Here is a 288358-nt window from a genome sequence, read left to right on the forward strand (position 1 = left end):
ACCACAAAAAAATTGACTTACGGTTTGAGGCTCTTTGAAGCTGGATCAGCTGTACATCTAGCTATTGGATCCATGAGAATCCAAGGTTACAAACATCAGACTATTAAGTTAACCATGCGTCAAATATGAGAGAGAGTCAGAGGGCAAAACATTAAAAAAAAAATAGATATGCTCTTAGGGCACCACTGTTCTTGTCTGCTCATTCTGAACACCAGCATTTTACCTGTAATTTTCAAGTTGAATTCTGCTTGATCCAGCACAATACAAAAGTAAGTTCTTAAATTTGAGGCATTAATGTGACATTGAAAGAAGAGTTATTAAAGTTTCCTGGACTCACACTACAAAATAACTTTACCACTTATTTTAATTGTGCTTTGCTATAAATGTAATGACTGCAGTGATATATGGTACATATTTGATATTAACTTTGATTTCTTCTTATTGAAGAATTGACAAAGCAAGTACAGGTGTGCTTAATAGAAATGTCTCTAACTTTATCTAGTCTAACTTCTTCTATTCCTTGATAATTTTGTTTCCGTGTCATTTAATGATCCTCATTTGCACCCCAAAGGCGTCTCATTATATCAGAGATTCTGGTATTAATTGCATAACATCATGAATCACACTGTCTGAAACAGATCAAACCCAGACAATGTAGAGCGTTTCCATGAGCTCCCACATTTCAAGTCATTCAGTTCAGGAATATAAGATTGCCCTTTCTCCTTCAATGAGTTTCTGAAGCCACCTGTTACCCTTTCCCAAGAATTGTTCTTTTACCTGGCATTGTTTGTATGCGTTCACATTTAGATTGTGGGGATGTAATGGTTAATTTTATGAGTCATCTTGACTGGGCTGCAGGGTGCCCAGATAGCTGGCTAAATATTATTTCTGAGTGTGTCTGTTTCGGGATGAGATTAACATTTGAATTGGTAGACTGAGTAAAGAAGTGTGGACATCATCCAATCCCTTGAGGACCTGAATAGAGCAAAAAGGTAGAGAAACGGCAAATTTGCTCTTCGTGCCTGATTTACTTACTTGAACTGGGACATGGATCTCCTCCTGCCCTTGGACTGGGACTTACCCCGTGGGTTGCCCTGGTTCTCAAGCCGTCGGGTTTGGACTGGAGCTATGTCACCGGCTTCCCTGGGCCTCCAACTTGTAGATAGTAGATCAAAAGACTTCTCAACCTCCACTATCACGTGAGCTAATCCCTCATAATCAGTCGCTTTCTATATATCTATATTTGTCCTATTAGTTCTTTGTCTCTGGAGAACCCTGAATGATACAACACTTTCGATATTCCTAGGAAATTAGAAAACCATGCTAATTTCTTGTTGCATAAAATGGATACATTAGAACATTCTGATGAGCAAATTATAAACGATAGAGCAAAAGCTTTCACACTGATTTACCTTTTCTCCCTTAAAAAGTTGCCTTGATGTGATCATTAAAATTATGAGAATCCCAGGAGTAGGGGATCAGTCTGTCAGACATTTTTACAAAAATCTAGTGCCTCACAAGAGGATGGGAGGGTAGTAACAGATGAACCAGAGCAGGAGTTTTGCAGAGAAGAGAAACTGGAGAAGGATGCAGAAGCCAGAACAAGTGTCAGCACCCTCGGTCTAAAAACAGCCATCAGTGACCAGAGGAAATGACAAGCTGGCGAGAAGAAGGAAGTTGTCCTGGCGTGGGCTTTTGCACCCAGCACAGCCCTCTTCATTTTCACAGTGTGGAGGGAGAGGGTCCTGCCTACGCCTCGCAGCCTCCTCTGCACCCACACCTGCCTCGTGAAGGTTGCTGCCCAATACCGTTGACCTACACACGGACCCCAGGGTCAGTTGTGGGTCGGGAGAGGCCACTAGAGGCTGCCGCACCGCACGCCTGCAGAAGGAGTCATCTTCAGCTGTCCAGGGTTAGACTCCTAGTCCTTTTTTCTTAACAAACAGAAAAGCAAGGAATTTATGACTCACAAAGACAGGTAAATAATATGGATATTTCAGGAAAACTGTTGTGTCTAAAGAGAAGGACCAAGATGAATAAACAGAAGTGGGGACCTGGAGAAAAACAGAGCTAATTCAAGGAACAGAAAATGTAAAAAAAATAAATAAATAGGGACTTCCCTTGTGGTCCACTGCAGGGGCCACAGTTTTGATCCCTGGTCGAGGAACTAAGATCCCGCATAAATAAAATAAAATAAAGTTTTAAAAAATAAATAAATAAAACAAGATGGAGATAATGCAGTAGGTATTTTATGCATGAAAAAGTTGCTTTGAAAATGAACAGGCCTGGCCACTTGGAGCCGTCCTCGGCATTGTCGCCTTTCTTGTGCCTCGCATGCAGCCTGGTCACTCCCCTCTGAAATGTCCCGCACACCTTTTCCTCCTCGTCATCTCTCTTCCCCAGCTGTCATCCCGCCTCTCGCTGGCCGCTGTCAGCACAGCCTAGTGGGCTCTGCACAGCTATTCTGTGTAACCTTCCCAGACATCCCCCACTGGTGGAGTGAGAGGTATCTTTCAGAACCTGATTCTGATCAGCTTCCCCACTCACTTTTCCTCAGTGCCTCCTCAGTTCGGTGAGGTTATGGGCTAGAACCTTGGCCACAGCCCCGAGGCCCCATGAACTGGCCAAGCTCGCCCTCCCTTACCCCCTCTGCACTGAGTCACATCCAGTGTGATGGGCCTCTTGCCATCGTGGGGCTTCTGTCTAGGCAATGCTCCCATTTGCCTGGCTTCATTTCATCCTTTGATCCTTTCACCTTCATCCGTTTGTATTCTTTTATTCTTCAGACCTCAGTTCAAATGTCATGTGTTCAGAGAGGCTGAATGGTATGTTTCTCCATCATGATGATATCTTGTCATTTTTCTTTATTTCAGTAATCAGATTTCCAATTGCATATTTATTTGGTTGTTTGTTTAGATCAATCTTTTCTTAACTACATTATATTTAACTCACCAAAATTCTACCTCCATGTGGGAGGACTAATATAATTTACTTATCATTAGATACCTGGAAAAGAGCACAGCAGATACCAATAAAGGATTTCAAACCCATATGATACATGAGCTTTATGAATTCTGTCATTGACCCTGAAAGCTCCATGTTATTCTCACGTTGTCGTTGAAATTGAGGGTCAGCAGTAGTTAGTAGTTTGTCACGGTTTAAGTTGTTCAAATAACACCAATAACCTTTTAAGGTTTATCTCTGATTGTTTAAAAGTTTCACTTTATATTATGCCAAAAGATGTAAGTCCCTCTGGTACATTTCTTCGAATGTGAAAACTATAGGACACATCTAATCAGAGAGTCTACGTAAAGAAGGTCCAGAGTCTCACCTTTTCCATCTGAAGGGGGTCCTTCCTTTAACCTCATCTCCTGGGGCAAGATATCACCAAGGGTCCCCTGTACTTGGGATTAACTCCAGAATAAAGGGGTAATGGGGAGAGAGAGCACACCAGGAACCAGTCCTGTCACTTGGGAATTGTCTATACTGTCTCTCAGCTTTGATGTCTCCTTTAGTGAGTGTGACTGACTGGGCAGACTCCGGGGGGCATTATATGCACTAACAGACATACAATTCCTGGCACCTGGTAGACACTTAGAAAACCTAAGGTCCGTAACCCGATACAATCTATTTCATTTTATCACCATCTCAAAAGTTTGCTGCAAAGTAAAGTAAATATTCATTTATATGTATTTACATATCAAGCATAAATATTAAGAAATACCATGTATTTCTTAAAAGTACAGGTATTTTTAAAATAAACATTATAAATAATAATTGCCTAGAATCAAGCTGTATGCTGCCAGAAACCTTTAGAGTTTTAAGTTGATTTTTTTTTAATCTAGAATAAACAAAGAAAAAATATCCTGAAATACTGAAATTGGAGAGGCAAGTGTTGCTTTTCTGTTCTTTGGACAATAATTGTTTCTTAGTAAAACCCTTAAGGTTTATTCTTAATGGACAGATAAAAATGCCTTGTAATTAAATACATTGTATTAAATGCTTTCTTGAAAATGCTTTTTCTAAATCAGTTTTTTCTTAAATAATATTAGAAGTTCTCTCAATTCTATTTTCTTTGCTACACAAATATTTTTTACATAGAGCAAAAAATATGTAAATATATTTAAATGTGAATTTAATATGGCTTATTTTGCTTCTATTGCCTGCTAAAGACATATTACACCACATGAAAATTCTTTCTTAAATACAGTGTGTTTTCCATAGAATGAAATTGTAACGTGAATGAGGTTAGAACAATTGCTTATGATTTTCCAATAAAAACATAGATTTAATTTTATGGTTAAATTTTAAATTTGAAACCACTATGACATAACTGTGTGTATTTTCCAGTTTTATTTTTTTGAGGGCCTGGTGAGTATATCTCTATGTGCAGATGTATACAGAGAGATATAATCTCAGAACACAAGAAGTTCTCAGCAGATACGGATGTGCACCTCAGTTTCATAATCAAATAGAAATATTTAAGCACTAGGAATCAATTTAACCACCTTCTCTGGGAAAGAAAACTGTCAAAATTGGTAAAGCTCTTTGAGACTGTCTTTAAAGCTCATTGATGCTGTAAAATCTTCCATAATCACTTATTTGATCTCTAAGAACTTTGATAATCTCTGCATCACTTTTTCCCCCTCAAGAAGGCAATAATTTACAATGGTCAGTTTTTAAACAGGCTTTAATGAAGGTAAATGTCTTTACTAAAATAAAGGCATTAAATTAAAACTTCTATCTTAAACCACATGCTTCACTTGAAGATGTCCATGATTTCTAATTTGTTAGGACTTCTGCTTGATTATATAACTACCCTCCTAGAGAGTAAAATCTCCTTGCATCTTTTGACAGTTTCTAGCCTGTGACACAAAATGAAGAGTTAAATGCATTCAGTTTATTGTTATTGTTAGCATTATTACTCAGGGTGTTTTTCTTCCTGATTAGCGATGGCTCCTGACAGAATCTGACGTATCATGCTGTCAGGAAAGGGGTAAACAGGTGCTCAGGGGACGAGTCGCAGACTCACTGCGGCAAATTGGCAGAGGGAGGCCTGTCAGAAGCAATCACGCTAACGCCCACGTCTCTATTCACTGTGAGCGGAGACGTTCGGCAGACAGGGCTGGAGACTTCTGGTGACACTGCTCGTGCAGGGGACAGTGGCAGAATTCAGCCACACACACACCAACCTCCCTGATCATGATGTGGGTTGAAAGATTTCACCCAACTGGACCTATCCCAAGGTTACATTCCAACGAGGCGGCTTCTGTTCATGCAAAACCCAGAGCCCTGCCAGCTACACACCTTCTAAGGGAACCGTGCTGTCCAAGACACCAGAGCCCCGAAAACACTTTCTGAACAAGCACTTGCTTTGTAAACCCTGTAAAGACAGCTCGTGAGCACAGTTTTTGTTTCTTCGGGTGGAGCATTCCCACCTGTCAAGACAAGCACTTCTCGGCCAAGATTTGAGTCCCGTGCTCTCAGACTGATGTCAAACCATCGTGAGGGTCAAGAGGGCGTCTGTCTGGCAACAGCCGTGCATTGAAGACCCCAGAGCCGCGTGCCACGGGCTGCAACCTGGTCAGAAGCACTTGAATTTGAGGAATGTGACAACAAGGATGCCTGCTTGTTGGATTGGAAGAAGATGGTTTATCGGTGCCCGAGCCCCTGCCCTGCTTGCGTCCTGTCCTCCTCTCTTCTCCAGTGCTCACTGGGCCCCCAGCACTGGGTGTGTGATGGGGGACACAGGTACCCGGGTCTGCGTGTAGACAGAATTGGGTTCCTGACATGGTATTAAATTTATGCAGCCATACAATTACTACAGTGAATAATAACAACATTATTTTGAAGTGTATTACATTCTAAAACAGTCTTTAAAAAAATTCCCTCGAAAAAAATAAAATTCTATTTCCCACTTGCTAATACAATTCCAACACATAATTTGCTCCGTGATAAATATAAGCTATGTTACACCAAGGGTTCTCCATTTGCAATAATTCACAAATTATTTATAATTTACACAAGATAGGCTCTTCCTGTAAAACTTAAATGCCTCATTTTTAGCTAAAGAACATAAAATCATTTATTGATAGTTTACATTTACCCATCCCCTTTCCCAGAAACAGATGATACGTTTTTCTTGTGATACAATGTTTCCCATATGCATAAATGGTTTAGTAGCAACAGTAAATCAGAAAAGGATTAATAAAATATTTGGGATGGGGGCAAGAAAATCGATCTCCTTATCACTCGTGTTTGCATTCATCCGATGTAACTGCTGTTCTCCAAGACACAGGGCACTCCTTGGAGAGGATGGGAAATGCTTGCTTCCCTTCACTGTAGGAGCAGGGGCAGGACCAGGGCACCTCCATCAGCCACAGGACCTGGCTCGCCCACCCTTCTCGGGAAACATGGGGGTCAGGGTGTGTCCTCCACGCAGCAGGACAGAGCCAGGCTGAGTCCACCCATGTGAAGTAGTCCAAATAGTAACAATATTGAAATAGGTTTTTTTTTTGTTTTTAAGCTTTGGGATTCATGTTAAAAAAAAAACCAAAACAAAACAAACAAAAACAAAAAGACACTTGGGATGGACCAAGAAACTAAAACATATCAACACTGAGTGCAGGGCTGCAGGATCTGTTCACACTTCTTACGTCTGTGAGCACTAAGGGAAAAGACAACACTTGAAATGCTTCCATTTCTTTCCACACCACATGTGCATCTCATTGTATAAGAAAATTCGTGCTGACAAGTAATATAATATTTTAGGAAAACAACACTTTTGACCTATATTCCAATGGTTTTCCCTTTTTCTTGGTGAATTTTTTAAACAGGCTAAAAACTCTTAGCTTCCTGAACTTCAAATATTTTCTTCTCTAGTTCCCTTATTAAATTAAATTGAAGGAGCTCACTATTTAAAACAAAATCCTTCTTTTCATTAAAGAAATCATACTTTTGTTCAGCCACATTTTAAGTTTTATTTTGAATACATGAAGCTTTTAGTGAAATGCCTCTTAAATATGTGATAAAAATTTTTAATCATGATGATCAAAGGATGGAAGCTATTGTTTTATACCTTTAGCTTTTTCAAAGTGCATTGAGAATCACAAACCCTGTAGGTGGACCACCGTCTTGGAAAAGAGACAGAGAAATTGGATTGTAAGAACAAAGAATAGAAGCTTTCTTGTAAAAGGAGAAATTTCTATGCACAGCCCTGTTCCTAGTGAATCAATGTGTTAGACTCTGAAAGGCAAGTACATCTTATTGGGAGATGTTCTGCAGCCCCAGTTATAACCCCAGAGCTGCTTGGAGGGAAACAGTGTTTATAGAGTAGACATGAATTAAAAGTAAAACTTATCTGTAATGAAGAAAAGAAAACTTTCTATTAGAAAAAAAAGGAAAAATTAATTCAAAAAATAATGTTCCGTTCTAAAACAGGAAGATGTTGTTGTGATTCTAAGGGAAGCTTTTTGGGGTAATGTAGTATGGACAGTTTCTCAAATGCAACAGGACAGCAGCAAATTGTATAATTAGTCTTTGTTCATTATACCTGTGTGGTATAATCAGATTTAGGGATAATATGAAACTATGGAACTGCAGGTCTTGTCACATTAAATTGATGAGAAAAATTATTGCTTAAAGAGACCTTATGACATGTTAATAAATGGGTATAGTCTGTAAGGAATATTAACAAAACCTGTCTGAACGAGATTATAAATCTCCAATGAGTTTTCAAATTACTCATGCCTCCAGGACAGAGAAACACAAACTACTGGATTGGAGCCATGTCAGATTTGCAGCTACAAGGCTGAAAAAAAAAAGCAAGATAAAAGGCAATGCTTAATTAAATGTGTCTACAAATAAATTCCAGGTTAGGTTAATTTAATTGTGTCTGTGTAATGCAGTGCACCTCTGGACATTTCAGAATGACGTTGGCTCAGTCCTAAAGCATCGGGAAAGCCCGGTATGCCCTCAAACAGTGTACTCTAAGAACAAATACATCTATTTTTTATTTAATATCTTATTGGACCTTTTTTTGCAGGAAGAGCAAGCTTATTGAGACATGGATGATTTATAATTTAGGTTAGAAACTATTTTCTCAGGCACTTTGTTGATCCTTCAAACACCAATTGCAGTGAACAAAGAGCAAATAGTAAGATGTTCCACATACCTTGGATTTATTAAATCAGTTTGTTTTCACAAATGAAGAGGCTCAAGCCCACAGAGATTAAATCCCTTGGACTAAGTTACTTATGTGGCAAATGCTTCTTGGACCACGGGTCTGAGCCCAGGCAGGAAACTGATTCTAATTCAGTTTTACACGCGTAACCATGCTGATGTCTACGGCCTCCCAACAGTTTCTAAGAAAACCTGTTTCATTAAACAGGAGGCGACTTAAGCATAAGGTTAGCAATGAGAACATCAGCAAATCATCTAAGAATGTGAGGCGTAACTTAACACCTATTTATTTTAAGTCTTTCACTGTATCATTTTCCTTGGCTCTGCTGAGAAATAGTTAAGTCTAGATTCACATGTATGAATGAGATTCCTGAGAAAACGGCTGTTCTTCTCAACTTCCATCACTTAAGGGTGATGTTAAGAAGACGTGCAATTGACAAATGTGTGGAGAGCAACGATGACAGCTGTTTCAAGTGGTATTTCCAGAAAGTTGCGCTGAGGCCCATGAATCCACTCCTACTCAGAAGACAGTGCTGCTTTGGCTTTCATGGGTGTTCTGGGTTTGATGCTAGATCAGGTATATTGAGTGACCTTGGATGGTGTTTCATCAGCATGGTTGTTGAGGAACAATGGCTGTGATCCATCCGCCGTCTTCTAGGAGAAAGCCTTGGATACCCTTGGGCGGAAACTGGACTCACAACACCCTTGTGTGCATCTAGCAGAGGGATGCACATGGGGTTAGGTCCAGCCTGCAGACTGCTGACCTCTGACTCGAAATCCCTTCTTGGAAGCCTCATGAAATAAAGTTCAAAGACACCATTGGCGACTCAAATATTCTTTCATCTCGATTTGTTTAACGTACCAAAAAATATACCAGCATTTCCATTCCTTCACTCATTCATTTATTCCAAGTTTACAATATTTGGAAAAAGATTTCCTATCTTTTTTCCAAAATGCGCAGCAGATTAGAGGTGTTCAGTTTAACTACATTTTCTTAGAATGGGTGGGCAGGTCCCTAAATCTCCATCCGGAGCTCCCATTTCCATTTTAACTGATGTTTTATCTAATGATACTGCTTGGAAGAAGCCAGGACAGGACCCCTTTGCTTAAATAAAAGTTTTTGCTTAGGGATTTTAAAGAACTGACCCAGATCCTTCCAACCTCAAATCCAGGTTTAAGCATGACAATACCAAATTGGTATAAGTAAGCATACAGCTGCCAATATTAGTAAAAGTGTTAGGATAAAATATTTTTTCACAGAAATGTATTACCTTGAGTATTATTTAAAATTACTCGCTTTTGTTATTTCCCTCGGAGATCTATTGTGTTTTATTTTGTCATATCTAATTACTCCTCTTCTGTTTATGTTTTTAATTGAGGAAATAATAGTCAAAATTGAAGCAATTAAAATTATTTAAAGTCACCGATAAGTTTTATTGTGAAAAAACTGCTAATCTCTTTCTCCAGGAGATATCGGGAGAAAGAATTGGTGAGGGAGTTGAATACAGTGGTGTATAGAGTTGGGGATGTTTGAAAATAGCAAGAGGATAGAATTTGTTCATGCTTCAAATAATTAGGAAAAAATGTCTAGCACTAATCAGTTTCAAACTGGGTAGAAGTACTTATCTCCTGGCTTCAATAAATATTTAAAATGCTATCCATCATATTATTTTGAGCTCCTTACTCAATTTAACTCTACCCTCTTCCATCCAATTCTGCTTCCTCACTTTAAATATTTTCTTCATGGACCAGCTGCGTAGTTTTAGAGCATCATCCGGGCCCCATAGCCAAGAGTAAGGAAATAGGTGGGCTATGGAGATTAATACAAATTAAATTCATGTATTTACTCTCAGTCCATTCCATCACAAACATATTTTTTAAGTATTTCAACTACCTATATTAATGCTCTTTTCTTTTATTATTGAGGTATAGTTGACATGTAACATCATATCAGTTTCAGATGTACAACATAATGATTCAATATTTGTGTATATTGTGAAATGATCACAAGTCTAGTTAACACCCATCACCATACACAGTTACAGTCTTTTTCCTTGTGATGAGACCTTTTAAGATCTATAAGATCAATATTCTGTTCTTAATGAAGAACTCTACATATTTTTTCTAAATATTCCTGTTTACATAATTTTGACACTTCATTTTACTTGTGCTTAGAAGTCAGGGGATAAGGTCTCCCTATATTGTAATACTGGGGTTCTCTGCACCTTAGTTGTGAGATTTCTAAGCAAGGTAGTGAGGGACTTACTACCTAATCAAGACTAAATTTTCAGGTCCAAGAAACTAATTAACCAGAAACCATTGCCCTCTATCTTTTACACCCAGAGCAGGTAAATGTGCACTTATAGGTACATCAATTTACTTCCTATCTTTCCTCACTAGAAGATAAAGCCCAAGATAGCAAAGACTTTGTTGTTTCCTTCACTAACGCATCCCCAGAATGTAGAACAGTGCCTGGAGCATAGTAGCTGCTCAGTAAATATTTTTGGAATGAACCAGTGGATGGAAGGGGGGTGTAGATGCACAGAGGACGGGAGGGCACAGATGTGTAGATAGATGGAAGTGTAGATGGGTGAGCAGACAGGTGAAAGGGTGGTGGGTGGATAGGAGGGTAGATGGTTGACTAGCATAGCCTGTTCCAGTTCCAAGGCCATCTGCAAGAGAATTCCCCCTTTCTCAGAAGAGGATCAGGCTTTTTGTTCTACGCAGGGCTTCAACTGATTGGACGAGGCCCACCTACATTATGGAGAGCAATTGCTTTACTCTACAGCTTAAACTATTAATCTCATCCAGAAGCACCCTCACAAAAACACCCAGAATAATGTTTGGCCAAATATCTGGGTACCTTATAGCCAGTGAAGTTGACACATAAAATTAGCCATCAGAGTTGCTCTTATCTATGCTATGAATTTCTGTCCTTTAGTAAGATTTTAATTTTTTTTACATTATGACTAAGGGTAAATTTATGATCCATAAGGTAACAGCTTATTAATAGTTTATTGCTGTCATATTATGACCACTATGGTTTATTCATGTTCTCTTCTCTGTTTATTGTCTCTTCCCTTCCTTCATTTGAATGCTCCAGATGCCTTTACTTGCCATCTTTCTTCCCTATGGTTTCAGTACAATCATTCTCCTTTGTAGTCCCCTATCATGAGTTTTTATATACATGCTTTTAAAAGTATCTTTTTGCATTTACTCTTACATATCAATATTCATACTTATCTAAATAATGGCTAAAGTTAAATAATATATGTATCATTTTCCTGAGTAACACAAGATAGACCACTTTTATGTCAATCATTTCAATCTCGTTTTACATGTTACTTTAGTCAGATATTTTAATGTCACTTCATTATAGGGACATCAAATTATTCATTGCTATTATTGTTGAATTTCATAGTCCATGCTTATTCAGAATTATTATCATAGTTACAAATTTATTTGCTCTCTTTTGCTTCTTAGTGATATATTAGAGCCTCTCAATGTATCCATCACATCTTTTGTCTCTTGGTCATTTTTTTGTGTTTTTTTTTTGTGTGTGTGTGTGTGTCTTTTTGAATCTCTGTGCTGTATTTTAGCCAAGGGTCACTTTTTTTTTTTTTTTCCTGTAAAGGACCAAATAGTAAATATTTTAGGCTTTTTAGGTCACATAGGTCTCTGCCACAACTATTCAACCCTGCCATTGTAGAGTGAAAACAACCATAAGTAATGCATAAATGAGTGGAGTTGGTCGTGTTTTGATAAAACTTTGTTTACAAAAACTGCTGTCAGTGGCCATAAGCTTTGGTTTCTGATACATGTGCTAGATGAATTTGTCAGTTTTCTTCCAATTTACTGTTTCTGTTTAATCATGTCCCTTTGATGGATTCTAGAGTTCATCCTACATATATTGTCTCACATGACAAAATTTTTGAAATTCAAGACTCAGTTGAAAATAATATGAAATATTGAGGGCTCTTCTGTAATTAAATGGTACATTGTGTATGTGATATTTATGCTACATCCATGGTAACATCTCGATGAACTGTTGCCACATTAACAAAAATGCTGATGTTTCCTTAGATGGATTCTGTAGCTTAGTGTTGGTTTATAAAATATCTTCCTCTACTTGGAATTTTGGGTAATATCTGGAAATCTAACATATTTTTATTTGGTTCTTCTTTTTTTCTGGTAGAACCTAATAGTAAATGAGGTTTTGATGTTGGTTACGCCAAAGGAGGGCGAGTGGCAGATAATAATACATTTTAAAACAGGCCATGATTGATGGACAATTTTCTTTAAAAGTAAATAAAATGACTAGTCTGAGACATTATTGAAAACAAAAAGCCAAAAAAGTTATGAATAAGAGGAATGTCAGTGTAGTTTAATCCAGCTTCAGTTAAACCAACTTTTCTTCCTTACAGTGTGGATACAACGTGCACTTTTTTGATAATTGTATCCTTTTTACTCTCAAATTTCTAGTGCCAAGAAAAGATCTTGACTGCCCCAAGCTTCTCCTTTAATGACATGATCTGTGCCAAATCGGACATGTCTCTCAGCCCTGCTTGGGCTTATGCCTAAGTACATATTGGAAAACCTTGTTCAGCCCCTCCTTAACTTTTCACAATAATAATCCCATTTACTGAAAACCCATCTTAGAGACTGGAGCTTGATAATGTCATGAAGCCGCCGGTCATTAGGGTTCCTCTAGTGGTGCTGTTGTGCAATTTGGTGAGTAACGATGTGTTTGCCTTGTATTATTCTCTTTAGCCTAGTTGAATTATGAATGATTAAGAAAAGCTTTGGCCATCATAGGAAATGTTGGATACAGACATGCACTCAGACAGAAAACTCAGAATCAATCAGTAGATCATGTTATTTGTTCATTCATTTTAAAATTTATTGTTTCAAAAGTATTTATTGAGCATCTACTACATACTAGGCACTGAGAATAGGTCAGTCAAGTTTCTTGTTCTCATGGAATTTTGGATTTTTTTTTTTTGCATTGAAGCTACAATAATTACATATCCTAAGCAAATAGTTACCATATGGGTTTTTTTCTTAGTACCTGATTTTTCTCAGGAAATAAAGAATAAAATGGAGCAAAGTGAGTATTTTTATTCATTTCAAGCAGAAATTAATATATTTCCTCAGATGTACATTTAATCAATTGATTTTTGATCCATACATGAATGCGTAAAATATTGTTAATGCTCTCTGAAAGTTGAATAAAAACAAAGATAAAGCATTGAAAAGGCAGACAGTCTCAATGTATTTAGAATAAATAAATGAATTGTATATGCTCTACAAAAGCTCATTTGCAGGAACAAACCAACTTATTTTCTGGGATTAAAAAAAAGTCTTTTCTGAGGAAAGTTGATAAAATGTCATTGCTTTTGAATTTTCCATCTTTGTTTCATCCCTTTTGAAGGCTACTTTAAACTTACAATTGTATTTTCAACTTTATAGGTAAGTAATACCTAACAAGTATATTTGCATCAAAGTGCATATTTTTGCTTACTTTGACAAAAAATATATATATATGAACTAAAAAAAAACCAAAAAACTTCCCTTCTATTTTGGCTTTAAATATGATATTCTTCATATGTGGAGCTGTGGACCCACCATCACCAGGGTTTGAATCACTCTCTTCATTAGTTGTGATGAATGCGTGCCTGTCCCTTCTCGTCAGGTGATCCCAAAGAATTTATAGGATGTTTCTGGCAAAAGGAGTCTGTGATTAAGGAACGTAGCATAGCTTGCTACCCAAGGAAGCTGTCAAAAATCATTATGATTTTTCATACCTTTGGTAGGAGCTTTGTAACCCAGTTAATCAGCCAGAGTCAGTTTTAGTTACGCACTTAAAAAAATACACTGAATTTTCCGCACATGGAGGAGGAGGATTTGTAATCAGATATGCCCTGTTTGCTCCCATTTACATGTGAAGCCTGCCCCATGTCCCCACCAAGCCTTTACTTCTGGTGCTTAAAAGTGCACTCTCCCCACTGCCCAGCATCTGATAACCCTTTGCCTACAGCTGTTATCTTTGTACCTTTCCCACTTGGGAAGTATATGCACGCTCATTGCTTCAACTACCGTTTGAGTGAAATCTCTAATCCGGATCATCCACCCACACCTGAGTGTTGATATTTTAGTGTCAATTTAGTATTTCTATAAGAATGTCTCACTTTCATGTCTCACACGTTCAAATTCTGCACAGCATTTTCCTAACCAAGCTAGAGACCCTTTCTGCTTCCTTTTGGCACAAACATCACAGTGGCCCCCTGGGAAGTTGCCCTTCCTTCCCTCCTTCTTTCCTCCCTCCCTCCCTTCTTTCATTCCTGCCTTTCTTCCTTCCTTCCTTCCTTCCTCTCAACTTTTCTGTTAACCTGCCATGGTCTGTATATAATCCTATATTACTTCAACTTGGCCCCTGGGTTTCTACATCTGTCCCAATGACCAGTAGGTGGACTCCTTAATATTAGGGACTTAGTTCTCTCTTTCTTTTTTTATTTTTCAGAACCTAACATAGTGCAGGATACAAAGTAAGCCCTCAATAATCTCTTCCTGAACAGATAAAGAAGGAAATAAACATCTGCAATCACAACCTCTGTTCACTCTTCCTGTATATTTTTTTTACCTGGTTTCTCACTCTTCCTTGCCCACACCTCTCTAAAATGACTCCTGTTTGAATGACGGTAAGTATCATTACCTGTCTCCTTCCCACCAAAATCAACGCCTTGCAGTCCTGTTCCATATGCTATTTTTTTTTTTTTTTTTTAGCGGTACACGGGCCTCTCACTGTTGTGGCCTCTCCCGTTGCGGAGCACAGGCTCTGGACGCGCAGGCTCAGCGACCATGGCTCACGGGCCCAGCCGCTCCGCGGCATGTGGAATCTTCCCAGACCGGGTCACGAACCCGTGTCCCCTGCGTCGGCAGGCGGACTCTCAACCACTGCGCCACCAGGGAAGCCCCCATATGCTATTTTATAACCAATGATGGCTGTTGCTGTTTAGAGACCTCACAGTAATACGAGCTGATATATAACAATACAGTTTGTTGTATTAAACTAAAGCTTCTAAACAGGCAGCATTTTACCCGTACATTCACTGGGGGCATGTATTAATTAAGATACTCAGTGGGTCCAAGAGGAAGGAGAGAGGCACTGGTTTCACTCAACTTTTCTGAGTTAGTTGTTGAGGAAAGCTTACATCCCTGTCATTTTTCCTGGAAAAATTCTCCCAGGAAAGTACACAGTTTGTATGAGCTTCTCTCTTCTCCAAGAAGCCTAGAAAGTTGCCCTCTTAAAAGAGAGAGGGAGTTCACGCTGACTTTCAATACTTCCAACAAACAAGAGTGAAAGATGATGTCTCCCATTGGGATTACAACAAAACTGCCTCCAAATACGGGTTTGTGTGTCTCCAGTAGACACCTGTAAAGTGTCAATTGAAAACATCTTAAAGATAATCTTGCATAATAATTGAGGCATGCTTAGTATTCAAATGGATATCTTATCTTTGAATATCTTTATAAATATTAACTAAATAATTCTTACAACGTCAGCCCTATGATTAAATATCAGTCCCCTCCATATTATGTTTCAGGTAAAAATGGATCAATAGAAGAAGTAATATTCTTATAGAGAGACGGAGGGAAAAAATAGGGTTTTTGAGAACAATTTAAAATGGAAAATCTAAGTAAAAGTGAACTTGAAGGCTTAAAGGTATTAATTCATTGCTGCCAGACCCTTTGGGGGTTATCAAGATTGAAACAAAGCTGGTTTCGTTTCGTATCTGATAAAATTCAGTTTCAATCTCCACACGACATGTCAAGCAATAAGGGTCTTTTTGGAAGCAACCAAGTGGATAGTGGCCTTGGACTGAAGGCAGTGACTGCATAGGCACCTCACAGCCACCGGACCTGTGAGGCTCTCCTGAGCGGCCAGCTGCTTGGCCTGGGGACCCAGGCAAGGCTGGAACGTGTGAGCGTAGGACTGTCTCACCCTGAGATGTGTGTGGTGGGCAAATGAGAGAGGGAGGCAGAGTACTAACAAACAGTCCTCTTCCACTGCTTTTTTTTAAAGATAGAAATCATGTATATATATTTTTTCTTTGTTTATTGATATGTAATTGACATACATCACTGTATAAACTTACAGTGTACAGCATAATGATTTGATTTACATATATTGTGAAATGTTTACTACAAGAAGTTTAGTTAACATCCATCACCTTGTACAGTTATTAAAAACAGAAAGAAAAAGACAAAACGTATTTTCCCTCATGGTGAGAACTTTTAGCACTGCTTTACTCTCACTGCGGGCACCGATGGTCTGTGTGGAGACTTTCAAGGGCCTCCCTCCTTCTTGTTGATGGGGCCCCCAGTAGAAGAAAGCGCAGGTGAGCTCCCTCACATCCTTCCTAAGCTGGGAGGTCCTGGGGTTTACCCTGAACTCCAGCACGGGCATCAGGACAAGGGTAGCACCAGCTGCAGACCTCTGTCTCCGATTCACAGATGGGCTCGGCACAGGCCCACAGAAGCAACCAGCTCAAGGCCTCAACTGCAGAAACAAAAACATCAGACTTAAATCGCATGCTTAAAACTCCAAAGGTTAACCAGGAAACCATCATTTCTCTCTCGACCTGGAGGACAATATAAATAAATCACCTGATATTGGTAACAAAGTTCCTCTCCATCACAATTGCACAGACTCACGGGTCAAGGGTCAGAAAATAATGACCCGGGAAAGCTTGTAATGATGGAGCACAGTTGAAGGGGCCTGATCTCTGATGGCCAAGGTGCTTCCAAGTCAATGAGATGTGTTTGACCCAGAAAAGCTAATGACTTAGAGAATGTCAGCTGGCGGCACTGAATAGAGAAGCTTCTGATTGTCTGTAAGACAGAGCCTGGTTTTGTGCACGAAGGCCCCTGAGCATGACGGGGAACATGCCCCCACGAAAATTGCAGCTGTCTGTGCATCAGAAACATGTGCGCTTAGGCAGGGATTCCTCCAGAAGACGTTTTCCGTAAATCTTTGAGGAAAGATTCAGTCGTGGATTTATTGTCGGTTTGCTGCATAATATTGGCAAGTTGCCTTCCCCTACGACTGTCTCCACTCATGAAGCACGGAGAACACCCTGCTGAATTCAGGCATCCCCGCACTCCCAGCATCAAAGTGAAATACTAGGAAATTACAAGTGAATCTTAACACAACTTCTAAAATTTGGCAAATTCAAGCACTACATTTTTTTTTTTGAATCTTTAAAATCACCCATGTTTGGAAGATGGTTATTTTGATAGTGAAAAATGTGAAATGTCGTGTTTAAAACACAGAATGAAAACGTATCTTATGCCTATTTGGTTCTCCTTTCTTAGGGAGGGCAAAATGTAAAACCTCACAAAGATTCATCTTAGGGAGAAAGATGGATGAGTTTTTTTTCTTTTGCAGACACTGTCCATTTTATCAACATAAAAAAAAACAAAATGCATATTTAAAGATCGGGCAAAACCGTAAAGTTGATTAAGAGCACCTCTAACTGTTATTTTTCCCTTCCTTCTTCTTGGTCCAATGCCAACAATCATCAGTTATTCCAGACGGAGTTGTTGAGTAGAGCAGCTGGACCCCACCGTGCAGGATGGCATTTTTGTCCTTTCTGTGTGAGCTGACTTAGGCTGGAGGAGGAGTAAGGGATAAAACGCTTCCTTGAATTCTGACTGTGGTGTGCACTAGCTTGAGAGGATTTTCATGACACTTTCTAGTGGAATGGACTGTTCAGTTGGCTATCAAGATGTGTGTTCTTGACTCTGTCTTGGAGCTACCCCATGTATTTGCATATCTAAAATGGCATTCATTTAAAAGATGTATGTTAATGAATAACATCATTAACATGAAATTTTAGATTCTAATGGGTGCTGTTTAGGGGCTTACCAGTAGACAAAGGACAGACACAGTTTACATCCTATTCAGGAAAAGAACATTAGATTATTAAATCTGACCGTCCACAGCTGCCTGTAACTTTAGGGGGAAACATTAAAATAACCACGTTTAATGAGATTATTAGTTAAGGATATGCAATTAGATCTGTTTTGTATCCAGTGAACCACTCTTAAATATGTCAACATTTTTATTACAAAATACACTATTATGATAATCCTTTAAAATAATTCTAATTCATATCTATATGAAGTTCCCATTTTGTGAGTCACTGCAATTAAGTTGATAATTGGAATAAGATGGTTGCTCCCATTGGAAAGAGACTATGCATTAGAATAAATCAACTGCTTCTTATGAGCTTGTAAGAAGTATGTGATCCATTTTGCTTCCTGTTCCACTCTGTGCAAACAATGAAGATATTTATGAACACAGTGAATTCTGTTGAGTAACTGAATTGCATGTAATCAAATAAGATATGATTGAGAAAAAAAAGGTAGGAAGAATAAGGAAACGACCAGGGTGAATATGTGATATGGACACATGGGTGGGGCAGGGGCGGGATAAAAGTCCAAATTATAACCAACTAAAGGACGGTGCTAAGGCGGCGCTGTCTTTTTAGTTCAGGATCGCTTATGTGAAACCTATTAATAGGATCTCAGAGCTGTGAATCTGGCTGGAAAAAGCAGCTCAGTCTGTGGAAGGCAGGTTTGCTCAAGTCCATTGTCTCAATGTCTGTCTCCGGATTTGAGAATATGAATGAGAGAAACAGTTGATGGTGGAAAGATTTCATCTCCCCTCAGCGGCTGGAAAAATGAAGGACTTGAGACCAGCACAGCAAATGCTCAAGCTGAGATTTGAAATCAGAAGCTTTCCTGCAATGCCTCTCATGCTGATCTCTGAGACTGTCTTTGCATCCCTCAAAATAACTCTGTAATTTGTCTCTGGCATCTAATAGAGATGGAATGGGTGGCTCTCACCACACAGTCTAAAAATAGAATCTCCCATTTTAGAGAACATCCAACAGAACGCAGGCTATAGGTACCCTGGTTTATTTGCAAAACAAAGCCTGCTTGCTTCCTCAGACAAGCTTTGCATCATTGCAGAATAGCTCAGAGTGGGTAAGATGTGCTTAAAATGCAGTAAAAGACAAGGAGGTCACAGAAAAGGGGAAAAATGGAAATCACTCCGAGGATTGGCAGGAAGTCGGTTTCTTCTTGACCCTGTGGACCGACCGTGGATTACTGAATGAGACTCAGAACAACATATAAAAAAACAAAAAAACTCAGGAAGAGTCAACAGGCTCTTTCTTCTCCTTGGGAATGATAGACACAGCAGGAGAATTTATCCCTAACATCAGTTGTTTGAAAGGCACACAGAGTACGGCTTCTCATGCACAACTTGAAAGACACTCCCTAGTGTTTCTTATTGTTTCATTTTTTCCTGTGTTTATCCCAAGTTGGCATAAATAAACTAGTGAAACAGCAAATTTGTGCATCTGGTAATTATGTCTAAGCCCCAGAACTAGAATATATGAAATTGGCCCGACTCTTACATTTTAAGATACTCTAGAAAGAAATAAAGAAAAAATGAGAGGAGGGAGGGAGAGACAGAGAGAGAGAGGGAGAGACCACAGCCTTATTACTGAGACGATATTCAATTCTATAAGAAATCTTAAGTCATACACAAACCCAGAATAGGAATCCCTATTCAAATTTAACCATTTTAAAGTAGTTACTATGGGGTACAGTAAGAGAACATAAAAAATAATATTAAATGAGACCAATGTTTCATTAAGTTCAAAATCTTCAAACAGCCTCAGTTTATTTTCTCTAACTTTGATCTCAAAAGATGAGAAATTTAGCTAGGATAAACCTTTTCTCTCTTGGCCAATTTTCTAAAATCCTAATCCCTGGACCAACAAGGGGTTTGGAGAGAGTAGTACTCAGTGTACAATTTAGCTGGATTGGTGGACAGGCTCTGCCACTTCATTATCTTTTAACTGGGGAAAGTTGCATAACTTCTCTGTGCCTCAGTTTCCACATCTGCAAACTGGGAACAATTTTAGAATTTATCTCATAGTGTCTGTTATGGGTTGAATTGTGTCCCCCGCAAAAAATCCATATGTCAAAGTCCTCAGAATGTGACCTTATTTGGAGACAGGGTCTTTGCAGAGGTCATCAAGTTAAAATGAGGTCAGTAGGGTGGCCCCTGATCCAATATGACCAGTGTCCTTATAAAAGGGGAAAATTTGGAAACAGACACAGACAGGAGACCCCAAATGAAGATGGAGGCGAAGATTGGGATGATGTGTCTACAAGCCAAGGCACACAAGAGTTGCCAGCAAACCACCAGAAGTTGGGGGAGAGGCCAGGAACAGGTTCCCCCTGGCAGCCTCAGAAGGACCCCACCCTGCTGACGCCATGATCTCAGACTTCAAGCCTCGGAACTCGGAGATGATAAATTTCTGTTAAGTCATCCAGTCTGTGGTATTTTGTTACAGCAGCCTTGAAAAACTAATATCGGGTCATTGAGAGGTTGATGGACTGATAAATGTAAGAAGCTTGGAAACATGCCAGGAGCAAAATAAAAGCTCAGTAACAGTGAGCTAGGATTATTGTTATTATTACTGCTATGACTCAGGTCATTTTAAATTTTAATGACATATATTCTATGACTATTTCCTCTAAATAACATAACTACCTTGAGTCGATGACCACAGGTGGCTCCTTACCGACTTGTTTGATTGACACAACTGGCCAGTGGATTTGGTGAGGAAAGACACGTGGAGCTGTTTGGGGGACATTCATAGTCGGCCTGACTCCGTGTTCTTTGCCTTCCAGCAGCTGAGTCCAGGCTCTCCCCATTGCCCTGCACATGCAGGAGGGCACCACCCAGACTGCTCCGTACACATGTGCAAACACACAAGCATGCCCACCCCTACATAAAGCCAATGCCCTCTCCTCCTTTTCAAGGAAAGACCATCAAATGGGGAGACGAAATGGAACAGAGCAGAAAAGCAGCTTCTGAGCCCTCACTACACAAGCGCTGTGCAGCTCCAGGTTAAAAACAGATGGTCCGGCCCGATAGTTTTCACTCTCAACTGCAGAGCATGAGTGGGAAAGCTCATTTCTAGATTTGCCCAAGAACGGAGACCACTTTGGAAAGGTTGTTCCATGGGTCGTGGCCCCAGCAACACTTCCCATGGTGCTGAGTCTTAGAATATTTTGCGGCTTCCTGCCTCCATCCAGGGTTCAGACCTTTCATAAGCAGCATGGCCGTTATCTCTGAGTCACTTCCTGACACTCAGCTACGCATACCTTACATGCCAATACTTGTCTCAAAACTTGGGCCAAATTACTCTGTCTTGGGGATTCTCTCTTTTCACGTCTCCCAGACTTTAACTTGAAGATGAACTCTCCGGGGCTCACAGCTGACACATAACAGATGCCTTCTGTAGGAGTGAATGGAGGCTACTTGCCAGCTAGGCCCAGGAGAAATTCTGCACAGCCAGGAGGTGCCAGCTCTCCTACCCCTCTGCGTCCCCACCCAAAGGAACGTGAGCCCCTCTTTCCTGAAGACGGGCACCAGTCTGCAGGACCATCTGCGGGGCTTGGAAGGAGGGTCCAATTTCCCAGATTCTTGAATACCTTGTTTAGAACTTTCCCAAGCAGTTTTCTTCTTGAAATATGTCTTTAGGCAAAATGCAGTCTAAACATCTCTCAGGTGATTTAACACAGATATCCAGATAACCTGTTGGCTTTTGAGGAATTTCAACCTGACATACAGGTGGCATGCAAGTGAGTTTTGTTACTAGAAACTTGAAATAATGCAGTTACTGTGACCAGTCTCATAGAATCCCCCCAAATACACTTATATTATTGAACTACATGGAAGGTTCTTACATTTGCACACTTGTGTGTGTGTGTGTGTGTGTGTGTGTGTGTGGTACGCGGGCCTCTCACTGCCGTGGCCTCTCCCGTTGCAGAGTACAGGCTCTGGACACGCAGGTCCAGCGGCCATGGCTCACGGGCCCAGCCGCTCCGCGGCATGTGGGATCCTCCCAGACCGGGGCACGAGCCTGTGTCCCCTGCATCGGCAGGCAGACTCCCAACCACTGTGCCACCAGGGAAGCCCGACATTTGCACGTTTTAGAGAGTAAGTCACCATTTAGCTTTTTAATCTTAATAGCAGTACTAAATAATTGGTGTATATATATATATATATAGAGAGAGAGAGAGAGAGACAGAGAGAGAGATTTAAGACGCTATCAAACAGTATTTCAAGGGATGTGGAAAATTGCTTTTGCTATCAAACAAAGCAGGGCATTTCAAGGACAGCCAAATAACTCCTGGGTTGTCTTAGATCAAGCTGAGTTCTCAGATCCTCAAATGATCTTCAAGTTTTCGTGGTGCATGTCAAACACATGGGGCACTCACTGTATGCCAGGCTTCTTGAAGCTGGAAAGTGAATAAAATAACATTTGCTTTTCAATCTGTCCAAAAATATACAAAATACAGCACCATATAATGACTGTTTAATGGTGGTTACCTAATGAATTTAAAACAAGTTACATAGACACAGGCGATTTGAGGTTTTCCAGGAACATGCACATGTAATGCATAGAGGCAGTTGTGTCGTTAAGCTGGTACCCAGGGAACAGGTGTGGGCAAGATGATCAAAGGCAGCATGATCATACCTATTAAATCGTTAACCTAATATTGTGCTTCGTTCAGTACATCTCCTAAAGATATAAAATTTAATTTACAATTGTAAGTGAATATTTAATGTATGCTCATTGCCGTGATAGAAATATTTGCAGAGTATTATGGAGCAGAAAAAAGATAAATAATTTTGCTTGCAGGTGAAGAGAAAGACTTGTATTGAGCTGGGTCTTGAAGAATGAGGAGACTGTAAATGTGAAGTTCAGGGAACCAGTGAAAGGGCAAGGCGTTCTGGGAAAAGGAAGGACAGGGGTCAGGCACAGAATTGTAAATATACAGGAGACATGCAGAGAGAGGTGAGAATTTCCACTTGGAGGATGACAGTGCAGGCAGGTGTCTGACATCCTGGTAGGTAGGACATAAAGGACCTACCCACTTACCTACCTATCCATCTATGCCTGTCTATCTGTCTATCTCATCTATCTATCATCTATACATCCAGTCCGTTCGTCCAACCATCCATCCGTCCTCTGTATGTATGTATTTACCTATCCATCCTATTTATCATCTCTCTCATTATTGGACATGATTCCTGAAAGCCTTTAGTTATTTATTTTTGGCTGCATTGGGTCTTCGTTGCTGCGCGCTGGCCCTCTCTAGTTGTGGTGAGCGGGGGCTACTCTTCACTGCGGTGCGCGGACTTCTCATTGCGGTGGCCTCTCTTGTTGTGGAGCACGGGCTGTAGGTGCGTGGGCTTCAGTAGTTGTGGCACTTGGGCTCTAGAGTGCAGACTCAGCAGTTGCGGCCCACGGGCCTAGTTGCTCCGTGACAAGTGGGATCCTCCCTGACTAGGGCTCAAACCCGTGCCCCCTGCATTGGCAGGCGGGTTCCTAACCACTTCACCACCAGGGAAGTCCGGAGGTTTGTATAATCTCTTAAGGATTCAGTCTACCATTGAACTGGTAGCTATGGTGGAATATTAAATCATAAACAATATGAAGGAAATATTTTAAAACATTTCTAAAGATCAGTAAGTTCAGAATCTGGTCAGCTTCTTTTGGATTCAAGCAGCGCACTGGACAATATTAATTCTGTTTGTGCGGGAGCGCTACGCCCAAACTGTTCTGAGAGCTGAAGCTGCCATTCTGTTTTGCGCCATTTTCTCTCAATCCAAGGGTGTGGCTACACACACAAACGGGTCTCACCAAATTAAGCATTTCATGGGATTTTAAAGGTTGGATTCAGTTGAGAGATTAGGTTGCTTTCTTCCAGCTGCAACATTTCAGATGGAGGCGGCTTGGAGACTTCACTCTCTAATGCTTGTTTAAGCTTGTGGAGGTCTGGTTTGTTCTGGTGGAGGTTGCCTAGGTGATGGGACCCCAGGTCACGTGAAGTCAGAGGAGCGGAGGGCAGGGAGGGTGGGCGCCTTTCTGCGCTGAGGCCCAGGCTCGGTGTGAGAGGCGGCCTTCTCCGTGTTGGCCAAGTGTCTTCATGTTGACTCTGTATGCCATCCCCGTGCCTCTGCATGATGGTGCTATCAACATGCCTTCAGTATGCTGGTGTAGGCCCTGTAGGGTCACTGCTAAAAGGCCATTTCCTTTTACAGTCCAACCATATTTAGTGTCTCTGTCTCTCTAGAACAACTGGGCTTCCTTCAGTCATATAAGGATGCCCAGCTGTCCTCTGACAGGCAGGCCTTACTAAACTCACTGCTGATTTTTATGTGTTAAAGCCAGTGGCACCACAGCCTGTAACAGGCACCCATGCACTGAAGAGTGATCTCTAATCTTGCCCGGCAGGGGGAACGGATAATTGGTTGCTCCCTTTCCTTGTGGGCAAGCTTCCAGCACGTTTAGTCATTGAGGGTAGATAAACACAACTGCATTTCAGAGATTTTTGCAGTTACCCCCAATAAATGCCTTTATACAGAGGATCTTTACCTTAAAAAGTCATAAATTAATTCCAATGTTTTAAGCAGATGGCATCTATACTCCTCTTTCATTTCTTTGAAAAGAGTTTCACAGTGTTTTTAATTTTGAGTTTTTTAAAGGATGCATGGGTTAAAAATCTTTTTGAATCATTTAGTGTTCCATAAGCCAGTCCTGTCTTGTGGTAGCTTGGTTTAATAATAAATGAACTTTTAAAATCTAATCCTGGGTAATTCAGGAAACAGAATGTCCTCCTCCTAATATCTTTTTCTGATAATGATGGAGATTTACGTTGATAAAATTGCTTGCATGGAAGATGAAGTGGTCCTGATGGCTGCTTTCAATCGTGGACGGGCCATGCGAGGCCATGAGTTTCCTTGGGTGGACAGAGCGGACGCATTCCTCAAGGGCGCAGGACCAGGCTGCATCCACGTGGAGGCTTCTGCCAGAGGGAGACCCAGGTACACAGACAGGAACTGGGGGGCTGGCCCACAGGGAAAAGGGCCGAGAGCTTGGCTTTGCTGGCCCTTTCATTCAACCAGTTGATTGATAAATAGTCACTGAATGTTGACTCAGTATCACATATTTTCTTGGGCAGTGGGGATAAAGCAGTGCAAAACACCCAGAAATCCTTGCCTTTCTAGGGTTCTCATTTTGGTACCTAAAATCAGAAATGATGTAGATGAATGGAATGTATAATAAATTAGATGAAGGTAAGCACCACGGGGGAAAAAAAGCAGAAGGAGGACAGAGGCTGCTGCCAGGTTCCTGCTGGGCGGAGGGGCCCCTTTTAAACAAGGAGGAGGAGGAGGACCCAGAGAGGAAATAACATTTGAGCAAAGTCCTGAGCAGAGTGAATCCCAGGAGTAAACGTTCCAGGTGGACAGAGAGAAGAGCAAGTGCAAAGGGCGGGAGCCAGTGAGGATGTCGGTGGAAATACGGTCTTAGGGGAAGCAGGGGGCTTGCAGTCATGGGGTATTTTGGGTAGAGAACTGGCATGATCTGAACTCACTGGTTAGACTGTGGGGACCAAGGGCATAACCAGAGCCCAGCTGGGAGGCCGTGCAGTGATCCTGACAAGACATTGCGGTGGCGTGGACCAGAGCAGTGCCAGCAGAGATGAGAAGCAGGCAGACCGTGGACGTGTTCTGGAAGTTAGGCAGAATTTGCTGTGGATTAGACGCGGGTGTGAGAGGGGGAAGTGAGGCCTCCAGTGTGTGCTGTCTTTGTAAATTAAGGGGAGCTTGGAGTGGGGCTGGAGGGCATCAGACTGAGCCCAGCCACCCTGCGGGTGATGTCCTGCCACGGGGGACACCAAACAGGGTCTCTCCCCTTCACTCATGGATGGTGCAAAATCAAGGGAACGGCTGCTGTGATGTGGATGCCTTTTGCGGCAGAGCTGAAGGAAAGGGTTCCACCCTAACCATTTGTAGGGAAGGAAAAAAGTCTTTTTCTTTTTACCCTTCTTGGTCCTTAGATGGGGCTTCATTAACAAAACACACATGAACAAGAGAAAAGCGTACACATTTATTGAATATGTTTTACTTGACACAGGAGCCTTCACAAGGAAATGAAGACCCAAAGAAGCAGTGAGAGCTGAACGCTTATATGCCAGCTTGGACGAAGAATAGTAATTGTGAAAACCTGACAAGGGAAATGGGTCCAGGCCAGGGCAGTTGACGGTGACTTAGTCATTACAAAGATGGGGCTCGTTTTCCAAGCTTGTTCTTCCTCCCGGTACAGGGGGTGCCCTTTCACTCGGCAGTTTCAGCTCCTGCTTTCAGGAAGGAGGAGGAGGTCAGAGGGCCCTACTTGTACCTGCTGTTTTTCAAGAACCTTTAACTCAAAATAATACGTCAGATCAGCATAGTTGGGGGTGGTTGGCGTGTTCTGCATCCCTCCACGTGCAGGGCTGCTGGCTCAGGACCACGGCTGGTGGGGAAGCGTGCCCTGCCTGAGAGCTGCTTAGGAACAGTGAGGGGGAAAATATCGTTGTTGATGATGACCGCAGGACATGGCTCTTTTCCCACGGCGGGGTGAAAGCCACGCCTTCTGAAAGGGCACTGGCAGAAGCTATACTTGGGCATCAGCTCCAAGGGCAGAGCAGGGCTGTACACGCATTGACCCCTGGGCGGTGCACCTGGGGCCCCGGCAGCAGGACGCTCTCTCGATGGGCACCTGCTGCACGGTTGCGTGACAGCAGTCTCGTGCGGGGCTGCACGACACGGGACTTCTTGGGACAATATGCCGACCTTGAGAAGAGGCCCTGTGGAAGCTAGCTGTTCCCCAAATCTCTCTTTCTCTCCCTTCACAGATGGTCTCACTGGGGGAAATTCCAGCATTATAGACTTATTCTTTTGCAGGTCTGAAAGGATTTATGGTTTTTGGAAAACTTCTTATGCGAATGAAAATTACTTTGGGAGGAGTAAGTCATTAACCGGCTCTCAAGTAGCCCTTCCACAGGAATTGACTTCCAAGGTCAGTCTGAGATAAATTCGGATTTGGGCAAAGGCTGTGTCCCCGCAGGGGGCTGGGATGAGCTGCCAGCAGCAGAGGAGACAGACAGCTGATGGGGCAGGGAACAGGGCCCATCAGGCCTGTTTGGGTACTTTTTTTGGCCACCTCCTTCCCCGTTGCAGGCCCAGGTGGACCCTCCAGCCCTACCTTGCTTACTTGTCTCTAAAGCTGGCCCAAGGAAACATCTTTAAAATTGGATCTATCCCCTCCTAGATTTTAAAAGACACCAAGAGGAGGAAAAGTCCTCTGTAACAGAGAGAGCTGAAGGGGCGGCCCCAGGACAAGCAAAAGAAAACCGTCAGCCGTTCCACATCTGCAGCTGTGCTTACAGCAGTTCAACACTTGAAGCAAAATATTTCTATTACAGAACACAGAGCTTTCTTCATCTGTGCTCCATAGTTTGCCCCTGGCTACCTATTAACATCTGGGGCCAATTAAAGCTGTTGATTTTACTCTAAAATCCGCATGCAAAAGAGGGTTTCTGATTATCTTGGAGTTTTCCTCTCCCTAGTTGCTCTCCACGATTCCCTGCTTCTCACTGAAAGTCCTTGAGACATTGTATTTTTCTCTAAATAGGCCAGAACAGGATTTTACTTTGCATTGGGTTCCAGTTTTTCTCTTGGTGAACTTTGGATGGTTATTTTCACCTGCCAGCTACTGTACCCCAGTGCCTGGCAGTGCTGAGGGCTTACTGTAGCAGCGGAAGGCCCACTAGGTGTCCTCCTGGTAGGGCCCAGTCCACCGTTCTGTTGAGTGGCCCTGAGACTGAGGGCCACTTTTTATCTCAGTGTCCGTGGTTGCCTCCAGGGGATTTTGCCGTTGGAGAAATGCTTAGCACATCACGCTTTCCTCTTTTTTTTTTAACTAGAAGCTCAAAAATCTGTAAACCAAACTGATCTCAAACATATTATTATTATTTTTTTTTTTTGCGGTACGCGGGCCTCTCACTGTTGTGGCCTCTCCCGTTGCAGAGCACAGGCTCCGGACGCGCAGGCTCAGCGGCCATGGCTCACGGGCCCAGCCGCTCTGCGGCATGTGGGGTCCTCCCGGACCGGGGCACGAACCCGTGTTCCCTGCGTCGGTAGGCGGACTCTCAACCACTGCGCCACCAGAGAAGCCCTCAAACGTATTTTTAATGAATCGTGTACCGTCTTAGTGTGGTGGCAAGAGCATCAGCCCCGAAGTCTCCCTCCACAGCTGGAAGCAATCCCAGGAGCCTTTCTGACCTTGTCTCCCCACATGGAAAGTGTGAGTTTGGGGACAAGTCAATAGTTTTCACATGAATTGTGCTGCAGACCCTTTTCCATTTGTAAACTGAGGCCTCAGGCTTCTGCACTCATAGTTTGAAAACCTCGCGACTAAGTGATTTCTGAGATCCCCCATTTCCCCAAACCCCAGTTTCCAGAATCCTACTGTAACTCCGCATCTCCCAGTAACTCAGAGTGCACAGTGTTGGCAGCTGCCCTTCAGAAGCACTACTTCTGTCCCTGGACGACAGCCTCTTGTCTTATTTGCTGGGTGGCCCTGAGCACCTTGAGTCGCATTTCACATCCTCCATTTTCTCTTCTGTAAACTGGGACTATTCCAGAATGGTTGGGAGAATTGATGAAGTGTAGTGTGTAAACCACTCAGCACATCGGCAGGGAGGGACCAAAACCGAACAGGAAGCTCACTGCCTTCTCCAGCCTGACTTATCTAGGGTCCTTAAGTTGCATAAGATCTGCTTTAAAAACCCTTTGAGGCAAATTGCTTTAGTCACCAAAAGATTTAAACCCGAGGGAGTTTTCTCCTGATGATTTTGGGTTTTTCAGTGCCTTTTCTGCAACAACTGTATTTTAAAAGTATTATTTTTAAATGTAACTATTTTGGAAATTTCTCACTTGGAAGCAATTTTCTGCTGCAGGTCAAAGGATTAAGAGGGAAAAAAAACAGGTTAGTCCACCGCAGGATATATTGTATATGCTTTCTAGAAAAATTTTTTAAGGAAGCAGGAGAAGTGTAAGCTAAAGGCAGAATTTAAATTTGAAGCATTCATTCAGCAGCTGTCTTTAGAAGGAGGGAAGACTGAATTGTGTCCAAATCAAGCATCGGATCCAGGGGAAGCAGGCGAGAAACTAGAAAATGTGAAGAAAACAGCAGAAATGGCTGTTAAAAGGTCATAGCCTTTTAAAATTGGCAAGACTTTTTGCTCAGATAACAGACCCAAGAGCTGGAGGTCTTAATTCAGGCATGAAGATGGGGGGAGGAAGAGGGGGTCTCGCAGGAACGATGGGTTTGAACCTACTCGGAGTTGTCCGAAATCTACTTTAGGTAGAAGATTAAAAGTTAGAAAAAAAAAGTGCAAAGCAGTTAGGGGTCATCCGGAGAGTTCTTTGGGTGAGGAGTCCCTTGGCCCAGTATTATTATCAGGGACTCAAGTTCTGGGGACCTTTCAGTTTTTTCAGCATCAGGAGGGCAGCCTGGGACCTCCGGGTCAAGTTTTCATCCCAAGCTTGGGCATGATACAGACCCTCTCCTAGACCAAAGGAGAGGAGAGTCAGGGCCTCTGGGCCTCTTCTCAGCGGGGCCTCCACCTTGGCCCCCATCCCTGCTGGGCCTTAGCAAGAATTCTGCTAAGTCACTTTATCAAGAATCCCTCCACCCCCGGCATCTGATCACCCCCTGTATCTAATCATATTCTTCATCCCCCACCCTGGATGCCCGGTCCCTATGGCCTGCCTTCGGTGAGAATCCTGTTGAGCTGGTTTAATAAGAATCCTCCCCCCACCACGTCTCCTCTTATTCACATCCATCCAATGGCCCCCTCACTCTGCTTGTCAGTATAAACCCCCAGCTTTGTCTTTGCCATAAAGAGTTGAACCCTGGTGGCGCAGTGGTTGAGAGTCCGCCTGCCGATGCAGGGGACACGGGTTCGTGTCCCGGTCTGGGAAGATCCCACATGCCGCGGAGCGGCTGGGCCCGTGAGCCATGGCCGCTGAGCCTGTGCGTCCGGAGCCTGTGCTCCGCAACGGGAGAGGCCACAACAGTGAGAGGCCCGCGCACCGCAAAAAACAAAAAACAAAACAAGAAAAAAGAGTCGAACCCCCATCCTTGGTATCGTGCCAGGGCGGCCCGTGCTAAGACAACATCTCGTAGCCCAAAGCCCCAACCTCAGCGAATCCGAAGTGTGCACGACGATTCCATCTTTGTGCTTTGGTTGTCGTTATGGTTGCCTGCTTGCTTCTGGTGCAGCATACTAGATTCTAGCCTCTGTCATTAGATGACAGAACACAGAATGTGGGCCGGAATATTCCTCCATGAGAACCAGGAGCCTATCTGACTTTCGTTACATCCTGCCAACATCTGTGGCTCTCTCAAGACACTGTTACATCATCTTTTGACCAAAAAATCAAAAATAATGTGACTTTGGGGAGTGTTTTTAAGACTTTCTCTTTACCTAGTGTAACATCCATCATGTAATGTCTCCTTCTGCCAATTCAAGGCAAATGTCTTTCCTGCTTTTTCAAACTGTCTGACATGCTACAGTTAATAAAACCTATCCAGATCTTTATTCCGTTGGATCTTTGTGTGATCTTCTTAGGGTCATGTCACTGCTCCTTAAACCTCCCCAGCTATCAGCACAATCTCTCTAAGAGCGGTTCGACTGCCCTGGACGCTCCACCACTCCACCCCTGGTGGGCAGTTCCTGCTCCCAAAATAGGCCAAGGCTCCCGAACTATGTCTTTCACCACCCCGCCCCCCAGAGCTTGGAGCAGCTATAAATTGACAATGGATGTAAATGCTACCCCCAAAATATGTGGAATCAGCATATTGATTATTTTGCGTTGAAGGCATTTGAGAATCAGCAGGTGCAGGGAGTGCTGTCTGACCTCCTTTTTCTACCATAAAGCAGGTCATCAAATTTCCCATGAGAAGGGTGTCCTCCCTGGACCAGGACGACCAGAACACTCTTGTCTGTGCCAGATGGATCTGTGCAACCTACGAAAATAAGCCCAATCTTTCATTCACCCCCCCACGCCATATCTCCTAATCCTTGTCCCACAGTTTACTGGCCCTACCCCTAGTCTCTTTGTCTTGTGACATCCCCATGATTTATCATTCTTTGTGTAAAAGGCACATAAGTTTGGGGGCCTAATGGCTTCTTCTGTGTTCATTTTCCTTCTGAGGACTCCCATGTACTTGTAAAAATATTACCTAAATTTGTATGCTTTTCTCTTGTTAAGCTGTCTTATGTCAGTTTCATTTTTAGGCCAATCCCAAGGGCTAAGAGGGTAGAAGGAAGTTTGTTTTCTCCCATACAGGTGTTAATAACTAATGTCACCTGGAACTCTTCTCAGATCCTACAAATGCTTTAACTCAGAGGGAAATGGTTCATTACACCGTTGGAGAGGAATATTAATCTTGGCATTTATAAGGAACTGCATCCAGTTAGTAAGAAAGAGACATTTCTGTCCAAAGGGCATTCATGGCACAATATGCCAGCCTCTTTGTGAGATGGTCCCGGGCCAGGCGAGATTCAGCTCTCAAGGAGCATAGGGAAAGATCCCATCTGTCATCTTCTGTGTATAAAGGTGGCAGGTGTAGGGGGACAATTGAGTGGGCATCACTATCTCAGAAAGAAAGACAAACAAGCCAGCGCCTAGTTTTAAACTATGAACTCTAAGCGTACTCGAACGTGAATTACAATCTAGCAGGTAGAAGAACACAGGTGAGGGTATTTGGACTCTCTCCTTGGCTGTGACATGTGGGGACAATAGGGGCGAGAAGGAACCAGCACCTGCTGGCAAACTGTGCACTCCAGGAACCGTTTTGAGTGCCTTATGCACCAACACAATCATGTCACTGTCACTGCTGTATGGGGAGAAAACTTGGGTTACCAGAAGTTAAATAATTTGCCAAAGACCACATTCATATGGAAAAGCCAGGCTCTCAATCCGTGTATCTGATCGTCCTGGGCTTGGGTAATACATTTAGTTCCTTTATTTTAAAAATGAGTTTGGATTAAACCATCTCATCAGCTCCCTCCAGCTGACGAGGTGTATGATTGTAGGAGCTGTGATCCTGACTTTAAAGCAGTGTTTATCAAAGCTTGTATGAATCTTTATTCCCAAGAGGCGTTAATATAATTTGAAAAACAGTGTTGGTTGGTTAACTATCTTAGAGAAACAATGAAAACTTCTTCCTTCCTTTAAAAGATTAATGATGTAATTAACATATGAAGGACTCTGAGAAATCTTACTGTAAGGAAAACAGTTTAACTTTGTTCCGAAGTAATTAGAAAAAGAACTTTAATGTAGTATTTATTACTTTTTTTTCAATGAATGTTCCATAAAACATATTTCCCAAAACCTGGATCAAACTTTTATTTTTCTTCATAATATGAAACAAGTGATTGAGACACATGACATTAAGAAAGCCAAAGATATTTGGTATTTGATCAGTCATCTTATTTCATTTACTTTACCGTAGTAATCTCGTGCTCATGGAGATATGGTCTTTGGGTGTTAGTGGTCTATGCTAAGGGAGTTCTTTTGGACCAGACTTGGTGGTCTTGGTGGCTGTTGACAAAGAGTTGTAATTATGGTGACTTTATGATCATTCACTGCTCCAGGTCCAAATAGTCTATTTTTGAACTCTCAGACTTAGCCAGCATCTGATGATATAAATACTTCCTATTCTTTGGCACTTCTTGAATTGTCTTTTAGTATCTCTTGTGTGGCAAGCTCTTCATGGCTTCAGTTTCTTCTGCAGTGCTACCTTGTGGACTGTCCCTAGGAGTATAATACCGACCGCTGGGTGAGTCAACGCACCTCATCTGAGCAAATGGTACAAACGTGCGGGAGGGAGGAAGCACACCGGTCAACTCTCCCAGTCACTCCAGGACCTGGTGATGTTATTTCCCTGTATGTAATGCCTCCAAGGTCATGGGCAGAATCTTCTGTATCTTTACCACAGATGATTATAACGGGGGGAAATGGATGTGAGTGAAGTGAGTCGGCCGGCACGTGAAAGAGAATTCCACCAGAGTCCACAATATTCTCACTATTGTGAATGCAGTCTCCATTTTTTGATGCATGGGGAACCATCAATGTGATCCACACATGGAACCCCAAAACTTCACACCCTGTTGTTTCTAGGTGTCTAAACTAAACTTTAGGGTGAAACTATATAATGATTTCTATGCCTTATGCTTCGGAGGACATCTAAAACACTGTCTGAGACAGTTATTAGATTTCCATTTCTTTCATTTTGGATTAGACCCCCAACCTTTAATTTGGTGCTCCCCAAAATTGCAGTATGTATTTGAACACGTGTGATTGTGTATGTAAGACTTTAAAATTGTGGAGTATTTGCTTTTCTCTGATTGGTGGAACAGACATGGAAGAATGAAAAATATATAGTAAATGTATACAGATCTATCTACCTGACATATCCATCTATCATCCACATCCATCCTTCCTCCCTCCCTCCCCCGCTTCCTTCCTTCCTTTCATCTCAGAAAAATATTTAAATGACCAGCAGCCTTTCCCATGATCTCCATTTTCAGATGTTAAGCCTGTATCATTTGGTTTTATCTTCTCTTAATTTGGAATTTGGGGAATGACATAGGGTGGTTGTGTCAGTTGTCATTACGGCTAGGTGTCTGGTTAATTTTTTTCTGTTCGACTTAAACTCAGTCATCCATATAAGTAAAGAAAAGTGGGTTCAGAAAAGTCTCAATTCAGTTTCAATGGTGAGATCATTCTACATAGCAAATATCACTGGCGGTTTATTATATCACTGAATATATTATTATTAATATATAAATAATACAATAATACAATAATAAAAATTAAATAATACTCACAAGTATATTTATAGTAATATAAATTCATTATTTTATATTATCATTTGTTATATATTATTTGTATGTATACAAATAACATTTTATGTATGAATTAAATCAAGCGCAGTGTTTCATAGCAAATTTAAGATAAAAATATATGCATTATATAAGGATTAAATGTTATTTTTAAAAGTGAGTGATGCTATTTGGACAATGGAAAATAAGGTTTGGAGAGAAAATGTTGAAAGAAGTACATAAAATGTATGCCATAATGGCCTAAGTCCAGCCTGTGACATTGGAGATCCACAGATTGGACTAGAAATTGTAATGAAGACAAGTAAGAAGCATGAGCAGTCAAATGATTTGGAGATTACATGACGGAAAAGAGACACTTTTTCACTTAGGAGAGACACATCTATTTCTAGTTCACTGGAACATTTTCCCAACTGGTCTCCCTAGAAAGGACAGCACACAATATAGAAAACATCATTCACAAGAGCAGCCTCCCCAGAAACACAGCAGGGATTTTACCCCTCAAGGTACGGCAAGGACAGGACGCCAAAGCACAGTTTTATAGGAGAAGCTGTGGGTGGAGGTCAGGGGTGCAGAGCCGCTGGCAGGCTGAAGGGTCCTGTCCTGTAATGCGGCTCCTTCCCAGTCCAACATGGAGCACCCTGGATTTCAGGATGGACTAGATGCCTGAGGCCATTTTCCATGAATTTCTTTCAATGAGTCTTTCTTAGGTGAACCTCTTAATAAATAATGTACATCAGTCAGCTACAGGTTAGAGTCCATGAAAATACCTGGAATGCAGCTATTCTCTGGCCTTGGCCTAATGTAGAAGCATGTGCCTTAATTGGATTTACAGTCTCTTAAGAAAGCAGAGGTGCCTGACAGGACTACAGGGCTCTGTAGGTAGCTGAATGCCTGACTTGTGCAAGGGGGCAAAGGGACGGACGCCTGAGTCATGGAGAAGCAACATGGGGACACCTCTTGCTTACAGACTAATGGACCCCCAAGGATGCAGAGTTCTAGTTCATAGCCAAGCAAAGGGGCAGTGATTATTTTAAGGGGGGTGTGACTGAGAATCATCCTCAGTTTTACAATGCAAACAAAAATTGACAAGGAAGCCCACAGGAATTCACGGTAGACACTATTTTAAGAACTCATACCTTCCAGGATCCACTGGTTGCAAAATGCATGTCAGAATCACTCAGTGGCCGTGTCCCTATATAAAGCTGCTAACTATACTCATTCGGTTAAATGTTGGGTAACACTGGCCAGGTTTGATAAAGGTACTTCGAATGATTGATCCTTTCACTGTGATAATGGTGAAGATTTCAGAGCCAATAGTCTGCGAAGTCTACTCCTCGTCTATGTCAATACAGCCATCTGGTCTACACATACAAATACCTTAAACTCTCTTTTTTCTGGTCGATGCAAGGGAAAGACCGGGGGAAGTTGTCTTCACCCGAAAATAATATCAAGTCACCAGGAAACATTCACAAAAGGCGGGGGAATCAAGCACTTGTCTTTAACCTTCTGGAAAGTATTCTCAGATCTGTCAGTGAGCATCACTATGGACTCCAATTATTGACTGCCATATTGATAAATGGCAGGTATATCTAGAAATAAATGACTGTGGACTCTCACTAGGATAGTAAGCTCTATCTTGTCTCTACCTAAATTCCTTAAAAGTATGATCTGACTGGCCATTATTCTGTACCTGTCGTTTCATCTCCACACTCCCTTACACCTTGTACTCTGATAATATCAAACTATTTTCAGTTCCGGGACCCATCCTGCTGCTTCCCACACCCATGGCTTCACGCCAGCTACTCCCTCTTGTCTAGACTAGCCGCCCTCTCCTCGATCACCTGGCAAACCCACCATTCGTATTTCAAGTCACGTCCAGACCCCTCCCGTTCTGGAAATACCCTTCCCCCCTCCCTCTACTCTCTGAAGAAGTATTATTACTTCTGTGTTCTAAGCAAAAATTTGCAAAGAACTCTTTAATATTCCTAACAGAAAAATCAATAGATGCCTTGTACCAAGGAGTCCTCCCATTCAGTACGAGAGCCTCTCTGACTATAATGATACTGCGCTGTATTGTTTCAGTAACAGTCACATTTAAAGCAAATCATATTTTCTCAATGCAGTATAAACCAACCCTAAATTAGGACCCAAACCTCATTACTTTATATCAAGATAATGTAAAGTTCTCAAGGTCTAAATCGTGGGCATTTTAAGTACAAGGAACAATGCAAATTCAAGAAAAGCGTGCTTTTCCTGTCTTTTGGTAATCTGCTATGCTTATTTGTGCCATAATTTTTTGTATAGTCAGCCTGGTAATATTCAGCAATTTGTAGTATAATTTCATCTCTTCATGTTTTAATTGTATTCATCCCAAAGGCTCATTTCCTTGAGTGTCCTCCAGCTGGAATTCAGAATTTTAAATGAAAGTTGAGCAAGCAACTCAAGGCGTACTGAAGAAATAAGTCAGTTGTTTTTTTTTTTTTTTTTTAATGAGTGGAGGGCTGCTAGGCAAATTCCCAGAATCCAGTTACACAGATACGAGTTGTTAATAGTGGTTTGGCACTTGGTCTGCCCTGTGTCATTTTATCACACACCGGCTTTAATTGATGGGCTACACGGTGCCTAATATGATGTGCATTGAACATTTTCCTTAAAGGATTAAAACACTGACATCTGGTGAATGAGAAAGAGCTTTGTATTTCACCAAGGGTGTCTCCACTGTGATTCATTACAGGTAAAGCATCATTTTCATAATAGTGACATTAAAACTATGTGCTATTCTGTTTTATATGTTCTGTCATCTATACCTCCTTCACAGTACTTCTTATACAAGCATATCCTGAACTATTATTAAAACAAATAATTATTTGATGTACCCAAGAGCCAACAAATGCGGTGAAAATACGCCCGTGAGCATTTCTGCTTAGCAAAGACGTTTCCGTTAATGGTGACTTTCCTTTGGAAATGGCTGTAACTGACATACTCTGTTCTGGGGATAGGAAGGTCTGGGAAACAATGTGTCATGATTAGTATGCACTTAGTTCACCAAAAAAGATAAGAGGCTGAAATATAAAATAGGTCCCACCAGACTTAAGTTAATTCTAGGATGACAGGTCTATTACACCAGTACAGTTAGACAAACAATCTTAATATAGAACATCTAATAGGAGGGAAAGCATCCCCAGAAGCACAAAGTAATGCTTCTATGTTTGGTTAACTCTTTTCGAATTACTGGAGGAGGGCTGTACCCCTGTTTTGGCTCATCTGACTTAGGGTGAGTGAGGATAAGTTGGGAAAGAGGAGAATTATGATCATGATTGAAATTTTAAAATAGTAAAGTGTTAGGCATACAGGCAGAGAAAAAAAACACACAGAATGTCAGAGCTGCAAGTGCAATTAGAAAGAATGTTATTGCACATTTTTTTTTTCTATTTCACAGTTGAAGGAATTACAGCCAGAAGAGTCAAGTTGCTTATTTATTGCCCCACAGTTAGCTAAATTCAGAAATGGGATGAATGTGCCTGCTTGTACTAGTACAGTGCTTTTTCTATGGCGGCAAGGATCCATCTGCAAATATCAATGGGAGTGGAAACAGTCAGACTGGACAAAAGGAACAAGAAAACAATACCTAGTTACCCAATTCCTGTGAAGAGCAAGGAATTTAGCAATGAGTCTATGGGAAAAGTCAGTCATTGTGATTAATATAAGTTGTTATGCACAGCTGGTTTGACAAATTTCCAGGGGAGAAAGTTTTTAAGAAACCACCGTATGGCTTTGTTTTCTACTCATTTACTCAACCCAGGTGGACTGAATTTGATCTATAAAACAGGGAGGACATACAGAGATGGACCACTTCAAGATGGGTAAAACCCCAGGTACGTTTCCTAGACTACAGAATCCACCCCTCATCGCATGAGGCACGTTAAAAACGCATCCACATTCTACATCCTCAGAGGGAAACTACTGTGCAAATACGAGTGCTTGAAAAACTATGTTAACTCATTCGGTTAACAGTTGGCTCTGATTTCCAAGAAAGCCAAGGAGTCCATTCTGCCTGACTCCACCGTTATGCTGCTATGTTTGGATGCTGTGATGGGAAGACGCAGGAAGTAACAGCACAATCAGCAGATCCCTGCGTGACTCAGGATGACACCCACACAGGCTCCACGGAAAGCATCAGCCTCCTGGCTGGCCCTGACACCCTGACCGGGCAGAGGTGCTGAAGCTGCTCTGGATCCTCACTCCTCCCCTTGGCATGTAGCACGTTGGGGCAGGCTCTGTCCATCTAGCCTTGTCACAGCTGAGCACCTGCTGTCCTGTGTGTGGAAGCCAGACTTAGTGCTTTTGATACAAATAAGGCTGTGTCTTGGGCTGTTCGGGCTGTGATAAAGTACCACCGACTGGGTGCCTTACAAACAATAGACATGTATTTCTCCCAGTTCTGGAGGCTGGAAGTCCAAGATCAAGCAGGCTCCATGTCTGGTGAGAACCCACTTGGTTCAGAGAAGGCATCTTCTCGCTGTGTCCTCATGGGGTGGAACGTGCCAGACTATTGGAAGGTGTTATCTTTCCACATATATGTCTAAGGTGAGATATTAACCTATGAGCTTTTAGTAAGGGTCATTAAGTTAGTTGGCTGTCACAGTGGAACGGAACTGGGCACACACAGAATTGTTAACTAAGGATGGGGCTGAGATGGAGATGGCATTGGAGGTAGAAATGGTGATGGGGAGATTTTCATCTCGCTCACAGGTTCGCTTTGTGGAAACCTCTGCGTTCAAGTCCTGTGACTTCTCGTCCTTCGAATCTAGCATCTTTCCAATGTGCTTGTGCTCAGCACCCTTGCTGCTCACAGAGCAAATTCTGAGTAATGTGAAAAAAAAAAAACTAGACACATGAAAATATAAGGAAATATCAGCCAATGCAGAGAAAAATATTCCCAGGTCCAGAGGTGGGAGTGAGCTTGATATCCTCTCAAAATATGAAAGCATAAGGAAATGTGAAGTCAGAGAGGCAGGCGGGGGAGCCAGACCCACTGGGCGCCTTAGGCTGTGGAAAGGAATTTGGATTTTATTCTTAGTGTATGTGAAACCATGAGAGAATTTTACTTGGGAATGGGATATTCTGGTTCATGTTTTAAAAGAACTCTCTGACGGCTGCGAGGAGAACATGGCCAGAGGAAAGCTACAGTCCTGACAAGAGGTTGGGGGTTATATTCAAACATACATGGATATAAACACAGTGTATGTGCTATGTGATCATATCTATTGGGGGAATGTATTCAAAGTATAGTTTGAATGAGGGCCCAACAAGATTTGCTGATATGCGGTATGAGGATATAGGGAATGAGAAAGAGAAAAATGTGGACCAACAGCAGGTTTGAGGCTGAGGAACTGTGTGAAGGATCGTAATCTTTCCTCTGTAGTGATGGCCTGCAGGACCATGCATGTGGGTAGACAGGGAAGTGGTTGGGGAGAATCAGCTCCGTTAGCATCTTTAATACCCCAAAGGGCTATTAAACAACCAAAGGAGATTTTGAGTTGGCAGAAACAATAATGTCTGGAGAACGCAGGTTTGTTCCAGTGCAATTGATACATCAGGGAATAATTTGGGCACAACAGGAATTCTCAGATTTCACGTTTGCTTATGGACAATTTTGTCCACCAAAAACAGGACGCGATCTCGGAAAACTGCAGGCAGCCGAACTGAACCACCCAGGATGCACACAGTGCAGACTTCACTCCCCCCACCTCACCTTAAGTCGTGGCTGCAGCCTCGAGACACCCACTTCCAAAAGCAGAGGATGTGTCTTCTTCAGAATAAAGCTCCTGATTCACTGTAGTCGTTGTGCATCCTCAGCCATTTAGCCTGTGCAAAACCGCTAACATTTGATGAGTTTTCTAGCTTCTTTATGCGTCACTGATGACTCGTTTGAGAGTTGGGCCTCACCCCATTGCCCCAGAAGCCTTGTGTTTTGCCTGCCCGATTTGACACGTGCCGCAAGGGTTAGGACACATATGTCGTGTGACAGCAGAACTGACTGCATCAGTGGCTGGAGTTCAAGTGAAAAGACAGAGCTGGAGAGGGAAATGTGGCGTCTTGGACTTGGGGTTACGGAAGGGGACGTGGTTCCCGTGACCTCCTCACATAAGCTCCCAGGCTGTCCCTTCTCCTGTGCCCGCTCCTCTATTGCAAGCAACTTTATCCCAACTTCCAGCAAAGGGCCTGGATTTTAAGAGCTGCTTCATAATTTGCCAACCTAGCTGTTCCCAGAACAATATATGCCATCCTTCAAAATCTTAATCATTGTGAACAAAATGGTGTTTGCTGCAAGTTTGTCTCAGCTGAGTTACATGCAGGCATTAAGTTCATTTTGTTCTTAAAACATGTGTACAAATGCTGGCTCTCCTCTCTCTCTCCCTCTCTTATTTTATTGTGTTATTTTATTTAGATGTGCATTTTTGTCTCATTTTATCCTGAGACGTTCTCCAGAATCCTTCCCACCTCCCCAGTTGGCCCAGCAGGTATGGTCTACCCACACCCTGTCAGGGGCCTGAATGACAGCTTACATTCTAGCTATTATCCATGGCATGTACAGGACCCACGAGAAACTTGCTATGGTCTCAACGTTCGTGTCCCCCAAAAGTTCATGTTGAAACCTAACCCCCAAAATGTTGGTATCAGGAGATGATGAGGTCATGAGGGTGGAGCTCCCACGATGGGATTAGTGCCCTTATAATGGAGACCACAGAGAGCCCCTCAGCCCTTCCTCCAGGTGAGGACACACAGAAAAGACGCCATCTGTGAACCAGGAATCGGGTCCTTGGCAGATACTGAAACTACCGGAGCCTTGATCTGAGAATAAATGTCTGTTGTTCATAAGCCACCCAGTCTATGGTGTCCTGTTATTGCAGCTTGAACGAACTGCAACAAAACTGAAATACCTTTTCTACTCAAGGAGGCAGTGTTCTGGCCCCCTGGGCACTGTGCCCACTTTCCCCCCAAGGCCTGGGAGCAGCAGCGTCTATGGCAGTTCAGGGGCTGCACCAGTTTAGAGGGTGGAATGGTTTGGGCAGGACAAGCGAGGCAGAACCGATTGTGACAGCCCCAACATCATAGTCCCTCTCTAGTCACCTTGATATAAAAGGAAGGAAAATGGGGAGTCACTCAGTTGGTTTTGTTAGAATTCTCCCTTTTAGAAACACAGCAATAAAGTGGCTGGCGCACCAGCAGGAGATTTCAAATCCTGAAAGATGGGGCTTTAGGGCTCCTGTTCTGGCCGAGGGCCAGGAAAGCAACAGGCACCATACGCCCTCCTGCCACGAGCTGGGGGATGCGGGGTGTGGAGGCAGGTATGGATGGCCTTTCCTGGTGATCCTTAAAGACTCTCACCTATTTTCCTCCTAACAAACTACCTCGTTCCAGTCACCTTCTCTCCTCCGTGGTTTCATAGAACACCCTGCTTTCTCTGAGTTATGAAACTGGCAAATGCCAATAAAGAAGTGCTGCCCTTTTCTGCCTCATAATCCATCGATAAAGACTGCTCACCCCTGCTACCCTCAGTACCCTTAACAGGCTGCCAGCAAGCACTGGACGCCCGGCTGTCAGGAAGACCCACCTGAGTCTGACATCCTTAGCAGGTGGGCTGCCTTCCTGCTTTGGGACTAAACTTCCATGTGTATAAATAATCACTCTCCCGTCCGTTCACTGGAGGAAGGTTATTGTATTTCACAAGCTGCTAAAAACCCGGAGTGTCAAAGGCATGCTATATAGCATCACCCGAGGCAAACAGATCATTGTCAGAGGCTTACCGCAATAACCCCTCTTTATGGGTGATGGATTTTATTTGAGAGTTTATGACAAACATCTGAAACATCAGGTATTCGTGTTGTAATCACCTTTTATGGGCTTTCGTCTTCTCCCAAGCTCAGGAGGGGCATGCACACCTATGCCTGGAATTTAGAGAGGCTGAGACTTGCGTGATGATTCCCGGGCATGTTGTGGGCGTGTCTCTCAATTTCTCTGCTTTGCATCTTTATAAAACCTACCTTGCGTGAATCTGATGAGAATTAATTGGGCATTAATTCTAATGTTCTTTGAAGATTTGAAAGTGCTCTTTGTGGCCATCATTTCAGCAGCTTTATGAGTCTGGGTCCTTTTAATTGGTTTTCACCGATTGCTCTTTTTTTTTTTTAATTAATTCATGAAAATTAACCCTTTTGTGAGAATGTTCCTGTTACGTTTTTCGGTTTTGGAGAGCAGCGTTTCCGTCTGGCAGTGGAAACTGATGTGCCAGTGTGCCAGCATTGCCCTAGTGGGACTTGCTGCCCCTCTTTTTTCTCCGTTGCTGGAGGATGAGAATTCTGCCTGCATCGACCAGGTTGACACACATTCCACAAAATGGTGGTTCTCAGAAGTGCTGATCGATACGTGTGTGACAGGGTGGTCATTACGCTAGAGCACAACCTGGGTTGTGGAGGAATTGGTCCATTTTCATCGGGATGCAGTGAAGGACCGTCCAGCCGGCTGTGAAATCACGCTGCAGTTTCTGAGGTGGGGGGGGGGGTGTGTGTGTGTGATGTTCATGTTGGAGACAGTCTTTCTGTGGTGGGAGGAGCTTGGGGGTCAGAGAGCACAGTTCAGTGCCTGTGGCTTTTCCTGCACTTTCCCTCTGGAAGGGCAGGCCAGTGCACAGCCCACCAGACAGTCACAAATGCCACTGGGTTTCTGCAAATCGAGCCTCGTAGGATGGGAGCCCTTGGTTCTCTCTGTGTCCACACAGCAGGGGGATGAGTCAGACATGAGCCATAGTCAGGCAGGTTTCTAGAAAATGTGGCAACGGTTCTGGAATCTAGTTCTACCTACGCATCTGCTATATATAGTCTTGAGTAACCTTTATAAATTGCCTTACTACCCATGTCCTCACCAGTTGAATAGAGAAAATAATATCTCTCCCGGCTTTGACATGAGGATGGAGTGCATTTACATTCCAAATTATGTATTATTAAGTACAGGCAGGTAGAAAGTTAATTGTTTAAAAGTTGAACCATGTAATGTGATAAGGGGTATTTAAAAGGCATAGACACTGCCCGAAGGCATGTTAATCATTAAATTAGATTTTGATGTGGCTCCCAATCCCAGGTCTCTGGAAAATGCCTGCACATTTATCTGCTATAACCACCTCTTCACTCAGCACATTGACGCCCTCAGCTCAAAACTTCCTGATTCCATTCCAGAAAAAGCACAGCCCAACCCAGCCGATTACACTCTGCATTCCGCACCATTCATTTCTGAATTTGATATTTACAGTGTATCTTTAAGTGGTCCAAATGTGACAACCAAGAGAAGCAATCATGACAGATCACTGCTCCTACATTTCACATGCATTCAAAGGTAAACCTCATTTGGTTGAACTCATTCCAATAGCAAAACTCAAATGAATTTTCAGTGTTTAATCTGGAGCCTGCAGCTATTGTAGAAGCTGTCATCATTGCCAAAATTAAAAGTGTTACATATTCAGACATGAGGTAATAAAGGCATCAGTATAGGGCTAAAATGTCTACGAAAAATGAAAACTCACCTCCGCTACTTAAATCCCATAACATTCTGGCCGCGCAGTAGGAATTGAATTTTTAAAGGCCTAAAACATTTTCATTATATTTGCCTCTACCTTTTTTCCTTGCTGATGTTATAACAATCGAGCTATACTATTTATTTTCTGAGTTTTTACTCTCTGTATGGATTTTACTAAATGAAATGTACACATTGACACTACCAACCAATTAATTCCTTAAGACCCATTATTTGTGTCCAACAAGTGAAATAAAAAGATTTAAAACATGATTCTAGCTTACAAGGAGCTCTACAATATATTCAGGGAATGAAATAAGCCCATGATTAATAATAAGTGGACAGCAGTATGCATACTGGCAATTTAGGTTTACAAATAAAATAAAGTGCTGATGGTGCCGTCCAGACTGCTGTCAAATGGAAATTCATTTTATAAAATCCAAAGGGTGATAAGTTACAGATGAAGTGAGCTGAGTCTGATCACAATAGGCCCGTGCTGTTAAGATTGATGCTCATGGCCAAGGAAGGAGGGGCCAGAGTGAAGCCTGAGGCTGTGATATGAACACGAAGAAGGACAGTCATGAACCCTGCTGCCCTCTGCACCTCATCCCACCATTAATCCATGATCCCAGCTCCTCTGTTCCTGGAACGTGACTGTGAGATCATGGAAAATGGTTGTTGGTTTCTGTGCCCGGTTCCTGACATAGGACTCCTGAAACCCTTGGAATTCCTGGGTGATGGGAGTGTATTTTGTTCTAATGAGGTGACTTTGGGTGGGTTCCTGGATGAGGGCTGGTCCCCAGAAAGACCGACCTATGATTAGAAGCTTGGAATTTCCAGCCCTGCCTCCATTCTCTCGAGAAGGGAGAGGGGCTGAAAATGGAGTTAATGATGGCTTGTGCCTATGTGATGAAACCTCCATAAAATCCCCAAAGTAAGGAGTTCAGAGAGCTCCCAAGTCGGGTGAACATGTGATGTGAAGGTGCTGGGAGGGTGGCACCTGGAGAGCATGGGAGCCCCACCCCTTCCCGCACACCTCTGTGTATCTCTTCCATCTGGATGTTCATCCGGATCCTTTACTATGTTCTTTAATGAACTGGTAAACATAGGTGCTTCCCTGAGTTCTGTGAGCCACTCTAGCAAATTAATCACATCCGGGGAGGGTGTCATTGGAACCTCCGATCTATAGCCAGTTGGTCAGAAGGACAGGGGACAACATGGACTTGCAACTGGCATTTGAAGACTCTGTGTGTGGGGTGTGTGTGTGTGTGTGTGTGTGTGTGTGTGGTGGGGATAGTCCTGTGGGACTGAGCCCTTAACCTGGGGGATCTGACATTATCTCCAGATAAAAGGTGTCAGAACTGGTCTGACACCCAGCTGTGGAGGGAAGCCTTCACATACACATTTGGTGACCAGAAATATCAGAAGAGTTGTGAGTGTTCTGTGTGAAGAGTAAAGGAGCCTCACAGGAAAGAAAGACACATTGGAAGAGCTGGGTTTTACCTACATGGGAAGGAAAAAGCTGCAGGTTTTTCCTTTCCAATAACAAAACCCAGAGTATGGAATGGGCAACGTGGCCTCGGTTTCCTGATGCTAATTACATAAAATATTCTTTTGCCCAAGCTTAGTGGAAAAGAAAAGATGAGAATTAACAATGAGGAAGAAACTCGGGTTGAATTTCAGAGAATCAAAGAAAACGTGCTCCATCTCGCCGTTCCATTTTGAGGTTCACAGAATGCTTTGGGGCTCGGGATGGCATCACACCAAGCCTAGGAAACTTACTCTATGGGCCCTAAGGTGGATCTTTTCTGGTCTTTTTTTCCCTCTGTGAACATGTCATTTTTTTTGCCTCAAGAGTTCTCCATCCACCACCCTGCACATCAACAACCCTCACGGGAGCCCTATTTTCCCCACTGCAATATCAGCCTAAACATCACACTCACATGGTATCTTCTCAGCCCTTCAGCCCATGCGAGGGCTCCTGGTCACGTACTGTGAGCCCCGGTTCCTCCAAGTGTGGTCTGGGGGCTTGTTAGAGATGCAGACTCTCAGACCGCATCCCAGACTGACAGAGTCAGAATCTGTGTTGCAACAAGCACCCCCAGAGAACTATGTGCACAGTAAGGGCTGAGAGGCACTGGTTTCAAGCACCTGGACCTCTTCCTCATAGCATCTTTCATTATTACTAGCTGGACAGTGTGGGTGAGGCCTGTCTGCTTCTCCTTGGCACTCTCAGAGATGCAGCTGCATCCCTGCAGGGGAAGTGGTGTCTCACTTCCCCTCGGACAGCAAGTTCTATGGAGGAAGGAACCTTATTTACCTTTGTTGTCTTTGCAGTACCTGGCCTGATGCCTGGCTAAGCGTGCTGTGCAGCGAATGAATGAATGAAAGAAAGAATGAATGAGCAAAAAACACTGGGAGAAATATCCTGTCCCTCCATTTCGGGAGCTGAGGCACCCGGCTGAGGTGAGCATAATGACACAGGCAAAAGGAAGGAGCAGCTAAAGCAAAACCCACTGAGATGGACAGATGACCCCAGGAGCTGGAGAAAAAGACTTGAGAGTCCTCAGGACCCTCAGTCAAAGGAAGGGACTGACAGTCTTAGGACCTGAATACTCAGATCCCTGACCATTTCCCAACCAAGTAAAGGTTATGCTCGTAAGATTGCAGCTCAAATTAACCACCCTTGGGTAGAATTCCCCTCCTGGATGGATCACTGCCAGGAAGCTCTCTTGGTGGTTTCTGGCTGGAAAAAAAAAAAAAAAATGTAATCTCTCAGCTTTCTATAACAGCTCCCAGTGTGATTCCAGCTGCTTTTCCAACCACGTACTCCCACTGCGTCCTTTGTCCCATCTACCATACATTACAGACGCACGGGGCTCACTGTTGCCCTTTAGCAAAATGGCCCTGCCCGTCTTTCTTTGTGCCTTTGCCTAAGAGTTCCTCCGCTGAACTTTGTTTCCTCACCACACACAACTGCCCCAGTCCTACTCTACCTTCTAGGTAGACTTTCCATCTCCCTCCACCCCAAGACTCCTTCCCTAAGCAGCTGGACAGAACATACCCACCTTCCCCATGCTTTTACCAAAACCACTTGCTATCATGAGGTTTGCACTTACCAGAGTGAATGTGATTTGTAATTGTTTAAATCTATTAGAATCAAATGATGATCTTCCAGAAAAGTTTGAATCATTTTTATAACTTCACAATGTCTATTGGAGTGTTTTATATAGGTTTATGCCTCAAGATACTTCCCAAATTAGATTGACTAGATTGGCTTAGGGATAAAGTTTGAGATGGAATGTGCTCCAGCGAAAACTTGAGACATCGGTCACTTTGGCGAAATTCACATATACTATAAAGGAAAACATTAACTTCATACGAGCAAGACATACAAAGATTTTTAAAATCGTCACAAGATAAATGTACGTGAAGATACTCACAAATAAAATTCCAATGCAAATATGCCTCATACTGACCTTACATCGCTCTGCTTCTCCTTGGAGCCCACCTCCAGGCAACTTTTTTTCATTTCATCAAAATACTAATGGGAGGGGTGCCCTTTCAGTAAAAGAAAACTTTCTCTTCCCTGCTTGAGGAATTCAGAAGCTATTTATACTCAATGCTTTGGACCATCCAAAGAGTTAGAAGCAAGGTTTGTTTGATCAAGTAATTCACAGTGATACTGCAAGGATATAATATAAGCAGAGACAACAGGACAATCAATAAGGTTGCCATCCCTTAACAGAAATCAGTGTTTGCACACTGGGCTTGTTAATGAATGCTTAATCTCAAAGGCAAAGTAAGAAAAACAAAGGCAGAAGTCCAGGTTGAAAAAAAACACACTTTTGAGAGCATTAGGATGAATGAAATAAAGAAATTAAGAAAGGTACCTTCTCGGGCTGTAGCTAAACCAAAGAATTGTTTTCAAAAAGACCAATTCTTGTGCGGTTGAAATAATATGAGAGATGTGGTCTGGAATTGAAAAATATTACTGATTAAACATGACCGTATCTTTTACATCTTAGAGGTGTTAAATGTGAAAAATCTACTATAATCTAGTTTTAAACTGAAAATTGAACCCACGGTTTGCTAAACAAATTCACAAGCAATTGGGGATATTTCACGTCTAAATAGCTAACAGTTGAAGATCTTGCAGCTCATAAGTCCCCTCTCTTTGCCTCTGAAATCTGTGAGAAGATTTCACAGTCTACTCTGTGTTCGTCTTTGTTTGGTCCTTTCAGTATCACAATAGCTCTTGAGGGCATGGCTGGATCACATCTGCTCATGGGTGTTTGGTTAAATGAAATCATAATCTTCCAAAAAGCAAATACTGAAAACATGCCATTGTAACCAGACCTTTTCGGTTTCCTCTGACTTAGCAGAGATGAGTTTTCATCCCTAGTCACATGCTGAGTCTCTGACACTAAAGGTGTACATGGTACAGAGGGCTGGGGTGTGTGTGGTAGAGATGGGGACCCGCATGTGGTCACCACAGAAGGAGCTTCAAAGTTTATTTTTGCAGCTTTCTAGAGGTAGAGTCCTCTGGTGCCATCATGAAAGAGGAAATTCTATTCTCTCCATTAAAATTTTTTAAAAATTCTAAAAGAACTGAACTGCAGCTCTATTTTTAAAGGAAATATGGACCTGCAGTCAGGCAGGCATGCATTGCGATGGATTGGAACTAGGAAAGATCACCGGGGGGAAAATTTTGTAAAGAGATATTTCATAAACAAATGCCCTTTTGTTCGGTGAGCTATTCAGATGCTGGGAGCTAGCACAGTTTTAGATCTTTTTCTTTGCTCAAAATCCTATCAGAAATTCGGCAAGAAAAACTAGCAAGAAATTCAATCCTGTTTTTCTCAAGAATCACAGATTCCATCAATTTGGGCCTGAAGCCATGCTCACCCTGGGTTATCCCCCCAAAGTAGCCTTTAAAGGCATACAGTTGTACACACTGGCATACATGTTAGACCAAAAAGGCAGCAATGGAGCATCCATCTTCCATCACTGGGGAGAAAAGAGAACCTGGTAATGAGGGAGATTTGGTGGTAGAATTATGAGTTGGCAGAAGTATTGGATTGAGAAATAAAGAGCTATTAGGAAAGAAATCAACGAGTCTTATTGAGAGTTACTCTGCGTGGTATTTGGCCTCACCAGCATTTTAGTCTCTTTGTTATACTCTTTGTTATACTCTTACACCACAGTATAACTGTGGTGTAGCTTCTTTGCCAAAGGATGCAGTCCAGAAGTAATAAAACACACCTCTTCTTTGCTAGGCTGGAGGCAAACACCCTATTCCATTTTTTTCAAGAGGTCAATATGGGTATCATCTATTGATTGTGGCTTAAGGCAGCAGTTTGAAAAGTTCTAGCCTGTTTGTGAAATGATTAGACAGCAAAACGAGACAAAGTGAAATGGCTATGTCCAGTCAACTCCCTAAATTATCAAGAGACTTAGTCTGTGTTTGCAAAGAAGCGATTACTAGGGTTTACTTTGGTACGTACACATGGGTGTTTGCAAATAAACCTTCAAGGTTGTATCCTTAGGAGGCCAAGTTTCACCTCAGAAAGAGCATGGGGTTCAGAGTTGGAGACCACTTTCTTCATTCCAGGGTCACCTACATCGAGAGAAGCCAAACCCAGGATTTCTGTGAATGGTCAACCAGCAGCCTCCTTGCTCTTGCTCAGTGCAGTCGCACCATTTTCTTCCGGGAAGCAGAGCATAACTATTCTATAGCCCCATTCCTTAAAAATCACGAAAAGACTTCCTAGTCTGAGTAACTAAACTGGATAACTTCATTCAGTCAATAGATGTTGACTGGAGTACATATAGCATATATACTCAGATAATTTACAACAGAAATGCTTTTATTTGCAAAACTCCAAGCTCCCAACCCAGGTTCAGCTCTGTGGCCATGGTTAATACTGTCACAAGCTTTCAGTGGAATTTGATTTGGAAATTCTTACAGTATAATCAGGAATTTACAACTGTTCTGCAATCCCCTAACCATGTGATCTGGTGTGATTGGCGGGGAGAGGGCAGGACAGCGTTTTGGATGCTGTATAGTTTTCTTTAATTCCCCAGTTAACTTCAGCAGTAGAGTTGCTTATGCACACAGAGGTGACATATTGTAATTCATTTATTTAGTGGGTAAAAGAGAGCGAGAACAAGAAAAAAGCCAAACAAATATATTAGCTAATATACTAGTTTATTATGTATTTATATATAAAATATATTATTAATATATTAATTACCTAGGAGAAAGGTAAATCTACATATGCATAGGAATGAAGACCATCATTGTGAAAAATCTCAATGTGATAAGTTGCCCCCTTTTTAATCAAAAAGTAAAGTATTTGAATCATTAAAATGTTATTGAAGTGGAATAGGAAGAGAATGTTGGATTTTAGAAATTGACTGAAATCTCAGAAGCAAAATACAAATGACTCAAATTGCAAAAATTCTCTAGACGAAATTATTATAGAAATGTTCCTGGTGATTCAGCAATATTTTCACTAACCAACAACTTTAAAATGTTATTTAGCTTGATAAAGCTTCTTACATCCTGCATGGGAAACCATTTGCTCAACAAGTCCAGAAGATAACACTGTAGCTTTTTACAAAGTCAGGAAAATTCAAAACAAGAACTGAAGGAAAAAATGGAAGAAGCTACTGAATTTCTTTAGGTAGCAATACTTAAAAGAAAACCATTATGAGCTCATCAGAAAAATTATCTTGTAGATCGTGGATTTTCTGCACAAGATGAGAATTGGGCAAAGCAGTCCTCGCTGAGCACTGAAATGGTCTCCTCTCGGTCACGCCCATGATCTGGGATTGTTTTCTCAGAATAACAGGAAAGGGAGGAGAGTTGAGCTGAAAAACCCATCTGGTTCTAATTCAACACTCCCAATAGACTCTTACACACCAGCTCCAAAGAACGAAAGCCAAATTAAAATGGTACTAATTTGAGGGAGCAAGTGGAATGAACCCCGCTTCCCATCGCTATGGACGTCCTATTGTGATGGGTCTGGCTAGTGTGCCAGTCCGAGCAGGGAGAGACTGTTTGTCCATTGTACATTCCAGTTCGCCTGAGAATTAAAGCACGCCACTCATAATATCTTGTCAAACTTATATCTAACCTGGAGTCAATAAAATCCTCTCTGGATGTGGTTTGTGGGTCTGCCTTCTTCACGGCCAGATGCTCTCTGGTCCAGGCCTGAGAGCATACAAGGCTGCCCCTGTACCTGAGCTGTTTCCTCATTTTACTGGGGTTCAGGAGAAACAAGATGAACTCAGAAACATATCAGAAGATTAAGGTCTCTGGTTGCTAATTCTTTCTTCCCATCCACTTAGACGCTGGCTTTATGCAATACTCCAAGGGAGGCCCAGTGAAGGAAGAGATGCGTTTCTACAGGACAGTGTCTAGGTTCTCTGAGCCTGACATAATCAGCTATGTGTCTTGGCAGATGTATGGGACTTCAAAAGACATGTGTTCCAGCATGATATACAGAGTATATCTACGTATCTATGTGTCTTGCAGATTACGTACATATATTCTCTATTGAATTGTCATGGATTTGTACAGAAGCAGAGAAGACAGACAAGATTTAAGGTAAGCAAAAAGGAAGCATTCAAGATTAAAAAAATAAAAAGACAGAACTTGAGTTACACTAGCACAAGGGTATTGAATTTCTTTAGATTCTGGTATCTAAATTGGCAAAGTAAAGGGATTTGACCTCAAGTCCTTCAGTGAATTGCAGAGTAAATTGTGCTTTAAGTTATAACTGGAAAATGAATATTTAGACTATATGTTTGAAGAGCATAAATGCGTGTGGAAGGGCAAAGACAGCCATGAACAGAGCGTAATACAGACTGGCCCTCCGGGGGTCAAGTTTATTTGATGTCACTTCCTACATAACGGTATTGGGAAGGCTCACTTCTGACATGGGCCATCGTTGATAAAGGCCCAAATGCCACCATCCAGGGCACAGGATCCCAAACAGAACTACATCCAGGAAGGCCCTGATACAGTAAGGCACAATTAAAACCAGACTTCCCCATTACTTTCTGAGTTTTACTGTCACCTAAGATAATATTCTAATATTGTTCTGATTGTAAGAATAAAAGATTTACTATAGAAAAATGTGAGAAGAAAGAAAATAGTACAAAGATGAAAAAAGTTACCCATAATTGTTTACCATAACTACTGTTCATATTTAGATATATTCCTTTCAATTTTTGTATCTATTTCTAAAAACATACAGATATATACACGGATGTATTTTAAAGAAAATTCTATCTGTACTGTATCACAGTTTGGTTTTCTACTTTATTTTTACTTAATGGTATATCTTCAGTTTCCCATGTTAATTTGGCTTAAAACAATGGCTATATAATATACCATTGTTTGATTATTATTGCATTATAAATTCCTTAATAAATCCACTGCTTTAAAAAGATTACAGTATTTAATATTTGTCAGTATAAATTGTACTACAGTGAATACCCTTTTAAATATAGGTGTAGGTGTAAAAATAGGTATAAGTGTAGGTAGATAGATATGGGTATAGATAAATATATAGGTATAGATATAGATATATAGGTATAGATATAATCTGTGGTAAATGTCACAAAGAGAACTTGGTAGAAATGAACTATGGGTAAATTATAACAGTCTGGTGTTTGAATGACGTACACATGTACAGTGAGAGTTTGATTAGAAATGATGGATAATGTAAGAAAAATAGTTGAAGGAGCACTTAGAGAAAAAATAATTCACTGACTGACTTTGCTCTGACCCTACCCTTGAGTTATTTAACTCCCATTTGTTGCCTAGGCTGTAACACAAGGATAGATCTTTGTACAAATGCTTTTTGACCATAAAGTGAAATATCAGTGATCATGTTTCAGAAATTGACCCAGGGATTAGAAGTCATTTACACATGCATTTAAAAAGTCAGCAAGAACGCAAAGTATTAATACAGTGAGTTTTTTTTCCTTCTTACTTAACATATCAAGTTGGTGCCACTTTTTAACTTATAAAATATAATTTATAAACACTCCAATTTCCTTCAAGAAAAGTTGTACACAAATTCCCCAATGCATAAATTCTTATTTTTATTGTCAAATGACACCATAATTTTATGTTGTCCTGTTTTTAATTTGTTCATAATGAAATTATTTTTTGCTTTTCCTTCTGAATTATTTTTAAATTTACACAAAACATTGAATAGTTCTGAATCAAGATAGACTCTATTTTTATAACGTAGGATGCTTTGTGAACATTTAGTATAAAACATGAGTAAACTACAGAATTTTATCTTGTGTATGATACAAAAATGTATTTATAACACAAATAATGTCATGTGAAGTAGCATCCTTAGTATAAAAAGGTGTTATAAAGATTTCTGGCATTTACATCATATTTGCAAAAGATATTGCTAAATTCCATATTTCATTTTTTCTTTCTAAAATTTAAATAACACATAATCCTATTTCCAAAATACAGCATATTTCTTTCATCAGGAAAGCAGTACTCATCTTTTAAAGAATTGAACTTCAGTTAATTAGAACCATCAGATTATTATTACTTTAATATATTTCTAAAATCTAAGAAAAAACATTCCTTTTACTCCAAAATAGGCAGTACAGAGAGATTTTCTAATTTTCTTTTTTTTAAAATCAGTTACATATTTGAAAGCAATTCATAAACCCCACTGAGTTTGTTTTGGAAAGTGCTTTTCTGATTGTGTAAGAAAATGTTATCTATGTCAGTAATAAATGGCAGTCATGGAATTTTGGCATCAAATGCTTCGGCCGTCCACATGAAATGGATGGCTGAAATGGATGAAATGAAATGGATGGCCAGTCCCCACTTAGATTAGCTCATGTATACAATGTCACTGCAGAGAAAGAGAAAAGAATGACTCTTGTGGGCCTGTCCTGTATAAATATTATATCCATTCTATAACGTTAAGTAGGGGAGTAAGATCAGACAGTATTTTAAAAGAATGGCTTCAGAAACAGTGTCTTCAGAGAAAAGTGTCATGCTGACTGTGATCTCTTTGTAAAGATCCTCTTATTTCAAGCCCAGCTCTGCTGAGCGTCTCAGGACATCTGTTTTCACAGTAGACCTGGAGATGTTTGGTTTCAAATGTCAAAATGTAGAATAATTTGCCATAGATCTGGGCAAATCCTTCCTAAACAAGAAAATAACATATTATACCTACAGAGACAAGCATAACCATAAGATTAACATGCAATGATTCTGAGGGTATTTTTTACAAAATGGGATTAATTGTACTTGACTCATGATGCTGACACGTGCCTCTAACCACAGGGCACAGGGCAAGCTTGTGCCCCAGCCGGGCCCCCCTCTCCTTGTAGGAGCATGCTCCACCAGCCCTGATCTGCCCACACTGCATGGGGCCACCTGAACTGCACCTCTGGGGGGAGATGACACTCGGGTGTACGTGTGTATACGTGCACACACATGCACATACTCATGCACGCATGCACATACACACGTGCACACACAGAGAGTCCGAGCCAAGGCCTTTTATTACAGTTACTTGCAGGTCTTTAAGGACACAGTCCTTCCACCCAGTTTGGCTTCTTCATCAAAATATTTTTAATGGAAAATTCATGATGCGCCCTTTTTTTTAAGTCTCTTTTTGCAAAGGTTCCACTCCCCGTTGACTTTAATCTGGGGGTTCCTCAGAAACAAACACCCCAGCCACTGTGCCTCCTCTCTTGCCAGTGGGTCCCAGAGGAAGACAGAAGAAATGCATCCCTACCTCATTTCTCATTCTCAACATCTACAAGCATGTACGGGCTGGAGACACACACATCTGGATTTGAATTCCTGCTCTGCCACTTCTGAGCATGGGGACTTTGTCACGATATGATTATCCTCTTTGAAATATGGTCTAATAACCTCATGAGATAAATAAGAAGCTTTAAAAAATATCCAAAATGAGGAAGAACGGGTAGGGGGACATATTTTAAAACATCAGTGTATATAAACAGAGTTTCCACTAAATTTACTTTAACCATGGGGTGACATGGACCTAGGAAAATATTGCAGGAAACAGGAGGCCTGTCTTTTATGACAGCTTTTATGCTAGAAGAACCAAACAGACTTTATTTTTGTTGTCACTAGGTTCGTGGCCAGACCACTTTGGAAAAGATGTGTGACACGTGACAGAGAGAAAACAAAAGACTGAAAAGGTTTTCAGTCTTCTCCCCCAAAGAGAATACTCTCCAAATTGGAAAAGGTAAATTGTTAGGATGGGCAAGAGCCAGGGTGCATATTTCTTATGTGTGAGAAGCACAAGGTCCTGGTGGCCAACAACTGATGTTAAGATCCTCCCAGTATGACGGGAAACCACTGAGGACTCTTCGTGAATGGGAGGCCTGTTGCAGACTGGCTGGTCCCCTGACTTTCCAGGAGAAATAATCGTGTTCGTTCCTGATACATCGCTACAGCAGTTTATTAGGGCACATAAAACTATTATCGGAGTTTGTAAAAAAAACAGCAGGTTTTGCTAAAAATATGTGCCAAGCTATCATTGCTTTCTGACAGCAAAGCCAGAAACACAACAGTGATCTCCTGAGAATATTGTTTAAGATTTGGTTCTGATGCTTAGCTCAGAGCCAGCCAGTGTGGGGCATGGCTGTGGGTCCTACTCCATTGTGTGGGTTGACTCCCAGCAACAGTCTCAGGACACTGGGGTCTCCCTCTCCCCAGCTGAAAATCACTACTAGACAATGGCGGCGTTAGTGGCAGGAGAGGAGAGGGAGGTTCTGTTACAGTGACATGAACGTCAGGATCTGAGGCTGACCCCGGGGCTGGGGTGCTGCCATACGTGAAAGCACTTGGATTTGGTGAGCGAGATAGGTGGCCACAGTGACTAGGGTGGTGATGACCAGGCAATCATAGCTGAGTGATCTCTAGAGGAATGTGTTTCAAGAAGAAGGGAGTGGCTACACTCTAGAAGCTGGTGAAAGTAGAGGTGTCCACTGGATGTGGCAGTATGGAAACTCAGTGAATTTGGGAAGAGCCATTTCACGGGATGAATGAAGGAGCCTTCCAGGTCATGGTGGGAAAGGACACAGACTTCTACCCCTCCTCCCATCAGAAACAAATTATACAGCTCTAAAGGGATTTTATTAGGCACAAACCCATAACTAAAGGAATAATGTAACTTATATGTGGTATCTTTAAAAAAAGAAAAAAATGGACTCATATATATTATACAAAGAATAGATTGATGGTTGCTGGAGGTGAAGTGGTTGAACAAAATGGGTGAAGTGGTCAAAAGATACAAATTTCCAGTTATAAAATAAGTCCTGAAGTTGTAACATACAGCATAGTGACTACAGTTAAGAATACTGTACTGCATATTTGAAAGTTGCTAAGAGAATGGATCTTAAAAGTCCTCATCACAAGAAAAAAATTTGTAGCTGTGTGTGGTGATGGATGTTAACTAGACGTATTGTGGCATTCATTTCACAATATATACAAATACTGAATCTCTGTGTTGTACACCTAAAACTAATATAAAGTTATGTGTCAATTATTACTTTAAAAAAAAAGGATAATGTGAAAGGCAAGAACGGAAGCACACTTTTAGGAGCTTTGGAGCAAATGGATGGGGGAAACTACCATTCCAAGAAAACAGAATCTAAAATCATTTGGCTAATAATTTATTTAGGGCTTCCCTGGTGGCGCAGTGGTTGAGAGTCCGCCTGCCGATGCAGGGGACACAGGTTTGTGCCCCGGTCCGGGAAGATACCACATGCCGCGGAGCGGCTGGGCCTGTGAGCCATGGCCTCCGAGCCTGCGCGTCCGGAGCCTGTGCTCCGCAATGGGAGAGGCCACAACAGTGAGAGGCCCACGCACCACAAAATAATAATAATAATAATAATTTATTTAACTATGATCAGACAGCAATCACCAGACATCTGAGAAAAGCCTCTAAAACAAAAATAATAGAGACCCAAACAAAAATAAATTACAAGAAAAAAGGAGAAAAGAAAAGAAAATCAACAACAAACAAAAAAGGAAAGCCACTTGGAAGAAGCAGAGATTATGAAGGAAGAGGGAAACTCACAAACATTAAACAAACAAAAATAAATCAGCAGTATCCTCAGGGATTAGAAAATGTGCATCTATGAACCAAGAATATGTGATATTTATACATATGAAATATTCAGAGACCAGGAAAAGGGCACTTGGGAATTAAAATCATGATATAAAATAGATAATGGAGAGAATGTTTGGAAGTTATGTTCAAGAAATTCACCAAAAAAAGAGCAGCTGAACAGAAGAAAGGGACAAGAAGATTAAAAAAAAAAAAGAAAAAAAAGCTGGAGATCCAGTTTAGGGTGTGGTGCTCAAGTGTAGTTAATAAGTATACCAGGAAATTAATAAACCATAATGGAAAAGAATATGAAAAAGCATGATATATATATATATATATAATATGTATAACAGAATCACTTTGCTGTACAGCAGAAATTAACACAATATTGTAAATCAACTATACTTCAATAAAAGAAATTTTTAAAAAATAACAATACCAGGCAAAAGGAAAAGAATGCAGAGTAAATAAATATTAACAGAGTATTTCAGTAATCTCTCTGGGAATAGGAGGATTTCTAGAGCAAAAGAACACAACGAAAGCCACAGTAAAGATGCAAATAGACTTATACCAAAGAATTCTGTTGTGAAATTTCAGCAAAGAGAGAACTCACCAAACTTCCAAAGGAAAAAACGAAACTAAAAATAGATTGTATATAGAAGATCAATGACCAGAGGACTTCGGGCTTCTTCACAATGCCTCTGAAAGCCAGGAAACAATGGATAAATCCCTTTACTACCCTAAACACAAAACAAAACAAAGATATTTCTAAGATAGAGCCCATACTCAACTATTACTTGTGAATGCTAAAAGGTCTCAAAAAAATTGATTCTCTAAGCATTTGTCTCTGGGTAGTGCTTACAGAATCTACTCTAGAAGGTATAAACTAGGAAAGAGGCAGCTCTGGAAATGAGAAACCATGGTCCAAGACAGGAGACAGATGAAGGGACCCACTGAGTGGGATGCTAAAGGGAAATCTCAGGCCGAGGACTGCGAACCACAAACAGAGGCACCAGCCCAGACTGAACCAGTCCAGAAGCTCCAACAGAGGCTCACCCCCCAGGCACCCCGATTATCTGAATACACTGAGAGGAGAAGTACAACCTCGCAGATGAGTTTGAAATTAATCTGTAAGGAGAATTTAGGAAACTAAGCATCACGGGACCAAAAATAATCACAGAACAATCATGAACTCCAGGGGAAAAGGAGAGAGTGAGGAAATGGAAGGAACAGCTGTGAACAAAATTTCAAGGAGATTTTCAGAGAAGGGAGTGGAGAAATGGGGCAGGACCTGGAGGAGATGGAGTTTGTTGGCTTTTGTTTTGTTTTGTTCGGAAAAACAGTAAGTTGTGGTTCCCGTATGTGAGAAGGATCCGTTCGTTGTTGAGGCTGGCATTTCAGGAGAGACAGGTCCCTGGAGCCATGGCTCCTTGAGAGGACAGGAAGGGATAAGGTCTGGGGGAGGGGCTGTCCCTTGAGGGTCATCACATGAAAGCAGGGCAACAACGTGGAAGATGTGACTCGATTTAGAGAGTTAGTGGAGGGAAGATTGAAGGTGGAACGTTTCCTTCACTGGGCAGTAAGGAATGTCTATCATTTCTTTTCTTCTCACAACACAATTTTTACAAGACCCTGAGAGGTGAACATCATAACCGCCCCCTCTTGTAAAAGAGGAAACTGAGGCTCACAGACGTTATGCAACTTTCCTAAAGTCACAGAGGCAGTGAGGGGAAGAGCAGGAAACGAAGGGCAAGGCCACTCTGACTCCAATGGCCTTACTCTTGAGGACCCTTCAGTAACGTGTCTCCTGGAAGGCGCTTTCCCCCGCTCCGAGGATCTCAGGGCCCTGGGGGAGACGGACTGTGAGGCTGCTTTCATGAGAGCCAGGCAACGTACACACACGATGGGATCGAATTTTACTGTTCTCTCTACCTCTCCAGCCAGGACAGGCATGAAAGGAAACCAGTTCTATTTTTAGTAGAATGAGATTTCTAACAGCTGTCCAGATCCTTGAGGTCCCTTGAAGATCCTGTTTCTTATCTGTACAACTCATCCCATCTGAGTTATCTGGTTAAAAATTGGCAACAGGATGTGACGAAACCCAGCACAGACATCACAACATATTTGTCATATCTGAACAGCAGACCCTATGTGGCAATTACCTCGTTGGAAATAATGGCATAAATATTAAGATGCTTGACTGATTTTACTGATGAGGCATATCGAGAAGAAAAATTGTACATCTTTCAAATTCTGAAAAATCTTTGGCACTTGTGAAGTTACTTCCAGGGAGGGCAAAGCAGGTTCATGCCCCCTGAGCCATTCCTAATTGAGGAGCACTCAAAACAGACTTTCAACAGAACTGGGGTGAATGAGGTGAGTCTGAGATGGAGACTGGAGAATCCCAAGAGAGAGACAATCACAGCACATTATTTTCAAGTCTTTGGGGTAAGATAATAAATAGCAGAGTATGTTCCTAAAAACGAGGTTTTCAGTTAATGCGCATATTTGGAAAGAGAAGCTTATTCAATCTTTCACCAATAATAACAATAAATGAGTGAGATTAATAAACATGACAGACTCCTAGAATCATCTAGAACCAACAGAACTGAGTCTAGATAAGGACAGATTCTATGCACATAGCAGAACAGGGAGAAAGGCTAGCTTCTACCCTGCTTCTGCTTTGCCTCTGTCTCTGCTTCCTAATCAGTGATGGAAACACATTTTAACCACTGACCTCAGTGGCTTTTGGAATCTAAGAAATATACTGCTTTAAATTGTTCTGCAAGTTCCAGTAGGATCTCTGACTTCTGTCTCACTCCACAGCCACATACTGTCTTTGACATACTCTCTGACCTTCTAACTCACCCACTTAACCTGAGACTAGTCGGATCATTGTCACACTCTACCACTCTTCTAGTTTCAGGAGAAAAAAATAAAAAAGGTTTCATTGAAAACCTAGTCTTTATTTTAGCAACAAGGCCCAGCCTCACTCTTCTTGCAAATTAGCAAAACCTAAAACACTAAGTTCTGGTTTCTGGGCAAAGTCCCAACATTTCCTCACCAAGGACATTTGGTTAACTGCTCTCCATGAGGTCATTTGTCACTTTGCTAAGTTCTCACTTCCCTGCAGGCAGATTCCTGCCCTTTTATCTCAGCGCGCCCATAAAACTTGCAGTCTCTCCCAGTACATAGCCAGAAGTGATGTGCATTCAGAAGCAGGCAAGGAGAGCTGGACTTGCTGCCTCTGCCACCTCAGCCTCGCTGATGGGATGTGCAGTGGATTAAATCAAGCCGTACAGGGAAATCGCAAACTCGGTATCGAAAAAAAAATTGTTTATGACTCATTCTATTTTTGCTGCCTAAAGAGAACTTAAAGATTTCTTTAATAAGACTCTGCTAGTGCCAGTGGCAAATTACAAAGGAAATAATTAAACTGTTCCTTGCTTTCACTGGTCTTCCCTCTAGAGGGACTCAAAGACATAGACACCTGCAAACACGGGAAAAGTTCTCACGTTCGTGTTAGCACCACCTGGGGAATCGCCCATCCAGGGACATCCCCACGTGAGGGCGGGGGTCCCAGGGGCTGTATCCAACCCCATGTCCTGGCCACTGCCTCGGGGTCTCACGTCCCCCCTTTTCACAAGTGCCGTCGGTGAATCCACTTCCTAATCACTGTAGCTCACATCAATCAAACATTCCAGGCACTATGGGGTCACACACGTCCCCCTGTTTTCTCTTTACAATACTGTGAGGTAGGTACCTTCCTGATTGCCGCATCCATGGGAGGCTCTTGAAGATAATTTAAATAGACCATCCAGGGTCCTACTTCAGGCAGCAAGACAGGAAACCCAGAGCTGTCGGAGCCCCACGTCTCATTGTTAACACGCTTTCAGGACAGTCACCCCTTACGCTCATGTGGTTGAAGACATCAACAGGGAAGGAAGGCAAAGAATTCCAGGTGAAGAGCACATTATGCACAAAGGTACAGGGATCACGGATGAGTCTTCATAATTCTGCTTCTGCATGAAATGTTGCCCTTCCTCAGTTTGGTAGATAAAATACAAGAGTCGTGAGATAACATGCTATGTCCCGATGGGAGAGATTATTCTGTGCTGTGAACCCCAAAGTGGAGAGGCTTAATAATCAGGGCTTATCTCCCACCCACCTCACCTGGACATCACGCCCCAGAGGATGGCTTTGGTCCTCACCATGACTAGAGAACCATGTCTGATGGAAGCTCCCACGTGCTGTTGCTCCACCTCCTGGACCACAAGTCCCTGAAAGCAGGGTGGACAGGCTGGCAAAGAAAGTGCACGGCCAATACAAACCCACCGTCCGTGGCTGCAGGCTACAGGTGACTCACGCCTTGTCTTTCCCAGCACATTGACCAGAAATGGCCACCTGTCCCCACCAAGGGGCAAGGTGTCTGGTAAGTGTCAGGAAGCACGTGGATCTCCAGAGGCAGTGAAGTTCACTGATCCACTTCCTATGGCCAGGATCCCAAGGGCTTTCAAATATTAGCTCCTTTATTTCCCATTTCCACCTCCATGGGGTTCTTCTGGAATCTTTAAGCGCATATATGACAAATGGATGAAATTTCTTTCTCATGACTGGAGCAGAGAAGGAAAACTGAAAGCAAGGTCAATCTGAACTAATTCAAAGCCTAAAACATACAACACTATAAGGAGGAAAAAGTAACGCCTGGGTGCTGCCAGCCAGCGGCGGCCAGAGCTCTGGATAAGGATGCCCGAGTTCTGTTGTTGCAGGAGAGTAAGGGCTGTGGGCCTGACGTCTGCCTCAGCTGACGTCCGCCCACATCTGCACGCCTGGCGGGCGGAGTGACGGCAAACTCCCGCAGACCGTGTCCTAATCATTGTGGGTTCCAAGTCAGGAGAAAGTTAACGACTGCGCTTTACTGCATAAAAGTGTTTTGCTTGGGCTTCCCTGGTGGTGCAGTGGTTGGGAGTCCACCTGCCGATGCAGAGAACACGGGTTCGTACCCCGGTCCGGGGGGATCCCGCATGCCGAGGAGTGGCTCGGCCCGTGAACCATGGCCGCTGAGCCTGCGCGTCCGGAGCCTGTGCTCCGCAATGGGAGAGGCCACAACAGTGAGAGGCCCGCGTACCGCAAAAAAATAAAGGGGGGGGGGTTTGCTTTTAGTTTTTCCCCCGTTCTAATGTATCCCTAAACTGTTATCAGATTATCATGTTACACAGAGCTCAGGCATATTGCTTTGCTGTTGTGTTGGTAGGAGTCTTTAGTTGCAGACAACAGAAACAGACCTTTAGCTTAAAGTGGGAGTTTGCTGTAAGGACACAGGACGCCTCGTGGAACCAATGAATCTGAACACAGATAAGCTTGAGGAACAGACTGGCGCTGGGCCTCCGGCTCTCATTCTCCTTCTCTCTGCACAGCTGGCTCTCTCCACACATCTCATCTCTGTCTCTCTCTCCTGTTCCATTTCACTGCTCTACACAAGAGGACCTGGCTGCCTCCTGGTTCCCGACTTGCTTACCTGCTATAGTTCTAACCCTTCGAGATTGACTGAATTCTGTTGGCTTTGGTTCCAGACAGCAGGGAGTAGGAGAGCGATGGCCCAGCTTGGGTGAGGTGTTCATCCCTGATGTGACCAGACTGGCCAAGACTGCGGGACTCCAAGTCACAAGGAAGGGGGAAGGGGCCTTTTCCAGGGAAGTAGCTGTGGGCGGGTCATGTACCCCAAGATGTTTATTACGGTAGTGAAGAGCACAGAGGCCCTGGGGGAGCGCAACGCGTGGTAAACGCACAGCTGTTACGTAGAAACGCGTTGTCTACTCAAGCAGGACAGTAAAACAGGGTTCTTTCCTGTACTTCTCTGAATCTTTTATGTATGGACTCCAACGATGCATCTCCAAAAATGGGGACATCAGACTCATCCAAACATATTTGACTGCATGACCTTTATTTAGCAATAAAGTAAGGATCTGAGGAGACAATGTTAGAAGCCCTCCGGCATGTAATGGTGCCTGGTGTCCTACCCACAGGTGTTCTGTTCTGGAATTGCAGTGCTTCCCCTCAATAACTGTCAAAATTCTGCCCTTTCTGCAAGACCAGTGGAGGTCACTTCCTCCCGGAAAACTTTTCCTCCAACCCTCCCCTGTCCTCCTGTGTTCGCGGTCCCACCCTCCCCACACCCCTACTCACTGCATGTGATTAGCAAGATGAAATGTTAACACTCAGCACACTCAGCAAGCAGATGCGACCTCTTTTCTTTCTTAAGGAATAAAAGCGGCCCTGGGACTCCTGAGAACATGGGCAGCAGTTCCACGCTCAGAGCTGGACTTGGTCTTACACTCTACTTTCTCCAGCATCATGGGGTCCAAATTGTCGCTGTCACCACCAGCAGCTGCGTGAGAGAGGACCCCAGAGCCTTTCGATTCTGGAGCTCTTGAAACCGAGGGGTGGTCCTGCTGCCTCGCCTTTCTCTCTGCTCCTTACACCCCACCATGACAAAGGCTTCCCATGCCGTTGCCTTCCAGTCACTGGAGCGTGTGTGCAGCTCCTTCCAGGGTGAGCAGGCCCCTGGGGGAGGGTCACCCCACCCTCTGATCCACTGCTCACAGACCCAGCCTCACGGCTGACTTCTCAAAGTTAGATCAGGGGTTTAATGGCTTTGCCATCTGGGCACTGCTGTCTCCATCACCAGCTCTAACCTCCCTCCTATTTTGAGGACACAGTCGACATCCTTTGTAAGACATCACATCAGCCTGGGTCTCCTCACCTATCCAAGCTGCCCCTTTTCTTGTTTTAAGTAGCAACGCTTCTTTTGAATGACTGAAAATTATAACATGAGCATAGCTTTCACACTGAATCTAAGAACAGGTGGAAAAGGATATTCAGCAGAAACTTTCAGCTGGGACCTCACAGCTCAACAGAGGAGATGCAAGACAACGAGTGCTAAAGCAGAGAGAGAAGCATCCTTCCAGAGAACCCTCAGATGGACTGATTTATAATTCTTAGGAACCACAGAAGGGTTATGTCGTGGGGCTGAATATTAGTGCATGGCCAGGGCTCTTAAGCCAAAGGAAACCAACTAAGAAATGCTTCCTCATGTCCTTGCTGTTAGCTGCTCAGGGGTGAGGAAGTGGGGGAGGAGGATAGGAAACTCGGGGGGATGGGGGTTGGCGGTGAGATAGTCCTCTGATCTGGCAGTCCTGGGAGCCCTCTTTCCTATAGGAGTGGAACACATTTCAAAATCCATCCTCTTTCCCATGAACATTTGTTTGCATTCCTCTGTCCCTTGCTCTATGCATTCTTTACTGATGCAGATTAGAGAGTTCATAAAAATGCATCATGGACCCATTTAAACTATATGATTAACTGCCAATATGTGATATTAACTCGTAGGATTTTATGGAGATTAGCACGTATAATTATATTTGATGGTATATGATAATTACCTGTTTGGTTGCATTTTAAAATATGATGACTTGAGAACATTCATCAATCCATATATGGCTCAGAGACTGATAAAAATTGCAACTCATCTTAATTGTTTTTAAAGTAATCAGACTGACATCTTTGAAGCCTAAAGGAGACTGATTTCATGGAGACCATGTTAATAATACAGTGATTGGAACACTAATTGAAAATCCTTTTTTTTTTTAAATGGAACATTCTGATCAATATTTTCCAAATGGCTAATGAAGTATGAATGGAATGTTTCTGCATTTCAGGTTAAACATACAAAAATTCAGCTGGGGTTCTGATTCATCTAGGAGGCCAGGGTACAGACACTCCCTTGGAAAAGGTTCTGGAGTCGTTGTTTTCATGATGGGACAGGGAGAAGCTTCCCCAGTTCAGTAAGGAAATCTTCATGCTTTCCTTGTACCCTCATCTCCCTCTGCTTTTTCTTGGACTCTTCCTGGCCTTCGAGACGCTCTTCTGTCCCTCCTCCTGCATGGAGGGAGTGATTCAGTTACAGACATGTGATCCCTGTGTCACATGACAAAAGCTCTATTTCCCACTCTACCCATGCATAGTGTTAATTGATATTTAAGCTGACCTTGGACCTATTTTTACATTCCTTACTCCTGTGTTTTTGCCGTGTCCCCCAAATGACTCACCACGGCATGAATCCCAAGTGATATACACAGGCAACGTGCAGCTTACCCTAAAGTTCAAGTCCCCTTCAGCTCTGAGTTACGCAGACTTAAATATTGACTCACGCTGACTATGCACATTGGGCAAGACCAAACCCAGTGATGCAGAATCCTGTGTCTGGGATATCCCAGCACCCCATCACTTCACCTGTGCTATTCTAGCAGACAGGACTGAGCAAACAGAGTCAGGAGGCCCCCATGAGGACCCAAGATGAGAGAAGGAGGAAGTGTGGGGTCGTGAAGGTCGAGGTTGTCTCTGCACCAACTTGGGAGAAATGGCCACTCGGATGTGGAGCTGGCAAGTAGAGGGTAGGAAAGGTAGGGCACGGAGGGCAGACACAGCTGCATGCAGAGCACATCCAACAAGAAAGATGCTCTTCCTGTATCTTTAATCGGGTCCTTTGAATTCTGGTGGCTTTATGTATGTTTCATATCAGCTGAGGGGAAAGCTCTAACAAGAAATGCTTGATGTTTCTGTAATGTTCGCTAGTCTTATTCTGAGGCTGGTCAATAAAATTATGATTTCAGTGTCTTTAAAAAAACTTTACTTTTTTTTTTTTTTTTTTGTGGTACATGAGCCTCTCACTGTTGTGGCCTCTCGCGTTGCAGAGCACAGGCTCCGGACGCGCAGGCTCAGCGGCCATGGCTCACGGGCCCAGCCGCTCCGCGGCATGTGGGATCTTCCCGGACTGGGACATGAACCTGTGTCCCCTGCATCGGCAGGCAGACTCTCAACAACTGCCCCACCAGGGAAGCCCTACTTTTTTTATATCATAAGTCAGGCCACAAGCAAATGAATCATTTCCCATTTGCACATACACTGCTTTGCTAAAATGAAGTGAAATATAATAGTATGAAGGCAATTCTGTTGACAATAGTAGCAGTTGTAAAGCCAAAAGTCTGGCTGTCAGTGTGGGTATGGATGTCAATTTCTCACACAGATGAGTTGAAGCACACTGAATTATCTAGATCAAATGATGTGTGTGTGTGTGTGTGTGTGTGTGTGTGTGTGTGTGTGATTAAGTAAAATAAACTATTTTTTTCTCATCATAGAAAAAAATACTATGAAGAAAAGAAGAAAATAATAGATAACTGAGAATGCAATGTAATAGAATTTCTATTCATTTATTACTTAAAATTTATAATTTTGTAAACCAAAGAATAAGCTCTTGTCTTGCACAATATTGATCCACACTATGCAGGAGCCAGATAGGTGAAAATTAGGGTCACAATAAAGTATTCAAGTGCATTTTCATTATTCACAAGCTAAAGTTCCTAAAGTGTATGAAATCTGTGATATAAAAGGCAAAATATAAAGCATCCTTCTCGGGCTTCCCTGGTGGTACAGTGGTTAAGAATCTGCCTGCCAATTCAGGGGACATGGGTTCGAGCCCTGGTCCAGGAAGATCCCACATGCCACGGAGCAACTAAGCCCATGCGCCACAACTACTGAGCCTGCGCACTAGAGCCCTTGAGCCACAACTACTGAATCCCACGCACCTAAAGCCTGTGCTCCACAGCAAGAGAAACCACCACAATGAGAAGCCCACACACTGCAACAGAGAGTAGCCCCTGATCGCCGTAACTAGAAAAAGTCCCGCGCAGCAGTGAAAACCCAACGCAGCCAAAAGTATACTACTAAAAAATAAAGCATCCCTCTTTTAGAGTTCTTTGCTCAGAAATTATTCAAATGCTTCAAAACAGAGACATTGTTCCTGAAAAATCTTGAAAAAAACCACAAGTTAAAGATGATATTAAATGGGATTATATTAAAGATTATATTAAATATTAGGGATTTTGGTTTAGTCTTGATGTTTTTCATACATAAAGACCTAAACCTTCAGGCCTTACTTTAGTGAACCAAAATCTCAAAGACTCTGCTTGTAGGGCTTTTTGCAGATGTTTTTAGCAGCAGATAAAATTAAATTGATGCTACCACACTGAATAATAACTTCATATGTGATTCATATTTGACATCTTTTAGCATATTTCTATATGGTCTTTTAAACAATAACAGTGGTTTCTGGTCTGACATGTAAAGAGCTTGGAAGTTGTCATCCTCATCCTCACAACAAGAAAAAAGATGAGAAAAGTCAACAACTCTTCTTAAATCCATCAGAGAATTGACGTCCCAGGGCAGACCACTGCCCTGAAAACTGGAAAGAAAGGTGAACAATAAGAATCATAGCTTACTGGGGATAAGCCCAGGAGCAGAAGCCCACCCACTGGAGTAGTATTGTTAGGGTCTGTGGTTTGGTATCAGACACTAATTTTAGAAAATTCTCAGTTGTTGTTACTTCAAATGAACAAATAGGATTTATCTCATGTATGCAAGGCTGGCTCAGCATTGAAAAATCAATTAATGTAATCCATCACATCAACAGGCTAGGAGCTTCAAGATGGCAGAAGAGTAAGACGCAGAGATCACCTTCCTCCCAACAAATACATCAGAAATACATCTACATGTGGAACAACTCCTACAGAACACCTACTGAACGCTGGCAGAAGACCTCAGATGTCCCAAAAGGCAAGAAACTCCCCATGTACCTGGTAGGACAAAAGAAAAAAGAAAAAACAGAGACAAAAGAATAGGGATGGGACCTGCACCAGTGGGAGGCAGCTGTGAAGGAGGAAAGGTTTCCACACACTAGGAGCCCCTTCGCGGGCAGAGACTGCGGGTGGCGGAGGGGGGAAGCTTCGGAGCCGCAGAGGAGAGCGCAGCAACAGGGGTGCGGGGGGCAAAGCGGAGAGATTCCCACACGGAGGACCGGTGCCGACGAGCACCCACCAGCCCGAGAGGCTTCTCTGCTCACCTGCCGGGGTGGGCGGGGCTGGGAGCTGAGGCTCGGGCTTCGGAGGTGGGATCGCAGGGAGAGGAATGGGGTTGGCGGCGTGAGCACAGCCTGAAGGGACTAGTGCGCCGCAGCTAGCCAGGAGGGAGTCCGGGGAAAAGTCTGGAGCTGCCGAAGAGGCAAGAGACTTTTTCTTGCCTTTGTTTCCTGGTGCGCGAGGAGAGGGGATTAAGAGAGCTGCTTAAAGGAGCTCCAGAGACGGGCGCGAGGTGCGGCTAACAGCGCGGACCCCAGAGACTGGCATGAGATGCTAAGGCTGCTGCAGCTGCCACCAAAAAGCCTGTATGCAAGCACAGGTCACTCTCCACACCTCTCTCCCGGGAGCCTGTGCAGCCCACCACTGCCAGGGTCCCGGGATCCAGGGACAACTTCCCTGCCACCGCAGGCCCGACCCGCACTCCGTACCCCTCCCTCCCCCCGGCCTGAGTGAGCCAGAGCCCCCAAATCAGCGGCTCCTTTAACCCCGTCCTGTCTGAGCGAAGAACAGACGCCCTCCGGTGACCTACACGCAGAGGCGGGGCCAAATCCAAAGCTGAAACCCAGGAGCTGTGCGAACAAAGAAGAGAAAGGGAAATCTCTCCCAGCGGCCTCAGGAGCAGCGGATTAAATCTCCACAATCAACTTGATGTACCCTGCATCTGTGGAATACATGAATAGACAACGAATCATCCCAAATTGAGGAGGTGAACTTTGGAATCAACGATATATATTTTTTTCCCATTTTCTCTTTTTGTGAGTGTGCATGTTTATGATTCTGTGTGTGATTTTCTCTGTATAGCTTTGCTTTTACCATTTGTACTAGGGTTCTGTCTGTCCGTTTTTTTTGTTTGTTTGTTTTCAGTATAGTTTTTAGCACTTGTTATCATTGGTGGATTTGTTTTTTGGTTTGGTTGCTCTCTTCTTTCTTTTTTTTATTACTTAAAAAAATTTTTTAATACTTTTTTATTATTATTATCATTTTTTAATTTTATCTTCTTCCTTCTTTTTTTCCCCTCCATTTTATTCTGAGCTGAGTGATGACAGACTCTTGGTGCTCCAGCCAGGCATCAGGGCTGTGCCTCTGTGGTGGGAGAGCCAAGTTCAGGACACTGGTCCACAAGACATCCCCCAGCTCCACGTAATATCAAATGGCAAAAATCTCCCAGAGATCTCCATCTCAATGCCAAGACCCAGTTCCACTCAACGACCAGCAAGCTACAGTGCTGGACACCCTATGCCAAACAACTAGCAAGACAGGAACGCAACCCCACCCATTAGCAGAGAGGCTGCCTAAAATCATAATAAGGCCACAGACACCCCAAAACACACCACCAGCCTTGGACCTGCCCACCAGAAAGACAATATCCAGCCTCATCCACAGACACTAATCCCCTCCACCAGGAAGCCTACACAACCCACTGAACCAACCTTAGCCACTGGGGACAGTCACCAAAAACAATGGGAACTACGAACCGGCAGCCTGCGAAAAGGAGACCCCAAACACAGTAAGTTAAGCAAAATGAGAAGACAGAAAAACACACAGCAGATGAAGGAGCAAGATAAAAACCCACCAGACCTAACAAATGAAGAGGAAATAGGCAGTCTACCTGAAAAAGAATTCAGAATAATGATAGTAAAGATGATCCAAAATCTTGCAAATAGAATGGAGAAAATACAAGAAACGTTTAACAAGGACCTAGAAGAACTAAAGAGCAAACAAATAGTGATGAACAACACAATAAATGAAATTAAAAATTCTCTAGAAGGAATCAATAGCAGAATAACTGAGGCAGAAGAATGGATAAGTGACCTGGAAGATAAAATAGTGGAAATAAATACTGCAGAGCAGAATAAAGAAAAAAGAATGAAAAGGATTGAGGACAGTCTCAGAGACCACTGGGACAACATTAAATGCACCAACATTCAAATTATAGGGGTCCCAGAAGAAGAAGAGAAAAAGAAAGGGACTGAGGAAATATTTGAAGAGATTATAGTTGAAAACTTCCCTAATATGGGAAAGGAAATAGTTAATCAAGTCCAGGAAGCACAGAGAGTCCCATACAGGATAAATCCAGGGAGAGACAAGCCAAGACACATATTAATCAAACTATCAAAAATTAAATACAAAGAAAACATATTAAAGGCAGCATGGGAAAAACAACAAATAACACAAGGGAATCCCCATCAGGTTAACAGCTGATCTTTCAGCAGAAACTCTGCAAGCCAGAAGGGAGTGGCAGGACATATTTAAAGTGATGAAGGAGAAAAACCTACAACCAAGATTACTCTACCAGCGAGGACCTCATTCAGATTTGATGGAGAAATTAAAACCTTTACAGACAAGCAAAAGCTGAAAGAGTTCAGCACCACCAAACCAGCTTTACAACAAATGCTAAAGGAACTTCTCTAGGCAAGAAATACAAGAGAAGGAAAAGACCTACAATAACAAACCCAAAACAATTAAGAAAATGATACTAGGAACATACATATCGATAATTACCTTAAATGTAAATGGATTAAATGCTCCAACCAAAAGACATAGACTGGCTGAATGGATACAAAAACAAGGCCCGTATATATGCTGTCTACAAGAGACCCACTTCAGACCCAGGGACACATACAGACTGAAAGTGAGGGGATGGAAAACGATAGTCCATGCAAATGGAAATCAAAAGAAAGCTGGAGTAGCAATTCTCATATCAGACAAAATAGACTTTAAAATAAAGATTATTACAAGAGACAAAGAAGGACACTACATAATGATCAAGGGATCAATCCAAGAAGAAGATATAACAATTGTAAATATTTATGCAGCCAACATAGAAGCACCTCAATACATAAGGCAAATGCTAACAGCCATAAAAGGGGAAATCAACAGTAACACAATCACAGTAGGGGACTTTAACACCCCACTTTCACCAATGGACAGATCATCCAAAATGAAAATAAATAAGGAAACACAAGCTTTAAATGATACATTAAACAAGGTGGACTTAATTGATATTTATAGGACATTCCATCCAAAAACAACAGAATATACATTCTTCTCAAGGGCTCCTGGAACATTCTCCAGGATAGATCATATCTTGGGTCACAAATCAAGCCTTGATAAATTAAAGAAAATTGAAATCTTATCAAGTAACTTTTCTGACCACAATGCTATGAGACTAGATATCAATTACAGGAAAAAATCTGTAAAAAATACAAACACATGGAGGCTAAACAATACACTACTTAATAACCAAGAGATCACTGAAGATATCAAAGAGGAAATCAAAAAATACCTAGAAACAAATGACAATGAAAACGTGACAACCCAAAACCTATGGGATGCAGCAAAAGCAGTTCTAAGAGGGAAGTTTATAGCAATAAAATCCTACCTCAAGCAACAAGAAACATCTCAAATAAACAACCTAATCTTACACCTAAAGCAATTAGAGAAAGTAGAACATCACATCAACAGGTTTAAGAAGAAAAATCATATAATCAAATACAGGAAAAAAAGAAAAACCTTGATTAAAAAACCTTGCTCAAATTCAACACCCAGGCGTGATAAAATACCTCCATGAACCAGAGATAGAGGAGAACTTCCCTGACTTGATACAGGACACCTACCAAAACTGCACCTACTGTCATAAAAAAGGTGAGAAACTAGATGCCCTCCTGCTAACATCAGGAACAGGTGAGAGGTCTGCCCTCAATACTCCTTTTCAACATTGTACTGGAAATCCCTGATAACACAATAAAACCAGAAAATGGAATAAAGGGAAAACATATTGGAAAGGAAGAAATAAAATGTCTTTGTTCACAGGTGGCATGATTGCCTCTGTAAAAGGATCTCAAAGAATTAATAGAAAACTCCTGGAACTAATAACCAGTTATAGCAAGGCCGCAGGATACAAGGTTTAGATATACAAAAGCCAATGGCTTTCTATATACCCACAATGATAATTAGATTTGAAATTAAAAACACAACGCCATTTATTTTAGCACCAAAAAATGATACTTAGGTATAAATCTAACAAAACGAGTACAAGATCTATGTGAGGGAAACTATAAAATTCCAATGAATGAAATCAAAGTACTAAATAAATGAAGATATCCCTCATTCATGGATAGGAAGGCTCAATATTGTTACAATGTCAGTTCTTCCCAACCTGATCTGTGGATTCAATATAATTCCAATCAAAATTCCACCAAGACACTTTGTGAATATTAACAAACTCATTCTTTTTTTTTAAATTTTTATTGGAGTATAGTTGATGTACAATGTTGTGTTAATTTCAGGTGTACAGCAAAGTGAATCAGTTTACATATATACATATATCCACTCTTTTTTAGATTCTTTTCCCATATAGGCCATTACAGAGTATTGAGGAGAGTAACAAACTCATAAAGTCTGTATGGAAAGGAAAAAGAACCAGAATAGCCAACACATTATTGAAGAAGAACTTAACGCTACTCAACTTCAAGACCTACTACAAAGCTACAATGATCAAGACAGTGTGGTTTTGTTGAAAGAGTTGACAAATAAATCAATGGAACAGAACAGAGAGCCCAGAAATAAAGCCACACAACTAATCTTTGACAAAGGAACAAAAGCAATTAAGTGGAGAAAACTTAGTGTTTTCAACAATTGGTGTGGGAAAAACTGGACATCCACATGCAAAAAAAAAAAAAAGAAAACCAGACACAGACTCTTTCACAAATATCAACTCAAAACAGATCATAGACCTAAATGTAAGACATAAATCTATAAAACTTCTGGAAGTTAATGTAGGAGAAAACCTAGGTAACCTTGGAAATGGTGATGACTTTTTAGATAAAACACCAAAAGCAAGACCCATGAAAGAAAAATATGATAAGTGGGGCTTTATTAAAGTTATAAAGGTATCCTCTATAAGAGACACTGTTAAGTGAATGAAAAGCAAAGCCACAGACTGGGAGAAAATATTTCCAAAACATATATCTGATGAATAACTTTATCCAAAATATAAAAGAACTCCTAAAACTCAACAGAAAGAAAACATAAAACTCAATTAAAAATGGGCAAAAGATCTGAAGAGACATCTCAACAAAAACCCCCATGCAATTAAAAAGTCATGTCCAAGAAATAGACTCACAGACATAGAAAACAAACTTACAATTACCTAAGAGGGGAGGGAGGGAAGGGTAAATTAGGAGTTTGGGATTAACATATACACACTACTAGGGAATCCCTGGTGGTCCAGTGGTTAAGCCTCTGCACTCTTACTGCTGGGACCCGAGTTCAATCCCTGGTCAGAGAACTAAGATCCTGCAAGCTGTGCGGCATGCCCCCACCAAAAAAAAAAATTCCGTATGCACACTACTAAATTTAAAATAGATAACCAACAAGGACCTACTGTATAGCACAGGGACTTATACTCAATATCTTGTAATAGTCTGTATGGGAAAAGAATCTAAAAAAGTATATATATATATGTATATATAACTGAATCACTTCGCTGTACACTTGCAACTAAATTTTTTTTCAATTAAATAAAAAGTCATGTTTAAAAATGTTCACATCAACACAAAGTGAGTTGCAGTGGTGTTTTTGTGGTCATGGCTTGTGCAAAATAGAATAATGCAAAACATCCAGGCAGTTAGTTAGCAGGACAGATTCCCTCCTCCTGGCTTTGCCTTTGCAGGCTGAACACGTGGTTCATTCCATTACAGGCCTTCCCCTGCTTTTCTTCATCTTCTGACCTGCTGTTAATAGTGCAGCTTCTCATCTTCAGAACAGGATCTTGTTCCTGCCAGGGATGAATTCACTTACGGTTTATCTCCACTATTTCATTTCAGTCCCACCCACTTCAAAGTATGCTGACGATCTATGAGTCCTTTAAAAACGGATCGTTTCTTTGCCTTCAATCATTCCTGGCTCTTCAGAAGCTGTCCTGGCAGGTAATTCTAAGCCACGTTCAGATAGTCTCTATAGAATATCTCCTCTGCCATATTTTATTAAAAGATTGAGCTCCTTCTTCGAGGATAATAACCATGTAATCCACCTCTCTCGGTTGTCTGTTTCCTAGGAAAAGTCTTGGCAGCAGTGGCTCAGCCCCTGAGAAGTTCTCAAATCATCTCAGACTGGTTGCCCTCACTTAATTCTTCCTGCCTGCTCTGGTCAGAGGATGGAGATGTAACCCACTGAATCAGGTACAGTCTGAGCCGACCAGCATACTCAGAACATATGCTATTGCCTTAATATTTTTACATTTATTTTATTGAAGTATAGTTGATTTACAATGTTGTGATAATTTCTGGTGTACAGCAAAGTGATTCAGCTATACATATATATATTCTTCTTCATATTCTTTTCTATTATGGTTTATTATTAGGATATTGAATACAGTTCTCTGTGCTATACAGTGGGACCTTGTTGTTTATTGATTCTATATATAATAGTTTGTATCTACTAACTCCAAACTCCCAATCCTTCCCTCCCCTACCCTCCACCCCCTTGGCAACCAGAAGTCTGTTCTCTATGTCTGTGAGTCTGTTTCTCTTTTGTAGATAAGTTCATTTGTGTCATATTTTAGATTCCAGATGTAAGTGATATCGTGGTACTTGTCTTTCTCTTTCTGACTTACTTAATTTAGTATGACAATCTGTAGGTCTACCCATGTTTTTGCAAATGGCATTATTTCATTCTTTTTTATGGCTGAGTAATATTCCATTGTATATATATATATATATATATATATATATATATATATATATATATACCACATCTTCTTTATCCATTCATCTGTTGATGGACATTTGGGAGCTTCCATGTCTTGGCTATTGTAAATAGTGACCATAGGGGTGCATATATCTTTTCAAATTATAGTTTTCTCCAGATATATGCCCAAGAGTGGGACTGCTGAATCATATGGTAGTTCTATTTTTAGTTTTTTGAGAAACCTCCTTACTGTTCTCCATAGTGGCTGCACCAACTTACATTCCCACCAACAGTGTAGGAGGGTTTCCTTTTCTCTACACCCTTTGCAGCATTTTGCTATGGCCTTTAATATTCCAGATAATAAAGCATTAAAATAACAAAACAGAAACAAACCAAAATAGAATATAAGCTTTTCAAAATTTCCCTTTTGCTACAGAGGAATTCTCCTAAAATGGTTTTATTCCTCTCACTGCCCTGGGCACCCAGGCTTCCTGTCCCTCAGGGACTCCGCCTGTGCTTGCTCTTAATGACTCTGTCTACCTTCAGTGTATTTAGCTCACTTAGCCCTCTTTCAACAGTTTGGCAACAACTCTCTCTCGTAAGAACCAGTTCACACGGGGCAATCAGGAAGGGTCTGTGCTCTGTCGATGGTAACACAGCACAGCCTTCTCCCCAGCTATTCCAGGTGCCATAGTCTAGTCCACAGGGAGCAACATGGATTTTTTTTAATGGAATTATAACTATTAAGGCACTTTGTTTATGCTACTGAAATGCAATCGTTTTAAAGAGAATGAGTTGGTACACATTTTTCTGTTGTTTTATTTTGTTTCGTTACATATTAAAACCAGGCAGCATGAGGCACTGATAAAAGAAATATGCATTGGATGTAGGAGGGGTTCAAGCTTCCCTGTTTCATCAGCCTGACCCTAACATGAGGCACATCACTTCCCTCCTTGGCAGTTTACTACGCGGTTAGACGAAGGCCTGGAGAAGTATGAAATCCTGAAATAACAATTCAAAGAATATTTGAGAGCCTTGGTTGTCACCTAGTGCAGCTGAAACTGAGAAAAGCAGTCAGATCAGCAGATGATGAGACACCAGGCCATTTGCATGTGCTGGAGGTGGGCCGTGCTGCTTCCAGGGAGACCCATCAAAAGGTCCACTTCACTTATAGGCATGTGTGATGCACTGGTAATCCTGAAATACAAAGTACCCAACATTAAAGGAGAAAACCAACATGCAAATACAGGCACTTACATGTATTCAGTGTAAGTGTAACCTTCTTGGAAAAAGAAAAGTGAATACAAGCAAAATCACCTAGCACGCTTGAGAAATAGTTGAACCAGATGATGAAAATATTTTATCCTAAAATTGGTAAGTTGATTGGTTCCTACATTCATGCTTTCAACAATGAGGAAGATTTTTTCACTGAAAAGAGCCAAGCTGATGAAAAAGTATTAAGGACCACAACTTTGAACAGAGCCAACTGTCACAGCACGGCTAAGTCCCTCGTCAGGGAGACTGGGAGGGAATCTTCAGGGCAGCTTCTTGGACTCCAGCAATTAGAACCAAGTACATTCTGGGACCGAGTCACCCAGGCCTGCGTTCTCAGCATTTATGAAGAAAGCTGGTTCCGATCAACTGCCCAGCAGAGGCCCTGACTTCTTCAGCATCTCGTTCCCTGAAGGTACCTCTTACCTCATGCAAGCTCATCGCCTCAGGACCACACTGAACAATCATAGAGAATAGGTGGATACTCAGTTAGAGCATTTGTTTACCTGTATGGTCATCTGACTTAGAGCTGTGTCCCGATGCACCCGTCAATGGTCTGTGCTGAGCAGTATGTCAACATGGGCATCTAAATAGAAACCCCATCCACAAATGATAGGAACCCAAATAGGATGATGATCAGAGCTGGCTGGAAATTTGTTCAGAAAAGGAATTCAGTTTAGAACACTTTGTGTTGTTGTTGTTTTATCTAATACTTTTTAAGTATGTGTAGAGTGAAAATACAAACTATAAAATAGATGGTGGTTTTTAAGTACTACAAAGAGAAGTTTGAAGATTAATTTAAACTAGAGTTTTAACATCTTGGAAGTATATGGAAAACAGCAAAAAAAAAATTCCATTGAGGACAAAAGAGTAGTGATTTTTTAAAAGAATCCATAAGGCATTCATGGGAGACAATCAGGAAGACACTGAGCAGAGTCTGGGAAGAGGCCACCTAAATATGTCCCTTTCCCTCCATCACCAACACGACGTCCTGGGACTGCTGTCCCATGTCTAAGGCAGCAGTGGGCGGACCCCCGAATGCGATCTGGTAAGGCCGCAGGCTCTGTGGGAAGCCTTGCAGGGAAATTGGCATGGGCTCCATCCTCCATAGGCTGGGCAGTAATCTGGGTACCATTGACACTGGGGTCCTCAGTAGTCAAGAACTTAGGGCAGTGAGTCATGGGAAGTGCCTAATCGGCGGAGAAGTGGAGACCCCTGGGGAGGAGGTCACTGCAGTGGGCTCTGCCTGAGCTTGTTCAGTCGTCCTGACCTCTTAAAGGTGAAGAAACAGCGGCAGGGAGCAGAGCCCTACCTGTTCCTGGGTGGGAGAACCAGGAAGCAGATGAGTGGGAAGAGGCTCATCCAGGCATCTCAAGAAGTGGTTGCACTGGTGGCCATGGAGGAAGGAAAGATCTCGCCTGTCTCCAGTTCCAGCAATGCCACCATCTGTGGTGCAGAACACGAGCAGATGTGAGCAGCCATGAGCAAGCAAAGCAAAGTAGCGCACACCCAAGAGGTCTGCACAGCCCGAGAAAGGGAAGGCAGTGACAACAAGACACATACTCTCAGTGAACCAGAGCACAGACGATGGCTCCAGGGAAAGAGATCCAAGTGCCATGCAAAGAAGAGTCTCTGAAGCTACAATCTAAACTATCTTCTAGATGAGCTGGAAAAGAAGATGGTTACCATTGAGTATCACGTTAGAAACCTGGAAAACCAATTCTAGGAACTATCTCTAAGCACAGAACAAAATTGTAGAGCTAGAATCATGGACAGAATATGAGAGACCAGGAAAGTAAACCTCAGAGAAGACTGTGAGAAAAACACTAGTTCTAGAAGGAAAAGAAGAAATTAATGGACTTGTGAAAAATTTCCCAGGTATGCCTTAGATAAGGAAAATAATACTATGAGTTGAAAGAAATAAAGAAGCAAATAGAGAAATAAATATAAGATATTGCAACATCTTAAATCTATTATTGAGAAAAGGGATGCTACATGATACTAGAGTAACATCTTGAGATAATATATGAGAAATATCTACCATCTTTCAAAACCAACAATGTTATGAATATGCAGTTATTTGGAAAATATATCAGCCTTACGCTCTACATGAAAGAATTCTTTGGGAAATGCTGACGCCAAATAGCAAATGCATTATAATAGTGAGCTCAGGGTGGGCAATAAATAGATAGTCTACAAATGGAAACAAAAATTAAAGTTAGAATGACAATCTGGGAAAATGTTAACTTTGGAATTTAAAGCACAAAGAAATAAAGAGGAACATTCTAGTTTTCATATGTACCAAGCCATACTGGCCTAACCAAATAAAGCAAAAACTAAACTGTTATTATAAATTGAGTGGGATATTTTAATCTGCTTCTTTGGGATTTGGACAGACTTAAAAGACAAAAAAATTCCATGAAATAATTAAATAATAATAAAATGAATATGTGTGGTTTAATTGGTATATACCAAATATCACATTCCTTGAAAAGACAATTTTTTATGCCCATGTTCATGGAACATTTACAAAATAAGTCACTTTCTTAGCCCAAAAGAATGCCTAAGTACATTTTTTATTTATTTTTAATTTAATTTAATTTAAAAATTTTTAACTTATTTATTTATTTTTAAATTAGTTATCCATTTCATATGTATTAGTGTATATACATCAATCCCAATCTCCCAATTCATCACACCACCACAACCACCCCCGCCACTTTCGTCCCTTGGTGTGCATGTTTGTTCTCTATATCTGTGTCTCAGTTTCTGCCCTTCGAACCAGTTCATCTGTACCATTTTCCTAGGTTCCATATATATGCATTAATATACGATATTTGTTTTTCTCTTTCTGAATTACTTCACTCTGTATGACAGTCTCTAGATCCATCTACGTCTCTACAAATGGCCCAATTTCGTTCCTTTTTATGGCTGAGTAATATTCCATTGTATATATGTACCACATCTTCTTTATCCATTTGTCTGTCAATGGGCATTTAGTGCTTCCATGACCTGGCTACTGTAAATAGTGCTGCAATGAACATTGGGGTGCATGTGTCTTTTTGAATTATGGTTTTCTCTGGGTATATGCCCAGTAGTGGGATTGCTGGGTCATATGGTAATTCTATTTTTAGTTCTTTAAGAAACCTCCATACTGTTCTCCATAGTGGCTGTATCAATTTACATTCCCACCAACAGTGCAAAAGGGTTCCTTTTTATCGACACCCACTCCAGCATTTGTTGTTTGTAGATATTCTGACGATGCCCATTCTAACTAATGTGAGGTGATACCTCACTGTAGTTTTGATTTGCATTTCTCTAATAATTAGTTATGTTGAGCAGCTTTTCATGTGCTTCTTGACCATCTGTATGTCTTCTTTGGACAAGTGTCTATTTAGGTCTTCTGCCCATTTTTTGATTGGGTTGTTTGTTTTTTAAATATTGAGGTTCATGAGCTGTTTATATATTTTGGAGATTAATCCTTTGTCTGTTGATTTGTTTGCAAATATATTCTCCCATTCTGAGGGTTGCCTTTTCGTCTTGTTTGTAGTTTCCTTTGCTGTGAAAAAGCTTTTAAGTTTCTTTAGGTCCCATTTGTTTATTTTTGTTTTTATTTTCATTACTCTAGGAGGTGGATCAAAAAAGATCTTGCTGTGATTTATGTCAAAGTGTGTTCTTCCTATGTTTTCCTCAAAGAGTTTTATTTACATTTAGGTCTCTAATCCATTTTGAGTTTATTTTTGTGTATGATGTTAGGGAGTGCTCTAATTTCATTCTTTTACATGTAGCTGTCCAGTTTTCCTAGCACCACTTATTGAAGAGACTGTCTTTTCTCCATTGTATATCCTTGCCTCCTTTGTCATAGATTAGTTGACCATAGGTGTGTGGGTTTATCTCTGGGCTTTCTGTCCTGTTCCATTGATCTATATTTCTGTTTTTGTGCCAGTACCATATTGTCTTGACTACTGTAGCTTTGTATAGTCTGAAGTCAGGGAGTCTGATTCCTCCAGCTCTGTTTTTTTCCCTTGAGACTGCTTTGGCTATTTGGGCTCTTTTGTGTATCCATACAATAAGTATATTTTTTAAAATAAAAGCTTTACTGGGTTCACTCTGTGAAGATGAACTAATAAGCTCAGAAATAATTAATAATATAAAGGGGCCAAAAATCAGAATCCCTTAGGAATTAAGAAGAACATTCCTAGACAGATAACTCTTGGATCAAAGAGAAAATCAAAAGGCAAATTAAAACTATGTAAAAAGTTATGAAGAAGAATGTTCTTCATAGCTAAATCTGTGGAACAAAATGAAAGCAGTTCATAGCAGAGGGGAGAAAATTGACATGAAACTTCATCATTATTTACAAAGAAAGTTAAACAATAAAGAGAGTTATGCTCATCCTAAGAATATATAAAATAATTTAAACAAAAAGCAAACAGGAAATGGAATTTCATAACAAAAGCTAAAATTAATGTAAAATTTTAAAGGTAGCAGAAATTTAAAAATTCAAATCTAATTTAGGTCAGTTTATTTATATGAATGCCTCATGTGCTTGTTTAAAGGAAGAAGAGAGAAGGCAAAAAAATAGTTTTTCTAAGAGAGAGAACCAAGGAATAACTATAGATATAGAAGTGATTAAAGCAGTCATAAAAATATATGTGTATATGAAACTTTCTGACAAGACATTTGAAATTTTAGAGGAAATGGATGATTTCCCAGCAAAATATATATTGCCAAAATTCACCCAAGAAGATAGGAAGGGGAAACTTAAATACATCAGTTACCATAAGAAAGTTTAGAAAAAGACACTTAGAGATCTACCATTGAAAAAGGCACCAAGGACAGATGGAGTCCCAGCTGAGGTTTATGTAACATGAATTTATATAACCTTCAAGAGAGAGAGCTTTTCAAAGTTAAATTATTCCAGGCCTCAGAAAAAAGATGAAAGGCCTCCCAATTCACTTTACAAAGGCAACATAACTCTTTTAAAAATCCGATAAAGATAGAACAATTCAGGGACATTGTAGCTAAGTCTGATTTATGAAGATGGACAAAAAATTATTATAATATTAGAATTGTATTCTACATTATTTTCCTAATTTATCAACAGTTTTTTCTGATGAGCATCTAACCTGTTTCATGACAGCAAACAAAATAAATGGATGATATATACCTATGATGTTAGATGGTGGTAAGTGAAAATGGAAGAGTATTAAACAGAGGATGTAGACAGAGAGGTTAGTTCGGAGGAATCGGCTATTTAGGGTGATCTTTCTGGATTTGTCAGAGAAGGCACCTCTCAGGTTGCTGGTAAAGACCAGACCAAGTATGTGGGCCTAGGAGATGTCTGGGGAGCCCGACTCTGGAAGAGGAATACGCCAGTGCAAATCCTGAGGGGCAACGTGAAGACATGGTGTCTGGATAAGAATAACCCCTGAGAAGGGTACAAAAGATATGATACCCTATATGTTCCAGTTATCTATGGCTGCATAACAAACCACCCCAAAACTTAGTGGCCTAAAATGTCAGCAACATTTATCTTGCTTATGAAGCTGGAATCTAAGTAGTGTTCACAGGGACAGCTTGTCTCTACTCCACTCAGCATCTGCTTGAAGGCAGGAGATGGTGATCAACCAAAAGCTCAGCATTCAGGAAGACCTCGAACATTTGAGGCTGGCGCGGCTGGGGCTCCTCAGGCGTCTTTCTCTTTCCCCACAAGTTCTCTCTATAGGGTCTCTACAGTAATGGGGCATCACAGGCAGTAATGATGGTGCCTTTTAAGAAGCCATCAGAAGGCGTTCAATGCAGAGCTGGTGTTATCTGACCCCTCTTTCAGCAGTGCCACTCTGGCTGCTGCACTGGGGTTGAACTGAAAGGGACAAGAGTTGAGGTTGGAGACCAAGAAGGAAGCCTCTGCACTGATCCAGGCAAGAGTTCACAGCGCCTTAGATTGTGGTAGTAACAGTAAACATGATGAGACGTGATGTGACCATGGATATATTTTTAAGATAGAATCAAAAGGATATTCTGATGGATTGAATTTGTGATAGGAGGAAGAATACGAAGGGATAAGGATGGCTTCAAGGATTGTGGCTTGAGAAGCCTGCTTTAAAAATAACCATAAAGTGGGGCTTCCCTGGTGGCACAGTGGTTGAGAGTCCGCCTGCCGATGCAGGGGACACGGGTTTGTGCCCCGGTCCAGGAAGATTCCACATGCCGTGGAGCAGCTAGGCCTGTGAGCCATGGCTGCTGAGCCTGCGCGTCCGGAGCCTGTGCTCCGCAACAAGAGAGGCCACAACAGTGAGAGGCCCGCGTACCACAAAAAAAAAAAAAAGACTGTGAGATCAGCACATCTAGGTGATGGTGGGGAGAGGTCACAGCTAAGTTTTGAAGACTTCAAGTTTAAGATACCTACTGGACATCCAAATGGTATCAAACACAAGTTGGATACATGGGACCTGAGTTAGTGGGGAGAGTTCCTGGTTGGAAATGGAAGTTTGGGAGTCTTGAGCTACACTGGTGACTTAAAGCTGTGACATTGGATGAGATTTCCAAGACGGTTTAAATAGAGATGGGGGAAGTCCGAGGAGGCATTCCAAAGTCGAGAGTTGTTTTAGTGGTGCCCTGGAGGTCAGAAACCTAATCAGAGGGAGACATGAAATGGAGAAAGGAAGTTCAGACAACTCAGAGGAGTTTCACTGTGAGGAACAGAGAAAATGAGGCAAAACTTGGACAGGAAAATAGAATAAAAAGAGATTTTTATTTGCTTAATGATCAGAGATATAACAGCATGTTTACATATTGATGGGGAAGATTAATTAATGAGAAGAAAGAGGGAACATTCCTGGAGCAATGTCCCTGGACCAGTTGGAGGAGAGGGATCTAATACACATGGTAGAGGGGAGGGGGCTCAGGTTAAGAGTGACGGGAGAGGACGTGGATATGCTCACAGGTGGTCAGTGTGAGTGCGTGTGTGTGTGCGTGTGTGTGTGTGTGTGTGTGGTGGGGCGAGTCCGTGAACATCCTCTTCAGACTGCTTCCCTCTCCTCAGAGAGACCGAAAGGGATGTCACCAACCAGGTGAGAATGCAGGAGAAGGGCAGGAGCTTGAGGGGCGAGGAGAGTGGGAGTGGGAGAGCGACATGACCCTGCCAATACGGGATGACAGTGGACATCTCTGAGAATTCACCTAAGGTGTGTTTATTCTTCTCCAGCCACATTCAGCTGGGTGGGTGTGGGCATGCAGCAGACAGAAAGATGAATCACTGCTCCGTCATGTAAGATCCCTTATGCAAACATAAAAGAGAAAATTAATGTAAAGTGTTAAAAGATATGTAATGAAACTCCTCTTTAGCCATTCCTCTTTAAAACTTTGTTTAAAAAAGGAGTATACATGAAGTGCTTAAGTACAATAATAACTATTTCTACAAGACAATTGTAATTATTATTTTAAAGGGTAAAATGCAAAATTTATTTTAATTAAAGTTAAACACTAGATATGTAGCCTCACTATTACAATTATAATTAAATATTGTCTTCAGGGATCTAGTCACTATAATTAAAGAGTTTAATAAGTGGTGTGAAGTTTTCAAAAGATAAAAATACCTCCTTTTTTATGAGACGATTTTACAACTAGAAAACCCAAAAGGCTTTTTCTAAATAATTGGAATTAATAGAAGAATTCAGTAAGGTGAATGGATATAAGATAAATATATAAAAGCCATTAGGGTTTTTTTAGTTTAATAATTAGAACTTAGAAGAAAATGAAAAAAAATCTCATAATGAGAAAAGCATGAGATTTTTATTAAGTATAAACTAGCAAAAAGGAAACAGGATGTACATCAAGATAAACAGAATATCTTCTTGAACAATATAACATATGAACAAATGGAAAGATATACAATATTCTGGAATGAGAGCTCTTTGCTATATAAAATGTTAAATATTTCAAATGTAATATATGTTAATTATTACATCAAATTCCTTTTAAGTTACATGACCAAAATTTTATAAGAAAATAAATGTAAAAAAATAGCCAAGAATAATTTTGAATTATGTAAACTAGGAGGCAAGTGATGTGACTTACTAGATATCAGAACGAGAAAAACTAGAAAGCCATTAAAATAAAATGAATATGTCATTAGCATAGGGATATTCAAATAGATAAATGAAAAACCCGAGAGGTTAATATATAATAAGGATAATATTTCTATTTAGTGAGAAAAAGATAGACTCTTTACTAAACAGGGCTGGCAAAAATAGCTACATATCTGGAAAACGATAAAATGTGAACACTGTTTTGCCTCATATAAAAATTGATTCCAAGTGAGGAAATACTTGAAATAAAACAATGAGGCAACATGGTTTTGGAAGAACCTAAGTGAGCAGAGATAAATTCAGGAGGCCTGGGGAGCTCAGCGTCCCCCTTCTCCCAGTTTATCAGGACGTCAGTGCTCCTTGGGGCTCACAAGGGGCGAGCTACCCTGGCTCCTGTGACACCAGGGCTTAGCTGTTACCCACTCCCCTGCACATGTAAAGTGACAGGGGTCCTTAGACACCCCACCAACCCCAGCTCTGCAGTATGGCAGGGGGAGTGGTGCCCCCCCATTTCTTCTGTGAGCTACAGATTACAGAAGTAAACAACCCCTACTTTTCTGTGCTGCATCAACAAACTGTGTCTGTGCACTTTGGCAGGTATCATCTAAGGACTGGGCAGGCTCATTAAACAGCTATTAGAATCTCAGAAGCTATAAAGTAAAGACACACATATTCTATTTTACAGAAATAAAATATTCATATGGTAAAATGTATCATGAACAATGTAAATAGAACAACTATTATTTGGGAGGAAATTGCTAATAATATAAATCATACAAAGATGTGACAAATCCATCTGAAGGGGAAAAACAACCCAATAGGAAAATGGGAAAATATTGTGAAGAAGCAATTCACAGAAGCGCAAATCTAAATGACCTGGGAACTTATGGCAATATGTGCAAACTTACCATCAGAGACATGCTGATTACAGTGACAATGAACTACCATCTATACTTGGTAGACAGGCTAAAGTAACCACTGCCGCCAGCAGAGATACAGAAAGTGGACACCCTCATATATTACATAAAATGTAAATTGTTATAGCTTTTTGAAAAAAGTCATAGTTCATGATAAGATCACATTTATAGATTCATGTAAGGCTGTGTGTATGAAAAACTTTTAAAAGGAGAAGAAAAGATGAGGAAGGCTACAGCTTGATGAGTAACCAGGAGCCGAGTGGTCTAGACCCAGCACAGAAACACCTCGGATGGAGGGCCGCGTTTGGTTAGGTCACCCTTAGGAACGAGGCAGAGAGGAGAGGAGATGCATACTTTCAAGAGAGAAATCCAACTCGTACTATTCGTCGTGAACTCACTTCTGCATTGGATATAGAAAGCTGGAAAAAAGCTGCTCTGAACGTAACAACAAAGAAAAAATCCACAATCTATAAAATGATACCTTTTCTCGAACATACCAGAGAGCTGAGATCGTAGGACAAACAAAAAGCCTGAAATCTGAGGGAGGAGGCCCTCCAAGGACAGAGAACACAGGAGGGTGGCTTAGCCCGGGAGGAGGAAGCCAGGGCCAGGCACGTGGGGAAGAGGACCCTACATTCCAACACGGTACTGAGTGTGAACGTGGGCTGGTTCAAAGCAGAGAACTGCCGGGGCCCTGGGCTCAGGGGGAGTTGCAGGCACTCGCAGGCATGTCTCCATGGCCTCCGTGGGCGCTCAAGAGAAAGATGGGGGGGCGGGGGTGGGAAGGGTTCCTCCCTGGAGGAGAGTGGCCACCACTGTGGGAAGGGCATGTCACACAGCTGCCGGCGGAGGAGTAACAAGAGCTGTCACCCAGTGCAGGTGCAGACCCACCGAGAGTGGAGGAAGGATACCGTGGAGGAGGGGCCAGAAATGGCCCCAGGCCAAGCCCTTCACCATTGAAGCCTCCTATACAGCAAGAGGGGCAGGGACTCCTCCCTGGCACGAGACCCCCCCACAAATATGCAAGGCAGAGATTGGCTGCCGTGAGGGGATCACAGAGGACCACTGAGAAATTCCCACCTGTGAGACCCAGGCACACACAGGCCCACCCAAGACTGAGGCTGAACCAGGACCACAGAGGCCCGCCAGCCCCTGCACAGCCCCCCACTACCTGACCAGCAAACACTAACACACAAGCAGATCAATCCACCACCAGACAGGGCCAGAGCTTGGAGAGGCCAGCCATGGCTCAGGCACGCAGGGAAAGCTTCAAGCTGAGGGTGCAGCAGGACCATGGAAAGCTCCCCGTCCTCTGGTCCCACCCTCAGCTCAGGGGAATTCTGGAGGAATTAGGAGCTAGTGGTCAGAAGGAAACAGAACAACAAGAGGACCCAAGCACAGCTCAACTCCTGAGGCTGAGGGTAACTCAGCCTCCCGTCCCAGCAGCCAGGCAGAAGGGGTGTGCCCGGTCTCAGTCTTCCTCTCCACACCTAATATCAAGCATTCGGTTAAAACTAATGGGCACAAAAAAGCAAGGAAGAAAGACACATGCCGTTTTCAGGAGACAACATGGTGAACAGACCCAGACTCAAGTGGTCCAGACATCTTTACCCTCAGATAGGTATCTTTAAATAACAGTGATTAGTGTGTTAAAGGCTCTGGTGGAAAAGACGTGAAGAGACGGTGCATTTCAGCAGAGACGGAAATTTTAAGAAAGAGTCACATACAATGCTGATCCAACAAACACAAATCCCAGGATAACACAGATGAAGAATGCACCTAACAGAGTTGTCAGTAGGCTCGGTACCACCACAGAGAGAACCAGTGGATTGAAGCCACAGGACAATGGATATCAGCCAAACTGAAATACAGAGAGAGCAACAGTGAAAATCCAGTTGGTATCATTTGATGGTTGTTCCCTCATCAATCAGCCTGTCCGGACCTCAGTGTCAGTCAGTGTCTCACTGGACACTTCTTCCCTTTCCCACCAATGCCCAAGTATAACTGCAGATAACAAGAACTGACAGCCTTGAACAGGAACCCTGGAAGCATCAGCTTTAACCAAAAAAGGCTAGAAGACACTCAATATAGATCCTGCCTACTCATGTCTGCCAAGGCGAGGAACAAAGCATACAATTTTCTGGCGCCCACACAGAAAAAGCGAGGGGGCATTTACATGAATATATTATATTTTATACTCATCACTTACATTCTTAACCACATGCAGATTCTCCTTTCCAAACGTCCCTCACCAGTACTCAGACCCTTTCCAGCTCTGGCCTTAGGCATTGTAAGCCTCCGTTTTGTTAACTACAATAAGGAAATTGCAATAAATATCTTCATAAGACAATGTATGTAAAGAACCTAAACAATGCTCGGAACTGAATTGGCACCTGATAAATGGACACTCCTGCTCTAGCTTTGACTGAAGTTCTTTTTATTATGCATTCATATTCTCAAACAGCTAAGGGTGCCTCAACATCACAAACTGTATGCAAGTTACAAAGTCTCTTTCCCTGGAGAGCAAGATAAACACCCATCTGCCTGACCTGGTGCAGGTGAACTGTCGCACTGGCAGGAAGACAGAACAAATCATGTCCGGGTGGCTCTCAGCCCTCCAGCCCTTGGATTATTCCTGCTCAGCATATTCAACCTTCTAAAAGCCTCTTCTGTATTCACTGCCATAAGACAGCTTGTAAGAGGAAGTGGAAACCTCCAAATATATTGTTCATAAGTAAATCATGCTAATATTTACAGATATATTAGGGAAAGTATATACTGGTCCACTTAATTATAGTAATGATACTATCCTGTTAAGCTTCTATGAAGACAGAATAAATAAAATATTTGAATAACTTCACCAAATAAATTAAAAAAAAGAATTATCCAGCTCAACCTGAATCTAAGACATGTAATATGAGAGTTCTCGTCTGATTCCCTCTTGTTTTTTGTCCTTGTTGTACATTAAATATATATTGTGTTTAAAAATGATCTGGGGCAAATGGCAACATGTTAATGGTTGGACATACCAGAGCAATTCATGTAAATATGAAAGTAATAATTAATTTCAACTGCAGAAGAGCAGATTAATCACTTGTGTAAACTGAAGTTTGCAGGTAATTTGTCAATGTTTATGTCAGGAAAGCTCTAGAGTAGCTTTAATCCACACATCTGCATTAAAAATTTTTAATGATATTTCAGATGATATTAATCAAATATGAGAGAATAGAATTTGGGCTCATACAGCAGTTTTCATAGCTGAGATGGCTCCAAGCGCTTGGCAAATTAATGACCAAGGTGTGCCACGACTGGTAAATATAGTAAGGTCATGGGCCTGTGGTAGCTCACAGCCAACCTGAGATCTTAGAGCTCATTTCACTACTACAGTGTAGTCTCTTAAGGTCAGCATCTTTAACAGCTGTAGAAGAAGCCAAGGAAGTCCTATAATACATCATTATGAAAAGGAGCTATGACAGCACAGAAACATTCAGACTGGTCTATCTAATCAGCACAGAACCCTCGCTGCATCCCTCCAGAGTGATGGGGAATGTATTGCTTAGGGATGGAGATCGCCAAGCTCTTTCTCTTCTTTCTTGTTCGTAACATCCAACTCAGTTGGTTTCTCATGGCATTGTCATTTCTTTATTTAGACAATAATTCTAGAATTTTAATTACCCTTGAACACAAGCAAATAATTTTAGTGAAATTTACTGTAGTACAGCTCACAAACTGAAAAGTGTACAAATCGTAAAAATGTGCACAATTGAAGTGCACTAGGTGAAGAATTCTGACAAAGCAAATGCATCTGTGTCACCCCTACCCAGAGCAGGAAATAAAATACTGCCATCACCCCAGACCCTTCCCATGCCTCCCAGCCCCTGGCCTCTCCCAAAGGCATCTGCTATCCTGACTTTAACACTTGAGATGAGCCTTTGCATTTTAAAACTTTTAGGGAGTTATCCCAATGTTTGAATAGACCGCAATCCACTTATCCCTCCTACTCTTTAGATGAGTTGGTTGGTTGGCCCTTTGAGTTGTCATGAAGAGTTTCAGTGTAAAGATTCTTGGGCATATCTTTGGGTGAACGTTTGTCCTCAGTTTGGTGGGATATTTTCCTAGGAGTAGAATTGCTGGTGGCACTGCGTGTGTATGTCCCGTTTTAGAACATTGCACACGTGGATATTTCCTTCCACCAGCAGTGGCTGAGAGTTCTAGCTGGTCCCGCACTCCCCCTGACTCCCACTGCTAGCCAACCTGTGTTTCAACCACACCAGTTGGGTGGTGACTAGTGGGATCTCATTCACTGTAAGTTGCATTTCCCTATGATTAATGAGGTGGACACTGTTTCATGTATTTATTGGCTGTTTGTATAGCCTCTTTTGTGAAGTGGCTGTTCAGTTCTCTGGAGTGTATTTCCATGGGATTGTCTGTCTTTTATTGATTTGTAGAACTTCTTTATATATTCTGGACATAAATCCTTGGTGCCGTTTGAATTGCAAATATCTTCTCCCAGTCTGTGGCTTGGTCTTGTCACTCTGCTAATGGCATCTTTTGATGAAAGTTCTTAATTATAATAAAGGCCAGTTTATAAATTTTTCCTTTATACTCAGTGTTTTGGTCTTCTTTTTAAGAACTCTTTACTCATCCCAAGGTCATGAAGATATCGTCATATATTCTTTTAGAGGTTGTGTTGTTTTCCTTTCATATTTAGATCTGTAACCCATCTGGAATTCATTTTTATGAATGATATGAAATATAGTCAAAATGGGTTTTATTTCAGGGAAGTAATAGTGAATAAACCACAGTGTCTGATATCAGAGACTGCTTTCTAATGAGGGAAGTGGACAATTGAGCAATTAATTACAATATAGTCGATATTTCTAAGTGATACTATAATGAAAAAAGGAAATGGTTGTGTTAAAACTATGCTTTGAGTACAACACCTTACTTGGTCTGACTGGTAATGAGAGGCAGGTTTCCTGGCATAGGTAATGTAGACATTTTAGAGAAACGAGGGCAGTATCATTCTGCATAATCATCAACAAGGCTATCCTGCCTTCCCCCGAGGGGGTGAATCCAGGGCATGGGTATCCTGGAACAGTAGAATGAGGGTGTTTCAGCAGAAATCGTGCCTGAGCAAGATGGCACCACAACCCTGAGCAGGAGGGGGGCCGCTGCCCCCAGCAAGTGGTCTGGGAAATTTAGGGCCGTGGCAGTGTTGTCTTTTATGGGCTATGATGTAATCTCCTTCAGTTATTCTTAAGGCATCAAGTAGATGCTTTTATACTCAGTGAACTGGTTGGTTTGTTTGTCCAAGTTTTCTTCATCTTCATGGTCTCTATCCTCCATAGCGCTTTCTTCTGTTTGTTTTGACCACTCTATTTCTTGTTAAGAGGATATACACAATGTATAGTGATCCCTGACTGTCTAAACCCTCCATCCCTTTGCTCCTCCCATGTTTTGAGATACTCACTTGGGAAAACCACAACCACAACCATGGTGGAAACAACCCCCCCCCCCCGCCCCTGCAGCTGTGACACCGAGGAAAACACACAACCAGGCTGAGTGGTGTCATCTTTAACCTATGATCACAAACACAATGCACCCTGAGGGCTGCCGGGCCATCATGGTAATAATGTTATAATAATATACTGCATTTCCCTTATCCATCCTCTTGCCATCCATCTGGGCTTACACCTACACTTCCCCCTCTACTCCATCTTCACCATCTTCCAGGCCCCATTCTTAGTCTCCACTGATTGTTGTGTTTTCTCTTTGACTGAGGAAAGGGAAGGAATATGAAGAGGACCCCACAGCATCATAACTACCCACCCGGCATCACCTGTGGCCACGCACTCTGGTCCCCATCCATCCATTATTACAGACAAGTGACCTGTGCTCCTGGGCTAAGCCAGTCAGCCCACCTGTTCACCTGCTCTCATCCCCTCTTGCCCCTCCAAGGATATGGCTCCAAGGATTCTTGATTTTCTCCTCCACATCACTGTACTTTCTTTCTCTGCTTAGTCATTCCCAGCAGATGCAAACAAGCCATTATTTATTCCATCTTGAAAACATAGGTCTGCTTCTCCTACCACCCTCTGACTAATGTATCCCTTGCAGAAGAATTCCTGAAAAGGATCGCCTACGCTTTTCATGTCCATTCTTTCTCCAACCAGGCTTTCACTCGCCCACCCCCACTCTCCTCCAGAAGGGTCTTGTCCAGGGCACCACCATCTCCTCACTGTGGAATACAATGGGCCTTTCTTGAAGGCCCATTCAACTCCTCATTTGAAGAGTTGCTTACCCCTTCTTACCTAAAACCCTTCTCTCTCTAGCTTCTAGGGCACCTCCCAGTTCTGGCATATTTTCCCCGAACTCATTGATCTCATCTTCTCCGTCTTCCTTGCTTGTTCTTGCTTTCATTTCCAGTTCCTTGAGTGCTGGGGCTTCAAGGCGTGGACCTTCTCCCTCTGCTCTTTCCACCTACACTCACCCTTCAAGATCTCACCTGCATTCATGCTTTAAAGAACGTCCACACTCCAGTGACAGATTTCATCTCCAGCTTAGACCTCTTTCTTGGACCTGGACTCCAACTCTCTGGGTGACTTTTGTACCTGGATTGCTAACAGACACTCAGTGTATCTAAAGCTGACCTCTCCACCTGTCCCTTCTACCTGCCCTTTCTGTAGCCCTTGCCACACACACTCCATCGATCAAAACTCTGTTCTGTTCTTCCCATAATAACGTTGAAAACCGAGGTGTCTCTCTTATCTCCTTTTTCTCACTTTTGTATAATCCAAACTGTTGGAAACCTCTGTTGTCTTTTCCTTCAAGTTAAATTCGGAATCTGAACGCTTCTTATGTTCTGGAAGTCCAGGACCCCACCACCTCCCCAGGGACCGTACTGGGTGGTCTTCCAGCCTCCACCCTTGCCCCATTCTCCAACTCAATAAGTAACCAATTGCTCCCTAAACCGGAAGTTGGGTCCTGGGGTCCCATCCTCCAACCTTCTGATGACTTGTGCTTTACTCTGAGTCAAAGCCCAGGAGGAGCTGACCGACTCCCTTCATTTCTCAGGCTTCCTCTCATACTCCCCCTCCTTCCCTCGCTCTGGTCCCACCCCTCACTCTTCCCAGATCTTCCTCCTGCTGATCTCAGCCATCCTTCTGTATCAGAGCCAAACCCTCTTCCCTCAGCCCAGGATGCTTCTTCCCCAGACAGAGTGCCAGGCTCACTCCTTCAACCTGTTGGAGATTTTGCAAAAACGTGTCTCCTCAAGTATGAGATCTATCATGAACAGTTTATTCAAAATTGCTACCTAATCCCCAATAGCCAGCATTCCAGAAATCCCTTACCTGGATATGTTTTGTCTTAGGTCTTATTACCTTCTAGCATATCATAAAATTTACATGTCAGTTATGTTTATAGCTAATTGTATAGAATATATGCTCCATGAAGGCAGAGATTTTTGTCTATTTTTTTTTCTTAGTTTTTTTTTTCCATGAGTTTCTAGAATAAAGACCAGACCAATAGCTGCTCAGTAATATTTGTTGAATGAACACATATTCCGGGCAGGTCATCTGGGGTATAGAGAAGAGGGTTCGAATTGTATCATCATAGAGACTGTTCTATTGTCCACATGATTTAAGGAGAATCAGAAATTTTATTGAAGACAAAAATTAATGCCAGAATCCAATATATATTACTACACCAAACCATATGTACATACATGTGCAAACACACATACACAAAAACATGGGTAATTTTTATTCAAGGTAAAAAATTCCCAAGTTTAAAAGTATCTCTAAGGATTGGATATAGTGATAGAAAACTTAGATTGATCCTACCTAATGACAAAAGAAAACTTTTAGAGAATGCATGACCCTTGAAGAATTAGGATACATTCTGCCTGCAAATGCTTCCTATTTCCTTGACAAAGTAAGAATCATTATATCTTCCACAGGGTTATCAAAGCCATTTGGGCTCAGAATCAATCAAACATGATATTTTGAAACCTTTCCAAATGGTGCCCACATGCCAAATTTAAAACATGTAAACTACTGAATAGCTTTGTGAGAAAGCATCTTTGCAGTCATTGTGTAGTTTCTGAATTTTTCAGCAGTGGGTTATTTCTCCTGACCATCTGGTACTTTAGTCCTTGTTTGTTCACAATGTTTTCATTGTGAGGTTGAAAAAAAAGTATATGTCTTTTCAGTCCAATTATTAAACTCCTTGAAGGAGGGATACAGAACACTCATCTTTGTGTTCTTCCATTTCTAGAGTCTATAATAGATGATCAATAAATATCTGTGTCTTAATTATTATTTGAAAACACTGAACTCACTTCTATCCACCAGGACCCCAATTTAGCTTATTGTGTAACTAATATTCAGCTAAGGCTGGTCCACAGATGAGGTGTGGTCACTTCTGGTTGATATCCAAACCCATTCTCTGGAAAACCTCCTTGCAAGTGGCCCTAAAGGAGCCTACATAGTCACATGCCGCGTGCCATCGTCAGTTTGCTCCACCCACAGGCCAATAATGTGACAAGTCAGGCAAAAGAAGCAAGGTACAAATTGTGGGAAAATACCTAAACATGACAGGATCCTTCCCTGGAAGGAAAAAAGAGAGCAGAGCAAGCAGTTTTATTAAGGCCAAAATGAAAAGGTCCTGGAATTTTAAAAGCAGGAAGCTAGATGACAATTTTTTTCCTTTCACTTTTGAACATAAAATGGGCTAATGTGTTGAAGAAAGTACTAGGTTATTAACGTTACCATGAAATGGAAGTGGAGGGACATTAATCATCATAGGTTAGTGTGTGTGTCTGTTTCTGTGTGTGGCTGTGTTTGTGTGTCTGTCTATGTGTGTCTATGTGTTTATGTATGTCTGTGTTGCTCTGTTTGTGCATATGTGTGTGTCTGTTTCTATGTGTGTGCATATGTGTCTGTGTGTTGCTGTGTTTGTCTCTGTGTGTCTGTTTCTATGTTGCTGTGTTTATGCTTGTCTATCTATGTGTGTCTACGTGTGTGTATGTATGTGTTGATGTGTTTCTGCATGTGTGTGTGTCTGTTGCCGTGTTGCTGTGTTTGTCTATGTGTGTCTGTGTTCCTGTGTGTTGCTGTGTTTGTGTGTCTGTCTATGTGTGTCTGTGTTTGTGTGTGTCTGTCTATGTGTGTCTGTGTGTCTATGTTCGTGTGTCTTAGTCCAGTGAAGGTCTTTTTATTTTGTTAAGATGCAAATACTTCACTTTTCCTTTCACAATATCTGCAAATTTTAACTGACATCTAATTTCATTGTTGAAAGGGAAACTGTTCTACTAATATCTGATGCTTGGTGTTAACTACTCTCATTCTTGGAATTATTTAAAATTCCATTGAAGGTACAAACTTGAAACGAGACTTTTTTGAGGAACTCAAGCACGCAGAATTGAGATCTGAAATCTGCTGTTTTGTGCAGATACAGCCTAAGATAGGAAGTTAGGGTTTGGGTTGCTTTAGTGGAAGGGAAATGATTCATATCAATGCTGGTATGTATTAGGTGCCCTAAATTTAGCTTTCCTCTTGGTTTAAAGCCTAATATTGATATGGTTATATGAAACTTATACTAAACTGCAATTTTCTTGTTCCCTTTTCCTGTCACTCAATTACCACACTTTCATTAAGTATCTGTTAAGACATATTTAGTACATAAAATAAAATCTGAGTTGACTTCATAGAACATGCTCATTCGGGAAATGTTGCACCATCAACTAAGTAAGAACAAAGGGTCTCAAAACCATCGGATTTGGAGACAAAACACAAAGAATGCTGGAACGATATTACAAACGAACCCATGTCCTTTGGCCCTCCAGGAAAACAGATATATATTTACAACAAAAGGTGTTTCAGAAATAAAATTACTTTGGTACTCTGCATCTCTTTACTTATTGTCATATGCTACAAAATCATAAGGCAACTTAATACTGCCTAAAAATAAATCTCAGGGTAAAAACCATAACTAAGTATTCTTCCTGGAAACTGAGGAAAGAAAGCTGAAATGTTCCACATGTGTATATACGTAGAGAGAGAGCATTTTAAAATTCTTTATCGATTTGCACTAAATATCCATGAACTCTTCCTGATATATATCCTGAGGTCCCTTCACAAGAGTGCATCTGAGAAACAAAGATTAAGAAAATAATAGGCCCTGCATATCAGGCTGCTTTGCTGCTGGGTGGGGTACTTAGATGACCCAAAGATCACCACAGGAACCTCCCCTCAGATTCTGTGGGACAGCGTTTTACATGCAAGTGGGCTCTGGCTTTTAGGAACCTTCGTGATGGTAGTCGCTTTACAAAATGCAATAGCCTGCAATTTTCATCTGAGAGCAAAAGATTGTAAACTTAGTTTAAGAAGCAAAATTAATACTTGGAAAATTGGAAAACATTATTTCTGGGTATGTCTGGGAGGGTATTTCCAGGAGGATTATTATTTGAATCCATAGGCTGAGGAAAGGAGATGGCCCTCCCCAATGTGGTAGGTGTCATCCAAACACTGAGGGCCCCAATGGAACAAAAAGGCAGAGGATGGGCGAATTTTCTTTCCGCTGGAGCTGAGACATCCATCTCCTCCTGCCCCAGACATCAAAGCTCCTGGTTCTCAGGCCATAGGCCTCAGGCTGGGAGTTACACTGTTGCCTCCCTGGTCTGGTTTCCAGACCTTCTGACTTGGACTGAGTTACACTCCTGGTTCTCCAGCCTGCAGATGGTGGATACTGGGAATTCTTGTCCTCCAAAACCACGTGAGATAATTCCCATAATAAAGCTTCTCTTATATCTCTCTATATCATACTGGTCTGTTTCCCTGGAGAACCCTGACTCATACATTCAGACTGTTGGCAGAATTCCTTTCTTTCTGGCTGTATGACTGGGGGGCCTCTGGCTTCTAACTTGCTGTCAGGTAGAGGCTGCCCTCAAGTCCTAGAGGTGACGACCTGTGGTCTCCTGACATGTGGTAGCTCCTTTCTCCAAGGCCGGCAGGATGGTCTTTCTCCAGTCCATGACCAAGTCCTGTAGAATAAGGCACCCCACCATCTTGGCCACATAACATAACCTAATCGAGAGAGTGCCATTCGTCATCTGTGTTGTTCTCTCTTGGTTAGAGACACATCACAGGTCCTACCCACACACAGGGGACAGAATTCCACGGGGCATGACTCACTGAGGTCACCTAGCAGTTTGCTACTCAATGTCCAAGAGCACTGGATAAATTACAAGGGGTTGTGAGCTCCACACCACAGAGCTAAAATTGAATTTTGCCTTTAGATCATTTTGAAGTCAAACCACCAAAATACATGTTTTAAGTGTTCCATTCAGATTCTACAATATTTACTTTCTGATTCATAATCCAACTACTTCCTTATTAGATTATTATCATCTCATTATAGCCCACAAGTTCGACAATGCTCCCTCTTGTACTTTCTTTCCTTTGTGAAGAAAACTGTTCCAAAAGTAACAATAAACACAGGGAGTTCACTGAAGTGGTGGTAGTACATTGGATTACTGGTTTGTTTCCCCTTATTACATATGGGAAGAATTTTACTTCTATGGTGGACAACTTTAGGGAAGGCATCTCCATCAGTGGAAACAAACTCACCTTTGATGACTTTGTTCAGTGGCATGTGGCTGTGGATTTACCCTGGAGCAGAAATTTGTGATTCAAAGCAGTAAACCCACACTTGTGTTCCTCAAGGTATTAATGGTGCACATTGGGTGAAGGGGGTTGGATGTTGGGAATGGGAAATATATCCAAATCAAAAAAGAATTGTGAAAATGAGTTTTAGGAAAACCTGAACAAAACAACAATAAGATTCTGTTACACTACACACCTGTTAGAATGGCCAAAATCTGGGACACTGGCAACAGCAAATGCTGGTGAGGATGTGGAGCAACAGGAACCCTCATTCCTGGCTGGTGGGGATGCAACACGGTGCAACCACTTTGCAAGGAGGTTTGGCGGTTTCTTGCAAAACTAAACATACTCTTACCATACGATCCAGGAATCTTGCTCCTTGGTATTTACCCAAAGGAGATGAAAACTTATGTCCACACAAAAATCTGCACATGTATCTTATAGCAGCTTTATTCATGATTGCGAAACTTGGAAAAGCAACCAAGTTGTCCTTCAGTTGGTGATGGATTAGTAAACTGTGGAGCATCCAGACAATAGAATATTATTCTGAGCTAAAAAGAAATGCGCTGTCAAGCCATGGAGAGACACGGCAGAAACTTAAATTCATATTCCTAAGTGAAAGAAGACCATCTGAAAATGCTACATACTGTATGATTCCAAGTCTATGACATTCTGGAAAAGGCATGACTATGGAGACAGTAAGAGGATCAGTGATAACCAGGGGCTGTGAGGAAGAGGAGAAAAACAGGCAGAGCACAGAGGATTTTCAGGGCAGAGAAACTACTCCATATGACACTATAATGGTGAATACATGTCATTATACATTTGTCCAAACCCAGAGAATGTATACCTAGATCGAACCCTAGTGTCTACTGTGGACCTTGGGTGAGGATGACGTGTCCATGCAGGGTCATCAGTTGTAACAAATGTACTATCTGGTGGGGATGTTGATAATGGGGGAGGGTATGCATGTTTGGGGTAACGGAGTAAATAGGAAGCCTGTCTGTCTTCCCCTCAATTTTGTTGTAAACAAAATTGCTCTAAAAATATTGTGTTCTAATAAAATTTTTTTTTTTAATTAAGCAGATGTCTTTCTGTCGGTGCTGGTTACTTTATGAAATTTTCAAAGACGTGACTACAGCTCTCCATAGCGATATAAGTTTTTTGAACAAAACAATCATGTGACACACCTATTAATACTCCATGGGAGAATCTTCTACTGTTATGTATTTTATTTATCAAAATCCCTAAATTGGAAAGTGGTAGTAAATATTAACCAGGTGTCCACGTCTGGTGACACTCAAGATCTGTTTACAGGTATTGATGTGTCAGACTTTGCAGTGACCCAATGGTAGCAAAATGGTCCAACCGGTTGGCAGCCCCCTTGCCTGCTTTGTTGAACCAGGAAGCTGAAGTTCTTTCCTCTAAAATTAATAGCTTCTTTATTTGCATAACGACCTCCTTTGGTTCAGCTTGCAGAGGCAATTAATTACATTAGAATACCTCAAATATAGGGTTTCTTCATTGGGCTAATAATCCTCTGATAGGAACCATGAATTTCCCCTCTGTTGTCTTTTGCTAATGACCATGGTTTGTAAACCGTGGAGTCCAGTGTATGGGGTGGGTATGTATGGAGATTTTAGAAGAAAGAATACCATGTAAATACTGACTTAGGTACCAAAATATCATAACGTACATATTTAAAAGTGGATTCTTTGACTTGGAGCAGGGTCATCTGCATTAGGAAAAACCCAGCTTGTCAACAGACTCCAAATAAGAATGGGCTTCGAAAAAGGTAGCAGTTTATCCTTTCTCACTTATTTAAATCCAGAAGCAAAGGGCCCAGAGCTATGACGGCCATTCTGCTCCTCCTTCCAGCTTCCTCTTTACCTTTCCCAGGTGTGGGCCAATCCTCATGGTTCAAAGTGATGCTCTGTGCGCTCTAGGGAACAGGAGGGGAGCAGGAAACAGAGGAGGAGGGCAAAACGTTCACTCCAATTGTCTCTTACGCTAACCAAGCCTAACTGCCAGGTCGTGCATAACTGTACTGTTGCTGCATAAAAATGACCACAGCTGTAACAGTTAAAACAGCACCCACTTCTGGGCTTCCCTGGTGGTGCAGTGGTTGAAAATCTGCCTGCTAATGCAGGGGACACGGGTTCGAGCCCTGGTCTGGGAAGATCCCACATGCCGCGGAGCAACTAGGCCCGTGCGCCACAACTACTGAGCCTGCGTGTCTGGAGCCTGTGCTCCGCAACAAGAGAGGCCGCGATAGTGAGAGACCCGCACACCACGATAAAGAGTGGGCCCCACTCCCCGCAACTAGAGAAAGCCCTTGCACAGAAATGAAGACCCAACACAGCCAAAAATAAATTAATTAATTAATTCATTAAAAAAAAAACAACACCCACTTCTTATCAATAGTTCAGTTCCAGCTAGAAGTCTGGCCTGGCTTAGCTGGTCTCATGCTTAGGGTTTCACAAAGCTGAAATCAAGAGGCCAGGCAGATTGTGTTCTCACTTAGAGTTCAGTGTCCTTTTCTAAGCCCATTCAGGTTACTGGCACAATTCAGCTTTTTGCAGTTGTAGGGCCAAGGTCCCCATCTCCTTGCTGGCTGTCAGCTGGTGGCAGTTCTTAGCCATGGATCCCCCAAGTCCCGTCCCGGGTATCCCTCCGTCTTCACAACCAGGCATGGAGAATTTCCTTTGCAGTCTCTTCTGCTGCAAATGTTTATTGCGAGGGGCCCAGTTCCTTTCAAGGCTTCACTAGATTATGTGGGGTTCCCCAGGATAATCCCCCTCTCTTAAAATCAAGGTGTGTATAACCTAACGTAATCACGGGAGAGCTAGCCCATCATTTTCACAATCCTGGGGATTATATGGGGCTTGGATCAGCAGGCAGGAGTCTTGGGGCATCTTAGAATTCTGCCTACCACAGTAGTCCAGGAAATACGGTCTTCATTCTGGGTGGCTTAAAACCTGGGACCCAGACTTTTTTGAAGAGCCAGCAGCCTCTGCCAGAGAGATTATTCCTGTGCATGGTTTCATTCATCATTAGTGCTTGAAAGGAATGACAGCAGTCTCTGCTGTTCTTCGTGAAAAATTTGATTAAAACAGAGAAGAGGCCAAGAAACACGGTCTTCCCCTAATCACTGAGCTGTCTTTTCCAGGACCAGTGAGGTTTCAGATGACTCTTTGACTAGCCCACAACTTTGCAGGTATCTTATAATTTGAAGTGCTCCATTCTTTGGTTCTTGCTCCTGGAATGTGTCACTGTCTCCATTCTCTCATGTTGTATTTTAACGTAAGGGAGCATTCTTGTGTACCATACCAATTGTAATTCAGGCAAAACATACAGGTTTAATACACATTAGGGAAATAGTTTGAAATAGTTCTCTCTTTCTGAGAGAATGGAGTCATGTTTCCCATAGAAGATTGTAAACTGTATTGTCCAAAGACAGCAACAGCACTATCTCCTGTCCCATATGTTCTTGTGTCCTGTGAATTCAACCCCCCTTCCATTTGGGGGTAGAGCCTATTCCCCGCCACCCCCTTGAATTGGGATGGAACTGAGTTAACTGAGTGATACAGTAGCTTCTAGGGCAGAAAAGGCCACGCTACCCTGCCTGTGTCTCTCGCGACCCTACCCGCTGCAGTGCTGGTCACCACCTGAGATGTCCTGCTGTACGAGGCCGCCATGTTGTGAGGAAGACCGGGCTGCTTGGGAGGAGTCTCTGAGGCTGCAGAAGGGACAGGTTCCCAGTCTGCCCCCGGGTTCCTCCTCCCTGTGGTCCAGCACCCGCTGCCCTGGGACTGCAGATATGTGAGGACTCGTGCCAGACAAGCCCTTCCCAGACTGCTGCAAGCCCCTGCATCGTGGGGGGGTGGGGGGTGTTACCAGGAGGAGCTAATTGGAACATTCCTCTGTTCAGAACTGACAAACTGATTTGTCTAGAAGTAACATAGAAGCCTGTCTGCTCTGAGGATTTTCAAGACAAAATACAGATGCATTTGCTGTCTCAGTCAAAGACATGCTGGGGATTTGAACATCTACACACTCTCACAGTGCAAGAGAAGACACAAAAAATCTAACCATCATTTTTCATTCACATTTAACAGTATCAACTCTGAGTCACAATGTAAGGTAAGAAGATCACTGCTACAATGTTATGTATAAGTATAAAGAGTTCTGAAAAACAGGGCAATGATCATCTAAAATTTTAATGAGTAGTAAATAAAATAAAATTTTAATCGATGTATGCTTTCAGGAATTTTTGAGACATACCTATATTCATTTATTTCTTCTGGCTTATTAGTCCTCCAGGAGTTCTGGAGTCATAAGCAATTCATATTTATTTGCAGAGTAATACACTCAGCCTCTTATTCCTTGATAAATGTATCTTTTAAAAATTTTTTAAGGAGGTGGAATTTTTGCTATTAATCCCTTCCAAATGGTAGTCAGAGAAAATGGAGTTTTCCTGAGTACTGGTAATGTATACTAACATAAGTGTTAATGTGGACAAACCAAAGTGTCCTCGTATGTATGGGTAGGCTTTCTCAGGAAAGTTTGATGAGCTTGGAATTCCATTCTTAGATAACAATGTCAAAGGGTCCTCTCCCTACGATGAATAGGATTTTTTCTAAAATGAGTTATTAACAAGATGAAAGATACTGTACTTAAAGTCTATTTTTAGCTGCCTTTGTCTGAAACGACCTTAAACATATGATTCATGACAAAATGTAATCCCTTTTCAAATATCTCATGTGCTCACTTCATGCATTTTAAGCCCGGGGCACTTCTAGCCTGCAGCCCTTTCCACCAGGAAGTGGAGTGTCAGCTGGATTCCACATATATTTCTTTTCAAAGTTCCCAAACTAATGCAAACATTTACTTCCTTTTTGATTCATCGCCATTAAGGTTATGGGAAATTGAGTTCAGCAGCCACGTTAAATGCCGACGGAAAGAAAAAGAGAGAGAGGGAGAAAGGGAGTGACTGAAGCCCTGATCTCTGCAGGAAAGGAGGTCCAAGTGACCACTTAAAGCAGAGCACTGGAGAATAATTTGATGCCATTTTTAACGTTAATCCTTTGCTTCTGTAACTCTGCCAGAATAGATGAAAATACTCCATACAGTATTTACTCCAGTCCTTGCACATTTACTCCTCAATAATTTTTATTCCTATTTCATCATAGGAAAAATCATTCTATTAGACTGAGTGACTAGAAAAATAAAGATGATTAAATAAAATTTCTGGAATTGAGTGTTTTTTAAACATTTTTTTGTTATTTCCAACATATGAAGATATAAAGACAGTAATATTTTTTTTGAAAATCCCTTATAGAGTGTTATATATATAAATTATTGTAATCTGTTTAATTGTTAATTAGTATAAATGATACCTTTAAGGTATTAAAAAGAAGATCTTTTGAAATTCCACTCCTGGGTATATATCCCAAAAAAACCCAAAAACATTAATTCAAAAAGATACATGCACCCCAATGTTCACAGCAGCACTATTTACAATAGCCAGGACAGGGAAGCAACCTAAGTGTCCATCAACAGATGAATGGTTAAAGAAGATGTGGTACATATATACAATGGAATATTACTCAGCCATAGAAATGAACGAAATTGGGTCATTTGTAGAGACGTGGATGGACCTAGAGACTGTCATACGGAGTGAAGTAAGTCAGAAAGAGAAAAACAAATGTTGTATATTAATGCATATATGTGGAATCTGAAAAAAGTTAGTATAGACGACCTTATTTACAAAGCAGAAATGCAGACACAGACGTAGAGAACAAATGTATGGATACCAAGGGGGAAAGTGGGGGTGGGATGAATTGGGAGATTGGGATTGACATATATACGCTATTGATACTATGTATAAGATAGATAACTAATGAGAACCTACTTTATAGCACAGGGAACTCTACTCAGTGCTCTCTGGTGACCTAAATGGGAAGGAAATCCAAGAAAGAGAGGATAGATGTATACGTATAGCTGATTCACTTTGCTGTACAGTAGAAACTAACAAAATATTGTAAAGCAACTATACTCCAATAAAAATTTTTTAAGAAAGATGTGGTGTATATATACAATGGAATATTACCCAGACATATAAAAAGAACCAAATTTTGCCATTTTCAACAACATGGATGGACTTGGAGGGCACTATGCTCAGTGAACTAAGTCAGACAGAGAAAGACAAATACTATATGGTATCACTTACATGTGGAATCTAAAAAACAAAACAGACTACTGAATATAACAAAACAGAAGCAGCCTCACAGAGACTACTAGTGATTACCAGAGGGGAGAGGGAAGGGAAGAGGGGCAGCATAGGGGTAGGGGAGTAAGAGGTATAAACTATTAGTTATAAAATAAGCTACAAGGATATATTGTACAGCACAAGGAATATAGCCAACATTTTATAATAACTATAAATGGAGTATAAACTTTAAAAATTGTGAATCACTATATTGTACACCTGTAACTTATATAATACTGCACAGTGATTTTACTTCATTTTTTTAAAAATTCCCTTTAAAAATAAAATTGAAAATAAATAAATAAAAATACATATTTCAATGAGAACAATTAAAACAAATATTTACTTGACAGTTAAAAAGAAAAGAAGATTTGAAAAGAGTTTTATTATGGTGTTAATCACTTTCCTTGTGTTTTTGTTGCTTATCTGCAAAAAAAAAAAGATTTGAGTAATTAAGGTAAGAAAGAATAACATTTATTGAACACTTCTCTCTAGGGACTTTGTGTATATTATCTCAATTACTTTTAACAATAGGCAAATTTTAAATACGAGATTCAGAGAGGTTAAGTAATGTGCCCAGCGTCACACAGCATGTTGGTGGCAGAGCTGAGATATGACACCAGATCTGTGTCTTCCCAAGTGCCATGCTCTTTCATGCTTCTCCCCTGTGAGAATCAGCACACCTGCTCCACAGTAAGGGCTTGTTCTGAATGTTGGGATGTGTTTGTGTTCTAAAACCTGCACTATGCTAAGAATAAAATCAAACAACAAAGTATATTTTTATGTTTGATTCTGGTTGAAATCTTAAGTAAAATCATAAAATACATTACTCTTTTTAAAAATTTTTATTAGAGAGTTTGTCAAATTAATATGAACAATAGGGAAAACAAGGTAGATTCCATTTCTTTACAATTCAATCATTTAATAGTCAAAAGTTCTCATCCATACACTGTCCAGAATTTTTCAAGTTACTTTCAGAAATATGCAGCTTGTTTTCTTGGCTAGGATCTAACACTGTCTTTTGAGAGAGAGAGAGACACACACACAGAGAAGAGCAAGGAATAAGGGTGTGTATGTATATAGCTTTTAGTCTAGAACAGATGTGTTATTCAGGAAAATACTACTGGGTTACCCAATACCACTTCAACATTTCTGGAAAAAATTGTCTTCAAGTGAAAATGCTAATTATCTTCACGTTCAATTACAACACAGTCTAATATATTTTTATTTTCCTATATAATTAGCTGTAATGAAAAATATGACATATTGATAGTAAGATGGTGATTTTAATCATAGTAATAATAATTTCAGGTCTCTGTCCAGAATTTTACCATTGTCAGAGCATCTTCACATACGTGATCTCACATGTAAGCTGAAGCCATTCAGTTTACCTTGTTCACTCAGCACTTCCGACCTCACCTAAAATAATCCATCTCCAGATGGAGATGAGCAAGGAAGTGCTGATTAGTAAACAGTCAGTAACTGGGGCACAGCCAGACAGATGGCCTCCTACTGGCTGCTGGAGCAGCATTAGGAGAAGGGCAGTGGCCAGAGGAGGGTGCTCCTAGAGGTCAGCCACCCATCCCAACAACAAGAAAGAGACGGGCTGTGAATGCCAAGTTCAGAGGAACCCACCCCCGTTCCAGACCTCGGTCTGGCTCAGAGACTCACTGAATTTACACCTGAGGGTCCCTTAGAAAGCTGCCAGAGCCATCCTTTTTTTCCCCCAAGAGCAAACCATATTAAGCTTTTGCCCAGTCTTGCATAGATGATTAGTAAAGCACACATAATTAAATCACAAGTCTCAAAATACCTTCCCACTGGGCAAGTATTTCCTTATTTTATTGTGAGATCATATTTAACGAAAATAATCTCCTCTTGAAAACCCGCCAAAGAACAGGGAAGGTTGCAGGTCAGGTCCTTTCCTCATCTTGCTAAGGACCAGGAGTAGATTTTTAGTCTTTGAAATATATGCTCCAAATATTTTCAGTATTTAAAAATAAAAAAGAAAGGATGATATGATTTGCCCAACCATTCGCTTGATATTTCCGATGGTCCAAAAGGAGGGGTTCAGTCACATCCGCCTTGAAGGTCTTCCTGGGGATCAGCCCACCTCCACCAGCTCCCATGTCATCATAATAGAACTGGGGGGTCATTATCCTGAAGGCTTTCAGAGGCACTTGGACCAAACCATGACAGTGGATGAATTTTCATATTTTTAAGATACTTCTTGGCAACCACATGATATGACAGGTGTGACTGCTGTAAACCTGATAATTAACTTTGGTCGATGATTTTAACATCTAGAAGAAGCTGTTCCACCATTTTTAATTTTAAAGTCAATTTTATTATGAAATTATATTACCACAGAAAAGAAAGCTAGGGAAACAGGGGGAAAACCTCATAATTCCACAAGGCTACCAAAGCAAATGACATATTTATCTGGAAACATTTTATCTGCATACACTTTGTGTAATATAAATGCACATCAATTGGTATAATACACATACCAGTGGGGGTCTCCACCCCTTTGTAACTTCTCTCAATACTTCAGTCCTACTGAATGCAGGGGCCCAGCATCTTCACGAGCTTTCCTACTTCTAAATCCCACACCAACACATAATGGCCCCATTTTACCCTGTGTCAACCCAGATATAAAACTCAGCCTTATAGGCAGAACACTCTATGACATAAATCACAGCAAGATCCTTTTTGACCCACCTCCTAGAGAAATGGAAATAAAAACAAAAATAAACAAATAGGACTTAATGAAACTTAAAAGCTTTTGCACAGCAGAGGAAACCATAAACAAGACCTAAAGAAAACCCTCAGAATGGGAGAAAATATTTGCAAATGAAGCAACTATCAAAGGATTAATCTCCAAAATTTACAAGCAGCTCATGCAGCTCAAAAACAAAAAAACAAACAACCCAATCCAAAAATGGGCAGAAGACCTAAATAGACATTTCTCCAAAGAAGATATACAGACTGCCAACAAACACATGAAAGAATGCTCAACATCATTAATCATTAGAGAAATGCAAATCAAAACTACAATGAGATATCATCTCACACCAGTCAGAATGGCCATCATCAAAAAATCTAGAAACAATAAATGCTGGAGAGGGTGTGAAGAAAAGGGAACACTCTTGCACTGCTGGTGGGAATGTGAATTGGTACAGCCACTATGGAGAACATTACGGAGGTTCCTTAAAAAGCTACAAATAGAACTACCATATGACCCAGCAATCCTATTACTGGGCATATACCCTGAGAAAACCATAATTCAAAAAGAGTCACGTACCAAAATGTTCATTGCAGCTCTATTTACAATAGCCAGGAGATGGAAACAACCTAAGTGTCCATCATTGGATGAATGGATAAAGAAGATGTGGCACATATATACAATGGAATATTACTCAGCCATAAAAAGAAACGAAATTGAGCTATTTGTAATGAGGTGGATGGACCTAGAGTCTGTCATACAGAGTGAAGTAAGTCAGAAAGAGAAAGATAAATACTGTATGCTAACACATATATATGGAATTTAAGAAAAAAAAAATGTCATGAAGAACCTAGGGGTAAGCCAGGAATAAAGACACAGACCTACTAGAGAATGGACTTGAGGATATGGGGAGGGGGAAGGGTAAGCTGTGACAAAGTGAGAGAGTGGCATGGACATATATACACTACCAAACATAAAATAGATAGCTAGTGGGAAGCAGCCGCATAGAACAGGGAGATCAGCTCAGTGCTTTGTGACCACATAAAGGGGTGGGATGGGGAGGGTGGGAGGGAGGGAGACGCAAGAGGGAAGAGATATGGGAACATATGTATATGTATAACTGATTCACTTAGTTATAAAGCGGAAACTAACACACCATTGTAAAGCAATTATACTCCAATAAAGATGTAAAAAAAAAAAAAAACTCAGCCTTCTATCAACAACCCCTCACTCCTCCCATGCCGGCCCATGCCATTGCCACCAGCACCATCAAGTACAAACACACCCCCTTCCAGACCTCTAATGCTCAGGGATAACCATTTTGTTAATGACCATATCTGTGACACTTTAAGGAGGATATGTACAGCAACAAAATCAGAAAGTATTTTAATTTTATAATTACCTAAAGACCATTTCACATCTCCCTTTAATATTTGGACTCAGACTTTCTTGTATGGATTTTATTGTACCTGGAATTTCTGGTAAGTTTATTTTTTTTCTCTTTCTCCCTTCCTGCTTTTGTTTTGTCTCTTTTAACAAAAGCAATATATGTCTTCATTTCGTCAGTATGTTCATATTATTTCAGAGGTTTCAATTCAAAATACTGCTTTGGATCTTTCTGACATCTTATCCTAATATGACCCAGTTGCTTTCCAAGCCTACCTCACAGTTGGACCCTAAAGTGTTTTATTTCTTTCATTCTGAGGTTAGATCCATGATTTCTTGAACCCCATCTCCTCTTCATTTGCATACATTGCGGTTGGTGTGTTTGCAGTTGATTCCTTTGGGTTGGTCTACGGGAAGTGTGAACCGGAAGTCACCTGTGGCAGGCAGGCAGATCGGGTTTGTTAGATTTGGTTTCATGGTGCTTTCTTGGCCACATCTACCTTTAGGCAGAGCCTGTACATCCTCCAGTTTCCTCCAGGGCCCGACAATTCTTATTGTCTTGTAAGTGATCTGGCTCATTTTTTAATATTGTTGTTGTTGGCATTCCCATTTACAATTCCAGGTGAAATGTAGTATTTCTCACTTTCTCAGCTGATGGACATTGTGATGACAGAATTCTAGGTTCAAATTATTTACCCCCAGAACTTTGATACAAGGTTCCACCAACTTCACTGCCGCTATTAAGAAACCAGACCAGTGCCAGTCTGTTTTCCTTTCCAAGTAATGCAAATTCACCCTCCGTCTCTCTGGAGTCTTTAAATATGCCCTTTATCCTTGGTGTGCTAAAAATTTGAAAAGCTGTGTCTGCATGTCAGTTCTTGTTCATGGTCTCGTCAGCACAATTTAATCTGAAGACCCTCCTTTCTTCGGTTCCAGCAAATTCTACTCTCTTTTGTTAGCTTTTTCCCTCTGTTTCCTGGATTCTCTCCTTTTTTGGACTAGATTCATACCGACTCACTGATTGACCTTTTCGTCTCTTCTCACACATTTCCTATTTCTTTATCTCTTTGTCCAAAATCTGAGAGATTTCTCTGTCTATTCCTTTAATCCCTTCAATGGAATTTTACTTTTCTATTTCTAAAGTACCTTCTACTAAAAATTCCAAATATGTGAACAGAAGTGGTTTCTGGGCCAGCATGTAAGGAGCTTGGATGTTGTCAATCTCATCCATAAAACAAGAAAAAAAACTAAACTGAAAATCAGTAGCTCTTCTTAAATCCATCAAAGAGCTGCGGTCACAGAGCAAACCGCTGACCCCCCCCCCCCCCAAAATGAAGATACAGACAGGCAGTTATGGAGAATCACACTTACTGGGGCAGAAGCCTATGAGTAGAAACTTCCTTGGGAACCAGTGTCAACTACTGCTTTTAAATTTTAAAAAATCCAATAATTCTTTGGAGATTTTAAAATCCCTTTTAACCACAGTCTCTTCTTATTTCATAGAAGCATTATCTTGTTGAATCTTTCTAAACATACTAATAGGAGATGATTTTAAATCTTTACCATCCCCTTGATTTTTTAAGTGATTTACACAATTGGTAACAGTATTTATTCATCCTAGCAATTTTTTTCACAGGACACTACTGGTGTTCTTCTGGTGTCTGGTGCCCCTTAGTTGTCTGCTTATGTTTGTGAATTGAAGGACTAGTTAATTACAGAAGGCTGCTCAGAGTTTCTTCTGAAGCCTTGGAGGTCTATCTCTACACAGTCCTCCCTTGAGTGGGTAGGTTGACTGTAACCTCTGCTCACCCAGGGAAGCTGTGGTGACTGGAAGGGTTCAGTGTAGGATGGCTGCATGGGAAGCAGGCAGGACATCTGGGTCCTCTCCATTCTTGAGAGAGGAAGAAGGCTTGCCTCTGGGCGTCAACACCAGCAAGCACAGCCCTAACCCTTCCCATGTTCGGTGGGTGTGCATCTCATTTAACCCCGAGAAAAATGCCACCCCAGAAAGCCTGGTGTGTGTGTGTGTGTGTGTGTGTGTCTGTCTGTCTGTCTGTCTACAATGACTTGCAGAGCTCTTCCATTGACAGTTTTGCAATTCTTGACGTTGGTCTCTGCCCCACTTCCCACTCTCACTTCCCATACTTTGAAGAAGCAAGAGGAGGGTTTCTCTCGAGGACACTTCAGAAGGGAGGGCCTTGCCCCTCCTCTCTCGCTATTTCCTATGCACGATCCAGCCTAGGATTAGCTCTGATTTTTTTTATAAATGTGTCTAAATGTTTTCCACATTCTACACGTTGATCAATATTACTGACTGGCTGTTCGCTCACCTTTCCTCCTCTCAGACCTTTTATGAATATTCTTCTTTTTGTTTCTTTACTGTTACTTTAATGGGATTTTAGGAAGGAGAGGAAATAATTCCATGTGCCCCATCTGCTAATGTGATCATAGAGAAAGGCACGCACACCCCTCCCACAAGCATTCTGTATTCAGTATCTTCCATGACTCTTTTTTTTTTTTTTTTTTTTTTGCGGTACGCGGGCCTCACACTGCTGTGGCCTCTCCCGTTGCAGAGCACAGGCTCCAGACGCGCAGACTCAGCGGCCATGGCTCACGGGCCCAGCCGCTCCGCAGCATGTGGGATCTTCCCGAACCAGGGCACGAACCCACGTCCCCTGCATCGGCAGCCGGACTCTCAACCACTGCGCCACCAGGGAAGCCCTCTTTCGTGACTCTTAATGAGCATAATATTCCATTCAGAACCTGCCCATCATTTATTTACCTGTTTTCTGATTTTGTATATTCATCAACTTCTCACTTTTTATGCTTAGAAAACAGGCTACAATGAATATGATCTGTTCATGTAGCCTTTGCCTTCATTTCAATTATTTTCTTTAGATTGATTCCTAGAAATAGGACTCCTGAGTCAAAGGAGATATTTATTTTTATGACTCAAATGGTTTTCCAAAAAAGCGATGCCAATTTACAATGATACCAACAGTACATGAGAATACTCATTTCACCTTTTTCACCTCTGGTCACTAAAACTCTTTTAAATATTTGCTTTCCTGTGTCTTCTAAATTTTTTAATTAGTTTATTAAGTCTGATTATTACTTTTGCCTGGCTCATTAGCAAAACAAATGGTTTAAACAAAGTAATCCCTTTGATTTCTTTTTTTTAGTGAAAGCATAGACTTTATGCAGATTCTTTTGATTTTAATGTGCTTTTAACTAATAAATTCAGTAAAATTAAGTCTCACATTTTATTCAATAATTTCTCCTTTCTCTACTTCTGAAAAAAATACAATGAAAGTCACTCAGAGAAATCTACTATCTACCTTCAGTGCTCCATTTCCACTAGAAATATATCACTTTTTCGCTTAGTAATAAGTTTTCCTCTTGCCTGTGTAATTACAACACAACAGATACAAAAGAAGAATAAACCAATTGGCTTTAAAAGGTAATAAATTCCTTTAAAAAAAAAGTTTTATGGTACCAACTAACATTGTTTGAGACCAACAAATAATTTGGTAAACAAAAGCCTTCTTCTGGCATTATATGTAAATATTATATATAATTTTCAAGACAATGTAAGGTAGATACTATTGTCTGTTACCTACATTTTACTTAACAACAGTTTAGAATTAGCAAAGTAGAAAAACCATTTGAGATTAAAGTAATCATGTTAGGCGGAACCTTAGAATGAAAAGTGATGGTTTTTAGCCAATCAAATCAGGGTCAGATAGAGAAAAAAATAATTTCAAATCATATTGTACAGATAACAACAACAAACCCCTGGATTTTAAATAATAATCAGTTGCATCATCAAAAAGCTTAAAATCTGTCCAAACACCATTTAGAGAAAATTATTTTTAACATATTTTAGAAAATTATATTTATTTTATATTTTGAGTGTTGAAGTTAAAAAGTGGTCAACAGGAAAAGTATTTGTATGGAATATATCTTTGTTCAACATAATTAGATATAAATTCTGTTTAAAAATTTCAAATCATGAAGTCAAAATTTTGGAAGTCTTTCGACTCTTTTTTCGACAGGCACATTGGGGTTCAGTGTTGATTGGAATTCTATCCACATGTGTCTGACGATCAATTTAGAGGGCGTCGATCCACATCTATAGCACAAACATGGAATAATTAGTAAATTAAATAGTATGTTATGAATGAAGGCTGAGTTTGTACCCAGGGAAAAAGGTACCAATTATACATTACTGAAAATATAACTCAAAAGAGTATCGAGAGCTGTCATGGACTGAATGTCTGCGTCCCCCCAAAACTCAGATGTTGAAATCCTAGCACCCAGTGTGATGGTATCAGGAGGTGGATACTTTGGGAGGTGTTGAGGTCATGAGGGTGGAGCCCTCACAATGGGATTAGCATCCTTACAAGAGACACAAGAGAGCCTACTTCTCCCTCTGCTCTCTGCCCTGTGAAGACACAAGGAGAAGACGCCTTCTGTGAACCAGGAAGCAGGTCCTCACCAGATACAGAATCTGCAGGGGCCTTGATCTTGGACTTCCAGCCTCCAGAGCTGTGACAAATAAAGTCCCATTGTTTTAGCCACCCAGTCTGCAGTATTCTGTTATAACAGCCCAAACTAAGACAAGTGCTGAGAGAGAAACATTGACTCAGACAAACGGGAAAATGAACACGGGGTGTGTGTTAGTATCTCAAGATCCCTGCCTTGCCTGGTGTCTTAGTGCATTTTATTTTCCAAAACTAGATTATAGTTCAATTAACTGGAAAATACTAATCACATGGTTTCAGCTTATAGTAGAGGAATGATATGTGAAGATGACTCAGTGTGCACCCTGTCCAAGAAATACACATTTTCTTGGTCAACATCTTTAAAATTTCAGCTTTTCCACAAATATGCTGGTCAGTGTGTTCCCAAGCACATCAACACTAATATAAAGATCATATCCATTATATATGAATATGAAAATTATGCAAGTGAAAATTATATTTCCTCCATGGGTGAATTTAAAAATCTTGTCATTGTAACGATGTTAAAGCATAATATCTACATGTTGATGAAGCCAGGAACAAGAGGACAAAATTAGATCTCATTCTGATGTGTTTACCCATAACCTAAATCTGATAGAAGTTAAGAAAAATTCTATTCTGAAACCCCAGCTTAGCAAAGACTCTCATACAATCAAAGGAGATAAGTTCTAGGGTTACTAATAAGCTATAGTCAAATTCCATCGTTCAAGGTACACACTGACGTATAAATTAGGGGGTTCATAGCATCCAGGATGGTCCCCATAGCTGCCTGCACCTTCCCTTACAATGCCAGCTGTCCTCTCATTGGGAACAATAACAGACATGCTTCCCTTATTTTCTGGAAAAAGAGTGAGAAAGGAAGGGGAAGAGCTCTCGATCATGTTTGAAAAGAAACACACCTGCATCCTGTTCTAATATTGTCAGAGACCAACAAATAATTGGTTAAACAAAGGCCTTGGTCTGGGTACTATACCTGATTTCCAAGACAATCTTATAAGGCCAAGACAATTATTGTCCCATTTTTCAGATGAGGAAAATGAGAGCCAAAGTGTTTAAACGATTTGTTCAAGGATGCCCTCCCGATAAATGAAGGAGAGGATTTAAACCACAACTAAATTTTCAAAGCCAATGTTCTTAACTATTAAGCTACATTGCTGCCTTAATGTGTTGGAAAGTGTTGTGTTAGCCAGTCAAGTTAACTCCTGTTACCAACTAAATAATTGATAAAAGTGAATAAAGATCAGTCATGAATGAATATTCTTTAAATTCTCCAAGGACAAAAGAGATTTCATTCCAGAGGAGACATATCCTTCGCATGTTTTTCTAGCAGTGCTAAGGAGAGCTTGCTGAATGTAACACTTCTCGGGGACATATGCTGACAGGGTGGTATTCTCTGTTTCACCAAACATAGATACTGTACATTTAAGAATTACATGAAAATCTGCAACTATTCTTCTGGCACGACATCTCCTCTGCCCCTAGACAGAGCAATGAAACCCTGCCAGAATATGGAATTTTAAAGAAGCATAAGACAGTGTCTCTTACTGCCAGAATTCTTTGTTGTCCAGCTCACAGCTGTTCCTTAGCAAAGCAGTTTCTCAACCCTGAGGACACACCAACTGGTGAGAACAGTCGTGGATCACACAGTTCCCAAGTGTGCACTAGACGAGTGAAATTGTCATCATGTAGAAGCTACAAATTGAAATATCATAAAACAATTAACGTGGATGCTGTGTCAGCCACACTCCTGAATCACATCCATGTCCACATGTTTCAAAATCCTAACAGCTTTTCCCCCAACTGGAGAAAGCGAAATCGCAAGGTATTATTCAATGCTATCTTTTGAAGTTTATGAAAATGAACGTACATTTTATTGTTTATTTTCTTGCCAGTGAAGTCTTAAATCACCCATTGTCTGAAAATTGTCCAGATGAACAGGTTCTGAAAGGAAATTTTCACAGTAAAGCCAACTCTGTTCTTTTAACAATTAAATGAATAAAGATGTTTATTTAGATCTTGATGAGGCAACCCTTCTGCAGAGAATGTGTAACTGAAGTGTTTCTAAATTCTCTCCCATCCTTGTCAATCTATCCCGTCAACCCCATCTTCTGGGGGTACTTCCTCATCCACTTCTGTGTGAAGTCTGCTGAGGCAGCAAATCCACAGGGACCTCTCTTTTCTCAGAGATCCAGATGTGCTTCACAGCACTAAGTGGTGTTTTAGATGTCATTCTCATGTTTTCAAAGCTTGATAAAAGTGAATAAAGATCAGTCATGAATGAATATTCTTTAAATTCTAGTTTAAAAATTCTAAACTTAAAATTCAAGTTTTAAAGCCTTTTTTAAAAAAGAAACTAGTCATGCATTCCTGTTGCATCTACTACAGCAAGAACAGTGCCTGATAAATGCATATTTACTGGTAAAATGTATGAACATTCTTTACTTGAAAGTACTAACTGTTGGGTAGTATAATGTCTCCAGTTCATATTCAGGGAAGTGTAGGGTCGTACTGTCACACTGGTTCATCCTAAGATAGAGGGAAGAAGATAGCTGAAAGATGGACTTAGTTGTAACTGTGTGGATATTTAAGAAATTGGATGGTATAATACAGAAAATCCATTTTCAGATTTATTCTAACACTGGTTCTCTTATTATATTCTCTTTGGACTCCTTGTGGAGGTAAAGGAAAAGGAAGGCATCTCTGAATATATATCACCACATTAAATGTAGGCTAAGAAGGCATCTCCTCTTACAACAGTTGATAATTATTCACTTTTTTATTCCTGCCCCAATTCTGGCATCACATGTAAATCCATATGTCAGTAAGAAGGGAGTCCAGACTATCCTTTTTATGTACCATATAGAATAGGTTAGTCCCAATTTGAAACATGTGTCATATTCACCATCCTCTTAGTGCTAATATTCATAAGCTTCATTTGACTTTTTTGGTAAATATTCTGAAGACTATTAACTTATATCTTTTTCTCCCAACTAAAAGGTAAGGTATTTCATAATACTTGCAAAGTCAGGTAATTGATTCCAAAAGGAACTCAAAGGTTGGAATTGCAATTTCCTCTAAAGGAAACACCCATGTTTGGAATCTTTAGAAGCTGTCTTTACATTATTAACAGCCCTACTTATAGTTGACAGACAAGTAATAATGTGGCCATCTATCTCCAAGACAGCAGCGCTGAATATATTTCTAACATTATAAATGAACTTTAAAAGCCCTACAGACAAATTTCATTAAAATAAAGAATGTAAATTTGGTAAATGGAGTCTTTGGATTTTATTGATGAATAAATCTTTACTTTTCTACAACTGCTAATAAGGATCTTGAAGGTTAAATAAATAAAATAAACATTTCCTATGTATTAGATGCAGTGCTCTTTGGGCCAGCGTGGTGTAGAACGCTTTTAGGATGACTGCACTTATACATTCTCAAAGCTGGGCAAAGGCATCCTGTAATATTCTGTAGGAAGAGCAGCAGTCCTGGCAGAGTCTTGATCTTCCACAAATGAAACCCAAGAAGGATTCTCCATGATCCAACATAGATCCTTCTTGCTACATAAGGCTGTCCAAGGCCGGCAGAATGATATATTTCAGAATCTCATCTCGACCAGGTCAAGCTCAATAGTGTACCTCTGGTGGTTTAGTGAGTTAGGTTAAAAAGAGTTAATTAAAAACAGTTCTTTCGGGCTTCCCTGGTGGCGCAGTGGTTGGGAGTCCGCCTGCCGATGCCCGTGCCCCGGTCCGGGAAGATCCCACGTGCCGCGGAGCGGCTGGGCCCGTGGGCCATGGCCGCTGGGCCTGCGCGTCCGGAGCCTGTGCTCTGCAACGGGAGACACCACAACAGTGAGAGGCCCGCATACCGCCAAAAAAAAAAAAAAAAAAAAAAAAAAAACAGTTCTTTCTTAATATGGTACAGAAATTACCCTTTTTAAAGAAGGAATTCTCTTTCTCCTAGGAAACAGTTTTGACCATTTCTTACCCTAAGTCGAGAGCATCCGAGTGTTCTTGGACATTTGCACATAGGACAGTCTCAAGATTTGTTGTCTCATGTCTCAGAATGGCTCCACATTTAAGAGAATCTTTGAATTTGGGTAAAAATATGTGGTGCTACTAAGGATGTTTAGCTTAGTGGTGTCTTAAAAAGTGTTTGTTTTTTGAAATGTGTCAGTTACCTGGTGAGATTTATCAAAACTTCTGGTGTGTGTGTGTAGAGCAGGCAAGAAATAGATAGAAATTAACTTTGGTTTCAAAGAATCTTCTGGCATTGAAACCAGCTTAGAAAAGACTACCTTGTCTGACACAACCACTTCCACAAGTGTAGAGATTTACAATAAATCAATGAACTTACCCAGAGAATGTAAATTATAGCCAAGTTCCCAAGAGCCAGGCTCTTAACTTGCTGGAAACGGCTTTTCAAGACGTGACAGCCTTCTGATGGCAGGACAATTTCTGACAAAGCATTTGCTGATAGATATTCCAATATCAGGAAAGATATTATACATCAAAAGGATGGCTATTTACTTCAATTTCTATGAAGTCATTCATTCATCATTTATGTCATAATGTGTGCTAAGACCCTGGGATTCTGGGACCTTGAGACACAGGATGGAGAAAACTCCAGCCCTGCCTCCTGAAGCTCAGTCTTATGAAACACACACACTGAAACATCAATTCATCAATTTTCTTTCCCTCTTCAACATCTTTATAGATTAACAGGAATAGAAAAATTTTTTTCTGACAACTGTACATCACTCTATTTAGTCAATAAACAATGAATTCTTCTGTGTGCTAAGCATGCTGGCTTTGCCAATGTGAACACTTGACCAATAAAAGATACAGTTGCTGACCACCAAGAAATCATCATCTAATTGGGAAAAAAATGTACATCACAGAAAAAAATGGAGGAAAGGTATAACTAAATTGACTAGTGATAAATTGATTCTGCTATGAAGCAATAAACTGAACGGGAAGGCTGAATGTTGGTAAAGGATTTGGGCAACCAGTCAAACTGGGCAAAATGCTAACTCAGGTCCCCTGGAGGCATTGCAGTCAGGCAAGAAATCTAGTCCAAGATGGAAGTAAAAATCACACCCCAGCCAATATTTTCATCACCTGATATTTCTGAGCCCCAAATGTATCTGGAAATGTACTGAGTGCAAATTCCTGTCCTTGAGTGAAAAGGGACTGGGGCTTGGCCAGCTACAACTGCCTGCAAGGTAAGCACTACGGATGCCGTTTCACAGATTAAGAAAACGATCCTCAGACAGGGTCCATAGCTTCTTCAGAATTCCTCAGAGAATAGATGGGTGAACTCAATTCAAACCCAGGCCTATGTGTCAGACATTCTGAATCCCCCTGTTGTCTCCCCTTCTTGCTGTGCTGACTTTATGCCAGATTCACGGAGAAATGAACTATAAAATGAAATAAGTCACCAGGTCAAAAGGTGGGACCGAGGAAATGTCAAGAAACAGACTGCAAAGCAGGCCATAGCACGTTGCTGCGTGTTGTAACAGGAAATCACGTCTGAACGTGGGAAACCCATAGCTGCACGAGCCCTGCCGGGCAGTGCAGGACAGCATAGTCACGGTGACTCAGAGCCTCAGGGACGGACTGGCATGGATCCCTAGGCGGGGTTACTAAAATGACAGGGATCTGTGGAAGTGACTATTGTCAAGAAAGGTTTCTTGGCAGTAGCATTTTTCTTCCCCTTGTCTGTGAAATGTGTAAAGAATTTGGGTAGGAAATGAGCAGAGAGGTGAGTTCAAAGCAAAGGGCACAAATGACTCATGGATCAGATAACAGTGACAAGATGGGAAAGTGAGAGATGCAGCAAAATCCCTCTCATTTGGTTGAGGGTGGAGTAATTCCCAGGTCATACCCACCAACTTCTTGCCATAAGAAGATGCCAGAAAAAAACAATGTCCAGTCTTCAATTTTTCAGTTAGGAAACTTACTAACATTCTGCATCTTTGATTATTTCATTCCTTGTAATATATTGGAATGATATTTAAACATGACTTCAAATAGAAGCCCCATACTATTTATTTAAAGTCCATTTTCAAAATTCTTTTAAAAGTAATTACAGGAAATTATCAGCCTTTGTATCTTGCTGGCTGACACATCATATAAATCAACCGATGTGTCACTTCTGATCAAGCCCATGTAATCATGTTACATGACAGGAACTGACGGTCATAAATAGACATGATAATCTAATTTGGAAAGCTCAGAGAAATGCAATTCCCTTTCAACTTTAGTTCAAAAACACTGGTGAAACTGCGGAGGATTGGCATATTGATGTAACTTTGAAGAATATTTGTAACATTTTCTTGTTTCAAACCTGAAATCTATCTCAGTTTCATACTTCAGATATAAGCTCATAAAAATGTGTAATATAAAATATTTATAGCAAATGTTAAAAAGAAAGAAATGATGTGATTATCTGATTCAATCGATTTTTACCCAGTTCACTGAGTAATAAGAGTCTCTTTGAGGTGCAGCGTATAATCAGGGGTCTCTTCCCTTAGCAGAGAGTAACAGCTTGCCAATGACTCTATATTGAGAAAACCAGAGGCATTTAATGGAGAGAAGAAAGATGTATTCAAAATTGTGCTACCCAAGTGCGGTTGCCAAACTTTGAACTTCACAAGAGAGATGAACACCACAAAAGCAAGAAACTGCATCTCTTGGACCACCTAGCGTATTGTGAGGAGGACTTGACATGCTGAAGGCAGGATGGGAGTGGAGATTCTTGTTTCTTAATGCTGGAGGCTGGCACCTGCAAGGCACATGTTAGAAGTTGTACACGTGTTAAAGACAGGGACCGCTGGGCAAGGCTTGGGCCAGCTCAGCTCTGACCATTGTCCTGCGTTGGGCAGATTACTCAGGTGGCTAGATGTCATCCCAGAGCCCAGAATGACTTAGGCACCGCTGTGTGTGGGTCCCTGCTATTATCCTTCACTTGCTGTATGAAACCGACCCAGCAGAATAATGCAGTAATGTGCCTGTCCTATTTCTACTCTCACTGGCTTGCAGTCCCATCTACTTTATCTTTGTGTATGAAAGTGGTGAGATTTCAGCCACGATGAAGGATACACTTATATCCTACAGGCTAATTTATCCAGATATACACACAAGAGTGCTTTGACTATTTGATACCATATTATGTTGTGGGAGAAGAAATGTTATAATCCATGTTTCTAGGAGTATGACACCTTTTCTGTGTGTGAATCTGACAATGAATGATTTCCTTCTATTTTTCCTTCTACACAAGTTAAAAAACACAGCTTAGTACCTCTGAAGAGTAAGTTCGAAGGAGGATGAGGTGAGGCAATTAGGTAGAATGTCTGTTACCCACAAAATCTCCCATGTTCCTCCCAATTAGTGTAGTGGTATTTTTATCCAAAGAAGGGAGATAATGGGTGATGATAATGTTCTTCTTAGGAATATTGGCATGAGGTTTTCTTCTGATAGTTCATTTAATCCAAATAATGCCTTCCCCCAACACACACAAAAAGAATGAGATTAGTTATCTCTAAAATTTATCCCAAGTTATTTTCTCACAAGTCTGAAACAGGAAGATCTAGCTTTGAAAAATCTAATAAAATTTATTTATTTAAAAAAATCACATAGCTGACAATCTAATGAATTATATTCATGTACCTGGTGAAATCTTCAATTAATAAAAAGAGGTGGCCACTATGGGGACTAGACAAGGAAGAATCAGGAAACAAAACTATTGTGGTATTTGTACAACTGTGCCAGAGAGTAAGATAATAAATCTAGCTGACCTAAATCTTTCTGGAACTAAAAAGGGCATTCTATTGTGAAGCAATTATAGTGAATGTCTGTTCATGACCTAGAAAAAGTACCTCTCAAGAACACCCATTTCCTGTCATCATTTAACATGATTTTGGAGTTGTAGTAAATGCAACAAGACAAGAAAAATTAAATGTAAATAAAAGAGAGGAGATATTATAAACACATTTTGAGGTCCATCTTTCAAACATCTCTTTTATAAGACATTTGACCCACTGACACCACCACTGAGCCTGATTCTGACCCCACTAGTTACTGATCAGGCGTACTGAACACCTGCCATGAGAGTAGCCACCCACAGCCTGGCTAGCAGCATCTGACTTATGTGTCTTGGTTCAAAAAATAATTGCGCCAATCGTATTTGCTTCCCAGGAAAATAGAGATGATTCTTTTCACTAAAAGTGGAGAGAGATAAAGAAGCAAGGGGAACTAGAAGGAAGGGAGTTGTAAGCAGAGAAAGGCAGAGAAAAATGGGGGTGCCCCTCTGAGAAAGCAGCCCTAGTTCTTGACATCTTCCACTGTCCCTGGGAAATAAAAATCTCTGCTCAGCTTTTGGTTCTTAGATTCCTGTGAGCTCTGCTTGTAATCATTTAATAGATAGACAGTCTCTGTTTCTTGAAACTGGAAGACCCCTGAAAATCCAGGGTAGATAAAAATATTTAAAGTCCTCAGCAATTACTGAGTGCCCATGATGTGAGATTTCCTCACTTGCCCTCTCAGTAATCCAGGACATAGGAGTCACCAACACTAGGTAGCAGGGGATACAAACCACATGAAACAATACATGACCTGCTTATGGCACATGACGATGAATAATGGAGAGAGGAGAGAGAATTCAGACGCAAGCATTCTGACTCCCAAGTCCATGTTTTAAACTATCTGCAGGGCTGCTGCTTCCCTGCTGATATTGTGACAATCTGTCTGCAGAAATGAAGAGAATAAAAAAGAAAGCTATTAAAACTGCTGTTGTTCTTTGATTCTAAAATGTAATCAATTGGAATATTTAAAATCACTTTACTTATAGCAATTTACAGAAAAAACAAAACACTGAAATAATTTTATACTTTTTTCTAAGGAGGCAGTAAGACATTTTTATTCATACAATTTTATACTGCCTCCTTCTGTAAGATTTAATCTGTATTTAAGTTTAGTGATCTTCGTTTCATAGTTTAGATTTTCTTCTGAAAGATATTTGGCCATTATGTATGTCTTCATGGGGACTCATTGGTTCTGATAAGCTGCACTCATCATTTTCAGGCTTGACACTATAATTTCAAGGATTATAGAGAAGATCGGAGTTTATACTTCCAGTTTGGTCAAAATTGTGGTTTTCTTTTTTCTTTTTTTAATTAATTTTTATTGGAGTATAGTTGCTTTATTTTTTTCTTAATTTATTTACATAAGGATAAAAGTCAATGAACTTTATCTTGGAAGACATATAGAAACTTCAGACTGGTATTTAGTACCTAGTGATAATCTCTCATGATGCATGAATCTGTTACCACAACCTCTCTGAGGTGAAGAATTGCATGATCTATTGGAGACATTTAAAAACTACATACCACATTAAAGTGGTATGTAGAAGCATTGTCTGTACATACAATACAGTTTTGTTTCTATACTCTATCACCTGTAATCACTTCTCAGGCAACTGACAATTTCTGACCCAAATTTAATTTAAATTTCAGTTGCATCCAGTGCTACCAATGCAAAGAGCCCATGTGACAGCCAAATGGACTGATGTCATCTCAGCCCGGATGAAAGCAATCTGCCAGCAATGACAGCTCTGCCGGGACTCACCAACCCCCCTCCCCCACCCCCCGCCCCGTGACAGCTGTAGAGAGCACTATGGTTGACATGGATTATAAACCAGAGACATTAAAATATGAAGAAAGCATGCACTTGAAAATGATAGAAACGGTGATGAGAGAGTTCAGTAAGATGGCCAGTTGCCAAATAAATGCAGAAAAATCAATATTTTTCCTATATGTTGGCAATAAAAATCATTTTATTATTCCTCTGTGGCCATTGGGAAATGTATTGGAAATGTTTATACTGTTATAATCTTTACCCTATTATAACAATAGCCTCACGATAATGAAAATACCTTGCAATAAACTTATCAAACAACTTTCCGGAGTGATAAGAAGAGGAGCATTCCTTCTGCCAGGAATTGTGGTAAACGCGCCACATATGCCATCTCATTTAATCCCCACAAGCACCCGTGTAATAGATGTACCACTTATGAGAAAAATGCAAAATATGAGGCTTAGAAAGGAGTTCATAAGGTTCAGAAGATCATATTAAGAGGTGAAACTGAGATAGTTTGTAAGTTGCCGTACTCACTGGGTCTTGAACCTCAAATCTACATCTCTCTAATTCTCAAGTTCCAATAAATTCCCCATAATTATGTTGTTTCAAGAAAAGTATTTTATCTCAGAGAAAGTGCCCAGAATAATTTTTTTCCAAAGTTAACAAAGGGCTCTCTTATTTGCTGGAATTTTTATTTCTTATTTAATTGGACACTTTAGCCATGATAAGGAAAATAATAAAAGTAGATGAAATTTTATTTCAATATTTTTCAAATACTCCTCTGAAAAATATTAGAACCATTAGAACTTTCTGACACCATAAGCCAGAATCAAAACCTCTGAGGAACTTTTACGTTTTTCTGTCCTCAAATTAAGGAGGGCTCCAGTTACAGCCTTAAAAAGGATCTGAATTGGTCCACCCATCTCAAATCTCTGTGGCTACACATAACAAAGGCACCAAAACAACACCAAATGGTATGTGTCCAGCAAAAATGAAGTCTTTAAGTCAAGATAATGCAAAATTTCAAAGCACAGAAAAGTGACAAGGTGATGAGCAAAAAGTTTTCTTAAATTAGATAGGTTCTAGGGACTGTCTGCACTTGTTTTTTTCCGGTTTTAATGAGAAAGCCCATTAAAACTTTGATGTCAGCACTGTTGGTTTTCTACATTTTATTTCTCAATTGCAGCCCATTCTTGAAATGTGGATTATTGAATTACATATTTACCAAACTGGATTTGAAAGCAAAACTATGTAAAACAAAAACACTATTGAGTTAATAACCTAATAAGCAGTGACATGTTACCTTGAGGGGTTTGTGGGAGAGACAAACGTTTTATCCACCTGCTCATGAGTCATCATGGACCTTATCCAAGTTAAATCTTGGCAATATTGCCTCTTTTTAACCTTATTCATTACCACATTTGGCAATTACTAAAGTGATTATAAATAAGTGATTTCCTGTAGACCTTGGAATCACCATAAGCAGAGCATCAACATTACCTTTAAAAATAAATTAAACTAAGGAGTCACTATTTTCGCCAGACCACAAGCTCTGATCATGCTACTGGGAAAGGCTTTATAAAGTTGGAATTCTCTGCTACCACGTTTAACTCACCACCCTCCTCTTAGGATGCCACTGGGGGCTTCTTGTCCAGACAGCCCCGAGAGCCAAGTCCCTTGGAAATCAGTGAAAGCTGCAGGCTTGCTTGTGATCTGCTGAATGAGAAGGAAGCTGGGAAAAAGAACATTGACAAAGGCACACGTGAACTACTTAACGCAGCAAAGGTGGTGGCGAGGTTGGGACTCAGAGTTACAGCTGTCACAGTCCCTGTTGCCGAGGTACCTTCTGACGGTACTGGTGTGGCTAGAGTATCACCACAGTGTTATTTCACAGAACACATGACACTCTCCAGCGCTTTACTGTGGATCCTGTTTTCCATGAACTTCTGGGTTGTGATCCAGTCCGTAGGGGACAGGGTTCCACAGCATAAAATGCTGTCCCACAGATGCTATTGTTGAAACCCTCTGAGAGAAATAACCAAGGCTGCTCTGTTTAATGCTGATACCACCTTCAGATGATCATTTAATGCCCCTAGTCAATGGCATTGCTTATGCACATGACTCTACATGCCTCCCAGAGTAAAATCAGGAGTCATTTATTCATTCAGCACATTTTTAGGAAGCACCTACTGGATGCAAAGCAGTGCCCTAGACACGTTGGTTGTATCATGAACGGAAGAGACAAAGATCCCAACGTCATCCAACTTACTTTCTGGTGAGAGAGACGGTTCATAATCAAAAAACACTAAACAAGTAAATTATACAGTATGTTAGAAGGTGATAAGTGCTCAGACAAAAAGAAAAAAATAGAGTGGAAAAGGATTTGGAAATATGAGAGCTTGGTGAAGTAGGGAGGTTTGGACAGATCTCATGTTTGTAGAATAAGAAATCAAATTTTTAAAAAACATAACTAACAGGCAAAGCATCAAGATTTTAGATACTACGTAATGCAAAACTAAAATCTGGCTCTGTCCATCTCATCCCTGTGGCCAGCCTCTGCCTCCCGCCCCTGGAAAGTCCTGGTTTCATGACCGTTGCACAAACAGGCAAAGAGGGCTGGCTTCCATTCCATCTCCATGGGCACCTGCTCTGCTGCCTTCACATAATTCTTAGGAGGCAACTTCAGGTCGATGTCATTTAAGGAGAGTGAGAATCCAGACAGCACACACGGGAACCACCACAGAGATAACAGCTGCCCTTTGAGGAAAACTCAGATGACAGTAGCAGGGATTCCACATGAAAGTCAGACACTCGACAGGTTTTTATGTCTCTAATAAAGCAGAATTTTCAAATTGCATCTCCAAGTAAAGGGATGCTCTATAAGTATTTTAGAAAAAAATGCAATCAAAGTCGTCTGTTTCTTTCATAGTGACAAATCTTGCACAAATTCATGATATATGTGTGTGTGTGTGTGTGTGTGTGTGTGTGTGTGTGTGTGTGTGTAGAGCAACTAAAATTGCATTAAAAAGATAAATTCCAGTTAATTCATGTGGAATGGGCAGCAAGAGAATTAGTCCATTCAGGCTGCTGTTAAAAAATACTACAGATGGGGTGGCTTAGAAAAGACATTTATTCCTCATAGTTTTGGAGGCTGAAAATCCAAGGTCAAGGTGCAGGCAGATTCCTTGTCTGGTGAGAGCCCACTTCCTGGTTCACAGACAGCGTCTTCTCACTCTGTCCTCACATGCAGGAAGGGGTGACGGGCTCTCTGGGGTCTCTCCTATAAGGACACTAATCCCATCATGAGGGCTCCACCCCCATGACCTCATCACCCCCCAAAGGCCCCACCTTCTGACACCATCGCTTGGGAGCTAGGTTTCCACATATGAATTTTTGGGGTGACACAAACATTCAGTCTATAGTGATAGGATATATTTTTCTGAACCTGCGATAAATAAATAATAGCCTTTGGAATAAAAGGACCTTTAGTAGAGTTGGCTGAGGGTTGCGCTTGACCGGGGATTGAAGGATTTGAGCAGTGACAAGGTAAGGACAACCTTGGGGGGGCAGAATTCCTTGTGTCAAAAATGAAGAGCTGCTCGCCTGTTGACAGATGACAAATTTGGGTCCCCCAGTGGTTGCTCGAGGTCGACCTGTGCAAAGTCACAAATTGAGTGAGTGCGGAGCCGTCGAGGGGTCGAGCGGGCCCTGGGCTTCGGGGAGGCTGGGGCTGAGCTGCTCTCTGCAGGTTCATCCAGTCATCTGGGGGAGGGCCAGGAGTCCACGAGGACTGGGCTGGACTGTCTGTTACTCAGGGCACAGCCAGCAGCAAGGGCCTCACGCCCCCACAGGTTCTTCCTGCCCTCACTTTCCATGAGGGGGATGCAAGGTGGTCCCGATGGGTGCTGCACATGTGGGGTTCTACATCACTGTTGATGAGCCCCCCAGTCTTGTTCGGGGGGCTGCTGGCAAACCTGCCCATCCTACCCTCTGGAGAGACGTGCTCTCTGGTAGCCAGGAGGGTAAATAAAGCTCTTCTGGGGACGGGAGGGGAGGGGAGGGGAGGAGAGGAGAGCAGGTGGCCTTTGTGTGAGGTTACAAATGTGCCCCGACCCCTACCCCTGCTAGACTTCTGGCAAGTTTTCCCATTCCTTTAGCCATGCTGATCTATCTGACCAGAAAAAGGGGCCAAATCCACTTGGCTTGTCCCATGCAGCGTTTAACTAAGGTACAACGAAGGTACAAGGGCAAAGCTGTGGACGTTCAAGGTCATAGACGGACTTTGCATGGACTATAAAAAGGGCTCAAAGATGTCTGTTGAACTGAACTGGTATTTTACTTTGTGAGAGGGAGGTACACATATCGTTTAATTGATCCTACTTACTTAACATGAAGTTTTTATGAAAATTGAACTTGGCCCATATTTCACAACTTCATATGGATTATCTTAACCTACTTATCCAGTGATTATTTCTATTGCACTTCTTCAGGCTGGCTTTGAGGAAGGCAAGGTCTACAGTGTCATTCCGCATATACTGACTGAGTTTGCAATGCGCTGGGCATAGAAGCCATGTGAGGTCCTCAAACCCCCAGCTCAGGGTTTACATACAGACACAAAGGCCACACAAAGGCCTCAAGACAGCAGATTCTAACACGAGTCAATCGCGCCTCAAAAACCTCCTGCAAGTCTGCCCTTCTCTCTATCTTCAGTACATTTTCATCCTTCTCACCTGAGCGACACTCCCCTTACTCCACTACCTTTATCTACACAAATCCTTCCTGATTCGGCTTAGAGGTCTCCTGAATGTCTGTCCATCGCTTTGAAGATAAAACTCTCTCACAGGACACCACAAGCCCGGCTGCTCAGCTTCCCTGCACCGCCCACCGCCTGGCTTCCTCTCTCTCATCTCCCTTCCCTTTTCCCGTCTGGAAGTGTATCCTGCTATCTCATGTCTCTGGGCTTTGCACTTTTCCTCTGCCCAGAATATTCCTGTTTCTCCTTAAAGGCTGGGGAGGTTCCTTCCCTCAGTTCACGACAGTTGAAATGTCTTGACTCTTTCCAAGACCCTTTTGAAATGATGTTCTTTTGTGCTCATCGTACCTTAAACTTGCTTACAAACTGCACCTCTATGTATTATAACTATTTTTAAAAGTTCGATTCCTTTCCTAGAATGTGCGCTTAAGTGAAAGCCCACCTCAACATGGCTATGAAGTGGAGAGACTCCTTTTATAAGACACTGTGTCTGTGGTTTCCCTGTTCCTGCAGGGAGTCCATTTCCCACTGGACACGAGAGGGTCTCCGTAATACTCCAAACAAGATTTTATTGAACTTCCGGTGATGTTCCCTACCTCACAAGGTAGCCTCTCCCATTGCTGGAAACTCTGAATATCAGGAAGTGTTTATCTATGATTAAATTAAGCTTCCTTGTCATTTCTACTCAGTGGTTCAGTTCTACAGTCTAGACCTACATAGATGATGTGGAAAAGCCAGTTTCATTGTAGTAAGGACGCCATCCTCTTCTTTAGAGTCTCCACTTTTCTAGACCGTATAATCATGGTACTCTGGGCTATTTGTCCAATGGCAGTTTTCCCAGAGCATTTTTATGTGGTTTGCCAGGCTTCTTCAAGATTTGAAGATTGGCAATATCTATCATTAAAAGCTGCTTTCTGGAAATAATATAAATGTGGCCTGAGTTGGGCACAGGAACTGATAGTACCCTGCACATATATAATGTTTTACGTCTTTTCATCCATTCGAGAAGAATTTATGGTGTGCCAATCAAATGCTTGGCATTCCTTTGGGTGCTGGCGACACATAAGGCAATCTTGGCCTTCTAAAAGCTCACGACCACACAGAGAGCAATTTTCCTCCAAAACCACTAGAACTGATAGTTCTGTCTCTGGTCTGTTAGCTCAAGGGAGGAGTTTCTCCTTTTTCATATGCTCATCTTTCATACATTGAACAAATTATGTAGAAACAAATTCATGTCTGATTTTTCACTTAGCGTGACTGTTGTTCCAGCCAGGCCTCTTTCGTGTCTCAGGACTTCAGGCAGTAGAGACACACTTAGGCTTGTCCAGAAGAAGCAGGTGTTACACGATCAGGACCCAGAGTCCCCGAGCAGAGGGGACGTCGGGGCCAAGATGCTTCCCTTCCTGCTCCATCCTCGTCTCTCAACATTTTACTCATTGTCTTTATAACTATTAATTATAATTGCTACATACCATTCCCGCAAGAGCTTACTTATCTTTGCTTTATTAACCCGTCCCCTTTCTCCACCAGATAGTTAAAATATTTCAGTTTTCTTAAAGCAAACTTTGTTGTATTGTTTTCTCTCTCTCTCTCTCTCATACATATATACATATATATTATGTATACATATATATTAGATATGTAATGGGTATATAGATATGCAGAGATATAGATAGATGTATCCATCCATATAGGGAGATCTATGTATTTTTTCATCAGTAGACATACAGCTGTCTATATATTGGGTATCTATCTATTATACATCTATTATAAAGAGAGATCTATATCTAAAGATATAGGTACATATAATATGTAATCTATCTATCTATCTCTATATGTATCTATATCTATCTATCTAGCGAGAGAGGAGTTCGTGCATTTGATTATGAGATTCCTAAAAGAGAGCCATAGATTGGCAAGTTTAGATGGGGTAAAAAAGCAGAGAAATGGTCACCCCACTTTTAAATGATCTAGAATGTCTTGGCTGAGAACAAAGCCATTTGAGAAACATGATAACGATGGAAGGAAAAGGAAGGGCAGTTTAGGTAAGCAGAGCAGCCTCAGGATTTTTTGAGGCTCAAACAAAAAATAAAAGGCTGAGATGAGTCAGGTAAGAGGCAGGTAATGAGTGAGGGACAATTAGAGAACGAGGATTAGGGAGGAAAGAAGGTTATTTGGGGACAGAAAACAGATGGCTTTGAAACAGAAAGTAGGGAATTGGGGAAGTAAAAATAGAAACTCATGGGAGCTTGACGACCAGGGACAAGGTTTTGTAGCAGCGGGGAACGAGGAAAGCTTGGACCGCAGCGACCTTGGGCCGCGAGGAAAGGAGAACGTTGATCTGAATGAAGAGGGAGGCGGGAGAAAAGCAAACAGGAGTCATACGAACTTAGAGGGGACACGTCTGCCACAAGATCAGAAATGCCAAAGTGGTCCAACTGTACCAGAGTCAGGAAGACGGTTGAATTTTCAAATCCATGAAAAGTTTTGCTTAAGGCTTGGCTGCATGGTGAATAATGCCCAGCGTGGGGCAGTTTACAATAAGGGAAGTGGTAGCAGGAGAGGAACAGCTTCGTCCACATGCCATTCTTCCCCAGTCACCTGTGCAGTGTCCTACTGTCGGCCAGCACTCTGTCCCCATCCTCCCAGCCTCCACACCTCTGTGCATCCTGCCCCTTCTCTCCATGTGGGTAGCCTGGAAGAATGCCTCCTTTTCTAGGATGGAATCACACAACGCTGAAGATTTTATGAAAATCTTCATAAAACATTAGTCTCCAGAAAAGACCGATAGTTGGAAGGAGTGCCAGTGACAGTTCTGTGTTCTGTTTGCATATCCCTCAATGCCTAGCACATGGCCAAACACTAACACACAAAAAATATTTGTCAAATCATCTGAATTGTCCAGTTCCAGATGTTACTTGATTTATAAACATTGGTAAGTCTCAGGCTGACGTGAATGGATGCATTTTTCATTTCCATGAATTTTTATAGCATCATTAAATCTAATGAAGGAAGTGACATTGTTAAGGGCCTTGGTTATAGGAGGAAGACGAGGGACCACACCCCTCCAGGGAATATTTCAAAGCCAGCTATTTCTGTATATCAAGTTCATGCATTTTACTGCATAAAATTTAAAACTACAAGTAAGACTTCACCTGCGCCATCATCTCAAATGAAGATCAGGTTTGTTGCCAGTCTTGGACTCACAGCACACGAGGCAGAGCTCAGGAAACACAGAAGTGAGGGCTTTGGGGTGACACAGAGCAGAAGACAAACCCTAGCTATACCCCTCCCTGCGTGAGGATAGGGTAATTATTGATTCCCTCTGAAACTCGGTTTCAGTGTTTCTCAAGTTGAAAAAGGAGTAAATAACATCAAACCTGTGACGCTATTGCAACTCACTTAACCAGTTTTCTGGAAACCATGTACAAGATCTAGTAAAAAATGGATAATGAAATTTCAAATTCATACCAAGTGCTTAAAATTAACCACCTATTACTCTTAAAATACCATCTTTCTCGTCTCAATTCTTTGTATTTTATTTTTAGAGCAAGAATCCATGGAAAGTGTTCTCACAGTATCTGGCATATAGAAAACGCTTAATAAGTGTATTATGGTGATCTCTTCTGCTGTAGATAGTGGGAAAAGCTGGGTTACTTCTGAAGGCATATCCTAAATCTGCATTCCCTTCAAGGATATCTGACCAATAAGACATTTTTAATTAATATAATTTCTTCTTTAAGCCAATGTATTTTTCTGTTCTTTCTTTTCTTCATGACATGGTGCTAATAGAATGATAAAGAAACATAAGAGAAAAGAATTATTAGCTTTGAAAAACATAAGCCCTAAATTCACTAACTTACCCAAATCTCTACTTCTTATTTCATTAATTATTCAACAAATGAGCCAAGAGGCTTGCAAATTAATTGGGAGAAGTAAACCAACAAACATGAAAGCCAAAGAAATTTAAGAAATTCAAGTAACATTTGCATTGCTCTGTTGTCTAAAAAGTTTTCAAGCAACCAAATATTTAGTGATGATAAAGTGCAAAACTGTCACATTATAAGCAATTGGCGAACCTTAGCTGTCCTAGGAGAATTTTCTTTTGTGACCATAACATCTCGTAATTGTGGATAGACACAGCAAAATGTCAGCCCAGCCCACATCTACGAAAGCTCTCGAAATGATTGATGAAGTGTCCAGGGAAAAGCCAAGAGAGTGAAAGATGATCATTGCACATCCCTGCGCTGGCAAGAGCCCCCATGTTTATCTAAGCCAGTGGCTCCCATGCTACCAATGACACCAAAATACACCAAGAGCTGTGAAGATCTGAGAAGGTGCCGGGCAAGTTAGCAACCTCAGAGTTCTCGGGCTGGAGCTGAGCTCATCTCACCCCATGGCCCCAAACCTCCAGGACACCATGCTCCTCTCCATGCCCAGCTCTTAGAACTCCCGATGGCAGAGTGAGAAGGGCCCCTTAAGTGTGCCAGGAGCATGCACTTCAAAATCACACAGCCCACCCCAGTCCTACTCTCCTGTCAAGGCTCTGGGGCTTATCTCTTGGCCCTCTGCCTGGAGAATGTTGTGAATTCCCATAAAGATATATCAACACAAGATATCAGCATTTGCTACTCCGGAGGCATCTGCGATTTGTCAGCTGCCATTCCATGCCAGTTTCTCATCTGGATGTCAACGGCAAATGACTGCGGCAGCTTCTAAAACCAAGATTCCAGGGTCAGTGACAAAATCTGCACTGCTGGCCAGTTTCTTGCCTCCGTGCTCAGCCACTCCACCTTGTACCAGCAAAAGCTCACTCAACTTGGACTCACATGCCTGGATGGGGCACTACCTCGATTTTCAAGCCCTATCACTACTGTTGATAGTAAGAATAGTAGTGATATTCTTAAATAGTAATAATGATGAGGTTCATATCACTATTGTTCCTTAACATCCTTTGCCCTGTCTGTAGTAGTTTTGATTTCCATCTCACAAAAGCCGTCAAACACGCTTAGAAAAGTACAGAAGCCACAGGGAGAGTCACAGGGGAAAAGGTATTCAGAGAGACATGCTTGTCTAGACTGAAGAAGGTCCTCCTAAACTCTCCTTTCTCCACCAGGCCTTTGATCCACTGATGGGAAAGTTGATTCTAAAAGGTCCATTTTCATCCCGCCCAGGCCCCCATGTAGACTAATGGTCAATAATCAAGGATGTTAAAAAAAGTAGGTGAGGGGGCATGTTAACTTCGGCATGATTATTGTTCTGAGCCAAAGCCCATGTGACCCAGGGTCTGGGATGGGAAAACTCAGAGTGAAAGACATACGGAGAACAGAGCTAAATGATGAAGCAAAATAACAGGACAGTATCTCTCAACACAGACTACAAACATCAAAATGTGCCTGGTTTTCATCTCAGAGCACTGAGAGCTGGGGTGGACTTCGTCAAGTTCTGTACATTTTTCTGTATTTTCCAAATTTCCTATAATAAATAAGCACTGGAAAATTCTTATTTTGAAAATATTTGTTTTTTTAAAGTAAAGATATGTGAAGAGATTCCATCTAAACTGAAGTTTTAATGGGAACATAAAATTTGAAATGGAAATTAGAATAATTGATCCATGACAATTTACTTTAAATGTTTTCTAGAAACAGTATAAAACATCTATTCAAAAAATGGATAATGAAACTTCTAATTCACAGCCAAATGTTTAAAATTAACCAAATACTACTCTGAAAAATATCATCTTTCTAGCCTTAGGTTTTTGTCTGTTGTATTTTTAAAACAAGATTTCTGGTTTTGTTTTCTGTCTACTACTTAAGTGGAAATAAAATATAGTTAATCATGATGAAAATGCAAACACATTAGATCTTAAAGATAGAATTTGCATCACACAAACCTCCTTAATGTGAAAATTAGGATGCAGGGGACCAGAGACCTGCCCGATTTCCAAGTCGAGGACCATAGTTCACTCTGTGGCTCTTGACCTAAGTCGTGCAACACTTCTGGCTCCAAATCTCGAGGTTTCTTTCTATGCAGTGGTCACCGATGAAGATCCTAAAGGCTCTGGGATGAGACAGGATCAGGTCTACTCCTTAAATGCCTCTTAAAAACACCATGAATGATGGGCAGGTGGACCCACACAGCCACAAATGCACACCCACAGCACACACAAAAGCTCTCACCTCATACTCTAAGAATTCATTATTAAGACTACATGTTATTTGGAAAATGGAAATAAATGCAAATTTTCCAGAAATGTAATTTTAACTAGAGGGAAATCTGATCTTGAAGTCATAAGGAGCATGGAGATGTCCTTTAAAAGATTTAACACTCTTCTAAAGCAGAGTGGAGAGAATCCACAGGGACCACTCCTGAGGCTTATTTTCTGCCTCTTGTCTGCCCAGTTGGATGCTAAATACACATCCCTTCTGGTGGTCTGTCTGATATGGGGGAGAAACTGGACAAAGGTGATATTCAAGCCTGGCTCCACCCACAGAGTTGTGTGCTCCTGGACACATCACCTGTCTAAACCAAAATTTCTGAAAAATGAGGGTAATATTATGTATCTTACTATTTTATTGTAAAAATGATACATAAGAGATAAATACAGACTTTTATGGGCTGAATTGTGTCCCCTAAAATTCCTATGTTGAGACTCTAATCCCCTAGTACCTCAGAATGTGACCATGTTTGGAGATGGGGTCTTTAAAAAATAATTTAGAGTGCGGTCATGTGGGTGGGGCCCTGATCCAATATGACTGGTGCCCTTATAAGAAGAGATCAGGACACAAATACCCACAGAAAGACAACCACGTGAAGATGCAGGAAAAGGTGGTGTCTACACACCTAGGAGAGAGGTCTCAGGAGGAATCAGCCCTGCCTACACCAAGATCTCAAACTTCTAACTTCTAGAACTGTGAGAAATAAATGTCTGTTATTTAAGGCCCTGTCTGTGATATGTGTTATGGCAGCCCGAGCAAACTAACACATAGCCTTAAACAGAGTACGTGCTCAACATTTACAGATGTTATCTTAATATTTACTATTACCACCTCTACATCAGTACAGAAGGGCATGGGCCCTGAAATATATGTTTAACGAGCAGAGGTGAGAGACCTATGCCCCTCACATCATAACTTATTTTATTCACTTCCTGTTTATTCCATCGTTGCAAAGGGTGTCACATTTAAACGTTTCCTGTTTTTGCAGAAATCTTATTATTATTATCTACAGAGGTATTTTTCTTCAACTTTATTTTTCTCTTTTAGTGAGGAAGGAAGTAAAATTGAACAAGGAAGACAAATATCAATCACAAATTGTATAAGAATCTGAGCCAACAGATAAGCAAATCAACTATATCATAAAAGCATAAACTCAGCACGTGAGCTCTCGAGGACTGACTCAGAGCTTTCAGAGGCTTGCTGTTCCAAGACCTTAGTAAATCATTTCCCGCCGCGATGAACTTCGGCTTCCTCATCTCTAAATTACAGAGTATGGTTCAGTCTCTAAAATCCCTTCAATCTCTCATTCATGACTCAGTATTTAAGTCTTCACTTAAAACAACAAAATTAAAATATCAGCTGGTATTTCTGGTGCTCCAGTGGTGACCACACCCAAAAGGAAGCTCAAAGACCGGACAGAGTTAAACACAGAAGATGGACTGTCGGCGACTCTTTAACCTTACGGTGCTCGAGTGCTGTGGGAAAAAAATGTGTTATTTAATGATCAATTTCCAAAGTGGAAAGAATGCATATAATATCATCATTTCTATAGCTGTTCTGAGACCTTTATCAAAGTTTATCATAGGACTTCACTCACCATCAGAGTTTCATACAGAAAGATGGCTTCTCATTTAGAAAATACCCTTCCTGACCAATGAACTCTCCCAGTTAAATAGATATAAAATGCATGGAAATGTATACAGATGTATGTGTATAAATACATACATCTTTACACATAAATATATGTATAGGTCTACGCACACAGCTGGTATGTACTATATTAAGATCAGCATATCACAGACAACTAGATATTATCAGCAGCGTGAGACAAATTATATATAAATAAATATATATTAAAATAATATAATATATGGCAAATATACATACGAATGAATCTGGGTTAAAATCCAGACTCCCCTACTTAATATGTACATGCAATTAGATAATTTTCTTACATTTATACTTATGTATAAGAAAATAATCAACACTGCTTAACTCACAGATTTTTGTAAAAAATAATTCTGTTTGTATAGATATAGTGTTTTCCTTCATTAGCCTATGAGATCTATTAATACTAGAAAGTAAGGAATTCATTCTCTTCCTCTTTGTTCTACAAAATGGGCTCACAGTCAATTATCTCAGAAACATTTTTTCTTTCTCTTTTGTTCTCCGTCTCTTTCTCCATCATTCTCATCACCCCAACATCTACCTCCCTTTTGGCAATAGGGTGGTTTTACATACCTGCAGTGTCCAATAAAATAGCCACTAGCCGCATGCGGCTATTTAAATTCATTAAAATTAAATGAAATACTAAAATTCAGATTTTTCATTCCTACTGTGTCCTGTGGAAAGTGCAGGCATGGGACGTTTTCTTTAGCGCAGAAAGTTCTACCTCACAGCCCTGTTCTAGCCTGTTCTAGATTTTTGGTAGGAATGGGTTGAATATTAAATAAAGAAGTTATTTTACTGTACACAAGCAGCTGAATTACCCCCTGAACTATGAGACTTGCTTCTTAGATTCTAGATAGTGTTACCTCGGTAGTTGTAACTGCACATCTATGTCTGGGTTCTACTACAATCATTCCAAAATCAGTTTAGGTCAGCCTTGAGATGTGCATTCCAAAATGTGCAGTCCAGGCCAGAGTCTGTAAATGGAAAGGTAGGAGCCAGGACAGGAGAAGTAGTATTACTGCTCCACTTAGCACCATTCAACCAGCCAGTGAAGTACTATGTTCATTCCTGAACAGCACACGCTGACCAGAAGCCTGACTCTGAAACGTGTCCAGGGAAAAACAGGACAAGGAGGGGACAGGGAACAGGGCCAACAGGGATGGCTAAAGAAAATCCCAGCTTTTGATCTAGGAAAGAGAAGATTTAGAGGCACACGATCTGTGCCTTAAGATAACAGACAGGTCATCATGACAACGATGGGTCAGGCTTGTTCTGGGGCCACAAAACAGAACTGGGGGTCATGGCTCAGGTAGTAGAAAATAGATTTTCTGGCTAATACAAGAAAGCACTTTCTATAATGGGTAGAGTTACCTGAAAATGAAATTAAATTCCTCCAGAAGGCCTCAAGTTCTTCGTAAGAACACTTCAGTTGAGATGGACAGTCAATTGTTAGGCATATGATGTAGGAGATTTGAGCCTCAGACTTATCTGTGTAAAGATTAATAACTCAATATCACCTCAAGGTCTCCTGGGGTCTATATCGTCCAGAAAAACACTTGCTATGTCTAAATATTAAACCTGGTCACATCGTTGAAACCTTACATGTTTTCTCCAATGCAGCTCAAAACCTAAAAGCATAAATATCTTTCTAACATATGAAGTCACCAAGGGGCTAGGTTTGTCCCAAGAACACAGCAGGAGCTCAGGAAATAATTACTAGTAAAGGGCCATCATTTCAGAGAATTTGTATTCATGAGAGCTGTTCCTTCTCAAGTCACCCTAAATAAAGGAAGGGGGAGGGGGATGAAAGGGGAGTAAAAAAACCAAAACACCTTTATACACCCAGAGAAAATGGAGAATAAACACAGAAAGTAGCACTAAAATCAGAGAGGTTTTTATGACGGAAAATCCAGTCAAGCAGTTTCTTGCCGAAAGCACTTGTGTTGCTTCTCTTTTGCCTCAGAATAAAGTTCAAATGCCTTTGCATGCCTTCTGCTGACTGGCCTTTCATGACCTGGTCCTGTTTCCTCTCCAGCCCCCTCTCTCCTGAATCCTGCTTTGCCAGCTAAGCACTGACTGTTTCAGTTTCTGCTTCACGGGCCTTGACCTGTCCAGCCTCTTGACCTGGAGCACGTTGGTGCCTCCGCCAGAAACACACTTTCCCCACCTGCTCTGCCCCTGCAGCATCCCTGCGCTTTAGATGTGGCTTATGTTGTTCGTACCCAAAGGAGTATCTTGTGATTCCCCCAACCATCTGTAGACGGGGCTCGGGGCCTGGTTAGTGGTTGATGACAGTGTTGGATATACTGTAGATGGGTTTGAACAGGATGTAAGCTCACACATCAAAGCCCCAAACTAACAACCCCAAGAGCCATCAACTTGTTACTAGACAGGCAACCTGGGGTACAACTCGCATAGAAACCCAGCTTCTTACATATGCAACCACCTGGATGAATCTCAAGTACGTTTTTTTATAGAAAGGAGCTGGACAAAAATATCCATATTGCATGATTCTGTTTATATGAAATCTAAATGCAGGAGAAACTAAGTTGATAAAATCAGATTTTGAGGTGTGTGGTGGAGGTGTTTGGAAGGGTCACAGGCGAGAGCTTTCTGGGGAAGCTAAACTTTCGTCTTATTTGGGGTTTTGAAATATGCAATTGTCAAAACTCACCTAATAGGACACTTAGAAAGAAATTAATATTGATTTTTACAGTATTTGTGTTTCTCTATGCTTCTCCTCCCATGCCAGCCTCATAATGTATTTGCTCTCTGTGTGGAGACTTCTGGAATCCATAGCTGTGGCTTTTGCAAGCAGCTCTTTCTGGCAATGTGTCCTCTGAAACTACCCCTCTCACTTCACTTCTGGTGCAGCTCCCAGACCAACACCCATCAGGGTTCAAAGCTGATCTGCATCGCTATGGATTGAATGTTTATGTCTCCCCAAAATTCTTGTGTTCAAACTTAGCCCCAATGTGATGGTGCTGGGAGGTGGGTCCTTTGGAAGGTGATGAGGTCATGAGGGTGGAGACCCCATGACGAGATCGGTGTCCTTATAAAGGAGACCCCAGAGGGCTCCCTTGCCCTTTCCTCCAGGTGAGGACACAGTGAGAAGCTGCCATCTATGAACCAAGAAGTGGGTCCTCATCAGACACTGGGTCTGCTAGTGCCTTGACCTTGGACTTCCAACCTCCAGAACCGTGAGAAATGCATGCCTTGTTTGAGTTCCCAGCTCATGGTGCTTGTACAGCAGCCTGCACGGGCTGAAGCAGGCGCCACACTCAAAGAACGCCCCAGTCACCTACTGAGCCTTCCACTCACCATACTTTTGGGGACAGTGATTTCCAGTTCCAATTAAGGAAATGATTCCACGTACTATGAGATTGCATTTGCGAAATAATTGGAGTGTTGACTCCCATTGGCCCCTCTGAGTTGTGCTTTATCTCTTTTGCCTGAGTCTGTGTCTGGGCTCTTGCTCAGTGTTCATTCACTACAAGGGAATCACCAAGTGCAGGTGACCTGTCTCTCCTGGGCTGGATGTGGCTAAATATAAACAGGAAGGGAAGAAGATGATAGGTAGAAATTAGATAGATAGATAGATAGATAGATAGATGATAGGTAAATCAAGATAGAGAGATAGACAGATAGAGAATACATGGATGGAAGATGTGTAGAGGCAAAAGCTCAGTCCCTCCTAGTGTGTCCTTCTGCCTCTTCCTCACCAAAGCATAAAAACTCATAAGCTTCACAGGCCCGAGGAAGAAAGCTTGATATTGCACAGTTTCCCAAGGAGCTATAAGAAAACTGGATCAACTAAACAAGTACTAACAACAAGCCAATGTCTCCCAGCCAACACAGACGCCTCAACATTTTAGCCAAATCAGTGAGGTTTAAGTAACCCTTTAAAAATCTTCAGATAGAGAATTTTAGAGGAAAACCGCACCCTGTGGAGGCAGTCAGCCTACTGCCATTCATTTATGAAGGAGACACACCTCCTACAAAGAATCGCTCTCAACCATATTTAAGGAAAAGGAAGAATGAGGCATAAATACATATGGTGTTGTTTACCAATCGAGAATTCAGGGACCTGGTGGTTGTAATGATTTTACATCCTTGAATAATTCTTATTGTGAATGAGCTGGTGGGGGGTCCAGCCCTAAATGTTGAAGGGATTCAAAGAGAGAAAAGCATCAGGTGAGGTAAGATGCTCAGCCCACCTTTGCTGGCTGCGAGTAAAGGAAATCTCACTCAAGGAGCTTAGGTAAAAAGGAAGAACAGGAGGCCTCTGTGACTCCCACCCTCCTGGGAAGGGTGATGTCTCGGGTCTTTGACTAGATTCAGAACAGGAAACACTCCTGTCTTGTTTCCTCTAAGTGCTTTCTTCAGAGGGTGACCAGATGGCCACTGGCAGGGTTGGTCTTTATTCTTTTCACAATTAGAAAGTCTAGTGTTCCCAATAATTCTGCAGTAGCCCCAAGACTGGCCTTGAATGACCCCTGAGGGCCATGGGCTCATGTGAGAATGAGAGACTGAGGACCAGAAAGCAGATTGCCACGACTGCGGGCAGCTTCCCTGGGTCTTGAGGCCAATCAACCTCAGCAAAACCTGTGGACCGGCAAGAGGCAGTTCCTATAAAAGGCACATTCTGTCACCAGAACAATGGCGGGTAGACAGACAAAACCGAAAGCCGCCAGAGAAGCTGGGACGTGGGACGTCATCTCTCCTTGTGTTGACATGGAAATGGTCAGCATGCATTTTGCTAATTTCGGAAACAACAGCAGCAAGAAAACAGGAAGCCGCTGAGCCATCACTGGGCCTCTGGGGTCGCCCCTCCTGCTTGGGGGCAGGACAGAGGAGACAGCATTGAATTCACCAAATTTCATAATATGTTGAGCCTAGAGGTGCACTTAGTTCAAAGATAACCCTTTCTTTTTTGGTATCGTGACTCGGAGGGGACTTGGGAGGTGAGGAGGGAGCAGGGCCATCCCAGGAATCTCAGCCCGGAAGGTGCCCTTTCCTTTAACCTCTGCCTGTTCAAGGTCATCTGATAAAGTGACTTTGGAGCCAGGTGGAGGTTGGTTCAAATCTGACTCTGCCGCTTAGACGCCACGTGATCTCCGAGAAGCCACTTGCTCTGATCTTCCCCACTGCTTGCCTGCAGGACTGTTTGAGGTGAGAGTTCAGTTATGATGGATACATGACGTCCACACACCAGGTGCTGAAGACCTGCTGGTTTCCTTCCATGGCTGTTTCATCCTTGCTGTCAGTGAGATTCTCAGGGTAAGAAGAAATGCGAAGGGATATATGTCTATCAAGGCCAAGACACTCCTGTAAAAAGAATAGTTTTAGAATAGTTCTTACAAATTAACTAATGTTTTTATATGCCTACTCTATGCCACTTAACGCTCTAAACACTTTACATATATTAATGCACATAAGCCTCACAGAAATACTATAAGGTAGATACTCTCACTATCTCCCTTTTGCACCCGAATAAACTGAACTCCAGAGAGGTAAAGTGATTTGCCCAAGGTCACACAGCCAGTAGGGGTAGAGCTGAGATTCAAATTCAGGCAGTCAGGCTCCAGAGTCTAAGGTCCTCAACACAATTCCATGCTGCCTTGAGACCAATTACATAATTTTTTTCAAATTCTTTTTATCTTTTTAAAAAATCATGACTACATCAAAATTGCTTCTGGTGCTTTATAAATTATAATGCAGTGATAGTTAAGTATTGACTTTCCTTGTGAGATGTTTGTATTTCTTTGTCATTGATGAAGTTCTCCTGATTATAAACACTGTTAATGGTTCCAATGAAGGAGTTGAATCCAACCTTCCACGGGACACAAAGAATCTCTCCAACCTACATATTTTTACGTGTCTTTTGTGATGGGAACAAAGTGTGTCTGGGGACTACAGAGAATTGATTATTACCGGAGAGGTCATCTAGAAAGAGATAGAGGTAAAACAAAAGGGTTTTGGTAAAGCAAATGAAAACATCTGTCAGTGATGGAATAGGACTGAATTGCCTGTAGTCATCGGCTGCTGTGGACCCACACGCCTAGAACAGAAGTTAGAGAAGTGACCGCACGGCAGGGCTTGAGTCATGGCCCAGAACACAACCAGGGGATGCAGAGGCCCAAAGCATATCAAATCCACATCCCGGAGAGAGCGTCCCTGGGATGAGGAACACAGCGGCATTGGGAATTGTTATTAATAGTCTGCACACGAGGATAAAAATGTTCTTCTTCCTAAAGACTGGTTTCCATCCGATGGATCATTCCTAGGAGTGGGGGGATGAGGCTGCAGGGGCCACAGGAGGCTGAGATGAGCCCACAGTACGTGGTCTAAGGAACGAGCAGCGCAATCCAGAAGGCTATTTGATCCCTTCTACATCCTCTTCTTTTCCAGGAAACAGTCCCATCGCGCAGTAGTACAGACAACAGATACAAGGATGGATTTACAGCACACACGTGTGTACACACATACGTATGCACAGATCTGTGGTACCCCTGTGTGTGTATGTGTAACAGATGCAACGGAGTGTGCCTGAGATGCCCACCCTCCAGAGCCCCGCTGACCAGACACGCCCCGGGACAGTGGTCACTCCTGTCCTTTTCTGAGAATCACCTTCAGCTTCAGAGAGCCCCCTTGTCCAAGAATGTGTCCCACATTTGGGACAACTCGGGTCCAGTAACTGGCCACGTGAGGGCATAAGGGCCTCAGGTGAGAGCAACTCGGAAGGGCATCTGGCTTAAGTGCCTGTGGGACCAGTGGGGACTTTGCTGTGACCGAATCCCTGTTCTACTTCTCCTTCTGTGGGGATCCCACCTCCTTCCTACCTCTTCGCTTCCTGAGCCCCCCACAAGCTCTGCCTCGAAGCTACTGGGGCAGGCAGTGGAAATTGCCTGCAAACCTCTGTCTCTCATCTCTTGAGGCCTGCTTCCCAGGGAACCAGCTGGGAAAATAAATATTTATCCCCGCCTCTGATGCGAGCGACGAGAGGAAAGCATTTCTGACTTTGATGGGAGGTGGAGGCGCTTTCCCCTCTCCTCCTGTCGTGGACACTTAGAAGGCTGCCGGGTACCAGGGAGTTAATAAAGTTCAGAATTCTAAATTCCAATCTGTCCCTGATAAAAAGTGGACAGTTGAACCTCAGTTATCATGGCTAAAATTTAGAAAATCAGTGGGGAAATTATTGTTGCATAATTTTAAGAGCACATAACAAAAATATTTTAGATTCTCTTTGAGTGAAAATTAAACCATTTCTGTTAACATTTGTGTTATTTTTTATCTCGATATAAGATACCTTCACAAAAACGTGTTCTCAATTGTTATCTGCAGCCCTTTTAGATTGAAATTATGGAACTAATGAGACAACTTAATTATGATTCTGTGGGGTTTTTTTCAACCAGAAGGGCCCTCTAAATTTGGGGACGGGTATGAGTGACAGTAAATTAATAAGTCAGTCAGAGAAACAGGACACAGAGTAACACACGTCAGGCTTTTATACCAGATGCCCTTCTGAAGGAGAGGAAAGAGGAGGGAAGTGAGAGAAGACGAACCTGAACAAATTTTGATGATTCTTTTCTGATGTGGAGACGTGTACGGATATATACGGTGCATGGGGCGTATGCCTGTGATTTTAGAAAGTGGAACCTCTTGTTTTGTCATTGCCGATCCCTTTTTAGCCACACGCATCTGTGATTTATTCAGGTTGGTTTGCACACCTGAGTTCCAGTTGCTTCTGAGTCTCTTGGTTGGTCATAGTGGAGGGTGGGATTGTTGGGGAGGAAAACTGTTTCAAATACAATGAACAATTGCAAACTTTGATGACAACGTTTCAAGATACAACGTGTAAAAATGAAGAACTCAAAAAGGAGTGTCTTTTCAGCCAGGCTTCTATTTCTGGCTCCACAAACAGCGAAGGATTTGTATTGTAGAATTTTAAATATCATGAGGAGACCACCAAGGACTATGTGGTGTGTCTCATAGAAGACGTGATGAAAGGCCATGCGTGGGCTTCTAGAACTCAGACATCATGATGATAAACATTCTTCTGGATGGAAAGTTTCCCCATTTGTCTCTCTACTGTTCTTTGAAGAGCAGGGCACACGTTGGGAATGAGTGGCCCACATTCCATCAGAGCACAGAAAAGAAAGTCATTCGAAGGAGACTGAACTTCCCTTGCCATACAGCACGCGCGCACACACACAGAGTAAACATAGAAAGCATCTCTAGAGAAAATGTGGGAAAAGAAATTCACATCTCTGGAATTTCCCAGCAGTCTGTTTTGTATTCTGAGGTTTCTGCTAAGACCTTACGAATTCCCAGTGATGACACTAACATACCTTCCTGCACTGCTTTCTGTACAGAAAGATGTTAAAAATACACATGTGGGTGTTTTATGTAACCCTTCCAATCTTACATAGTCTTTTGACAGTTTGATGAAAGGGCAGTGGAATATATGATCATTTAACTTCCTGCTGGTCAGTAAAGCACAGAGAGAGATGGGAACGTGGTTGTCAGGGACTCTGGTCACTCGAACGGTCCACACTGGGACCACGGGTGGAGGCCGTTAGTCACGTGACTGAGACACAGCTTTAGGGCTTGCTTAGATGGTCACTTGTGGCTCTAGAGGTTTGCTCCACCTCCAAAGCTTGGTGGAGATGTCTTGTTTACTCTGATTAAAGACCTTGTCAACACTTAAGAGTTTCACTGACTTGGCCTTTGAAAGCGGTGAAGGGTCTTCGACCAGAATCGAGGGAGGCAGATGAAAGGGGCCCCCGGGCTGTCTGCAGAGACATCCTCTCCCAAGACCCTGCAGGGCTCCCCAAAGGACGCCGCCAAGCACTCTGCGTGACCCCTGGAGGCTTGTCCCCCACTTAAACTGACGTGTCCAAATCCATCTTAAATCTAGAGTGGGTAGATTGAGAGAGAAAAATGGTTTGAAATCACCTGAAATAACTGGAAAACAGAATGTATTCCTCAAGGAGGATTTTCTTCTTGGGCACATTCTCCTATTCTGAAATGTCAGAGCACCTCCAGTACTTAAAGTTCCCACTTAGTGGTATTTGATCTGTCAGTATTTAAGATTTTATTTATTTATTTTTCAAAATTTTATTGAAATATAGTTGATTTACAATGTCATGTTAGTTTCAGGTGTACAGCAAAGTGATTCAGTTATACATATATATATTTTTTCAGATTCTTTTCCCATATAGGTTATTGCAAGATATTGAATATAGTTTCCTGTGCTATACAGTAGGTCCTTGTTGGTTACCTATATAGTAGTGTGTATATTTTAATCCCAAACTCTTAATTTACCTCACCCCCTCCCCTTTGGTAACCGTAAGTTTGTTTTCTATGTCTGTGAGTCCATTTCTGTTTTGTAAATAAGTTCATTTATTCAGATTCCACGTATAAGTGGTATCATATGATATCTGTCTTCCTCTGACTTACTTCACTTAGTATGACTTTAAATTGCTCCACTTTCTAAATATATATTCTATCACAAGTTTTTATTCACAAATCCTTTGCTTTAATGAAAACATTAAGATCGGTCTCCATGGAATTAGTGAGGCATTTTTAGTCATTGGAGAGAAAAACTCAATGGATATTTTCCCACGTTCACTACTTAGGACCTTGGGTGAGGTCCAGCATTTGAAATTTGAAACTTGACAGTTGAAAGGGAGAATTCTGTATGGAATTTCTTTTTGAAAATGTATGTGAACTCCCAAATTTTAAATCCCAGCCATATTCTTATCTTGTCCATTGATGGACACAGTTCAGAATCCTTATTCCAATATTTGCGTTTAGAACTGCTGCCCACACCTTTAAAACATGACCAGAGGCAACTACTAGTAAAAGTTTAAGATGACCAAGGATTCAAATAAGTGCCAAGAAATGAAGGGATGAGATAGTTGTGACACTAAAGATAATAAAAACGGTTAGAGTCAGGGAATAAGACAATGTGCTGCTCAAGGTGAAACAAGAAGTAGATGAAGGAGGGAATCTGGACGAAGCGCATTCTTGGCAGAGAGAAGAGCATCTCGGAGGGTGAGGGGCATGGCTGCGTGGATGGGGGGCAGCTCCGCACTGGACCCTGGCTTTCCCTTGAGTGTAATGTGACGTGGTTAAAGAGATTAAAGTGAGTGACATGTCACCATGCTAATGTTTCAAAGTGTTTATTCTGGGCTTGATGTTGAGAATAAGTTGGTGAGGTGTGTGGGGAGGGGCAAAGCAGGAAGCACAGGAAGGAGCTGTGGCAACAATTCAGGGGCTCAGTGAGAGGGCTGGATTCTGGGCATAGTTTAATAGTAGGAGCCGCTCACTCGTAGGAATAGAATCTGGGGTGTGTGAGGAGAGGGGTCACAGGTAACCCCCCGAGGAACAGGAGGGGAGAGCTGTCATTTACTGAGGAGAAGTTTGGAAAGTGGGGCATTTATCTTTTGACATCGTGCACTTGGGATGCCAATTAGATAACCAGCGGAATTGAGGGTACCAAGGCGTGAGCGTTCAAGGGAAGGTCTGGGCTGTTGATAGAGGCTTGGAGGCTTTGGGAGAGGGGTGGGCAATCCTTAAAGCCATGGACTGGATGGCATCACCAAGAAAAGAGTCCCCAGGCCTGAGCCGGGGATGTCAGACGTGGGAAGGAACGAGGGGTATGAGGAAGGTGCCCAGGGAACCAGGAGGAAAAACAGGAGGGCCTGCTTCCTGGACGACAGGAAAGGACGCATCTCCAGAAGGAAGACATGCCTGTCTGCACCCGATGCCAGTGAGGTCAGGTGAGGTGATAGGGAGCTGATCGCTGGACTGGGGACACAGGTGAAATGTGACCTCAGCTAGAGCTGCTGGGGAAGGCTGTCAGGGGCTTTCAAGTGGCAGGGGAGGAGTGGAAGGGGCAGTAGCGCCCACGGGACCTTGAAGAACAAAGACAGATAATGGTCAGCAAAAAAATTAGTTTGAAAAACTGAGAAAGGTGAACTAAAGTGTTATAAGAACTGGTCTCTTAGATTTGGTGATTATAACAGGACTCGTGATCTTTAAGTCAGTGATTTTATTAGAAGAGGGATAAATTGTGGTGGGATAAAGAATACCTGGGAAGAAGGAAAGCAGAAATTGACAGCTCAGTCTATTTCTAGAAGTTTAGTGTCTGAAGGAAAGGAAGATTAGGAGGTATCTCAACACCGATCTCAAAAACACCGTTGCTTTGTATGTTATCAGATGCTTATGTTTCCATATTTTAACAGCCCTGAAAACAGAACGCATCTTACAATTGATGGCAGTTCTCAATGTTTATTGGCAGCATTTTTTTCATTCTCTGCGGCTCATAATGTAATGGTACATTTTATGATCAGTATTGCTTAGAGTTCATAAAACATGGGCGTGTAACGAGTGACTAAACCAAGGAGAGGGAGCTGTAAGTGGATGTGAAGACGCAAGAGAAGGAAGTGGAAGAGATGGCCTTGAACAGCCTTGTCGTTCAGTAAATATTTGTAGAGTGAGTGAGTTAAGAACATTGATGGGGCGGTGAGAGTGAATTTTAATTATACTCTGTGTCCAGGGCTGGAAGGACAGAGGTGAGATGCGGGGGGCGCGGAGGTGAGATGCGTGGAGCGTGGAGGTGAGATGCGTGGGGCGTGGATGTGAGATGCGGGGGGCGTGGAGAAGAGGGCCAGGCTGATGAAAGCCCTGGACACAGGATGGAGTGGCCACCGTGCTCGGTGAGGGCGTGGAGGACATGGGGAGGACAGAGCGTCTCGTTAGCAAGGGGACTTCCTGGGGGAGAGCAGTTCCCCAGGCCCGGGTGTGTCGTTGAGTGCCTTCTGGAAGTGAGACAGAGGTTAGGGCGGGGAGGGTGCAGGCGATCCATCAGCCTGGATGTGGGTGTAGGGAGGGCGGTCCACAGGCGCAGCGGTGGGGCAGGGCAGGAACCGCTGGAGGAAAACCAAAGTCCTGGGGGTCTCGGAGGAGGAACCCCGAACATGGAAGGGCGAGCAGGAGGTGGTGAGCTTTGGGGATGGACAGGAAAGCACGTGTGGGGTGAGGCAGCCAAGGCAGGCGGGGAACCTGAGATCAAACCTCACCACAGCCCTGTGGAAGGATGTCCCCTCCCAGGCTGCAGTGAGAAAACAGAAGCTCAGGGAAGTCGGCACTGGAGACTTCTCTCTCCCAGGAAGTCCCCAAGTCCTGCAATAGTCACCGCAAGTCAGCTCTGCTGTGAAACAGGTCAGAGGAGGGTGTCCTCTCAGATGGTGGCAACTTCTCAAAGGGGCCTCGTATCCGGTCACGGTGCTCAGGCCACCACCTTCCCGGAGCTGCTGCCCCCAACCTGGAGACCCCTCAGGACGGGGCGGTGGGCTCTCTCTCCTCTACGTGCTCAGGGCTGCATGGATGGGGCTGGAGGGAGTGAAGGCAGACGCCCCCATCCCATCCTCCTCTGCCCGGACCCCTCCCTGCCCGACCCTCATTAGCTGGACCTCCCTCTGCAGGGCAGACACCCACTGTTAGCATCTCCCCTGAGAGCCCAAGGCCCCCAGGCAAGGGAACCAGAGTGAGGCCAGCATCCCAGAAGCAGGAAGCTGAATATTCAGGGGTCCTTGGTCTACTTAAAACACCGAGTGGCTTTAATACTGAACACAGGAAAGTGCTAGCAACGCCCCAGCATATGAGAATCTTCTGCGTTGTGGCCACTTCTGTCTCAGTGATGAAAAGATGGTACAAACCACTGTGGATGTGTCATCTCAGGAGCAGTGTGTAAGCTTCCTCACAATCCCAAGGTGTTCTCTCTCTCAGACTCAGTGTGCCCCGTGCGTCACCACTTGACTGTGGCATCTTCTTTGTTACCCCGTGGGTGTACTTCTGCCTCCTCAACCAACCCCTGAACTACCTGTTCTGAGTCTTTTCATTTGTCCTGGGTTCAGGGACCAGGAAAGAGAAACGGTCCAATAAAGTTCATGTAGACAGTAAACTGCAGAATTTGAACTTGAACCTGGATCCTTCTCAATCCGAAGCCCGTGGACTTTTGACCCAACGATATTGCCTCTGGTGAATCACGGTCCAGTATTTCTCAGCCAGGTTCCAGTTATATGAACACAGACCGTCAAGCCATCAAAGGAATTAGGAAGAAAACCATTCCTGTGTTCCTGCAAGCTGGAATACAGGATGCAACCACTGACGCCTCCAAAGGTCAAATTAGCAGGGTTGTTAAGTAGTAAAATGATCATCCTGTGCTCTTTCAGCTGAAAACTGTTCTTATTTATAGTTCACCAGAACCAGCCAAAGTCACTCTCACGTCTAATGTTTATCCAAGCGTCACACTCGAATGTAAGCATTTCAGTTAAAGATCTGCAAACGCAGGCTCTGCGTGCTTCTGTTTTCCTGCTTATAATTTCTACATGTTGTGAAATAAGTTAAGGCATATTCATACCTAACTAAAACTATGAACATGAGGCAGGTCCACTGTGATGCCCACGGTCCCCACGGTGCCCTCGGCCTCCTGCACACGGATCACGCGCCCTGCTCACAGGCTGCCACATTACACTCTCCCCCTGAATTTGCTAAACGTGCGTGGACGGCAGGGAGCAGATTCACCCTCAAGGAGGTAGAGGAGCTGGGCCCCCAGGAGACGGTGTGACCATGAACGGGGACAGGGCTGACGTGTCCCGTCTGGAGAGAAGATGTTCCATGAGCCCCTGGACGTCCGTCGCAGGACCGAAAGCTGCTGCCATGAGAGGAGAGGAGAGAGGGGAAGGAGGAAAGTTATCCTGTGAAGGTGTAACACACATCTAACATTTGTCATCATCTTACAGAGCGTGAGGGGCTCAAATCACCCAGTATCGGTGCCGGGAGAAAACCAGGTCATGAATTTCCAGGCTTTTATAGCCACACCCCCTGAGTCCTTCTCAAGTCAAAATAAAGCAATTTCCCCGTAGAAAATGGGCCATTACGGAAGGCAGAGGCTCTTGTTTATCCTTCACCGAGGACTTACCTAGGAGAGATGCTTCTGAGACAGAAAGAGATTCCCTTTCAAGTTTCTTCTCCCAAACTTAATAACTACACCCAGAAGCCTTGCAGACACTTTGGGACGGAGCATGACTGAAATCTACACAGCCAGTGGAGACAGACATGGAATACCCAAGAAGAATGACCCTCTTGTCCCCTTCAGACTCCTGTTCCATTAAAAGGAATATCTGAATATCGTATATCTACTTGTCTTTTAAAATAGGTTTTCAAATTAATATATGTATTACATATTTAAAAATTTTAAGGAAAAGGACTCACTTTTTCCTAACTCACAAGTAATGACTGCTCCCAGAGATGATAAGGGGATAAAAGAATTCACAGTCTGCAGTCTGCCTTCCAGTTTCAGCCAAATCCCTGGAGGACAAAGAAAATAGATAAAAACAGCTGATGGGCCCCCCAGCTACTGGCGCGTTTTATCATGTGTTGGCGGCTAACACATGCTCCAGACAGAAACAAACATTATTCCGTAGCTCTTAGCCACCAGTGTCCAGTGATCAGATGATAGACCTTTCAAGTAAAAGGTCTCTATTTAAAAATTCTTTACTCTTCATTCTTTTCTTTAAGTCTTACACACCCAGAATTATATGTACATATATGAAAGGCCCATTGAAAGTGTTTGGTTTGTACCAGGAACAGGTTCCTCAAACCTATGAACACTGTCCCTGCCTTCTGATAACTCACATGACAAGCCCTGGAGAAAGAGCCTCTGTGCTCCAGGCGGGGAAGCTGGTGGAGACCCTACTGATGCAGACCTGCCCTCCAGTTCTCAGGCCCTTGAGCTGCCTTCTGCCACCATCCCATCCTCCAAAATAACTTCCCAACCACAACCTCTTCCTTTGCAAATCCCTCACAGTTTGCATTCCCTTAGTCAGTTGTTCTCAGATTTAATTCTCTCCCAACACGTGAGGGGAACAAGGCCACCCTCCTAGTGATCCTATGGGAGCCTCTCCCTTTGGGGTGTGGGAGGAGCCCCTTCTCCACCCCATTCATGTCCCTGCCACAGTCAGAATCTTCCTGTCCTAGAAGGGAGCATCCCAGGTGCACACCTGATTTAAAATGCAAGTTTCACTATTATTCAGGGACCGCAGGCCAACAGATCAGGAGACAACTGCCCTTGAGAAGATATCCTGTCCCTCAGACTTCTCAAGATGAGGGGGCACGTGGGACCAGGTGGGGAAACAGCGGGGCCAGTTAGAAGAGAGAGGGAGGGGGTACTTGGGCAGGAGGCTTTATTACGGTTTTTGCAGGAGGCCGGCTGTGCAGACTTTGTAGGATTGTTTGGTTTAAGTAGCTCCAGCAGCTCTGGGGCACAGGGGCCGCCCCGGGTGCCTGGTACCCGCCCTGCGTGACCCAGGTAGGCGGACAGCAGCCATGAGTGTGAGCACCCCCTAGAGGAGGGGATTGGAGGGGGCTCCCAATTGGTTGGCTTGCATATGAAAGATACCCTCTGCTGGAAGGGGGATTTTTGCTACCTTTAGGAATTCACCGCCTCTTCTCAATACTCTGTAATGACTATATGGGAAAAGAATCTAAAAAAGAGTGGATATATGTATAACTGATACACTTTGCTGTGCAGCAGAAGCCAACACAGCATTGTAAATCAACTCTATGTCAATAAATTTTTTTTTTTTAAAAAAAGAAAGAATTCACCAACCTGGGAGGGGCAGTCTCTCCCAGGTCAACGCCCAAGATGTCAAAACGCCAGAAAATACAGAAAACACAAAAACATGTTTCACATAAGGATTCATGCCTCTGAGTCAACCATTCCCCCCACCCCAGCCCCAACCATGACCACAGGCAAGAAGAATCACTCTGCTTGGTGCTAGGGATTCAGAGAGAAATAAAGACACTTTAACATGCATTAAGCCAGAGGGCCTCAAATTTTATCGTGCGTATAAATCACTAAGCCATCTTGTTAAAAAGATTTCTGTTTTAGTAGGAGGGGTGGGGTCTGAGCATCTGCATTTCTAATCAGCCCCCAGGTAATGCCAGGGCTGCTGGTCCATGGCCCATACAAGTAGGAGGGCATTAAACTCGAATTATGTGTCCAATTTTTTTAGGCATGTTCACTTGTTAACTAAAGGCTGGGAATATTATTTAATGTGTAAAAAAGAGCTTTAGCCTAAGACTTGTTTGCACTAAAGCAATTACAGTTACGGCTTTTTTTCTGTACAAGCCACTTTCTATTCCCCGAGTAAAATGTGATCTCACCATAGGGCTCATCCAATGAGAACTAGCCCAGGGACCTTATTAATTCTCAAGACAAAAGGGCGCCAGTCAGCCACTTGGCGCTCAGGAGTTCCTAGGCTCTGGGACAGGGAGGAAGCAGGTCTGTGGGGCGGACAGATCGGAAGGCAGTTTTAGAGACTGCATTTGTTCTGGCATTAGAACCAGGAATATAATCGACCCTGGGGTGGACACAGCAAAAGTAGAAACTCCTGCGTATTTTGCAACCATCCCAATAACCCCAACCAGACGCGACCTAAGGTTGCCATGGATGCAAAGACAAAGGTAAATTTAGGGATACATTCACCAGGAAGGGCTCAAGGAAGAGAGGAAATGAGAATGGAAATGAGGTGGGGGGAGACAGTCACAACTAATGAATTAATGTAGATTTGGGGTGAGAATGAGTTAGCATTTGGACAATGACTAAATCTTTTGAAAAGGACAGACATGTATTCCCAACAGGAAAAATAAAACAAAGTAGATGAAGTGGCCCATGGAGCACGGAGTTCAGTTTAACGATAAGCGATCACCTCCAGCCCTTTCTCCTGGTCAAAGGAATGACATTTTTCATATCCAGATAACAGATTTCAGGGTTCTGGGGATGAGAGGAACTTTCCTTGTAGGAAAACAGCACAGCTCAAAATCCTTTGAAAAATATACACATGATTTTTAAAACACTTCAGAAAAACAAAATTACAACAAAATCCTCAGTGACCAAAGAGAGACATTTCTCCTTTTGTCATTATAAGCAGAATGGCTATTTGCAGAGAAAGAGTCACATATCTTCCTCGAAATCTTCAGGAGCCTGTCTCTCCCTGGAAACACGTACCCAAAATCACAGTACGAACTTGTAGTTCAGGCCACAACACTCTCTCAGGTGAGAACAGAGCCCAGCCTGCAGCAGTGGCCTCCTGGGTGAGCCCGTCCTTCGGGACGCCCCCCTCCCCCTGTATCCAGCCCTTCCCTCCCACCTCCGTCGTGTTGCCTCCTCCCTGGAAGGCTAGGGGGGCGTCTAGACTTGGCCATCTCGGTGCAGGCAGGGTTACTTTACGCATGCTCAGGGAGACTCTCCAGATGAATGTTCTGGAATGAACTCACTTGCCCTTCGACAGGGTAGGCTATCTGCCTGGATGCACTGTGAGTCACTGGTTGGTCTTGAAACTCGTGGTCCATGACCCAGCTGGTTTGTCCCATCGTGGATGAGAGGGGGCAGCACCATTAGGGTGACATCCAGCTCCCCTGCTGGGCCTGTGTAAGACAGCGGCTGGAGTGTCTGTGTGAGCAGACCCCTGTGTGAACACACCATATGACTCCTTTATCAAATATTTGTATCCCCTCGCGCACAGCACATTCTTCTCTCTGCACAAAATGAACTCCTTCCACCACTAACCAAAATCATTCCCACCCATCATTCAAGACTCTGTTTAAATGTCCCTTCCTTAACGAGTGTACTCAGGACACTCAAATCAAAGGTGGACTTTTTGGTAAAGGATTTCATTGCACCCGTCCTGTCCTTCACAGAGTTTAACACACTTTTCAATAATATATCCTCGTGGGTATTTACTTGTCTAATACCTGTCCTCTGCTAGCCCATAAACTCCCTGAGGACGGGACCATATCTGTTTTTCTTGTCATATACCTAACACACATCACAGTGCTTAACACCTAGAAGGCAGGTTAACAAATACATGTTGGAAGAATTCGTGAGGAGGGAGTGAATGAGTAAATCAAGATGATTCCACACAGCCTAGAAAATACTGTCGTGATGATCGCTGTCATAGCTTTTATCATCACTATTCTGGGGTTCAGTTTTTATTAATAACTTACAAATGCTATTCTCTGAATCGGACAGCAAACAGCACCTCTTATTATTTATCTGTGACATTTCTCAACTGAAGGGATCAGTTCACCTGGTGTCAAGTTAATTTCTGGTTTGTACATGACAATTTTCTAGATAGATGCAGGACAGACACATTCTGTATTCCGTTAAGTTTCAGCTAAGAATACTTTCAATCTCTAGTCAGTTTGATATCCCCAGCTCTGCTGCATGCTAAGAACCATGTTTCAGATGAGGCTCAAAGTAAGTCACAAATACGCATCAGCTTCCAATTCTGTGCCAGCCTGCACTGCAGCCTTGGGCCTGGGTAGGATGAGCCTTTACATCACCCCAGAGCCCCTGCATCCCATTCCACCGCCCCTCTCTCCCCTACCTCCCCCACCCACGGTCTGTCCTTTCTGCCGTCATTCCTACATAACACAAAGCAAAATTGTGGCACCGGGAGAGAAGATACAATGGTTGTACAGCAGAAGTGAACAGAAATACGAAACAATGCAAGCGAGAGAGACCCCACTGGCTGGCACCCAGAGACTAGTCCAGAATCTCGAGGGTTGGTCAGCTCTTCAGACGGGGATGAAGATGGCAACCAGAATGTTCATTTCCCCTCTTCCCAAATCACCAGGTCTCCGCTCACTTGGGGGTGGTCGGAAGAGTGAAATCTCGGCCAGGTGATCTAGGGCAGCTTTAGAGCACTTTAAAACCAGGGCCACAGGACTAATGCTGGCCGTCAACAAGCAGGCTGTTGGCTGCTTCTGGGGGATGTCTCACTTCACGACCTCCCCTTCTCGTCCAAGGGCATTCTTTGCTGTTGGCCTGGCTCTAAAACTGTGGTTCTCAAACTTGGCTGCCCTTCAGAATCACCTGAAGAAATTTGGAATTTCCAGAAGGAAAAATCCAAGAAGAATCCCAGACCCATTAAGTCAGGGTCCCCTTGGTGCCCGAGATGAATAGATGCAACCATGGCTGAAACCTACTGGAAAGTGTCCCATCAGACTCAGGATGCAAGAGGCAACCAGAACCACCTATAATGCTACTTTTAAAAGCATTTTATCTAAGGGAAAATAAAGCATACATTCAATTCCACTCTTTTCCTCTTAGAATAAATTTTGCTTTATTGGAGGAAATGTAGCATCAACTGTTTCACTCTACACAGAAATTTTCAGTTTTCCTGTTCAGCTTTACAGCACCACTATTCTACAGCTATAATTTTATATGATGCCTTGCTGGCATTTGCAGAGTAAAACATTATACGTAGTTTCTAGTGCCAAAAGGTATAGAAAGTTTTGTAAAACTCTGGAAGGGGAGAGAGCAATAGGTTTCTCTTAAGGTCATAAAATTTTTATTTGATTTTTTTCCCTCCTTTATACTGGTTGCTGTTACTTTAAAAGTCTTCTGGCATTTAACTGGCAATAAACAGGGCAAAACAAACTGTTCCTTCCTTCAGATTGTGCAATTTTTATTGCTCTGGTTTAGAGCCACCAAATATGTCTTTTCGAAAAATGCTTGTTTAACCACCTTCTGTTTGTAAAGCAGTAAGGCTATTAGCTGACAAACCTGGGGGGGTGAAGTAATATTTCTGTGTGCCTCAAGGTTTTCAAAGATACTTAGAAACAATCTGAAGTTAAGTGACATTGATGATGCTACTTCCTTAGCCAGACAATTGCATGTAACTGAATCAAAGATGGCTGAGCTCCTTTTGAACCCACTTGTCGCGCCCAGACGTTTAAAGCAAACGGAAAAGTCAGCACCATCACTGCTGTAACCGAAGGAATCAGTGTGGAATTACCTGTTTACACGATCATTTAGAAGCCAGTGACCAGAGTAAATGTTTCCACACTAAATCAGGGAACATACTTTGGATCCCATGGGCAGCGCTGACAGGGAGGATGCGTTTTATTTTAGCTGACATTATGCCATGCTTCAGGTTTTCACATCTTTTCGGTACATCTCCACATAGGCCTAAAAATCTTCACAGTAACGAGTCAGGACCAAGGGGTGAGTTGCCTTCCAGAATATTCTTCAGGCAGGGAAAAAAAAAGTAGGATTTCAGAGCAGTAACTTTTTAAACATTTAAAGACAAAATTGGAAGAATTTGGAGGATTCTTATTCTTCTCTGGACACATACATTTTTTTGCAATACCTTTCGCCTCCAAGGCAAATAGAGCAATAAGCTCTACCGTCAAATAGCTCTTTGTTTATTTGTTTTTCATCATTGCCTTCGCTGTTTATTTATTTATTTTTTGTAGTCATGGCCACAACCTGAAATGAAAAGGTTACTATTTCCTACTTGGAAATAGCTTCCAGATACCCGCCCCCGCTCCAGTTACCCTTCCTCCAGAGTTTCCTATCTCCTGTCTATTATTACACAATGCAGTTAGAATTGTTTTTCTCCAATATTGCTTTATCATGTTGCCACCTTCATCAAGAACACTGTAATAATAACAATAATAGTATTTAATTTTATAGCACATTTCCTTCCCACTAGATACTTTGCTAAGTACATTATCCATGCTGTTTATTTAGTACCATGTTAGGAAGCTTTTATTATTTTATTGTACCATTTTACCATTAATAATCATAGGCAGCTAAAGTAACAGCCAAATATCACATTATCTAGAAAGTAGAACCCAGCTCTCCTGTCTTAAAAACCTCCTAATATAATGTTAAAAGCTGTCAGTTTCTCCCTGTAGCTTTGACAATGTTGCCTCTTACTTTTTTATTAGGTGCACCTAAGCTTAGTTATATTTTCCTTGGGAAATTGAAACATTTATGTTGTATAATGACTCTCTTTACCTTTAGTAATGGTTTCGGACTTCAAGTTTCTTCTGCTTGATAAAATAGTATTACATCAGCTTTCTTTTATTAAGTATCTGTCTTTTGCGTGTGTGTGTGTGTGTGTGTTTGTGTGTGTGTGTGTGTGGACTTATAGTAAATACAAAAAAATAGTATACACACATATATGCACTATATATGTATATACATATATATACATATATGTCTGTGTATATATAGACAGAGAGACATATTTAGAAGTTTATATATACATGCATCAGTTTACAAGATGAAAAATTTTCAATGCCCAAAGTTTCTAAATTCTCATCATTTGGATGTGTCTCTGGTAAATAGCAATTAGCTAGGTGTTTCTAAATGCAGTTAAAATACGTACACTTTAACCAGAATGTTTGATCCATTTGCATTGACTATTGCAATCTTCAGGCATTGACATTGCCTCCTCAGCTGTGCAATTCACAGTTAAGATTGAATTAAACTGATTTTTTTTTTATTTTAGCTCTTTATTTATCATTTCTCAACATTCTATTTTTTCTCCTTAATGTGCTAGTCTATTTTTAAGGGTCCTTATTATTCACTTACACCTTCTATATTTAACTATATTAAATATATATGTAATTTTTATTTATACACATATAATTCCGTAGATTTAGATTAGATTAGTTTAGATTTGCCATAGTGTCTGGTGATTCAAATCTTTCAATTGAGTGTGAAGCAAATACAAATCTGAGGCTCTTTCCCACAGGACACACCAAGTTTTCAAATGGCCAATCTCTGGGCAAGTGTCCATAGGGCCTTGTTAGGTCCCAGTAATGTCATGAACATCTGAGGATGAGAAGGGGCATCTGGTGGGATCCCCAGGTGGCCTCTTCCCTCCGGTAGTCTGTTGATCCTTGCTGGGCGCTCTGCACAGACTTGCCACCTGCTGTGTCCGTGTGCAATCCTCTCCACGGTTTCTGGACAGCTTCCCTCCTGAGCACGTCCAGCTCATGTTGCCCCTGTTTTAACTCTGCGTTTGGGGGTCATCTTGTGCTCTTCTCATGAAGGGTTCACCTTGATGAGTTGGCAGGAGGTAGACCTCACTTTTAATCCCAGCTCCATCATTAGGTAACCACACGTCCTGCATTTCCAGCCTCACCGTAAATGGGGGTGTAGCTGTGGGCCTTCTGATTCCGGGGAGGAAGATGAGATCATATTTGTGTGCATCTGTGTGTGTTTGTGTGTGTACACGTGCGTGGAGTGTTTCTTTCAAGAGTGGGGGAAAGCTCATGAAGAGCAGGAAGCACTTTTTTTCCTGCATCTGTCAATGTTTTCCGTGTCCTTGGAGATAGAGTAAATATCTGTTTCTCACCGTAAATACGCTGGTGTGGAGCTCCTGTGGAGCTGATCCATGCTTCCATCTCGGCATGGCCTAGAGGACCCAGGGACCACAGAGCCCTCATCCCAGCCTCCCCTGCCTCCTCTGATATGTGTGGCCTTACACCTGCTCAGTGCCCACTGTTGTAAGGGTAACACCTCTTCTTTTCAATATGTTCACGGGTATATTTGGAAAGACACTTTCTGTGAGCATGTTTCCAACAGAGCAGAAAAACAGAGAAATCAGTCAATCATTCCTCGTAAGCAAAGACTGTTCAGTTTGAAGGTATCTTTAATAACCAGACAATTAACTGTGACGCATGCTTAACTGCCAATAGGAGAGAAAAAAAAAAAGCAAACAACCCAGCAACCCCTGTTTCATTTGCGTTTGTTTTTGACAGTTTCTGAATAAAGAGGTTAAGTTCTGTCCAATACTCATGAAGGTTAGAGAATACATTTTTGCTTCTTTTAAAATATATATATATATATATATTTATCCGTAGTTATCATCCCATTTTTTTGATTACAAAGGATAATTTGTCGTTAGACCAGATGGCCAGATCAAATCCCGGCTGCAGGGGTCACTAGTTTGATGAACTTGGCAAATTGCTCCACTTCGCTTTGCTTCATTTATAGGTGGGTTCACAGTGATGCCCACCTCAGGAGGTTTCATGAAAATTCAATTGGAAATGTCCATAAAACTTTCTCTGGAGGCAGGCATTTAGGAACCGCAGCCACACTAGTGGCAACAAAAAATAAATCTTTGGTTAAAAATATTAACTTGTTTTTTTAAAAAGCTATAAACACGTGAAACCACGGGTAATTCCACAGTGGGGAACAGTTCCTGTCTAACTGCACCCCTGGCTTCTCACCATCCCCACACCTCCCTCTCTGGTCCCCTTTGTGTGTGGTTTTGCTACAGAAATGGGACTGACTACCTGAGACCTATTGCTTCCTTTCATCAAGCAGCGCTGTGCTCTGTATGTTGCTATATGTCTATAAATACAGATCTGGATTAGCTGGTCATTTATGGGCGCCTGATAGCTTACTGCATACAGGTAACAGGATTTATCTGACTAGTCTCCTACTGACAGCCCTTAATGGCTTTTATTTCCTTTTTGTCTTTTCTGTAATGACCATCCCTACTTTTCAGTTTTTGTGGACTTGACCTCTTATAGGACGAATTCCAGGAAGCTGAACTGAGCAATCAAAGGGTCCACCTGGCTAAGATTTTGTGTCTGGGCTGCTGAATTCCCCTCCAAAATCTATTGTGACTATTTACATCTCCACAAACAACTCATGAGGGCATCTACTTCCCTAAAGATTTTCAACCTTTGCCGATTTATTAGCCAAAAATTATCTTTTCATTGCAATAATTCATTTAGTTTTTATTGCTAGTATAAGAGGGTCCAGTGAGGTTACATTCATAGAATTGTATCATCAGATGCTGTAGAAAGTGGGAGACAGCAAACTACCGTGACATACTAAGTGGACTCCACGTTCCCTGATCACAAGTAGCATTTCTGCAAGAGGCAAGCCCTGAGAAGTCTCCTTGGACCCAGGATTCAAAGGGAAGACAATACACTTATGGTGGAAGAGGCCATGGGTGGGGCGGTGAGTGGATTGTGACACGGGGAGGGCTGGTGCCCGCAGAGGGTATGGGCGAAGCTGGAACAGCCTTCGGGGCAGCCGCCAGAGTCCCCCTTTAACGTCGAGCAATGATTGTGAACCATGAGGGCTACACACCTGAGGGCAGTGGTCCAGCGCCCAGACCAGGAAAGGAACTCCCACCCCACAAACAAATCCATCAACAGAGCACAACCTGACTCACCCGTCAACGCCGTTCTCCTTCTCTTTGCCTCATGTTTGGAAGCAGGACGGATGCCCTTTGGACCATGTAAGCCCCAGGATCTCTGGATAATTGAAAGGATGTCTCAAGAGGGTGGCAATCCTGTGCCATAGACTCTGTGCATGAGGGCATGTCGACATTGTCGTCAATTTGCTGGGAAAGAAAGAAAAACCAAGCTGGTAAAACATAACTAGTGTCATTGAAAGAAAATTTCACATGATTACTGGCCTTGTGGAATTCTTGCTTTGAGAATGTCCTATTTATAGCCTCCATCCATTTCTCCTGGGCTGTTTCTCTGGTTCTTGAGACGGGAAAGAGCTGTTTATACGTTGCTGATGTTAACTGTTGTCGTGAATATTGGAAACATCGGTGAAGGGAAAGAACTAGAAGGAGGGAAATGGAAATGCAAAGTGAAGCAACTTCTGGTTTTTAAGACTTTTTTGTTTACTTCCATTCTCACCAATACATTTTTAAATCAATTAAACGATAAAAACATGATAACATGTTTAGAAATCTTTTAAAGCATTAATAGATCTCTAAGGGAGCCCAGTAACCCCCAACTTATTTTGGGTTTAGAAGCTCCAGAACGTAAGCTGGAAGTTGGTGGGACGGACTGGGCGAGAAGACTCAGTTGTTCCACAGGAGACCCAGCAAATGAAGGGCTTCTGAGCAAGGAGAATGCCTGCGGTCAGATTATTCTTTTTTTATTGAAATATAGCTGATGTACCATATCATATAAGTTTCAGGTGTACAACATAGTGATTCACAATTTTTAAAGACTGTACTCCATGTATAGTAACTATCCAATATTGGCTGCATTACCTGTGTCATACAAAATATCCTTGTAGTTTATTTATTTTATACATAGTAGTTTGTACCTCTTACTCCCCCACCCCATGTTGCCCCTCCCCCTTCCCTCTCCCCACTGGTAACCACTAGTTTTTTCTCTATATCTGTGAGTCTACTTCTGTTTTGTTATATTCACTAGTTTGTTGTACTTTTTAGATTCCACATGTAAGTGATACCATACAGTATTTGTCTCTCTCTGTCTGACGTATTTCACTGAGCATAATGCCCTCCAAGTCCATCCATGTTGCTGCAAATGGCAAAAATTCATTCTTTTTTATGGCCGAGTAATATTCCATTGTATATATACACCACATCTTCTTTATCTATTCGTCTGTTGATAAACCCTTAGGTTGCTTCCATTTCTTGGCTATTGTTGAACATTCTAGCAATCTGACCCATACTCATAGTTGGAATTGAGACAGCAAGGACTGTATCATTCAGAAAACAAGTTTACCTATTTTTGACAAAAAGTAAACCTTGAAACCATATTTCAAAGAAGAGTCAAAAGTCTGATTTCAAATGGCAGCATGAATACTTACTGATCAGAAGCCTTGAGCACCCTTGAGTCTCTTGCAGGGCCGAGCAAACATGCACTGAACACAAGCTTTGTGCCAGGAGGTAATGAGGGCACCAGTATTTTTAAAGATGTGAATGAAACAAACGATCTCCTTCAAGAAGCAGCCAGGGCTCTGTAAAGGGATGCAGATGTATAAACAGAAAAGTGTAATTCAGCATCAGATAGAAGCGTGTAATGACAAAGACAGTTCAGCAGAGTGGTTAAGATCAGAGGCGCTGAAGAATAACCAGGTTCCAGTTATTAGCTGTGTGACTTTGGGCAAGTTGCTTAAGTTCTCTGTGCTTCACTGCTTCATCTGTAAAATGGAGATAATAATAGACCCTACCTCCCAGGTCTGACTGAGGATGAAATTAGTTGATACATAGGAGTAAGCAGAACAGAACCTGGAACAGAATGAGTGCTCGGGAATTGTTAGCGGTTTTATGTTCATAAACAGCTGCCAACCTCAGCTTCCTCATCTGTGACATGAGAATTATGATCACAGCCCACCTTCAAAGGATGACCATGACCAGGTGGGAATACACAAAGGCTCGAAGCGTCGTCAAGACTGTTCAAAGGCAAAGTGTTACTTGAATAATAAAGTTCCCCACCAAGGATCGTCACCACAGAAAAACAAGGTGTGAGTTTGTGAGTTACGTCACGAGGGCCACCTGCCTTAACTTTTCACAGTGTTGCACTTTGTGCTTTTACAAGTGTTCATTGGTGATGAGGCCAAAATTGCCGTGTGATGACCGACCCGCACTGCTTCCCATGTCACAGGTTTTGTTAAACAGAAGCAAGTAACAAATACAAATACAGCGCACACACGACTCACAACAAAACCCTTTCACCTTCCTAAAGATATGGGATCCCGGGAACACACGTGCCTCTGCCTGGCAGCCGATGAACCATGTGTGTCCAGCATCTAAGGATTAGGACCACGGTAATGGATTTTCCCCATCACAGATTCAGGCCCAGAACAAAGTCCTCACCACCAAATGGAGGATTAGCATGGACGGAGTGGCAGAACTAAACCTGCTGACTTCGTCAACTGCCTCCATCATTTGCCGGACTCACCAGCCAGCTCAGCTGATTGGGCAGGGAAGTCCCATCTGGTGCCTAAAATCTACCCACCCTGACGAACGACCCCTGAGAACACTTGATCAAATTAAAGGATACAGCCCATCTTTCCTCATTCACAGGCCTCCCCTTCCAGGCCCCCTTTCTCTGTCTTTCCTATTCTGAATCACCTGGGAAAACCTCTGAGGATGCACTTCCAGCTTGAATGCATGGGCTGTTCACTTCTAAAGCCACCCTCATGCTTTTCAGTAAAACTTTAAAAAATAACAGACGATAGATGAGGGCATAGTGAACACACAGCTCTTACCTGGCCCCATCAAAGATGCTCTGACCCTGTGAAAACAGGATTTTAGTTAATGTTGCTCTGTTGATACCACTTCGAATGGTACTAATCACTAGAAAACAAAGTAAGATTTCTGTCACGTTAAATATCATTGTTCTAATCATTAGATCCTGGCATCTGAAAATAAAAGAAGAGAGAATATTTTTTCCTCTTTGCTGTGAATGGCAAGCCACGAGCTGTCCCTCTGATTGACTAACAGCTGTTTAATAAATCACATGATGGGTTAAAGCTCATCTTTCCACCTAACTTGGTAGCTCATCTCTATCCCTAAATGCCCTGCTATCATGATGCCATATCCTATTACTGGCATAGCCACGAAAATCCTAAACAAGTCTGTATAACTGATGTTTCTTTTTTTCTCTCCCAGTTATTGTATTTGGAAGGTTTCAGGTTACTAAGAATATCAGGCAAAAAATGATTAGGTATCATTTCTAAGTGTCACACCAAATGCTTAAGGAATACCTCTTTTTTGTTGGTTTGGTCATTTGTTTTCCATATCTATAGTGATACTGAAGAAACGAAATACCGTGGTGTCTGTCTTCCAAGAGCTTCTCATTGAATGAGCATAGTGGGATCAACATTCTGGAACAATTGGAGCAGGGGAGACAATGCAGGGCTGTGTGATGGTGGGTTTCGGGATGAAGAACATCCCTAAGAGCTGGCGTGATCAGGGAGAGCTTCCTGGGGAGGTGTTCCCACCGGCCAGACACCCCCTGGATGAGAAGAGGAGATGGACAGTGAACTGCTGACAGGATGACCATGGGCAAAGTCAGGTGAGTGCCAGGGTTCATCCCTGGAGGACCCCGAGAGGCAGGTGAAGCTGGGAATCTGGTGCATCGTGATACACGGGGTGATTGAAAATGTTTGAGCCAGGAGACAGATGAAAGTAACTTCTTTTTAATAAATTTATTTATTCATTTTGGCTCTGCTGGGTATTCATTGCTGGGTGCAGGCTTTCTCTAGTTGCAGTGAGCGGGGGCCACTCTTAGTTGTGGTACGCGGGCTTCTCACTGCAGTGGCTTCTCTTGTGGAGCACGGGCTCTAGGTGCACAGGCTTCAGTAGTTGTGGCACGCGGGCTCAGTAGTTGTGGCTCACGGGCTCCAGAGCACAGGCCCAGTAATTGTGGCACGTGGGCTTAGTTGCTCTGCCGCATGTGGGATCTTCCTGGTCCAGGGCTCGAACCCGTGTCCCCTGCCCTGGCAGGTGGATTCTTAACCACTGTGCCACCAGGGAAGTCCCTAAAGTAACTTTTAAGGAAGATTAATCTGGATGTAGTGAACAGAATGGGGGGAACTGGGGAGAATCTGTTTTGGCCATTTATCTGCGAGGCTGAGGCAATGATTCTGGAATGACAGTCACAACCTCTACTAAAAAGACATCTAGAAAAAAATTGAGGGAAAATAACAGGACTTGGTGATCTGAGTAATAGTAAAGATATCTTTGGGGGCTTGGAATATATGGTTCTCGGTGTTTTCCAGAGAACCAATGAATTTGAGTTGGCTTTGGCCACTGCACTTAAAGACTAAAGGAAGCAGAGGCCTTAGAAGGAGGCCCTGCATAGACTTCCTAAAGGACTAACACAGTTCCTTTATGGAAAGCTCCTTACCCACATCCCCGCTATTCCATGTTTAAATAAAATATACTTCCTTATCATTCTGTGAGCTTCAACCACACTACAGATGCCGCTGGAATAACCCCCCTTTCTCTGCATGCTCGTTCCCAGAGCTGCCGACCCCATACCTCTTGTCAGGCCAGAATGACCAATGGCCTGGATGTGGACATAGCACCAGTCTCTCCATCACAACGCCTTCAACGCCCTCGGTCAACACGTCTCTCACGGGTTGGGTTATAACGCTTAACAAAGCAGACCCGGTATTATTCTGACGGAGCACAGAATCCAAAATAGCCCTTTATAGCAAAACACATTTAAAAGCACATTTAAAAGGTTTCTTTTCAAAATATTCTCCCAACTACTGAAAACAACTTTTTTTAAATTACTTTTTATAGTGCAGCATAGTACTTATAACCTTGTTCACTCATGTATATAAAATGCCATTCTAATGAAAACAATAATAAATCAATCTTTGTTTGTGGTTGGAGGCCTTTTAAATTTGGCAAAGTTTGGGGCCTTAAATGTATTCACCTGGCTGAGTCATGCTCAGGATGGCAGAGTTTCTAGAAAGGACACGTTACTGCCTCTGATGGTTGAATCCTGGAAACAGGCAGTTACGCCCAAAAACCAAACGCTGGAATATTGTCTTAGGGCCTTTTAAGGGATGAAAAGACAGTAAATAGAGTACATGATACCAAATATAAATTATCCACTGCGGCACCTCCCTTAATGAAAATAGAGGAATGAAAACAAAGGTAGAGACCAGGGCCAAAAAAATGAAGTAGTTTTACTTGTAATTCTTGTTCTCTGGCTATTCTCATTTGGTAAATTTAAATGCTGGAGGCTTCTAATCTGTCAGCTCTCCCTATAAATTCTCCATTTGGTGAACTCTTACATAAGTGTTTGCATGAATCAGTCCAAATATCTTAGGGACTCTACAGACCTATTTATTTCTTTTTAAACTAGTAAGAAATACTATTTTTAAAAACCAAATACTATTTCTTAAAAACCAAAGGCTTCACATTTTAAGATCAAGAAGGGAAAGAAGGCTTCCCTGGTGGCGCAGTGGTTGAGAGTCCGCCTGCCGATGCAGGGGACATGGGTTCGTGCCCTGGTCCAGGAAGATCCCACATGCCACGGAGCAGCTGGGCCCGTGAGCCATGGCCACAAAGCCTGTGCTCCGCAATGGGAGAGGCCACAACAGTGAGAGGCCTGCTTACCACAAAAAAAAAAAAAAAAAAAAAGAAGGGAAAGAAATGTTTACGGCGCAAAGAATCCTAGATATTTCTCGAGCACTGATATACTCTCAATCATTGTATTTCTATCAGCATAAATATTTCAAGAATTTATTTACGAAGTAGAAGTAAATCAACATGACCTTGTTAACAGACACTAATTTGTTGTGATGTCCAGAAAATGCTGACAAGGTGCTAGAGCCGTTGGTGTTTCCTCCTGATGAATGAAGGGGACAGAAATAGAGTTTCTTGGTAGTAGGTGGCGTGTCCCAACACATACAATCACTGCCTTCCATTGCAGAAGGGGAAGTGCCGATTCACATTGCTCCAGAGAAATAAGATGTACAGAGGGCTTTTGGGGGGAGGAGGTGGGAGTGGAGTAATGGGAAGAGGGGTCCATAGAATCAACATGGATGACAAGACCGGAGTGACTAATACTTAGTGTGTCTTGGGTTACAGCTCCCAACAAGCTGATTGCCATTAACAATCAACAGCTTGCACCAGAGATGCTGCTCCTGTTTCACTCGAAGCTCTTTCTTATCACATGGTTGATGTTCTTTATTGCTTGTTTTAACAACTCATCATACAGAATCTACTGCATGCAAGGCACTGTGATAGACTCTGGAATTGTAGCCACGAGCTAAAAAGACAAAAATATCTGTCCCTGCAATCTGCTATTAGCACATTGAAGCTATGCTGCTTTATGAAATGAGATATTATAATCAGACTTCCTACATCTTTAGGTTAAAATTAAGATTTGAGTTATGTTTTGACCTCATAAGAAGCCCTAAATGACAATAGAGTGAACAGAATGTATATTTCTCACTCAAGGAGTAGTATATGTAGCTTAACTAGTAATGATCAGCCATCATTCCATCCCCTGGGCAAGTTCTGTTTTCTCCAGTCCTGTTTAGGACCCCTAGGAGAGAAGTTCTTTCTATTCCTCTGGAAGTAGTATGGGATGCAAACACAACTCTTGGGAATTTTGCAGCCATTTCATCACCATGGGGGAAAACAACACGACAAAGATGAGCCATGGGGTTGGTTAAGCAAACCCCAGAGAAACACAAAGAATTAGAGCCAGGGTCCTACTCAATCCATACTATAGGAATAATGTCCAATTCCTACAGTTAATTGATTGTATATTTTCTTTTAATAGATGATGGTCAGTACCAAATTACTGACCACATAGAAAAGAGTAATTTGATCGTTTCATTTTTATCTGTCCATATTACAGTATGCTGAAACTTGTGTCACTTGCAACTATTTAAACCTATATGTCGGTTTAATAAGGATTGTGAGGTTGCAGTTTGCAAAATAACAGGGTATAACAGTGAAAAACACATGAAGATAATTGATCAATAAAGCATCATGAAACATCCTTTCCAAAGCAAAATTATCTGAAAATTGACTTTTTTTTAGTTATTTGAATAGCTTTGTCATTTTTCTCAAAATAGTGATCAATGAAAAGTATCTTTTATGTTTCTATGATGAAGTATGTATTGTTGAATTAAGTAATAATTGCATCATAATTTCCAATGATTTTCTTTCTTGACGCTATACCTCTAGTGAAGTTTATTTTGTTTGGATTTTAAAAATCCTCTCAGGGTAAATGTTTAATATTTTTTTAAAATAATGTGATTTATACACGTTTTAACAGAAACATATACCTTTTTAATAGAAACACACATATGCACACGTACTTAGAGATTTTAACTTTTAGGACATTAGAATTTATTAGGACTTCTTATTGTCTTAAATAGTTTCAGTAAACATACAAAAGAAAATGAATTAAATTACAGTAGGTGGTGAAACTTTATAGTATATAGTCCGTAGACGTAACCATCTGGATGCAGGTGGAGAGGAGCAGAATATAGCTTTAACTGGTATGTTCTGGTCTGAACAGATGTTTCTGAACCCACATGGAGGATATGAATCTCTGAAAATAACAAACCAGTTCCAGGGGCAACATTAAAATTATCAGCAACAAATGACTATTCACTAAAACTAATAAAAGCATCAAGACCGAAAGTCAGAAGCGTTTTATAAGGGGAGTGGGTCATAATACACCCTTTAGAACATGTGATATGTGCCCGATAAATGTGTATAAATGCAGCCACACTCACAATCATGTTAAGAAAAAATGTCCAAATCCTGGAAGCGAGGCAAAAGGATGGTTATTTGTGTGTGTGTTTATGTGTTATGTATGTGTTTTTGTATGCATTCCGTTCTGGTCATGCCCGTGAATGGGTAAGTGATCCCGCCATTTAAATGTCATCGTCCTGCTGTTTAACCTGCACTGACCAACTCCCTCCCTCTTCAAGTGTGACTACCATCCAACATCTTGTCTGTAAGTGTTACCCCCAATTATGTAAAAGCAAAAATCAGAGAGGAATCCATAAGATGGGGAAAAAAGAAAGGGAAGAAAAATGATCACAAGTAAAGATTTACATTTGTTTTATGTGTGTTTTGTTGGGGCTTGCTCCCTACAGGAATGAAGTAAATGAAATAAAGGAAGCACAAATTCCCCTCTGGAGTGGTGGCCCCCAGGCTGAGGCCGGAAAGGGGTGGGTGTGGCTGCTGAAAGGGGAGGAGTCTGGGAGGGCAGATTAGAAAACCCCGTGTAAGAAAAGCCTGGGAATCTGGAGAAAAGGAAATGCAAGTTCAACATTTTTGAGTTAAAGGGGTTTTAGAGCCTAATTAAGTTGACTGGCTTCACTCATACAGAGGCTCACAAATTTTAAATGATTTCTCCAAGGTTAAGGAGTTCAGGCTTCTTGCTGCTCTGTTAGGTTCACACTTCCTGAGCTCTCTGAGTTCCTGTAGGAGTAGAAGGGAGTTGGCTGGGAAGATGCAGATGAAGCTCTGAAGGAGGTTGATAGCATACTGGAAAGAATATTGGCCGTATGGTTTCAAAGGCATCATTTTCTAAAAGAACTGACAATTCATTGAAGGCACACTTGGAGGGAAAGGAGTGTTCAGTGGAAAAGTGGGGAGCCGTGCTGATGACATTGGAGCCCAACCCAAGACTCTCTTGTGTGTGTGTGTGTGTGCGTGTGTGTGTGTGTGTGTGTGTGTGTGTGTGTGCGTGTGTGTGTTTCCCCGTGACTCATGTTCATAGAACAGGGCCCAGCCTTGATGTGGGGAAGGACAGGGACAGGGCGGGGACAAGAGGCCAGGGGGTGGGGAGGGGCCAGCTTGGGAAAGTGGGCTTTGTGCTTCCCACTCTCACCAGTGCCCACAGCCTTCTCCCTGCACTGGTCCAGGCCAGGCCTCACGCTGCTCCACAGGGCACTTCCTAGAGCTCTGCATGTCCCGCCCCTGGGGGCGGGTCTTTAGGGGAAAATGTCCCCAAGTCCTTGGGACAGTGACAGCAGGAGTCCACAGAAGGGCAACAGAACACGCCACCCCAAAACATGACTAGGCATTCAGCACCTGCCATCCCCAAATGTACCACTTTGATGTACTGATTACATTGATCTGAAGGTACTTGAAAGGCAGGGGGAGTTTCCCACAAACGCCCTCACCTGCCTGAACACAGAGCCTCCACAGGAACTCGGAGTCACAGGTCCCCTCTCGGGAGCTTCACCACGAGGAAGACTGACTCTTGTCCCAGGAGAGGAGCCTAGAAGTGGACCCCACCCCAGACAGACCCTGTCACCAACTGCCACCCTCCCGTCCGTCCTCTAAGGGCCACTCATCTTCCCTGGAAACCATGTTCTCTCCCCGGAGAGGCCTGCACCCCCTCTCCTCCCCCTGTCAGGACGGTATTTAAGCCTGAATTCTGAGCCACCCCAAGAGTCCCTCACTTTCTGGGGCATCTCCCACGTGGACACGAGGTGGACACATGAATACAGCTCTGTGCGTGTTTCTCTGGATAATCTGTATCTCATTACAAGGGTCACAGCCAAGAACTCAGGGACCTACACCAGGTACCACTAGGAACAGAGCTGGCCTGGCCCTTACATTCAGGACCACTTGCCTCCCTGATGGGGGGAGGGGGTGGTGGTCATCGCCCTCCACCTTCCCCCAGGTCCCCACAGCATGTCCATCCCGTGTCCCATGTACCCCCCCAAACTCCACCCCACTCCTTCATTCCTTACCTGGTGTGAGTCACGTGCAAATAGAGAGGGCTGAGTAACACACCCCCAACTGCTCACTCCTTGCCTAATACTATTCCTGCTAATACGAGTAATATTACTCTATTTCAAGACAGACACAGAAACACTAAATCTGTTTATGAAAATGTGTAATTTGACAGCCTCCATCCCTGTGGGCTGTATCGCATGACATGAAAATCTCTATTATGACACGCATAAAAGGCTCGAGAGAGTTGTATTCCCGTGCCGTTGTGCCTTCGTCCCTCAGCAGGTGCCTTTGGGCCCTGACTGTTGTCCACCTGCCTCACCTGCATTTGTAGCAGAACCTCTTCTCATCGTGATTTTAGTGTTTCGTGGATGTGAAACCCTTCTCCGCAACAGATCAGTAAGATTCCCTGAACATGTTTGGCTCAGGTTCCTGGAAGTTTAGGAATGGGATTCCCTGATCCCGAGCCCCCAGTTCAAACCAGGAACCAGTGAGCATAGAGACACCCTCTGCATCCTCATCTAATTAATTTCACCAGTTTCTGGTAGGGAGTCAACTGCAGCACAATTCTGGCAATAGCTGGATTTTAGCAATTTGCCTGAAGTCTTCAAGGTGGGGGGGTGGCAGGGAATGTGGCAGTGTTTCGCCCTCATTGGGCAGTAATTCCCCAAACACGAATAATACCTCCAACTTGATTCTCTGCGCTCCTCTCTGGACTCACTGTGCAGCCGTCTAGATGGGGGTGGTGTCAGACTTCACCACGTGTAACCCTCCAGGAACGAAGGTGATTGGGACAAAATAGTGATTTTGCTCGGACTATACAAGGAAATACAGAAAACAGGTATTTCTCTTCATGTAGAAGAGAAAGGAAGCCAAAGAAGTTATATATTAACTTCTGATATATTCATATCTGACATAATAAATTGTGGATGCTTTAATTAATGTGGGGTAAAGTATATCAGACTATATAAAACAACAAGGTAAGAAGTCACCGTTGGAAATATATGACTGAATGTCTTAAACTTTTCTGAAGAGATTATCAATTGACATAAGAAAGTCTGTCTTTACCTGCCCACAAAACTGGAATTCAGTATAAATGGTGTCCTTTCTAAAGCAACTAAGAATAATTTACTTTCAATGATTCTGATATTCTTGTTTGTTCTCTATTTCAGAATGCTGTCCCCAATGGTTACTAGCATTAAATTAGAGTTTTCCCTCAAATTAGGAAGTCTGTGTTGTTAACTTCCAATAGATAAGTGAAATTAAACAGTTAAATTGCAAAGTTTATTGCTTATTTTTTGTTAATTCCCCTTACCTGCTGACAGCAATTATGATTTAGGCTTAGAAGCACATAGCAAGTAACTGACATAAACTGAATAACAATACAGCTCGGTTCTTGGAATTAAACTTTGAAAAGGAATCTCCTCATACCTAGTATCATTTGCTTGACAATAAAGAGAGGAACTGGACTACATAAAGAGAGTAACTGGACTACATAAAAAATAAGTTTACGGCTTTGAGTAATACATTGCTTCTTACCAGATTAAAGTGAACTTAAAGTTATGAAAAAATTAGTTCCAAGCTTTTAAATTTTCCCTTTAAGAAGGAATCTCTCTACTGCACTACTGCATGTACAGAATGAAGGAATCAACTAAAATATATAAGGTTTCCAGCGTGCTGAGATACAACTTCACATCATATTTCATTGTCTGGCCAAATATTTGTAGAGCAGATCAGAGTACAGACGTGGGGATACAACTTTAAATAAATAACTGGTTATCTAAAACTCTGAGGCCTGCAAAATTAAGCTTGGGCTTTGCTAGAAATAGGCAGCAGCTCTCCTACAAGAATCTGGATGTCGGTCTGTTCTGGGGCCATAAATCCCATGAGCCTGACGCACTGGGTGCAGCTTTCTCCAACAACATTCTTGCCCTTGTTACTCACGCCAGACACTGTTCTCTGCTTTCGACCGTCAGAGAGCAGCAAATATGGCTGATGGACAAGAGAGGCCCCTCCCCCGTGTTTATCAACCTCAGTAAGTTATGTGTGACGTTCTCAGTTCCTACGGGTCCTTTTACGGTTATTACGGATGTTCGAGGTTCCAAAGGTTGAAGGGCTTCAGAACACGCCACCCCGTATGCCTCTTTGGCATACCGATCATTTTGACCTGGAGGTTCTGTAGAATCAGCAGATGCAGGAAGGGCTCTCTGACTCCCATGTTCTACCCAAAAGCAGGTCCTCAAATTTCCCAGGAGAAGGGGGCCCTCCCTGGGCCAGGAAGATCAGAACATTCTTAGCGATGCCAGAATGGACCTGTACAGATAACCTACTAAAATAGCCCTAATCTTCCATTCCTTCCCACCCATATCTCCTCATCCCTGCCCCACAATTTATTGCCCCCATCCCAAGCCCCTTTGCCTTGTCACATCCCTACAAGTTCTCATTCTTTGTGTAAAAGACATTTAAGCTTTGGGGCCTAACGGCTTCTTCAGATCTTCATTTTCCTTCTGAAGACTCCACTGTGTACATAAAAATATTCAATACAAGCTGTATGCCTGTCTCCTGCTCGTCTGTCTGTGTCAGTGTAATCCCAAGGCCAGCCTCGAAGCTAAGAGCGTAGAAGGGAACGTGTCCTCTTCTATGAGCTCACCTTGCAAACACACAGCACTGCATTAACGCTCCTTCAGAAGAGTCCTTCTCCCCTGCATATTCCTGAAGCTTCTATTTCCAACAGGGGGTAACCCCAGGGCTCAGTGGTGGACAGGGGTGGGCGGGGAACTTTCCTGGGAAAAGCCTCTCCTCTGACATCTAAATCATGATGTGAATAAGCCTTCAAAGACCCATGTTTAGAACCCTGTCAATCCAGCCAAGTACATGGCAGAACCTCCATAAATATTTGTGGAGAAACTATCTGTCAGTTCATTAGTTTCCCACATGGAAAAACCAGCAGAGGTAAGACTCAGTCTGTGGGGCTGATAAGGCATTTTTGGTTGGCTTTTCTTTGCATTTGGTGCTGACTAAACTGCTCGTTTTAAAGTGCATAAGAATTTATCTGAAGTTACTGACTGTGCACAACTTGCGTCTTCAAAGTGATGCAGTGGAATACTACCTGGATTTTTTTTTACGTTGAAAAAAAAAAAGAGAACAAAAAACTGTATTTCTCTCTCTAAAAAAAAAAAAAGCAATTCTTCAATAATAAGTCCTAATTTGATACAGAGGTATATATATTTTTAGTCGCCAATATCAACATAACTGAAGGCTTTCCGGTGATAATTTTCTACTTTGACGCATAGAGATACTGTACAAGATGAATTACTCAATGCCGAGTATCCAGCTCAATAGACATTAAACTTCCTTTACAGCGAGCAATATATGAGACATTGGATACTGTGTGATAATGTGAAGGGAATAACGCCCAGCTCATGCTTATTTGGCACTTTGTGTTTGAAAAGCCCTATTATTTACATTACTTTATTCCATCATTATCAGCACCTTGTGAGCTTCAAAGATTAAGTAGTTTGCCCAGTGACATCCAGCCAGCAAGCTGCGAAACACTTCGGATTAAATGATTTCCCCCAAAACAACCACCACCGTACATATCCGCTGGGATGGGGCACTCAAAGAGATTTATGTTTCATTCGGTGAAAATTGGTGTCAGGCTGCGGGATCTTCATGTGCAGTGATGTTGAGGATCAGAAGGTTTTACTTTTTGTCACGTGAATCCTCGTGGTGAGCTGCCGGCGACTCTCACGTCACCTTTTCTCTGTGTGCTGCACACTTTGGTGAAAATAGTGTTACTGATGCTGTCAGTTGGCTGATCTCTAGGAGCCAGGATGAAAGCCATCACTGAGGCATGAGGCACACACGCTGCCCTTTCAGGACAGAGGGATGCAGAAAGCCAGTGTTTTGCACTAAGATATTTGTGATTGTGCCAGGAGCTCAGAGCTATAACTCATTTCCATACAACCCCACGTGTCTTTCTTACAAATGGATGGGCCCAGGCAGCTTGGTCATTGTTTAATATACTGTGTGTAATTTCTTGCCAGGATGAGGATTGACCCACAGCCAGCAGTTGGGGGAGAGTCCAGGGGGATGGGTGGGCTGCCTGAGCTGACCCCCAGGAGTCTGGGATATCCCCGCAGAGCACCTGGGACAGCAGGCCTGTCACAGAGGGGTTTCTGGGTGAGGATCTGTTCATATACTCCTGGGGTCAGGTTCTGGGCTTGAAGAAGAGGCTGAAACAAGTGACCCAGCACTGGGGAGGATGCTGGGACCCCCACCCAGATTCCACCTGGGTTTCTTTCCATCCCTGTTCGACCTCTGACAGGTTGGCATGGTCCCCCAGGGTGTCAGTCGGTGCCCAGCTTTCCCTTGCATGAGGCCTGAGATGCGCCCGACCTGCAAGCTCAACACGGATCCCAGGTTGGGAAACACAAGGGGTGACGCCAACAAAGGAGCTTCTGGAGATGCAGCGATGATTTTTAAACAACAACAAGGAGGGCAGTTCCCTCCCTCATTGTCCCTTTGGACCCCTCTTCCTTCCAACTCCTCCCGGTCCTCAGGAAGGGCCATCCTTCTCACCACAGCCCCCAGGGCCCGGGAGGTCGGCAGCCCAGCCCCCTTCCTGTCATCAGCTGCCTGTCCACTATACTTGCGTGAACAGAGAACTGGAGCAAATCCTGGAAACACGGTCACAGCACAGCCGCCCTGGGCTTCGGCTGGGCTGTATCATGGGTCCCGCCCTCTCTAGGAAACTGGGAAGGGGGAAGGCCAGTTGGAGTCCCCTGAAAACAGGGACAGCGGGAGTCAACTCAGAGCGAAGGCTGCACAGAGAAGAAATGATGGGGTCGATGGCTAAGTACACGATGTGTCACCCCAAATCCTTCGGTGGCGGCCGCGCTTGCCATGACACAAATGGCCTGCCCTTAAGAAACTCGGTTTCTTAAATTACTGATGATGTTAGTTTAAAAGAAATTACACAGTCTGTAAAGATAAAACACATGTTCAATTCTTATTTTCTCCTCAAGAACATCTCCAATTACTTAAATTGACTTCCTCTTTGGGTATCTTTGCAATATGTAGATAGGTAGATAATATTCATAATATATACTCATATAATTATAACTATAACTAATTAATAATAACTATAACTAATAAACTATAACTAATTATATGATATATAAGTATAGTTAGTTATATGAAATATAGATTATAATTTATAATATAATAGTATAATTATATGTAATATGTTATATAATAGGTATAAAGTATCAGTATATTGCACATTATTATGTATTTCTATATAGTATATAAATTATTATGATATATAATTATATATTCTGTTTATTATGATATCTTTATAATACAAATACTATATAACATGCTATATAATAATTTATAATATATGTATTATGTGTATTAAAATATACTATAATATATGTCTACAATAATATACACTATATATCTATTATAATATAGCTTAGACAGTATATTATGTTACATTATACAGTATATTATATATATAATTGTTCACTATTATAATACAACGTATTATGTATACATCACTGATCATCCCTATGAAGCTGATGGTCTCCGGTCCCTGCACTGGGAGCCCATCTCTTCCTTGCAAGGGTTACTGGTTGCTCTACCTGCTGTTCAAGTCCCTTCCCCACACCCCCAGATGCACTGCCTCACCCCGTCCCTCCCAGCCGGCTTGGAGTCCTGGGGTCTGATTTATTTCACAGCCTCAGAACAGCTTTTGCCTCATCACAGGGCAGGTTCAACTAAGGATGCAAATCTGGCTGAATGTGTTAGACTAATATCCTCCTGATACCAGCTGCCCATCTGGGTCCCGCATCTCCAGTCTTCCTACCCCGTTACCAGTGGTCACCCTTCAACCAATAAATCCAGAAAGACTGTCCAGCTGACGCCAGCTTCATGAGTCAAGTCCTAAGAACCACGAAGAGCTCAACATTAGAAAAATTAATATGCTTTCAATAATCAAGATCTAAACTGTACCCAATCCTGTTTGCCTACTGGCTAAGGCGGACATGAATGTCTCAGTAAAACTAATTCAATGTGAAATAGGAGATTGAACTCATGAGCATGAAAACTGGCTCAGAGGAAAGCTCTGGAGCCGTGTGTGTCCTGAGCACAAGTCTGTGCACCTGTCGGTCCTCACTGTTCAGCCTAGAGGACCCCTCACAGAAGCCACTGCGCCTCTTTCCTAGGAAGACCGACTTCAGGACAATACTGCCCTTCTGCCCCTGCAAAAGGGTTTCACCTAAAATACCACATTCAGGGGAGCCTCTCCTCTGCTATAAGGGATGGAGAATTTTACCTAAAGAGTCTAAGCTTATAATTCAAATGTCTTATTCATCTCATAAATGTGTCCAAAAAATCTTACCCTTGATATTGAACTTATTTGAGCAATAGGGCCAATAGTGAAAAAAAAAATGCTTCTCCAAACGTTTTTGCTGGGAAATGGGCTGGGGAGAGGGGTTTAGGCTAACTCTACAGGCAGGGAGCAGAGCCCAGGAAGAAGGCAGCTCTAAAAATAGCAGCTAGACTTTCCCTCTTCGTTTAAACCTCACTCACAGGCTGTTAAAATTCCATCGAAGAGACTGACATATTTGTAAAAATTACTATATTTCTCAGCCCTGGGGGAGGCCCTGCCTGAGAAACAGCATGTGGGCTGCCTTTGAAATAAAGCCTCAGACCCAAGCAGGAAGACGCCCTGCACCCCAGGAACCCCGATTCCCTGCGGGGAAGTGCAATTTCCTGTCGCCCAGAGACTCCAGGACACCCAGGGTATGGGGGTTCCCAGGCCGCCAGCGCCATGGGGGCCTCTCACCTCAACATCTAACTATTGTGTTTCTCTCCCTGCATCTGAGTCATCCAGCTTCTTCTCTGGATCCCTAATTTCTGCGCTTCCCTCAGCAGCTTGATCTTGCTGCCTTCCTAGCCGGTCTTGAGAATTCCTGCCATCCCCGCCCTACTCTGGGGGAAAGTGTTTTGACAATTTTAGGCACCTTTTCTGAAGTAGGAGGAAGGAGAAAGCACAGCTCCTGGATGCCCTGTTTCTGGGCTCTGCAACCTTTAACCTTGGATAGAGAAGGGGAGGGGAGACCATGGACTCCTGATGTGACCGTGACCAGAACAATGCCCAGAATGACTGGACCACCACCTCTGACCAAGCGTGGACTCTGACCCACAGGGTGTAAATCCATCCATGCGCCCGAGTGAGCACAGGGGATGGTCAGGGACCAGCCAGTTCAATGGGCCTCGTGTAAAGAGGAGAGCAGAGAGGGCCTGACTGAGCTCTGGACACAACTCATTCCAGAAACACGGGCTCTTAATATCCATTGGCTCCTATTTCTTGAGTTCTCATCAGTTACAGCAGGGGCTTCAGGGATGAACTTATTTACAAAACAGAGTTAAAGCCACAGACGTAGTAAACAAACTTATGGTTACCAGGGGATAAGGAGCGGGGCGGGGGAGGGATAAATTGGGAGATGGGGATTGACATATACACACCACAATATATAAAATAGATAAGTAATAAGGACCTACTGTGTAGCATAGGAACTCTACTCAATACTCTGTAATGGCCTATATGGGAAAAGAATCTAAAAAAGAGTGGATATATATGTATAACTATTCACTTTATTGTATACCTGAAACTAACACAGCACTGTAAATCAGCTATACTCCAATAAAAACTAAAAGAAAAAGAAAGAACTGGAGACGCCAACTACATGATGGTAGACCAGAAGGCAGAGCAAGCAAAGTGCACAAGTAATGACTGGAAGGAACAGCAAGAACATGGCATACACCAGGGAAACCAAAAACGCCCCATTCTTCCTCGAAATGTAGCTACATGTGGACAGTCCACACACCAGATACGGCTGCCTGATGAAGCATATTAATTATTGAATGATGCAATGAATCCATCGTGCGAATAGCTCGCTAGCTGTGTGATCTCATCTGGGAGGGGTCCCTTACAATCCCTGCTTTCTCTCGCGCCTCACGATTAGGAAGTTAAAAGTGATGAGCTCTAAATTCCCTGATCACATTATGATTCTAGGATTCTAAGGTATTCTGAGCAATAACAATAGAAGTCAAGGTAATTCTCTCTGATCTAATTATGGTGTGATTAGGGGGCAGGGGATGGGAGGGGTTGCTGCTCCTGTGACTCCTGCTCTGGAATGGTTTTGAGTTTGGATTAGCACATTGATTGCCACACATTGTTATTCTGCTAATGGCATTTGGTAAATTGTACGAAACGATGACTCATCGTTTGCCAAAGTCTTTATTCAGAAGAAAAATGCCCATTAAAGTCAACTAAAATTCATAATAAAATCGGTGTTCTGAAGCTTTCCTTTTAGAACAGAACGTGTAGGAAATTGAGCCCATTTTGCCTACTTGAATAATTTAGGGATTTTGTTTTGTTGGTTGGGGGTAGCATGTATATATTTACTTGTCATCTGTGTACATTTATGCTTTGATTTAATTGTAATAATTTTGGAATGTCAAGGTGAAACAGGATTCCATCTGAAAAACTATAACTCTGGAGAAGAAAGAAATATCTTTTCCCCTCTGAGAATCAAATTCAGTTGAGGCTTCGGGGAAGATAAAATTTGTCATAATAAAAGGTGTAAATATTGCTTTAATGATAAAAAATAGATTAGGATGCAATTTTGCCAGAAATATTAGGATAAAATAGGAAATTCCCAGAAGTTTTCTCTTGTGATGATGGCCCCAAACTACTTCATGACCACCCCAAGATTTCTGTTCTCTTTAGTCAGTAAAGCCATTTTGATAGAAAAACCCTAGCGGTACAGTTTGACTTACTCATTAAAAATGCTAGTTTATTCATAATTGTCAAAACTTGGAATCAAGCAAGATGTCTTTCAGCAGGTGAATGGATAAGTAAACTGTGATTTATCCAATGGAATGTTGTTCAGAGCTAAAAAGAAATGAGCTGTCAAGCCATGACAAGACATGGAGAAACTTAGATGTATATTATTGAGAGAAAGAAGCCAGTCTGAAAAATCTATGTACTGTATGATTCCATATATAAGACATTGTGGAAAAGGCAAAACTACAGAGGCAGCAAAAAGATCAGTAGTTGCCAGGGGTTAAAGTAGAGAGAGGGATGCATAGGTGGAGCACAAAGGATTTATAGGGCAGTGAAATGTATAGTGGTGGCTACATGTCAGACATTTGTCCAAACCCATAGAACGTACGAACGACACCAAGAGTGATCCCTAATGTCAACTGTGGACTCTGGGTGAGGATGACGTGTCCTTGTAGGTTCATCAATTGTAACAGATGGACCATCTGGTGGGGATGTTGATGGTGGGGAGGCTTCTGTTCCTCAGCCTCCTCCCCTGGCTTGGGGCCTAGTGTTAGGAATGTGTTCAGAGAGACAGCTCCAACCCCATATGTAAAATCAAGTGATTCTGGTAATGAGAGAATCTGCATTGTCTTAGGATGTAATCTCCAACTGTATTTATTAAATGTACCACAACGTTCTTGAAAATATGTTTGTTTTGTGACAGAAGGAGGTGAGTGGGCCATTTTAATCATAGTCGTCAAGTTTCCTAACCACATTCTTTTCAATTACCAACTCATCTTGAAATCACCCTATTTATTTTGAATCCATGAATGGACATCATTCGGAGGTGGGGACACCTCTGGGTGCCCCTCACAGAAGCAGGTCCAGCACTGGCTGGATTGAAGGGCATCTGACTGAAATTATCATGGAAACACAGTAGTGAAGGTAAGGTGTTTTGTTTTGTTTTTTTTATTGCTAGAAATAAGTTTGCTTTTCTGAAACTGTTGCTGAAAAATGGAGAGGAACTTGAAAAGTCTTCCAACGAAGTTCACTTTGGAAACAGCTCTGGGGAAAAAACAAACAAACAAACAAAAACAAAAAACAGCGACAAAAAACCTATCTGAGATTGTTTTACTGTGGTTGTATTGTTAGTCTTTTAATTCCCTATTAAACCTTTTTCCCTGACCTTCCTCTTTCCTTGACTATCCTAACACTTTGTTTATAGAGTACGTTTGGGCTCAGAAAGGGACTTCCCATATTTTTTTTTTCAGTTAAATGCTCATTATTTTCCCCATTTTAAAAGCAAAACATCCAAGGCTCAAAGGTGACAGTTCCCCAAACAGCAGGCAGGTGAGGAAGTGGAGGGAATTCTGAGAATCTCAGTCAAGTATTTGTCAGGAGAATACTTTTTCAGGATCTTTTTGTGAGTCTTCATTCAGCTAAAAAAAAAAAACCAGTCTTGTATTTCTTCTAGTCATAATTCCTGCTTTTTTGGAACATCAGGGTGTGCTGGTTATGCAGGAAATAAAATTCAGCCCTTGCTTGTGGATCCACAGACAAGCAAATGGAGCTACAAAATCTCTCCCTCCATCTATATATATACATATATATCTGTGTATATATACACACATACATACATACATGTAATAGTACACACACACATCTCAGGGCTTTTCAACCTCAACCCTTCTAAGGTCATTTGGGGCCAGGTGACTCTCTGCTGTGGGAACTGTCCTGAACACTGTAGGATGTTTAGCAGCATCCCTGGCCTCTGCCCACTAGGTGCCCAGAGCACCCTCCCTCCCAATTCCGACAATGAAAAGCATCCCTCGACATTGTCAATATATCCTGGGGTGGGGGGAGGGGGGCAAAACCCTCCCTGATTGATTGAGAACTACTGATACATACACAATTTTTTCAAGAACTATACATAAAATGTAAAAAATGTTTTGTACCCTAAAAATAAATGTAAACTTTCTTTGATTTCTATCACTGAATCAGCGCTTAGAGAATAACAAAGAAATAATAGCAGATCTGAAAACCACTTTGTCATCCCATTTTGTACAGACCACATCACACCATGGTTGGCATTTTGACCAGATCTTCCCAATTCTGAAATCACCGTTTGATCCATATTTCAATAAAATGATCCATATTTCAATCCATATTTCAATAAAAAAAGGAATATTGTTCTACTGTTTATCTTCAGATTTCCTTCCAACTATTTTTGGACCTTCACCGAGTAAACATGACTGCCTTGTGACTCTATTTATTAGTGGACCACTTCTGTCTGGAGACTACGATAGACAGCATCACTTCAATCAAGAGACTTGTGACTGATTTTTAAAATATCACAACCCCGCGTGGTTCCCATCCCTGCAGTTGGCTGACCTGGCGCTGCCAGCGTTGACTAAGCCCTTGTGTGGGGCCTGTGAGGTCGAGAGTGCCCGCAGGTTGTGCTGTTCCCAGGGGAGATTAACCACGGCAGGCACCCTTCTCCCTAGCCCCCGTGGACACCACTGGCCATTTCTTCGCCTCCCCTAAGGCTCGGTCACTGCCTGGGTGCATTCTCCCCCTGAGGTTAGTCAGTCAATCAAATGGTCTCATAAGTGATTCCCACCCCCCCTGGTGTCCACCTAAGTGGTGAAGAAACCATCAAGGTCCAGCCTCGCCATGAAGAATCTCAGCCAAGTTGGCTTTGGACTTTCACGCCATCAAATTCCCCCAAAGACAAGGTTTCATTCCAACCAATAGTACTTTCATTCCAAGTACTATTCAAGGGCTGTGATTTTCAGGGCTGCCAAACAAGATATTCTGATGCCTAAAAATAAATAAACGGAAAACGACCAAGCACAACATCCTGGGTTATTTATCAATAACGTCCAAAGCTCTGAGAGGTAACATTTGCCAAGAGTGAGTAGAAACAAAACACTGAGTTTATTCTGAAAATAGGCAGGGTGTGGCTAACAAAATAGGTTCAGGCAGTTAAACTCCGTGACCCAAGGTGGGAGGAAGGTCATCCTACCGTCAGATGATGTAGCTGGTGTCAATGCCCAACAGGTAGGGCGTCCCCGAAGGGCCTGCGGAGCTGCAAGGAGACTGGAGACCCTTGTGCTCAGAGCCCAGGGAGCGCAAGGTGAAGGCCATGAGGCAGCCAAGGGGAACTTTGGGAGAATTGTAATAGATCTGGCTTTTCCCCTGGGAGACTGCTATGCTTATCACAAACCCAAATGCCTTCGGAGGCCAGCCTGACCATGTAAGTCAGTATGAGAAAACTCAAACGTTTCTCTTAATCTAGATTCCGTTTTACCAGTTTGGATAGACAGACATCCAGGAAAGTGGTTCCATGATAACAAAAACGGACACGGCAGCTGATGGGTGATGGTAACCCACGTGGGACTTCAGCGTGGCTGCCACATGGGGTCTGGAGAGGCCGGCCCTTCCCACAGGACAGTCATCACTCAGCAGCGCAGTCCGGTGGCCGCGGGAAAGGGAGGCTCCGTGTCAGGCTGGCCTCTGGAGACGCTGCTGTTTGTGATGAGCGTAGCAGTCTCAGGTAAAAAGCCAAACCTATTCAACGCCCCCAGAGTTCCCCTCTGCCACCTCCTCCAAAGAAGCCCAAATGGGATTTCTCCATGTCTAGCCATTAACTCAGAATTCTTTACCCCTCTCCAAGAAAAACATGTCTGTGGGTGAATGTGGCCCTTAGTCCAATGGAGCGAGCCCTCTGAGTCCTCCCCTCAGGTGACACAGGAGAAGCCGGGGGAGGGGGGCTGGACATCACTCCAGCTGCCTCGAAGGCTGCCCGTCAGACCCTGTTTCCTTTGGGTCCAAGTGTGGGACTCTTTCCACTGTGTCCTCAGGTGGTGAATTGAGAGTCTCCTGAACTGTCATTGGGTCTAACCCATCACCTCCAACAAGGAGGCAAAGCTTTGTTCTTTGAGGAGCCTTTCATTTGCCGTAAAGTCCGTGAGTTCTTCAAAACCGCATTGATATCCGTTTCTCCAGGAAGCCTCTCCTGAATAGCTTCACTTCCTTAGAATTTTGAAAATGTGCGTCACAGAAGTCCAACTACCGTGTCTGTCTTTATTTCATTCTTACTCTCTAGTTTCACACACACACACACACACACACACACACACACACATACATGCATACACACCCCTTGCTTCCTCACTAGAGACCACATTCTGCTTCAACTAAAAAGGTCCTGCACGTGTGTGTGTGTGTGTGTGTGTGTGCAGTATTTACAATGCCTATGTGACAGTTCAGAGTATAAAAATCCACGTATCAACACTGAGCTGAGGCAATGCGTGCTATATGAACACAGAGACAATGGCACCAGGGTCAGATCCCGCCCTATTAAAAGAGCAAACATTCTTTCAGAAAAAAAATAATATTGTGAAAGTACTATATGCCATGAAAATGTAAATTTCACTCTGTCTGTGATAGTAACGGGAAATGCATTGCTCGCTTTCACCTAAGACCAAAATGCTTAATGTTCAGAATCGAAATGAGTCACGATTCCTGCCACTGGCTGATGAGATTAAAGGCACTTGTCAGCCCAGGTAGATAAAAAGTAAAAAGTGCAGCTTCCAAGTAACAATCCGGTGTTCTCCAGCCCTGGGAATGACAGAGCCATTTCATAAGTTTTAGAAAATCTGATCGCAATCGTTCAACCCAGGCCTTCAGGCAACTCTAAATACAGAATTATGATTTTTAAGGAGAATAATTTGGAACAGGTAGGATGATTCTATGCGCCTGGGGAGATCTGAGCCTTCGGGATGTGGTCCGTGTTGTGTTTTCCTCTGGGACAACAGGCAGTGGTTAAGATGTGGCATTGACCTTTCTTTCTGAGCTGCGGAGGTCTGCAGGGACAGACGCACCTCGACTATTTATGTGCATCAGTCCTGGGCCAGCGACCTGGAGACATGGATCACGGAGATCCATTCTTTTGCCACAAATAAGTTACGTGACTTTAGGAAATCACTGAACCGCTTTCTGCCTTCCCCGGCCAATGGGCATCATGCCTGATTCCTGTATCTCCCATAATTGTTGTGGGAAAGATGTCAGTGATATTAGAAATCTTGAACTCATTGGTCTTCACTGAATCCTATTTTGGTTTCTTACCCTTGGAGGTGTCGAAACAGCAGAGAAACTATATTTTTATGAATTAAGAAACAAAGCTCCAAAGAAAGAGGCATGTGCCTATGAGAGCCAGTGACTGAGGTCAACGGTTTGTTTGGGAGTAATAATTATAATAAATTAGAACATTTAATCATTTAACTGATACCTTTGTGCTCACTTTGGGCTGGGCCCTGAACCACACAAAACCACAAGACCTATATTCATTTATATGTAAAAGATAAATATACATAGAGTACATCTGTTAATCGATTATTTGTATATATCATATTTCATCACATTAAAGAAGTCGTTGATTTTAATGTATAGCATTATTTTCTATGCCACACAGATCTTTAAGTAGTCAGCACAGACCCACCTTTGTTAAAATTTCTAAAAAATGTAAGGGAATTTTTCCTTTTTATTCTTTTTTTGTTATTTTAGACGAGTGCATTTTTTCTGAATGAGAGAAGTCCCATTTCTGACAATTTTGATACTGGTTTCAACAAGTGTCTGCTCTACAGAAGTTTCCTCTCTTCGAAACCACTGAAAATAAAATCACTGAGCCAGCCGTGCACTGTGTTGTGGTCTCTCCCCATCTTCCTCCTGAGCTGACTCAGAACTGACTCTAATGCTGTTCCTAGACCAGACTGACTGCCTCATTGAACCGTTTTCCCCATCACTTCTCTGGCTCACTTGCCCACCTGTAAGAAAGCTTTTGTTTCTACGTTTGCTAAATCCACACATAGTTATAAATCCAGCTCTGGTGGCTGAAAACAGCTACAAGGTGAGTTGGGGGTGGGGGGAGCAGGGGCTCCAAAAAGCAGCCCCGGAACAGCCCTTCCTGCTATGACCTGAGCTGGGAACAAGCCAACAGTGTGGACCTGGCGATGCCCCACCGTCCGCAGAAAGTGCAGGAGTCGTGCCTGATCTCCAGCCTCACATACACTGTAATACGTGCTCTTCGCCAAGTGGCTTCTGACTCTGCAGGCTAGAGACAGGATGAACAGAAGCTGCAGGGGAAAGTGAGGGGAAACCCCGCCAGTGTTGGCTCCACAGAGCGGGTTCCTGTTGCCCCATCAGATGCTCCTTGCTCTCCCTGCAGTGTGACATTTCCAAGAGCAGAGCAAAATGCACAGAGAGCAGGACCTGGAGCTACTGCTTCAGGAGAGGCTGCCTCTGGGAGCCAGTTTCCATGATTGTTTCCTGAAAACAAAAATAGATGCTCTGGTGCAGCCAAAGATGTTAAGCAGTGACCACAGGCATGACTTCAACACGTAACCCAGCGTGATACCTGAATGTGATGCCAGACGGACACAAGCCCACCCCTCCTGCCAACACAGAAGGAGAGGAGGAGGGGAAGGAAGGAAGGAAGGAGGGAGGGATGGGACGGAGGGAAGGAAAAAGGGAGGGAGAGAAGGAAGGAAGGGGGAAGGAAAAAAGAGAAGAGCAAAGAAAGATAAAAAAATAAATGGCACTATATGAATAAAAAATGTAAAAAAGACTAAGGAAACGCCTGAGGTATAACACCCCGTTGCCTTGGCTCATTCTAAAGTGTGCAAATAGTTCACAATTTCTTAACCCCTGTACGCACACTATTCGGCTCACTCCACATTCTTTTTAAATTTCGGTCAAGACAGCTCTCCAAACATCCTTTCTATTCCCTGCCAATCTGTGCAGAGGTAATCCAGCACCACACCAAGCGTGTATCACCCAGCAGCTGGACGTTCTAGACACTCTGATCACGACAGTCAGAAACTACAGGAGAAACTTGAGGAACGTGTGGCCCCCTCGTGCTCAGGTTTTCTCACTGGGCAGAGCGGAGGCTTGTGTGAAATCAGGTCTGCATGGCACCAGCCCTGAGGACCTGGGAGGCGAGGGGCTCTGCGCAGCACTGGACATGGCACAGGCTTGTGATCGATGGTAAGTGAATGTTTAGGACATTCATGTTTAAAGCTGTTAATAATAGACTCCTCTGTATCTGAGCTGTCCAAGGTAGCAGCCGCCAGCTCTATGTAGCTATTTACATTTAGAAAATTAAAGGAAAGTCAACATTTAGTTCCTCAGCTAGCCACAGTCAAGGGCTGCACGTGGCTCCCGGGTGCCTCATCGGGCTGGGCAGAGGAAGTTCCCATCATCCCCAAGTTCCTGTGGGACAGCACGGGTCCTGATGCTGACCCTCCAGGTCCCCCGTGCCCGCAGGGCCACCACGGTGCTGTCTGGCTTTGCACTCTCTCTTCTTGCAGAGGGTCATATTTTTTATAACTCATCTCCCTTTCAAGTCTGCTGTTTTAGGATAAGTAAAAAAGCAGCCTGGCGAGGTATCAAGATGCAATCAGAGCTTCCCTCCCCTGGGAACAGGGCAGAACATCTGGGTAGGTTCCTGTCCCAGAAGGTCCTGACTCCCCCACCCACAGCCACCTCTCACCCTAGACTCCTCATTTTTAATTAGTTTATTGATCTGTTGGAGTTTGGGGTTTGCTTGCTTGCTTGCTTTTTAGAGCTAATATTTTCTGAGATCCTAAGGGTAAGTTCCAGGTCACAAAAGTTGCACTGAAGATTCTGGTATCTCTGAGATTGGGCTGAATCTGTTGTGACTCCATCTTTTACTACAATTTAAATAATTCCCTTAGATCAGCATTCACGTTCTTTGAGATCTTTATTTTACATGATTGTCACTCCTGTGAAGTAAGGGATTCCTTCTGACCTTTCTGTCAGTCCCGCTAGAGAATGTATTTTAAGACCCACCTTCTCTTGCCTGCATCACACTTATTTTTAACTTTCAAAGCAGTGTCGCATCCATTATTCAAAGCCTTTTCCTGAAGATCTGGGACAGGCTCTGCTCTGGTTATTGCCTTCAAAAGCTGTAATTTGCTGAGCCCCGAGCAGACCTTTTTTCTGCTTCACTGGTGTTTTTATCCATCACTTCCATTCACTGAATCAGTGTGAGGAATTATTATCACAAAGAATTATTAGTGTGACTGGATGGAGGAATTGATGCCGATCTTGACTTCACGATACCTTGTTTATTCTTCTAATAGCCTCAATTTACATCTCATCTGGTGCTGCTGGGTTAGAGGGGTTTTGTTTCCTTCTTTTATTAGGATTAATTGAGTGGTGAGCGTGTGTGTTTGTTGGTGTGTATGTACTTCAGCTTTCATTCATGGCTTTGCAGGGTAAAATGAACTTAATTGGTCTTGAGGTCTTCCTCCATTTTCTCACCCATAAGAAAACTGATTCAACAATATATTTCTGTTTGCTTTCATCCCTAAAAATATTTATTATGTTATAAAAGCGATGACGCATTCACGGAGGCATCTTGGCAGGAGTATTTGAGGGAGATGTTTGCAGGCACGGCATCCTTTCCTCACTTTGCTGTGTGATCTCTGTAGAAAGTCTGTGCCTTGCTGATCCAGGGGCACTGTGCAGACAAAGACGCTTTTCATTAAGTTCACCGAATTCCCAGCGCTTATGGCTCTCACCCTCAACAATAATTATATGTTTGCTTTTGAAATATCCAAAGCAAGAAAATTTCTTCTTCAGTTCTTATTTTAGTTCCTACTTCTATCAAAATGACAGTCATGGAGCAGCCTCTAATAATATAATCTAGTAATTTCCATAAATTTTGTTTGGGAACAAACATATGGCTTTCAATATAGGAGGAAGGATTTTTTTAATGAAAGCTTTAGAAATATAAATAGTTGAAAAGAATTTAAAAAGCACTGTAGACAGAGTTTATACTGATTTAGCCAATAAATGCAACACCATAGGCACACGTACACACACATACACCCGTGTACACACACTCATGCATATGACGGTTTATGAGCAGGGCTCGGGCCTCACAGGAGACTACCTTTTGAGCCACAGGCCTAGAATGAATCTTGCTTCCTCACAGCTCTGTCCTGACCTATTTTACAGGAACCCATGCTGGTAACAGCCATTGTCAGAAAGGCCCCGCAAATTCTGTGTGTTTGCCATTGGCCTGCAGGCAACACACCAGAGTCTGAATAATGGCTCTTTCTCCCACTAGTTTTATTATCGTGGATAAGTGACTTCACCTTGATGAATGTCAGTTTGCTCATCTGTAAAATGGGGATAAAATGGTACTTAGTATGCAGGGTTGTCTTGGGGACTAAATGCAATAAGGCAGCTCCCCAGCACATAGAATTTAAAATGTGAGTGATTGTTACTGTTACACTTATGATTATTTAGTGGCAAGTTTTCTAAACCTGAAGGAAAAGAAGGTTCTGTTTGCAATAGTTTGCTAGTTGCACTGTATCTTCTTGGTGTTACTCCTGTGTAGGCTGCTTGTTCTATTTGGCTGATTTCAGGGATTGAGGGGATTGGGAATAAAGTCCTGCATCCAGATTCCTGAAGCTCAAATCACAGCTCCAAAATGTGTTGACTGACAAACTCCAAACTCTCAGCGGATCCACACAGTTGAAATCTGTGTCTTGTTCGCATCACGTCCAAAACAAGAGGTCCTAAGTGGCAGGTCACTTCCGTCGGGGCAGTGATTCAGGGACCCACTCCTCCCATGGTTGGTCCCCACAAGTTCACCGCGTGACTGTCAATGCTCCAAGCTCAACTTCATCACATGAACTGAGCAGAAACCATAGGTAGCATCTCTCTTGGATGTTTGTATGGTCCAGACCTGGAAATGGTGTCCGTTACCTCTGCTTTCATCCCATGGCTGGGACTCAGCCCCACGGCACATCCAACCGCATGAGGTTCTGGGTAAACAGCCATGTGCCTAGAAAGAGGGAAAGTGTTTGTCAATCACCTAACAACATCTTCCAATAGGATGTTCTGGGATGATGGAAACTGTCTGGATCAGTCCCGTCGCCTCTCGCTTCATGTGGCTATTTGAACCCTTGAAGTGTCCCCTGCAACTGAGGTCGGAGGCTTTATCCTTATGGAATATTAATTAACTTTAAATAATCTTTAATATCCACATGTGTCCGGTACTTCCATGTTGGACAGTGTAGGAATCTCTCCCACAGGGCTCTGATCAAGTTACTTCTCTGAGTTTCCTTATCTATGAAGTAGGGAAGAACAAGAGTATGCATTTCAAAAAGTCAGTTGAATTTGGTGAGTGAACACTCAAGTTTTGTAATTACGCTACATTGAAGCTTACTTTCAGGAGTGTTCTCTCTCATCACATACCCCCCATTCGCAAACCTCCTCATCGGCTACTCCACATGAAGTGCTAAGGTCAAGATTAGCAAACTTTAGAGTCAGAGCTTATTTGACCCCTTGGCTCTCCTATGTATTGTATTAGCTGTGCTATCTTGGGCAAATGATACAATTCTCCACGTGCCCATCCATAAGGGGTACTTATGGATAATTCTCACTTATAAGCATTAAACAGGAGTACGTGTATGTAATTCTGCAGAGAGCTTAACTGATAGTTCCCACACCATATAAGAGCCCCTTAATTGACCCAAATCAAAAGGTCACCTGAATAAACTAATTCCCTGTGAGCAACTGCTTCAACAATTTGCAAATAAAAGCCGATATTGGCTGCTCTGATCTGAATCACTCCATACTGTTGTGTTTTAACATCTGGGAGACCCCATGTTTTCAGCAGGACCCTTTCTTTTTTAATTTTTTCCAGAATTTTCCCTCAATTTCCAGCCACATCGCCCATGAGTCACCCACTGAGGAAGGCACAGAATAGCTCTGAATTATTTTTTTCCGCCACACGTGACGCATGCAGCCCCCTTGATCCCTTTCGCACAAGCCAAGGATGCGATTCCCCACCCAGCCGTACCATTATATGGTGGAACACAGGGTTCTGTCATGAACAGGCTGAGCAGGAAGGTGAAAGAACAGAGTGAAGAGATGCTGTGCTTGTCAAGAGGAGAAGGAGTCCAGAACAAGACAATAATGGACCCAAATACAAGCCGGAGAACAGAGACCATCTTCCAGACCCAGGCAATGAGATAATTGGCTTTCAGGAAATATTCAGCAGGTCTCTGAAGAGATATTTTGGGACAAAATCACATCACGCTTCCTGTGGTGGGGTCCCCACTGGTCAGACCACTCCTGCTTCCCTAAGGAGGCAATCTGAGGAGGGGGGGACGCCTAAACTGTCCACCCCTCATGCTACCATCTAGGTCTCTTGTTCCCAAGAAGGGAGAAGTTACACTATTAATACACAGTTCACGATGACATGAACAAATTCTCCTGTGACCCACTAAAGGCAAGCAGTTTACCCACTCAGAATGCTTCAGGAGAATGTTTATGATTCTGATGCAAAGAATAACTGTCTTATCATCCGTGATCACTACACATCATTACATGTCATGACCGCATCGGTTCAAGTTATAATTACATGATTACATGTATTTGGGGTAAGTGTGTTCTACAATATAATTTCACTAATAAGGCTGTGTCCAGGTAGTTGTGCTTTAATTTTTATCTTTGGGGTTTTTGTTTCATAATCAGATGACTATCTAAATTGCACTGTTGATTACAAGATGTACCATATGAAAATCTTTCTTTAACGGTGCATTCTCTGTCACAATAAGTACCTTTTTAAGTACATGCCACGTAAAGAATTCAGTTTGAAATTTGCCATAAGAGCAAAGCAAACCTAGTACTAAGGTTTGGTTCTGAAACACACGTGCCCTCCTTGGTATAAACAGCAAAGAGGAGATGTGTGGAGCTGGTTTGGTGGGAACCAACCCTCAGAGGACACAATGGTGAGAAGTTTTAAGATAAGGTCATGAGCCAGGTCTTCCATGGCCATTTTTGGGAAGTGAAATCAACATTTCCAACCCAGCAGAGAAAGCAGAAGTCTTTAGTGAAAATTTTCAAGCGTAGAATGAGGTGCATGACTGTGGACTCAGTAAAGCACTTAATGCCGTTTGCAGGTGATTTGATGCCATAGAGGTGCCGAGACATTTGAAAGTGATACAAGCTATTGATTGCAAATGTACTGTAGATCTATACATGTTATTCCTGCTACATGACAAGGTAAGAGAAAGTATAACAAAATAAAGGAAAAGCTACACGATTCCTCTATGGATGAGACCTTGAAGTCTCATGCCACTTTTGGGGGGAGGGGGAGGTGTGAATTAATAACGCCCTGATCTGCCAGTCAGCATCTTCCCATTCAAGGCACCTACTTGGGCCAAGTGCCTCAACTTACCTCAATCTGTAGGCTTCAATCCAGGCCAAGCTGTTGAGCATCTTCACTCTCCTCCAAGAACCCAGTGATCTGTTCAGGTTTTACCACATTCTAATATTGAAACCTGTAAGGACTTCCATACAGTAGTGTCTTAGTCTGTTGGGGCTCCTACAACAAAGCGCACAGACTGGGGAGCTTATAATCAACATATATTTGTTTCTAAAGTTCTGGAGGCTGAGAGTCCAAGATCAAGGTACCAGCAGATTCAATTTCTGGTGAGAACCCACCTGCTGGTTCATAGACGGGGTCTTCCTGCTGTGTTCTCACCTGGAAGAAGGGGCAAGGGAGTTCTCTGGGGTCTCCTTTATAAGGACACTAATCCCATCATAGGGGTCCACCCTCATGACCATCACCTCTCAAAAACCCCACCTCCTGACACCATTACCTTTGGGGGTTAGGATTCAACACATGAATTGCGGCCGGGGGCGGGGGGACACAGACATTCAGTGCATAGCACTGACACCAACCCCTCCTAAGATATGAACAGGTTTGAATATCGCTTCCTTTACACGGGCAGATGTCGTGAGGTAGGACCTTACGTCAAAGCCCTGCCCACTGTGCGTGACACTTGAAGAGCTGCCTGCTGGGCCTGGACAAGGAGAAGGAACTGGTCATTCATCTATCACGTGTTTACTGAACATCTAAAGATTTAAGAATAAATTAAACTAGGCCTCTTCCTTTGAGGGATTCACTTTCTAGAAAGAAAGTTAAGTGTTCACAAAAGAGTTAAAATACCCCAAATTATCAAAAGCTGCAAACCCAGAATATGAACCCCGGCCAGGCTGTCCCCAAAGCCCATGCCCTTTCTTCTCACGTTGCTGCATTTCTGTGACCTTGACCCAGTCCCTAACTCACAGCCCTCACGGCTCCGGACTGTGTCTTCGAGACCCTAAAGCAAGTGGCCTTTGATTTCAATTCTTTAAAGCAGTTTGAGAAGGAGGTACATAATCTAAGCCCATAACCTTCACGCTTATGAAGCAGGGCTCAAAAAGAGATGATTGCATTAAGTCCTACTTCCTACAGCCAGCTTTCAAAGAGCAAACTCTGTAAAATATTTGAAAAGTAGATTTCCTTCACCTACAATGTGGAACACACAGAGAGGAAGTACCAAAGATTCTCTAATTGAGTTTTGCACGTGCGCCCTCCGTCGTGCAGAAGAAAGGGGTGGGGTGGGGGGGAACTTGCAATGACACCAGCCCGTGCTACCCTCTATTAGACAATGAGACTGGAGCCCCTTGCGGCCACTCAGGTCCTCGGTCCATCACTGTCCCCTTTCATAAATCAGGATGTAGAGGGAGCTAATATATAGAAAGTGTTACTTCGGAGGATATTTGTAAGAGCTCAGCAACCAACATAAGGAGACTCTCATAGCTTTCCATCCTGAGATTTTAGATGATCTTTCTACAATATAAAGTCCATCTTAAGAAAATTATGAAGACAGACACTCTGGGATCTTCCCGTTCCTTCTTTCTCTGTCCTCCACTGCCCAGCTACTCAGGCATTTCACTGACCTCTTCAGAGAACCAGACTCTGGGAAGGGAACCTCGCTCTGCCCATGAGGAACCCCAGGGCCAGACCTGCCTTCCCTCCCTGCCTGACACTGGCCTTTACACCCCACTTGGTTCTCCCCTTTGGACCACGTCTTTCTAAAGCCAGTCCCCTGTGAAACTGTATTTATCCAGGTATTTTTATTTTTATCCTTTTAATTTATTTTATTGAGCTACAGTTGATTTATAATGTTATGTTAATTTTTGCTGTACAGCAAAGTGATTCCGTTATACACACACACACACACACACACACACACACATATATGTTCTTTTTCATATTCCCTTCCCCTATGGTTTATCACAGGATATTGAATATAGCTCCCGGTGCTATACAATAGGACCTTTTGGTTTATCCATTCTATATATAACAGTTTGCATCTGCTAATCCCAAACTTGCAATCCATCCCTCCCTCAGACCCCCCTGCCCCCCTACCACCGGTATCCATGTATTTTTAAAATGTATTTGTTTATATAGTTGTGTGCTTTTACTCACTTTGTGTCTAGATCCCAAAAGAGTTTGAGGAGATCCACATTCATTTCTTAGTGTCCCATCCCATCAAGTTCCCTTCCCTGCTTTTCAATAATGATATTGACAGTAATAATCACGAGGGCAGAACTGAACTTTTTCCTGGGTGCCTACTCTATGTGAATCATCATACTCACATGATTTTTAACCTTTACTACAACTTGAGAAGACAGGAAGAACTATTCCCGTTTTGCCGATGAGGAAACAAAATAACAACATGAGATCTCTTAAATGTTTAAATGCACAATACAGTGTTGTTAGCCAGCAGTTCTCTAGAATGTTCTCATCTTGCACATCTGAGACTTTATACCCACTGAACAAATTTATCCTCATTTCCCATCCCCCCTAACCTTTGGCAACCACCATCTACTCTCAGCTTCTATGTGTCTGACTATTTTAGGCTCCACATGTAAGTGGGATCATGCAGGCTATGGTTTTGTAAGTCTATGCACACATTCAAACTCATCAAATTATATGCATTAAATATGTGCAGGTTTTGTATATTAATTATACCTCAATAAAGCTGTTTTTTTAAAAAAAAAAAAAAGAACATAGCACCAGTGTTCTACTCAAAAACTGCTTAGAGAAACACTAAATTGGCCTCATGTTCTAATTCAGCCTTTTTTAAAATAAAGAATTAGTGTTTTTTTTCTTTATTTATTTTTAATTCTTTTTTTAATTTATTTTTGGCTGCGTTGGGTCTTCGTTGCTGTGCATGAGCTTTCTCTAGTTCCGGCGAGCGGGGGTTACTCTTTGTTGAGGTACACGGGCTTCTCATTGTGGTGGCTTCACTTGTTGCAGAGCACGGGCTGTAGGCACGCGGGCTTCCGTAGTTGTGGCGCACAGGCCTACGTGCCCCGCGGCATGTGGGATCTTCTGGGAACAGGGATCGAACCCATGTCCTCTACATTGGCAGGCAGATTCTTAACGCACTGCGCCACCAGGAAAGTCCCTAATTCAGTCTTTAGAATAAATGTTTGCTATTGAACGTCAGAAAAACATCAACGTTTCATGATTTTTAAGAGCATTTTATTCTGTATTTGTAAGAGCTCTTTAAAAGCAAATGGTCCAAAATAATTGGGAAAAAATCCACTATAGATAATACTGGTCATATAGAAGATGATCTTGGTACTAAGAGTAAATTCAAGTGGATATTTAGAGTAAATAAATCAAATAATAAAACTGGAAAAAGTGCCAAAGCATTTTTTGCATTTTCATGTACTTTCTTCTTTGCCTGTGAATCTGATAAAATTGAAGGCAGAAACTCCACTTAATTCATCTTTATATCCCAGGGATGACATACAGTGTTTGTTTGAAGTTTTTGTGATATAAGGAATATGAAACCAAGGCTACGTGGTAGTAGGCATATATTGTAGTATAAAAAAGCTTCCTTGATTCTCAAGTCAGAGTAAGCAGTCACTCCTTCCAAGTTAGCCATACTTGGTCATTACTCCATTCAAAAAATATTTTTCTCGCCCTGAAAATAAACCCATTCTTTCTGATAAAGAAGACTACTTGAGACATTGTGGTGACTCCCAGGTGGTTCCTGGGTCTGATGTAAACCAGGGTCACAGCCTCTATGCTGGCAGGAGCCCTGCAGACCGGTGGATTACTTGGGTGGGCACCATGCAGTGTGATTGGGTGGGCTCAGTGAGACAGTTGGTTGTGATTGTCAAAGACACAGCTCGACACAAAAGGGCTGAATACTGGTAACCATAAGTTCGTTCTCTAAATCTGTGAGTCTATTTCTGTTTTGTTAACAAGTTCATTTGTATCATTTTTGGTTTCTTTAGATTCTGCATATAAGCAAGATTATATGATATACACACTGCTCTATTTAAAATAGATAACCAACAAGGACCTACTATATAGCACAGGGAATGCTGCTCAATATTCTGTAATAACCTAAATGGGAAAAGAATTTGAAAAAGAATAGATACATTTATATGTATAACTGAATCACTCTGCTGTACACCTGATGCTAACCCAACATTGTTAATCAACTATGCTTCAATATAAAATAAAAATTCAAAAACAAAAACAAAATCTCTGTTTGGGCCAATAACATGAGTCCAAAAAATGCTGCTGAGCCTGGCCAGACTAGGCTCATGTGACTAAGACATGGGAACTCTGGGGTTCTCCCCACTAATACCTTATGTTTATAAAACATTATCTCCCAGGCTCACTCCCTGGGCAGTTGGCCAGCTCCTCAGGAGCCAGAGATGGTCAGCTGCATTCACAACTCTTAGCTTCTCTTGGTCAGAGGAAAGGAGCTTGCAGCCCAGATCCAAGCTGACAGCATCCACAGAGATGGACCCACTTCCCTCCAGAGCAGCTTAAGCCATAGCCTGCATCGCTGTAAATGCATTGGCGTGAAACTAGGCCATGCCTACATTTCTGTAAATCTTTTTACATTATCCAACAATAAAACAAAATAGACCAACAATGTTTTTAGATGCCATAATTATTAAAACACATTACTTATTCACACCTAATTACCTCAACAGTGAACAAACTGCACTAAGAACAGGCATGAGAACGTTCAGCCCTGAGGGTATTTTCTCAGAATCAGAGAAAACTAAAATAGGAAAAGTTAAGTGAAAATGCCTCCTTGGGCTTCCCTGGTGGCTCAGTGGTTAAGAATCCACCTGCCAATGCAGGGGACATGGGTTTGATCCCTGGTCCGGGAAGATCCCACATGCCGCGGAGCAACTAAACCCATGCACCACAACTACTAAGCCTGCGTGCCACAGCTACTGAAGCTCACGTGCCTAGAGCCCGTGCTCCGCAACAAGAGAAGCCACCGCAATGAGAAGCCCGCACACCACAACGAAGAGTAGCCCCTGCTTGCCACAACTAGAGAAAGCCCACGCACAGCAACGAAGACCCAATGCAGCTAAAAATAAATAAATAAATAAACTTATTTAAAAAAAGAAAAGAAAATGCCTCCTCCACCAGCAGCATTTTAATACACAAATGATTACATCTAGAACACATGGTTTCACTTTAATAATGATAGGGCTGGGTTTTTTTTTAATTTTTACCATCTAAATCAAAATGCCACATTTAGTGGTAAGTTGCTAACTTTTGCTAATTTCCTAACTGATTACAAGACATTATACATCACTTAATTAAGATTTAGAGAGAAAATTAAAACTGTGAAATCAGGTAAAAGCCAAGAATTTTGCTACCTTTTAATATGAGACTCCAATTACAAAGGAGGAATGACTAAAAGAATCAAAGGAGGTTCAATTCCATTTAATTTAGCAAATATTATTTATCTACCATATGCTTACTGTGATGAACACTGCATTGATAAGAAAGAATTAAGAGTCTGTGCACTCATTGGAGTAGCTTATAAAATAGGAGTGGACATTTCTTTTTCAAAACTGCTGAAAAAATAATACAGACTGGAATCCCAAGGTTATGAAGGTTCCCAGGGCAGAGAGAAATAGCAGTCAGCTTGACGATCGATGGGAAGTTAGACTCAGTCCAACATGACAACCGACTGTGAAGGACAAATTCAAAGATGAATAAAATGATTAAGTCTGTATCTTCCACGGGAAAGTCAGGGGCATGAGGAGAAGGTTCTGGAGGAAAAGTTTGGTTTGGGTACAAGCAGGTCAGGCCAGAGTTGATGCAAAAAAGACCATTGGAAGTGTATGCAGTGTGAGCTCAAGGACTCCAAAGCTGGAAATTTCTACTGCAGATAGCTTTTTTGCCTGAAAGCTATCCCAAGGTCAAGGCAAAGAGTTGAAAGAGAGAGAGCAAAGGGCAGTTAAAGCAGAATTTCACAAAACCTTATATTAATGGTGTAGAGAAAGAAAAGCTTAGGAAGTAATAAAAAGGGAGGAAAACCAGAAAAAATGTATTTTGATAGAAGCCTTAGGAAGGAACGATACCCAGAAGGATGCGGGAATCAAATTATGTCTAATAATGTCAAATACTGCAGAAGTTCAAAGACAATGGGATTCACTGGCTTTGGTGAAGGGAAGGTGAGCTTTGATAAGTGATGTTAGCAGCACCACAGGGGAAAACATTAGATATTAAGGGACACAGTAAGAAAAGAATAACCAATCCTGTTAGGGAGTATGACTCTGAAGAAAGTTTGTTATATTGAATTATTAGTAAGGTGAAAAGAAGGTTTATTTTCCTTTTTTAGGAGAGAGGAGACATACGGAGAAAAAATAAAGTAGGAAAGGGGAGATAGTTGATGGATAAAGATTCTGAAGGTGAAGGAAAGTTCCTAGAGAGAGTATAGGTGGAAAAGAGAAGCCTTCTTTCCCATAAGACAGGAGGCAAGGAAGTGGGGAGGGTGAGCAGACAGGAAAACAGAAAATCTGAAATCAAGATGAACAGTCAGCAACGCTCAAGATTAAGCTTGACTCCGGGAACAGAAGGAATTGAGTTAACATCTTGGAAATATCGGGGTGATGAGACAACAGGGAACAAGGCAGGGGGAGCAAGCAGCTTGAGCAAAATGAAGAGGTTTGCAGGTGCCACTAACGGAAGTGGGAATTTTGTGTTGTTGTTACACCTTAGCAGAGAAACAAATCTTTACAAAGGAAAATCAAGAGATTTTCTCCTTCACTGTCTTATGATGTTGTCCAAGTGTCAGGTGTTGTTGTTTGTTTATTTCATTTTTGTAAGAAACACACAAAACTATTTGAAGTTATAGCATATTCATCCTGGTGTTGTCATGTACCTTTTTTTCATAAAAGTAGGCTTTTTTTTTCATAATCCTGACCTACTAGGACCATAAGCAACCTGAAAGCAAAGCAAGTGTTACTAACTGTTTTGGCTACTCCAAAACAATGAGGATTGAAACATGTATATAATAGGTTTCCTAAACATAGAACTTAATGAAAGAACATTCCTAATATTTGGTCAGTTCTCATTTGGAAAAGGTAATCTGAGTCAGAGAGGTCCCAATCAGGTGGCAATGTCCACACTCTCCTCTGTGTTTTGGTCATCATGAGAGGGGTTTGGGGAGAAAGCCGTTTTCTTTTTTGGTTGAGTATAAAATGAAGCATATGTTGTGTTTGACTAAGTCAACTCATTCTCCCAATGAATAAATGTATGGCATGTTTTTATTCCACATAATATGGCTTTGTAATACCTTTTCATAAAACACAGAAGTCCTTGCGGGTAAGGTCATCTGAAGGAGAGAAAGAGAGAGAAGAAAGAGAAAGGTAGATTAGATGCCTGCTGTTATTTACCTCTCTTTTTGGAGAAAGAATTAGACTGAAGTTCCAGTCTTCAATCAATAAAGTTTTTGGATAATATTGGGCTGTCACCAATACCTTCATTCTTCCTGAATCTGCTCTTCTGCACCTCAATCCCACACTCTTTTTCCTAATCTACATATGCCTAACTATGATTTTGCTTGTGATATATCATGTTTGTATGTATTTATTGGCACAATAATGTGTAAAAATGACCCCAAAGCTCATTTAGTCTCTACAGATCTGAGTGGCTCTCCTGCAGCCTGTGGGTGTATGATTTGGGTCCTCACTGCAATTCTCTCATGTTTGCTGGACACACAGGATGGTCAGAGCATGTCCTTATGGTGATGACACAGGTTCAAGAGAGCAAGCCCCACTGTGTACTCACATTTCAAGTCCCTGCTTGTTATCTATCAAGTGAGAGCCCACTGAACAAAGCAAGTTACTTAATCCAGTTCAATGTGAAGAGGGAGCTTTTGTTGTAGGAAATTCAGGGTCACACACCACAGGGTTTAGATACAGAGAAGAGTGAAGAATTGAGCTGATTATTCCAAACAATAAAGACAACTTCTGATTTTGGAATTCTTACACAAGTATTTACACTTTATCAAATTCCTTTGTCCTTTTCCTTCTTAACTTTTTTTTTCTCCTCAACTTTTAGAATGTAACTGAGAAAGTGATTGGAGAAAAAAATTCCAGAAGAAGAAATTGCAATATTTTCTTTTTATGAGCACTCATCATAGAATACAGCAGGAGGTGCTGAGTATAATAGACCACATTTATTTTTCATTTAATCTATTCAACTTAGAGTCTATATTGTTACTATATTAAGTTTTTAGAGGCTAATTTTTATCTACTTTTCATAATCTAAGATATTTTAGCAATCCCTACTCATATATTAATTGTTATTTCATTTAGCAGGATGGTGAAATCAGTAACATCTAACTCATTTCAGATTATAATATTAAATGAGGCATAAATTTGGAATTCAAGACAATGTATTTTTTTAATTCTCATATAACAAATAGTCTGTTTGAAATAATGGAAAGGGAATGGATTTATGGAAATAAATGAAATGGAATAGAATAATGGAAAGAATGGATTTAAGTGGATGTAAGTGAAATAATGGATTAAGTGAAATTGAGTTAAGTGGGACACGTTACTTTAGCAAATTAATAAGCAGTCATTTTCTACACACTATGAATTACCCACACCACCACTCTCTCTCATGTTGAAGCAAAGTGCTGACAAATTACTTCTGATGAGGAAAACAATCATGAAACAAAATAACACTCTACTTCAGGTAACGCATGGGCTCAAAACTGGAAACTAGAAACATTAATAATCTGTCAATTAATCCTCCTTTTTTCTTCATGACCTATATTCTTGGCTAGTTACAAATATTAGTCACCAAAACAATTCCTTGCACACATAATTTAGATTTAAAGGAGTGTTCTGTGAAAGCATAAGAATAGAGAAATCATTCCTAATTTAGCCAAACCTGGAGAGTATACACCAATCCCCTAAAGTCCACTCAGAAATAAGTCAGTGTAGCCACTGACTGCAACTAATCTACTCAGGATTGCCACATGGAGGGTGGTTAAATAAATGAGGCTATATCCAAGCCATGAGTGTTATAAGGACAGTAAAATGTATGGATATCACTTTTACATATATGCTCACAAACGTGTGAAACAAAACAGACAATGGTAAATAATGCATGGGGAAAATTTCAGAATATTACCATCGATAACGTATTTGTATATGTGTGTATCAAAAAGAGGCAGATACACCGCAGTTAATTGAACACAGAAAAATGAATGTAAATGATTGTCTACCAGGCATCAGGATGTTAACTAAGTCACTGGAAAGGAAAGAATCCACCACAGGCTCACGGAGGTAGCAAGTACAGCGGCAGCCGCCACTGCCTCGGCTTCCAGGGAAAGACAGAGGGAATTATTAAATCTCCAACGCTTGGTGGAGGGGCCCTGAGGGGTGGGTGGCACTGTTGAAACACTACTAGCGTCCCTGAGATTCGGCGGGGGCTCCCAGTGGGGACAAGACCCTGATCCTGAAGAGAAGACCCCAGGTGGCTGGTGCTGGTTTCCTTTTTTTTTTTTTTTTTTTTGCGGTACGCGGTCCTCACTGTTGTGGCCTCTCCCGTTGCGGAGCACAGGCTCCGGACGCGCAGGCTCAGCGGCCATGGCTCACGGGCCCAGCCGCTCCGCGGCATGTGGGATCTTCCCGGACCGGGGCACAAACCCGTGTCCCCTGCATCGGCAGGCGGACTCTCAACCACTACGCCACCAGGGAAGGCCTGATGTTTCTTTCTGTTGTTGTTTTTGTTGTAATAGTTTCTTTTTTTATGGAAGTATCACTGATTTACAATACGATATTAGTTTCAGGTGTACCACATAGTTATTCAATAGCTTTGTAGTTTATACTCCCTTCAGAGTCGTTATAAAATATTGGCTATATTCCCTGTGTTGCACACTATATCCTTGTAGCTTATTTATATCTGCTAGTTTGTACCCCTTAATCCCCTACCCCTATGTTTACCCCTCCCCTCTTGCCTCTCCCCACTGGTAACCACTGGTGTGTTCTCTATATCTGTGTGTCTATTTCTGTTTTGTTATATTCATTCCTTTATTTTATTTTTTAGATTCCATATATAAGCAATAACATACAGTGTTTGTCTTTCTCTGTCTGAAATTATTTCACTAAGCATAGTACACTCCATGTCCATCCATGTTGTTCCAAATGACAGGATTTCATTTTTCATGGCTGAGTAGTATTCCATTATATATATATATATATATATATATATATATATATATATATATACACACACACACACATCGTCTTTATCCATTCATCTATTGATGGACCCTTAGGTTGCTTCCAGATCTTTGCTATTGTCAATAATGCTGCTGTGAACATTGGGGTACATGTATCTTTTCAAATTAGTACTTTTCTTTTCTTTGAATATATACCCCGGAGTGGAATTGCTGGATCATATGGCAACTCCATTTTTGTTTTTTTTAAAGGAACGTCAGTACTATTTTCCACTGCTCTCCATAGTGGCTGCACCAATTTACATTCCCACCAACAGTGTAGGAGGGTTCCCTTTTCTCCACATCCTCACCAACATTTGTTATTTGTGGTCTTTTTGATTTTGTGGTCCATTCTGACAGGTGTAAGGTGATATCTCATTGTGGTTTGATTTGCATTTCCCTGATGATTAGCGACATTGAGCATCTTTTCATGTGCCTGTTGGCCATCTGTGGGTCTTCTTTAGAAAAATGTCTATTCAGGTCTTCTGCCTGTTTTTTGTTTAGGTTGTTTGCTTTTTTGATGTTGAGTTGTATGAGCTGTTTATATATTTTGGATATTAACCCCTTATCAGTCGTATCATTTGAAAATATTTTCTCCCATTCAGTAGGTTGTCTTTTCATTTTGTCGAAGGTTTCCTTGCTGTGAAAATACTTTTAAATTTAATTAGGTTCCATTTGTTTATTTTAGCTTTTGTTTCCTTTGCCTGAAGAGACAGATCCAAAAAAATATTGCTGCAACTTATGTCAGAGTGTTCCACCTATGTTTTCTTCTAGGAGTTTCATGGTTTCCAGGCTTACATTTATGTCTTTAATTCATTTTGAGTTTCTATTTGTGTATGGTGTTAGAGAATGTTCTAATTTCATTCTTTTGCATGTAGCTGTCCAGTTTTCCCAGTACCACTTATTGAAGAGGCTGTCTTGCCTCCTTTGTCATAGATTAATTGACCACAAGTGTGTGTGTTTATTTCTAGGCTTTCTATCCTGTTCCATTGATCTCTGTGTCTGTTTTTGTGCCAGTACCATGCTGTTGTAATGACTGTAGCTTTGTGGGATAGTCTGAAGTCAGGGTGTGAGGCTGGACCACATTGACTCCATTCTGTCAGCTTCATCTCAGGGCCCTAGTCCTACCCCCTCCCCTCTCTGCATGACTGAACTTTGGCCCACTCACAAGGAATGTGCCCAAGCCAGATAATTCCTGTCAGCCTTCACCCTGGCCTTCATCTGATATGAAACCTGGAAAAGCGTCTTTGCTGATGCAGATGGTTGGTGGTCATGAGACCCATGTGGGGAGGGAAACCCCCTTCCCATCCGTGCAGAGGTGCTTCTCACTTGGAAGTCAGATTCTATTTTTAGCTTTGGCCCCTTGAAGTCCACTTCTCAGCCGTGCCTGGTGCCTAGGGCTGCTGGGAAAGTCTCTGGATCATCCATCCTCAGGTCCTTCCTGCCTGTGTGTAAGTTTCCCACAATAAGCTTCATGATCACACTTTATGGAATTGCCCACTTTGTTTTTTGGTCTCTAAAGACCTTCTCAGTTCGGTTGGATATTAGTCAATATCTCTGCCTCTCAACACGGGACACGTGATCTGGGAAAGCCCAGTGCAGCCTATCCTGCAAGTGTTGGCAAAGCAGCAAACTGAGTCCCACTGTTCCTGCAGAAAGGAACTGCCCCTGCCCAGGGGAAGAAGCACAGCTGGGTGGCAATCTGGGGAGAAGCCGACAGAAACCCCCAGGAGGCAAAGGATGAAGGAGCCCCTTTAACCCGTCCCCTTCCACACCCCCTGCAGGCAGACCTCACGATGCAGCCAGCTGGCCAAGCAGGATGGGGGTCACAGAGCTCAGGCCCACATCACTGAGCAGTGGACAGTGGACAGCTTGAAGCTAAGGGGCACCAGCTGCACACCTGACACAGGTAGATGTCACCTTTCATGCCCATACTCAGGTGCCTCGTTCTGGGCACACAGCAGGATCGCTCTTCCCCTCCTTCGGGATGAATCTTGGGGTCCCGCCTCCCATCCCGCCCCACAGACCTTCTAGGTGAGCCCATGCACCTTCTTCATTGAGACAGAGAACTTCCCTGAAGTCTACCCCCCAGATCCATCGCCCCTCCCTGAATGAGAGGCCCTCCTCTGAGCCACCACAGCAATCTGATCAGTAACTAGCACTGCAGCGTGGAAGCCTCCTGAGCTGTGCTTCTCCCCCCTGGACCGAATCCCCCTAAGGATGGAGCCATGGCTTCTGCTTCTGCAGCCGAGCCCTCGGCACGGGGCGACCGCAAACATCAGTACATGGATCTTTGGTACCAAAGCTGCGTGAGACAAGAGTCGAGAATAAAGAAGGGAACATCAAAGGTGATTATGGGAAAAGAGAGGTAAAGAAGTAAAAATGACAGGGACACAAATACCTATGAGGGAAGAAACAACTGAGGGATGTGTCTGGAGGAGTAAGTGTCTGAAAGTACAACAATTACATTTAAAAGGCACATTCATATCCTCTGCCCAAGAATGTCATGAGGAGTGGGCACCATTACCTTAAATATTAATCTCCCCTGGGAAGAGGTACAAGCACATTTACTAAGACATTTAGAATTGTGCTGGAGAAGCGATTTTTAAAAATTCCACTGGGAGATATAATTTATTGGCAACGATATCAACTTGACAAAATGTTTCCAGTTCTAATTTCATAGGGCCGGATGAAGTTCTTATTTTTATTCTCTATGTTATGTGTGTGTGTGTGTGTGTGTGTGTGTGTGTGTGTGTGTGTATTTAACTACCATCTTCTGAACTTTAAAGAGAGCTAAAAATTGGGAAAGAAGTGGTAGATATCCTTGAGAAAATATACATGATTTTAGAAATTTTGGTTCTTACATCACAAATGAAATATTAAAGACCAATAAGGTTAACCAAAAACTAACTTCATTCATAAAATCTGTCTTAAGGAAGAACCTTACTTTATTGACCCATTTATTTCCTTGTGAGTGTTTACTGCAAGTTCATCTGGATTCAGTGTTGGGTTCGGATGGGCAGGACCTGCTGGGAACCCCCTCTCTGTTTGCTTCTCACCTGCTTCCATTCAATATGTATACTTTTATCTGAAAGTTGGAATCAAAATACCTGCTCTGCTTACTTCACAGAGGTTTAGCAAGGAAGGAATGGATGATTACATCCAAAAAATTAAACGAATCTCCCAGGACACAGACCAATTTTATATGGTGGTAGAAGAAAGACACTAAAACATTTACGTGACAGATAAAATCTAATATATGATTAAATGCTCAAAAGAGCCATACATACAGAAAGTGCCAGAAGGTTTCAGAAAATGGGGGGACGCCAGTATAGATGAGGGGATACAGCTCCCTAATGACTCATTTAGTGCCTCGAAATGTATTTTTATTGCTAACTCACATCCTTCATGCAACATCTTCACCCTGTTCTCATTTGTTCTGTCCCCAGAGGAACCGCTGAGGCGAAGTCATCCTTCAAGCTCCCTGCCTTTTGGGTTCAGGATCCAGCACTGAACAAGGAAACCGAGTTCTCAGTTGGCATGCCCCACTAGCCTCGGATCTTATCTTGGGAGGGTTTCTGCTCTTTGCCACTCCTAAGATTTCTCAGACTGCTCTGTGCAAACCACTCTGCAGACTCCAGGAAGCCGTTCTGTCACACGCCTTCACGATCACCGCCCCTCATCTTCTGCAAAGCCTTTGAAATCCCCACGCCAATCTCACCGTGTCCATCCTAACTGCCTTGCTTCCAGTGTTAAGCTCTCTGGAAAGAAAACACACACTCACATCACAACCACTTTACTTCACAGGCTTGACAGTTCTTTCCAGTTTTCCTAAGGGTATCACATGATACTCTAAATACTTTCACTTTTTCCCAATGGAATGGCATTCATTGACATGTTTAAGGTGCAATGACCTTCATCAATAACTAAGCCAATTTACCATTTGTGTTCCAAGGTGTCCCCTCCAACCTCCTTGTGCTTTTTAAATAACTGAACTTTCCTTGTGCTTTTGATTTAAGATGACCAGCCATTGCCATGATTTAATTCATTGCTATGGAATTAGGATCAATAAAATAAGAAAGAGAGTTTAAAATAATTTTTTTCTCATAAGTATGTTGTCCTGTAATCCCCAAATCCACGGATGGGGGCTGAGTGATGTCCTTGGGGGACATTGAAGGAGATGACAGTGAAATGGCTATGAGATTCTGAATGTGTCCACAGGCTCGGTTGTGGTTTGAAAGAGGCCTGACGTCAGAGTTCCTGCATCTTCCCTTCCTTTCCAGGGCAGTTTTGCACCCATCTTCCCTCAAGGGCCTGGTCCCGAGGTCCCTCCTCTCCACCACTGGTCCACGCTCCTCTGAGCTGTGATGACACTCGTGTCCTTGCTCCTGACTTCCTCATGTAGGTCTTAGCCTTGACTGAGGCAGGGAACTGCATGCATATCTTCAAATGTGTACACATCTGCTCTTACCAACAGCCGCAGTCCAAGGAGGGCAGGGAGGACACTGCGCATCTTTCCCCCTGAGTCTGAGACTCAACTCTGTGTCCACAGATGCCCCACAAGAACAGAGTGGGGGCTGGCGGTGGGGAAAATGCTACGATGGACAACCAGACAAGAGACAATGCTCACCTGTACCCAGGACTGTGCATTTACTCCTTCATTCTCTGTTAATACATATCTTAGAATTGTTCTGAGCGTTAAATGGGTTGATACACGTACATCACTTCACCCAGTACCCAGCCACTCTCAGCAGATGTTAGTGATTCCTAGGACTGTGGGCTGCTTGAAGGCTGACGACACGGACACCAAGAACAATATCCCACCCCAACTGGGAGCTCAGAAAGGACTTTTTCAGTGTAATAGAGTTGAACGGGTGGTGAAAATGCCACAAAAACTGTAAATGTTTGATTTTAGAATTAAAGACTGATCAGATTCTATTGAAGCAAATGGCAGGGGACATTCCACTTTGTTTGTAATAAAATATTGATGCAAATGCACTAGTAGTAATCACAGCGAACTATTGCAGGGCCTCAAGACCAAAGGGAATGTATAACCGGGAATAAAAGAAACAAGGAAATGTTCTGAATGGCAGCTCTTGAAAAGCAAAATTTCTATTTTCGAGGGTATAACACACACACCTGGGTCCTTTTTGGCACTCGCGTTATGGCATCTGGGTCATGCTTTGTTAGAGGTATTTGTTTTGGGGATCAGGGGAGTGGCTGATGTAAGGGAAGAAGCACATTCCTCTGTGGGGTGTCTTCCACAACACCCATCACTTCCAACACCAGGGTGAGTATTACAGGTGAAGCAATTCTGTAACACCAGCTGGGGGTCCTACAATTAACTCGTCTCTGACTCCATCTACCTGGAGGTAACGTCTGACCCCATGGGTTACAGGCTCAGGCCCACAAGGCTACCCTCTATCTCCTGCCACTGCTGACATCAGTCACACATCACCTGCGCTTCTGACCGACCTGACCATCTAGAGATCGGGGGTTCCCATAACACCCTCCTCAGGTTAGATAATGTACTAGAAGGATCACAGAACTCGGGGAAACAGTTCACTCCCTAGATCACCGTTTATTCTAAAAGGTTACAAACTCAAGAACAACCAGATAGAAGAGATGCACAGGGCAAGGTGTTGGGAAAGGGTGCGAGCTTCCACACTCTCTCCAGCCCCCACTCTTCCCAAATCTCCACATGTTCACCAGTCTCAAAGCTCTTGAAACCGCATTCTTCCGGGTTTTTACAGAGCCTTTTTATGGAGGCGGAGCTAGGAAGCTGAGCTGGACACCCCTGATTGTCAATGAGCCATGGTCTGAAAATTGCACTACCCTGATCAGGTCAATGCTCCCTACTGATTTATAACTATGGGGTGATAATTCAGAGGTGAAGGGGTTCCACCCTGAAATATGTGGGATTGGCATACTGATTTTTTTGAACTGAGGGTATTTGCAGATGCAAGAAGGGCTCTCTGACCTCCCATGTTCTACCTAAAAGCAGGTCATCAAATTCCCATGAGAAGGGGGCCCTCCCTGGGCCAGGAGGAGCAGGACATTCTTACCAATGCCAGAATGGACCTGTACAAACAACTTACTAAAATAGCCCTAATCTTCCATTTGTCCCCCCCGACCCTACATCTCCTAGTCACTGTCCCACAATTTACCACCCACAACCCAAACTTCTTTCTCCTTTGTCTCTTCAGTCTCCAAAAGTTCTCATTCTTTGTTAAAATGGTATATAATTTGTCAGGTCTATCTGCTTCTCTGGGTTTTTATTTCTTATATATGAAGGCCCCCTTGTACACACAGAAAATTAACATTGACTAAAACATGAATGTTCTTCTCCTATCAATCTGTCTTTTTTTGGTTTAATTTTCAGGCCCAGCCACAGAACCTAAGAGGATGGAGGAAAGCCTTTCCTCCACTATAGTTCCAAGGACAAACTCATCTGACCATCAAACACTGTGATGATGGACACCCACCAGGATTCAGAAATACTTCTGTCATACTGATGTTTCTTTTAAAAGCATCCATCAATGATTGGTCCCTAGAGACCTTTTGTTTCCTGATTGCCATACCTTATGCACTATTTTTTTTTTTTTTTTGCGGTACGCAGGCCTCTCATTGTTGTGGCCTCTCCCGTTGCGGAGCACAGGCTCTGGACGCTCAGGCTCAGCGGCCATGGCTCACGGGCCCAGCCGCTCCACAGCATGTGGGATCTTCCCGGACCGGGGCATGAACCCGTGTCCCCTGCATCGGCAGGCGGACTCTCAACCACTGCGCCACCAGGGAAGCCCCCTTATGCACTTATTTTAATTTGCTTAAGCAGGTGTTATGATTATAAATTGGCTCTTGATTATCCGCAGAGGTGTTATCTTCCAATATTTTCTGAAAATAACTAAGCAGTAGAGATAACTAAATTGTTTATTTTCCTTCATTTTACTCTGCATGTTCTCTTACTTTTCTAGTTCCTACAGCCAACAGGGAAGGGGGGATTTTATAAGCTGAAATTCACGATTACTCCCCCATCCCTTGGAAAAGGGGCAGAATAAACTTGGGAGGCAAGCGAGCTCGAGGGCAGCTTTGCTCGAGGTGAGGGGCATGTGAGCATCGAGGAGGCTCAGAGCAGGATGAATTCCCAGCAGGGGCACGCGGCTTCCCAGCAACTCTGGGTCCAGCTCCATGCTGGGGGTTCACAGCTGTTAGTTTATTGTGCGATGCCTTTCCAGCACCCATCAAAGTCACCTTGCAGCATTGAACGACGTTTGAGGATTCTTTATTCCACTGTCTCCTCAATAGCATAAACACAGAGGTAGTTTGAACAATTCCTAGTGCTAAGGGGGCAGCCTGAGAGCTATCGGCTGGGATTTCATGTCTTCCTCTGGCAAATGCTCAGGGCAGGTAAAGACGGACATCACGACTAGCACCTTTACTGCTGGGGGGCCTGCCTTAGCCCATCTGGGCTGTTATAACAAAATACCACAGACAGGGCAGTTGAACAACAGACATATATTCCTCACAGCTCTAGAGTCTCAAAGTCCAAGATCAAGTCCCCAGCAGATGCAGTGTCTGGTGAGAACCCTCTTCCTGCTTCATAGACAAGGTCTTCTATGTCCTCACCTGGAGGAAGGGTCAGGGGGCTCTCTGGGGTCTCTTCTATAAGGACACTGATCCCATCATGTGGGCTCCACCCTCGTGAGCTCACAAAGCCTCACCTCCTGACATCATCACATTGGGGGTTAGGATCCAGCATTTGAATTTTGTGGGGACACAACGGCTTATGACAGGCCACGTGACACACAGGGCCTGAAAGGGAGCCCTGGGAAGGCCCCTCATAAGAGAAAGAGACAAGAGGTGTAAAGTCAGCACAGCCAGGGCTCTCAGGAACGGGGGTCCCCCAGACAACCTAGAGAGGAAGCAAGGACGGGGACCACCTGAGAGGCCGGCTGGGGCCTTGGAGGCTCAGCCCTGTCCTTCTAGTCCATCATTCCTGTGACTGGCCTCTTATTTCCAGAAACGTGCTCACATTTTTCTCTCTCTGGGGTCAGGCTGATCCACTGCAGGGCTGCAAGCGCAGGAGGCCCACAGGCAGGGTGTTCAAACCATGAAAACCCCCCACCTGTAGGGGAACGAGGACAGAGGGAAGGGAGGCCTTGGGGGCCTCATCCTGGCAGCGGGAAGACTGAGGTCACAGCTTCCGCCAGGGCCTGCGGGCACATTCTCAGTGAGGGCATCCCACTGTGACCTGGTCTCCAGGGCATCCCCACGACCCCTGGCTGAGCAATTCTGCCCCATTCTGGTAACCTGTGGAGTTACCCACTCCCTCACAGGATGCCCTGGGCAAAGCCCAGTCCTCCGGGGAATAGAGACCGATTGCTGCCTAACAGAGGGTGATGGAAGAGAAGCTGGGTGGTAGGCTGTGTGTGGGCGATTTCTTTGCTGGGCTGTGTGTGTGTGTGGTGGGGGGGGGGGGTTCTGAAGGTTAGAGGAGAGAAGAGGTGGAAGAAAGAGAGACAGAGAGAGACAGAGACAGACAGAGACAGACAGAGAGAGACAGCAAGAGAAAAAGCCAGCACCCACCAGGGCGGGCAATGGTACTTTAAAACACACAGATGCCCGAATTTAATTTTAGTTAGTGAAGACGATGAATTTCTCACAGTTTCTGAGATGGAGTCAAGGGCCATCTTACTGGGATGTCAAATAAGAATGACGTCAAAGGCTGGGGGATTGATGGTCATTTGGATTATATTAAAATTTATATCATGCACTTATTAGAATGACCAGAACCTGACAATACTGAATGCATTTGGTACATCCCAAGTAACAAGTCATTGAAGACCTACGGCAGAAGGGAGGAGGGGAGGAAGGGGGGATGGGAGGGAGAGGGGGAGGAGGGGGCAGAGGACACCCTACAACCTGCCCCCAAGGACTCAGGGGTATAAGTCAGCCTTGAGTAGCCCCACCCAGAGGGCAGGGTTTGGGCTTCCATGTCTGGCCTCAGGAAAGAGAATTTCAAAGAACTCAGCTCCCTGCCGTACAGCCCCCTGGGGTGGGGGAGGGTGGGGGGACCCCAGGAGAAGAGTCCTGGGCACGGACTGTAAAGACAGCTTGGAGCTGAGACTGGGATTTCATTTTCTGATGATTTCACTGCATTCATTTTTTAAGTTTATCTTGTGGAATTGAACAGATTCTAGAGAATATCAGTGAATCTTTATTTTTAAAGAATTATTATATAATCACCTGATATGTCAAATGTGGGAAATAAAAGGGTGGTTATTTTATCATAATAAGTTTTATTACAACCTTTAATTAGCAATTATTGTACAAGTTGAACAGCATGTGGATTTGATTTTGCTAATGATTTAAGGAAAGTAGAGATATTAGGTACACAATAGAAGAGTTGAGCTAGAATGTAAATGTATCACGAGAGACCTATACATTGGGATCAAATAAAACAGGAACAGTTACATAAAAATAAACATACAATTCTCTCAGAGACAGCACCAAGAAAATGATTGAAACCATATACCCTGGAGCAGGGCCGCCCTTATCTTCATGCCTGCTCCTGGATTCCTACTAACTGGGGGACCTTCATGTAAGAAGGGAGATAATAGTACCTATCCCAGGGCTGTCGTTGTTTATGCTGGGGATTAAATGAGATAGTTGATAAAAAGTGCTTAGAATACACGTGCACATTCAAGAAATGCATCTCAGCAAATAAGCCATCTCTGCCGTGTAGGTGAAAGAGGCCAGGGTTAGCGTGCTCTTATCAGTGGGGTAACGTTGTAACTACAGTCACATGTGGCAGAGTTATTGTTTATAAGGCAGACCACTTATGATGTCAGACACTGAGATAGGAAGTTTATACCTTACATCTTCTAATACTCACTATAGCTTGAAAATCAGGTACTATTGTCTACTCATTTCTGCCAACAGAGACTCAGAAAAGTTGTCATCCAACAAATGGATAAAATAGAATTTGAAGCTGAATTTAATATCTTTAGATGGAAATTGAAAATTGATTCTTATCCAAGGAGGGAAATCATGAAACCAGGGCATCCTCAAGAAACTCTGGCATAATCATATACACAAACAAACCACAATGAAATTCTGATCACAGTTGCCATGAGAACCCTTTTTGTCAGAAGAACTGTGATGCATAGAACAAGGGTAAAGGGGTGAAGACTTATAATGTCCATGTGAACCTTGGATTTTAATCGTTCTGTAGCTTTCTCTGCAGCTACCAGAAGGTAAATATTGTTAAATAGGAATTTAAATGTTGAAGGGGGTGTTAAAGCAATCTACCTATTCTACTGAAATTCTCAAGTGAATATATTGAAAAAAAGACCCAGTGAGGGGAAACGCGAATAGTCTAAGTCTGGGCACCTGGTTCATATTAATTTCAGTAGCAGGAGAAGAACATCAATTACACACTTACATGGACTTAACATTATGAGTGTGGAACACAGGGAGACCGAGCATGACTTACTTCAGTGGACTCATGTGACCTCAGCACCAGCGCCTCCCGCTCAAGCAGGGGGGCTGCCAGGATACAGAAAACCCTGCTCACGAGATTGGTGCTCAAGGCAGATGACTGCTAATGCACGAGGTATATCCCAAATGAACAAGTCCTGGAAAAATGTCTACATCTGCCATTCGGACGCCAGTGTCGGGGTGTGTGTGAGTGTGTGTGTGTGTGTGTGTGTGTGTGTGTGTGTGTGTGTGTGAGTTTTAATCTCCAACACCATTTCAGTGTCCTACGATTCAACTCCATTCTGACCCCATCTGCCTGGAGACAGCATCAGATCCCACAGGTCAAGGACTCAGTCCCACAAGGGCTCCATCTCCCCTGCACTTCAGGTGTCAACCCCAAATCCAGGTTGTCACCTGTGCTTCTGACCCACCGGCCATAGATCGGAGGTTCCCAGGACCCTCTCCTTGATTAGATTAATTTGCGAGAGTGACTCACAGAACTCAGGGAGACAGTTTACGTGCTAGATTAACCGTTTATCATAAAAGGATATAACTCAGGAGCAGGTAGAGGGAAGAGATGCTTAGGGCAAGGTGTGGGGAAAGAGTTGGAGCTTCCGCGCTCTCCAGGTGCACCATTCTCCCCAAATCTCCACGTGTTCACCATCCTGGAAGCTCTCCAAACCCCCTCCTCTTGGGGTTTCATGGAGGCATCATTACACAGGCGTGATTGATTAAATCGCTGGCCATAGAGGAGTGAACTCAATTTCCAGCCCCTCTCCCCTCCCTAGATGAAGGTCAGGGGTTGACCTGAAAGTTCCAGCCCTCTAGTCACGTGGTTGGTTCTCCTGGTGACCAGCTTCCCAAAAATCACCTGAGGAACAAAAGACACCTTTGCTACTCCCATCAATTAGGAAATTCCAAAGGTTTTAGGGGCTCTGTGCCAGAACTGGGAGGAGGACCAAATGTATATTTCTTATTATGGATCATAATATCACAGCATTGTCAGTCAAAGGCTTTGAGCCGTGGTGAGAAGAGTACCTGCCCAGTGCTCACCCAGTACCAGAATGAAAGTGAGGGAGTGCAGGCAGTGGGAAACACAGGCCAGGAAGGTTACCTTCGTGTTAGTGGTGCAGCCGAGTCTCTCCAACCCTCGGTCTCCCGCTGGATGAAGGAGCTTCCCAGAGGGTGAACAAGGTAACATATGCGTGCTCAACACAGCGTCAGAAACACAGTAAATCCTCAGGATATAGTAAGTATATGGTCATTAAAATATCTGCCACCATATGGCAATTTCCTTATTTTATGTTATCCTATCTTTTCACTGTCCTACATTTCACACTATGAATCTGATATCTAACCAAAGATAGCAAGTTCCAATGTATATATTTTATAGTTTGGTCCTCTATTTCCACATTGTCTAAAACACCCACAGCATATAGAAGTGTTCCGTAAGTCCTGGGTGAATTAACAAGATTTTCATGTTAATAGTATTAGCATTTCTTATATATTTTCTTTGTGCTGGGCCTCGTGCTAAGTGTTTTACATGTTCAAACTCATTTAATCTCCACTAACAGTACTCTATGAATGAAATACATTTCTTGATGTGCTGCAAGGATGCTGCTTTTGTTGCCATAGTAACAAAGGTCTGGAAATACAAATCCAATTTTAGAAGGCATAATCACTGTTTTGCTCCTCTTTTCTGTCACAGTTTTAAAATTCCCTTAAAGGTATTCATATGAAGATAGCTGCAGCAGGAGACCTGCCCCAAGGAGATTTTTGTCACTGATGTTACTGTTTCCTACAAATGAAAGAGGATGTTCTAGAATCTAGACCCTCAAAATCCATGTAGGACACCCCTTCATGAACTGAGACACACTGGCCTCAGAGGTTCTTGGAACATGCTCAAGACATATGAAACCAAAGGCAGAAAGTTGGTGTGTATTTAGGGAGCTTGGCTTTAATTCAATTGTTAAATGAAAACATTAGTTTTATCCTGTAATCGACATGATATATCATGGAGCAGTCAGTGTTTGCAGGAGTGTTTAATATAACTTTTGAGCTTGAAGAGGCTGCCATGGACGTGCAGACTTCCATGGTTTCTGCCCAGGATCTCTGAGAGCCCAGAATGGGTCACAGGAATCTCTGGAACTCAGGCAGCCTCCGTGTCTAAAAAGCAATCGTGTCTAAAAATATCCTTAGCGAGAGGTAGGGACAGTCTCACCTGTACCCTTTACAATGTTGCATCTGCTGGAGCTTATAATAAAGCACAGACGGTTGTTCAAGGCAGAATGAAAGCATGAATGCCGTTTTGTAAAAAAACTGCTGAAGACATATATACAAATTTATAGAAATATATATGTATGTGCTACAGATTTCTAGGTTTCAAAAGGTTATTGAAAGTTAAAATACACTACTTTTGTTTTTTTACATTTTTGTTTTGGTAAAATATACATCGCAAAATTTACCATTTTAACGATTTTTAAGTGTTCATTTCAATAGTGTTAAATACATTCACATGTTGTGGAACCATCACCACCATTCATCTCCAGAAATTCCTCATCTCCCCAAAGTGAAACCCCATACCCACAACACACACAGACACACGCAGACACACACACGCACACACACAGATGGATTCTGAGGCATTGAAGACGTTCTCGTGGAAATGCGTGTCATGTGAAACTTATCAGAATAAGGAAGTGACTTTGACTTTATTAACTTACTGAGGCTTATGATGTGACCACAAGTCAGTAGGTATCAAGCTTGAAATGTGAATAAATACTGCATGACTAGGGGAAAAAAAGAAAAGAAAAGGCAGCTGTGTCTAAAAGAAGACAGAAAAGGAAGTGGGTAGAGCTGCTTAAGATAACAGCTTCCAACATGAATGTGGTCCAGGCTTGGGGTTCATGTGTTAATCTTGGGCTCAAAATGAGTTACGTGGAGTAACTGTTATCATTACTGTTATTATTCTATGTTCTAGTCTTCTCATATCTCACTTGCCTCCACAGGCTGATCTTGTCACTTTGTGGACGATGCTTTAAGTGGAGAGAAGATGGAAACACCCCAACAGTGGGTCTGTATCATGGCAGCCATGCCCACAGATGGACACCACCCAGATGGGGGCCCAGCATTGATCCAGTATTTGTCAAAGGCAGCAGTGTGGAGAACTGGGTCTAAAAAATCATAGAACTAAATTCAGTATATATTTGTGAAGGAGAATAACTTTGATTCTAGGACTAGCTTTTCTAATTCTTTTTTCTCTCCCAAGTAGATGGACTTTTGCCTTGTCAGAGCCTTTTCATTCATTACAGATTCATTGCTCTATCTCCTCTGGAGGATAGTCTGCCAGAGTTAGAAAGAAGTAACTTGTGTTACCAAGTATTGCTATTTTAATAAGATTATGGCCAGGAGAATATTAAAGCTAAGCTAAGAACAAGAAAAAATTGATTTAACATTTGCAACGTAATTTTTTTAGTTTGCAAAATCTATTGTTGTATTCCTTATTTGGACAAGTAAACGTTTTGAATAATGTGTGTTTGTTACCCTATGCTCCTAATAAAAGCCTTATATTCTGGCATACATTTATGTGTAAAGGCCCAATACAAAGCAAAGATCTATAGAACTGTTTCATCTTTGGTGTAGAAGTTCCCTAGTACAGTACCTCATTTACAAAAATGGTCCAAAAACATTGCCAAATGAAATAATCAGAAAAGAACAGTTTTGGTCCAGTTAAACTAAATTCTGCAAAGGATTTTTAAAATCCCATCAATGTAGCATTCTCTAAATTTAAAGCATGATTTACACTGTTTATATTACTTAAGTAGTAAAACAAGAAACAAGAAGTTGAACTGAGCTGACTCATCAAATTAAGTTCTTTGTTTTTAATAAAAACGTATGAAAGACAAAAGAGTGGACATCTATAGGTTTACTAGCACCAAATAACTGCTTGCTAATATTTGGGGCATATTTCTTTTTAGTCTTTTTTATACATATTCTACATAGTAATTAAAATACTGTGCTTTTTTACCTACATGAGCACATTTCACATTGTTTGAGACTTCATGTTTTAATGGAACTTTGCTATTTTATTGTCTAGATGTGTCAAGCTGTAATCATTCATTTTTATATAGTTGACAATTTAGATCATTCCCTTTATTTTTATTACTATTATAAATACAGCGTGATAAAGATTTTGGTATACATCTAATTTTTCTACATGGGTTGAGAGTATTATCTTAGAAAGATTCCCCAACATAAGAATTCCGAATCAAAGGCTATGAAGATTTAAGATTCTTGTCAATTTGCTTTCTCAAGTAAATAAGGCTCCCACCAGCAATATATCTGAGCACTCATTTTCAAATTGTAAAGTTTAAAGGTTAAAAAAGTACCATTACTTTTTAATATGAGTCTTTTGAGCAATCATTATGGTTAATTTGATGTGTCAACTTGACTGGGCCACAGGGTGCCTGGATATTAGGTCAGGCATGATTCCAGGTGTTTCTGTGAGGGTGTTTTTGGATAATTTTAATATGTGAATCAGTAGACAGAGCCAAGCAGATTGCCCTTCCTAATGTGGGTGGGCCTCATCTGATCAGTTGAACAGAACAAAAAGCTGACCCTCCTCTGAGTGAGAGGGAATTCCTCCTGCCTGACAGCCTTTGAACTGGGACATTGGCTGCTTCCTGCCTTCAGACTTGAACTGAAACCTCAACTCTCCTTGGGTCTGGAGCCTGAGGGCCTTTGAACAGGAACTACACCATCAGCCCTCCTGGGTCAGCAGCTTAGAGACTCACCCTGTAGATCGCAGGATTTGCCAGCCTCCATAATCACATGAACTGATTCCTTATAATAAATCTATCAATGATCTATCTGTCTATATGCCTGTTTATCTAACATAAATATGCAAACACACACACACACACACACACACACAAACACACACACATCCACACACCTTGGTTCTGTTTCTCTGGAGAACCCTAAGTCAACAACTCTGAACAGTTTCTGCATGTTGGCTGACTAGTTGTATTTCCTTGCTTTTGAATGATCTGCTCATGTCCTGTGGCTGTGTCTATATCAGAGCATTCTTATCGATGGCTATGAACTAAATTCTACACATTTTTATAGTGTTTGTAAGTAACCCCTTAACTGTTCTCACCAACCCACCTCACTAAAATCCCATAAGTAAAACTTAAAGAAATACTGATTCAGAAAAAAAAATGTATAACTGGGGTATATAGAAAGTGATTCTTCTTCCTCTGGGTCAAAAAAGAAAAAGTTTTTAAAAAGGAAAGAAAAAGGGAAAGCAGGCTCTGTGGTTCATCCCCCATGAATTAGAGGCTCTTTCGGATTTGCTTCATGGCCAGATCCCAGAGACGGGACACAGGTTCCCTAGCAACGCATTAGACTTCCAACATCAGAGAGTGCTTTGATAGAAACCTGGTTAGTTTTTATTTGTATTAGAGAGATTTTGTCCCTAAAAATACTAACTCGAAAGCCATTGTCAAGAGGAGCAAATGTATTAATATCAGAATCTCAGACAGCTAGAACAGATCATTAAGGTAAATATATAAAGAAAAAGAACAGATATTTCCTTTTCTAAATCATCTGAAGGAGGTCAGCTGGTGGCACTAGAAGAGAGGCTGGTTCAGGGCAGGAGGGCCACCCCAAGCTCCTATCCAGTTGGACCTCCAGCCTGCTGACCATCCACCTCTTGCAACATCAGTTCCTCCCAACTCCAGGTTCTGGGACATAGAGATAACAACATGTTGCAGTAGCTGTTTTTCAGTCACCACTGTTCCCTGCTTAGCACTTTCCTGTCCATCACTGGTCAGTTCATGGACAAGTTGACAAGAGGCTTCTGCCAGCCGTTGACTCTTTTCTAAACCTTGGAAGCTGAGGGAGAAGTAAACCAACTCTGCAACCAGGCAAGAACAGTTTCTAACTGCTGTGGTTCTTGAGGATTAATTTAGCTGCTTCTGGTTTCCTAGGCAGAATTTCCTTGAAACACTAAACTGACCTCCATGTGTACATCCATCAGTTCCTGGCCCCCCTCCTGTTGTTCTCTGGTGCTGACCACAAGGCTTGCGTGTCAGAGATGCACTCAACCCAGGACCCCTGCAGCCAGAGCACTTCCCCAGGGTCTCTCCCTGCCGTTAACTAGATTAGAAAAGGACATCACCCCCATACAGAAGGCTCGAAATCCACCATCCAAACTAAACATCTCAGCATAATCGGCTGCCTAATGTTCACTTAAACAAAAATAAAAAACTGGAATTAGGAAAGCCGAAAGGAAATGGAATTCTAAAACCCACCTGGCCCACAACTAGCTACAGTAGGTGCATCTTTTGTTCTTTTTTCTTGAGACTAAAATTCAAACTATTATTATTTCCCCACACTTAATGGTTTCAGTTTAATCAATGGTTGTAAATATTTTAACAGACAGAAAAGAGGTTTCTTCCTAATAGGAACTCATTCAAAATATAGGATAGTAATTAAAGAAAACCAGTGTTTATAGCCTTATAATCTCCCTATTAAAATGAGCTTTGTACAGAAAAAAATGTGTATCGTAAATGGTGACTATGGTCTGGGGACAGGAGTCTCCATTTTAAGCTAAATATAAATAATTCATATGTTTCCCATAATAGCACAAGCTATCCTGGATGTTTGATATAAATTCATAGCACAAAGAAAATGATAATATTACCCAAAGACAGTCATTAAAATATTTCTAGTTTCCATTTTCTACCACAAAAATGCTGGTAATTATTTAGAGCAAGAGTTTTGGGGTTTTTTTGTTTTGTGTTTTTTTTCTGAGATGACTTTAACAAAACCACTTCCTTGAAAGATGCATGATGAAGGGCAGGCCACTGCTCATTGCAAAACACATCTATGTAAAATTGCTAAAGAATCTATCCTCACTTTTCATTTCTTTTTGAAAGTACATCTTGTGCTATGATGGTCACTGGAAAGTACTTGCAAATTTTCAGGAGGACATTTTGTGTGGAACATTACTTTAGGTAGAACATTGTTTTCGGTAGAAAAAAATTACAATTAAAGCCTAATAAAAAGGCCTCAAATATCTTCTTATTACATGGTACAGACATCTGTACCATGTCTGCTTCCAAAAAAAGATTTGGGGTTGGCTTAGCAAACATAGATAGAATGCAAGCAAAGACAATTAACAGAAGACTCAAAGGATTGGGTCAAACAGCTGATTTTCCTGACTTCTTCAGGAAAACTAATTCTAAAGCTTATAACCTCTCTGAGCCACACCTGCCTGATAATGGCAGGTTATATAGTAGGAAGAAGCTGGGGTGGGACCACGAGCCTCAGGAAACTCCATACGTTTGCCATGGGCTTTAAACACCCATCAGCAAAAGCCTAAGAATTATGGGCAGACAAGAGGAGAAGAAAATGTCCCAGACAAACAAGTCAGTAGAACAGAGATGTGGATTTATCCTGTGCTGTGTGCAGTTTCATCCTCTTTTGTGTATTTGATCCCACTATTCACAACCATCACCCTCCATGACCACGTGGGAAGATTTGGTAGAATCAACAGGAAATGGTAATCAACCAGACATAGAGAATAAAGGGAAGTGAGGAATTAAGAATAGTTGTAAGTCTGGAGTTTAACACTAGAGCAATGGTGGGGCTGTTCACTGGGGGAGAGAGCACTAGAGGAGTGCTGCTTTTCTGTTTATTTACTTACTTATTTGCTTGAATGTTTCTCTTTTGCCCAAACTAAACTTGCACAGTATCTTAACCCAGCAAATATTTCAAGTATGTGGCAGATTCGGGAGTCTGGAGCTCATGAGAGAAGTCTTAACTAAAAAAAACAACAATTTCCTTGCAGAATGATGCTTTTCAGAGCCGTACATCTGAATGAGGATGAAGAAAAGGGGATCAAGAATCTATCTTCCTGACATTTGGCGTTTGAGAAGATAAGGCAGAGCCAGCAAAATAGACTAAGAAGAAGTAGCCAATAAAGTAGTAGAAAAATTAGGAAATAAAAATGGAAATATATGGTCAACTGTGTCAAATGCTCCTGAAAGTTTAAATAAAATAAGTCCAGAGAAGTGAACATTGGATTTAGCAACATGGAGAACATTGTTGGCCTAGGGAGAGCACTTTCCTGTGGAGTCATAGGAAGAGAAACCCCCAGCAAGCCTAAGTGCTAAATGTAATATGTGGAAAAGAAGATGAAGGCATGATATCTCTATCTATCCATCATCCATCCATCATTCTGTTTGTCCATCCATCCATCCATCCACCCATCCATCCATCTAACTATCCATCTACTCATCCATCCAACCATCCATCCATCAGTCTACTCATCCATGTTTCAGGAGAAAGTACTGGCTTAGAGAGACAGTGATGTCTAGTCTCCTATTAGGCAAAGGTTGTTTGAAGTAATGGTTTCATGCCCAAGTTGATATGTCTGATAAGGAGTAAAAACTCAAGAAAGAGATTAGGCTGGATATAATGATATAGGAGATGGTCAAGTCCATGAGAGTAGGTGGAACCACTGAGGGAAAGACTTGGAAGAGAGGAGAGGTTCGTGGGGGAAGCCAAGTGGTCATATATAGATGCAGAGTAATGAAAGAAGCCAAAGGGTAAAGATAAGCTTTCATCAGAGATCTAATTCAGGGACCAGGCTGAAAAACTGCCAGAGTACATTTCAGAGGTTATTTCAGCAAATGCAAGTCAAGCTGCAGTAGGCAAGAAGTGAAAGTATCCCCCCCATTGTGACTTGTTACTGAGAAAGAATCATCACAGGAATCATCCAGGTCACACCCTGAGCCCTTCCACAAGCCACGCGCACCAAACGTGGTCGTCCTCTCTGTCTGAGACTGAGCAGGTGGGGTGGAGAGAGCTTCTGAGACCTCCAGCAGCATGACAGCCCCTCAGGAGGGCTGACCTGCCTTCCTTCTGATAAATGAGAAGCTATTCTCCTGAAAGATCATCAAAGCATGAGACGAAAAACACCTGGAGGGTTACATCAGGTGTCTCCATGATTTTCCTCTAAGAAAGGCTGTGAAGCTTGGAAGAGGTACTAAAGCGAAGAAAAATGGGGTGTGAGAATTGGGGGAAATAAAATATCTTGGAATATACGTTAAGTAATTCAAAAGTGTCCATGAATACTTTTTACTCTTCATGCAAGTTCTTCTTTTGTGTGGGTTGGAAAAGAAAAATTGATTGGATTCCATGCAGTGAACAATCATCTAGTTACCTTATCCACATGGAACCTTTCCGTGGGCTCTGGAACCCAAGATCCATCCAACGTGTTCTGGTAAGAGCTCCCAGGATCACAGCTGATGCTTCGAGGGAAACAAGTGGCTGGCTGGCTGGTCTACTGAACGAGTCCATAGCAGGAGACCCTCGTACCAGCCATCCAGGCCAGGCCCCCTCTCCCTCCCCCAGCCCACGGGCAGCCCTTCTAACCCCTTCCTCTAGGCTCTCTGAGCAGTCCTCTCTCTGGGAAACTCTGGGGCACCTGGCACAGTGGACTTCTGGTGTTTAGGGCTTGGGAAACAAAAGTCAATGCAATTCAAGACTTTTATCAGTGTTTGTGTCCCTACTATTCTCATTTCTCAATGGGGTCAATGGACACGGGCTTGGGGTCAATGGGGTCAATTGACCCAATGGGGTCAATGGTCTTGGTCTTGCGTGAGGAAGAGTGAGGGCACAAATGAAAAAATCACTAGTTCATATCTCAAAAGATATTGTACCACCGCATAACATATCCCAATTTCAACATCCCTCCAGCTGAAAGTGATGTTGTCTTCTCTTTGCACGACAACCAGCTTGGTGAGGTCAGTTCCCCGACCTCTTCACATGACTTATCCTCAGCCACCTCCACGGTTTCCTATCACCCCCGCTAACAGAACCTTCTCCAATCTCATTCTGCCACACTGTGTCTCATTAAAAACTGTTAGATGATGGTCCCTAGACATTTCTCTGGAGAAATATCATTTTAGGCAAATAAACTTTCCCCCAAAATGTGGGCTAAATAAGCACAAACAACTGAAAAGTCACTGGAATATATAGGTCAGTAAGCAAATTACAACTGAAAAAAAAATTCAATGAAAAGTTTTCCTATTCAGAAATAATGCTAGTGTTCAAAAGGATGCCTGGGAGTCCTTTTTCTAAATCAGACTTGCTTTGTAAAGTAACTTAGATGATATGAGTGAAAAGTGTGCTCATTAGCAGAACCTAAATCAAGGCCGATGTAATTATTCGGGTACCAGCTCTGAACACCCAGCACTGCCTTGATAAGCATCTCTGTTAACCGAAAATGGAGGGGCTTACAGTGAAATGACTTTTAGCTGTAGAAATCTGTGACTTTTATAACTAGATAAGAAAGATTACATTTAATTAGTTTTATCATAAAATGGAAGAACCATGTCCTGATTCCCTTAGATACTAAGGCAGCCAGTTTCAAAGAAAATGAACTAGGATTACCACGCCCAAATCCATATGCAGCTTTCTAAGATGTTTTTCTCAACACATAACATTCCTGTCCATCTTTCTAGCTAGCTAACTAGCCCTCAGTAATGACTTGAATATATTTTGATAAAAATTACCTGATATAACTACACAAATAAATATATTTGTGGTCTGAAAACTCTGACATGAGTTCTTTAAAATAATGGCCACATTTTAGAACCTGAGAATTAAATGATAAATAAGATTCAAAATTGACATCATACTTGAAAGAGTTTTTTTTTCTATTTTAACTTACATCTTTATTAATAATACAGAATGTATTTTGTATTGAAGTATAGCTGATTTACAATATTATGTTAGTTTCAGGCGTACAGCATTTTTGCAGATTATACTCTGTTATAGGTTATTACAAGATAATGGCTATACTTCCCTGTGCTATACAGTATGTCTTTGTTGCTTACCTATTTTATACACAGTAGTTTGTAACTGTTAATTCTGTACCCCTATTTTGTCCTCTCCCCTTCCATCTCCCCTTTGGTAACCACAAGTTTGTTTTCTATATCTGTGAGTCATACAGAATGTATTTAGTCAATGCTATTTGATTTCTTAGAACTAGAGCAACTGGAAATTTTTTTAACATAATAAGATTTCCTTGTTTTTGAGAAACAAAACAGACATCATACATATTGCTAACCCCAAGCTGTAATCTGCTAGCGGAATGATTATGCAGATTGCTTTATTAATATTTTGTTTCCATGGATTCTCTTTCTTTTTTTTTCTTGATTTACTAAAGGAGGGATTGGGACTTAAGGTTTTGCCCCAGTATATCTGACAGTTCTTTCCATGAGTTTGGTTTTGTTTTAATTCTGTTTTGTTTTGTGTTGCTTTTCATAAAGAAAAAAGTAAATGAAACTTTCTAGACAGGGCTTTCTTCCTTTCACTGAAATAGAAAATGCTTGTACTGATCTTTTGGAAATTTCCCTTTCATTATCCATTATGCAACAAGCCACCAAAAGTGAAAGTTCCAGGAAAGTTTGCAAACACGGTCCCTGGGATTCGGCACTCCCGGCACATGGGATGGGTGGGTTGGAGCGCAGTGAGGGCTTGTAATTTACACTGTATCCAGAGGAAGTGGGTTTGCTTATCTCTGATTTTCTCTGTGCCTTTTTCTTAGCATAACTTGAGCTTTAAGCAAACCACATTTCCATACTGTATAAAATCTCATTTGAAAGAGACATTTAGTCATTTGGGAATACTGATTGGCCTTAGCATCTCCACCTACTTCCAACTCCCTCTCTTCTAATATCAGAGTGGGCTGAGATTCACAACGGAGCAAAACTACACCTGAAAGTGGTGACAAATAGCAAACATATTGTCTAGTCTTTCTAAAAACTAAAAAATTTTTTAAAAATTCAAATTAAGTTAAAAAAATAAAAAGGTTTGGCTTTTTCCACTATAACTTAATGGCCTTCTATATTCTAGGATGAAAAAGCACATAGTTTAGAGATCTTTTTTTATTTTCTTTGATCAGCTATTTCAGACTTGTCCAAATTAGTTTATTTCCATTAATCATTTTCTATGATGGGGCCGACTCAGATGCCTGGAATACGGCCTATTTAGACTCACTCCCACATCTCCCCTTGGGGGCCACATGGGTGGTAAGTCCCTGATTCCATCACTTGGCACAGCTGGACCCAATTTCTCCAGGAAGGCTTCCTCACTGACTTTTTATTTTATTTCCAGGTAACAAATATTCATATGGGGTTGGAGGGGCTTTTGTGTGTCCTGACCTGCCGTTTGTATTGTGTTCCATGAAAAGCAAACCAGTCATTTACTGAAATGAAGCCTGAGGTGAAATCTACATTCCCCACAGAGGAAGTGGTGAGTTTTACGTCACCCTGTGGGAGGCCCTGTAGGGCTCCTGCATATGTGGGAGGTTCAGAAAGCTCAGCATGGTGTCCAGTAGACTCCAGAGGGTCAAAAGGGACTATTTGTGTTTGAATTTGTTACTAACAAAAATCATTGTCATTAAAATACTGGTAATGTCCTTTTGTGATGACCCAGGCGAAAAAGTGTTAACGCCGAGAACAGCCATATTCTTCCAACATAAACTTAAAATTTTCAAACAAAGTCATAGCCACAATCAAATGTTGAATATTTATTGACCAAACCTTTTAAAAAAATCTTCAATTTACCATTTACATTCTTCTTCCACAGCCAAGCAAACGACAGAAGACATGGAATCCTAGATGGATGGTAATAAAACCATTCTTGGGATCAAAGTCATATTAAATAAGTCCAGAAGCAAGACGTGCCACGCATAAATGTGTCACATTCAGTTGATCATTAGGAAAGTGCTGAAAATATTATCTCTTCACCTTAAAGAAATAATGGGAAGACATAAAATTCACTTGAACCTTTTAACCTTAGTCAAGATCTGACACAAAATTCCAAATTAAGGGCAAGCTGATGTTTTTTTCTAGCTTATAAAACCACCAACAAGCATCACAAAGCTTGGAAGCTAATTTCATGCTCATACTTGTAGGCCAAATGTCTGGATGTCAGGGGTGGACCAAGGATGCAGAGGGTGGAGGGAGCAATGTGACCTGGGTACAGGCAGTAAGGGCCGTAGTGTCTCTGGGGAATTAAAAACAGTAAGAAAACCAGCTAAGGGTCTGTCTACTTTCCATTTCCCCATGAGCTGGCATTGCACACAACATCAGTGATCAATCTCGGTCCTAGAGAGACCACTGCCATCTAACACATCACCCACCCTCCAAGTCCCTGACTACATCTGACTCCTGCTGTAAAAGCCTCATGACAGGAGGGAATTCCAAACGTTTTTTGAAACATTCACCCTCATCATCACTTGCTGACAATCTTCGGTAGCTTACCTAAGCATAGAAACTCTCTCTTAGAGCAAACAAACATAAAATAATATCAGATCATGGTTATTCAATGTGTTGATAGTCATTCCCCACTGTAGTTCAGCCTTGGGTAACACAGTGTCTAAAGGACTGAAGTAGTCATTGAAGCAGGCATCTCCAGAATGCAAGGGACACCCTACCATCATGTAATTGTATACATTCAGTATTGGAGTGGATGTGTTTTGGAATATGTGATTTGAAACATTGCCACGGCTCTCTTCTTGGTTTCATTGTTGAAAATAACTTCAGATGGACTTCAACCACCAAGGTTAAAGGACCTGGTACATTCCATGATCAGCACTGTTGAAATCTGTTAACTTAAGGCAGGCCATGAACATTTTTGAAGTGCTATCTTTTTTTCAGTTAATTTATCCACTGTAATAGGTGCCAACACACACCCTTGCAGTTGCAATGTGAAAAATGAAAGAAAGATGCAATATTCCAGGCACTCACTGGGGCCCCATGAGAAAGCAGATGAAGGAAACATATCAAAAAGGAAGTGCGTTTCCGGTCAACCTCTACAGAGAGCACAGGATGGAATGTATACAGTTGGTTTATACACACACACAGTCAGTGCTTAGTATTTATGCACGTATAGAGTTGGTGTTTAATCTATGTATATAACCAGCAGTGCTTAATGTATATTCATGTATACAGTTGGTACTTAATATGTATACATGCATAAAGTCAGAGCTTTACCTGCAAACACTTATAGCCAGGACAGACCACACATAAAACATATATAAAACTAGAGATGTGGACTAGTCTGTGGAGAACAGCCAGCCGTTGTTGTTTTTGCTGTTGAGAAACAGGAGAAACAAGAGAGAGGAGATAAAACCAGGGATGGACCAAGCAGGTAGAATAACTCTCATACTTGACCCTACACTGCAGAAGCTGCCTCATCCCTGTCAACTCTCCACATGCTGAATGCACTATGAACTTGACTCATCATTCTTTCATGCAAACGATTTAAGGAACACTGGCCAAGTGTCAGGCAGAAAGAGCCGAGGCCGAGCAAAATACACACACCCAGTCCCTGAGGTCACAAATGGGCCCACAGGGAGCACTGATCCCCGTGGTTTAAAGCCCCAGGTAACATAAAGTGGCAAACTCAAATTATCGAAGGCTGTTTAACACACATGGTTTCTCAGACTGAGGGATGTTCTGTCCCAGTTATGCTCCAACCATATGGCAAAGGACAAACTCAGATTTTATTTGATTGCTTACTTGTGCTAAACATTCTTGGTCTGGTAATTTTCTAAATCACAATAAAAATGAATGACTAGAAAAATGAAATTACAATAAAGCATACAAAATGCAAGCCAAACTTTTTATTATTAGAGTCGGTGACAAACGGTCACTCTGTGAAAGGAGTATAAAACTTTTTGAAAGCTAAGTCTCTACTGCTGTGCTTAGTGCATCATAGACCAGTTTCACAGACTCTGCCAATGACCACTGGTCCACATGTCACAGCCGTAGTAGCCCTGCTCTAGACTCTGTATTGGGATCTGGGCAAAGATGAAGAAATGTAGGCAGAATTAGACTTCCTGGAGGAAGGTTCAAAACTGATTGGCTCTAATTTGCAGCAACATGGATGGACCTAGAGATTATCATACTAAGTGAAGTAAATCAGAGAAAGATAAATATCATATGATATCATTTTTGTGTGGAATCTAAAATATGATACAAATGAAGTTATCTACAAGATAGAAACAGACTCACAGACCTAGAGAACAGATTTCTGGCTGCCAAGAAGCAGGGAGGGGGAGTGGGGGAGGGAAGAAAGATTAGGAGTTTGGGATTAGCAGATGCAAACTAGTATATATAGGATGGATAACAACAAGGTCCTACTGTATAGCACAGGGAACTATATTCAATATCCTGTGATAAGCCATATGGAAAAGAATATGAAAAAAATGGGACTTCCCTGGTGGTGCAGTGGTTAAGAATCCCTCTGCCAGGGGCTTCCCTGGTGGCACAGTGGTTAAGAATCTGCCTGCCAATGCAGGGGACACAGGTTCAAGCCCTGGTCTGGGAAGATCCCACATGCCACGGAACAACTAAGCTTGTGCACCACAACTACTGAGCCTGCGCTCTAGAGCCCACGAGCCACAACTACTGAACCCACGTGCCACAACTACTGAGCCTGCACTCTAGAGCCCGTGAGCCGCAACTACTGAGCCTGCATGCCACGACTACTGAAGCCTGTGTGCTTAGAGCCCATGCTCCACAACACAAGAAGCCACTGCAATGAGAAACCCACGCACCTCAACCAAGAGTAGCCCCCGCTCGCCACAACTAGAGAAAGCCTGCACACAGTAATGAAGACCCAATGCAGCCAAAAATAAATTAATTAATTAAAATAAATTTTAAAAAGAATATGAAAAAGAATACTTTTGTACAGCAGAAATTAACACAATATTGTAAGTCAACTATACTTCAATAAGACTTTAAAAAAAACATTTTTATAGAAACTGTGAAATAAATAAAGGATCATGGTTCTAATCCTGAAAAAAAAAAAAAAACTAGTTGGCTCTAAACCAAAAGAGGATTGATTGGTGGATCAATGCAATCCCCAGGGAGGGGAAGGAGGGATGCTCTGGTCTTGGTGCACCTGGAGAGTACAGGACAGACCAAAAATCCATTTGATGCCAGATTCTTGACTGATCCTCCTCTGGTAGCAGGTGTAAGTGATTTCAAACATGTTAGGGAAGTTTGGAGAAGTCTGAGGACTTCAGCTATTGACAGATGTTCCCAGGGAGGCCCCAGAGGGCAGCTCACGTTGGAGTTGACCTCAGAGGTCCTAGTGGTTAAGTGGGTCAGACTTCACTAGGGCCACTGCTCTGCTCACTCAGATGCCAAGTTTCCAAAATAGAGAAATAGTGTTTTTACTTGGGACAAGGACTGAGAGGTGATAACAGTGAACATTTAACTGAAGATACTGAACCACCTGAAAGAATTCAAAATTATGAATACAAAGTTGGGTATGAAAGGGAATATTTAGGATAAGTAAAGAAATCACAGCAAATTTAATTTTTTAAGTTGATTAATACTAAAAAATGTCCCCAAACTCCAGAAAACCAATCTATTATTTTTATTAAAGGACTACCTGACACATGTTTCCAATTCTACTTCTCATACCTTTTTAGTTAAATGTTCTTTGATCATTTCTTCATGTGCTGATGAATTATACACATTTTTCTCTACAGAAAATAGATAATGTAGTCTTTCCTCCAGCAAAGCTGATCAGAAATTGCTTATTATCGGTACGTGTGAAAGTTTCTTTCTTCTTCATAATTTGCTGCTCGTGATGCCATGTAAATTATTAGGACAGTTCTCAAATTTGGAAAAGATCAAGTTTTATTCATACGTGATCTCCCTAGTTTTGAAGGATTTTCCATATTCTAGCTCTTGGCTCTGTTGACATCAAATTAGTTTCTATTTCTCTGCTCTTGGTTTTGATGCTGGGCACCAAAGAGCATATTTCCATAGCAATATGCCCTCTGGTCCTACAACCCTGTGCTCTGTGTCAGTGAATGGGCACCGTGAGGGGAAAGGGGATCCATGAGCCCCTTCCACACAGGGTTCACAGAAGTGACAAGCCCCACATCATATACCAATGATGGTGTCTCCAGTGGGACTTCCACTCAGCAGATCCTCAAAATGCAGGTGACCACTTACTAGTAAACATGAGGGAAGTACGATGGCAAGGAAAACAGAGTGGACTGAAGTCGTGGTCAAAATGTACTAGCTTTGCAAATTTCATATGGAAGCCAGTGCAACTCTGTGACCTTTCCAATCATCTTATTTATTTGCTTTTCTTTGCATTGTGTTGGCTAAGGATAAAGTAACTTGAAATATTAATCGTGATGATCTTTGTTCCTTAATTTAGGAAATGTAGTGTTTGCCATTAAGATTTGACTATTACTTTAATAGAGAGCAAACTACTGGTTTCCATCTGGGGGGAGGGGAGGTGACATAGGGGTGGGGAAAGAAAGGGAGGAACAAACTATTGGGTATAAGATAGGCTACAGGGATGTATTGTACAGCACGGGGAATATAGCTAATATTTTCTAATAACTATAAGTGGAAAGTAACCTTTAAAATTGTATTAAAAAATTTTTAATTAAAAAAGAAGCCAGTCATTCATAAATCAATCAATCAATAAATGAATAGGAAAAAAAGTTCATCAGATATGGGTGCCGGATTTTACAAACATGATTGGTCATGAAATCATGCTATTGCAAAACAATGAATACCTTCCTGTGGCCCTTCTGAGTAGTTTTATGGAAATCAGGTCAAGAGATGCATTTCTAGAAGCTTCTAGCGCCAGGCATGCAGTCATGTTGATACATCCCCACACAATTCTCTTATTCTCCGGAGAATCCAGGCATTTATCGTCATGTTCCTACACTTCAGGAACATGAAATGGTACTGAGCTCCTTTCTGTCAGAGCCTAAAGGAAAGGTTAAGACCTAGGATCTAACATAGTTGCCTCTTCTGTCTTCAAAGCAACGGGATCCTTGCAAGGACCAGCACTTACCATTGCATGGGGCTCCTGGATCACATGCCCTGATCAGGATGTCCTTCATCCTTAGTCTTCTCTATGTCACTTACGTTCTTACAGACCTAGGCAATAGCAGCTTAGCTTTCCAGAAGCCGAAGATTATGGTGAAAAGCAAAGAGGCCATTAGGATTAATGAAATCGGTAAAAAATGGGCCAGAAGGATGAACACTATTTTTAGTTGTGTTTGATCTCGCAAAATAGTGAGAAAAAAATCAGAGAAAGAAAAAGCAAATTGTGTAATTTTGTCTTTGAATAGTTCAGCTTAAGACTGTAGTGGGTACTAAAGTTATGTCAAATCACTCAGCACTCAAAACAACGAGAAAAAATTCTCCTCTTACTGATACACAGCCCACGTGGTTTCAAGTGAGTAAATGGCATTTCTGATACACAGGGAGCAGAGTTCTGAGGTCCACTCAAAAGAATCTGCGGCTTGAAAACTCCTGGGTCACCTAGCTGCCACCAGTGACCTATTGAACCAAATGGGCCAGCTGGTCCAGACAGGAGGGGGTGATTCTACTGGTCTGAGAACTCCGTGTGCTTGTGTAAATGCAGCAAGAAACACGGGTCATGGGCCAGCAATGGGTAGAGCAAGCACTACTGTCTGGATCAATGCCCGTGCCCTCGCCAAAGCCTCTGGTGGGGGCTGGTGGGCTTATTTGATCTCTGTATTTTTTCTAAAATTGATTCCCCAGTTTGCTGCCAAAGGCAGAATGTTCAGAGTCTCATTATTTATGTGAATACTTCATTCCACACTTCTCTGAAGATCAGTGCTCTGAGCTGTTGATGGGATGTCTTCTAAGATGAGTTAAATCTGGAGGCTTAAGACCATGGTCAAACAGTTCAAAACACACTGGCTCATCAGCTTTGTTTGTACATCGTCCTTCACAGCTTCGAAAATCCAGGCTGGCTCTACCTGGCTCATCTTACTAACCAAGTCAGAAAACTTTGGGGGCTTTCATGTATCAAGACTGTTTTCTGTGAGGCTGTGGGGACTTGATTAGCACCAGCTATGTCTTCTTCTCCTAGACCTTCTGATCCATCTCCTGTACGTCCTGAAATCGTTTAGACAACATACCTGAGTTTGACATCCTTTCCCTGTTGAGCAGTTGGAGTGATGATTATGAGCTACAAGGTTCTAGATACATATATATCTGTGCCAAAGGTATTATTATACTCTGCAGGATGCAGCCCTTTGCAAAGCCCTTTATCATGATCTCATTACTGTATTTTCTTTGGTTATCACATTCATTTTTATCTTCTCAATACTGATCATTTCAAAAACAGTGTCTGAAGTCTTTCTGTATTTTAGTACAACTATTAACTGTTTCCAAATATGAGAAGTCAATTGTTTCCAAAATTGTTTCCAAATCCAAAACTCAGGTTGTGATATTCAGGAACATGTGCCAATAGTTATTATTATGTTGCACATTAGTATATCAGATACACAGCTGAAAATGCTTCCTAGGTTCACCGGGAATTTCCATTTCTTCTATTTCTTCTTACGTGTCCATGATGAAGGTGCTAGGTTAAGGCATTGCTTGTTCTAAAGTGAGATGGCTGTTTCCTGGGCTGCCATGAGTTGAGATGACTCTGGCTGGGAGCATGCCTGCCGGCCACTGTTTCTGATGTGGTAATGACAATTGTAACTGACAATAAGATACTAAGTCCCACTCGTGCAGTACCTGCGGGATGGGTGCTGTGTTGTGCTGGCCAGATCTCCCCTTGGGATGGACACACCCATTCCCCATCCTCCAGGAGTGTGGGCAGCTGAGTCCCTCCCCAGGAATAGCTCTGACCCTCAGGAGTCATCTCACCCAAGGTTCATGTCGCTGCCTGGGGACAGCTGGATCTGATGACAGTTCCAAGAAGGTAGCAGAGGCCTGGCACCTGGCCTCAACTCATGAGACTCTGTGGGGCCCCAGCTCCTGGCGGGGCTACTACCGAGGCCTCGGCTGTATCAGAGTCTAGCTTCTCCCTCGACGAGTCCTGCTTCTTCACTCCCTCACATATATGATTCTTGAGAGCAAGCTCACCCCCAAAATCCCCATCTCAGAGTGCTTCCGGGAGCCTGCTCATTCCAGGACCCTGCTGGCCACACTACGTGCATAGCCTTCCGAACGCAGCTACATCTCATAGATGTTACAGGTCAAGATAGAAGTGATTAGATCCCTTTCACAGACAAGAGAAATGAGACTCAAATAGCGTACCAAACTAACATCAGGGTAGGGGTTCAAACCGAGGAAACTCGAATCCACAGTTTGCAGTCCTTCTGCCATGTCCTAGCAATGCCCACTTCAGTCTCCAGGAGACCCTTCAGAATCTTTCTGACATTTATCAATCACAAAAATCACTTATGGTTCCCAGAGAATTGTTGTATTCAAATATTGACAACTGGCTTAAAGAAATAAATAATATTCATCGACAGCCACAGAGTGGTAGATCTCTAATTTTCCCGTTTTAACGGATCTCCTATAAAATGTATGGAAGAGTGATCAGATTGCTCTGTAAGATCTTAGCACCCAAAGAGTGCGGTTCCGAAGCCCTAAGATGCCTACTGCTTGAGAGGCCAGCATGGCGGGGAGCCAGTGGGTCTTGGATCAGTCAGCATGACTACTTCCAAGGTGTTGGTGCCTGGCTCCCAGCCAAGCTTCCTAAACTCCACGTGTCTGGATTTTCTAACGGGAACAGTAATATCATCTACCCTTCGGTGCCACTGTAGGGATTAAATTAAATATATGTTGATCTTTTATTAGCGTTCCATACATGCTTTTTAAAACCATTGATTCAAATTTATAAAGAGTAAGACCCATGACTGATCATAACAATTTCTGCTGTCAGTAAAAATTAAAATGTTGAAGTATGCTGTGGTGAGTCCTAAAAATGCCCTCAAAAATTTCACTCAATCAGAAAGCCATCAGAAGGCAGAAGTCCCTCAGACGGGGGACCCAGCTAGCCTCTTTTGAACCACACAGATGAGAGAGAACTCTGATCAGGATGCCCTCCTCGTAAACAAGGGCATGTCAATAAAGAGTAGGAATCAACTCTGGATGTGTCCGCTACAGAAAATGACTTCTGCTCCAGCAGAAGTAAAATAATAGCTCATGCCCGATGATTTAAATAGTCTTCCCGGGCTTCCCTGGTGGCGCAGTGGTTGAGAGTCCGCCTGCCGATGCGGGGGACACGGGTTCGTGCCCCGGTCCGGGAAGATCCCACATGCCGCGGAGCGGCTGGGACCGTGAGCCATGGCCGCTGAGCCTGTGCGTCCGGAGCCTGTGCTCCGCAACGGGAGAGGCCACAACAGTGAGAGGCCCGCGTACTGCAAAAAAGAAAAAATAAATAAATAAATAAATAAATAGTCTTCTCTTTTGAACAATCCTCAATAATATCTCACAAGTACATGGACGTACAAGTGTGGAGGTGGATCAGAAACTCACGGTGTGGGAGGCAGGGAAGCTGGGGAGAAATCAGACAGGCTGTGCATTCATGATTTGTTCCTGATTCACAATACTTGTCTGGAGCAGGGGATATTCTTAGATCCTTTTCTTGAAGTGGAAGAAAAAGACTGAGAAATCTCCTAGAAATAATTTTAGGTAACCACAACTATTTTAATCTCAATGTTCATGAGCTAATGTTTAATTTAAGGAGAAAAAAATGAAAACAGCATTTTTAAAAAAGGAAATGTCAGTTGTATGTTTTGATTTTTTAAAATTCTCTCTCCAGAGGCAAGATTTGCTTAGTCACAGAAGCCAGAGATGTCTTCTTAGAAGGAATTTAAATCTGCAGCAGAACATCATTGAGGAAAGCTAAATCCATTGTCATATGAAAATGAAATCTACAGCGATAAAACTATACTTAACTTTTAAGAAATGGAAACCAGATGCAACCTAGCCAAATGCCATCTGTAAAATCTTTGTGGCATAAAAGGGTGCTCTGGATGTTTCAGCCCAGGGATGGAAACATTCTGTGGAATTCCAGATGGCCTCAGGTTCATAGGGCAGCATCTGGGAGGAGATGACCCCCACATGAATCTGGAAGGTCTCCGACAATGGGCAGGGGTCAGGACAGGAGCATTCGTGCCCGGGGAGGGGCCCACCTCCTCAGGCTTCTGCCCCAGGTCTGCACCACTTTAAGAAATTGTAAGTCACCTCTCTAGGGAGAGGAGACCCAATGACAAACGTAGCCCAGTATTCCCTTCAGAGGCCACACAGATTCGCTGCACACACACCCAACAGGGGAGCCTGGTCCAGCATCTGCAGTCGGAGCACCATGGAGACCTTCCCTCCATCCTCAGGGTCCGCACGCTGTGAAACCGCACCTCTTAGTACTGTTCCTCCTCTCACTTCCTCTCTCCTTTCCTGGGGACAGGGGTCCTCCAGACTTCTCTTGTTTGCTGTTGTGTGTGTGTTTTAAAGATGCAGAGGAGATGGAAATGGAGATAAAAGTGTGGGGAAAAGAGTTTCTGATTGTTTTTCTTTGGTATTCAGTCGCCACCTCAAGTGCTGCAGAATTCTCAAAAACGGAGCAGCATTGTCAGAGGCAAAGGATGTATCTGCCTTTGAGGCATCCTGTACTAGATAAACAGAACCTGGGAACAATATGTCTGAATTTCAAACACGGCCTTTCTCTTCTTCGCACAAGAGATCAGTTAGACACTTAGCACTTGGTGCAAAAATTAAGAAAATTAAAATTTCTAGAATCTCCTTTCAAGTTTCCGTATGACCCAAGATACCTAACTGCGCATTCCCCAAACACTCCTGAGCATCTAAATATCTAATATCTTTACTAAAAAAAAAAAAAAAAAAGTTAGTGCTGCCAATAATGATGAACTTGCTGATTTTTTAAGTTCACAAATTTGGACTATAATTATTATTTATGATTTTTTTTAATTAAGACAAAGATCGGCAGCATTACTCATCAGATTTAGATGGCAGTGAGATTTTAGTTCTGGCATCGCTGGCTTAGAAAAGAGTATCACAGACAAATTCTCTGTTCTCAGTTTCTTTATGTTTTACTCTTCATTATATATGTTTTTTTCTTACAGGTGTAACATCAACGACTTCCTGAAGATAGTCCAAAAAGTTAAAAAGGAGTATGATTTCACAATGAGACTATATTTAAGAAATACAAACGTTATCTTGCTGTTTTGGTTTCTTCCCCGTAGCTTAATTATATACCACAAATCTTTTGCATAAGCAGCCTGTTAACTAAATACGTAGAGATCAACCCCACACAAAGACATGCCTCAATGTGTGTTTTCTTAATCTGTCTCGCCAGAGAGTACATGTTGTAGTGAAATGTGGTCCTTGACTACGAGCAGAACAGCCTCATGTCAATAAAGCAGCATGTTTACTTTTTGGAAAGGTGAACATATATTTCCATGGGGGTGGGGGGGGGTTCTGCCATCTCCGTGAGGCAGCCAGTGTGAGTTCTCTGTCCACCTACATTCAATTCCCCATGAAATTGTATCTACTCTGCATCTTTCTCAAGCTTCAGTAGGTGCAGAAGTGGCTTCTGCAGACGGACACAGTTAGTTTTCACCGTTTGAATGGAATGTCCTTTGCCCTGCAATATTTGTTTAGAAGGCATGGGTATTTTCAGAGGTTTTACCACAGGGCAACCTTAGTGCATTCTGAATTGAGAGTGCAATTCTTGGAGGGACAACCACAACATATCTGGCTTAAATTGTGTCAGAGAGAACTTTTTAATAAAAATTGCATTCATTTAGAGTGTCCAACATGATTTAATATATGTACACAAAGTTAAATGATGACTACAGTCAAGCTAATTAACCCACTGTCTCCTCACATGTTTACCATTGTGTGTGTGTGTGTGTGTGTGTGTGTGTGTGTGTGTGTGTGTGTATGATGAAAGCACCTGAAATCTAGTCTCTTGGCAAATTGCAGTATTGAGTATGGTGCTATTAATTATAGTCACCACCCTGTACATTAGATCTTAGAACTTACTCCTCCTACGTAACTGGGATTCTGTACCCTGCAACCAACATCTCCCCATTCCCCCCACCTCCTTACCTCTGTAGGATCTAGCAATCCCCCCTGCTAGGTATATACCCAGAGGAAATGAAATTAGTGTCTCAAAGAGATATCTGCACCCCCATGTTCATTGCAGCTTTAGTCACAATAGCCAAGATGTGGAAGCAACCTCTAAATGTCCATCAGTGGATGAATGGATTAAGCAGATGTGGTGTACACACACGGGAATATGATTTAGCCCTAAAAAGATTGAAATCCTGCCATTTTCCATACAAGCACAAACCTGGAGGATATTACACCACGTGAAATAAGCCAGACACAGAACAAAAAAATACGACATGGTCTCACTTTCATGTGGAATCTTTAAAAGTCAGTCACATAGAAGCAGAGAGCAGAACGGTGATTTTCAGGTGTTTAGTTTTGATCACTAGCTCCCAAGGGGGAGGATCTCATGTTTGTTTACTGTTTATAAGTCACTTCGAACATTTGGAGTTGCCTGTATGTTCAGAGAATTTTGACTGGGGCGTCTACTCATTTTTTTGCTTTGGTATAACTTTTTTTTAAAACTAGAATACACTCCTGAGATAAATAAAACCTCTGTACCCTGATGGAAATTTGGGCCAAAGATGAAGTATAGCTACAAGAATTTAATCGTGAGTCCTTTGAAGGGGCTTTAGGAAGGAAAGGCACAACTCATACTTTATAAGCTTTGAATAAATTCACCCCTTCAAAAGAATTTAAGGTTAAAACCCTCCTGCATCACCCCATCTCAACCAGATACAGAGTGAGCTGGGGAAATGTCTGAACTAAAGACCAGTTACATCCTCATGTCGGGGAAGTCATCTGTATTGTCCTTCTGCGTCCAGCATATTTCAATCAGCATAACACCCTCTAGGTCCATCCACGTTGTCACAAATAGGAGGATTGTTTTAAGGATGAATAATATTCCATAGTATAATATATACATCTATCAAAACATCAAGTTGTACACATTAAATATATATAATTTCTATTTGTTAATTATAACTCAATAAAGCTGTGGAAAAAAGATAAACAATAAAAAGACTAAGTTGCAAAGCCACTGGTCTCACCAGTGCTCTGGCGACATCCCCCCCTCCCCAGAGCACCAACCAGGAAACATTCATTTGGATTCCAAGTTTTCAGTGCAGACCAAGGTTGCAGTGAACCATTTTACAATACTATCTAAGAAAAGGTTCAGAACCCTATCGAGATGTCGCTATGTAGAGATGTTCATTGAATTTCAGTGGAAATGCTGAATGGCTCTTGGTTAAATTTGAGCAGAAGAGAGGGAAATACACGAAGCTTATTCATGTCCCGACAGACACTTTGCCACACATTCAGGTGACATTTATCAAGTGGCTGGTAAGTAAATCGTCACAACTAATAAAGTACACTAGCAGAGAAGTCCTCTGTGAGATAGAAATGAAAATAACCAACAAAGGCCTTATACCTCCAGCGTTTGCCCACCAGACCCTCCCCAGGAAGGAGGCTGGAGCCCCTGGCTGGGCAGGAGCACAGAGAAGGCAGCTGCTCTGGGCTACAGTCCCCACTGCCCAGCATCAGGTGAGGGGAGAAGCCCCTCTCCACTGACCCCAGCCCAACAGTCCCACCTCTACTCCCTGAAAACACTCCCCAAAGGCAGCAGGACTGCAAAGGCTCCACCTGGAATCCCTGGCTCAGGTCTGTTCATCTTCCTTGTCTCACAGGGTGCATAGCCAGCTGCAGGTAGCACAGCCCTGGCTACTTCCAAGCAACAGCGTGAGACGTCGGATTTTGCTAAATGAGTCAGAACTGATCTCCTGAATAAGAGCTTCCCAGTGGGGAGGGTGGCTTCAGAAGGCAGCAGGACACTGTTACCTGGGCCACTGACTAGCGGTCTGTGAGGGGTCATCCTTTCTCTTACCTCTGCTTTCAAGATAAACCTGAGCATCCCTAAGCCTCCTTGTACCTCTATGTGTTATGAACTGTAACAAAATGTGGTTTGCACAGAAAGGGAATTTGCTGCAATAAATATTCACCCACACTTTTTTTTTTTTTTTTTTTTTTGCGGTACGCGGGCCTCTCACTGTTGTGGCCTCTCCCGTTGCAGAGCACCGGCTCCAGACGCACAGGCTCCGGACACGCAGGCTCAGGGGCCATGGTCCATGGACCCAGCTGCTCTGCGGCATGTGGGATCTTCCCGGATCGGGGCACGAACCCGTGTCCCCTGCATCGGCAGGCGGACTCTCAACCACTGCACCACCAGGGAAGCCCTCACCCACACTTTTGATTACTTTTGTGGGAGGAGGTTATGACTCACAGTAGTCAAAACTTGGAAGCAACCAAGATGTCCTTCAGTCAGTAAATAGATAAACCACAGTCCATCAGATAATGGAATATTATTCAGCATTAAAAAGAAATGAGCTATCGGAGACTTCTCTTGTGGTCCAGTGGTAAAGAATCTGCCTTCCAAAGCAGGGAACGTGGATTCGATCCCTGGTCAGGGAACTAAGATCCCACAGGCTGCGGGGCAACTAAGCCCACGCACCTCAACTAGAGAGAGAAAAAACCTGCATGCCACAACTAGAGAGAAGCCCGTGCACCATGACAAAGAGCCCACGCCACAATGAAAGATCCTGCATGCCTCAACGAAGACCCCGCATGCCGTAACTGAGACCCAAGGCAGTCCTGAAAAATAAATAAATAAATAAATAAATAAATAAATAAATGAGCTATCAAGCCAAGAAAAGACTTAGAAGAAACTTAAAGGCCTATTACTAAGTGAAAGAAACCAATCTGAAAATATTACATTGTGTATGATTCCAACTCTATGACATTCTGGAAAAGGCAAAAGTGTGGAGACAGTAGAAAGATCAGTGGTTGCCAGGGAAGGGATATATGGGTGGAGCACGGAGGATTTTTAGGGCAGTGAAACTACTATGTATGATACTGTAATGAAGGATACATGTCATTTTACATTTTTTCAAACCCACAGACTATATGACACAAAGAGTGACCCCAAATGTCAACGGTGGACCTTGGGTGAGGATGACGTGTCCATAATTGAAACAATAAATGCACATACACTCATTCATGTGTATGTTTATAATTTCCACCTAGTCAAAAGGTTCATCATTGGTGAAATGTACCATCTGGGGAGTGATGTTGGAGACTGGGCATGTGGCAGGTACCGAAGGGAGAAATTGGGAAATCTCTGTACCTTCCTCTTGATTTTATTGTAAGCCTGAAACTGCTCCAGAAAAATTGTCTTTAAAAATAAAAATAGGGCTTCCCTGGTGGCGCAGTGGTTGAGAGTCCACCTGCCGATGCAGGGGACGTGGGTTCGTGCCCCGGTCCGGGAAGACCCCACATGCTGCAGAGCGGCTGGGCCTGCGAGCCATGGCCACTGAGCCTGCGCGTCCGGAGCCTGTGCTCCGCAACAGGAGAGGCCACAACAGTGAGAGGCCCACGTACTGCAAAAAATAAAAATAAAAGCATGGGAAAAATAAATTCTAAATCTCAATACAGAAGTTATACTGAGTTCCTGAGAACAGATAATGCTGTGGAAAGTACTTCATGAGAGGGAATTCATTAGACCTGTGCTGTAGATCTTTTAATAATTTCTAAGGGAAGATGAAGCTACCTGGTTTGGACATTAAAATGAAGAAAGCATTAACTGTCTGGAATAGCTTTAACTTGGGGAAAATCTGAGACTACATCTCTGATAATATACGTTTCACATATTATGGGGTTATCGTTCAGTCTATCCCAATTCAGGTACCAATAACTAGTGATTTCTAAAAGCAAAGCGTGAATTAACCAGCTCTAGTTGAAAGAGGGCAGTCACTCAGGGAGAAGGGCTTTTTTCTACATGTCCTTGAGCCGTTGACTGAGGCACATTTGTGTCCATTTCTGTATTCATAAAGTCGAAAATAAAACATGCTTCTAAAATTACTGAAGGACCCCCGATAGAAAGGTGAAGAGGTCCACTGGCATCTTTATGGAGCAGTACAACAGGGGATTAAAGACTACAGAGAGAAAGGGCACTGCTGGGGAATAGATGGTTTCAAATGCAGCAGCAAATTATATCTAAATTTAAAATTAAATGTAAAGTCCTTCTGTCAGACCCTCCTAAAAGCCATTGCCTTGGGTATTTGAACCTCGAGGGCACATTCATTTTGAGAGTATATAAATTTTTTTAAAAGATACAGTTCTTTATAAATTATTGGTTGTACACTTTAAAATGTTGCCACTTAAGCTCAGTGGGTTAAGTGATGGGACATGAAACCTTGGGAAGAATGTGGGTTAGTTACTGTCAAGGTGTCAAAGGTCATGTTGGAAGATCTACTAGATTTTTACTTTAAAGGTGAGACAGCGAGGTCACGGAGTTGGCCCCTAACTGGGGTGAAATCTTTTAAATTTACATGTCCATAAAGTGGACCACTGTCTCAGAATCGGAAATATAGGGGTAAATATATGAGTTAGTTAATTTAACTTTCAAATTTTTGATGCATACCCTTTACTTTGAAAGGAATAATATGATTTAAGTGACTTTTATTTTAAAATGTTTAACCATTTCCCTACTCTTGAGCATATCAGGCTTGCAAACTTAGTAAATATGACTTTTTTAATGTGTGCATTTTTCAATTTTTTTTTTAGTTAATTTTTATTGGAGTATAGTTGCTTTGCAGTGTTCTGTTAGTTTCTGCTGTACAGCAAAGTGAATCAGCTATACTTATACATATATCCCCTCTCTTTTGGATTTCCTTCCCATTTAGGTCACCACAGAGCATTGAGTAGAGTTCCCTGTGCTCTACAGTAGGTTCTCATTAGTTATCTCTTTTACACATAGTGTATATGTATCAATCCCAATCTCCCAATTCATCCCACCCGCTTCTTCCTCCCTTGGTATCCATGTTTGTTCTCTACGTGTATGTCTATTTCTGCTTTGCAAGTAAGTTCATCTGTGTCATTTTTCTAGATTCCACATGTAAGTGATATTATACGATATTTGCTTTTCTCTTTCTGACTTACTTCACTCTGTATGACAGTCTCCGCCCATCCATGTCTCTGCAAATGGCGTGATTTGTCCTGCAGTCATAGGTAACCAGGACAGATCTGGGTGCCTGGCAGCAGGGTGCTGCCATAACAAACACCTAAAAATGCACACTGGCTTTGGGACAGTGGAGGATAGATGCTACAAGGGCTTTGAGAAGAATTCTGGCAAAATCTTGAAAAGCCTTCATGTGCGAGGAAACGAGAACATGAAGAGCTCAGGAGAGTGTTGGTGGACATCCAAGGTCTGGAGGGAGCTGTCTGTGCAGCTTAAAGAAAACAGAGAAAAGTGTTACAAAAACTTGAGGAAAGGGGACTCTGATGATGGTGGAGCAGAAAGTCCAGCATGTCTTCTGTTGCCTGAGATGATGTGAAACTGGAAAAAAGTGCTGCATTAGTCAGCGCAGACTTTCATAGCAGAACCCCGAGTCAGGCGGCTTACACAACAGACATTTACTTCTTACAGCTCTGGGGGCTGGAAGTCCAAGATCAGGGTGCCTGCAGGGTTGGTTCCTGGTGAGACTTCTCTTCCTGGCTTGCAGACGGTCCCCTTCTCACACTGTCCTTGGATGGCCTTTCTTCTGTGAGTGGAGAGAGAAATGGGGTAGGGGGAGACCTCTTTGGTGTCTCTTCCTCCTACTGGATCACAGCCCCACCGTTATGACCTGATTGAACCTGAATTACCTCCCTAAAGGCCCCATCTCTAAGTCCAGTCACATGGGGAGTTAGGGCTCCAGCATATGGATTTGGGGGGACACAAGTCAGTTCATAACATGCATCTAATGAGCTCTATGATCTAGCTAAGGAGAATCCCAGTCAAAATATTAAAACATCCAATGGCATTTATTCGTTGCCTGTGATAATATGCAAAATGAAATAAATATGCTCAAGAATAAACTCTTAACTATAAAGCATCCAGGATTAGTTGGGTTTGTAATTAAAAGATTTCCTCTTTCCAGCCTCTCCAGAAGAGAAAAAAGGTCCTATGCACCTAGTCTTTATAACCTACAGCAGGATAGGATATTCCGGGAATGGGACCTGTGTTTTAGCCAGTTGGAATGGACTGGCCTTGAGTCTGGAAATACTCAGGTGGGTTCCAAGATCAATATTCTGATCCAATGGTTGATATTATTTGTGCATGTTGAGTTCATCTTCTGAGAAGTTTGGCTTTTTTTATTACAAAAAGTCATCTTTTTTCCATAAGTATTTTAGTATCTTTTACAAGAATGGTTATTGAACTCCTCTGACCAAAGCTTTATTGCTAATTTGGCCCCTATGGCACAGTCAGTAGGAATCTGACAAGTCAGCCTTCCAAACATGTCACATGAATAATACCCAGTCCCTCTAACCAATTTGGTTAGTTTCAACTCTCATGTGGGTGCAACTGGATTCAAGTATTATTTTTATCCTAGAAAAAGCGATGACAGGGTAATTCATCAACACTAACGATGATAATTAGAATAAGCTCCACCGTATGTGGTAACAGAGCTAGAGTTTACTGGATTCTTGTGGAACAGAGACTAATCTAAGCACTTAACTGATTCCATTCTCAGAACCACCTAGGAGCCTCGCACATTTTATTATCCACGTTTGACAGAAAAGTAAGCTGAGGCACAGAATTTTCAACTTGACAAAGTTTAGAAAGCTAGGAGGTAGTTCAGCCAGGATTCCAAACCAAATACTCTCAAGGCTCGGGATATTCAGTTTAAGAATATAAGATTCTCAGGGAGGCAGATAATTATTTCCACCCAGTGTCACTAGCTTAAGCTTATATAACCCCTTTCATATGAAAAACAGGAGACATTTCAATCCTGCTTTGTAGCCATGTTACTTTATTAATGGATTTATGAGCATCTACCACATTTCATCATAAACTCTTGTTTATGTGTGATTCTCATTGAAATGTTAGCTATGTCAGCATTGAGACCTACTTAAGATGAATACCGTAAGCAGGTAACATAGTGTAACAGGGAAGAGCCAATTTTGACTCCATGTTAGATCTGATTCTTTGACTTTAACCTTTGCTTTTCATTGCTTTTGTTATTACAATCATACATAATAGCCTGCCTCAGGAAACCCCGCCCACCTGTGGATGGCTGCAAGAAAGAAGAAATTAATGAATCCCCTCCCCGAGGCTGGCCATTCCAGGAGATGTTTTGCAAGACTGATGGCCCTTCTTACCTTACTTCCTCCCCGCCTCCCCCTCTCTATTCTGCCTATTTACTATACTTCGCTGTCTGATTCTATAAAAGAAACTGGCATGCAGACCCCGATAAGATGGTTTTTTGGAGTCAGTAGTCTGCCATCTTCTTGGTCTGCCGGCTTGCTTTCCAAATAAAAGTGGTCTTCCTTGCCTCAACAGCTCGTCTCCTGATTTATTGTGCTGTCGTGTAGCGAGCAGAGTGAGCTTGGACTTGGTAACAATAGTGCCTGAGATACTTACAGTATTTTCATTAATTCAGAGTAAAAAACAAATGAGTTAGGCTAATAACTGTAGGTTAATGTGGACATCAGGGTAGGACACCCCAGAATGAAATCTGCAAGCTGTTTATTGTGATGCAGTGGAGCTGTCTAACCACCTCTGCCTCAGCATCCTTCCGGGGGCCTGGCAATACCACATCCCTTCTTGGTGCTTGGCCAGGCTAAGCCAGGCTAACGTTTTGGGTGCTTTTGCAATAAAACTCAAGACTGGTAAAGAGAAGGAACTTATTTTTAGAAAAAAAACCTTACAGGAGCTAGGATGCCAGTGGCCACCCTGTAAGATGTTGCCTTGTGTCCTCCGACTCTCCATCCCCCAGCAGAACCATCCAAAACAGAGTTAGTAAACCCGGCCACAACTGGCGGAGAAATCTATGGGGAAGCAGAGACGAGATCCCGGGGCAAAGAGATTCTAGGGGCTCAGGAACAAAGACGAGGTGAAGGTGTGAAGGCTGGGGTCTGCAGGGATCTAGAGGCAGCTTCAGGAGTGGTGTGAAGGGAGCCTCTCCTGCAGCATCCCCTGTGGACACTACCTGTACCAGCAGATACAACCACAAGAAGTGAAGGACTCCCTGCAGTGCGTTTTGCTGGTATTTTCTTTTCTTTTTTTTTTTAATTTATTTATTTTATTTGTTTACTTTTGGCTGCGTTGGGTCTTTGTTGCTGTGCGCGGGCTTCGCATTGCGGTGGCTTCTCTTGTTGCAGAGCACAGGCTCTAGGTGCCCGGGCTTCAGGAGCTGTGGCTCGCGGGCTCCAGAGCTCAGACTCAGTAGCTGTGGCACACAGGCTTAGCTGCTCCGCGGCGTGTGGGATCTTCCTGGACCAGGGCTCGAACCCGTGTCCCCTGCATTGGCAGGTGGATTCTTAACCACTGTACCACCAGGGGAGTCCTGTTAGGTATTTTCTAGTAAACAACATCATTCCCTGCTCCACAGAGACCTTTCCTGGGGAGGTTACTCTCAATCAGGTGATGGGGAGTTCACCAACTGGGTTTCGTGGTAAAGCTGCATTTTTACTCCTTCCATTTGTAAAAGTTTGTCCTCTCCCTTTTGTTCCTAAGTTCCCAAAATATAAGCTCACAGAGTTACTTTCAAAGTCTGTAGGAGAAGCAGGAGCCTTTGCCTTTCTCTGTCTGACTCACTCATCTTTTCCCCTTACCTGCATTTCCTCATCTTGCTCCCACCCCATCCCGAGCCCTCCAGGATTTGTGAAAGCCTCACCTTTAGCTTCCTGTAAGAATTAAAAAGCAAGGCCAGGAGGGCTCATGCGGGATTACATTCAGGGCGGTTCAGAAAACCGCATGCACAGCTAATGAGATATCGCAGCCCCGCAGGGGCTCAGGGCCATGGGCCAGAGCCACGCACCGCAGAGCTGGCTTCAGGGGGAGCTGCAGTGGTGACAGCAAACGCCTCCTACGGTGAACGGCTGCAGGGATGAAAGAAGCCTTTCCTGCCTGGCCTAGATTCCAGATGTCTCTGTTCAAACCAGAATGCTATGGCCTGGCAGGCAGCTAGCACTTTTTCTCTTTTAAGAAATAAAAATGGATCCAGTGAAAGGGGGAATCCAAAAATAGGAAGCAGTCATCTAATCAGAAAGATATCCCACCAGCCTGGTGGGGTTCATGTATGTACAGCGCGCTTACAATGTTTTTTTTAAAAAAAAAGGAAAAAGAAAAAGGTTCTTTTATTTTGTGTTTGGTTCATTTGTTCAGAAGACCCCCCTCCTAAAGCCTTAAAAAGAGATAGCACTTTGTGTGTCTGAGATCTTTTAAAAATCACCCTGTATTATTTGAGAGAAAAATCAGCTGGAAACTTTTTCTGCAAAACGGTGTTTAATTTTATACTCCGGGCTGCAGCATCAGCAATTAATAAAGTCACCAGCACTAGATAAAGAAAGACATGATAAACCAATTTACTTTACAGAGAGTCCAAATGCAGGTTAAATTTGCAGAACTGTTCCTTAAACTGCCAAAGGGCCTTTCGGCATTTAAGATGTTTTTCTAATGGGTTTTTCTTACTCAGAGTATAATCTTTATGGTAAAGTTCCCTGCGTGTTTATTCCCTGAGTTGCATTCCTCTCTCAGGATAGTGTGGAATGAAAGTCCTGCACAGTTGACACTCGACTTGGAAGATGTTACCGGCAAATCCCTCCACTCATAAAAAGAGCCCTTGCCACGTGCCAAGCACCGTGTGAGCCCTTTACACGTATTACCTGATTCATCCTTCACAACCAGCCAAGAGCAGGTCCCTTGGCTAGCATCCCGGCTTTACAGATGAGGAAGCTGAGACAGAGAAAGCTTCTGTCCCTCCCTGCGGACCCAGAGCCAGAGGAGGCAGGGTGAGGATTCTCACTCAGGGGGTCTCTGCAGGGAGACCCACACCCCCCGCCCACCCTGTTTCCTCCTTCATTATGGTCAAGGTCTTTCCTCCCGCTTATGGCCAAACCCTCTGCCTCTCTCCACTCTGTATTCCACAAAGAAGCCAAATAACTCTCAAAAAGAAATCCTGCACTTCAGCCTCTGAATGTCTTCTACATGGTAAGCTCCATATGGACAGGAAGTTTACCTCCCTTTGTTCTAATTGATCTCTACCACTTTCCTGGTACGAAGATGCTTAATAAGCATTTGTTAATAAATTGATGGAGGAGGTGCTGTCTTTGTCTTCCAGATCTAGTCCTTAACCTAGTTCACCTTGCAAGTAAGTACATTTGATTTAAATACTCATTCTTAGAGATGTGAAAAAGAAAGTTTATTTTATTTTGGGGAGAGTAAAGTGATTTTTTAAAAGGCTAGATTTCTGCAAAGGTGACAGAAAGCTGAGTAAACAAGACCTTTGAGGTTTATAAATTTATCTTTTTTAATTAAATGAAAGAAGTTTTGCTTGAAGCTATACGTCTCTACTTTTTTTTTTTTTTTTACGGTACACGGGCCTCTCACTGTTGTGGCCTCTCCCGTTGCGGAGCACAGGCTCCAGACGCGCAGGCCCAGCGGCCATGGCTCACGGGCCCAGCCGCTCTGCAGCATGTGGGATCTTCCCGGACCGGGGCACAAACCCGCGTCCCCTGCATTGGCAGGAGGACTCTCAACCACTGCACCACCAGGGAAGCCCCGTCCCTACTTTTAATAGATTACATAACTTCTTTAGAATTGGAAGATAAAATTCTAAATGTGATCATTATTTTCCTATTCTGTCTGTGTCTAACATCTGAAGTTTGGTCTACACTGGAGTGTTTTCATCGTTTTTTGACCGTGATGTACAATAAAGGTGGAGGGAAAAAAAGAACAAACAAAAAAAAGAATAAAAGTAAAAAACGAAAGGAAGGAAGGAAGGAAGGAAAAAAGGAAGGAAAATCTTCAAGTTACCATATATAACAGGAATACCAAGATGACATATAATTGTTCCCTCCAGCCCCCATTCTTGTCCTTAGCTACTTAGAACATTGCCAGCATATTTTCATAAAAATTTTCTTACTCTTATTGGAAACCATATTCCCTATATTTTCTATTTTATTCCACCCTACTCGGTTACATTATATTCCATGATATTTTCATCTATTACATTCTACTCCATTCTACTTTAAAACACTGCTTTACAACCTACTAAATTAAATTACCAATATAGCGTGTCTTTTTCAAAAGTCTACAAGATGCTGAAATTGACGTTTTCAAAGTAGAACTAACTCAGACAAAACAAAACCAAAAAATACGGTCACATTGGTTTGCAGCCACTGTGGAAGTCAGGCAGCCTCCTTTTAATTGGCTGCATTTCCACTCTTTAGCAACTTGTTTTGTCGATATGCCTTTTCATCCCCAGAGATATGAGCTACAATGATTGTAAAGGCTTTGCATAAATCTCATGAGTAAACACAGAAGAAATCTTTTCCAAAGTTTTTCCAAAGTTCAGTATTAATCAGGTATGCACATCCGAAGCACGTGGTTGCTGACACCTGCTCAGTGAGGAGAGGCCCCTTTGCAGTCAAGAGCTGTTTGGAAACGTTAAGCTAAATTATACACGGTTTAAAAGTCCTGAAATGAACAAAACACTGCACAGAGCAATTGCCAGTGAAAACCACACATCCATCTACTCAGCTCTATGACTCAGATGCTCACGGAAACCTCCAGTAAACTCTGTACTGTTAAGAGATGGGGCATCCTGGTGACTCAATCGGTTAATAAAAGGAATTAGTCCATACGCGTAAGTCTAGACACATTCATTTACTATTTACCTAGGAGTATCTAGAGAAATCAACTGAATGTTTAACTTTAAAATCAGTTGTTATAGCTACGACTGTAAACAACAGTTTGACTACTGGCTGGAGAATAGGTTGAGATCATCTGTTTAACTAGCAAGGTCTGTTAACAAGTCACAAGTCGAGGGGAACAGTCTCCCATTAGCTGATTTCCAGGGACTGTCAGAGTATTTACAATTCCAGGGACTGTCAGAGTATTTACAACTCAAACATCTGCCCAAGGAATGACCGAATGCGTGATTTGAGCGTTCTTAGAGTTTTTAATTAGATATCAAGAGAGATGAATCCAAAATTCTTACAATTCTAAGACCCAGTAGCAACTATGATAAAAGTTTTTTCCTACACTCATATTTTTTCTGGACCATTTCTAACAGGGTCCATGGGCCTCTTAATATCTAATAACTTCCCTCTGTGACTCAAAAAGCATCTTCCAACAGGTCAGCTTCATAGGTCCTGGGGCCGCTCACGGATCTCTGTCCTTCCTGGAATCTTGTACACAAACTCGAAAAAATTCTTTTCCATTATTTTTCCCATTATATTGTTCATTATTTTTGTCCATAGGCCTAGCACCTTCTTCACATCACTTATTCTCTTCTCTGTAGAAACTGATGATTGGCCCTTAATTTCTCTTTTCCTGATGTTCCATAGAAACAGAACCCCTGGACTTTATCTTGACAAATGACTGCTCAGAATAGATCCTCTATTTTGAAGCTAAATGTGAAGAAAAGTGTCATGTGACAGTTTCCAGGAGTGTTCCTTAAAAATCTGTCTTTTCTGCTTTCTTTTTGAATCTCCATTTATCCTGCTAATTGGAACCTACATGGTATAATGGGTGTTCCAACTGCCTTTTTGGACCATGAGGATGAGGGCTACACCTCAGGGATGGCAGAGTCTAGATGTCTCAAGACTTCATGGAACTGAGATGCCCAGCTAGGTCTGGGTCACCTACCTCCAGGTTTTTTTTTTGTTTTTTTTTTTTGCGCTACGCGGGCCTCTCACTGCTGTGGTCTCTCCCGTTGCAGAGCACAGGCTCCGGACACACAGTCCCAGCGACCATGGCTCACGGGCCCAGCCGCTCCGCAGCACGTGGGATCCTCCCAGACCGGGGCACGAACCCGCATCCCCTGCATCGGCAGGCGGACTCCCAACCACTGCGCCACCAGGGAAGCCCTACCTCCAGGTTTTTATGTGTGGAACACTTCCAGCATGCCAGCATCTGGGGCCATAAGAGGAAGGTTTGAGGGTGGTTCAAAATGCAACTGGGGTTCCCTAGGCCTCAGGCAGTGCATGGGGCAGGGAGTGCCAAGGGCAGCTCTAGGAACCAAAACATGAAAGGCAGCTGTCAACTGTGTTCAGTCCATTCCACACACATGTTAAATACAGCAAATTTTACACAGTGTTGGGATTGGGGCCTTGGATTTATTTTTTTCTCTTTAATTTTCTTTTTTCTTCCACTGCTATTTAAAATTCATTGACACGCATTCACTCTATTTTTACAAACACGTTTATTATGTGCCTCCTCCTTGTAAATGCATTGTTACATCTATCTTTAGCATCTAAGCTTTCAAGTTAGCCCTTGGCCTTTTTATCTCTGTGAACTCTTTCAAAGTCAACATTAAAATAGAGAGCATCAGTTAATCATATTGTCTCTTTTATTGACCCTGCATTGATGTATGAAATCTTTCCAGATGAACGGTAACGTTTTGTTTTATTAGAGATTAACTTCCACTACTGTTTTCAGAGAACTTTCTGACTTCTTTCCCCAAGAACTTGCTTTTAAATCAGCCCTCGAGACTTCAAACTGCGAGCCTCTCAGCAAAGGGCATGTGAAACAGCATCTGAGTTGCTGCTGCCAGAGTAACAGCTCCATTTGATGTCGCCTTGTTACTGGATGAGCACATCAAAGGTCTCCCAACGCCTGCCAGCCTGGGACCCATGAGCAGAATCATCCTGGGAGAAACAGTGGGGAGACAGAGAAATTGCGCCTGGTTGAAAACATGGGCAAGAAAATCTCCTTCGTGGAGTAACAGTGGCATCTGTTAGCCGTGCTTCTGGATTCTGGGGACTCGTTCTATCTTGACACTCACCCATCTTGACCACACCTCCTAACTTCCACTGGGGTTGCAAGGCATTTTGTTTTTTAATGACAGCAAAAAAGAAAAGCACAAGAGAGAAAGTGTGCTCTAATATTTTTTAACAATTTCGTATTTTAAAGATGGAGTGGTTACATGTTTTTGTTGAAAGGACGGTGATGGAGACACTAAATTTCGTGCACGAGTGGAGGTCTGACAAAGCATTTCTTTGACACGTTGGCACCTGCTGTGTCCTCGACCAGTGTCAGGGCTTCCACGAGATGCTCTCAACACTTAAGATACCTCCCCAATTAACTCCACAGACCCCTAGAGCCAGAGAGATGATAAAGTTGCCTTACGGTTTCCCTCATTTTGCAGACAAGGAATCTGGGCTCCAGGCCAGCAGGGGATAAGGCCAGAGTTGGGCGCCACATGCTCCTGCAGTGACGGGTGCCATGAGATCCTGGGCTTGGCTTCATTCCTCCTCCGGCTCCTCCTGTTCAGGTGGCAGTTCTCCCAACACCCAGCTCTCCTGGGTCCCAGGCAGTGACTTCCAGAATCTGTCATTAGGATATGAACCCTGAACCTTCAACACACTGTAGGGACACAAGTCTGGCCGTGATAAAAGGGGGCCTATCTCCTCACAGGCTCCCCAGAAAGTCAGCTCCTTTTGTCACTGCGACCTCGGGCTCAAGGGAAGTCAGTATGATTTCACAGTAATTCTGGTCAAGCCACGGCTCACCAGGCTCCATAGGTCAGTCCCTCTCTACTTTATTATATTTTATTTTACTTTATTATATTATATTTTACTTTATTTTATTTTGTTTACTTTGTTGTTATTTTTTTTTCTGGTCACACGGCTTGCATGGTCTTAGTTCCTTGGCGATGGATTGAACCCAGGCCCTCGGCAGTGAAAGCACCGGGTCCTAACCACTGGACCACCAGGGAATTCCCTACTTTGTTTTATATTTTATTTTATTTTACATTCTTTTGTTTTATTTTATTTAGTTTGTTTTATGTTTTATTTTACTTTACATTTTTACTGTATTTTACTTTATTATATTTTATTTTACTTTATTTCGTTTTATTTTATTGTATTTCACTTCATTTTGTTTTATTTTATTGTATTTTGCTTTATTTTATTCTATTTTATTGTATTTTATTTTGTTTTATTTTATTGTATTTTACTTTTGTTTTATTTACTTTATTTTTTTATTTTGTCTGACTTTACTATTTTACTTTAAACACTGTTGGAACCCCTCTCACCACAGGCACACAAAGCAACCTATTTCCTCTGTGTGTCTGTCTCCCTACAGGTAGGTCCTGGGCTGGGCTCTGACTCCCACCCAGGAGGGTCACTGCAGCTGGACAGGACTCTGTTTCACAGGAGAGAATGTTCTGCAGTTAAGTGATAACTGAATAAATCAAGCCAAAGCCCAAAATAGCAAACCTGCCTTTTCAAGGAAAAGAAACAAATCGTGTAGATGCGTCTTCCCCACGGATCCGCCATGCGCTGCAGACCTGGCTTCCTGAGGTGCAGTGAGAGGTGACGTGTCAGTGTGTGTGTGTGGGCGGGGCGGGGGGGAACACAGGTCTTCAGCCGTGGATGGAACAGGACGCAGCCTGGAAGTGTGCTCTGGCCGCTGTCCAGCTGCTAGAAGGGGCAGTAGGGCCAGACGAGTAGGAGGCTAGGGGCAATGGGCAGAAACAGCAGGACCCAAGATCCAGGACCCAGGACCTGGGACCCAAGACCAAGGCAAGGACCCCAGACACAGGGCCAGGGAGGAGTCAGGAGCGGGGTGCATGGGCCTCCGCTGCTTTCAGACCCCACAGAATGCTCCAGCCCAGAGGAGCCAATGCAGAGCCTGAGGCAGGAAGGCAGGAGGCTGCAGACATCAGACTGAGACTGCTGGGAATGTGGAGCTGCCTATTCTTGAGACTGTAAACTGACCTGTTGTCCACTGTGACCAGAATAATCTAGAGAAATGAAGAGAGATGAGCAGTCAGAGCACTGGAGCCTGGCCACCTGGGCAAAGCCTTCTGCAGCTCTGTAGAGGGCTGGTGACTGCTAAGCCCCCAGGGCCTCTGACCCCTCACCTGTGAGCTCAATCCCTCACCTGTGAGCTCAGGTCCCTCACCTGTGAGCTCAGGTCTCTCACCTGTGAGCCCGGGTCCCTCACCTGTGAGCTCAATCCCTCACCTGTGAGCTCAGGTCCCTCACCTGTGAGCCCGGGTCCCTCACCTGTGAGCCCGGGTCCCTCACCTGTGAACTCAATCCCTCACCTGTGAGCTCAATCCCTCACCTGTGAGCTCAGGTCCCTCACCTGTGAGCCCGGGTCCCTCACCTGTGAAGTTGGGTAACAGCAGATGCAGCACCACCTCACAGGATGGAGTCAGGATGCAATGGGTCAACACATGGAGAGCTGGGACACAGCAAGCGTTCACTAAATAGCCACGAGACGACAGACAGATGTGTGGGTCTGAGGATGACAAGAGGAGAATCCCTGGGAAGGCACAAACCACAGCATATTTACTAAGTGCCTGTCAGTGGTGACATGAAACCCTGTCTCCCAAATAAAAGTGGAGGTTTGGGGTTTTTCCACCTCACGTCAAGGCCAGAAAACAGGCTGGAAACTTGCCACGTGCATGGTCATCGCCACTGCACGTGCAGCTGTGAAGGGCTGTGTCAGGCGGTGATGAACCACAATCCGGAAGAGGGCTGTCCAGCATGGGCACGGTCGAGGTGTGGGTGGGCAGCCGCTGGATGGAGGGCAGGTGAGTAACAACTTCAGAGCAGGTTGAATTAACCTGCGGCTGGGAAGATGGACTCCTGGCCAAGATTGACCCATGTCCGTTTCATACACACTATGATATCACTCAAATCTCTTCCACACTCGCTCTTTATTAAATGACATCTGTGGGTCACAGTCTATGTGCCACAACGTGGTGGCCCTGGGGGATGGTGTGAAGAGTTGGGACCCCAGATCCAGGACAGCAAGAGAGTGCCTCTATTGACCACCATGGCTGTGACTGAAGTCGCTCTCCCCTTCCAGTGTCTGGAAGCCTCTGCTCCCTTCTGCTCTGATTGAGTCAGAACCACCCGAGAGAAACAACCACGCATGAAGCAATGCAGATCATCCTACACCTAAGATGGAAGTCCTGGGTCCTGGGTCACAGATTTCTGGTCCTGGGTCCTAAGTTTCAGGTCCCGGGTCCTAGATCCTGGGTCCTGCAACACAGATCCTGGGTCATGGGTCCTGGATCCTGTGTCCTGGGTCCTTTCCTTTCTTTCTGGCAATTAGGGGTCCTCAAGGCAAATGACTTTTCCCAAGTCCCCAGAAGCTGGGACTCTCTCCCTTTTCATGAAAAGGAGACTACTCTCTCCCTTCTCAAAGAGAAGAGCCACCTCATGGCACTGCCCCAGGGGCCTAGTTCTTACTTTATCCTCCCCCTGAGGGCTGCCTGGGACCCCAGGGTCCCACATGTGCAGTAACATGACAACGCTCACCACCAGCACCACAGGTATGGAATCGGGATCCCGCAAGGTCGACCTGAATGAATGCTGCTGAACTGATTTGAAAGGAAAATGTTTGATTCTTTCCCTTATACCTTGATCAGTGTACTGTGGACACAGCCACCTGTGTCTTGAACTTTTCTCCCTCCCCCCACCCTACCCCCCAGCATTAGTGGTTAAGTGGAGGGGAGCTCTGGAAAAGCCGCCTTGTAGTGATAAGCAGTGACTTGGAGCACGGGGCTACTCAGCAGTGATGGCAAAGGGAATCCATAAATGCCTCAGCGAGCCTAATGGGATTTTAGCGATCAAATATCATCATTTGTATACTTTCCGCATTATGGTAGGAACCCTTGAGAGCTTCTTCTCTCCCGTTCTGTTCCTGTTAGAATTTTTTTCTTAGAGTAAATTTACATCAGTCCCACTTGTGCCGTGGCCCAGGTTGTGTCTGCACTTTCATTATAAACCGTGTTTACTGAAGGTTTACAACTTGGCTGCAAAAACCAGCTGGCACAAAAACTGGAAACTTGGCATGAACTGTTTGGCATAAACGTTGCCCGGAAGCAGTTTTTCTATCTAAATCTGAGAAAAACAGGCTAGGTCATTTTCAAGTTATTTGTGTTATTCATGCATAAATAAAATGAAGCCTGACAGCTTCAAAGCTTTGTTTGCTTTGCACTCCTCAAAAAAAAATCAAAAAATAGATGCGATCCAAGAAAAGTAACATTTGGTAAACAAATACTCCATGATGGACTGTAAAAAAAAAATGAGGAGAAAAAAAGTGGGCTGGAGTACATGAAACAGAAAGGGAAAATGGAAGTGTTTCAAAAGTCACTTTGTGTCAGAAGAAGATAGGAGATATATTATTAGATGATATGGCTTCTGGAGCCCATCTAGAGATTCCCAGGGACTCCAAATTAAAAGTGTAAACAAACGAAAGACAGGCTTTCACATAAAACAAAATTCTGTTAAAAACTGAGGCACAGGCCTTCCCTGGTGGCGCAATGGTTAAGAATCCACCTGCCAATGCAGGGGACAGGGGTTCGAGCCCTGGTCCAGGAAGATTCCACATGCCACGGAGCACTTAAGCCCGTGAGCCACAACTACTGAAGCCCGCGTGCCTAGAGCCCGTGCTCTGTGACAGGAGAAGCCACCGCAATGACAAGCCCACGCACCACAACGAAGAGTAGCCCCAGCTTGCCGCAACTAGAGAAAGACCGTGCACAGCAACAAAGATCCAACAGAGCCAAAAATAAGTAAAATAAAATAAATAAATTTAAAAAATAAAAAAACTGAGGCACAGTGCCACCCAGAACTCAAGGTAACTAAATCTACGATAGTCACTCAAGAAACAAATGATTTTTAAACGTGTTTTCTAAGAGCAGTGGGCTATTTTAAAAAAATGGAGTAGATGGTAGAAAGAAGAAGATGTGAATGGTACATTAAAATGTGTTGATTTGGGAACTTCCCTGGTAGTCCAATGGTTAAGACTCTGCGCTCCCACTATAGGGGGCACGGGTTCAATTCTTTGTGAGGAAACTAAGACCCCTCAAGCCTTCAGCACGGCTGGAAAAAAAAAGTGTTGGTCTTAAAAAACTAATGTCTATTGTTTGATGTCCAATGTCAATGTCTGGGGTCCCTTCACCCATCTACATGCTATCCAAAAAATTTTAAATTCAGTTTGCGAGCTTTGAATTCCAGCACCAGCACCAGCTCTCTTCAAGGGGAACGTGCTCGTCTCACCCTCTCTCCAAAGAAAGCCCTCCTGGCAAATTTAAAAGTCAGCCTTGATGTCAAATGATTCCTGACAGCGCTTGCATTGAGTTCTGTGCAGCGTGGGCAGAATGAACTTTCACTCTCACTGTCCTATCAAGGGGAGAAATACAACTAAGCCAATTCAAACAGAAAGTAAAAAATAAGTCAGAGAGGAAAGAATGCAGATCAGGGAAGAGGACAGTGAACCACGGGGCCCAGTCTGGGATGAGGGTTCTTTGGGGTGTCCCTGAGCACAAGGAAGGTTTGCTTTGAGTGGGTGTAATTTCACATGGGTTTTTAGCAGCTGTTACTCCTAGGATCAGATGCAGGAAAATCCAGACGGTTGTCCTTGGTAAGAAAATTGGTTTTAGGCAGACTGCGAGCAGAGATAGAATTCTATGGTTAGATAGGGGAAGAGTTTTGACTTTACCCGAAGACACCGTTTGGCCATCACCTGACCTGTAGGATCAGTGTAGTTCAATCCCACACGCTCATTGAAGCTACGGACACTCCTGGGCCACACCCCAACGCTATTGGTCCCGAGAACCATCAAATTAGCCAGAGAAGCTCCAAGCTCAGTGTCACTTTCTTCTAGAGCAGACGCTCCTGGAGTTTTCTACTTCAGCAAGAGTCCATGAAATCGTTCACTTCCCCTAATATCTAGATTGTTCCCATAACAATGCTGTGGTATCAAGGGTTCCAACTCATCCCACGATTTGCAAACCAGTTTTTACTCCATGGAGAGCTCGCCTTCCACACTGAGGAGATGAAGACATACGAATAAACACATAGAATCTCCCAACTGACAAAACTTTCAATAAGAAGACTTTAAAAGACCCAGGGAGTGTTATCTGGGCCCCAGAGGCCAGAAACGAAACAAATTCCCAGCCAGCAATAGGCCTCACGGAGACGAGAGGGTGAGACCCCAAGTGTTTTCTCAGAATTCACCATTATTTCCCGGTGTTCTTTAAAGAAGCATAGTTGGCCTAACCTGACTGATTCTACAGTTAATTTCTTGAGGTCTGGGATGTATTTATTTCTGTATTCTCCATCCCCAGCCCAGCTCCTTACACCCACCAGAGCGTCAGTGAATAACTGCAGTGGAGAAGCAGTCAGCTGGGATTGATGCTGTGATTTGGTGAGTGTTTATACTTACAGACAGAGAGAGTGGTCTTTTGGTTTTGTTAAGACTGGAGGAAATGTCTGGAGTTTGCACCATCCACATGCAGGCGTGATTGTTTTGAAGTGTGTGTATCCCGTATCCACAAAGCTGGGGCTGACTGAAGAGGGACTGACTGCAGACCACGTTCAGAGAGCACTGACTGCTTCCAGAGCAGTCCGCTCTTCAGCTGAGTCTTCTAAACCTCTGGGAGCCAACAGCTGGAGAAGCTACCTTTCGACCTTGGATTTGGGCAATTAAATGATTAGTGATGGAAACTCCAGGAGAAGTAAGTGTAGGTGTGGACTAATCTTGTAAGAAATTTCTATATTTTCATATCCAGGGAAGCCGTGGGGAAAGGGTCTGGGAGCGTGAGAGGAAGCAGGGAGGCAGTGCAAGCGTGTGGAGGTGGTCCAGGCAAGACCCGATGGGGCCTGGGAGATGGGAACACTGTGGGTCAGAGTCAGGATGATCTTGCTGGTGGAGTAGCTGGGTGCTGGGAGAAAGGGGGTCCGGCCTAATTCCTCCAGGCGCCAGCCATTGCAGGGACTGCTTCCTGTATTTCGTCCAGGTAGGTATGAATATCTTCATTTTGTGGCTGACACAATCGAGGCTCCGATAGGTTAAGTCATGAGCCCAAAGTCATGATCTTGCAAGTGCAGAGGCAAAAATAACCCAGTTCTTTCTGAAAGTGAAACTCCAGCCCTTCCCACTTTGCTGTTTCTTCTTTTCTCCATTGTCAGTTCGGTTCCAAGAACTCACACTGGCACTTCACCTTCACTTTCACTTCCAAGGACACACTACACGATGTTGAGGAAGCATGAAGACAAGGACCACGAGGTTCCCTTTGGAGCCCGGACGCTGGGCTGTCCTAATCGCTGACACAGCGAGTGTTTCTCATACTCGGATTTCAAGTGTAGACAAGGAACATACATTTAGGCAACAGCGAAGGGGCAAAGGACTGCACCCCAGCCCTAGAGTGGACAGTAAGCAGCTGAGGCCACACATGCTGTTCTCATAGGTGCCCTGCTCTGGCCCCCTCCAGTCTGCTGTGGAGATGAAGAGGGCCACAGACCCCATCAGATCGTGCTGAACTTCACTTCTTGACTCCAACTATGCTGGATTAAAAATATCATGCTTGGGCTTCCCTGGTGGCGCAGTGGTTGAGAGTCCGCCTGCCCACGCAGGGACACAGGTTCGTGCCCCGGTCCGGGAAGATCCCACATGCCGCGGAGTGGCTAGGCCCATGAGCCATGGCCGCTGAGCCTGCGCGTCCGGAGCCTGTGCTCCGCAATGGGAGAGGCCACAGCAGTGAGAGGCCCGCGTACCGAAAAAAAACAAACAAAAAAACCCTCTGTTAACTTTCTCAGAAAGCCTCACCTGAATTCTGTGGTTCCCTCACCTGTTCATTTCTGTCTCAGTTCGCTCTAGCTGCTGTGACAAATACCACAGACCAGCCCTTATAAACACAGACATTGATTTCTTACAGTTCTGGAGGCTGGAAGTCCAAGATCAAGGTGGCAGCAGATTTGGTATCTGATGAGGACCCACTGCCTCGTTCACAGACGGCGTCTTCTCTCTGTGTCCTCACCTGGAAGAAAGGGTGAGGGGCTCTCTGGGGTCTGCATTATAAGGGCACTGATCCCATCATGGGAGCTCCACCCTCATGACCTCATTACCTCCTGACACCATCACCTTGGGGATCAGGAATCAACACAAGAATTTGGGGGGGACACAGACACTCAGTCTATAGCAGTATGTCTATGTCAGTCCCCCCAGAGTGAAAGCTCTGAGGAGCGCAGGACCACCGAACACCTCCAGAGGGTGTTATTCCCCAGAAGCCTAGGAGAGCAGTGCCCTATGGGAGTGTGAAGGCCTGCTGGGCCCCTGTCCTTAGTCCCTGGTGCAGTCTGGTTGCAACAAAGCTACTGGACATATTCAAGGATTGAACTGATTACAAAATAATTCCATTCTTGTGCTGTATAATCACAATACCGTCTGGCTTAGCGAGAACAGGGTGGTTTAGGAGAAGTTACATGTGGGCTGTCGAGTTTGTTGGTGGCTCCAGCACAGGGCTTGGCAGCCCCACCTCACAGACACACAGAGACCAGTGACAGGGAATATGGGTGGTTTAGGCGTGCGTTCCGGCTGGATAGCATTTTAATGGCTTTATAAATTGCTTTATCCCCTTTTTGTAAGAGCATTACTAATGTGAAGAGGTCAGTTACATTTTTAGTTACGTTTTATTGCATTTTAGGGGGAAATTATAACTTACAGTCGGATTTGCAAAGTTGGGTGTTTTCAAAGGTTGGGGACGACATGACTCAGAGATGTGAAGGTGACACAGGACTCAGATGCTCTACATGCTATCGCGGGAAGAGCTTCCAGCCTGCTGCGCATTTTTATCTAATCCCAGACTCCCAGACTCACCTTCCGCACAGGCAGCCTGTGGGCAGGGGCTGCAGGGGTAAAGGTGCGATGGCGTCAGCTCAGCCCTGCGATGCTCTGGGGCCTCCCAGCAAGGAGGGGATGGGGCTGCAGGAGTGACCCACAGGCAGGACCTCTTCCCTGCATCACAGGATACAAGACATGAGAGGGTCACACGCTCAGCGGGCACCAGGTTCCAAAGGGCCCAGTCTTCGAACACCTTGGTCTCATTTCTCAGCAGAAGAGTCGAATCTAACTTTTAGGGAGTATCTACCACATTCAGGTCACTGTTCCACTCACCAGGCACTTCGCATTTACACTTATGAATCCTCCCCCTGGTCTGAGGGCATTATTTCTCTTTAAAGATCAGAAACCTCTAGCTTACAGCATGGAGTAAACTCCCCCCTACCCCACACACCGAGAACAGCTGGTGAGACAAGACGTAAACCCAGGCCTGTAATTATCTGTGAGATGATGACGTCGAGGATGATAATGGACATTTACTGAGTGCTTGCTGTATACATATGACACGTAAATTGCAACAAGGACTGTATGAAGTAGTACTATTATTACCCCAACTGTCCAGGTGAGGAAACTGGAGGGTCCCGGGCCCAGAATCACCAGTGTTAGTAGGTGATGTTGTCCAATTAAAGCCCACTCCCCATGCAGCCCCTGGGAGCAGACATCCCCAGAGCCACGGCACTGCCCCAACATCACACCAGGGCCCAAACGCTTGGAGGCTCCTGGGGGAGCACAGCTGGGTCTTCTCTGATCCGGGGTCAGATTTTCTATGCACTCAACGCCTGCACACAAAGGAAGTCCAGGAAACCACCTTTCAAAGCTAAGAGGGGGGATGCTGTGGGTGGAGAGCTAGTTCATCCTCCCTTCCCTGCGAGCTGGTGGAACAGAGAGGAATGAATAAGGTTGGTGGTATTTTCTTCAGAAAAATGCCTGGTGAGTCAATCTGCCTGCCCTGTCTCACTGCCCTCCAACCACACCTCGTGCAGTGCCCAGGCAGCCCTGCATTCCCACCTCAATCTCCTTTACTCTGCTCCCTTTGAGCCCTGATGCTGTCCTTGGCTGTTACAAATACCAAAAGGATACTAAGCCTTCGGAGCTCAGTCCAAATGCTGCAGATCTGGGATCATTCCTGAGCCTCCCCTGGAAGGACATCTTCCTTTAGCCCCCAAGGCATTGCGCTGGCCCTTCTGTGCTTGTTCACTCTCACTGTCACCCAGCTTTTTTGTCTCCCACCACTTTTCCCTGCCCCTCGGATGTAGGTCATTGTTTACGTGTCTTTCCTTCTCCTGGACTGTGGATCCCCTGGTGCAAAGAGCACATCTTACTCGTCTCATTCCTCAGTGTGCCTTGAATGATAGCACAGAAACGTGTTCCATGAATGTTTGCCAAGGACGATGAAATGAAGTGTGGGAGAAGCCATTCTCTCTAGGACGGAGCAAACGTGTCTTTCCTGCCCCAAGAAGGAGGTATGTTTGTAAAACTCCTTCAACATGAATTAATGGAATTGTAATTCAGAGTTAAGACATGTCTTCCTAGAGAGATCAATCACATCAAAGCCTTGTTTTTGAATCTAGCAGGGCACAGCTTTTGCCTAAGGAGAGGCAAACTCCCCAAAAAGGAGCATCCAAGCAACTTCATTTTATTGATCTTGGATGTCACTACTGTAAAAACATTACAGCTCTCTGAAGGTTCCAATGGTGGTTAGCTTTTTTTTAGCAATAAAGTATCGTTAAATTAAGGTGTATACATTGTTTTTTTAGACATAATGCTATTGCACACTTAATAGACTACTGTCTAGTGTAAAAAAAAACTTTTATGTGCACTGGGAAATGAAAAACTTTGTGGGACTCACTTTATTGCAACATTTGCTTTATTGCTGTGCTCTAGAACCAGACCGCAATATCTCTGAGGTCACCTGTATGTATATCCTAATTTTTTTGATATACCTTCTACTCTCCCTCTCTTTCTCTTTCTCCTCACCCCAGCTCTTTCCTGCCCAGAACATCCTGTACCACTCACGATCCTGTCCTGTGAGGTCACTTGGAAGGAAGTAGGGTTTCTACATTGATGTGGAAATCTACAGGCTACAAAAAGCCCTTTATTTTGAGGGCTAGCTAGACATTTGCCACGTTATAATGTACAGTTGCTGTTTTTCTGCTGGTATCCTTTTCCCTCCTTAGACTAACCTCTTTGAGAATTCCCATGTCTTATCTTTGCATCACCCAGAGTAGAGTGACTATTCAGTCAATAGATGGATAAATTGCATTCATAGATTTTCGATGTCTCTGTGATGTATCTTTTCAATATGTAAAGAACGTATAAGTTGCATATGGAATCCATTATAGTCAAGTTTACAGTTTCAGATGGAAATAATTTAAGTATGAAGACATGTAAGTATGTATTTAGGAATCCTTTCTTTTGCTGTTGTTTCCTTTGGTGGTTTCCTTTTAACCTTTCATACATAATAATTGCTTAGTCTCTGCGTAGGATGAGACTTTGTATGCTTATCTATACCTTTCTATTTTTATCATGAATCCCACTGTAAACTCATTGCAAAACACAAAGGAATCAGGGCCAAAATGAGGCAGAATTCTGTTAAATTGCGGATAAGTGGATAATAGGAACCCAAGACCAAAATGCACTTCATGAGTTATTGTATTTATAGTGAACGATCCTCGGGCAGAGTATGGAGTGCCGGGCACAGAGCAAGCTGTCCTCCGATGGGCAGTTACAATCAGGCATTGCTGGATTTAAAATATTACATTAAGCGTATGTGTGTGTGTGTGTGTGTGTGTAAATGTGTACACACATGCTGATATGTGCATTTATTTTTTCTGGAAAAATAATCAAGAAAGAGGAAAGAATAAACAGCTGTTACTTTTTTGGGTGAAGAAAACTGAATAAAGAGAAAGCTTATTTTATAGCTGTCCACTCTGCTTTAACGTTCCACATGAAGGTCTTTTATTTCTCATTGCTAAAAATGTCAGCAGAAGTTTTCCTGGTGATAGAATCAATACCCAGTTTTTTCTATATACATCTCGATATTAAAAATAAAAACAAGTTATTTTAAAAAAACTAAGTTATGGCATTTTTGGACTTAGATCAATAGATAGGTATATCAAGGCAGAGAGGTTGCTTTCACGTTCCCTATATTTCTAAAAGTTTAAACCAGTAAGTTAGCACTTTGGTTGTACTTTCTAGATTGGCATCGCTATGATTCTCACTAACTTGAAGACATCTTGTTCTGTGGAGAGCAGACTCCCCTTCATGACGGTCTGAGCTGGAGGCGGATGGACTTGAGTCCTCAACGAGGGGGGCCGTGATGCCCTCTAAGTTTTCAGTGTGATTAGTCGGGTCCCACTGCTTATGGGAATCACAGGGAGGGCAAAACACTTTGCTAGGTTTCCGGCACCTTTATTACCAGGTCATGTTACAGTTTGTGTGCTAAATGCACAAAAACTTGTAACCATTTCTGCCGTCATTCTGCACACCTACCAGCTGACAAAAGTGTGAAGGAAACAGGATGCCCAGAATACCACCTGGTCCCCCCGGAGGCCTCTGCAAGTCAGCAGCAAGGAGGCTTTCCCAGCTATGTTTCCCTCTTACCCAGTTTAAAAGTGAAGACTGGGAGACGCTCAGGAAAAAGCAGTTGTTGATGTGCTGTCTTGTTAGGAAACCCCCGCCTGCTGTTCACCTCATCTATGCTCCCAGCACTGAAAGGTCTGAGAATTTTCATCTGTTTCCAATGCCCCAAATGTACCATGTCACATCGTGTCCTTCCTCAAATGAAGGTCTGCACCGGAGGGAGGGATGGCTGGGAGTTTAGTTGTCTTGGAAACATGTTATCTCTTTGAAAATATAATACAGTGTTTGAGGCAGTGATGGCAACATCTTGTATTTTTCATGTCCCTCAACTTAAATTTTCTAGTGAAGCGTCTCCTCTTCTGTGAATCCTCAGCTGTGCGGCTCACCTGGATACCACATTCTAGAAAGTGAAGGGTCTCCTTGGGCCTAGACTCCTTCTTCTTTAAAAGGAACGGTTTGTGTGTGGAGTGGCTTCTCCCCTGTTTACTGCCATTCAAGACGGGATGGCTTCCCTCAGCTGTAAGGATAGGCCATGAGCCAGGGTGTTCATTCAAGACACACTTATACATCACCAAGTCAGCATCCAACCCTCACTGGGCTAATATGAGCCCTAAGATGGGTGGGGATTGGTAAAGAAGCAGGAAATATCTCTTTCCCAGATCCTGGAATTCTAAGGAGATCATCCTTTGTGTCAGATGGAGAAAACATGTCTTAAAAAAAGCCAGCGTTAAATGAAGCAGAATTGCAGGATAAAAATGGAGAAACAGAGTTTCAGTGACATGCTAGAGCTCCAGGACCCGGCTGTACTAAGCGCTACCCACCCTGGACCTTGCACGTCACACGAGCCCATGTGTTCCCTTCAGTTTCATACAGACTGAGCACATTTCCTCATGGTAACTCTAAGACTCCTGACAAGCGCCCTATGAATTTTTTCAAACCATATGTTGTAGAAATCACATGAAAATAAGAAACTCAGGCTATTTTTACAAAGGGTTGTTATCAATCATGCAAACTGCCTACTATCCACTTATCACTTCTTCCATTCATAATACAGAAAATGAATACCTTATTTTCGGAATAACTTTGAGTTCTTATAGGGTTCTTCTAATTAAATCATTATTCAGTTTAATTGAAATACCACAAGCACATTGATTTGTCAAGAAGTCAGTTCCCATTATTATAGTATTAATTTTTTAATCAGACTGATAATCTGGGCAATTAGCTTCTTTCTTTTTTGGCAGCGCTGTGCAGCTTACGTGATCTCAGTTCCCTGACCAGGGATTGAACGTGGGACACGGCAGTGAAAGCACCAAATCCTAACCACTAGACTGCCAGGGAACTCCCACGATTGGCTTCTTAAAAGCAAAAATAGAAAGTAAGTCCCTGAATTTCTGGGTTGAAGCTACCATGTTGACTGTTAATTGCAGGTGGCATCTATCCACTTGGACTCATGACTTCTAGAATCTTAGGTGCCTAGTTCAGGAGTACTTCATCGGCATGCAGAGATGGACGAGTTTGCTCCACAGAAAAAGGGACACTTTCTACCCAGCCCCAGCGTATCCCTGTCGAGAGCAATGCCAGATGATGTGTCGCCAGGAAGCATCCTTTTGGTGGGAGTGGGGTGTAGGCAAGGACAGTAAAGTTCTCATAAAGCTGCCAATGAAACGGATGTGAGGGCTCAAAAGCAGAGCGTTATGTTAGCAGAGAAAAGGAAGATCTTACCTAGATAAGAGGGAAAGATCGTGGTAAGCAGGTGGCAGCCCAGTTAAAAATAAAATTAAAAGAGGGACTTCCCTGGCCGTCCAGTGGTTAGGATTCCTCGCTTCCACAGCAGGGGGCGCGGGTTCCATCCCTGGTAGGGGAACTAAGATCCCACGTGTGGTGTGGCCAAAAAAAAAATTTAATAAAATTAATTAATTAATTAATTAAATTAAAAGGGATTAGAGGTAGATTTCCTTTATGGATATACTTGGACATTTTGTCTATCAAAGCACAATTACCCCGACAAATAATTCACACGTGTTTCTATAGATGTAACCCAGATGCCAAGGGCAGGAAGGTGGACTGAGGGAAGAGGACATGTTTACATGTGAAATAGAGTTGGTATGTAGAGTGGACTGTCCGATACAGAGGGAAAAAAAGGAAGAGAATGCGTAGCGATCTCCTTAATACTGTTGCAACTGCAGTCTCAGATAATGTTTTTGAAAATATTTTAGCAGTTTTGCTGTTAAGACAGAGAAAAATACTGCTACATGCAATCCTGTTTGAGTGGAATTAAGCCCCCCTTTATAAACACAATTCATTATACCAAATCCTGGGCTTCCCTGGTGGCGCAGTGGTTGAGAGTCCGCCTGCCGATGCAGGGGACACAGGTTCGTGCCCCGGTCCGGGAAGATCCCACATGCCGCGGAGCGGCTGGGCCCGTGAGCCATGGCCGCTGAGCCTGCGCGTCCGGAGCCTGTGCTCCGCAATGGGAGAGGCCACAGCAGTGAGAGGCCCGCGTACCGCAAAAAAACAAACAAACAAACAAAAACATTATACCAAATCCCATGCTCAGAACTTCTTTGACACAAGAAGCCATCAGTGAACCGGGAGCTGTCACCAACTTCCCATCTTCTGGTAAAGCCAGTTAGTTTGTTCTAACACAGTATGTCCTTCCAGCAAAATATAAAATACATACACTCTTCAGAGTTCAAGAATTGCATGATTTATGCACAGCGTTTCAAAAGAGAAACTTTAATAACACTTCCAATTAGTAAATATTTTGCTTTTCCTAACTCGTTCCTAGAAGGACTGAGTTATGGATCATTCCCCAAACACTTTTTCCCATTCCTTTATCCAGTTGCTGGGAACCACGTCTATTCAGAAAGTCCCTGCTGTGCATGTATGCAGAGCAGATAGAACCGAGTTATTACAAGCGCTGTTTGCATATGCTGTGTGTAGCTCCATTCTGGCAGTCTAATAATAGCAGAGTTTCAGAAGCTTAGGTATATTCTTGGAGTGACCCAATTCACTCAATCACTCCCCAGATACAATGCGAGGCTATTGAAGGGTCTGGGACCCTGGCGGATTTGAAGCCTTTGTCCGAATTTCAGGATGTCTTTGTCCCAGTAACAATGGGTGACATCCCACATAATGCGGGGCCATTTGTACAACTGCCTGCCCAAACTTCCTGTTTGGAATGAGGCGGGGAGGTTTCTGAAAAGCCTGGATAGGGTAGTGAGAAAGTAAAGCAAACAATGCTGGATTTCCAGGATTTTCTCTCGAAGATGTGTGGGGACTGAGGGAAATGACAATGTCCCACGGAGCAACACATATGGTTAAAACTGAGTTTACATGTCTGTGAACTCGCCAAACTCCTGCAGAGCCAGGCCCACGACCTAACGCAGGTGGCCTGAGCCATTTCCTAAGCTCCCAGAGCACCTGCCGATTCTCTGGAGACTCCCCCAAAGACCATTATTTATCAAAACAGAAGAGAGGGTCTTCTCCAATTCTTGGAAATACCTTTTTGCAGTTTACATTAATTTGGCATGCTCTTGAGCTCTCATCCTAACTGTATTATTTCAAAAAAAAAAAAAACAATGCTGAAACCTGTCAAGTGAAGGAAAGAAAGCAATATATCTTCTTAACAAATTGTAAGTGAAGAATCGTGCAGTCCTGGCATTTGCTAATGGGGCTCACACAGAGATGTCCCCTTCACACACACCCATCCTTCTCCTCCCTGCAAGCACTGAGCCCACAGAGGGGCGTGACAGGGGCTCGGGGTTCGAGCATTGGCTGGAAGGGTCTCAAGTCCCAGCTTGTCACTGATGCGCAGCCTTGAGGTCCTGAGCAAGTTATACGACCTCAACGAGCCTCTGCTTCCTTCTTGCACAAGATAGTGCCTTGCACTTTAGACCAAATACACAGAGCACGTCATGGTTCTACCCACTGGAAATGGATGGAAGGGATATTTCTCCACCCAATTCTCCTTAGACTCTTGGACTGGGTTTAAGTAATAATCCCATGACATCTGAGTATTTCCAACAGAGCTTTCCAAAAGAGCTTTCAAACAATCTAAACACTTTTGAAGGGAGACGTTTATACTACAATTGTATTCGTCTCTGAGGAGGGTCTGGGTATTATATGAAGAGCAAGTAAGCCTTATCTGTGGTTTGCTGATGCAACACAAAGAGGTGAAAAAAATTATTTGGCAGTTTTCTTTTGGAAATAATACAGTTAGGATGAGTGCCTAAGAACATGCTAATGGTACAAAATATACTCTTATTTGCTAATAACTGTAATACTAGTTCATAATTATTAAGCAGTTAGAATGGGTAAGACACTGCTCTTCATTTTAGGTGTTTTGTTTTGTTTTGTTTTGTCTTTTTGCGGTACACGGGCCTCTCACTGCCGTGGCCTCTCCCGCTGCGGAGCACAGGCTCCGGACACACAGGCCCAGCAGCCACGGCCCACAGACCCAGCCGCTCCGCGGCATGTGGGATCTTCCCGGACCGGGGCACGAACCTGTGTCCCCTGCATAGGCAGGCGGACTCCCAACCACCGCACCACCAGGGAAGCCCCTGCTCTTCATTTTATATGCAATATTATTCACCATTCCTTGGCAGGACAAGACATTATTTTCTTGATAAAACAAATGAGAAAACAGAATCAAATGAGTTAGCAGACTCTTTTATTTATTTATTTTTTGTGTGTGGTACGCGGGCCTCTCACTGTTGTGGCCTCTCCCGTTGTGGAGCACAGGCTCCGAACGCACAGGCTCAGCGGCCATGGCTCACAGGCCTAGCTGCTCCACAGCATGTGGAATCTTCCTGGACCGGGGCACGAACCTGCGTCCCCTGCATCAGCAGGCGGACTCTCAACCACTGCGCTGCCAGGGAAGCCCGAGTTAGCAGACTCTTGATCTTGGACAAGAGAGGCAAGACCGTTGGACGTGGGCTAGCAGCAGGCACTCAGATGAAATTTTTTGATTATAAGGTAATTCTACATAATACTTATTTCACTGATGTGATAAGTAAGGAGTGTCACTTTAGTGAATACATTTCTCAGCCTCACCTAGATAGAGGTGGATGCAAACCCAACTCCATCCAAAGATTTGTGGCAAGCTTCTGTGTCCTTCTTTACTCCCATTGTGCCATCACGCAGTTTCAGAACCCAATAGAATAACAACGACAATCCCCTGGTGACCTTGGGCAAGTGATTTAACGTCGCTATTCCTCAAGCACCTCATCTGTAAAATGGGCTCATAATAACAGCCCCCACTGGAGTGGGTATTACGAAGACCAGATGAGCTGAGTTGATGCTTTCAAAGCTCTTCTAGCAGTGCCTGGCACATAAATGCTCAATAATTTGTAGCCTATCCATTGATTATTAATGATCACTCCCCTTTCTGTTCTGAATGGAAGTCCCATCCAGGATAAACAAGCCCAGAATTTGAGTGCTGAGTAAATGGTGAATTGTGATACAGTCCAGCCCCCAGCCCTGAAGGAGCTGGCTGGCTATCCTACGCCGCACAGATCATTGTCAGTCTCCCCCAGACTTAGGCTGCTTTGCATTCTTCTTACTTCCTCCATCTTGGCTTTCTATGGAGGGAAACATGGTCAGAACCAGCTTCCGTGCATTGAAGGACAGGCTGATCTGCTCTGGTTGCTCAGCCCCAGAAACCTTGGTCTCCTGGTCAGCTGGTGTTTTTGTCACTTCCTCTGGAAACACTAGGGTGTCTCTTCTCTTCCAACGTTCGCACCTAACAAATTCTTTCTTTTCTTGGTTTTTCACTGTTAGGATTTCATCCAGAGTACATCTGTGCTCATTCCATTGGTAAAATTGTATTTTAAGATGTTCCCAGTTTGTTTTTTAAAGAACCTGTGTCATCTGGATACTACCCGACAGGCAGCGTGCTGGGGAGAAGATACAAAGGGAAATAGGATGAAATCCTTTGGTTTGCAGTTTTCCCCGTCTGGAAGGGGAAACAGACATCTTCACAGACAATTGAGACAAGGTGAGTCCTGTGACTGCAAACAAATGTCCAGGAAGTGCCGAGTGGGTGGTAGCATCATTCTAGGAGCTCCACACCCCTGACTAATGCCCATGGGCTGTTTTACTGCTGCCGCAGCACAGAGAACAGAAAGATGAAGGTCAGGGCACCTTTTCCTTTCTCCCGCATTCTCTGAGAACTCTGGGCCTTGGGCCCGGTAAGCTTGACCATGAAGAGGAGACTCAGGAGAAGGACTGGGACAGAATGACTCCAAGAAGGAGAAACCCACCAGGCAGGTGCTCAGTCCCCACAGGACCCCTGCAGCTCCCACCCACATCTTCGCTTAGCGTCTGTGAACCCGGTGGTTGCACCACTGAAGTCCCCGCTCAGATTGTCATCTCCTGCTCACTGATCAGAAGGTGTGCAAGCCAGCAGGAGAGACAGAGAAGCTCATAAAAGTCCCCCCTACACGTGGCCGCTAGCTCAAGGAAAGAAAGACATGCCTCCTCAGGGACAGAGACAGGCACAATGTCTCAGGGACATTGTCTCCTACAATTTCACATAGTTCCCATCGTTGGCCCAGAGAGAAGAGACCAAGCTTCTGTAACATCGTCTGTAATGCCTGCCCCCCACCATCCCATCCTGACTAACCCACCAAGAACCGCCAGAGGGAAAGGGGCGAGGGGCTAGTTGGTTCTGTAGTATTGGGGGTCAGGTGGCGGAGCTAATGCTGCCCAGAGACAAAGGAATAAACCTTCACAATCAGGAGTTCGTCTTTAGTTCAGGGTTGAGCACATACACCCCATGATGTTCACACCTGATTTTAAAACTGAGTCAGGAGAGAAAATGATGCAGGGAGATGCCCGTGGTGGTCCTCCCGTCAGTCTTCTGAGCCGGTCAATGTGACATTGCTCCAGGTTTGAAACAACTTGTCTGAGGTCCTAAAAGACACACAGGCTCATGATCACTTGGGGGTGTTTCTCCCTCCCTCTACAGAGAGATTGTGTGCCCTGCACCGTCCAGGTAAGATTTCATCAGCAAGTGGAAGGCGTGTGATGTAAAGCATGTCCACAAGGGAAGAATGGTCTTTTACTGGCAATCTGTGGGCACTCCTGAAAAATGCTCGTCTGTGATAAAATTATTAATGCTTTCACATCAGACAAAAGTTCCTTGTTCATACCTGGGGTGAATATTAGCTGTCATATTTTTTTCTGCTCAGGATTTCGATAGAACCATGCAATAATATCCAAATTATTCCATGTTTACATACGGCAGGTGTCAAGCAGCGTGTGTGGAATTATGGCATTTAGGAAGAGATATTAGAAGTGGCGAAAGCATAATGAAAACTGTAGATTAAAACATAAGTTTTTTCAGCAGTTTTATGTGTCGTTGACAAAAAGGCAGGTGAGAGAAATGACTCCAAAAGCAACCCCAGACTTCACTCTCCTGTAACAATGTTCCTCTTAGGGACAAAGTGAAAGATGAATGAAGAAATCACTGGAGAATTAGCTAAAGGAAAGCATATTTACAAAACTATTGTAATTAATGCTGTGGAAATCATTTCTGAGAGTGTGAAAAATTGGGACTTGCCTGGTGGTGCAGTGGATAAGACTCCACACTCCCAATGCAGGGGCCTGGATTCGATCCCTGGTCAGGGAACTAGATCCCACATGCATGCTGCAACTAGGAGTTCACATGCTGCAACTAAGGAGCCCACCTGCTGCAACCAGATAAATAAATAAATGAATAAATAGTGTGAAAACTTAATGTGAACACTCCTGTGTGAAGATACATTGGACTACAATTTTAAGTCAAGCTGACCTTTCAAAGACAACCTAATTACCTATTTGAACAACAGAAAAAAATAGAACATGCCAAATGGCAGAGTAGGTGTTTAGCCTTTGTCTAAGGAGGCAAAATGGACTTGAGCAATTATTTAATTGAATCCACTCAACGTAGCTCATTTCGACCTAAAAGAACTCTCTCCTAAATAGCAGGTTATCTGTCTTAAAATTGTCTAGATGATTGCCTCAGATCTCCAAGTTGCTTTACTATTAATCTACACCTAAATCGATGTTTGATGGATTCTCTTTCTCAATGCGTTTACTTTAATTTAATATAAGTATTTATTGAGTACCTATTTTGTGCCTGCCACTAAGAGATGCTCTTAGATAATGACCCTTTCCTCATAAAATCTAAGATTTTTGAAGAGGTGTGCCAGCCTTCCACAGCCTGCGTCCACAGTTACCACCTCTTCCCGTTTCAAGCCCATGGCGGTCCACCTTATCGAGCCGCCTTGCCTTTGCTCATCTGGTTACAGCTTGGACTGCTATTTCTGCTTTAAACGAAGCAACATGTGGCTGACATCCCCTTCCAGGCTCAGAGGAAATGTCACCCTTCACAGGGCCTTCCCTGATAGAGTCCTTCTCTGCTTAATCTTTCAGAGCAGTTTCTGAGGACAAGGTATATTCACATGTGTTAATACTGCCCAAGATACATTAGACTTAAAAGAAATCATAGAAGTGAGTGCAGGTTCTTTTCTGCACATAGCTGCCCAGACCCATCCTCTGCCCTCTTGCCCTGTGCAGCCCTGGGAGGTGCCAGCTTGTCAGTCTGGCCACGGGAAGGGACCAGGGATGGCTGAGGAGGAGAGGGAGACACCAGGGGTTTCTTCCCTGCTTTGGTACATCGCCCATGGCAAGAGTTGGGTGATTCCAGGGGCCTTTTCTCCATGGCTCCACCATTCACTGGGCTCCTCCACTAAACCAAGACTTCCTTTGTCCCTCCTGCAGCGGGAGGAACAGCTCCCTGCCTCGGTGTCCCAGGGGGTCTCACGTGCCTCATTCTCACCCACCACCAGGAGTCACTGGACCAAGCTTCAGCTTTCCAATGTATTTAAAAGTCGTTTAAATGACATGTCATGACTTTTATCCTTTCTTAGAGATCGTTCCAAAACCAAAGACAAAATATACTTTTTTTAAAAAAATGATAAAAATTGTAATCTTCTTATTACCATAGAGGTTCATTGGATTCTCCCATAAATTCTAGATTCATGATGGGATCTTGGTGATCTCATTTTTCCTGCAACTTGAAAAGTTCTGCTATTTCGTAATCCTAGAGATTACATCATTATCACTCATGCTTATGCATCGATTATTCCCAACAGTGCTTTAAAAACATGAAAATAATGAGAAATGGAGGAATGAGGGGAGGCCTAGGAAGTAAGGCAATTGTAAGACATGCCACCATCCTTCAGCTGTCTTATTGCAGAGTCTGAAGCCCTGCACGCTTTCCGTCTTCTGGCCTGCTTTAGCTCTCGCTGGTCACAGCCAAGAATTCAGAATTTCTCCCCTTGCCCCTAACAGCTAAGAAGAGAAGAAGGAGGAAAGCCTTCCACGCTTACCAACCGGGAAACGGAAGAGACAGATGTGAGCACTCCGGACTCTAACCATGACAGTAAAATTGATGCATAAGGGAAATCTCAGATTATAAACCTTCAAAGGATGATATTCTAGATGAATTGCCTTAAACTCAAGAGTCACTGAGCGATGGATAACACAGATTGGGGTAAGGGGCAGGAAGAAATTTGGGAGGGGTTGAGGGAAGTGTTCTATAAGGTGACCGTGAGCATGTTTATACTACGTGTACCTTTGAAAAAGTTATGTGCAATAAATTGATGAATTTTATGATATGTGAAGTATTCCCCAATAAAAGTGGAATTACTGATGCTCTATTGCCACATAATAAATTCCCCCAAACAGAGTGGCGTAGAACAGCACACACTCATTATCTCACGGTTCCTTAGGGTCAGGGGTCTGGGTGCAGCTTAGCTGGACCCTCTACCATGCAGTCTGCAGACAGCAGCAGGCAGTGGCCGGGCTGTGGTCACCGGGAAGGGGCCACTTCCAAGTGGTCGATGACATCTTCAAGTGCCTTGCAGGCTGTTTGAGGAGCCCACCTCCCCCCAGTTCCTCTCCATCTTGGGGGCTTGAGTCATGGAAGCATCAACCCAAGAAGGCAAGAGACCACTCCAGCAGGAAAGAAGCCATACCTCCTGTGACCTAATCATGTGATCAAGACCCCAATACCTTAACTGGGTTCTTTCGTTAGAAGCCGGGCAACAAGTGCAGCCCACCCTGCAGAGGAAGGGATTACACAAGTTCATGAATATACTTTTTCCCGTCTTTCTTGAGGTATTATTTACATGTAACATATGTAAGGTTAAGATGTGATGATTTGATACATGTATATATTGCAAAGTGATGGCACCATAAGGTTAGTTAACACCTCCATCCCCTCATGAAATTACGTTTTTCTTGTTGCTGTTGTTGATAATACTTAAGATCTACTCTCTTAATAACTTCCAAGAACCAACAGGAAAGATGGTATTCTGGGACGAGAATTCTCTCATTTTGGTAAAAAGATGTGTGAAAGAATTCTTTCATCTTTTATGAAGTCTGTGCTCTGGAGTTTCTTTGTTACACAGAGGTTTTCTCTGTTAAAATTCATCTTATGACTTATGGTGATGTTATTTTTAGTTATGCTTTTATTCTTACTCGTCAATTATTTGTAAAACAAAATTTAAAACTTAAAATATTTAGGGCTTCCCTGGTGGCGCAGTGGTTGAGAGTCCGCCTGCCGATGCAGGGGACACGGGTTCGTGCCCCGGTCCGGGAAGACCCCACATGCCACGGAGCGGCTGGGCCCGTGAGCCATGGCCGCTGAGCCTGCGCATCCGGAGCCTGTGCTCCGCAACGGGAGAGGACACAACAGTGAGAGGCCCGTTTACCGCAAAAAAAATAAAAAAATTTTTAAAAATAAAAATTAAAAATCGCACCCAGTTTGGAAAATACCAAAAAGAACCAGGACTTGCAGCGAGACCATCCCACCACAAGCCGCAAACGATGGCCTAGGGAGGCTGGATGTTGGGAACAGAGCTTTCCTGCACGTTTAGTGCACTTGGCTACAAATGCCCTGAGAGAATCACTTAGGGGACTTACACGTCATCCTTGAACACTGAACACACATTTTGGTCAACACTTATGGAGACACAAAACATCCACACCCTCCGTCTGGAAGTGGGTATCTTTCAAAACGATGCCAGGTTTGTCGGTTTTCTCGTGTTCACCCGCTCAGCTGCCCTGGGAATGTTTTCTTGCATAAGAAACAGGCCTTGACCTGTGAGGTGCTCTCTGGTACCCACCATTCCATCCGCTATGCTTGGGCCAGATTCTGCCATCCCTCCTTCAGGACTCGGTCTGTACACAGGGCATGACCCACAGGTTCCTTAGGAGACTGTTTTTCAGGATGACACCGATTTTAAAATAGGTGGAGAGAAAGGCAACCTGGATCTGGAATAATCCACCTTCAGCTCTGGGTTTTGTGAGTCATTGTGGAACTCCTGATGGTGAAATCATGTTAGATCTTGAATGTTAAGGTAAATGATCTCATTTTTCAAATATGGGAGCAGTTTCTTAAACTAAGACTGCATTCCATAAAATGATCCGAGGGACCAATTAGGTTGACGGGGAGCCTAAGATGCTGTAGAATATCTGTGCAGTGATGACTTTTTAAACTGTTATTTGAAAAGACTTCAGACTCACCCCCCCACCACCATTAATGAGCTGTGCCCGGCCGCACCCCTGACCTCCCCTCTCTGAACACCTGTTCCTTCCTCCACGTTCCCTGCAGGATCCACTTCACAGGGCTTTGTAAAGACTAAACTAGAAGACAGATCTCTGTAGCTTGTTGCTGCTTTTCTCCCTCTCTTTTTCCTGTTCTTGCTCAAGAGAATTAGTCTCATTAAATAATATTGAAGAGGAAATTATCCCATTGTGGCCATTTCGGCCAAAGCTGACGACTCTAAGGCTATAAAGTTCTCCTAACAATGTCTACTTCCAAGGTATGTGGTCACTGACTCATGTCCGTCCCCACAGGGCCGCAGAAGAAGGTCCCCACTTTGCTAATTTTACAGATAAAGAAACTGAAGAGGAAAACGACTGGTAATTTGGAAACGTAGCTCTCAGTACAAAATTGAATCTATTTTTGTCTAATAGGAATTATGTGCTCTAGTTAAAAAAAAAAAAAGAAAGAGAGAGAGAGGGAAAGAAAGAAAGGAAGAAAGGAGGGAGGGAGGGAGGAAGAAAGGAAGGAAGAAAAGGGAAGAGAGGAAAGGAAGAGAGAGAAGAGACAGAAACAGAAATGAAAAGATATAAGGACAGTTGCAAAGGTAAGTGAGGATCCTAGCTAATAAAGATCTGTCAACAAGCTGGAGAAAATTAAGAAAATCATGTTCCTCTTTCTTTAAGCTTCTCTACTAGGCAATGGTTTATTTCCGAGAATCTCTGACTCTTTAACCTAAATTACATTGTTATATCATAATTTTCTTCAATGATATGGGCCCATCATGGGAGAAACAGATGATAACAGCTTCAGTTTATATTCACCTGAACCCCAAACACCCTGGCTTCCACCCCACCCCTCAGAGCCTGGTGTCTCCTCCTCCTTCACCAGATTTTTCTCCCCCTACCCCATCCCTCATGGCAGGTCAGCCACTTCTTGGTTCCTTGAGTCCCCTCATCCCCTTGGGCAGCTCTGCCCCAGATGCTCTTATACTTCCTCCCACCTTTCCTCTCTCTGGCATCAAGAGCTCCATAAAGCTATGGAACGTCTCGGTGTTGGACCACGTTCAACTATTATTCAGGTGGAAAAACCAGGCCATCGTTTCCATGGTATTCCACACAGAGGCTTATCCTTTCAATTCCCGCAGCAATGTGATCCTGGACTCCCTTACTCATAAAGATTTGGGGTTCCTCATTCCATTCAGAACAAATCCAAAGTCCTCCTCGGGCATCAAAGCACTAGGGATCTGCCCCTGTCTCTCTGCCCTGCCTTCTCTGCCACCTCTGCATCCATGGTCCTGCCCTCCCTGGAGCAGGCCCCCAAGCTGCACTGTCACTAAAGTGACTTGTTCATTTGAAGAAGCCTTACCTTTAAACACCTGTAAAAACTCCCAGTCCTCAGGCTTGCCCCAAATCCCTCCTCAGGAGGTCTCTTCCAATCAGAACGCCTACCTCTCCCTCATCCCTACACTGATAACCTTGATGTTTTGTTAGGAAAAGGCTGATGGACCAGAGCTGGAGCAGAGTTCTTTCCATGTGCGTCTCCCGGGTCGTTTGCTAGGAGTCCCTAGTTCACTCCCATGGGGCTGCAGATGATGCTTTGGATATGGCAGGAACCTAAGACACACTTCCCTGCCGTACTTTAACCTGATGACTCTGGATATATCCCTCCCAGCTTCAGTTTGGGGTCTGAGTTCTTGTCCATGTGCCCCATGTGTCTTATTTTCACCCAACGCTCAAGGTGCTTTATCTAATTGTATCCAAATGCCTCCATGTCATCTTTGCTCGGATGTCTAACAGAGGCTTAAAATACCGCACGTCCATAACAGAAGCCTTGATGTCTGCAGAAAATGGTACTTCCTCTTCCATCTTCCCCATTACTGCAGACAATCCACCTTCGCCCTGTCACTCAGGTCAGAAAATGAGTCACCTTTGACTGCTGTCCCCTCCCACTCCATGATCATTCCAGCCATCTACGCCGTCTTCAAAATCCATCCCCATCCTGAACACTTCCCACCGCCCCTCCCCACTGCGTCATCCCCTACCCCCACTGCAGCAGTGCCCCAACCAGAATCCCTACTTCTGGTCCAGCCCTGCAATCTCTTCACCACACGGCAGCACCTTAAACCAAAAGCAGAGCAGGTCACCTCCACAGAGAAGCCCTCCTGCCCCTCACTCTGTATCCTGTTATTTGGTGTTAGTGTTTTGTGTGTTTTCAACAGCAGTTATTGCTTCCAAGATTATAGACGAAGGCACGGACTGTATCTGACTTACCATGGCATCCCCATCACGCAGTAATCACTTAATAAATATTCATCGACTGAATAAATGGATGTAACTCCCTCTGAACTGTGACCCACCAATCTCAGCCCCTCCCTGGATGCTGGTGGCCGGCCCTGCCTGTGGCTTTGCACATCTTTACGCTTTCTCCTGATATGATTTCCCTCTTCTTTCTAGAAATCCAATTTCTCTCCCATCCATCCAGACACAACTCCAATTCCACTTTTGAAGGAAAATCCTTCCCTGATAACACCGTGTCACAGCCATTTCCTCCTTCTCTGACACCTACTCCTCTTTATCAAAATCCCCTTATTTCTGCTCGTGAATCGTGTGCTATTTGATTTCAGTTCTCATCCTTTTGAAGTTATCATCCACTAAGCTCGAATTGTCAGTAAAAGCTGAGTCAGAGGCTGGAGCCCATTCTTCCATTCCTAAGAAATTCAGGAGAAAATATTTACTGAGAAGTGTTATTAATTATTTTAAACTAGCATAAATCCATGCCCTGCCTTTTAAATACTCAGAAGTTAACTGGTGACTAGGGAGTTGTCATTACCAAAGTTCTCTGAAGCAGTATGATATTTTGGTCATTTAAGACCTTCTTTCGGCTTCTGTTCTGCTATGAATAGAAGACAGAGAGGAATCGGGGGAAATAAGCAAAGAAGGGACTTTCCATGAAGAGGGCTCTTAGAAAAGGCTCAGAGGCCCCCACTTAATGACCCCTGATAGCCCCTACATTTCGCCAACCCTGACTGGAAACCTCCCTGAAGGCCCTCATGGCTTGTTGAATGGACTTGAGCTTATGACAGTCGTACAATGTGTAGATCCCTAAACCCACAGAAAGGGTCCCACTAAAAGTTTAAAAGTTCCACATTATGAACAAATATACAAAATGCAAACATAAAAGTCAAGATGTAGTGGGAAGGAGAAATCCAAATAAATTATGTTACAAAGCTGACAGATACCACAAACTTCGCAAATTCCAGAAGAATCCATTATATTTGACTCATTAATGGCCTGACATAGCTAACATCACTCCATAAGATTTCTTGCTTATCTCTTGAATTGCCTCTTTATGGCAATGATTTTATAACATAATTTTCTAGAGGTGGTAGGAAGATAATCCAGTCTTCCGTCTAGCACATGTCATCAAAACTAGTTTTTTTTTTTTTTGGTTTAGCTTAGAAAAGTTCTTTTCAGCTTCACAACTCCTAGTTGATAATAGCAGGTAAATATTTTACATTTCTTATCAAATTTTGGACAACCTCTATCAACATCTTTAACCTATAATCTGTAAAAATTCCAGGGCATTTTGTGTTTTCTTACAGAATAATTAATTGTACATTACCACTCAATACTTCTGTTAGAAACTCACCTCTCCCTTTTACTGAATGACCACTTTCAGTCTGATCTGAAAAATTTTTATACCACTTACTTCTCAACGTGAGAATAATTTCTATCAATGTCACTGCTTGTTACCGATTGCTTTTGTTTCATATTCTGTTGATTTTTATCTGAATTTTCCCTCTCAGTTCTTTTGTAAATAAGTCTAAAGATAACCTTTAAATAAAGGTACCTTTTAAATTCATAAAATCAGAAGTCTGGAATTTCTGATTTGATTGAAACATTCTGAAATGGCTTTTCAAATCACTGTTAAAATGGCATATTCCCAGCCTAACTTCCCCTCAGCCAGGTCCCAGAAATTCCTGTAGCTCCCGCCACTGGCTGGCACAGCAGGGCTGCAAAGCGGAGATTCTGGAGGGGAAAGAAACAGTGTCTTAACCAGTGTGGTTGTGTCCCTTCTGAGAACCATTCTCAACATATGACCACGTGAGCTCACCCTGAAGCCTGAAACTTCTTTAGCTTCGTGGAAAATCCACATCAGCATAGATCGTCTTTCACAAAGCACAGGAACATTTAAATGACAGTTATCTGCTTCTGCTGCCTGGAGATGAAGAAGGCTAGAGAAACACCACAAGACTCTCCATTAAAATTCTAGACCCTTACAACTTTTTAAAACCTACGGCAAATCAAGCAAACGGCCACGCGGTTCATCAGTACAGGACCAACTGCATGGCGTATCAGCAGCTTTAGAAGCATCTTGCCTCCAGCACTTTCCAAATGTGCATTTCTTGTGGTTTAAAGCAAATGCGTACTTCACTGGCTCACTGATTCAGCCAGTTTTTCATTCTCGGTGCCTTCCTCTGTGTCAGGCACTAGATTCCGACTGATGGAAACAATACAGGACATGCTCTCTGAGGGATCAGACTCCAGCCAGGGTGACAGGAAAGGCCACATGGACAACACCCTGTCAGAATAAGTGCCTAGAGAACTAAGTGTGGCAAAATCACATGGACGTGGGGCCTGGAGGTGGGAGGGGGAGGGGCAGTCTTAGCCCTGGGCAAACATCTGAGCCTTCACTAGCAAAGTAAGGCAAAGGTCATCAAAGAATGACACGGGAGGCCAGGAAAATGGATAATGGCTGGGAACCTTATGGGAGGACTGACCGCATTCATAGTTAGCGTTTATTAAAATACACACTAATCAGGTAATTTGCCCAGCGTTACTTTTTTGACTCCTTGAGCATACTCTGGAGTGTAATACCCTTAATCTGTGACGGTGATTGCAGTTCATTGTGAACCTAGCTCCTTGGTTACCTTTTCTAGTTGGGAGATGGAAAAGCAAAGCCATACACAGTCTTTCACCTCAGTTACGCTCCAAAGTAGGAAAAGCAGCAGAGAGAGAAAGATAGAGAGAGAATGAATGATAGGAAGGTAAGAAACGAGATAAAACACGTAATGGAGAAATGAGTCAACAGTCCAGAGAGAGTGATTTGCATTGAAAGAGTTGAACAATAGCTAACAAGCATCCCCCACTGGACACCATCCCAGGCCGTTTAATTTCACTCGTCTTTAGAATGTCAGGGGGCAACAGCAAATTGTGTAACTTATATTTCCCTTTTAGAATTTTCTGTCCTAGTTGATAATTCTGAACATAGTTTCAATGGTGAACAAGAGCCTAAAGACCATTTTTCTTTTAACAAAAATGCTATTTTTGTCTAATTCACTGCCATTATAATAACTCCCCACCAGTGAACCACTTCTCATTTAGTCTAGATCTGAGTATGTGCAAATGACCTACAGCTCACTCTTCCCTATGTTTTCAAATCATTTTACACACGTTGAATTTTTAGAGACAGTGAAGTCCACATAGAAAGCCAGTGGGCCGAGGCTGGAGGCTGGGCGCTTGCTCGGCCACTTTCAAGGAGAGGGTCAAGCAAAGTAAAGAATTGATTCCTGAGGTGGAAACACTTTCAGTTGCTGAGAGCACAATGAGATGAGATCCAGTGAAACCCAGTATTTGCCAGGCAAGAAAGGATTATCACCAAAACCTTATTTCGCTTTGAAATATTAAGATAGAAATCAAAAAGAAAATTCAAATGGATGACCTGTTCTCTTCTGAAGGATAATTAGTTGGTATGAATTCAGTTTTCAGGAAGATGTATGCAAGCATTGATGAAGCTACCCCATTTCTATGATTCTATTCAAAACCACTGTCCCGAAATGAATCAGGTCACAAATTGGGAGGGGGGACCACACAAATCACTTTTTCTCCTTCATTGCAAATGAATTTTGCAAAATAAATTTTTTAAATATTTGAAACTCATCCATATATGTATATATTCTATTCTAGAGAGATCCTTTTAAAAGCCTTTGGAGGATTGCCCTTCTTCATGGAGTATTCCAGACGGTCGTCTTCACGGGGACGTCATAATCCCTGGAGAGAGCAGGAACTGGGCGAAAGCACACCTTTTGTTCACTACGGTAGCAAAAATGACAATGTCAGTTAACATATCAAGTGGCATCTCTGAAATGCCAAAAGGAAGTAGAAAAGCCTTCGCCACCAGCAATTGAGGAAAAACGCAGCAGAGCAGAGGGCTGGGTAGGAAACGGTCCAGGAGGAGGCTGCGGAACCCTCGGAATATGGGAGGTCCAAGGCTGCTGGATGATTTTAGCACACCACACCTGCTCCAACAGGCTGCATGGTGGACCAGGTGATGCTGGAGGGAGGTGATGCCAGAGGGGGGAACTAAGCTGGCAAGGGGCGGCAGGCTGGTGTCCTCACCGGGGTCGGAGCCTTGGAGCACAGGGCTGTTGAGAGCAAAGTAACAGAGCTGCCTTCCCTTGGAAACCTTCAGCCTTTATGCAGAGGTAAGGATCTGGACGACCAAACAGGCCTCGAATAAACACAAACAGGGATTCCGCACGCCAACAAATAGTTCTTCTGCTTTAAGCTGGCTCAAGAGAGCCAATAACACTGAAATCAGTTTATTTTCACCTCCCGTTAGCAACCAAGTAGAGCAATCCGGAAAAAGACACGTAGACGGCAGCTTCTATCGCTCATTCCAAACCTGAAAACTAGAAGGTAACCATCTCACACCATCAAATAATGATTTGCCAGTCAAAATACACAGGATCACATACTGGAGACAGTGGGATGAGTGTCATAGAGGTTATATTAAGATTCAGTCAGTCTTTTGAAAAATCATAATAGTTTCCAAACCCAGAAACCACTCACAATAGTCCTTTTTCTCTTTGCCTTATTTTTTTATTTATTTATTTATTTTTGGCTGGGTTGGGTCTTCGCTGCTGCACGCAGGCTTTCTCTAGTTGTGGGGAGCAGGGGCTACTCTTCATTGCAGTGCGCGGGCTTCTCATTGTGGTGGCTTCTCTTGTTGTGGAGCACGGGCTATAGGTACACAGACTTCAGTAGTTGTGGCACGCGGGCTCAGTAGTTGTGGCGCACAGGCTTAGTTGCTCCGTGGCATGTGGGATCTTCCTAGACCAGGGCTCAAACCCATGTCCCCTGCGTTGGCAGGTGGATTCTTAACCACTGCGCCACCAGGGAAGTCTCTCTTTCCCTTGTTTTAAAATTCACTGTCTTTGTCTTTTCCAGCTGTAAAGACATCCAGCTGGAAAACTCTAGTACTCCTTTGATAATAATTAAAGATTTCAAACTGTAAAGTTCAGAACTTACCAAGGCAGCAGTATCTTCCTGTGAAGGTGGGAGATTGGAAGGCTGGAACCCTGGACTGCCTTGGGGTCCATCACTGACCAAACGTGTGGTCTTGGGCAGGCTCTTACCCCACGTGAATTTTCCATCTGTAAAGTAGAGATGATAAAATCTCCCCTTCAGAGTTGTCCTGAGATTTAAGTGAGGTCACACGCGTGAAAAGTGCGTTGTAAAACAGGAAGTCCCATGTAAGTGTCACCTGCCTGACTTTGAGAGAATGACTTCTGTAAACAGGAACCTCTGTTGGGTGAGAAGCAATACCACCTTGTTCTTGGGAGTAGATGGAGAGGAATTCCATGTGGCAGTGACAGGGACTAAGGGAAATCAATGCTATTAATAATACACTATTAGCCATTCAATTGGATTACCTACCTAAACTCCCAAAGCTAAGATGTTATACACAAAATACTATGTGGAGTAGAGGTTGCAAATCCAAATACCTACACGGGCCAAGAAATCACATAGAGAGAAATGCAGGCTGGGAGCAAGAAAGCACCATACTGATTGGCAGAAAGCACGTGGCCTCAGCAGAGAGCAACTGTAGGGAATGCTGGAGACTGTGGAAAAATGAGGAGACCAGTTCCCCTAAAAAAGGCAGTGGATACTCATCTCTGGCCAATTTTGGCATCAGAGAATGTGGCTCTCATCTTGCTAGATTTCCATCATTTTTAGAAGATGGGAATCTAGGTGTGTAAATAAAATCTTCCCACTTTTTAATGTTGGCTCATATTCTCGCCCCTAAAAACACCATGTAGATCAAAACTGGGACCGGGAAACACAGGTGCCATTGGGTCTACTTGCCAGTTTGTATCCTCTGAAGGGAGAAGGCAAGAGGCAGAGAGTGGAGAGGTTGGAAGTTGAGTAGATAGCTTACTGATGTCAAGATTCACTGAAACTCACTATTACCTAATGTGGAATGTGGATGCTATCAAAGGCAGCAGCCCTAAGAAAAGTGAAAGCTGAGTCATGGCCAGGTCATTTGTGGGAAATGACTGCTGAGATCACTGGCCTCAAGTGAAACTGACCTTTTTTATTTTTTTCCCTCCTGCCAAACATTCCAGAGACCAACGTTTGTGAGGATGAAACCAAAACATCCCCTCTGGCCAAAGAGCTCTTGAAAACAGAAGAGGTGGGCCTGGTGGATGGCCCAGGGACCAGGTGGGTGGGTGGCGAAGCTCATCCCAGCCAGATCAGCTGAGCCCAGGAAATTGCACCTGGCCCTTCAGAACACACTTCCAGAAAAACGTGAGGCCAAAGTTTTGACAGCACTATTTTTACGACATCTTAGATAACAAACCAAAAGGACAATGTGTACAAAAATAAATACCATATTTAAAAAAAAAAAAGCAACCTCCTGGAAACAGAGATGTGCTTTGATCTTGGAAAGAAATCTTCATTAGTCTGTCTATTTGATGAGAATCTTAATTCCTCAAGCTAGTGTCTTCCAAACAACCCTGTGATCTAGAGCTGAATAAATCACAGAAGATGAATGTATCGACCTGTTTTAGTTTAAAAGTGAACATAGGACCTGGGTGTGTGCTACGTGTGCATTGTGGGGGAGGGGACGTGGTGCCAACAATTAATTAGGAGCTGTTATTTCCAGTTTTGTATTAGTTACAGATGTCTTAGGGTGTTTTTTGTATCATGATAAAAAGTATGTTTTGATTGGATCAAAATAACTGATTCAACTGAGATTACTAGTCAGGTGGTGATTTTCTTCTTACACAGCTTTAATGAGATCAGCTATGGATGCAGCAGTAAAAAGGAAATTTGGATATTTATTCAAAAGAAACTCAGTATTTCAGATTCCAAATATACACTGCAATTGCAAAAATAAATGTAAAGGTATAATTTGAGGGGAAATTTACATCTCTCTCTATTTTTTTCCACCCACATTTTCCTATACCCCATCCCTTTGTCCATCCATAAAATCGCTGACCACTGCGCTGCTTGGTTTGTCAACATCCTAGCGCCCACTAAGCAGATCTCATTAGCTTTGGTCCTGTAGCAGGGTAACCATGCCAGGAGATAAGTGCCCGGAAAATAGCTCCCTATCTTGGTGCTCCAATTCATTACTTACTTAAGTCACACGTATTTACAGAGGTCAATGTGCCAGGCACGAGGATAAGCACAGAGCCTGCAAATCTGGCCAGTCATGACCTTGCCCTCAGGGACCCGTCCCCTCAACGCCCCACCCCACCTCAGCCTGGGTGTAAGTAGCTGCTTATTTTGTTAATTCCTTGAGGCCTGACCCTGAAGTCAAGGATGATGATTTTCATCTCCTTAGTGACCATTCATGAAGCACATTTGATGCATAAATGAATTAGTAGCATCGGGAGCAGAATGGAGGAGGGCAGGGAAGCCTGGGGAGACACGTTTGTGTCTGGGGCAAACTTAGGCTTGGAGGGTCATCCAACCCAACCCCAAAACTGCCTTGATAATAACTGACCCCAGACAGTGATGTGTGAGGCTCAATTTTGCCAGGGAATTCTCCTTCGGGAAAGGATGGATTTGTTCTAATTTACTACTTTCCCCACCTGCCTTGAATTCACAGGAGTCTCAGGAAATGTCTAGAAATTTGAGACAATGGGTAAAATAAAGTGGGAAACTCAGCAAACCCCTTTGAGCATCTGCTAATCGTCTGGTAAGAATGGCTACTCAGCCTGTAACAGAAGGTGTTTCAATAAATCAACCATACTCCAATATAAAATAAAATTTTTGTAATTAAATTAAATTTTTTTTAAAATGGATTTAAAGTGGAAAAAAAAAAAGGTGTTTCACACTCTGTCTGCCTCAACCAGGACAGGATGAGAAAGCCCCCAGGATGAGGTAAGGCTTCATGGAATTTACTGATAAGCAGAGTGGGGTCAGTCCTCCCACCCTGGTAAGGATCATTATTCATTAACTAGTAAAATACAAGTCCTTTTATTCCCTAGTTCTGTGGCTCAAGGAGGAACTTTCATCATCTCTCCTTATTTCTCATCTGTTGCTGGAATTTGTCATTAACAGGAGCTCACCCTACTTACAGTTTTAATCACACTGTCTCTATCTTGGGTTTCAAGCTCTGCACAGTTCATCTGTGGCTTGGAGTTCCCTATGACGTCAGTAATAACTGACCTATTTATCACTGCTCCCGACTGCTGATCTGAAAGTAGGGGTTTGAAAGAAAGGACATCAGAAATCATTACCAAAAGTGAAATAGATTGCTAGTGGGAAGCAGCCGCATAGCACAGGGAGATCAGCTCAGTGGTTTGTGACCACCTAGAGGGGTGGGATAGGGAGGGTGGGAGGGAGGGAGAAGCAAGAGGGAAGAGATATGGGAACATATGTATATGTATAACTGATTCACTTTGTTATAAAGTAGAAACTAACACACCATTGTAAAGCAATTATACTCCAATAAAGATGTTAAAAATAAAATGAACACAGAATCCAAAAAAAAAAGAAGAAATCATTACCTTCCTGCGTGCACAATTAGTAATAGGAAAACCCAGAGCGAGCGAGCATTCTGTGAACCCTAAGGATGGGGAGAAATCCCTAGGACAGTTAGAAAATGCCTCCTTGAAGGCCAGATCAGTATCTCTGCTTGTTATCAGGAATCCTCTTCAGCTGATGCAGACTTCGGTTAAAAACCTCCCCAGTCAGCTAGTTAAGGTAACAAAGTTCTGTTCCTTCCACCTAGAAGTTAACCAAAACACTTGCTCATCTGAAAAGAACTCCCATTAACCATTTAGACCCCAAGGTCCAATCCTTTCTCTGGATCTCTGGAAGTTTCTTGCTTTCAAAGCAATTCTGAATGTGACCCCCTCAGTCTCCTGAGGGCAGGCAGCTTAAGGGGTCACCTTCCTGATCGGTAAGAGAAAGGAAGCTCAGCTCATGGAAATTTCTGCAAAGTGAGAGGAACTATCACTTTAGAAAAATACCAGCACTGAATTATGTGAGGTAAATATGAAAGAAAAAAAATCAGCAAGTATTTCAGGAAAGAAAAAAAAAACCAAAAGCCTAAGAAGACTTTTCCTCAAAGAGTTGATGTTTAAAAGAATGAAAACAGTTAAGCATCCATCTCTAGAACAAGCCGCCTGGGGATTCCTCGGGTGGTGGGTGAGGCTTCCAGGTAACCCAGAAGCACAATCTCCCACCTGGTCACCATCTTTTCCTTCTCTCCATGCAGTAAAGCAGCGCTCACACTTCCAACTTACAGAGAAAAATTAATGCTAAACAAGTAAGGTTCAACGTCAGCCAGGGGGAAAAGAATCAGGCTCTGCTCTTGGTGGGGGTGCGGGGGGGAGGGGCGGGGGTGAAAATCCCCAACAGGGTTCCCGAGGGGATTGCTGCCCCAAAAGGAATCAGTCCTGTAGGTAACACAGAACACGAGTGTGTGGGCGCCCTGACTCAGGCAGTGTGGGCAAGATGGGCTTAGGAAAGGAAGTAGAAAGCGACTGACAACGCAACCCGTGTGGTTAGCCTCACTGTAGGACTTGTTTTCTCAGCGGCGTTGGGACAAGGCAGAGGCAGGTGAAGACAGAAGCACTCAGGAATAAGGACCGACTCTGCGCTGCATTTGACCCCAATGGAAGCAAGTTATTCTGACTCCCCATCATCAGCAGGCTTGTTCCAGCTCGGAGATGTTCCAGAGAATGAAATGTACAGCTTCTGCGGGCAGCAGGACCCAGCCTCAGGGCCGGGCGTTTCCTTTCATAGAATCACAAGGGCTGGTGTCACGCTGAGTCTGCATGGAAGGAAGTGTTTACTAACCCTTAAAAACCTAAGAGACTTGTATAGTCCAGAAAGCTCGACTGCAAATATCCTTTAATAAAGATAAGTGGTGGTGGTGGTGTGATGAATTGGGAGATTGGGATTGACATAAACACACTAATATGTATAAAATGGATAACTAATAAGAACCTGCTGGATAAAAAATAAATAAAATAAAATTCAAGAACAATTAAAAATAAAGATAACTCGGTAAGTTGGGCCGTGTGAACTTGAAAGAGAGCTAGATAGTAAGAAATCCTTCTTTTTAAGACCTTTTGGGTCATCCATATAAAATTATCATCATGTGTTTGTCTTAATTTAATTTAATTTTTTATACAGCAGGTTTCTGTTTCAGGTTTCAGGTTTCTAAGTCAAGGGGATTCAAGGTACTTCCCATGAAAACCTAATACACATGTGACGTGTTGAGTGGTCAAGACTATAACCACGGGGGATTGGTGTTTCCTTGTGATTTTTTTTTTGCTCACTAACTCAGTACTGTAACTTTGTCAATCTGTATTTACATGTCTTTAAGCATAATTCGTTGTCTTCTCCCGCCTTCTTTCCTTTAAGTGAGAACCAGTGTTATCTCGGAGGCTGAGGACTTCACAGAACCTGCTGTGTACTCCCACTACTACCTTACCTGTCTCCTCCCTAAAGCTGAGCAGTTTGCCTTTGTCATTATCATAAATGCTCAATCACTCCCATTACCAGCGATCCCACAGTTTCTGCTCCAAGTGGCCTTGGAAATGATCTTATCAATGGTCAATATCATATCAATGATCAAAATATCAATGGTCAAAAATATCAATGAGCAATATCCCAACCCCTCCCAGAGTTTAAGACATATTTACTATCCAAGCTAGGCACACCTTGCTTTATTGCACTTCACTTTATTGTGCTTTGTAGATACACTTTTTTTTTTAACAAATTGAAGGTGTGTGACAACCCTGCATGGAGCAAGTCTTTTGGTACCACTTTTCCAACAGCAGTTGCTTACTTTGTGTTTCTGTGTCACATTTTGGTAATTCTCGAAATACTGCAATCTTTTTCATTATTACTACACTTGCTATGGTGATCTGTGATCATTCATCTTTGATGTTACTATTGTAATTGTTTTGGCATTTTTAGCAATAGAGTATTTTTAAGGTATGTACATTTTTTTTTAAGACAACGTTACTGCACACTTAATTGACTATAATATAGTATAAACATAATTTTTTTTTAAGAAGATGTTGGGGGTAGTTTATTAATTAATTTATTTATTTTTGCTGTGTTGGGTCTTCGTTTCTGTGCGAGGGCTTTCTCTAGTTGTGGCAAGTGGGGGCCACTCTTCATCGCGGTGCGCGGGCCTCTCACTATCGCGGCCTCTCTTGTTGCGGAGCGCAGGCTCAGTAGTTGTGGCTCACAGGCCTAGCTGCTCGGCGGCATGTGGGATCCTCCCAGACCAGGGCTCGAACCCGTGTCCCCTGCATTAGCAGGCAGATTCTCAACCACTGCGCCACTAAACATAATTTTTATATGCACTGGGAAACCAAAAAACTTGTGGCTTGCTTCATTATGATATTCATTTTATTTCAGTGGTCTGGAACTGAATCCAAAATATCTCCGAGGTGTGCCTATATCTGGAATTTCCCCACATTAGAATACCCTCTGATCTTTATCTGATTTGCATGCATATTAGAACCACATTTCAAAATTGCAGCAATTTTTATTAAGAAATATCAGCGATTTCTTTGCAAGACAATCATAAAATCAAAGGCCACTTGAGGACACAGCAAGAGGACAGCCATCCACAAGCCAGGAAGTGGGTCCTCACCAGTTACTGAACCTGCCGGCACCTTACTCTTGGGCTTGCAGCCTCCAGAACTGTGAGAAAATAAATTTGTTGTTCAAGCCGCCTACTCTGTGGTATTTTGTTATGGCAGCCAGAGCTGACAAAAACAATTGGTTAAATGGTTACTACTGGAATTATGTTGACATAGTTAAACCCAGAGTTTAAGAATTATTTAATATCCAAGCCATCTGGATTTTATCTAAAATTCCTGATCTTCACAGCCCTTTCTGCTGGCACCTGACCGATTACTAAGTTCTCTCTAGAATCTGAGACCTTAACCTGACTTAGAAGCTTCAGAGTGGCTACACATTTGCCAAGATGACAGAATTCAAAGCGTAATAAGTTTGTAATCAGCTTTAGTCAAATGGGAAGCAACTCATGAAAATATACTATATGACTAATGATCTCCATGGCAGTTACAGGAAACATTATTCATTCTCTAATCACCACTAACATTTCTTGGTCTCTATGCCTAAGGCACTGCTCTAATCACTCTGTGTACGTGATTGTGCTCCTTCTTACGATGGCCTTTGTGATCAGGTACTGAGATCCCTATTAGCAAGGGGAGTACGTAATCTGAGGCACAGAGAGGTGAGGGAGTTTCTCAGAGTCAAGCAGTTCAGGAAGGGTTGAGCCAGAGTTTGAGCCCAGGGTGTCTGACTGGAGTCCGTGGGCTAAATCATTTTCCTGGGATGCTGCATCTGGCTGCTGTTCTACCCAGTGAGTCACCCCAGCTTTTTCTGCCGCTGCTTTTGAGCATCTTCGGCAAACCTGATATCCATTGTGATGTGGTTTTATATAGGGAAAATCCTATGAGCTTCACCTTGCATAAATAAACTGCAGAAAAGCCCCTCAAAATCATGTCGAATTTCCTTGTGCATCCCCCTTCATGTTGGCACAAAACAAACATAGAAGAATGGCTTCATGGTCTCGGCAAGTGGAAACTATCCATCCGACTGAATGTTTGGCCTTGGTGATTTGGAATGGTAGATTGACTTCATTAAACCAACTATTTGCTAAGTTTCCCTTTTTCTTTGTTCTGTGCAAACACCACTTCAGTGTTAGTGCTTTACAGTGCAACCAGTGATGCAACAGGACAAGATGAATTTTTAATCAATACAACCAGAAGAAAAACATACATGCATTTCTCATGGAAATATATATGTTCATGTGTGTTTCATAGGCTTGGGGCCTTTCCCCCATTGAGATACTCTGCTCTTTTATTTGGAAAATAGTTTCTTTCTAAATCGTAATCCTCTATATGACATTCTATGAACAGAGAACCCTGAGAATGGTCATCTGTTTGAATTGAACATTCAAATTATAGTCATTATAGACGTTCAGAGAATATTTGCATTATTTCTTTCTGGACTGTGTCAGATTTCTACAAACATTTGAAACCATCATTTATAAAAGGGTCCCCTCAAATATATACATATATACACATATAACTTAATTCATGAATGGAAAGGTAGGGAGAGGTTATGATGCTGCAGTCTTACTTGTTACAAAAAATGAGATGAGAGTCAGGAATAATATCAATACATAATATTTATTGAGCCCTTGGAATGTGCCAGGTATTGTTCTAAGAGCTTAATTTTCATGAGCTCATGTGCTCCTTACCGTGTAAGGATGATACTATTTTCATCCACATTTTTTATATACTTAATGCGAATTTATCATTGACAGTTGGGGAATTTTCCATGGCAAGCAAGCACTATTGGAAAATTGGCTGCCTCCTTTTCCAAAGGGATTTGATTTTGTTACAATTTTATTATTATTTTTGAGGAGGGCAAATAGACTCATCATGATTCATTATGAGGTCGATGCCAGTTGAGTGAATATATTTAGCATATGAATAAAAATGAAAATAATTCTGTGTTTGCATATACTTTTTAGAAACCACTATCCCTTTGATTCTTAGAAGCTTATACAATCCTCGACAATGAGATCATAAGTAAAGAAAACCCAAGTGACAAAATCCCCTAGAATGCCCTGGAATTTTTTTTTTAGACCATTCAAATACAATTTCTTTTTGAAATAGCTCAGAAAAGAGCAAGTTGCCATTCAAAGCTTTCCATGAAAGAAACATTGCTATTAAGATATAACAATTAAAATGCCAACAAGGTTCAGAAGTACAAGAGAACAGAAAACCAAACACAGTTTTGTCTGAGAAAACCTAACTGGATTTGTTATACTGTCTCCATAACAAAAGGAAATGAGAACACATTTTCATAGGGAATTCTGAAACACTAAGCATATTGTATTTTTTGATGATTACGTGATACAGCCAGCTTCTAAACTTGTTCGTAGATGAATCTCTGAATTTCTGATTGGGATATTAAACTATTTCTGATGATCAGTTCAAATCCTTTTATACATTTTTCCTAATACAACTGAACCATTCTAATCCTTAGACCCAGAGGAGAGTCAAATCAGCTGATTTGAATAGAGGCAATTCTGCATCTTTCCTGATTTGTCTGGTGTCCAAAAAAAGAAAGAGTACCACATTTGATCTTTGAAAAGGACCCAAGAGATTTCAGCCAGCCCAATCTCTCCAGCTCACAAGGAAGCCAAGTTCAATGAGACTGGATGGTCTGGATCTTGTACTAGAACAAGAACCCCAAATACACCCAGGCCAAAGAGTTTGGGGGCACAATGTTACAGGAACTGGCTCTTAATTGGAGTCTTAATAAATTTGAGAAAAATCTCTGATTTGGCGAGTTTAGATCCTTTACATTCAAGATGAGGTCCCTGGGGCTTCCTTGGTGGCGCAGTGGTTGAGAGTCCGCCTGCCGATTCAGGGACACGGGTTCGTGCCCCAGTCCGGGAGGATCCCGCATGCCACGGAGCGGCTGGGCCCGTGAACCATGGCCGCTGGGCCTGCGCGTCCGGAGCCTGTGCTCCGCAACGGGAGAGGCCGCAACAGTGAGAGGCCCGTGTACCGCAAAAAAAAAAAAAAAAAAAAAAAAGATGAGCGCCGTTGGTATTGCCCGAGAACTTGTCAGCCACGCAGAAATGTGGTCCCCACCTAGGCCTGCTGAACCCAAATCTGCATTTCAGCAAGGTCCTGGGATGACTGCTCTGCATACGACAGGTTGAAAAACACTGGTGAAGCTTCACTGCAGGGATGGAGGTGAGGAAAGGACCTCTTCCCAGGGGCTTTCCACATCATGAGGCTGCTGCCCATTGAAGAAACGCACATGAAGAGGCAGCTTTGGGAAGTCTGAATGCTTGCCTCCCCTGAAGTGAAACATTAAAGCTGCCTGCTGCAAAGGGGCGGGAGACAGGCCAATGATGGCGGGAAAGCTGAAGAAGCTCGGCCAGTGCGGAGTCTCCATGGACACACCTCCTTGA

This window comes from Globicephala melas, chromosome 2 (assembly GCF_963455315.2).
Source record: "Globicephala melas chromosome 2, mGloMel1.2, whole genome shotgun sequence".
In the NCBI taxonomy this organism is placed as follows: Eukaryota; Metazoa; Chordata; class Mammalia; order Artiodactyla; family Delphinidae; genus Globicephala; species Globicephala melas.